At 41.7% G+C, this 288,358-nt stretch overlaps 7 protein-coding genes and 1 long non-coding RNA gene across 8 annotated transcripts; 3 read left to right on the forward strand and 5 right to left on the reverse strand.

The window, feature by feature from the left end:
* Positions 1 to 383: 383 nt before the first annotated feature.
* On the reverse strand, positions 384 to 2,662 carry LOC122643277 (probable LRR receptor-like serine/threonine-protein kinase At3g47570). The gene is made up of 2 exons (XM_043836914.1): positions 1,558 to 2,662; positions 384 to 827 (listed from the first exon to the last, which is right to left on the reverse strand). The coding sequence occupies exons 1-2, from the start codon at positions 2,660 to 2,662 to the stop codon at positions 475 to 477; spliced, it is 1,458 nt and encodes a 485-aa protein (XP_043692849.1). The 3' UTR covers positions 384 to 474.
* A 490-nt stretch (positions 2,663 to 3,152) lies between these two features.
* LOC122643036 lies at positions 3,153 to 16,877 on the forward strand. Its single transcript, XR_006330151.1, has 3 exons — positions 3,153 to 3,263; positions 11,224 to 11,231; positions 16,866 to 16,877. It is a non-coding gene; the product is annotated as an uncharacterized LOC122643036 (long non-coding RNA).
* A 21,354-nt stretch (positions 16,878 to 38,231) lies between these two features.
* LOC122642912 (protein LONG AFTER FAR-RED 3) lies at positions 38,232 to 168,477 on the forward strand. The gene is made up of 15 exons (XM_043836526.1): positions 38,232 to 38,325; positions 38,423 to 38,571; positions 39,740 to 39,841; positions 73,973 to 74,045; positions 74,323 to 74,429; positions 74,523 to 74,646; positions 75,219 to 75,413; positions 75,615 to 75,700; positions 81,236 to 81,343; positions 97,832 to 97,927; positions 98,007 to 98,105; positions 98,453 to 98,527; positions 113,324 to 113,455; positions 113,573 to 113,688; positions 168,095 to 168,477. Exons 1-15 carry the CDS (start codon positions 38,241 to 38,243, stop codon positions 168,267 to 168,269), a joined length of 1,722 nt encoding a protein of 573 aa, XP_043692461.1. The 5' UTR covers positions 38,232 to 38,240; the 3' UTR covers positions 168,270 to 168,477.
* Positions 168,478 to 216,863: 48,386 nt separating this feature from the next.
* On the forward strand, positions 216,864 to 219,751 carry LOC122643278 (subtilisin-like protease SBT4.3). Its single transcript, XM_043836916.1, has 9 exons — positions 216,864 to 216,957; positions 217,092 to 217,329; positions 217,522 to 217,945; positions 218,128 to 218,225; positions 218,327 to 218,400; positions 218,447 to 218,549; positions 218,690 to 218,801; positions 218,910 to 219,123; positions 219,228 to 219,751. Exons 2-9 carry the CDS (start codon positions 217,094 to 217,096, stop codon positions 219,749 to 219,751), a joined length of 1,785 nt encoding a protein of 594 aa, XP_043692851.1. The 5' UTR covers positions 216,864 to 216,957; positions 217,092 to 217,093.
* Positions 219,752 to 220,430: 679 nt separating this feature from the next.
* Positions 220,431 to 221,213, reverse strand: LOC122643279. The gene has a single exon (XM_043836917.1). It carries the CDS (start codon positions 221,211 to 221,213, stop codon positions 220,431 to 220,433), a length of 783 nt encoding a protein of 260 aa, XP_043692852.1.
* A 19,171-nt stretch (positions 221,214 to 240,384) lies between these two features.
* Positions 240,385 to 241,368, reverse strand: LOC122643281. The gene has a single exon (XM_043836918.1). The coding sequence runs from the start codon at positions 241,366 to 241,368 to the stop codon at positions 240,385 to 240,387; it is 984 nt and encodes a 327-aa protein (XP_043692853.1).
* On the reverse strand, positions 241,369 to 241,920 carry LOC122643282. The gene has a single exon (XM_043836919.1). The coding sequence runs from the start codon at positions 241,918 to 241,920 to the stop codon at positions 241,369 to 241,371; it is 552 nt and encodes a 183-aa protein (XP_043692854.1).
* Positions 241,921 to 260,839: 18,919 nt separating this feature from the next.
* Positions 260,840 to 261,651, reverse strand: LOC122643283 (transcription factor ORG2-like). Its single transcript, XM_043836920.1, has 2 exons — positions 261,331 to 261,651; positions 260,840 to 261,211 (listed from the first exon to the last, which is right to left on the reverse strand). The coding sequence occupies exons 1-2, from the start codon at positions 261,649 to 261,651 to the stop codon at positions 260,840 to 260,842; spliced, it is 693 nt and encodes a 230-aa protein (XP_043692855.1).
* Positions 261,652 to 288,358: the final 26,707 nt, after the last annotated feature.

Genomic DNA, 288,358 nt, shown 5'->3' on the forward strand with positions numbered 1-288,358 from the left:
ATTTCTATCCATTTAGAGCTTTAAAAGAATAACAAGAAGAGAAAAAACGAAATAAAGACAATGGGGAAAAGGGAAAAAAATGGAGGAATCAATTTCCCTTTCCAATTGGTAATAAATTGAAACCTAGGTCTTTGTGTTGAAAACAATGTGAAACGTTTTGATTTCTAACTTAGGCATTAGTTGAAGAGCCAAGGAATATAATACCAGCAACACAAAATCCTACAAAAGACTATAATGATTCACTAATGGCCCATTTAATTATAATTGATATCCAAATTACTAAGATTAAAATCATAATTAACTCAAACAGAACAAAAAAGTTTCAGCTTCATTAACAATTACATTAAAATCAATTTTTTTATGGAAATGATGACTTACCACTATTCGTAGCCCTTATTATAATTCAATTTTCATGGTGAGTGCCAACTCCAAGATAAATATCCCTGATCAGATGTAGCTCTTTGACCACATCACTTATGTCCATTCGATCCCATGGTGATTCAGTTGAGCAGGCAACTCCAATTCTAATAACTGAAGTAAGGCACTCTTGCACTCTATCCTTATGTATCTTCGACTTCCAGTGATGTTGGTAACAATTGTTGTTGCCTCTTCTTCAACTTCTTCCATGGAGAGAAGTGATGGGTCGACGATAGGTATCACTCCATCATGCAAAGCCATCTCAGCCCAGCAGTGAAGATTAAAGTTATCTTTGAATATTTCATGAGTAGGCCGCTTCCCTGTGAACATCTCTAACAAGAGAATCCCATAACTGTATACATCACCATGCCTTGAAACATCTGCACCTGCACCTGCACCTGCACCATATTCTGTAATTCATGTATCTTAGGTTAATACACAAAAAAACTAGTGAGAATAAGAGCAACGCCTATTTGTCTCAATTGGATAAACAACATGACATGAAAGAATAACTAGCGAGAATAGGAGCAAATTAAGTTTATTGGTCTCAATTGGAAGAATAACATAACATGACATGCAAAGAGAGGTTAGGGCATCTTCAAATTTGTTCTTACAGTGTGCATACAAGGAACATAGGCTCCTCTTACATCTATAGTTGAGTGTCTAAATCCAACAGATCATTTGCTGGCATGATTTGATATCAAGACTTTAATGTGGCATGTGGACACATTAATCTTTGTATAGAAAAAACTACAAACCCCTACATAAATGCATAGTTCTTCATAAACCACATTTTTGTTTCCTATGACATTCAAGGTATAATTTGATTACAATAAGGAAAGATGCAGTCAAAACTTTTGTGTAGGAATACAAATAATCAAAATATCATCTAAAACATACATTCCTTTTTAGCATTTTTATATTATCACATTTCAATTGTTTGAGATATTAAACTTATGTTTCTTTAGGAAAGGGGCTAAAGATATCACAAAATGTATTAGAACAGAGTAATTATGCCTTAAGGTTTTGGAATGGAATAGGTAAGACAAATATTAGATTCATCATATTAAGGTAAGCTCAGTTACAACTTTCGAAAGAAGAGGAAAAATTTATACTAGATCAGTAAAAGAGGTACTTTACCTGGTGCAATGTATCCAATAGACCCCTTTATTCCAATTGAGCTCGTGGGATTTTGAGACCTATTTGTGTCTTCCAAAAGAATTCTTGATATCCCAAAATCACCTAAATGTGCAGTCAAATCACCATCGAGAAGAATATTGCTTGGCTTTAGGTCACAGTGAATAATCTGTGCATGATAATTGTGGTGAAGATAATCCAATGCGGTTGCCATATCAATGGCAATATTCAATCTTTGAACAAGGTTTAAATGGTTTTGTTCATCTTGTATACCATCTGCATGTTGATGTAACCACCTCTCCAAATTCCCACCGGGCATGAACTCATATACTAAAGCCTTAAAATCATTGCCTTCGTAATCTATACTTGAGCAAGATGTCAAAATTCTTATAAGATTACGATGCCGGATGTTTCTCAGGGATTCACATTCTGCCATGAAATTCTTGGAAGCCCCTCTTTGTCTAATGTTGAGGACCTTTACTGCAACAATAGTTTCCCCATGATTAAGATCTCCTTTATACACAGAACCAAAACTCCCCACTCCAATCAAATTTGCAGAAGAAAATCCATCGGTAGCTTTAACGAGTTGGGCATAAGAGATCTTAAAATGACGATCCCCTATCAAAAATAAAGTGGATTCTTTCCTTTCTTTTTCTCTCTGGTATATAATGAAAAAAAATGTCATAAAAATCAAACATAGAGAGCCCCCACAACCACAGACGATGACTAACAGCTTGAAAACACGACGCCTGGCGTGTTCTTTTGACTTTTGAATTTGGCATGCTGGCAAATGAAGTTCTGGTATACCTCCACAAAGCTTATTGTTTCCAATGATTGAAAATGCACTCAAATTTGCAAAGATTCCATCTACTGATACCTCACCCTCCAAATGATTAAATGATAAATTTAGTCTTTGTAAAAACTTAAATGTACCCAAATATTTCGGGATGACACCAGAGAAGTTGTTGTGTGAAAGATCGAGATCTTGAACACCTCTTAGAGAACTAAGAGCCAATGGTATCGATCCTTGAAATAGGTTAACCTGCATAAAAAGGTATTCTAGGCTTGTACAATCACCAAGGGTGCTAGGGATTTCACCAGACAACATGTTCTCAGAAATATCAAGGTGTTGAAGACTAGTCAGTTGACCCACTTCCAAACATAGAGTACCAAAGAAAGAATTTCTACTCAAGTGTAGCTCTATTAATGTGAAAAGATCGAATATCTCTCTGGGGATGATACCATTGAAACTATTATGGGAAAGGCCCAAACTTGACAAATATTTGCATTTTCCAATACTTTAAGGTATTTTTCCTTGCAAGTGATTATCATCTAAATAGAGCTCAATCAAGAGTGTCAAGTTTCCAAGAGAAGAAGGGATTGGCCCTATAAATCTGTTCCCATATAAATTGAGTCCATTTAGCATTTGAAGCTTCCCAATCGAAGTCGGAATACTTCCTTCTAGTATGTTACTAGATAGATCAAAGTATTGTAAGGTTACAAGGTTCCCTATCCCCATTGGGATGTCTCCAGATATTTGATTGTATGACAAGTCTAGATTTATCAGTTGGGTCGATAAGTTTACAAGGGAGTTGGGAAGCACTCCACCAAATCGATTTTCAGTAAACCCCAAATGTGTTAAACTACTACAATTGGTCAATGTGTTGACAAAATTCAAGTCATCGACCTCTCCACTTCCCAAATGATTCGTGAACAATGTCAGCCTAGCAAGTTTTGGTACGCCTCCAAAATTAATAGTCACTTTGCCACTAAAATTGTTTGTGCCAACTAAAAGCGTTTCGAGAATTGACAAATTAGACACAGAAAATTGGAATTGGTCCGTGAAACTGGTTTCCTGAAACTGAAAACCATGCTAGATTAGGAAGATCGAAGCCTAGGTTTGGTGGAAGACTCCCTTGAAGTTGATTATCTCCGACCTCAAAAGCACTGAGTGATGAAAGATTATATATAGCAGGAGGGATAATACCAGACAACTTATTTCCAGAAAGCACGAGAACCATTAATCTTGTCATTTGGCCAAAGGAATCTGGAATACTACCACTTAAATCATTGACTGTAGCAAAAATTGTGTCAAGAAATGAAAGATTCCCAATGGAAGGTGGGATCTGTCCCGTCAATCTGTTGTAACGGAATGAAAGGAATTGAAGTTTCGACAATGTGCCAAGTTCTACTGGAATTTTCCCTACAATATTGTTATGATCTAAACGGAGTTCTATAAGGTTGGAGCATCGTGATATATTAGGTGGGATTTCCCCTTCAAAAGAATTGTTGTGTAGGAATAAATAATGAAGCCTGAACAGAAAGCTTACTTCAATAGGGATATCACCATGGAAGCTGTTGTTGTAGAGCGAAATCTATCGAAGGAAACCGAGATTTCCTATTTCTGGAGCTACGGAACCCACCAACCCATTGGATGATAAACGCAAGGCTCTGACCTGTTTGGATGCCGGCGACCGCCACATATAACGCCTGGCCACTCGCAATAAGGGACAGAGTCATTCCAAGAGCTCACAACATGAAAGAGATCATTGATTATATGGGATTTGAAGGCCAACAAGGCTTGCCGATCTGTTCCATTTGCCAAGCTCATGCAGCTGCTGCTGCTGCTCCAAAGAAGAAGAAGAATGATATTAAAAGTGCAAATGGAAAAAACCACCAAGGAAAAACCCATCAATGTACTGTACTGTACTGTCTGGGCTATGATGGACTGAAAATTTGGAGGTGTTATAGAGAACTGAGGAGTATACAGTTTCATAAATTGCAATTTATAGTCTCAGTCAATTGCAATTTAGGCATTAAACTATTGAGAAGACAAACCATTTTCTGAGCATTTAATGTGAAAATCCTTAAGAATAATTGGTCACCAATAATATCCCTAAGAATAATTGGTCACCAATAATTGACAAACCACGTTCTGACCAAATTAAAATCTTTTAAGAAGAAGAGAGTACTTCATAATCGTAATTCATACGTCGTCTACTTTCATAGGCAACTGAATTCAATTGACAAAATAGACAACAGTAACCGCCTCTTTTGAATGTAAATTTCTTCAATTCTTGCAAAGTCAATAAAATTGAATGATTTTTTTTTTTTGGTGCAATTCAAGGGCCCATCGGCCATCAACCTCAACAGGACCCCACAAGGAGGCAATGAGGGGACCCACAAGGGGTCAAATATGGTACCCAAAGGCTCCACTTCTTGGAAAGCAATTAAATGTGGACTAGGTGTCGCTAAGGAGACTTGAACCACCGATCAAGCGCCTGACACAGTTCTCCCAAGGGAGTAGCGAACCACCAGGGCAAGCCCTGGATCGACAATAAAATTGAATGATAGACATAAGAAGATGGACTCAGAAAAATATAAAATTAAACTTTTTCAATTCTCAATTGCGGAATAATGAAACCTAATGAACCCAAATTCTCACCAACCCATTAGGGACCGCCACATGTCCAAACCCAATAAGGAGGATCGGTTCAGGACAAGAACCCAAAAATGAAGAGCCAAATAAGGATTTGACCCAACCCAGCATGGGCACCTGGGGCGCAGATCGTGGGCGCGGACCCGGACTCGGGCATGACGCCCCCGGCACATGTCATGCCCACACACGTCATCTCCAAAGCACAAACTCCCTCGGATCGCCATCAACAAGACAACATCGCCAAGGACTCTAGGCCACCACCTATCGAGTCATGTGGAGTGAACGGACTCATACACCATGAACCTCATCTACCACGTAGATGAGTCTATCCATCAAGATTACTAAGGTCACTCGGACACTACATCCCACAGGAAGGCAACTTCCAAAGACACCACGTCGCTAAGGAAGGCAACTACCTAGTCTACCAAGGACAGTACATCTCCCGGGAAGACAACTACCTAGTCTATCAAGGACACTACATCTCTCGGGAAGACAACCAATCAGGATAAGCCTTACTACTCAGGGACTCTATCACCTACGACAAACACTCTACATCAATTGGGACTCTTCACACTGCCACACAATACTATAAAAGGCAAGGTACACAACCCCATCGGGGACATCTTAACTCATATTGAATACTACTATTCATCTATTTGCTCAGAGAGATCTAACTTAGGCATCGGAGAGTCCTAGGCCGGAACCACACCGGTTCTCCTTTGTCACACAAGGTCTTTTGCAAGTTACGGTACTCAAAGGACCGGTGAGCAATTTCTTGACGCAATAGATTGGCGCCGTCTATGCGAACGACGCTAGCCATAGTATCTACTAGCTTGTTTCCATACTTGTTCAACCATGGAACGCAGGAAGACCGTTCCCTCTACCAACAATGCCCCGAGGGAGGGGAACGGATCACCTCCTCCAGAGAGTTCACGTCGCAGAACCATAAATCGTGTCTCTCAAGAGAGGGAGGTCCCAGAGAACCAACAAGTGGGGGTGGACAACCTCAACCCTGAAGCAGCCATTGAAGCCGCCCCCGCGGAGCCAGTACCTGGTCCTAATGCACCAGCCACTGTGGGTCAGATTAACGACCTGCAGCGTCAGATCTTCGACGATCAACGACTCTTCAGCGAATACCTCAGGCAGAAGGCGGTCACCCATCGTCGTAGGCAGGAGTAGAGGCAGGAGCAAAGCCCTAGGAGATCACCTCCCAGGGGTGATAAGTCAGAGAGGCACACTAGGCAACCGGGAGAACTCTCCCAACATCCAAGGAGAATGGCAGACCTCCCAGCACGGTCGGACCAGGGGAGAACACCATCACACCGATCCGTGGTACCTAACCCTGAAGGGTCCATTTGGAGGTCGGTGGTTGATGGTCGACTAGAAGGAAGTCATGTACCAGAGCGAAGCCAGACTTACCGTGAAGGAAGCCCCTCGCGGACAAGACAAGATTCATTACGACGTGACCCTTCACCATCTCGCCAACAGTTGAGACGGGAGGGGACTTCCAGGAGAGGACGTGAACGAGCTCGTAGCGAATGACCAATCAGACGTGAAGGATAAACACGGGATAAAAAGCTAGACAAGGGACTCTGAGAGTTGGACGAAAAACTGGAAGGGTTGAAGAAGCAAACCAAGGGTGAGACACACTCGATCCCTGGACAACACCCCTTCTCAGAAGAGATCATGTCAGCGTCACTGCCATCCAGGTTTGGGTTACCTACGTTTGAACTCTACAGTGGTACCACCGACCCTAATGACCACATCAACTACTTCAATGGCATGATGGCACTATATGGTGGATCGGATGTGGTGTACTGTCGAGCATTCCTTGCATCCCTCAAGGGTGCGGTGACCTCATGGTTTTTTAGACTACGATCACGGTCGATTGGATCGTTTGTAGAGCTATGTGAACAGTTCGTGACCCGCTTCCAGAGCAGCATCAAATAGAAGAAGACCACGGTCAATTTGTTGAACGTGATCCAAAACCCTGGGGAGTCCCTCAGGGAGTATGTCAGTAGATTCACCAAGGAATCCTTGGAAGTCAGAGACTTGGATGACCAGACCCAGCATGCAGCCCTAGCAGGGGGCATCAGAGACATGGAACTAATCAAGGACTTGGCACGTCATGAGACCAAGACCATGAAAGAGCTCTTGGAACGATGTAATGAGTTCACCAACATGGCCGAGATAGTACAGTCACGGACAAAGGCAATTGAAGGCAAGACCCAAGACAACAAGAGGTCAGCACCAGATGACCGTAAGGAGAATAAAAGATCAAGGACTGAGCGACGACAGGAGAAGGGCGATCACCCATTGGGAAGAAGTGATCGTTGATCAGAGAGAGGTGAGAGGGCAAGCAGCCCAGAGTTCACACCCCTCAACACCACCAGGTCACAGATCCTCATGCAAATCCAAGACCGTGACCTAGTCAAATGGCCACGACCTATGCTGGCAGGACCTGAGAAGCGCAACCCTAACAAGTACTGCCTCTTCCACAAGGACTATGGGCATGACATAGAGGAATGCTATCAACTCAAGAGAGAGATAGAAAACCTTGTGAGAGCAGGGAGTCTGAACAATTACATGAAGGGGAGATGTGATGGCCGTTCGGGTCAAGGAGATCGAGGACGTGATCGAGAAAGAGAACCAAGGAGGGAAGAAGGGAGAGCGGACCAAGATAGAGAAAGAGACCGCGCTGACGAGAGAAGAGATGAAGCAGAGCCAAGTGGCACCAAGGGAGCCCCCATCCTCACCATACTTGGAGGACCGGGGCAAGAGTCTACCAGAAAGGCCAAAGCCCATGCCAGGTTTGTGGTAGTTGCGGAGAAGCCAAGCAAGATGGTGAAGACCGAGACGGTGATCTCCTTCTCAGACGACGACTTAGAAGGTGTGAGCTTTCCACATGAGGACGCCCTGGTAGTACAGGTGAAGATAGCCAACTGACCCGTGCATAGGGTACTGATAGACACAAGGGCCTCTGTGGATGTACTCTCACTGGAAGCCTACCGTCAGTTCGAATTTGGAGACGATCAACTCAAGCCAGAGCCCACCTACCTCCATGGATTCTTGGGCACCACCACCTCCATCAGAGGCACTATAGAGCTACCCGTCACCTTCGGAGAACACCCTCACCAGTTGACCATCATGGTGAACTTCATGGTGGTCAGGTCCGTGGTGTCATTCAATGGCCTCCTAGGGCGACCATCATTGACGGCCCTTAGAGGCATCGTATCTCCAATCCACCTGAAGATGAAGTTCCCCACCGACAATGGTGTGGGAGAAGTTCGAGGTGATCAGAAGAAGGCCAGAGAATGCTATGCCACCTTTGTGAAGAAGAACCATGGCAACACACGAGGGATGATACTATGCATAGAGAACCTGGTCAGTGACCAGAGAGATGAGCTGACAAAGAAGAGAGGAAGACCAGTGGAGGACCTCACCCCCTGGCCACTTAGCAAAGACGACCCTTCCAAGGTCGTACAGATGGGCTCACTACTGAGCAACAAGCAGAAAGAAGAATTGGGACGCCTCCTCCAGACTAGGGGTGTCAATTGCAAACCCGCACCGTTAGGACCGATCTGTACCGACCGATCAAAACCCGATACCGACACGATCGAATAATAAACATGTCGGGCCTTGGACCGGACCAAATATTATCCAGTCGTTCCCAGTCCTTGGTATGCGACCGACTGCACCGATCGAAATGTATTTCTATTGATAAAAAGTGGACAATAGTTGGCAAAAAGTCTAAATCTCCTCCTTGTGACTATGTAATATATACATTAATATATTCTATATCATATTATTTAGTAGACAAGATTCCAACCCCCATCACGTCACTCCTTACTTTTTAATATCAAAATAAAAATTTTACCCACAACCACTACATCGATCTACTTTCCTCTCTCCCTCTTTATTCTCTCTTTGCCCTTTCAAACTTCACAAAGCGCAATCGAAACCCTCAAGACGGAATTAACTTGCAAAAGAAGCATCGCCATAGCAAGACACCGGAATCTCCAATAGTGTCTCGGTTTACACTGCATGCAGCAAGAGGGACGACCTGAATCACATCGCTAGGAATGTTATTCTAGGCTAGTGATGGACCAAGAGAAATAGAATGCCAGAGTCCATGGCATCTGAGACCTCTCTCTCTCTCTGTTTGATCTTAATATGAGAAAGGATTGGCAAGTCATCGGGGGAGTGAGAACGGATTGTCCCTTATTTGTAGTTCACTCGACATAGTGTTTTTGTTATATGATATTCCCCTCTCTGAATGGGTTTTTTGTTTCATCATTAATGTGTTTTGATTGAGTTAAAGTTCTTCTAATTTTGTCTACTCTATGAAAGAATTGATTTCTGTTTTACTTTCGTTTGAGTTTGTGATTGGGTTGTGGTTTTAATCAATTACTGCTACTATAACTCGCTTGAAGATGGTGATGATTTATGACCCACCATTGCTGCCGAAGATTGACAAACATGTATAAAGGCTAGCCCGTTTGTGGCCCGGTAATCGACCGACCAAATGCTACCATGTCCGTGCCTGACTTGGGAAGGCCCGTATGTATAATCAGTCGGGAACGGTGTGAGACTTAAAATAAGGGGTGCCCGATTAGGCCCGATCGAAACAGACCGATACCGACCGGTTGACACCCCTGCTCCAGACTAATATGGATGTCTTCGCATGGTCGACTGCAGACATACCCGGCATTCCAAGATCCATAACAGAGCACAAACTGCATGTAGACCCAACCAGGAAGCCAGTTCAGTAGAAGAGAAGGAATTTCTCCCTCGACCGACAGGCAGCCATCAAAGAAGAGGTCGAGAAATTAAGTAGAGCAGGGTTCATCAGGGAAGAAAAGTTCCCTACCTGGCTCGCAAACGTGGTCATGGTACCCAAGTCTAACGGGAAGTGGAGGATGTACGTCGACTACACTGACTTGAACAAGGCATGTCCCAAGGATGAGTACCCACTACCCAGGATCGATCTGTTGATCGATGCTACTGCAGGACATGAGATGCTAAGTTTCATGGATGCCTACTCCGGCTACAACCAGATCCTCATACATGAGGATGACGAGTCTTACACCGCCTTCTGAATGGACAAGTAGAATTACTGCTATCGTGTTATACCGTTCGGACTAAAGAATGCAGGGGCCACCTACCAGAGGATGGTCAACAAGATGTTCGAGGAATAGATTGGGCGCAATATGGAGGTGTACGTGGATGACATGCTCGTGAAAAGCGTCTAAGCCCATCAGCACTTAGCTGACCTAGAAGGGGCATTCGCCGTACTAAGAAGAAACCAGATGAAACTCAACCCTACGAAGTGTGCTTTTGGGGTGACGTCCAGAAAATTCCTAGGGTTCATAGTCTCAGTACTGGGAATAGAAGCCAACCCATCCAAGAGATGGCCCCACCTCGGACAATCAGAGAAGTACAAAGGTTGAATGGAAGGATCGCCGCCCTATCAAGGTTTGTGTCACGGTCCAGAGACAAGTATCTGCCATTCTTCAAGACGCTGAAGAACCTCCGAAGTCCTAAAGACTTTGCATGGATAGAGGAGTGCCAGAAAGCGTTTGAAGAATTGAAGGTATACCTGGAGAACCCACCATTGCTTGAGCGCCCAGAGCCCAATGAAGAATTGCAGATTAACCTGGCAGCGACCTTCGTCGCAGTGAGTGCAGTGCTACTAAAAGAAGAGGACAACATACAGAGACCAATCTACTATGTGAGTCATGTCTTAATTGATGCAGAAACCAGGTACACAAGAATAGAGAAGGTAGCATACGAGCTGATAATCGCGGCAAGGAAACTCAGACCATACTCCCAAGCCCATATCATCACAGTCCTCACCAACCTACCACTGAAGAAGGTGTTACACAAGCCTGATGTCTCCGGATAGTTGATCGCCTGGACGGTTGAGTTGAGTGAGCACGACATCAGGTTCCAACCCAAGATGGCCATCAAAGGCCAAGCCCTAGCGGACTTTATGGCTGAGTGCACTTTACCTGAGAATGGGACAGAAACACAAGAACCAGAGGAGCAGGATCGAGGGTCGTGGGAGATGTTCATGGATGGTTCGAGCAATGCCATAGGGAGCAGAGCTGGTTTCATGCTTACCAGCCCCAAAGGATTCTGAATACAATACGTCCTCCGGTTCGCCTTCCCAGCATCTAACAACAAAGCAGAGTACGAAGCACTGTTGGCTGGACTCCGGGTGGCCAAAGCCATCCAAGTCACACATCTATCCATCCGGAGTGACTCCCTACTTATAGTGAACCAAGTAAACGGAGAGTATGAGCGCATGGCATCATACCTAGCGCATACTAGGGAATTGATCGGGCAGTTCATGAAGTTCGAGATGGTTAGAGTACCCAGGATCGAGAATGCTACTACAGATGCACTGTCTGGGCTAGCCAACGATGAACTCAAGAACCTAGCCAGTGCAGTGTACGTGGAAATATTGCATGAACCAACATATCAAGAGAAGCTGGTCAATGAGATCGAGGAAGGGCCTAGCTGGATGGACCCTATACTCGACTACCTACAGAACGACGTCTTACTAGAAGATAAGATCGAGGCAAGGAAGATAAGGATGAGAGCTGCAAAGTACACCATCCTGGATGGAGTGCTATACAAGAGGGGGGCCACAACACCACTACTTCGGTGCCTAGGACCCAAGGGAGCCCAATTTTCCCTGGCAGAAGTACATGAGGGGATCTGTGGAAGCCACATGGGAGGACGACACCTAGCCTATAAAATCCTTCTACAAGGACTCTATTGGCCAAGAATGCAAGAGGAAGCCATCCAATTTATCAAAGCCTGCGAGCAATGTCAATTGTTCGCCCCAGTACCCCATCTACCCGCCACCAAGCTGACATCAATCCTCAACCCTGTACCCTTTGCCATGTGGGGGGTGGACATCTTAGGGGATTTAATAGCAGCATCGGGTAATCGCAAGTACTTAGTGGTTGCCATCGACTACTTCACCAAATGGATAGAGGTTAAACCATTGGCCAAGATCATCTATAGGTTTGGCGTGCCAAAGATCATAGTCTCCGACAATGGGAAGCAATTCAACAACCCCAAGTTCAGCACCTTCTGTCAGAGCTACAACATTGACTATCGGCCTGTTTTGGTAGCCTACCCACAGGCCAATGGTCAGGTGGAGGTCACCAATAGAACCCTGCTGGACGGAATAAAGAAAAGACTAGAAGGAGCCAAAGGGAGGTGGGTCAAAGAATTGCTAAGCGTTCTATGGGCATACCGTACCACAATAAGGACACCCGTAGGAGAAAACCCATTCCGCTTGGCATATGGCACAGAAGCCCTGGCACCAGTAGAGGTCCTCGCCATGTCCCATAGAGTACTGCACTTTAATGAAAGAACTTACACAGATGGAATGCAAGCGAACCTAGACTTCCTGGATGAGGTGCGTGAGAAAGCATTGCTGAGGAACGAAGCCTACCAACAGCGAACAGCCAAGTACTATAATGCCAGGGACGTGAACGGTTATTCCATCAGAGGGACCTAGTCCTAAGGAGGGCAAGTGCATCACAACCAAGGAAAGAAGGGAAGCTATCAGCAAATTGGGAAGGACCCTATATAGTTTCCAAGCAGATACGCCCAGGGACATACCGCTTGAAAACTTTGGGGGGCAAGAAGGTAGACCGCACCTGGAACTCAGAACACCTGAAGAAGTATTACTAGTAGAAGCAACAGCACCATCGACGGTAGCAGTAGTAGTAGCAGTAGACGACATCACTGTTTCAAGGACAATTTGAAAATTTTCATTCAAAATAAAGAGGTGTTTCGGGAATACTTGTCTTCTTCTACCACTCAATTGAATCACTGCCACTACACTAAGGCGTTATGCCACCACTGACGCTTTAAGCCTAAGGCGTTATACCACCATCGAGGCTTTATGCCTAAGGCGTTATGCCACCACTGAGGCTTTATACCTAAGGCATTATGCCACCACCGAGGCTTTATGCCTAAGGCGTTATGCCACCATTGAGGCTTTATGCCTAAGGCGTTATGCCATCAATGAGGCTTTATGCCTAACGCGTTATGCCACCACCGAGGCTTTATGCCTAAGGCATTATGCTACCAAGGTGTTATGCCATCGAGGCTTTATGCCTAAGGTGTTATGCCACCGAGGCGTCATGCCTAAGGTGTTATGCCACCAAGGCAGTATGCCACCAAGATCCGTGGACCACCGAGACAAGACATCCCTATGGACCGCCAACTACATGGGGTTGCACAGATACGAGAACCATCAAAGCAACAAGGATCAAATGCATGTCATATCAACATCACCAAAAGAAAAAGTCAAATACATATAATCTAAGGAAGACTAAAAGCAAGCATCATAATCCAAAAGTTGTCATCCAAAAAGTTCCCATCCAAAAGTTCAACATCCAAAAAGAACATTTGTAAAGTCATGGGGCATCTAATGGAGGAGCAGCCTCTGATGTAGTAGGAGACATCATGTCAGCCTCAACCAGAGGAGCAGCACTCTCCTCTGGTGCAGTCGTACCCTCCTCTGTCATCGCAACACCATCCTCAAGGGGTACACGAGCCACTGCAGCGGTCTGGGGTAGTAGCATGGTGACCTTTGGGAACCCTGAGAAATCATAATAAGGGGTCCTCTCTAGAATGCGAACCGCCAAGTCCCTGATGCCTCCCTCATATATCTCCTGGTTGTACTGATGAAAGTTCGTAGTGATCTCGGGAGACTGCCGATACGCCGCTACTACCTGCTCCCCAGCCTCAGACAACTCCACCTCATGCCTCTGCCTCAAAGCGCGAAGCTCCTCCTCCAAGGCCTGGACTCTAGAAGAACTCTGAGCCATTGCAGCGGTATCCACCTCGAGCTCCTCCTCCAAGGCCTGGACTCTAGAAGAACTCTGAGCCGTTGCAGCAGTAGCCACCTCGAGCTCCTCTGACACCTTTCGCTCACATGCTACAGCCTCCTCGTGGGCAGCCCTAAGCCCCTGGACCTCCCTCTCCACATTCTGCAGTGCACGCCTTATCTGAAGGTCACGAAAAGCATGACCCTCCAGTCGAAGCACAGCCTCAGTAGCACGGTGCTGGACCTACAATCAACAGGGCAGACAATAAACATCCTAAGCACAAGAGAAGCAATGACATAAAGAGAGTGAGAAGAATAACTCACAGAAGCCATGTCCTGATAGAGACGCTGCGAGAGCGTGGCATCACTGATCCCCCGGAGGGCTGAACGCTCCGTAGGAAGCCTACCCAGGTCCAACCACTCTCGACTCACACCACGAGTGGCCAAAGTTGATCCCTCCAGAAGATCCCACGCCAACACCAAAGGAGAAGAGGTCGGTGGATCGGCGGCAGTGCCAGCAAGAAGTAAAGGCCGACCCTTTCCCCTTAAAAGGGGGTGGAGTAGCGAACCCAGTAGTGGAAGCAGGAGGAGACGTCCGTGGAAGAATAACCCATGGCCCAGTCCTCACCGAGCTGGGGGGATCAAGACCCCCTTCCTCTTAGTCCCAGTAACCGTAAGAGGAGAAGAAGAAGCTGGGGGTACCACACCAGAAGAAATACCCCCAGCAGCAGCAGCCTGAGCGATCTTCTTCTGCAGGTTGGAGCGAAAGAGGCTAAGATCCGGTCTGATGTCCACTGCACCACAACATCCCATCAAAGGCACAAGGCAGGTTAAAACAGGAATACGTAGAAGGAAAGTACATAAGCAAATATCGAGGGAGTCAAGTATCTTACCAGGACTCAACTTCCAAAGACACAAAAAAGCCTTAGAATCCAACTGATGGACATCGAACGGGTCGCATCCCTAGCACCGGTGGAGGGAGTCGCGCTCAAAGTCGCTCAACTAAAGAGGGCGATTCGCCCTCCTGATATCAATAACCTCCCAGGTAGACCATAAGGCATAGTGGGGGACCGTGGCAAAGAAGAAGCGATCCCTCCAGTACTTCACTGAACTGGTAATCCACACCAGAGGATCGAGCGTGGCAAGAGATCCCCTAGGGAGACGACGGGTGAAGTGGTAACACCCACCTTCCCCCTTCTTCAACACGTAGAAGTCAGAGAATAAGGGAACGGTGGCAGCATGCCCCATTTGGGCGAAGAACACATAGAAGCCCAGTATGACCCGCCAAGAGTTGGGCAATACTTGCCTGGGGGTAAGACACCAATGCTCAACACCAGCTCCATAAAGCGGGAGACAGGAAAATGAAGACCATGGACGAAGAAAACACGGTAAAGGTAGACCTCATCAGCTCAATGGGAGTAGGCACAGTCGTCAGGCCCGAGGATGCGAAGCACGACCTCAGAGGGTATATGGAACTCTCAACGAATAGACGCCAGGTCAAAAGAAGTCAAGATGCTAGCAATATGCACCAATTTACTCCTAGGGTCACCAATAGAAGTAGAAGCTCGGGGGGCCCTACGACCCCTATTAGGGGCAGAACCGCCAGAAACCTCCTCCTCCCCATCGCTAGCAACAGGGGAGGGCAGAGGGGAAGTACCCATGGGGGAAGACGACCCCAAAGAAGACTCCTCAACAGATCCAACCCCGACTGAGGTTGGATCAGAATCATCAGACGAAGACATGAAAAGACAACGAAGTGAACTGATTACTTCCTCAAAGAGACGATCTCCCAAAACCAAGCAACCAGGAAGAAGAAGACCCGCCTGCAACCATCAATGCAGGGTCAATCAATCAAAAAAAAAAAAAAAAAAGAGAATGTAGGTGCTACATAAAAAGGATGGGAAGGAAGAACAGTACTCACCAAGGAAGCCGACCGAAGCCAGGTAGGCATGGATAACAATCAGATCAGGGGCGCAGACCGCCTACAGGTGCAGACTTGGGCGTGAATCGCCTACCGGCACAGATCGATCGAACAAATGGACCGTGGATCGCCTACGAGCACGGATCGACCAAGCAGATGGGAGAGGATGCCTATGGGAGTGGACTAGCCACGGGCGGGATCGACCAAGCAGACGGGCTAGGACCACCCACTGGCATGGACCGCCTAAGGGCTCGGATCCACTGAGTGGAATGGGGTGCGGACCGCCTACAGGCGCAGGCCGAAGGGACCAGGCGTAGACCGCCTATGGGCGTGGACCAAATGCACTAGGTGCGGATCGCCTACAGGCGCAGACCAAAGGGACCAGGCGCGGACCGCCTACGAGCTTGGACCGAATGCACTAGGCGAGGATCGCCAGTAGGCGCAGACCAAAGGGACCAGGCGCAGACCGCCTACTGGCGCAGACTGAATGCACTAGGTGCAGATCGCCTACAGGCGCAAACCAAAGGGACCAGGCGCAGATCAAAGGGACCAGGCGCGGACCGCCTACGGGCACGGACCGAATGCACTAGGCCTAGATCGCCAGTAGGCGTAGACCAAAGGGACCATGTACGGACCGCCTATGGGCTCGGACAGAATGCACTAGGCACGGATCGCCAGCAAGCCAGGCGTGGACCGAATGCACTGGGCACGGAGGATCGACAAGCACACCCCCGGGCGCCTTTCAGATCATGACCGTGGACCCCTCACAAGATGCGCCATGACCATTCACGAACTTGAAACCGCAATAGGCATAAACTGATTGAGCAAGGGTGGATGCCACAAAGTGAACTATGGCACGCAAGGGTAAGCCACAAGTAGCACAAATGGGCTAAAGCCAAAGACACCAAGCCAAGCAAAGCACCAAACAAGGCAAGTGCCTAAGAGCTAAGCAAAATGCCCCCCTTATGAAAAAAGATCAAACACTTGGGGGGCATAATCATGGGACACAAAAGCCAAGGCTCAAGCAAAAAGTGAAAGAAGAAAAAGCAAGAGAAGAGAAAAAGTTAGAGAGAGAAAAGAGGAAAAGCAAAAAGTGAAAAGTGAAGTGAAGACAAAGACATGTATATCTACAAAAAAGAGAGGAAAAAGATAAAAGGGTGAGAAGGAGGGGTTTTGAACCCCCAACCTCCACATCACTAAATAAATAGCATGAGCACCCTTTATAAGGAAATTATTCGTAGGGCACCCCTCAGATGATACAAGAAGACAGGGAGTGGGGGGCAAATGATGAACCCAAATTCTCACCAGCCCATCAGGGACCGCCACATGTCCAAACCCAATAAGGAGGACCGGTTCAGGATAAGAACCCAAAAATGAAGAGCCAAATAAGGATTTGACCCAACCCAGCATGGGCACCCGGGGTGCGGATCGTGGGCGCAGACCCGGACTCGGGCATGATGTCCCCGGCACACATCATGCCCACACACGTCATCTCCAAAGCACAAACTCCCTCGAATCGCCATCAACAAGATAACATCGCCAAGGATTCTAGGCCACCGCCTATCAAGTCATGTGGAGTGAACGGACTCATACACCATGAACCTCATCTACCACATAGATGAGTCTATCCATCAAGATTACTAAGGCCACTCGGACACTACGTCCCACAGGAAGGCAACTTCCAAAGACACCACGTCTCTAAGGAAGGCAACTACCTAGTCTACCAAGGACACTACATCTCCCGGGAAGACAACTACCTAGTCTATCAAGGACACTTCATCTCTCGGGAAATTCAGGATAAGCCCTGGTACTTAGGGACTCTATCACCTACGGCAAACACTCTACATCAACTGGGACTCTCCACACCGTCACACACTACTATAAAAGGCAAGGTACACAACCCCATCGGGGACATCTTAACTCATATTAAATACTACTATTCATCTATTTACTCAGAGAGATCTAACTTAGGCATCGGAGAGTCCTAGGCTAGAACCACCCCGATTCTCCTTTGTCACTCAGGGTCTTTTGCAGGTTACAGCACTCGAAGGACCGCTGAGCAATTTCTTGAAGCAACAAAACCACTTATAAATAGGGTCTCCAGTGGCCGAGCCTACCACGTGGACAAAGAGCTCACTCAAGCATGGTTTAGTTTTTTAAGCATAAAAGTTTCATTCATATAATTACTGATCTTTTTTTTTATTTGGGTGGGAGGTGGGGAAAGAACGCTACCTGACCGCATGGCCCGCGTGGCTCCTGATCTTACTTATAATAATCCAAGTGATTTAAATCAGTTTGGTTTTTTAAGCATAAAAGTTTCATTCATACGATTACTGATCTTTTTTTTAAAATTGGGTGGTGGGTGGGGGATGGGGAAAGAACGCTACCTGGTCGCATGACCCACGTGGCTCCTGATCTTATAATAACCCACTTGATTTAAATCAGTTTGATTTTTTAAGCATAAAAGATTCATTCTTAAGATTACTAGTCTTTTTTTTATTTGGATAGAGGTAAGTAAAGAACGCTACCAGGTCGCATGGCCCACGTGGCTCTTATAATAACCCAAATGGTTTATTTAATCAGAACTGTTTCTTGTACTTTTCCTCATCAAAGGATGGGCCCCATAGTTAACAGAGTTAGAGGAACTTCAATATTATGTGAGAGACATACAGAAGAGTCCTGATCTTATAGTAACCCAAGGAGGGAAGCTGACAACAGGAGACAATATCCTGAAAAAATCCGAATGGACTGCCTGGGAAGCAAAACTGACATTCAAGATGAACCATATTAGATTTGTTTGTAATTCAATTGTATTTTCATCCTTGAATATTCTGTGTACAATAGGGTATATATAAACTCTTACAATAAATGGAAGGTGATCAATGGTGGGGATGAGCTTGCCATACAAGGCTGGATTCATATCAATGACCTGTGGTGGATTACCAATTATGTCTCTTGAGAGATATCACATGTGATAAATTAGCCATGCACAGTTATGGAAGGTTGGTGAGGTAGGTGCCATGGCTGTCTAGGATTGGAGTTACCAAAACTGGAGGATCACAATCTGTTGATGCAATCTTTGATATATGACATGTGATCAATGGAGAGAGGATTCTCTGCTGTCCAATGGCAGAAAAGATTCTCTACTGTCCAATACACCCCCTCAAGGTGGAGGTCCGATGGGTCGGATCTTCAGCTTGTCACGAAGAAATGCAAACCGGTTTGAGCTTAGGCCTTTCATCATACTATCGACAGTAGAGATGAAGCGTACTTGGAGTTCATTTTTGGTGACCTTGTGGCGAACAAAATGAAAATCAATTTCCACATGTTTTGTATGCGCATCAAATACCGGATTTGCGGACAGATATATGGCTCCAATGTTGTCGCACCATAGCACTGGTGGCTGAGTGAGGGGAATACCTAGTTCCCTGAAGAGGGATTGCAACCATGTGAGTTCGGCACAAGCATCGGCCAATGCCTTGTATTCCGATTCAGTGGATGAACGGGCCACAGTCTTTTGCTTCTTGGAGGTCCATGAAATGAGGTTTGGGCCCATATAAATGGCATACCCACCCATGGATTTACGATCAGTATCATCACCCGCCCAATCGGCATCAGTAAAAGCCTGAAGATCTTGTGAGCTGGAGCGGGTCATAGAGAGCCCATAATGCTTGGTGTGTTGGAGATACCGTAATATGCGCTTGACCATGGACCAGTGATCATTACTTAGAGCATGCATGTACTGACAGGCTCGATTCACAGAGTAAGTAATATCCGGGCGGGTCAATGTAGCGTATTATAACGCTCCAACAATGGATCTGTATTTGGTGGGATCATTGAACAAGGTGCCCCCTGTGGAGGATGCTTTAACTGAGGTGGCTATGGGAGTGAGAACTGGTTTACAATCACTCATCCCGGCCTTTTGGAGAAGATCCTTGATGTATCTGGTATGAGAGAGAATAACCCCAATGTTTGTATATATGGCTTCAACTCCCAAAAAGAAGCTTAGGCGGCCCAGATCAGTGATAGAGAATTCAGATACGAGGCTATCCAATAGTCTAGTGACATGAGAAGGGTCATTACCGGTGACCAAGATGTCATCCACATAAACAACGACATAAGTAATCATCTACCCCTGTTTATAAATGAATAATGAAGTGTCTATCTGAGATGGGGTGAAGCCGGAGGAGATCAAGAACTGAGATAACCGTTGAAACCAGGCACGCGGTGCTTGCTTAAGCCCATATAAGGACTTATGAAGTCGACAGACATGATTAGGCCGAGACTGGTCCTTAAACCCCTGTGGTTGTGTCATATATACTTCTTCATCAAGGATGCCATGAAGGAAGGCATTTCTTATGTCTAGTTGGTGAACAGACCATCCATTGGAGATGGCAAATGAAAGAACTGTCCGAATGGTTGTGGGTTTGATGACAGGGCTGAATGTCTCATCATAATCAACCCCATGTTGTTGATGGAAACCCTTGGCTACCAATCTCGTCTTATAACACTCAAGAGAGCCATCCACTTTTCGCTTGATCTTGTATATCCACTTATAGCCAATCAAATTCATGTTAGGAGTATGTGCAACAAGTGACCACGTGTTATTACGTAATAATGCATTAAATTCCTTGGACATGGCAGAGCGCCAGTTTGGGTCACGACTGACTTGGGTGTAGGTGGTGGGTTCAGCTGGTATAGAGGGTGATAAACTGGCCTGAAGGAGGAGGGTTGTGGTTTGGTGAGGGCATAAATGTCCGTTAACAGCCGGGTACGATGTGGAGGGCTGGTGGGTGGTGTAGGTGTTGGGGAGAGAGTGGGAGCCATGGGTGGGGTGGTAAAGTTGGAACCAGTGGTGGGCGTTAATGGTGGGGCTGTGGAGGTAGCGGATGGGGGATTAATTGGGTTTGGGGGTTCAGGTATGGGGGGTGGGGGAACAGCCAGTGGGGGTAAAGGGGGTTGGTTTTAATGGGAAAGAGACCCATGGGGTGGTGAATGGTGTTGGATTTTGTGGAGGGCATTGGGGTTGGTTGTTGCGAAAAGGAAAAATATTCCCATCAAATCACACATGGTGGGCAATGTAAATCCTATTGGTCTCAATGTTCAAGCATCGATAGCAGAGTGAGGTGGGCTATAGCCCAAGAAAACACATGGAGCGGAGTGGAGCGGAATTCCATCTAGTAATTGTTGTATGGGCAGAGGAACGGAAAACATAGACAACCAAAAGTTTTGAGAAATGAGTAGTCCAGAGGGTGGTCGTTTAGGATTTCAAGAGGAGACTTATCATTAGTAACCGTGGAGGGTATCCTATTAATGAGGTAAATAGTAGCCTCAAAAGCATAGTCCCAATAAGCATGTGGAACAGAACCGTGAGCAAGCAAGGTGAGGCCTGTTTCAGCAATGTGACAGTTGCGGCGTTCGACCGCACCTTGTTGCTCATGGGTATGAGGGCATGACAGCCGATGTTGAATGCCAAGAGAGGCAAAGAAGGGAGCAAGAGGACGATACTCACCCCCCCCCCCCAATCGGTTTGAACTAATTTTATTTTGCATGAAAATTGACGTTCCACAAATAATTGAAATTATTTAAAAATGGAGAAAACGTCCGATTTGGCCTTGAGTGGAAAAAACCAAATAAACTTGCTATAATCGTCCACAAATAACACAAAATAACGATGCCCTAAAGTAGAGAGTGTGGGGGATGGACCCCATACATCACCAAAAATTAATTGTAAAGGAGAAGTGCTTCTAGAATGAGTTTCCCATAAAGGAAGATGACAGGACTTGCCCAGTTGGTAGGCTGGGCACAAATATGGTGACTTTGGAATCTTGGTGTCACGCATAATAAGCTGTAGAACCCGGTCATGTGGGTGACCCAAACAATGATGCCAAAGAGCGTAGGACGATTGAACAACAAACCTAGCAGAAGGAGATAGCAACGTAGAAGACTGAATGGAGTAGAGACCATGTTTACTAGGCCCCGAAAGAAGAATACGCCTGGACTTCCGATCCTTCACACAAAAATAAGATGCATGAAATTCAAAAAATACATCATTATCATGTGCGAATTTCTGAACTAAAAGTAATGAGTTTGTGAGACTGGGGACATGTAACACATTAGATAAAGAGAGAGAATGAGAAGGGGATGAAATAATGGATTGACCAATATGTGAGATGGGTAGGAATTTACCATTGCCAACCATGAGTTCATTGTTACATTTGTAAGGTTCATAGGAAGAGAATGCCTGAAGATCCGGTGTAGCATGATGACTAGCCCTTGTGTTGGCTATCCAGTGAGGAGGGGGGGATGGGTTAGGAGGTGGGTTATAGGATTGAGTTGTATAATGGGCGTGAGGGGTGGGTGGTTGAGTGGATGGAGAAGGGTAATAAGTGGTAGGGGTATGATGTGGGTGGTTGTATGACTGGTTATGGATTAGGGTGGGTAGGAGGGGTTTGGAATTCTGTCATTGATTTTGATTCTTATAATAACACGTGGCAGCTTGGTGATTTGTGCATCTGCAAATAGTGCATGGACTATGAGCGAAAGCATTGGATCGGCCAAACCCACTTGGCCATGTGGGGGGACCACGACCACCAACACCACCATGGCCACGCTCCCTTGTGTTACCACAGCCAGCAGATGAAGGTTGCTGGCCACAGCTTTGTTGAGCAACATTAGCTGACGCAGTGGTAGCTGGATCAATAATGGCTTGTCTAGAAGCCTGCAGATGTTCATGGCTTAGGAGAAGACTCATCAATTCCGAATAGGGAATGGGGTCAGGATGCCCCATTAGTGTGGGAACCATAACCTAAAAATCCGAGCGTAGAGCTCTAAAAATGTGAATGTTGAAGTCGGCCGGGGGCAAAGGTTTGCCTACTGCGGCAAGCTCATTAGATAATGCCTTGGCACATTGAATAAATTGGGTGATAGTTTCATCAGGTTTTTTATAGAGATTCTGCAGCGCCACATTGAGAGATAAGAGGTGTGTGGTGGAGGCAGAACTGTAGGCATTATGGAGGGCATCCCACAGATCTTTGCTTGTTTCACAGCCAACCGCAAGAGGGAGGGCTTCTTCAGAAAGAGAGGAAATTAGTATGCTCATTATTGCTGCATCTTGTTCCATCCAAGTCTCCACAAGAGCAGAGTCAAAAGGACAAGGTTTAGTGCCATTGACATAGCCATAATATCTGTGGCCTTTGAGAAACGGTAGTACTTGAGTCTTCCAATACACATAGTTACGAGAAGTCAGCTTGAGAGAAAGAACATGATAAATATTAGAAGATGGAGTGAGAGGGGAGGTGGCCTTGTCGGTGGTGGAATCACCCATAATGATAATTGAGGCTTATGGTGGTGGAGCAAGCAAGGGACGAATTTTAGGGGTGGAGGAGGGATCAAAATTATTTTTTTTTGAGTGCTCAATGGAGCATTTGGCTCATGATACCATATTAGATTTGTGTGTAATTCAATTGTATTTTCATCCTTGAATATTCTGTGTACAATAGGGTATAAATAAACTCTTACAATAAATGGAAGGTGATCAATGGTGGGGATGAGGTTGCCATACAAGGCTGGATTTATATCAGTGACCTATGTTGGATTACCAATTATGTCTCTTGAGAGATATCACATGTGATAAATGAGCCATGCACAGTTATGGAAGGTTGGTGAGGTAGGTGCCATGGCTGTTCAGGATTAGAGTTACCAAAACTGGAGGATCACAATCTGTTGATGCAATCTTTGATATAAGACATGTGATCAATGGAGAGAGGATTCTCTGCTGTCCAATGGGAGAAAAGATTCTCTATTGTCCAATAAACCAAGAGTTAAATGATGCCAAACCGCCAATCACTTCTTTGCTGTTGCTTTTATTACCTGTCTGAATATAGTCCCAGCCTTTTAACCTATAGATGGAATTTTGGCTTTTTCATATGTGTGACTTTATATGACAATGAACTATCAAACCAAACAGCACAAGCACATGAATAGTCCAAAGGATATGACCAGAATGAGCTCCACAGCACGAGCATGAAGGATCAATCAAAACTTAATGGTGTCGTAGGGCTTCCCCAAGGCCAATCCTTGAACAAAAACTCTCCACATGCACGAAGTTCTTAAATTTTGGGAAGGATTGGACAAGCCCAAATACACTTCCAAACAACATCCTGTACTTCGCTCCAATGAGAGTGGTGAGATGATGATCCCCAAGGATATGAATTCTGGACGGATTGGTTAGAGAGAAGGTGGTATGCTGATTTCACCGAGAAAAATCCATTCTTGAAGCTCCCCAAACTTGAGAGTCAATCCTTGGAAATAAGCATCTTTATAGTTTGATTTATCAAGTGTATGTGTTTGGATTTAGTTGTTTAATATGATATTGTTCTTTCTTACTGGGCTAGTTGAGCTCACCCCTCCTTTATTGATTATTTTTCAGAGCATGTACATATAGAGTGCCATTGTGTAGAGTGTACGAGCAGGGCTAGAGGGAGGGGTGAAAGTAGCTAGGGATGTAAATGGATATTCGTAAATCCGTATTCGATCCACGTTCGTATCCGTTTAAGAGAATCTGAATCCATCCGAAACTAATCGGATATGAATATGATAATCCTCCTATCCGACCGATTATTATCCGATTTGTTTAGCAGTCTGACGGTAATAAAATATATGAAATATAACTCTGTGTTTGTCTATCCTTTTAAGTTACCTTATTGGATTTTGTTATCTTATTTTTATAAATTTATAAGTTAAGATAATGTGGTTCTTTTTCTAGATTTGCTATTGGTTTATATATATTATTTTACGCAATGAGATACATGGAATTACATATCTATTAAAAAATCAAAAGTAAAAAACGTAAGAGAATAAAAGACTAAGAAGAGTAGAAGAAAGGGTAGTTACAAAACTCTCAAGTCTCAACCCTAACCCTCATCATAAAAATGGTAAATATGTCAACGGATAGTCGAAAAAATCGTATTCGATCCGTATTCATATCCATTTAGGAGAACCTGTATTCAAAAAATCACTATCCAAAAATTATCCGAATCCATCCGAAAATCGATAGGATATTATCCAAATCCGTCCGAATATAATTGGATACGAATATGATAATGCCACTATCTGACCGAATTTGATCCATTTACATCCCTAGGTGGAAGACCCCTGAGTAGGAGAACGTGAGATAGAGATACTAGGAGACTTTTGTTAGAGATTTTGTGGTAAATGTAAATTTGAAAGAAATTACTTATGATGTAATTGAAATGATGATTGTAGAAATGTAAAAGAAAGTATGATGAGTTAGACACAATAGCTTTGATTGTAAATAACATATGAATGAAGAAGTTTAGAAAGTAATTTTAAATCAATTTTGTGAATGTATAATGATTTTAGATCTTCCGTTGTGGTATGATTCTGATATGATTTTAGTTTCTGTTGTTAGATAACGGAAGACCAGCCGCTATCATACGACGGCCCGTGAAGGCCAACACCCACATCTTTTACCCGTATTTGAGATGAAAACAATTGTGAGTAAAAATATCTATAGTATTTCCTTTTCTTTTCTCCCCTTTCCTCAAAGTGAGGAAAAATGTCCTACAAACAGTACATGAAGAAACTTGATGGATATATTTCTTTTTATGTATAGATTAGTTTCATTGCAAAAACAAGAATACATTACATACATTAAACTTGTATTACAATAGTTGCCTCATAGGACATAAAAAACAAATACACTTGACAAACTATAACTACAATAGACACTCCCTTCACAAGTCTACAACAGGCACTCCACTCCGTTCACAAGTATTGTTGTAGTCAAAATATAATGCCCTGAGCCTCCCAGTTAATTCCTCATGGCACATACTTAAAACATGCTCATGTAATATTCTAGATTACTGCTTGATATCAACCAAGAGGGGAAAAATTTCTCATTGTCATTATTGGAATTCTTCTTGTTGTAACCAATGTACTAGCTACCTTCAATTAGTTTTTGCACTTTCAGTTTTCTAGCTTCTCAACGTCCATGGGAGATAGCCCTAGCATTAAAAATAAAATAAAATAAAAAGTGCTTTCTCATGTCATGAGATGAAAAGAAACTTCTTATATATTCCGTATCACTAAGCCTAGCAACATGAGCTTCATTTAACTTTGTAAAGAGATGATGTCTCAAACTATTAGCTGAATACATTTTCCGCACGATTGGAATAATAGAAAACACCCTTGTTTATAGGAGCTTGGACCCTCAAGATTGCATATTCTAGGATGGTCCCCTGCACCACATTAAACAGAATGTCAATTCTACCTTTCTAACATCATTGACCAAAATGTCCTTCGATTATTTTTACTCAACAACATCCAATGGGTATCTCTAGTCAGATTTTCCAAAGGATTTCTATCCATTTAGAGCTTTAAAAGAAGAATAAGAAGAGAAAGAAATAAATACAATGGCAAAAGGGAAAAAATTGGAAGAATCAACTTCTCTTCCCAATTGGTAATTAATTGAAATCTAGATATTCGTGTTCAAAACAATATGAAACATTTAGATTTCTTACTTAGGCCATAGTTGAAGTGCCAAGGAATATGATACTAGCAACACGAAAACCTAAAAAAAAAAGACTATAATGATTCACTAATGGCCCATTTAATTGCAGTTGGTATAAAAAATTACTAAGATTAAAATCATAATTAACTCAAACGGAATGAAAAAGTTTCAGCTTCATCAGCAATTACATTGACTCAATTTTTGAAGGAAATGATGACTTACCATTGTTCATAGCCCTTATTATAATTCATTTTTCACGGTGAGTGCCAATGTCTCACCCCGCTCCCTATACCTAGGGACGTGAGACTAGAATACCCCCCGGTATTCCACACTAACCCCAAGAATCTACACTTTGCAATACCATGATCACTTATCCCACAATTAAATCAATATTCAGAATTGCGGTGGAAGATAATTAATTATATAAATGATATCCATATGTAATAAGGGTTCCTGATCTTATAATTACCCAAATGGTTTAAATCAGAACTGTTTTTGGTATTTTTTCCTCGTCAAAGGATGGGCTCCATAGTTAACAAAGTTAGATAAACTTCAATATTATGTGAGAGACATAGAGAGAATCCTGATCTTATAGTAAATTCTTTGTAGACCTAAAATGGTTTTGTGACCAAGAAATTACTTAAGCAACTCAGTTATGATTGGAATTGATGGAATCGACTTATTCCCACATATGAAGGAGGTAGATATCCCAAAGGTACACATGGGTATGCACTACATGGTTTAAAAAATTCGGATCAAAATTTATAGATGTGATTTGGGCTGATTTCAATTACCCTTGATTCTATGTGTTCGAGCCTCAACCCGTCCAATGATTCTTAAACAAATCAAATCATAATCGAAGGAGATCAACCGGTACGCGATGATGAGTTTTTAAACCTTGGTGCATTAAACTAGTAAATCTGCACGTGTAAATGGACGTATGGATAAGAATGTACGTTTTTTTGCATGTTTGTGAAAGAAATATGGTGAGAGAGAGAGATACAAAAATGGGTTGTTCCATGTTTTTTTTGTGGTGCAATTTAAGGGCCCAACGGCTATCAACCTCAACAGGACCCCACAAGGAGGGGACCCACAAGGGGTCAAATATGGTACCCAAAGGCTCCACTTCTTGGAAAGCAATTAAATGTGGACTAGGTGTCACTAAGGAGACTTGAACCACCGATCAAGTGCCTGACGCAGTTCTCCCAAGGGAGTAGCGAACCACCAGGGCAAGCCCTAGATCGACGGTTGTTCCATGTTTTGACTTTATACAATTATGGTAACCTTGTAAAAAGCTAAAAGTTGTGTTTTTAGCACAGTAAGATATCGGCATTGACCTGGTTCACATTGAAATTCATATCAATTTTTGTTTTTGATGGAAAAATTTATATCAGTTTCACATTTGAAAAATGCAGATAAATGAATCCCATGTAGAAAAATTCATTAACCAATTAACAAAACTTCCAATAATTGTTGCAGTTTACACATTTGGCATCTTTTTCTATCTTGTGATTGGACTAATCGAATTTGGGCTTCTGGCCCTCTTGGATTAAGAACCGAGCACCTTGCTGCTCCATCTTTCACCCATCTGTGTGCATCTTTCATTGGCTCGAATGTCATGAACAAACAATCTTTAAGTTGGTTTTTTTCAGTATTTATAATTACATGTTATTATATTTGGTTTGTACAAAACAAAGTAGTTATGTGTGATTTAAAGGCTTTGTACAAACCAATTATGTGTGATTTAAAGGCTGACCCCTTGCTGGTCATCCATAATGTTCTTAGATGGATTTCTGATATGCAATTACAACCACCACCATCTGATTCACCTATGTTTTCATCACAAAGCACACTTTCCATCTCTTGATTTAATCTCAGCTAACATCACAATGGAATTACCTGGTTTAGTGCTCGCAGGAATTTTTGGTCCCGAACTTAGAACAGCCAGGTGGACGTTTTACCTTTTGATAGATGGACAAAGAATTATAACAAATGCAGGTAGAATGGCAACCCAAGATGACATGGAAGTAGAGATTTTTGGAATCTTTCAAGGATGGAGGAGGGCAAAGCAAGAAAATATAACCTTAAAAAGAAATTTGGTGTTGCAACAAAAAACTCTATGATATGTTTAGTCCTAGTTATTTAAACCCATATTCCCATGGAACATTATAACAAGTTTTTTTGAGTTTGCTAAAGTCTCTGCAAACTTCACTAATATAATTGTTAAGTGGTGTGATACTTCCCCTTATATGTACAAAAATATGTAATTTTCTTTCTTTTTATATATAAGCTATGTTATCATAAAAATAAAAAAAGAGGTAAATCCCTTGAATAATGCCTCAGTTTTTTTTTTTCAATATAGTTACAAATTTCACTATCTCTGGAAATGCCAAGCAATAGAACAAATTTCACTATCTTTGGAAATGTTACAAACCCTCAGATCTCACTCTCTAACCTCTCAAAGAGATAAGAACACTTTATAAAAAAGTTCTAACCCGAAAAGTATCGAAATGCCCCTAGACCCAAAAATTGCCAAACCGGACAGGGTTAGACCAAAACATAACATATCAAAATACATATTGTTTTGAAGGTCTCGATGATCCCAACACAACTCACTGCTTTAGGCAATGATTTATCCCATTTTTAGGCCATCCGAGCTCGTTTCGAAGCCGAAACGACCCTCCGAAGATTCTCTAAACCACTTTCTGGATCGAAATCAGGCTTCACCAATAACAACTTGATTGAAGTAAATAATGCCTAGAAGGATGTGGCAGTAAGTGGATTGTTTATAACCTCCTCCTGAGATTACTTCTTTGGGCTTGCAGGTGAAAGACTTGGTTTTTGATATGTGCCTAATGGGGCCCACTCTAGTGTATGGGGGCTAGATTGGGCCAGCCTAGTATGAGATAGGTTTAAAGGGCTTGATTTAACATGTCCCATCAGCTCTGAAACTTTCAGAGTATCAGTCAGGTACCTAACATGTGGTAACAGAGCTGGGCACCCCGTTACGGATTTGAGTCATGAAAAGTGCTACCTAGGAGAGGACTAACTGGAGTAGAGTGAAAACCATCAAGAAATGGCTACCTACTGCCAGGTAAAACCCCTGGAGCATAGTGGAGCCGCTTGGAAAGGGCTATCTATTGCTAGAGGGAAAGTTAGCTAGAGAACCACCGAGGACAATAGCTACAGATGCATGGTGATCTATTATGTGCCTAATGGGGCCCATTCTAGTGTATGAGCGCTAGATTGGGCCAGCCTAGTATGAGATAGGTTTAAAGAGTTTTCTTCTGTTTTATCTTAATTGTTGTTGTAAATAAATTCAAGGATCCTCCCTTCTTCTGTTATTAGATAGATCCTGTGACGACCAACAGTAAATTAATTAGACTATTCAAAAAAGTGATCAATAAATAGTGGATCACCATTACGTTTCATAAGCCAATGACAATGAAACAAAAATAACAGCACTCCCACATCTGGTAAAAGTAGATGCAAATATATTAAATACCATTGGGTAGTATTGACTCATTAATTTTTTGGTAGAAATATTTAGAAACTTTATAAAGATCAATGTGAATTACACATGGATGAAGTTGAACATAACTCCTGGATCCATGGATCGGAATTTGGCCAAACTGTTGTGCACGTTACCAACAGTGCCTTCCTCGCTAGGGAGTCAGCTATACTATTAAACCTCCCTTGGAACATATGTAAACGAACAAGAAGTAAAATAGGACGACAAATGGAGAATATCATCCACTACAGGTTTTACTTCTAGTGGTGTGTAACATAACCCACGTTGGAGATAAGACACCAAATTTCTATGATTCGTCTCCACCAACAAATGCTCATATCCTTCAGAAATACCTTCTAACAATGTCGAACGAATAGACATGGCTCCACCAACAAGCACCAATATAAAACAACATGGCATATAAACAGCATGAAGAGAAGCCCTTGTAGAATTTTGAAATATAAATCCAAGACCACCGTTGGCTGCTCTTTGACAAAAACTAGTATCACAATTCACTTTGATATACTGTTGTGGTGGTGGAGTCCATTTTGAATCGTGTGAGAGTGCATTGCAATCCAAAATAGCATTTGAAGTGGAAGTTGGTAACATATTATCATTTAGGAATTCCCCATTAGCAGTAGTAGCCACACGAATTACAGCTTTAGGACGCCAATCTTTCCGCCAAAAAATGTAATCACATCGAACAATCCATAAATACCAGAGTAAAAAGGAGCAAAGAGATGTGAAGCAAATCAAGCATTTATGGGGAAAGGAATAATGAGGAAGGAAATAATCATACTTCGTAGTCTGCAAGCTGTGGCAAGTGAAGGGTACATACTTTTGTCTTCCTTTTGTGGTTCCCGAACTGCAAAGGACAAACAGACACTTCGTGTGAACTAGATTGAAAATTAGAAAGAAAAATGAAAGAGATGAGAAGGGAGAAGGAAGGAAGAAGAGAACAAATTCTTTTAACGCAACATTTGAAAACTGAAGGAGAAGAAAAGAAAATTTTACTACTTTTTCGTCTTTCCCAAGAAAAAAGAAGACTGCAAAGTAGTCTTACGTTTTGCTGTTTTCCTTGGAATCTTAATTTGAAGAGAGAGAGAGAGAGAGAGAGTAAGAGGAAAGCTAAACATCATTTTTCATTTTCTTCAATTTGTCTGTGTCTCAAAGATTCATCCACTTGGGAACATGGTTTTAAGAATCATGAACTGGATGGGTGAATAGGCTTATTCAGATTGAAATCCGTCTTTAATCCTGATTCGGACCGAGATTTGATACAGGTATTTTTTTGGTTGAATAAAAATTCATTAACCAAAAAGAGAAACCCCACAAAGGGGAAAACAAAGAGAAAGCTCCAAAACAAAGGAAAAAAGGACCAAAAGAAAAAAAAGAAAACAAACAAATTACAACCCACGAAGGGAAAAAGTACAGCCCTCAAAGGGGAATATTCCAAGAAGAAACAATGTGTACATTTCTGGAGGAGTCAATAAAGTGAAAAGGAACTCGATCTTGATTGCCTGCTTTTGATGTCAAATGAGATGGATTCCCAAATCTGATGAAAGGATCTGAAGTTTGAGGTCCATCTTCTAAGGTTGCGCTCGAGCCAGATATAATGAATAGCAACACCAAAGGCCAGTTTACCTACTCAGTCACAATAGGAGGAGCAACCAAAAGCCACATCAACCCAAATCCATTCTAGATGAAAGGGGAGAATTTGATGGTGGACAGGCCAGCAACGGTTGAAGAGTCATGACCAGATCTTTACTAAGAATGGGCATTTGAAGAACAAGTGGTTCACATCTTCATGCCCATTCCAACAAAGGGTGCAGCGAGGAGACACATGGATGTGCCTGCTAATAAGAAAAACTTGTGTTGGGAGGCAGCAGTGGAGCGTACACCATACAGTGAAGCTGTAGCGAGGGATACAACTTGGGAACCAAACAACTTTACGCCATATGACGATTTCACCACTTATATAGGTATTTCATTGGCTAAAACCTTATATGGTAGGTTTCCAGATCTTTGGGATCGATTTCGGCCGATTTGCGCAGACTAGAATCAACAGAGACCAATTCAATCTCGATTCAGTGCTTTTTGGGAAGGGGATTAAAAACCCAATTAAGAAGAAAGAGATAGCTACTTGAGGGAGAGAGTGCCAGAGTGGTAATGGGTTGTTAAGTGAGTATTGGAGAAGAATCCCCTTCTGCAATTCTCTGGACATAAGGCTTCAGATTGGCACATAGTTAGTAAGTTCGCATATTAATTGTTGTATTAATTGTTGTATCTGACCGTATGAATCAATAATCCGACTCTTACCGTATTCTATCAGGTAGTATAATTTTGTACGCAACTCTAAAGAAACACTGTATTAATTACCATATTAATCGTATATTAATATATATTTATGAGTTTTAATTAAACAAAATAAGAAACTAAAACCTAAAAGCCCAAAAGCCGGTGAGAAAACCCCCAAACCTGAAACCCAAAGACTCTCGTTCAAGTTTCGTTTTTTTTAAAACCGTTGAAAAACCTATTGAATAAATTACAAAAACCTAATAACACTATTTAAATCGAAACCATTTTAGTAAATGATTCAGGTTTCATTTTTTAAAACCGTTTAGTTGAACGATTTGGTTTCGATTTTTACCCCTAAGCATGCTAAACCAACTTAATAGAATCCTTTAACACCCTTAAGATTTATCATCAAGGTTTTAAGAATTAAGAATTGGATCAGTGAATCGGCCAAATCAGTCGTAACTGAACCTGATTCTAACCGATCCAATAAGATTCACACCCATAAATTAGGGATGCAAGTTTGGCCCTGTTGGCCCGAACTCACTTTGAGCTCAAACAGGTTCTGAGCTAAGATACCTGGCCTTGAGTGCGGGTCAGGGCTGGAAATTTCTGACCTTGAGTTAGGGTCGGGTCGAGCCAAGTTTGAGGCCTCGAACTGAGCCCAACTTGGCCCAACCCGACCCTGTTTTAAATTATACTATAAAATATGGGAAAAATATCTCTACTTGGTGGTGTTTCCTATGCCCTCTCACACCTCTCACAGGGCACCATGAGATGACACCTTTGCCCCTGGGTAGATACCCAGGTGTGCTCACCTATTGGCCCAAATGCTTGTGTAGGGACCATGTGACCAAGTAGAGATCTCTTGCCCATAAAATAGGGCACTGTGCTCACCTATCTGCTCATTCTTCTCACCATACTTTCAAGTGTTTATGAAGGCATGAAAGATTAGAATTTAGCTGCAAAAAAACCAGTTTGCTCCTTTATTTTTACTAGGATAAACCTATATTTTTACTCCCATACTTTTACAATGCAACTGTATTAAAACACATATTAAACACGTTTCGTATCATTGCCATACACATTTTACTGCACCGGATTTTTAAAAAAAGTACTATTGTCATATGTGTTCGTTCCCGTATTATTGTTGTACCCGAACTTACTAACTATGGATCGGCATGGCAAGCAAGAGGGACCAAAGAGATGTAAAGGGACTCCAATACATTTGGGTCCAGGTCTTGGATTTCCATCTCCCCCAGCCATCTCCTTAGGCATTCTGAATCCAAATTCTGTTGGATAACTCATTTAAGAGTAGGGGTCTGAACATAACCCTGTGTTCTCTGCTACGTCTTTGAACCACCTGGTAACGTCATAGTCTTCAAAGCCATTAAGTGCAGCTGGTTGTGGTTCCCGATTCTGACCAAGCTTTAAAAAATCCTAAAACCCAATTACTACAATGCCCCAAATTTATAATCATTTCTCCCTCCACATAACAATTCCCCCTACATTGCACTAAATTCATAATCACTATGTTAGCTCAAAAGCGGTTTCTTATCAGTAGCTTGCACTGCAATTTTTTCTCGTTATTTCCAATATACCTCAGAAATTCCGAGACAATAATAATGTGAGAGTTACTTAAACCAGAATTCAGGGACACTTTGTATATATTAAACCGTTCTTTATCAAATTTGTGAGAAAATGAATTTAATTAGAACCTTATAGGTTCCATTGAGCCACTCCATTTCCTTATCCTAGATTCTTCAGCCTCAGCCTGTTACTGATATAAATAGAAATCATTAATATGCTAAAACCTAATCACAAATTTGAATCATACTTTGGGACTCTTACTTCTCTTGTACGTTTTTCAATGTCATTCTTCAGGGATACTATAGTAAACAAAAACAATGCAATGGAACAGACAACATAAACCAACTTGTTGTCTTCTTCAAAACAAAAGCAATGCAATGGAGAAAATATAACCAGCCAATTGTAGATGGGGACTATTACTTTGTACGTATCGATCCAATGCTTCCTCAAATCCTCATTGCAATGTCATGGTTATCATAATTTCCCTAGATTCTCTAATGTTGGATGGACCAGAAGCCATACAATTCATCACAATTAATAGTAAGTACTACAAGATTGGAAGGTGGACTTCAAGGTATAGTAGTACATGTAGAAACTCCAAGTAGGCTGCCCGCTTGGGCAGCGAAAGTGACTTCCAAGGGGGTCAAATTCTAATTTTCTAAAAAAGAAGTTGTTGTGAGCAATCCAGAAGAACCAAGGGATAAATGATGCCCAGCCAATCATTTCTTTGTTGCTGGTTTTATTACCTGTATAAATAGAGTCCCAGTCTTTAATCCAACGATGGAATTGCGGCTTCTCTATATGTGAGACTGTATATGACAATGAAGTAACAAACCAAACAGCACAAGCAAATGAATAGTCTAGAAGGATATGGCCAACAGATTCAGAAGGAGCTCCATGGCATGGGCATGAAAGATCAATCAAAACTTGACGGTGTTTAAGGTTTCCTCGAGGCCAATCCTTGAGCACAAACTCTCCACATAAAGTTCTTAATTTTGGGAAGGATTTGACAAGCCCATATACATTTCCAAACAATATCATGTACTTGGATCCAATAAGAGTGGTGAGATGATGATGCCCGAGGATATGAATTCTCGACGGATTGGTTATAGAGAAGGTAGTATGTTGATTTCACCCAGAAAATCCGTTCTTTGAAGCTCCCCAAACCTGAGAGTCAATCCTTGGAAATAAGCTAAGCTGGATTTTTAGAACTGCCTAAGCATCAGAAGGATGGAAAATTGAGTTTAGTAGGGTCTAGAATGATCATTGAGTTCCAAAACAGTGGAAAGGTTACAACCTTCAGGTTTGGGGATATTGGAGCTTGAAACTAGCCAAAGATGGAACCCAGTTGTCCTCCCATATTCTAAATCTCCTCTTTCAATCTTCCATAAGAGTGTAGCAAACAAAACTCTCATTTTAAATATATATTTTGTCAAGCGCGAGAGGGTTGATGGCCTTAAGAAACATCTATAAAATTGGAGTGTGGATAATAGATAGCTTTGATAAATGTGACTCACATCGAGTTTGGTTGACTCCATAGGTACCATGTAACTTTTGATAGTAAAGTTGAGTTCTGATGAGCCGAATCTTTGAATTTCAATCCCCCTTTCCCCTTCGAGCAACAGAGCCTAACCCATGAGATCCAATGGATATTTCATTGTATATCTGATTTACACCAAAAGAATTTTGCAGCCATCTTCCAGAGGTGAGTCTAAATAGACTTTGGAAGCCTAAAAGGGAGCTTGCTTAATTCGATATTGAGAATGCAACTGATTTGAGCATCATTTATTGACCAACATGTGAAAGAAGATGGTGTTTCCAATTCTGAAATGTGTCAGAGACTTTGTCATTGATGTCTTTGATTACTTGAGCATTAGAAGTCCCAAACTCCGTTAGGAGGTCGAGATACTTGGGAGGGCCCAACCCCATATGGAACTTTTAGAATTCTGGAGAACCACCATTTAAACTTATTTATTATGGTTTAAAGTCAAACTAGATTTTTTAGATTGATGGCTTGACCACTTGCTCTACAATAAAGACCTAAACATGCCTTTAGATGGAAAATTTCCTTCAACTTCTTCTCTGAAAAGTAATTCATCAGCGAACAAGTGGGAAATAGGGGGTTCTATTTCGGACCTTAATACCTTTCACAAGATTCATCTCCTTCACTTGAGAAATTAGAGAGCTCAAGGCTTGGGAGCATAGAACGAAGATAACAGGAGATAATGGATCTCCTTGACGTATGCCACCAGATAGGGAGATAGAACTTCATACCGCTCCATTCATAAGGAGATTGTAGTAGGCCAATTTGATACAAACTATGACCATAGAAACCCAGTGGGAGGTGAAAACCCAATTTAAAAAGCATCTTATTGATAAAAATTCACTCTAATCGATCATAGGCCTTCTTTATATCTAGTTTCAGTACAAGAAACTTCTTGTGAACTTTTTTCTTCTTCTTCTTGATGTAGTCGAACGACTCATGAGCCATGAATATATCGTCCGAGATCAGCCTTGAAGGGGCGAAGGACAATTGATTTGGAGATATGATATGGCTAAGAGGTCCATGTAGGTGATCAACAAGTTTTTTCATGATAACTTGAATGCAACGCCGTATATGCTAATAGGACGAAAGTTATGATCAATAGTTTCTAGGGTGAAAATCTTCGGAATAAGACAAATCAATGTGCTATTCAGATCTTTAGGTAGATAACCTGTTCTAAAAAATTCAGACACAAAGTCGAGAAGGTTAGCGTTAGTAAAATCCCAAAATTTCTGATAAAATTCTGGTGGGAGCCTATATGGACTAGGAGATTTCAAAGGACCTATATCGATAGGGACTTCCGAACATCATCAATAGATGGAGGAAGACATAATAAATCATTAAGATAATTAGCACTACCAAGGACCTGCTGCATAACATCTGAATTGATGGGTTCAGATGTGAAAATGTCACTGCAATAATCTTGTTGAATTTGATACACCTCCGTTTTTTATTTAGTCCATTCCCCAGAGGGAAGCTTGAACTTGAGGATTTTATTTAAATGGCGACGCTGAATAGTGGAGGCATGAGAGAACCTAATATTAGAGATCTCCACTTTTTAACCAATCAACTCGAGACTTTGATGCCACATCTCTTACTCCTTTGCCAATTCTTCCGTCAAGAGGTTGGTTACATTGTTAACGCATTTGGGAAAAGACAAATTGTTTACTCTAAGGATGCTCCAATTACTATTTCAAATTCCAAATATTGGTTTGAACATGGTCCGGAACTTTCAAATTCCATTTTTCAAAAACCTTTTGACAACTCCCCATCTTTTGATATAATTGAGATGCCACAAACCCATGGGAAGGAATACTCCAAGCTCGCATTGTAGTGCTCTTACATTGAGGATGGCGAAACCACATGGTCTCAAAGTAGAAAAGGTTAGACCCTCTCAGTTTGGGTCTTGTTGAATCAACCAAAATTGGATTATGGTCCGACCCAACAACAGAGTGCACAAAAACTACAACATCCTCAAAACTCCTCCTCCAAGCTTGATTGGACAGGGCACAATCTAATCTGATCTGGATATTAGAGGGTGATACAAGTAAAGTGTGTCAACTACGTACTTAAGATGCGACACATGGCTAGCGTGGATCTCGGACCGTATTGATGAGCTGGATTATCGTGCCTTATCATGACTTCCCATGCAGATACCTACCCTAAATCAGACACTTACCATCTGTATTCCACTCCTAGTAGGAAACTAGAACCATTCTTCCCAAACGACCAAAGAGGACCTATTGTATCGGGATTGAACTCCTAAATGGGTAGGGGAATCTCCTTAAGGCCACCAAGTATGGAAACTTCTCATATAAGGACTCTCCATGTATATTCCGTCTCCCACATGGAAACTATTTACCAGAAGGAGACGATGTACCAAAGGACTCAACCCACCGCCTTAATTCACAATGCAACAGGTATAAATAAGGCCACAATCGAACATGTAGGGATCGCAGTCGAAGCTGTGTGATTTTACTCTGCTACTTTTAACTACTGCCAGAGAACTAACTTAAGCATCAGAGAGTCCGCTCCGGCCACCTTTGGTGTTCTTTCTGTGAGTCTTGTAGATCAACAACCATCTGCACGTTGTGACATTGTAGAGATAGTTTTCGGCCACAACAGAAGGGTCCATTTCGGTTGTTCCATGTGAAACTCAGCCCTTAGCCTCCAAATCCATTAATCTGCAGCTATTAATCTATTATACATCTCTTGAAAAATCTGGGAATCAGGTGAGCCTCTCTGATGAATGAAATGACCGATCATTTTCTATCACATGGATCTACCAATGTTTGCTAATGTGGCAATAGTGACAATAACAGCAATTCACTAACCTCGTGACGTTTATCAAGATTCTGCATTTTGGTAAGACACCTCATGGTCCATGCGGAAGACTACAAGGTGACAGTTGAGACAGTTCCCTTCGACTCCGAGAAGGAATCTTTACTGAACGACAATTTGGCTCAGTATAAGAAGTATTAGGGGAGAGGTGTTTCATGGCCATGAATCTCCTTGTCTTGGTTTCTGGGTTTATCGCTTTGGTACTGGCAATCGTATGGCTTCCAATTTTGGACACCAAATGTAAAATCACGGTTCCTCCTTGAACTGAATTTTCCTGCTAAAGCGAAGCGATCCAAAGTTGTTTACGCTGATTTTTTTTTGGAAAAATATCTTGTAGGGTGGTCTGCTGTGAATTCCCCGGTGGTTGCGGATTTGGTGGTGAAGAACGGGACAATATACACCAGTGATTCCTCTCTCCCCTTTGCTGAAGCCATGGCCATTCGGCATGGAAGGATTCTTCGTGTTGGCAACTACTCCTCTCTTCAGGTTATCTTATGTTTCAAACTTCCATCATTAACCGCTTGCTATGGAATCTTTTGTATAGTCGCTGAAAGAGGGTATGATACTGAAAGCAAAAGGAAAGAAATGCTGAAATGGACATAATTTGTTCGATTATTAGTTATTTTTTGCTTCATAAACTTAAATGTGATGCAATGAAGCTGAGGTTCAGGACTGTTTGGGTGAGAAGAAAACAGGAAATCGCGTGATAGGCGGTTATTAGATGAGGAAGGAGCAAGCATGGTTGCAGTGCCATGTTAGACAGTTCTTATGTTTTCAGAACTTAGTTAAAGGATGAAGTACAAGTAAATAGAACAGTGGGGGAAATACATCGATACATGGTGAATCAATACTCTGTTTTTGGACACATGGAAGTGTCCATCCTCAACAACTTCCTTTAGTGGAATATCATCCTTGAGCAAATGATTTTTGCTTATTTGAATCTGTCCACATTGTGTTTGCTTAATTTATTGTATTAACTCTCTTGTTGAAAATCAAAGATATTCTCAGGCTTCCCACTTTAATATTCTTTGTAGACAGATTATGCATCATTATTTGATCACCCTCTTTGTCACATGGGTATTAGTGCTGATATCAAGTGTGGATGTGTGTCTAGGAATCTGATCTAACCGTTAAATCATTGGACACTGAGGCTTGGCTTACACTAATTTTCTAATTACGTCTAGGACATGGGCATACTAGCAATTATAAACATTCTATGTAAGCAAGTTAATTAATAGATTACTTGTGTTCTTTACATGTATCTAAGAATGAGAACATTTAGCGATGATAGTGTGTATTTATGAACTTATAAATGACAGTGAGAATTCCATATATAATATTTATGCTGAAAATCCAGATATATAATATTGATGTCTCTGTGCCTCCATAGTCTATATGTTTGTTAAATGTCCGAATAATGGGCTTGCATCCAATCCAAAAACATTTTGGAAGAAAAAAAAAAAAGATTTGAAGCTGAACACGCATCCACAGTATATCCATGTCATGCTGTATATGACATGGGTACTTTTGAGTAAACTGAAGGGTCTGCATATCACAAATCACCTATTTATCTTATTTTTGTACTAGTGCAAGTTTACAGTCTCTAATTCCTAACATAGGTTAATTTTCATGTGCATTGTTCATGTGAATGCAGGACTTTATATTTGATGGGACTAAAGAATTAGATCTTAAGGGGAAGGTTGTGGTTCCAGGGTTCTTTGATTCCCATGTGCACATGATGTATGGAGGATTACAGGTATTCTGGCAACCTTCCCTTTATTCCATTCTCAATTGTGTATGTCATTTCGTCTTTCTTATTTTCCTCTTTGTGATTTGCTCCAGTGTAAGACATAAGGTGAGTTTAAATGGACTTTGATTTCTTAATTATTGGTTTAGATATGGAGGGGTACTAAAATGTGGGAAAACTACATGTCATCAAAATACCCAGTCTGATGCTTGCGGGGGCAGATTCTCACACCAACATGGCATGGAGCCGCAGCTAGTACTATTGCCAAAACTACTTTAGTGTCACTAATGTGTTACGACATAAAAATATTTACATAAAATAATGATTACACTCTTATATGTGTACATACATGTTTTGAGAGTACTCATTTGTAATTATAGACCATGCTAAACTAGATATAATATTTAAAGAGAATAATTATAAAGTAGTCATGTAAATATATTGGTCTTTCCATAACACAAATAGAATTATTTATAGAAATATATGAAATGAATTTTGAAACATTTAGAGAAAACTTCTATATACCCTTGAGTCTTTGACTCCTTTTTTGGGGCTTTGCTGAGTGTGATACCTTGTGTTGGTGTTGAATTCTGAAATCTGCACCCATACATTGGTTTTCTCAAGGTGGGAGTTTAATGGATGATCAAAATATCCAGGTTTCAGTTCATGTCTGGGCAAATGTGTTGGGAACCTTGAACTCTTAACGTGTAATCTTGAAAAGTAATAATCAACCGAAGACATGTATCTATGGTAGGATCTGCTGGGTGGGTTAGCCATGGGCTGCTTTCTCCAGGAAGGACATGGTTGCTGAATCCAGAGTGAGGTCTGATGACAAGGAGTTCGAAGTTTGTTAAAAGAAGGAAAGATGCTCTTATATTATACATGTTAGTGGAAGCGATGCAGGGGCATTGCGATAGGTGGATCCTCTCTTTAAAGATGTTCCATGCAGCTATCTTTTCAGTCTTATGTGATTTCTTCTTGGACCATATTTGACCAGGTTGTGGGATCCTCCTGAATCCTGATGGTATTGCAATGTTGAGTTTTGACAGAAATTCAGTTCATTTGGGAACGATGTTCTTTTTGGAGTTGGTAGCATGATTCAAGATAGTTCTGGAAGGTATCTCTTGCCTATTCTGGTCCAATAGGTGAAGGTAAATTGGCTGTGGCTGAAGTTTTATCACTAGAAGTAGGATTGGATTTTTCTATTTGGGCCAGGCATGCCAATATAATTATTAAAGGTGTTCAGCTACTCTCGTTGGTTGTTTCTGAAACCGTCAGTAGGTTCCCTCACCTTGTGAAGTTTATTCTCTTTTTTATGGTCCTAAAATATATTATCCCAATGGGGGCCAAGATTGATGGTTTATGTGGCAGATGATTCAGCATTAGCTAGGAAAGGTGTGGCTCAGTCAAGGATGGTTCTCGGGGCAGTATTCCTCTTTGTGCCTTCTCTTTGAGGCTCCTAGGCTTCTGTGATCTTTATTCCTTTCTCCTGTAAAAATCACATTGATTAAAATAAAGAAAGAAAAGTGATGCCAGAACATCTCCAACAAAGACTTTGCCTTTTGGTTATTAAGAAGGTCTAAATTGTGTATTTATGGATTAATGCAAAAGTCGGCATCGAACCAGAGAAACCAGTGGGAGATCAATTGCAGCAGCTAGCAAGATCGATACAGTGAAAGGAACAGCAGCAGGGTTCAAGATTGAGGTCTAGTGGGTTCCTTAGGGGCTTGAAGCAGTCCTCCAAGTATCACTCTGATTGGGAGGAAGAGTGCTGAGATCAAGATCTTCAAATCAGCAGCAGTGAATAAGGAACTGATGCAGCCACAAGTGTGGAAAGTGGTCTTCTTTGCCTCTGTACAGCAACAGTAGATTCAGTTGTTGTTTAGGATGCTCTCTGGGTCTTCATAGATGTAGTAGCAGGTAGCAACACTTGATTGCAGTCACACAACAGCAGGAACAGTAGGGAATCGAATAAGAGAAGAAGGGGAATGGGATAAGGAGATTCAGCTCTCTCAGCCAGGCCTCCCAGCCCTTCATGTCACACACATGGACAAGAGAAAACAGTTGGAAGTTAAGGGATGCAAGAGAACAGGGAGAGAAATGAAGGTGGAAGGTGGAAGGTGGAAGGTGGAAGGTTGAAGAAGAAGGAGAAGAAGAGAATATGGTGCAATGTTGTGTGTTGGAGAGATTGTCTCCACCACACCTATATTACTTCACTAATGAGATAAAGGAAATTATATATACCTCCCTAGGGAGGTAAAAGGCAAAAACAGAGAATAAAATATAAGAAAGTAAGAAACTAGACTAGTACCCAAACTAGTCTTATTACATAACTCTGACACTCCCCCTCAAGCTGGAGAAAAAATGTCATACATTCCCAGCTTGCATAATAGGGTACTAAATTGATGAGGGATGAGCCCCTTGGTAAAGATGTTAGCTAATTGATTGCCTGTCTTAACAAAGGGAGTACAAATGTGGCCAGAGTCAATCTTCACCTTGATGAAATGTCAGTCCACTTCAATGTGGTTTGTTCTGTCATGTTGCACAGGGTTGTGAGTTATGCTAATGGCAGCCTTGTTATCACAATAGAGTCTCATAGGTACCTCAGTATCAAATCCCAACTCTTGGACCGGTTATCTCAACCATAGGAGTTCATATACTCTATGAGCCATAACTCTAAATTCTGCTTTTGCACTTGATCCAGCCACAACTGGTTGCTTTTTACTTCTCCATGTGACCATATTACCACCCACAAAAGTACAATAGCCCGATGTAGATCGCCTGTCAGAAACTAAACCAGCCCAATCAACATTAGTGTAGCCTTCAATTCTCAAATGGTTGTACTTGGCATATAGGAGACCTTTTCCTGGAGAGGACTTCAAGTACTTGAGGATCCGGTAAACAACATCCAAGTACCCACTCTTGGGGGCATGCATAAACTGACTCATCACCCCAACTGCATAGGTGATATCTGGGCAAGTCAAAGATAGATAAATCAACTTCCCTATAAGCCTCTAGTATTTCCCGGCATCAACAAGGGAAGGTCCACAGTCTTCTCCTAGCTCATGATTCTGATCAATAGGAGAGTTTGCTGGTTTGCAGCCCAACATCCTTGTCTCTTTCAACCAGTCTAGGATAAACTTCCTCTGACATATATTTATTCCCTTCTTAGATCTTGACACTTCAATCCCCAAGAAGTACTTTAAGAGACCCAAATCTTTAATCTCAAACTGTTGAGCCAAGTAGGTCTTCAGCCTAGCTATCTCAGCCCTGTCATCTCCAGTCACTACAATGTCGTCAACATAGACAACAAGGGCTGTAATGGTACCATTACCTCGCCGGGTAAATAAAGTGTGGTCAGCTTGGCTCTAGGAATAACCATTCTTCAAAATGACTTGTCTAAACCTCTCAAACCAAGCCTTCGGGGACTGCTTGAGACCATATAGTGCCTTCTTGAGCAAGCACACTTTCCCTTCAACTGAGGGATACTTAAAGCCAGGTGGAGTCTGCATGTACACTTCCTCTTCTAGGTCACCATGGAGGAAAGCGTTCTTCATATCCAACTGATACAATGGCCAATCTTCATTAGCCGCCAAAGATAAAAGAACTCTTATTGATTTCTGCTTCGCTACAGGAGCAAATGTCTCCTGATAATCAATCCCGTACACCTGACTGTAGCCTTTAGCCACCAACAGGGCCTTGTATCTCTCAACTATACCATCTGATTGGTACTTGACTGTGTAGAGCCATTTGCATCCAACTGGAACCCTCCCTCTGAGAAGATTAACCAGTTTCCAAGTACAGTTCTTCTCAAGGGCCATCATTTCCTCAGACATGGCTTGCTTCCACTTTGGGTTAGACATGGCCTTAGTGACATTTTTTGGAATGGAAATAGAAGAGAGGGTAGCAGTGAAGGCAACACCTGTAGGAGAGAGAGCATCATAGGAGACAAACTGGGCTACAGGGTTCGTGCAAGCTCTCTTTCCTTTTTTAGTAGCAATAGGAAGGTCTAAATCAGAAGGAAGAGAAAGAATATTACCTGACTGGGGAGGATGTATCTCAGGATGTGGATCCAAAGAGGGCTCTTGGCAAGTCTTCTTTCCTTTACTCTTCAAGCATTCACCCTTTTTGTGTTGAATGTGGTAATTATTCTTATTACTAGAGCCACTTTCCACAACAACCTCATTTTCATTGCTAGCATCAACACCTGAATGGGTATCAGTATCAACATCAACCCCTTCTTTGTGTTTCTCAATATCAAACAGAAATGGAGAAGTAGGCAAAGGTGGGAGGAATGGGATAGAAACAACCTCATCATTTCTACTATTCTCCCCCTGAAGAGGATGTTGAGAAGGAGTAAAGAAAGGTATAGATTCAAAGAAGGTAACAAATCTTTGGAGAGAAGGCGCCTTCAGGAAGATGGATGATAGCATTTATACCCATTGGTAGAGGAGGAATATCCAAGAAAAATACATATGAGTGCCTTGGGGTCAAGCTTAGTCTGGGCACATTTATTGACATGGACATAACAGACATACCTAAACACCTTGGGAGGAAGAGAGAAAGCAGAAGTCTGAGGAGACAACAAGTCTGAAAGAGATTTGGAGGCAAGGAGTTTAGTGGGCATGTGATTGATTAAAAAGGTAATGGTAAGAAGGGCTTCAGACCAAAAGGTTTTGGGAACATGCATGCCAAATAGGAGACTCCTAGTGACTTCCAACAAATGACGATTTTTTCTTTCAGCCACCCCATTCTGTTGAGGGGTGTCAACATAAGCAACTTGATGGATAATGCCATGATCAGTAAAAAACTGTTGAAGCTCCCTATACATATACTCCTCCCTTTATCAGAACGAACTGTTTGAATACAAGTATGAAACTAGGTATAAATGAGCTCATAAAAATTTTTAAAGGCATCATAGACCTCACTTTTTTGTTTCATAAAAAAGGTCCAAGTTAACTAGGAATAGTCATCAACAAAGGAAACAAAATAGCAATAGCCAAACAAAGAAGTAGTGGGGGAAGGCCCCCAAACATCAGATTGCACAATATGGAAAGGAACAGTGGATCTATTACCCTGATAAGGATATGGAGAACAACAATGTTTAGAAAACAAGCAGGGTTCACACTGAAACATATGGGAAGAAGGAATGGAAGAAAACAAGTGGGGTAATTTTGTCCTCAAAACACCAAAAAAAGGTTCACCTAAATGTTGATGCCACAACATCACAGAATCAACAATATTGTTGTCATTACGCCTGCATGCGTAGGATTGAGAAGTAGGTGGAGAGGATGTTCCTTGATCAAGAAGGTAAAGTCCCTTTTCCTCACGTCCTTTGCCAATTACCCTCTTTGTCACCAAATCCTGAAAAACACAGTGTGATGGAAAAAAATGACAGAACAATTCAAGGATTTGGTTAGGTGGCTCACAGATAAGGGGTTAGTATGAAACTAAGGAACATGAAGAACAGAGTCAAGGGAGATAGAAGAAGTGACACGAACATTACTTTTGCCAGAAATAAATGAAAGGGAACCATCAACAACTCTAACCTTTTCCTTACCAGAGCAGATAGAGTAGGAGTCATAACACTGGGATATGCCGGTCATATGGTCAATGGCTCCAGAGTCAATAACCCACGCAGAGGTACTGGAAGGGCTAGATGTAGAGGCCTGTAAAGTGAAAGCTGAAGAGTCTAGCACTACAGGTGTAGAATTAGGGCTATCCAGATATGACAAAACCCTGCGAAATGCTGCAATATCATCCTGAGTGAGGGATGTGGTGTCTGTCTGTAGTCCATATGGAGATCCCATAGGTGCAACTTCAGTCACCAAGAAGCATGCTTTGGCTCCCCCTCTCCTGCTGCCGTGCATACCAGGGGGACAACCATAAAGTATCCAACATCTATCTCTCGTGTGTCCAGATTTCCCACAATGGTCACAGTTGAACTTATTTCCTACAATAGCTGACATAATGTAGGAATGCACAAACAAAGGGGATGATACCCAAATCCAATGGGGAGTATATTCTCAACCCAAAAAGAAATTTTCAAACACTAGTAATTGCAGTCCAAGTAGCAAACTAAGCTAATACTTCAACAATATCCAATTCCACCATATGCTTCAAGGTGTAATGGCATCATACAACAACATGAGAGACTCAAACAACACATCTCACCAACACCAAGCAGCTGAAAGTATCACATACTAGCTAGATTGGTAGCTCCCTACTTCACCGGTAGCACCTTCTATCCATTATAAAACAACCCATAATCTTGAAACAATATAACTCAGCAAATAAAACCCCTAAAATAGGTTCAATACAGTAGTATATCAAAAAACAATCTGTAGAAACCGCTTCCTTCAAAATGCCGACCTTGTAGGAAAGGGAGGAAACAATATGTATATCATACAGGAGCTCTAACACGGCGGACTATCCAAAGGGGGACACGGGTGAATAAATAATTTCAACACCTGCCCGTGCCCAGAGGGACTCGATACCGTGATCCCTGCCTGCTCTGATACCATGTAGAAACCGCTTCCTCTAAAAGGCCGACCTTGTAGGAAAGGGAGGAAACAATATGTATATCATACAGGAGCTCTAACACCGCGGACTATCCAAAGGGGGACATGGGTGGATAAATAATTTCAACATAATCATTATTTCAACAACTGGCAGCATTATAGAGCATCACAGTTTGGAGTTGCCGAGAAAAAGGGCTAGATGTCACCAGTTGAGCCTATATAGGCTTGAAAGTAAACTCCAAGGCGACTCCACAGGACCTGATTTCATCTCCAACTGACCTTGGATGAAGGAGAAACAAGAAAAACTTCCCAGAACTGGCGGAGTTACTGTAGCAGCAGCATAAAAAGTGAGTTGCAGACCTTGGGTTTTCCTCCTTTGCAACCAATGTTTTGGGGGCTTGAAAGGGGACCCTAGGGAGACTCCAATGGGCTAGGTCCAAGCTTCAACAAAGCCAAGATGAGGGAGAACACGGGCTGTTTCAGAAAAAGGAACAGTAATTTCTCGGTTTACTGTTCACGGAACCGTATTCTGGGTTTTCTTTCATTGATTTGGGCTTCAAACAGCCAAGTCTTCACATGAAGACCTATCTTAGTGCTTCCATAGGCTTCATGTAGAGATATGGCATGATTTCTTCAAAATTTTCACATATCAGCCTCTTCCTTGGAACCCCTTTGTAACCTAGGGTTCCAAAGAGAGGGAAAGGAGGTGGAGAGCTTGTAGGACGACTCTCAAACCAGAAACGGAGGGCGCTCTGATACCAAGTTGGAAGTTAAGGGATGCAAGAGAACAAGGAGAGAAATGAAGGTGGAAGGTGGAAGGTGGAAGGTGGAAGAAGAAGAAGGAGAAGAAGAGAATATGGTGCAATATTGTGTGTTGGAGAGATTGTCTCCACCACACCTATAGTACTTCACTAATGAGATAAAGGAAATTACATACACCTTCCTAGGGAGGTAAAAGGCAAAAACAAAAAATACAATATAAGAAAGTAAGAAACTAGAGTAGTACCCAAACTACCCTTAGTACATAACTCTAACAAACTTGCTCAAAGCAATAATAATCAACTTCATTAAATCGTCTATTTGGCTTCTAAAAGCCTTACATATAAATAGGTAGCAATGACTTGCTCCTCAAGTTGCAAAAATTAGAAAAAAATTGGAAATTATAAAAATAGAAGCAATAAAATAGAAAGTCTCTTATAAGGCTGAGACTTGGATTACAAGCAATGAAACTAAAATAGAAACTTCTAAATAAAAGCTAAGCAACTAAATAAAAACTCTAATTTAGAAACAAATAACTAACAATATAGAAACTAAATTAATAACAGCTTCTAATAGAATATTCCACCAGCATCCAACACCTAATCTTCACACCAGCAGTCCATATCAAACCCAAATCACTGCTCGCGAGAACAGTGTCATGTGAACAGTAACTCATGGTACTGTTCACGTGAACAGTAATTTTTTTTTGGAATTCTGTCTGTCTTCTTCATGCTTCGATCTACATCATGTACTTTGGAGTATACTGGTATGGCAGGCAGGAAAACATGGGAGCATACTTTAGTGGGACTATTCCTTGCTGTCCTATGTGAACGTTCCATAAATTGACACATTTATTTTTGGTGGGGGTGGGGGGCTTGGGGGGTGGGGGGAGAGTGGAGGGATGTGGTGGAATTACTCATGAAGTTGGTAAACTATCTTGTTTTATATAGGAAGGAATATGTAATAGAGTACTTTAAGAAGTTTGAGGAAAGAAATTTGAGTAAGATGCTTCATCTTTTTTTATACAGGAAGGAATATGTAATAGAGTTGTTGTGATGTGTTACCCGATATTATAAGGGTATTTTGGGTTTTTTATTTATGCTTTATTTATGTACTTTTGAACAAGGGTAGGATTGTAATTTGGGCTGTGACACTGTTCACGTGAACAGTATCGTGAATAGTATCGTGAACAGTGTTTTCCTTTGTAATCTCTTTTATTATTATTATTATAAATAGAGAGCTTGACTGATCTCATTGATCATTCAAGCCATTCACGTAATTCCTGTTTTGTTAACATGGCATCAGAGCCAAATACACTCTGATCTAGGTTCTCAAAACCCACCTCCCTCCCTTCGATTTTTTCTCCTTCCCTCCATCGAGCTTCTTCCCTTCTTCTTTCTTCCTTTCTTTTGGTTCTTCTTCTCCCATTAGGGCAGCACTACTGAGGTGATCGTAATGATCTAGCTGCTGCCCCAATATACCTCCTTTTTATGCCTCTTTTTTGGATCGAGTGGAGTGAAGCACCGTCTGCAATTTGAAGATTCCTATTTTTTTGGAGATCAGGCCTCTACATCTGTTTGGCTGCATCTTCTATTGTGGGATCTTTATTTGATATTGTTCTCAGCCCTATTCACTTCATCAGTTGGTTGAAGACCCTGCCCTTTATCGATCTCTCTTCTCGGGGTTTTTTCAAAACCACGACATTAATCGATCTTGGGGTTGGGCTGCTGGTTCTGCTGCATCTGATTGGCACCCTTGCTGCCTTCATTCGACATCATTCCCAGCCTACATATCTCGAGATTTTTGCTCCAATACAACCCTTTTCTATTGGGGGTCGATTCCAGAATTTTTGGATATTTTTGGCTGTTCTTTGCTTCCTTGAAGATTGGTTACTGCTGCAATGACTGGTTCAGATTCTTCTTGGCCTCTTCGGCATTGATGGCCAGCCCGGACTGATTTTCTTCCCCTTGCTGCCCCAATCAAACTTGATGGCTCCAACTACCGAAGTGGTCTCGGTCTACCTATTTGTGATGGCGGCGTGCCTCGCCTCACGCCATCTTCTTGGGACAACAACTAAACCAGTGGAAGAGGGTTCTCAGCTCAACAAGTGGTTATTGAATGATGCGATGGTGATGTCCTACTTGATCCATTCTATGCAAGGGGATATCTCGGACAATTTTCTTCTCTCGGACACTTGCCCATACTATCCGGAATGGTGCCAAAGAGACTTATGGTCGCACGGGGAATGATGCACAGGTCTATGAGATTAGAAAGAAGGCTAATGCCACTACCCAACAGGAGCTCTCTGTCTCCAAATACTATGCTGCCCTCAAGAACATGTGGCAGCAATTGGATCATTACTCCGACTATCAGCCCTCTACTGCTACTGATCTGGCTGCCTATCGCAAACACGTTGACAAAATACGTGTATGATTTTTTGGCTGGACTAAATATGGAGTTTGATCCTATTCGGGTCAAGTACTTGGGCAGTCCCCTTTTCCATCCCTAGAACAGGCCTTTGCCTTGGTTCATAATAAGGAATCTCGTCGGGTTGCTATGCTGCATTCCTCTACTGTTGATCGCTCCGCCTTGCAAGTTGCTTCCAGTACTCCTTCTCTTACCACTACTGATGGTGGTACTGCTGTCCCTAAAGGTCCTGTCAAGTGTGAACACTGCAACAGGCTCTATCATACTAAGGCTCAATGCTAGAAGCTCCATGGGAAGCCTGCTGATTTTGAGGAAAAGAAAGCCCGTGGGAAGTTTAAGCCCAAGGCTCATATGGCTGATTCTCCTACTCCTGCTGCTGCTGCTGCCCCTTCATCTGACATTGGGCTTACTTAGGATGAGCTCCTAGCTTTCCGTCGCATGCTACGAGGCCTCTTCCGTTGCCTCCACTACGGCATCTACACCGCTGCCCCTCCTGGTTCTAATTTTGCCTCGGGTACTCCGATCGGTAGTCCGTGTACATCGGCTATATCAGATCCTTGGATTATCGATTCCAAGTGCATGCGACCACATGATGCTCCTCCCATGTATTTCATCTTTATTCTCCATCTTCCGCAAAGACGTGTTCGAGTAGCTAATGGTTCCCTTTCTCCTATTAATGGGAAGGGTTCCATACGTTGCTCCCCTACCCTTTCATTAAAATCTGTTTTGCATGTTCCGTCCTTTTCTACTAACCTTCTCGTATTAGTAGTCTAACTAGAGATCGAAGCGCAAACCGACTTTTTCCCTTCTCATTGTGTCATACAGGATCTGGAGACGGGCGTACGATTGGGGGTGGTAAGATGCAGGTGGTCTCTACTTACTTGACCGGGTCGGCCTTCTACTTTGCATTCGGCTTCCTCTACAGCTCATCATTTACAGTCCACCTCGTCCCCGACCTTCATCTCTGCACTGCCGACTTGGTCATCCATCCCTTAGTACTTTGTCTCTTTTGTTTCGAGCTTGATTAAGCATTGTAATAGGAATGAGTTTTTATGTGAGGCTTGTGTTTTAGCCAAACAGACTTGTTCGATTATTCTTCATTAAATAAAAGAAGTGAGTTTCCTTTTGCTTTGGTTCATTCGATGTGTGGGGCCCGCCCGTTGTACTTCCCTTCTACGGTCATCGATGGTTTGTCTCGTTTATTGATTGCTATACTCGTGCACTTGGGTGTACATGATGAGCCATAAAAGTGAGGTCTTCGCTGTTTTCGAGTTATTTCATCGTATGGTTCAGACCCAATTCAATGCCACCTGCGCATTTTACGATGATAATGGCAGAGAGTACATGGAGGGTCGGTTCCAACTTTATTTGGCTCACATGGTATTGTCCATCGGACCATTTGTGTGTTGACTGCGCCTGGAATGGGGTTGCTAAAAGGAAAAATAGACATCTCCTTGAGGTAGCCGGGCCATTATGTTTGCACGCGAGTTCCTTCTCACTACTGGGGTGATGCCATTCTTACCGCTGCTTATCTCATCAACCGTGTGCCTACCCATGTCCTTGATGGTCGTTCCCCCGTTGATCTCCTCCAGGGTTCCTCCTCCTTTGTGGTTCCCCCCAAAGTCTTTGGTTGTGTTGGCTATGTCCGCAATCATCATCCTCATAGGAAATTTGCTCCACGGAGCATTTGGTGTATTTTTCTGGGGTATTCTGCGACCCAGAAAGGATACAAGTGTTACCATCCACCTTCTCATTGTACTTTTGTCTCCATGGATATTGTCTTCCATGAGTCCTTGTCATATTATTCCCAGACACCTCTTCAGGGGGAGAAGGATCAGGGTTTTGAAGATGTGTCTGCTATTCTTCCGGCTTCTATTCAGGGGGAGCCCTCTGTAACTTCAGCTCCTATAGTGGCTCCTATTCAGGGGGAGCGTAGACCAGTTAGTCAAATCCCTGTTGCTAAGGTATATACCCGAGAGCGCAGAGGACAAGTTGAGACTACCACCACCACCATACCACGTCCACAATCGTCTGCACTTGATCCAGATCCAGACCCTACTACATCATCTGGTAAGGATCCTTCCCTTGACTTACCTATCGCTATTCGTAAAGGCGTTAGGTCATGCACCCAACACCCCATCTCCAATGTTGTTTCCTATGATGCTTTATCTCCTTCCTATCGTGCATTTGTTTCTTCTCTTTCCTCTGTTTCTATTCCTCAGAAATGGCAGGAGGCGATTGCAGATCCAAAGTGGAAAGCAGCCATGATGGAAGAAATGACGGCCTTACTTAAAAATGAGACATGGGAGCTAGTTGTTCTTCCTTTGGGTAAGAAACCAGTCGGGTGCAAATGGGTATTTGTTGTCAAGCAGAAGCCAGATGGAACAGTGGATAGATATAAAGCCAGGCTTGTGGCCAGATGCTTCACTCAGACTTATGGGATCGACTACCAGGAGACATTTGCCCTTGTTGCAAAGTCGAACCTTGTCCGGGTCTTCTTGTCTTGTCTTTGTCAACTTTGGTCAGGACCTACAGCAGTTGGATGTAAAAAATGCATTTCTTCATGGGGAGTTGGAAGAGGAGGTTTATATGGATGTTCCTCCGGGTTTTTCCTCTAACAAGACCCATGGGAAAGTTTGTAGGCTCAAAAGGGCACTTTATGGGTTGAAGCAATCTCCACGGGCATGGTTTGGTAGGTTTCATAAAGCCATGGTCTCCTGTGGATACAAACAGAGTCATGCTGATCACACTCTGTTCATCAACCGAAAGGGAGAAAAGGTCACTCTTCTCATAGTTTATGTTGATGACATAGTTGTGGTGTAATGATCTGAGATGAAGTTTCTCACTGAAGGCTTTCTTGGGACGGGAATTTGACATAAAAGATCTAGGACAGCTAAGATATTTTCTTGGGATTGAAGTTGCCCGTTCTCCAAAAGGCATCTTTCTCTCCCAGAGAAAGTATGTTCTAGATTTACTATCAGAGACTGGTTTGCTTGGTTGTCATCCTTGTGACACTCCCTTGGAAGCTACTACCCGTCTGCAAGAGAAGGATGGTGAACCTGTTGATAAGGGCAGATATCAACGATTGGTGGGCAAGCTAATTTATCTCTCCCACACCAAACCAGATATTGCCATTGTTGTGAGTCTTGTGAGCCAGTTCATGCATGATCCTTATTCCACTCACAAAGCTGCTGTTCTTCGTATTCTCCATTACTTGAAGTCAGCTTCAGGAAAGGAGATCCTTTTGTCTCCTCATGACCATCTTCGCATTGAGGCTTACACAGATGCTGACTGGGGTGGTAACCCTGACAGGAAATCTACCTCCGGCTATTGTACTTTTGTTGGAGGAAATCTAGTCACATGGCGGAGTAAAAAGCAAAATGTTGTGGCAAGATCTAGTGCTGAAGCTGAATTCCGTGCTATGGCCCAGGGCATATGTGAGTTACTGTGGCTTCAGAGTTTACTCCTTGATATTCGTGGTTCTGTTCATCTTCCAATGATGTTGTACTGTGACAACAAAGCAGCAATTAGCATTGCCCACAATCCAGTGCAGCATGACCGTACCAAACATGTGGAGATTGACAGACACTTCATCAAGGAGAAGTTAGAGAGTGGGCAGATTTGTATTCCTTTTGTGAAGTCTGGAGATCAACTGGCTGATGTCTTCACCAAAGGGTTGAGTGGGAAGTTGTTTTATCCTAGTCTAGATAAGTTGGGCATGTGTGATATCTATGCCCCAACTTGAGGGGGAGTGTTGAGATGTGTTACCCGATATTATAAGGGTATTTTGGGTTTTTTATTTATGCTTTATTTATGTACTTTTGAATAAGGGTAGGATTGTAATTTGGGCTGTGACACTGTTCACGTGAACAGTATCGTGAATAGTATCGTGAACAGTGTTTCCCTTTGTAATCTCTTTTATTATTATTATTATAAATAGAGAGCTTGACTGATCTCATTGATCATTCAAGCCATTCACGTAATTCCTGTTTTGTTAACAAGAGCACTTCAAGAAGTTTGAGGAAAGAAATTTGAGTAAGCTTCTTTACTCAATGCGATGGTTAATGTTCGAATTTCTGAGGTGGTTGCTTAATGGAGATGGAGACATTAAAGGACGAGGAAATTCAAACTGTGTATGTGACTAGAAAATCTCTATCCTTTGCTTTTCTCTTGATTTTAACAAGTTCTGTGGTTAGCAAGAATCCCGCGGTTAGCAAGAAGGTATTAATGTTGCTGAAATTGATCCAGCTTCCTGCCAGTTATGCTTCTTCTAACAACAACAATGCCTTATCCCAAATAAAAGGGGATGGCTACATGGATCCTTGCAAAGACAAAAGATTAATACAAATAGTAAAAAAAGAAAAGAACATGACAGCAATAACAACAACAACTCAGCATTATTCCAACTAAATGGGATTGGCTACATGGATCTTTGCCCTCCAATCAGCTCTATTTGAGGTCATACTTGAAACAAGACCTAAGCTTTCTTGATATAGTGCATGTATCTCCAGGGACCTCCTATACCTAGTTGAAGCCATCCAATCATCAATTTAGAGTCTCCTTCTATGACCGATCGCTGCTTCCCATGTTGAATAGCATTCTCAATATGCTGAATGGCTGCTTTCAAATCGATTGTAACTGTATCAAAATACCCAATGGGACCAGAAGATGCCTGAAGCACTACCCTGCCATGGACTTTAAATTCCGCCCCACCCCAGCTGGACCGGGGTAAGAAACAAACTGCTTTCAATCTTGAGCCTGATCACAAATGAGGGATGGTTTTAAACTTGATGAACGTTCAGTTCAAGGAGGAAGTGCAGGACATGCACAAGAAGGGGCAGGAAGATTTCAGTCCATGATTCATGATTAAACCAGAATCTGGTCTGGTTAACTGTTCACATGGGGTTAGTTTGACTGAAGATTTGATGATTGACTAAAGATTCTGCTGAGAAGATTTCAATAGTCTGTTTTAGAAAGTTTCTATTTTTATGTTATTAGGTCCTTAGCTAAGAAGCATTATATTAGTTAGTAGTTTCTATTTTGTTAGATTTCTAGAGATTCTCTCTACCAAGAGTTTCTAGAGAGTTTCTATTTTTATTGTTTCCATTTTGAGTAGTGTCATCCACGTAGGGAAGGCTCTAGTTGTTATTTTCAGTATTTGAGTCTTTTATTGAAGCGATGTACTGTTGTAATAGAAGAGACGGTTGAGAAATAAATTTTGTTCTTCTTTGGTTCAGTGATGAATTTGGACAGGTTGAGTGGTAAGCTGTAACACCTGTTGGTGGTGATTCCAAGAGCCTGATTAATGTAATACTGAATTGGGGTTATCAAAACAGTATCAAAACGGGATAAAAAACAGAGAACAAAAGTCCAGCAATAGGAGAAAACTCATATCATAAAATCAGACAATCAGATGGATCCAGAATTCATGTTTTGTTATCTTCTCAAAAAGGGAAACCTTCTCTGAAAATCTCAGACTGATCCAATGGGTAGATCAGAAAAGAACAAGGAATCCTAGTGACAATAGGACGGGCAAATCTGTCAAACTATGAGCCTGATCAAAGAACACATTACAGATCTAGTTAATCCAGCAGAACACCAGTAAACAGTGTTAATTTCAGATCAAACAAACCAGCAGAATAGATAAATCGATTTCAGGTTCAATGCCTCTAGATGCAATCCTACTTGGAATAGGATTGTATTGAATACTTAACAGAATCTGAAATTGATTACAGAATATGAAAGCTAATAATGTCGACAGAATAATTCTGAAGTCAGAATCGAAATCTGCAACATAAAGCTCTCAAAATAAAGACTCAAAACACTAAAAATGAAAGGCCAAACCCAATCCTTAGCTAAATTGGTAACATAAAGCGACTATGAAACTAAAATATTGAAAGAAATTGACTCGAAACAGGACTCTAACTAAACTAATGAAGTAAATCTGGTCTTCCTACTTTCTACCCATATTTTAGGCCCATTCCAAAGAAACCCACGGGATCAAAGGACACATACATAACCCAACCCAAGGCTTATTTCCAATAAAATAAACCCTTTAGGTGACTTAGCTGCATCACTGATTGGTGGTGATTCCAGTCAGACCCTACTGTGGTGATTCAATAGGTTGGGTATGGTGGTGATTCCATTCCTGCAGGTTAGGTGGTGAAACCAGGTCATATCCTTGTTTCCTCTCCTCTTCTCTCTATCTTGTTCTCAGTTTTAGCAAGCTACAAGGTGAGTGTGTGGATGTCTAACTAGGTAAACTGAATGTCTGAATCCTTCTTCTGTGAGTTCGATTCCACCTTCCTTGTGTCCATTCTCTTTGTTTTGTTTTAGTTTTATTCACTCTTTGATCTACTAATCTTCTTACTAAGTTTTTTTTGTTGCATACCAATTATGTCCACTTGTTTTCTAGTCTTCTCTTAAAGATTCCAGCCCATTTTACTGTTGGATTGAGCCTAATTTTTGATATGATGTTCCTCCCTAACAATATTATGTCTGTCCAGAATTGCAGCTCCATCAGATTCCATCAGATTTGGAACTTGGGAGTTATCCTCGTTTTAGAAACTTAATATTGTTTGTTTTCCTTAAGTTTCTATTTTCTGTCCACTGTCTTTACACACAATCTAACCTTTGATTTCCATGATATTTTAGCCACAAGTGCAGACAAGTTTTTCAGCCTCATCGGTTAGCTGGTTCTTTAGTTATTGATCTCCTCTATTTCTGCCATATTGTTCTCTAGATCTTGGTCGACTGCGATTCTGTCCTAACTGGTTAGTGGAACACATCAAACAGTGGTCTGAAATGCAGCAGAGATGCTACAGTTGCTTCTTTATTCTCATCCAGAGAGAAGATCCCCTAGGAAAACAAATAGTTGAGAGGGGATACCTGTGTTGTTAGAGTTTATGTAATAAGGGTACTTTAGCAACTAGTTTGTTGACTACTTGCCTTATGTTAATGATAAAATAAAGAGAAGAAGAAGAAGAGAGATCGAGAGGGAGAAGAAGAGAGGAAATAGAGAACTTGGGGATTACACGATATGTGTAATCTCCCTCTAAACTTCAATATATAAATTATCTTAAGGGTAAAACAGGAAACACACAACTAAAAATAAATCAAATAAAAAGACCTCCCTGCCCTCTCGGTATTAGCCCTTGGCGCTAATATCAAGACCTCCAAACCATGATAACACTCCCCCTCAAGCTGGAGCATAGATGTTAATCATGCCCAGCTTGTTACAAATATAATCCACTCTTGTACTCCCCAAAGATTTTGTGAACACATCTGCAAGTTGTTCTCCTGTACGAACATGATTAGTAGAAATCAATCCTTGTTGTAGTTTTTCTCGAATAAAATGACAGTCAACTTCAATGTGTTTCGTCCTTTCATGAAACACCGGGTTTGAAGCAATATGGACAGTAGCTTGATTGTCACACCAGAGTTTTATTGGAGAACTATCAACAAAGCCAAGTTCAGCCATCAACTGTTTCACCCACATCAGCTCACAGGTAACATGTGCCATAGCCCTGTACTCTGACTCTGCACTGGAGCGAGCAACAACTGTCTATTTCTTGCTCTTCCAGGACACCAAGTTCCCACCAATAAACACACAATAACCTGTAGTGGACCTCCTATCAACAGGAGAATCTGCCCAATCAGCATCCGAAAAACCCTTTATCCACCCATGGCCATGATCACTATAGAGAAGACCATGTCGAGGAGCAGACAAGAACTGACTCACCACACTAACAGAAAAGGCTATATCAGGCCTAGTAACTGTTAGGTAATGCAACTTTCCAACAAGCCTCCGATACTTCCCTGGATCAGGCAAGAGATCTCCACCATCTGCAATAAGTTTTAAATTGGGATCCATAGGAGTATCTAGAGGTTTAGAACCCAACATTCCTGTCTCTGACAGAAGATCAAGAACATATTTTCGCTATGAGAGCGAAATTCCTTTCTTCCACACCTAAAAAATATTTCAACCTTCCCAGGTCCATGGTCTGAAATTTCTGCTGCAAGTGTGCCTGCAAATCATCAATACCAGAAGCATCATCTCCTGTGATGACTATATCATCAACATAACCCACAAGGAATAATTTTTCAACTGCAGAACAGCGGAAAAATACAGAATGATCACTATCACACCGTGTCAGCCCAAACTCTAACACAACTTCAGTGAACCTGCCGAATCAAGCTCTAGGGGACTGTTTCAGCCCATATAGAGACTTCTTCAATTTACATACCAAACCAGACTCCCCCTGGGCAACAAACCCAGGAGGTTGCTCCATATAAACCTCCTCATGTAAATCACCATGCAAGAATGCATTCTTGACATCGAGCTGATATAAAGGCCAATGGTAAGTGGCAGCAAGAGATATCAAAATCCGAACAGAAGTAAGCTTTACCACAGGGGAAAATGTATCCAAGTAATCCACACCATATACTTAGGCATATCCCTTGGCAACAAGGCGGGCCTTCAAACGAGCCAAGGACCCATTAGGGTTTACTTTTACCACAAACACCCAGCGACAACCAATAGCTGATTTGCCTGAAGGTAAGGGAACAAGATCCCAAGTCTGATTTGCTTCTACTGCCAACACTTGCTCAGTCATAGCGGCCTGCCAACCAGGATTAGACAATGCCTCTGCAGCAGACTTAGGAACAGGATGAGTTTCAACCGTATGTAAACAAGAATGGAAGCTGGAAGATAAACCATCATAGGAAACAAAGTTAGAAATGGGGTGTTGGGTACAAGCCCGAACTCCCTTACGATGAGCAATAGGAATATCAAGATCAGAAGGAGGTTCCAAAGGAGAAGGATCATTACCTATTGCAGGACCTACCGACAAAGAAGGAGACTGTGCAGAAGTCGATGTAGCGGGGGTCCAAGCACATACTTTCCATTGGTGACATTTAAACACACTAGGTTGAGGTGTCGGTGATGAGGCAGCCTGCAGAGCATGGTGAACAGTAGATCGAACAATAGAAACGGGAAGATCATCATCCAAGTCAGATAGAGAATAAGATGAACTATCATACGGCGTAGACTCAAAGAAAGAGACATCAGCGGTAACAAAGTATTTCCGCAATTCAAAAGAATAACAACGATAACCCTTCTGGGTATGAGAATAGCCAACAAACAGACACTTTAGAGCCTTTGGATCCAACTTGGAGACACCAGGACGATAATCACGAATAAAGCAAACGCTACCAAACACACTTGGAGGCAAAACACGGCACAGAAGGAAATAATAAAGAAAAGGGAATACCACCACGTAAAACCGAGGAAGGCATGCGATTAATGAGGTAACAGGAAGTTAAAACAGCATCAGCCCAAAAAGATTTAGATACTTTCATTTCAAATAAAAGAGAACGAGTAACCTCCATCAAATGTCTATTCTTCCTCTCAGCTACACCATTTTGTTGAGGGGTGTAAGCACAAGAGGACTGATGAATAATACCACGTTGAGTCATAAAATCAGCAAAAGGGGCTGAAAAATATTCCTTAGCGTTATCACTACGAAGAACACGCAAAGGATGCGAAAATTGATTATTTACCTCATTCACAAAAGCACAGAAGGCAGAAAATAACTCAGAACGATTTTTCATTAAGTAGATCCAGGTAACCCTGGAATAATCATCAACAAAGGTTACAAAGTAATGAAAGCCCAAAGTAGAAACGACAGGACACGGACCCCAAACATCTGAATGAACTAAAGCAAAAGGTTGGTCAGACCGTCTATTGACTCTAAGAGGATAACTCACACGGTGGAGTTTCCCAAACTGATACGACTCACAATTTAAACTAGAAAGGGACCGAAAATGACTATCAAGGAGCTTCAAACTCTCCAACGAAGGATGACCCAAACGACAATGAATCTGGTGGGGTGACGCCACACCGGTACACGCCATAGATGAAGTGTCCTCAAGTATATAAAGTTCCCCCAACTCACGACCTCTACCAATCATCCTCTTCGACGAAAGATCCTGAAATACACAAGAATCCGAAGAAAAGGTCACAGAACAATTATGAGTTTTGATAAACCGATTAACAGATAAAAGGTTAAAGGGAAAATCAGGCACATAAAGAACGGAAGACAAAGACAGAGAAGGTGTAACATGAAGAGTACCAGTACCAGTCACTTTAGCCAAGGAACCATTAGCTAAAGTGACACTTGAAGATTTCTGAAAAGAAGAAAGTATACCTGAAACACCAGTCATCTGTTCGGAGGCCTCGGAATCAATAATCCAGGGACGAGAAGAGGCAGTCGAAAGGCATGCAGTGACATTACCTGTTTGAACAAAGGTGGCAGTTGGAGGCTGGGCTGACTGAGAAATCTGGAACTGTGTAAAACGAGCATATTGCTCATCAGACATCTTCACAGTCTTGCCCTCAGGCTGTGGAGGTACAGGAGACTCAGTAGTAGCAGAGTTGGCAAACTGTTGCTGATTTGGTTTGCCATGAAGTTTCCAACGGAAACGTTGGATATGTCCTGGACGACCACAATGATTACAAGTCCACACCGAACCACCAGAAGTATCAGAATTACCCTGAGTACCCGAAGTAGGTGCTTTACCAGAACCAGCCCCACTACCACGACCACAGCCACCACCAGAATTAACATTACCACCACTACCAGCCCCACTGTTGGGCCCACGGTTTGATGGAAAAGAAGCCAAAGCCAAAGTGTCAACCTCAATAGTGCTCTCACGAGAAACCCGAAGAACTCTCGAAAAGGTTTCAAATAATGTGGCTATCTTGTCACCACCAAGAATTTGGGAATGAACAGAGTCAAACTCCTTCCTAAGGCCTCCTAAAAATCCCATTACAGCAAGTTGCTCCCGCTGAAGTTGCATCTGTTCCACATTAGAAGTGATAGGAAGTAAGGAATTAAGCTCCTCATACATCCTCTTAAAATCAGCAAAATATTGGGTCAATGTACGACCCTTTCTATCAACCCTGTAGAACTCCTGGGACAAGTCATAAATACGAGAAAGGTTGTTTTGTCCAGAATATAAAATATTGAGATACTCCCACAACTCTTTCACTGTATCAATGTGTGTTACCAAATCCACGATTTGGTGATCCATAGAATTCAGCATCTGTCCCAAGATTCGAGCATCAACTGTGTCCCATGAGGGATCATCATCGGGCTTAGATTTGAAGAGGTGATGCTGCCGATCACGTCCAGTCAACACTAACATAACAATCTTCTTCCATTGAAGAAAGTTGGTAATCCCCTCCAATTTCTTCTCAGTAATACGATTGGAGGAGGAAGAAAAAATTTCTGTAGTAGTTACAGACTTTGAACCATCACCAGATTTGGGTACATCACCCATTATATTTTGTTGGATTGATGAAGTGAAGAGAGAAATCCAAAGAGGACAGAAATCGAGTCTTAAAAAAAAACCCTGACAAAAGTCGACTGTGTGAGGGACCCTGACAAAGATCAATTCCACAGAGAAGATAACCAGAATTTTTCTTGTGAAAAATTCTCCTAAAAATCCAGGCAATACACACGAGCTCAAAGCCCTAATAAAGAAATCGATTGTCCTAAAAAAAAAAATCGATCTAAAAACCCTATAAGTGCCATTGATTTGATACTTGAGTCTTCAAAACAGTCTTCACTCCATCCAATTCCTTCAAACACATCCACAAACAAGAGAAAAAGACCTGTTCTTAATTTATGCCATGAACTAGTCTTCAAATAGTCCCAAAATACAGCATAGGGTGCTGCACCCCTTCAAACAGAAAAATAAGAGAAGCCGAGAGTCCTTCAAATCTTCAAGAACTTGTCAATCTTCAATTATAGGCTGTAGGAAGGAGACAAGGAGATTCACGAATGCTGTAGCAGTGTCTAACCTAGCTCTGATACCATGTTAATGATAAAATAAAGAGAAGAAGAAGAAGAGAGATAGAGAGGGAGAAGAAGAGAGGAAATAGAGAACTTGGGGATTACATGATATGTGTAATCTCCCTCTAAACTTCAATATATAAATTATCTTAAGGGTAAAATAGGAAACACACAACTAAAAATAAATCAAATAAAAAGACCTCCCTGCCCTCTCGGTATTAGCCCTTGGCGCTAATACTAAGACCTCCAAACCACGATAACACCTTATATTGTAATTTCCCTTTTTTACCTTTTACCTCTCTAGGGAGGTGTATGTAATTCCTTTCATCTTATTAGTGAAGTAATATAGGTGTGGTAGAGAAAACTCTCTTACACACAACATTCCACCATCTTCTCTATCTTATTCAACCTTTTTCCTCCATCTATCTCCTTGTTCTTTGCATTCTTTAACTTCCAACTTGGTATCAGAGCACACTTTGTTGGTTTGAGTTTAGTTATCTTCTTGTTCCTTCATCTCTCTCTCTTTGGAACCCTAGGTAACAAAGGGGTTCCAAGGTAGGATTTCTTATGTGAAGTGTTTGAAGAAATCTTGCAAGGAGGATGAATGAAGACCATGGAGAGACCAAAAGAGCATCTCATTTGAAGAAAAAAGCATTTGGAGCCCACCTCAAGCAACTCCAACCACTACCATGTTATCGCCAGCCTATTTTGGTATTTTTTTTTCTTTCCTTCATTCAACCAGTATTGCAGCTGAGGTTAGGTTCATTTGTATTTCCCTAGGGTGTTCTTTAACACCCCATGGTCTTGCTTCATGTTTTTACGAGTTAGTACTCCAGGCTTTCCCTTGTTTTCAAGTTACTACTAGCTCCTTTTATTCTCTGTTTTGCCTGTGCAATGGGTCTATGATACTTTGGACTGCTTGAAGTTGGTGACTTATGTTGTTTGAGCTTCCCTAATGGTTGTGTGATGAAGCTATGCTTTGAAGGATTTGATGGGGTTGATTTTCTTTGAGATGTTGGTCTTGTTTGATTGCTGGACTGTGATTACCAATGTCTGAAAGGCTCTTTTGAGCTTATTTAGGTTGAGACTATACTCCCCATTTAAATTGGGTGTTCACCCTACTTTATAAGCTTGTTTTTCTTCAACATGTCTGAGATCAGTGGATCGACAGAGGTTGGTTTGAGTAGTGCTCCTCCTACTTAGGTGGTTTTCGACAACCCAAATACTAAAATTTTTCTTGTGAAGTTGGACAATACCAACTACTTAGATTGGGCACATTCGGTGAAGCTTTCCCTCCGGAGTAGGGGGAAGCTAAGGTATGTTACAGGAACCATCAAAGCCCATACTCTAGAGTCTAGATGACCCAACAGAGCCAAAATGGGAGATAGAGAATTCTATGGTTATGACTTGGCTTATCTTCTTTATGAAGCCTGAGATTGGGAGGAGATTTATGAGAAAGGAAATTGCCAAGGACATCTGGGATAGTATTACCAAAACTTTTGATCGAGTTGGTAACTCGGCTAAGGTGTATCAACTTCTCCAGAAGATCATTACAATGAAGGAAGGGGATAAGTCTATTTATGAATTTTATAATACTATCATTAGTCTCTGGGAAGAGTATGATCAATATATAGATCTTTAACTATCCAGCCCATCCGTTTACAAATCTTAGGCAAGTCTCCTCTTCCATCCTTAGATGAGGTGTGCAGTTATTTGCAAAGTGAGGAGACTCAGAGGGTAGCTATGGAACCTGCTTCCTCCTTGAGCCATCTGCTCTTTCTTCTAGCTTCCAAAGTGATTGACGTGGTGGTGGTAGAGGTCAAGGCCACCTCGTGGAGATGATAGAGATAGGCCCAGATGCAACTATAGTGGGAGACTTGGGTACACTAGAGAGTAGAGAGAGGTGTTGGGCTCTTCAAGGCCGTCCTCTTGGTACATGTGGTGGATCTACTGGTGTTCATGGTGGTTGTAGAGGGGGAGCTAGAGCACATTCTATGATGATTGAGACTGATACTCATGATACCCGCCTAGCATACAGGGTGATTCTAGCCCACTCACCAGGGAGGATATTGCAACATTTCGCAGGTTCATGTCACACCAAGGCAGCTCCCCTTCTATACCTACAGTGGCATATTCCTCATCATCCTCAGCTTTGTAGGCCTCCACATCCACTCTTACCACAACCCCATCTTGGCTCATTGACTCTGGTGCCACTGACCACATGACTGGTACGTCCGATTATTATGATTCCTACACCATTTGTTCTAGTAGGGATAAGGCCAGGGTGGTTGATGGCTCCCTTTCCTCCATTTATGATAAGGGCAATATTCCTGTTACATCTTCTATTACAAGTTTGGACCTATCGGCCTGAATCCGCACTGGCCTGCCCTAAGCCCGAACAGAGCCTGGGTTTAGATACCTTGGCCTTGAGGGCGAGTCAGGGTTGGAAATTTCTGGCCCTGAGTTAGGGTTAGGCCGGGCTAGGGTTGAGGCCTCGGGCTGAGCTAGGCCCGGCCCAGCCTGATCCTGTTTTAATTTATACTATAAAATATATATTGATATAATATATATTATAAACTTTAACTGTCTCACACATTTTGTTATATAACGTATTATGTATGAAGATAATAAGTGATATAATATATATTATTATAATATTATTTTATGTAAAATTGATATTTTTCTCCTCTGCCCAGCCCAACCCATGCATCTCCCTTCCCTCTCCCCATAATAAGGGTCAATCAGGGTTAGCCCAGCCTGACCCTACCCTGAGGGTAGGTTAGGGTTAGATTTTTCAGGCCCTGAGTCAGGGTCAGACCGGACCTGGGCCCAGCGAAGGGGACTTAGGGTTGGGCTAGGGTTTTACAAAGCCTGGCTCAACCCTACCTTGTTGCAGCCCTGTCTTCCATTTCTTTTGATTCCGTTCTTCATGTCCTTAACTTTGCCACTAATCATTTATCTGTGAGTTACTTAACTGTATCCATGAATTGTTGTGTCTTTCCTTCTCATTGTCTTTTTTTCAGGATTTGGTGACGAAGAGGATTATTGGTAGTGGATGTGAGGAGAAAGGGCTCTATCTTCTTGAACCTCGACTACTTTTTTGCCCACAACTCAATCCTATGTGTGGATGTACTAATAGCAGTTCTGTGGATTCTGTAATGTTATGGCATTGTCGTCTTGGCCATTCATCTTTTGTTGTGATGAGGAAATAGTTACCTCATTTATTTTCTTCTTCCCATGTTTTTCAATGTGAATCCTGTATGTTTGCCAAAAATTGTCGTTCATCTTATCCATATCAGGGTAATAGATCTATTGTTCCTTTTCATATTGTGCATACTGATGTTTGGGGACCCTCTCCTACTACCTCTTTATTTGGCTACCGCTACTTTGTTTCATTTGTTGATGGCTATTCCCACACTACTTGGACTGTTCTGATGAACATAAGAGTAATGCCTGTGATGCATTTAAAATTTTTTATCAGATGAATCTTACTCAATTTGAAACTATAATAAAAATTGTTTGTTCTGATAAGGGGGGGGGGGGGAGTACATGTTTGGTGGCCTCCAAAACTTCTTTACTGATAATGGCATTATCCATCAACTAACTTGTGTTGACACACCCCATTGTCAGAATGGTCAACCTCAAAAGGTGTAATTTGTGGAGTGGTTTGTACTGCTTCCAGGAAATCATGATCTTAGCTTCTTCTACTCGGGCGCTGGTCTCCTTCGCTTATAGAGAAAGTAACAGGGCTGCTGATTGGATGGCGAATTTTGCCTGTGATTTGGGATCGTCCTCTGTGTTCCACGACGGCTGTCACCCTCCGGGGGGTTTGCAGTGCATTCTGCGGGAGGATAGGGCTGGCTTGCCAGTCTTAAAGAAATAGGGACTTCTTGCTCGCTTTTCTTGCTAGGTTAGCTTTGTTTCAGTCTTGTGTAGAGAGTGCTTTCTCTTTGGGTCGGGGTAAGGTGGCACGTCTCGCCCCTTGTATTCTTTATTCGTTTCTTTGAAATCAATAAATTCTTAGGGGCTGGCCCAGGTCCCAGATAAGGTTCGGGTAAAAAAAAAAAAATTGTGTTGACACCATGGTATAAAATCTCGCGAAATATCGGCGATATATCGCGATATTTCGTGAATCTCGACATGACCAGAGATACGAAACAAGGTCGAAATAAAAAGTACTATAACTTCGTCGATATATCGAGATATTTCGACGATATATCGTGGAACTCACGATATATCGCGAGATATCACGATATATCGCGAGATATTGTAAAGTACAATAATATCACATTCAAAATCCTTATAAATTTCATATTTCGCAGCTCTTGGTCGATATTTCGACCGAGAGCTGCTAAATGAAATTTTCTCTCTTCTTCCTCCCTTCCAAGCCTCATTGAAGCTCCTTGTCGCGGGAAGGCGTCGGAGGGTCATCTAAGCTCATCATCCAGCCTAATTTCATTATTTAAGGTAAATTATATTTCTCTAAAACTATTTTTTTAAAAAACTTTTGTACAAATGTTGTTGGATGTTGATGATATTAATATATGTTAAACAGGAGGCCGATCTCTGACCTCACGGTGTCGAAATTTTTTCCCATATGTATTTTTTTATTTTTTTCTGGTTTTAAAAATTCATTTTCCTACAACTAAAATAGGAAATAATTAGGGGTAATATGACTTAGATGGTAATGAATTAAATATATGTTAGACACCAATGGCCGATCTACGGCTTGTGATGTCGATTTATTTTCTGCTCTTAAATAATTCTTTTAATTTTCGAAAATTAAGAAAAATATATAAAAAATTAAAAAACAGAAATAAATAAGGAAAAATATGAGTTTTAAGTTTAAAAAATAATGAAAAATATGAAAGTTATTTCTATATGTTTTGAGATGCATTACATGTATATTATGTTTACTAATTCATAGTTTTGTTGTGTTGGTCAATACTTATATTAACATTATATATAAAAAATTGGTTTTAATTTTGTGAAAAATATAAGGGTTAGGGAAAAATATTAAATAACTATACAAGCGTATTAGTAATCTAAAAGTGTCGATTGAAGTGCATCTACATTAAGTTTTTTAATTATTTGTGTTACTTACATTGCGATAAACAAGTATCATTATGGCGGATCGTGATAGACAACGTGCGAGGGCGAAAGCAAAAGTGGGGAAAGTAGTCAACAAAGGGGGGGACGGAACAAAGAGAAGAGGGGAACAAGAGAGACCAACCAGCGATAGGGTGACATTGCATGGTTACATGGTACTCCCATTGATGGGGATAAGAGAAAATCTATATGTAATTATTGTCACATGCAATTTATGGGAGGTGGTCCGGTAGACTTAAACAACATCATTGGAGGATCTAAAGATGTTGTAGGTTGCCTATGGTCCCTCGAAGTAGCCAGGAGATTGGTGATAGTTTGAGGGGAAGAAAGAAGAGGAAGGGGTGACAAAGCGAAAAGGATAAGAAACAACTTGAGGATACGGTGAGGAGTTCGATGGGAGGAGGAAGACGATACAATGATGATGATGACTCCTCCTCCTCCTCTCGATGATGACATTCATAGTACGATGACATACAAAGCAAGAGAGGAGGCTAGGGATTTTAGCGAGGACTGTTTCAAGAGAGTAGAGGAAGTTTTCAAGATGATCGCAGAGACAAAGAGTAGGGGGTAGTGGAGGAGCGGGTGGCAGTTCGGAGGTCCTAAACTTTGAATCCTTTTAAAAGATCACAAAGTGTGAGGGCAACCCCAACACCTCTACCAGTGCAGTACCACCATCAACATCGATCCTAAATTGCGTAAGAAGAAAGGAAGCGATCGACCGAATCAAAGGAGCGTGGAAGGGGATGAAGGGATTGGTTAAAGAATCAATAGCTAAGTGGATGCTATACCATACCATCCCAAAGAACACTGCACAAGGCCCCCATTATGATACCATGATAGATACCATTGCGGAGGTGGCCCCGTGATTCAAGGGCCCCACCCCATCGAGGTAATGAATGTTTATCTACCTCAACAAAAGAGTGAGATTGATGAGTACATTAGTGAGATGAAGAATATGTGGGAGACATATGGGGTGACTATAATGGCGAGATGGATGGTGGGCCCTACAAGAAAGTCCATCATCAATTTCATGATTTATTGTGATGGGAGGACGTGTTCCTCAATCGTGGATGCATCCAAAGAGATAAAGGATGCAAAATATATTTCTGATTGTTAAAGGAAGTAGTGGAAAAAGATGTGGTATTGAGAATGTTGTCAGTTGGACAATGGAAGTAACTTAGTGGCGGTGAGAAGATGATGAACAATAATAAGTACGGCTCTTGGACTCCTTGTGCAGCCATTGCATTGACTTAATGCTAAAAGATATGGGAAAGTTAAAGTTGGTGAAGGCGTGGTTGAAAGTGCAAGACAAGTCACCAACTTTGTATACAACCCTCCTATGCACTCAATCTATTGAGGGAAAAATGTGGGGGTGACTTGGTTAGGCCTGGCATCACAAGATTTGCCGCTAACTACATCGCCCTCAAAAGCATTGAGAGACAAAGAAGGCGGGCCAGAAGCGTGTTTGCTTCGAGGAGTGGTTTGATGGAAGGGTTCAAGGCGCAAATGGGAGGGAAGCACAAACAACGATGTCATCCGAGGACTTGGACCAAACTAAGCAAGTGGTGAAAGTTTTAGAGCGATGAATTCAAGTTCTACATGTTGTCGACTCCGCCTCGAAGGGCCCAACCATGCCGAGTCCTATATCTTTGCAATAGACTTGATGAAAGATAGTGTCATAGTGTGGGTCCTCGCAGAGCAAACACTTCTTAAATATCATAAATGCTCTTTGGGAGAATCAACTTATGCATCCACCGCATAAATGAGGTGAGTAAATTTGTTTTATGTTTACTAATTCATAGTATTATTATTTACTAATTACCTATGCATTTGTGATACCTCTATTCTATATGTCATATTTCAGCATACTACTTCAACCCTAAGTATCGATATAACAATAGGCTTGGGTTGGAAACTCAACTTATTGATCTTTGTGAAACAAGTAGTGAAGAAGTTGGAGCGGATGGTGCGCTACAAGCAATTTGCAACAATGAAGTGAGTTCATTTGGAAACTCAACTTATTGATGCTTTCAAATAAGTAGTGAAGAAGTACTTACTAATTTTCCACGTGGGTATAGATCAAGGTATTTAGGGATGCATTGGGAAGTTTTGGAACCGAGGCTGCGATACGCGAAGCACGTGGTGATCTTTGGTAATTCTTTTAAGTTTTAAATTACATATGTATTGAAATTTGAAAGTTGAAAGTTGAAACAACATTTGACACATGTCTTTTTTGTTGTAAACTTGTAATGCGGTTGAATGGTGGGTGTTGTATGGGAATCGGCTGAAAACTTAAGAAGAATAGCAATTAAAGTCCTTGTCAAACATGTTCGCATCTGGTTGTGAGAGGCTGGGTACCTTTGCGCTCATCGCAAGAGCGCATGCAGATTGGGGTCTCAACGTTTATCGAATGGTGTATATGCAGCTCTGACTTGAGGCTAAACGCAACACATCGCATGGGACATGAGGGACCAGAGGGGCACCATTGATCTAGGCGACATCTTTCAAGTTGATTGAGACGATGAGGACCCTATTGTGGATTGGGTGAGGATAGAGGTGAGCCGGTGTTGGATGAGGAGGGAGGTAGGCCCGACCCCATGATAACTTCCGAGATTGGTGCTGATGTGGGCGAGTATATGGGCGACGAGGTCGGATACATGCGAGGAAGCCTGCCCATACCATTCCAGCCGCGTATTGGTGGCGATGTTCGCGATGATGAAGTGGTCTAAGTCCTCGAATGATGATGATGGTGATGATGGTGATCTTTGGTGGTGGTGATGGTGATCTTGGTGGTGGTGATGTTGGTGGTGGTGATCTTTGGTGAAGAATATGACGGCATGCGAGGCGTTATGTGGTAGGCCAGGAGGCCCGGGATTCGGCGCTGTAGACCGCTCCGATTGCTGGAGAACACGGTTTGATCATGCCGCCTGAATACGGACCCGGACACGTGCCCCGCCCCCAGCCCAGAGAGGCCCCCTCATCATACTGACGGGAGCGTAGGGGTCGAGCAAACCACGATTGCGACTTTGATCGAATGGACATTGATAACCTATCTAGCTCTGTTGGTGGTTTGAGTATGGGTGATAGGGAGGGAGGCCAGTGGACATTGGCGTGCCCCATCTTTTGGCCGCATGCCACTCCATTGGCATCGGATTATGGTGCATCACAACCTTACGGTGGATATGGATATGGATCATCATCATGTAAGCGTTTAGTGGGGTAGGGGACTATGACTACCCAGTCCAGAGGACATCTTGGATCATCTTTTGTAGATAACATCTTTGCATACCTAGCGGACCTAGATACCAACCTCACCGGCCCATACATGCGGCCAATGCCATCGCCTCTTGCGCCGGCGCCAACATCATATCACAGTGGATCATCTTCTTCACGAATGGATCGATTGGTAACCCTAGTTTATATCCTAGGATAGGTTACCTACGATGTTGATGATTCCATTTACGTGACACTTGTGGATGACTACACTCGTTTCTTCTCCGATTCTATACCGTGGTCCACATATGTCATTCAAAAGAGAGCAATGGACGTCGACTCCGGCGAGGCATGAGTGGGATTGATCCAGGAGGCACAAGAACTACTATTAGCGAGTTTAGCACTTGTAATTTGTACTTAAGTTGTGATTTCATTAATCTATGTGTATTTAACTATTTATACATTAAGGTCGGCGATCGTATGTCAATCAGTGCAAGCCCAAAACACCAATTTGAATTCACATTTTACAATTTTATGGTTTAAATGTGTTTATTAAGCTTAAATAAGGCTGTCCGTGAAGTTTCGAGGCCTAAATATGGCCAAATACCCCCGAGATGGACCCCGAAATATTGCAGAAAAAATGCAATATTTCGGGAATATTCGCGATATCTCGGATATTTCGGATATCTCGGTAGGCCCGAGATACCGATATATCGCGAGATATAGTACTATGGTTGACACACCCCAACAAAATGGGGAGTTGTGAGGAAAAATCGCCTTTTAGTGGAGGTCACTCGGTGTCTTTTATTTGGCATGCATGTACCTAAGACTTTTTTGTCTGATGTTCTTCTTACTGCTTCCTTTCTCATCAACCGCATGCCTACAAAACTTCTTGGTTCCAAATCTCCTTCGGAAACCTTGTCTCCTCAGGTTTCTGCTTTCTCTCTTCCTCCCAAGGTCTTTGGGTGTGTTTGTTCTGTTCATGTTACCAAATCCTCTCGGACTAAACTTGACCCTAAGGCTCTCAAATTCCTCTTTCTTGGGTATTCCTTTACTACCAAAGGCTACAAGTTCTACCATCCTTCCTCTCGTCGGTGTCTCATCTCCAAAGATGTCACTTTCCTTGAATCCGTGTCCTTCCTTGCTCCTCATCAATATCCTCTTTAGGGGGAGAATAGTGAAAATGAAAAGGCTGCTGATGATATTCCCTTTCTTTCTTTGTTACCTATTTTTCCTTTTATGCTTGATATTGAGAAACACAAAGAAGTAGATGTAGTTGATATTGAGGATCAATCAGGTGTTGGTTTTGACAATACAAAGGAGTTAAATATGTACAAAAGAGGTTGCTGGAAGAAGACCTTCCAAGAGCCCTCTTTGGATTCACATCTTGAGCTCCACCCTCCTCAATCAGGTGACATCCCTTCTCTTCCTTCTGATTTAGACCTTCCTATTTCTGTTAGAAAAGGAAAGAGAGGTTTCACTAATCCTATAGCTCAGTTTGTTTCCTATGATGCTCTCTCTCCTATAGGTGGTGCTTTTATTGTTGCCCTCTCTACTGCTTTCATTCGCAAGAATGTCATTGAGGCAATGTTTGACCCACAGTGGAGGTAAGCCATGTCTGAGGAAATGATGGCTTTTGAGAAAAATGGTACTTGGAAATTAATAGATCTCCCTAGGGGAAGAGTTCCAGTTGGATGCAGGTGGGTCTACACAATTACACAATTAAGTATCAGTCAGATGGTATGGTTAAGAGGTATGAGGCAAGGTTGTTGGGTAATGGGTGCAGTCAAGTGTATGGGATTGACTATCAGGAGACATTTGTTCCTGTGACTACGCACAACTCTATAAGGGTTCTTTGATCATTGGCAGCCAATAGGGATTGACCGCTATATCAGTTGGATGTGAACAATGCCTTCCTCCATGGTGACTTGGAAGAGGAGGTGTACATGCCAACTCCACCTGGCTTTAACCTTCCTTCAGTTGAAAGGAAAGTGTATTTTCTCAAGAAGGCACTATATGGCCTCAAACAATCCCCAAAGGCATGGTTTGAGCGATTTAGGCAGGCTATTCTGAAGAATGGGTATTCCCAAAGTCAAGCCGATCACACCTTATTTACTAGGCAATGTAATGGCATCATTACAGCTCTAATTGTCTATGTTGATGACCTTGTAATGATTGGAGATGACAAAGCTGAGATAGCTATGTTGAAGATCTACTTGGCTCACTAGTTTGAGATTAAAGATTTGGGTCCCTTAAAGTATTTCTTGGCAATTGAAGTGTCAAGGTCTAAGAGGGGAATCAACATATTTCAAAGGAAGTTTGTTCTTTTTTATTTTTTTATTTTTAAACCCAAATATTACCTGGGACCCGGGGCAGACCCTAGAGTTTTATTAATAATCCAAAATGGTAAAAAAATACAAGGGGGGGGGGACATTCCATTTTACCCCGACCCAAGAAGCTGAACAAGCTCTCAAGAAAACACTCCAACAAATCCATTCCCAGCCCCATACAGCTTGGAAGAAACAACAAGCACTACTTTCTAAGAACAGGCAGCCCAACCTTATCCTCCAAGAAAGATTAGCCAACCAATCAGCCGCCCTGTACTTTCTCTATAAGCAAAGGTCACATTAGACCGGGTTGCAAAAACTAAAGCTAAGCAAGTTTGTTCTTGACTTATTGAAAGAGACAAGGATGTTGGGGTGCAAACTAGCAAGTCTATTGAGTAGAATCACAAACTAGGAGGGTAGTAGGAAAGCTCATCTATCTGTCTATGACTCGCCCATATATTTCTTTTGCAGTGGGAGTAGTAAGCCAGTTTATGCATGCTTCCAAGAGTGGGTACTTGGATATTGTATACCGCATTCTCAGATACTTGAAGTCTTTTCCAGGGAAAGGACTATTGTATGTCAGACATAGTCACTTGAGAGTAGAAGGTTTCACAGATGCCGATTAGGCTAGATCCATTTCAGACAAGAGGTCTAAATCTGGCTATTGCACGTTTTTAGGTGGTAACTTAGTCACATGGAGAAGCAAAAAACAGCCTGTTGTAGCTAGATCCAGTGCAGAAGCAAGATTTAGGGCTATGGCTCATGGAGTTTGCGAACTCATATGGTTGGGACGATTGGTCCAGGAGTTGGGGTTTGATACTGAAGGACCTATGCGGCTCTACTGTGATAATAAGGCAGCTATAAGCATTGCTCACAATTTGGTGTAACATGACAAAGCAAAGCACATCAAAGTGGGCCGACACTTCATCAAGGAGAAGATAGACTCTGGCTGCATTTGCTCCCTTTTTGTGAAGACTAGTGATCAATTGGCGGACATCTTCACCAAAGGGCTCACTTCTCTCCAGTTTGGTACCCTGTTATGCAAGCTGGGAATGCATGACATTAATTGTCCAGCTTGAGGGGGAGTGTTAGAGTTTATTTAATAAGGGTACTTTATGAACTAGTTTGTTGTCTAGTTGCCTTATATTGTAATTTCTCTTTTTTAACTTTTACCTACCTCCCTAGGGAGGTGTATGTAATTCCTTTCATCTTATAAGTGAAGTAATATAGGTGTGGTAGAGACAACTCTCTAACACACAACATTCCACCATCTTCTCTTCTTCTTCTCTATCGTCTTCAACCTTCTTCCTCCATCTTTCTCCTTGTTCTTTACATTCTTTAACTTCCAACTGTGCACCTTGGTAATTCAGGAATCTGGCGTTTATACCACTTCCTGCTGCTATTCTGATTTCTTCTTAATGATTTCATTTGCTTCCAACATACCGTTCAACAAAGAAATGCCATCAGTTTCTCAGAGCAGCAGTTTCGTTGTCCATATTGGCCAAGATAATCTGTCTCCACAGGCCATCAGTTTCCTCACCAAAACACCAATTTTACCTTTCCATGATCGAATTGCATGGTTTGGCTTTACGAATCCTTCATTATTGTCTATTAGTGGTCTATCATTTGGAAAATATTCATATCAAGGTGCGATTGATGCAACTACTTTACTTCTCATTGCCAATAGTATGAATTTATTTGCAAGATGCTATCTTTCTCTGGTAATATAATTTAGCACTGAACTCACCAAACCTTAGGATGGACATCAGAAGTCTACTTTTTTTGTCAACTTATGCTGGTATGTTTCTGTAGTTTCAATTACATACCACATGGTCTATATGTTTTTACTAATTGGTCCTTTTTCCCTATTCCCCCCCCCCTTTCAACATAACTTGCATTGAATGGTATGCACATTGTTACTATCAGATGGCACGGGTAGTACTTCGAGGTGTGAATAGCAAAGTTGAGTTCGTAAGAAAGGTCAAAGAAGCTGCAAGAGGTAAACCTTTTCAGTTGCCTTTGGTAAGATATCTGTATAATATCTCTTTTTTTTTTTGTGTGGGTTGGGGGGGGGGGGGGGAGATAATATGACCCCCAAAATAATCTGTGTATTAGGTTGAACCAGGAGTTCCATGTTGGAGAAAGGAGAAATCATAGTATTTCAGACATTCTTTAAATTTATGTTTTATTTTGTTTTATGCGTTAGTAGGTACTAGCTAAATCTTTTCTTCTTTTTGCTTTTTGTTTTTTTTTAAACACATTTCATACTATTTCAGATAAGCATGAAGGGTGCTGGATATTAGGTGGTGGCTGGAACAATGACCTTTGGGGAGGAGAGTTGCCAGCAGCGTCTTGGATTGATGATGTCACACCTAATAATCCTGTGAGGGACTGCAATGTCATTGTTACAGACTAACATGTGGAACTTTGCTTACCATAATGGTAAACAAATCTATTTGGGATATTTTATATGCAGGTTTGGTTGTCAAGAATGGATGGTCATATGGGCTTCGCCAATTCCCTGGCCCTAAAGATTGCTGAAATTACTAATTACACCGAAGATCCAGTTGGTGGAACTGTCATGAAAAACTCCAACGGCGGTAAGCTTTATGTCATCCTTGTTAAGAAGAACAAAGTAAAGATTTTCAAGTTTTCCCTATTCTGGTTATAATGTCTATTTAGTATATTAGTAGTAATCAAGGTGGTTGGGTGATGCATGGCCATTTTTGGCTTTTCAAGTCTGGCAGGGTTCAATTTCTAAACACTATAATAATGGGTTTTTAGTGCATTAATTGTTACTTGTACCAGCTGCTAGAATAAAGGAGATTTATTTTTCTTGAAGAAGAAAATGAGAGTATAATAGTAATAATAAATAGTAACTTGTAGTTTCTTAATACATAGTTGTTGATTAGTTGATTCTCACCTGCAAAATTGTCTCCATGTAGCTGATTGTAGCAATTATAAATAAAATTTCCATTTTCCTATTTACCCACCTTTGTTTGTAAACTTTTGTCACTGTCAAACTTTTTTGTCTTGTTGTTACTAATTCTAAACTTTCATCTCTGTGTTTATATTAAGAGATGTTGAAATGTTCAGTATGCTTAATGTACTATGATTTGATTAGAGGGAAGTTATTGACGGATTGAATATTCAAATGTCATATCTTGTGCAGAACCCACCGGTTTGCTGATTGATTCAGCAATGCAGCTTCTAGTTCCCTTGATTCCTGAGGATTCAGTAGAAGAGAGGAGGGATGCTATGATACGGGCAAGCAAAGTTGCTTTGATGAATGGAGTGACAACAGTTGTTGATGTTGGGAGATATTTACCTGGTGCACCAGTAGAACCTCCTTGGGAAGATTTTTCAGGTTTTGGTTACAAACGTCCATCATTTCTTTCATGTCCTGATGGTTATAATTTTAATTGCAGTTACTCTTGTTTTATTATTTAACCTTAAATTCCACTTTTCTTGAAACACTTTTACTGGGCAGCTTTCATTCATGCATTCATTCATTTCTTTCGTTGTTTCTTTAAAGTACCAAAATTTTCCATTTTCATGGTATTTGCAGATGTTTATCAATGGGCTGATACTCGGGGAGAAATGTTAATCAGGGTTTGCTTATTTTTCCCTTTGGAGACATGGTCACGTTTACACGTATGATCTTTCTATCAGATGCTTGCTAGCAGTTTTTAATTTCAATTGCAATGACTGTTACTATTTACAGAAAATTTATATGATATTATAAAGTATCATTGTAATCTTTTTTTGGATGAATAAATAATTTCATTACCAAAGGCAAGAAAAAGGGAGAGGGGGGGAGGGAAACAAGCGCGAACCAAATACAAGACCTGCCAAAACGGCAAGGGCTAGCAAAATAAAAGGCAAGAGCCCAAACAATAACTACACCCTAAGCAAACAGAGCAAAGACCAACAAGATAACCCCGAGGCAGCCACAGAGAAACAAGACCTTTAGCATGGATACACAGTCTCACGGCAAAAAACATGATCTCTAGTGTTTGAGTTTAAAAATTATACCGCAAGCGTACGGGTCAATCGTAGCTACGGGTCGAACACGAGGAGATATACACCATTCTATTTAACTAACTTAAAAGTAATGCAAAGTGAACCAAATTAAAGTGTTAAATTCAACTAATGAAACTAATGAAAATTAATGAATCCTAACTCATAAGCATCTAATAAAATTAAGGGATTAAGTTGGCGTCCTAACACATGAGCATCTAACCTATCAAACTAACATAAATTGGAAGGAATAACAAAAACGCAGCCACACTTCATAATTACATAAAAAGAAATAAGGGAATAAAAGTGCATCCACATACCACAACCATATAAAAAAAAAAAAAAGAAATAGAGGGAGAAGAAGAAGAAGATAGAGAGAGATAGAGGAGAGGGAGAATGAGATTGAGGGTTTAGATAGTAAAACCTGGATGTGCTTGCATGAATGTAACTGAAAAGCTTGAATACTTCATAAACTTACCATGGCCTCCTCTTCTAAATCTTCAAGTCTTGTCATCAACTTAAGAACTTAGACTAGAAGGCTTAAAACCTAAACTAGAATTAAGAAATTACAACCCAATTGAAGAATTAAATTGAAATCAAAGCATAAACTAAACCTATTATAACCATTAACTAAAAATCATAAAAGCAAACTAGAACTTAGAAAAGCCAAAAATCACAAATTAGAAGGAGAAGAAGAGAAGAAATTTCACTAAGTGAATGAGCTAAAAATTATACTAAAAACTGAATTAAAATTGAAGTAGAAACTAACTAAAAACTGAACTAAAAAACTAACTTCTTACAAGCTAAAGGGCAAGGGGTATTTATATGGGGAAGAGAGGAGAAGAGAGAAGAGGGAAGTGTAGGAGAAATATTCCCTAAGAAAAAAGAGAATGTTCTCTTCTCCTTCCTCTTTTACAATGCCTTGAATCCTAAGAAAAAAAAGAAAAAAATAGAAAGAAGAAGAAGAGAAGATTGTTTACATAGACCTTCTATTTCTAGAAAAGTAAACTTCCAATTCTAACAAGTACTTCATTTTCTTTGTAGATATCTTCTCCAAGCAATAAAATCAAAGCATCTTTGACTTTTCAACTTTTCATAGGTGAGAGAATATCTTTCAAAATAAATCTATCCCAAGTAGAATTCCAGAAGTGCCCTTGAGAAGCTGGAGGAGAGAGAGAGTAAGGGTGATGACTAGGATTCCTTCAAGAATAAATAAAATACCCATTTTGTCCTGCAGAAAACGTGGAGCATGGGGTGCTTATATAGGCCTCACCATTGTGTTCCTTGTAAAAAAATCACCCAATATAGACCCAAATTTCGTCCAATTTGGAGTTCGGGAGCCCAAGATATCTCAAGTTGAAGTTGGACTGTCCAGAGCCCTCCAAATGGAATCTTTTGGGTACAAGAAATATAACTTCTGATTATTACGTTAAGGCCCCTGGAATCCGAATTTTTACTTCATTTTATCCCCGGTTGATTATCAATAATTACAAATAAACCCTTGCAGACCATTTTCGCGCTTCGTTATGGAAACGGCCGTAACTTCTTCGTTTCAACTCAGAATCAAGTGCCGTTTGAAACGTTGCGAAGCTGACTCGATGGGCTACACATCTAAGTCATTAACACCTCTAAACATATTAAAAACATTTCCTTAACATCACAGATTAAAAACATTTCCTTAACATCATCTCCTCCATTTTCACAAGAATTCACCTAAAACCTGAAAAGCACAAGAAAGCACCGAGTAACTCTGTCCAATGTGGTAAATTGTATGCTTTATGCCCTAAGATTTCACACATAACTGTGTTCATCATCTAGTAACCAAACTCAGAGGCAAAATCTTCTCAACGCAGGGAAGGGAGTAGGCAATGTAGGGGCGGATCTTAGGGAAAGGAGGGGAACTGGGGTTACAGCGGTGGAAGACACTTAAGGTGGGGGGGCTTTAGGCTGGGGCTCAGAGGAGGGAGCATCAATAGAAGAACTAAGACCCAAACAAGACTGGGCCAAGAGACCAGGGTTGGAGTAGAGGGGCGAGGTACTAGGAGCAACTGGACTGTTAGGCCCAGCTGGTCCAAGAGGCCCAGCCAAAACATCGGCAGAGGAGGGGGAGATGGGCCAAACCACTGGGCCCACGAAAGGGGGATCAGGCATAGAAGATAAGAAGGGCTTTTTGATGCCCTTGAGATAGGTGGCAATCCCGAAGCTAAAAGGGGGAGAAATGGAAGTGACAGAAGGAGAAGGAGAAGTTAGGGCGACAGAGGGCGAAAGCGACTCAACAACAGAAGTGGACAGAGTCTCTTCAATGGTGGTGACAGAGCCAGCAGGGATTTGAGAGAAAATCTCGCCAGGCTCAGGAGAGAAGGGGTCAGGTTGGTCAGGCTCAGTTCCCAAGACCAAAAAATGATTGTGACCGATGGTTCTTGATCGGAGAACCAGTGGACAATCGGATGGGGTCTCATGGCCACGGGGGGAGGTGGAGGCGGAGGCACGGCGGCGGAGTTTGTTGCGCGGACGACTTCGACGACAGCCTCGAACAACGGGAGGAAGAGCAGAGGGGTGGGGAGAGGAAATGGGTGGAGGATACAGAGAGATGATGTGGTTGTGGGTTTCAGGAGGGATCGCAGTGGAGGCTATGGGCTGAGGAGGAGAATTGGAGGGGGCAACAGAGGAGTTGTTGGCCGGAAAAAGGTTGGTGGTGTCAGTGTTTAGGGTGAAAGGGCAGTCCAAAGGGGGATGGGCGGTGCATTTATCGGTGGAGTGGCCGAAAGTTTTACAGGATAAACAATGGGGAGGGATCCAGTCATATTTGATGGGCTGATTAAAGGAGAAGCCTTCGTCGTCAACCAAAAGCATAGAGGATGGCAGCAGGGAGTCAGCCTGAACTGCCACACAAATACGGGCAAACGCGAGACAATCCTGGAGCTTTGTTCTACCATCAGAGTAGAGGGGTTTTCCAAGCACCGAGCTAATCATGCTAAGCCCTTTCTTACACCAGAAGTGAAGAGGGAGAACAGGGAGAGAAACCCAGAGGGGAAGGGAGCTTAGGTCAAGCTGGTTCAGCTCAAGATATCTGTTCCATTGCCGGAGGAAGAGAGGCTTTTTACCGATGTTCCAAGGACCACCATCCAGAACTCGACTTTTGTCAACATCGTCAGCAAACTTGAAAATGAAGAGGCTATTATCAAGCAGGTAAGTTTCATAACCATTGCCGGTTTTCCATTGCTTTGTAAGGGAAGCCTTTACACGGGGAAAGGGGGGGGGGCGGGTACCCAAAAAGTGCCCAACAAGGCAGTTTGCCCATTTTTTTGCTTCAAAGGACAGCAGGTCAGCTTCATAATGGGCTGCTTTAGAGCCACCGATGATGGTAGGGGGGCCAAAATGAAGGGGGAAACCTTCATTGAGGGAGGAGAATTGCTGGGGCAAAGGGAGGACCAAGATCTGAGCTCTGGGAGGGAAGGCGATGATGGGTTAGGGGGAGGAGGAGCCCTAGGTGGTGGTGGCACCACCCCAGGGAGGACGGTCATTGAAGGGGACTCCTTCCTACCATAGTTGTCATGTGGTTGCCAAGGCAACGTATCCCTGGAGTAGTTGGCATATCGACCAACTACATGGGATATGTAAGAATATCGACCGATATGGCCTCCATGGCGTCGCCATGGCGCCGACATGGACACCATACCCCGATATATGGCCATATCGGCCGATATTCATGTTCAAGTGTATAAAACTTAAGTTTTTAATAATTATTATTTTTTTTAACCTTTTAAAAGATAATGCTTTTATCTTAATGTGTATTGGAGGTGTAACTTTTTAACCTGCATTACACATCAACATAAAAAAAGTTAAAAAACTTGAAACAATACACTATACCCTAACTCTCATCTCTTGGGAGAAATAGAAATCGAAAAAGAGAACAGAGGAGAGAGTCGTGAGATAGAGAGACGCAGTTCTTCTTCACTTCTACGAACAGCTGTCGGCCTCCTTCCTCGGCTCCGGCAAGTGCTCCCAGCTCCGGCAACCTCTTAAAGCAGGTAAGTAATTACTGTAATTGTTTATTTTTTTTATTTGGTGGTTCTTCTTCTTCTCCTCCCAGTCCTCCAGCAACTCTCTCCTTCAGTTCTTCTTCTTCTCACTCATTCACGCACAGTCGCGACTCCAGCGAGACTGCGAGAGAGAGAGAGGGGTTTCTCACTCCTTCGGTTCTTCTTCTTCCTCTTCAGTACTTCTTCTCCTCCCATTGCTTTTTCAGTTCTTCTCACTTCTTCGTCTTCTTCACTTTCGGCGACTCCTCTGCTCCCTTTTTTTCTATAGATAATATTCAGTCACAGAGGGGGTTTTTTCATGTGACAGTGACAGCCAAATACACATGGCTGTTGTATATTTTTTGTTTGGTAAAGCACTAAACCAACACCAAGTCACCGACATCAGTTTTTTTTTTTCTTTCTTTCTTCTTCCCTAGCACACAGCCACACACACAAACACACACAGAGACAGAGGGAGAGTGTCGAGAGACAGAGAGGGAGGGTATTGATAATTTTTTCATGTGACACACACAGCCAAATACAGTAATAGACACGGCTGCTGTATTTTTTTTGTTATAGGATATATATTATAGCACACTAAATGACATTAAAAATGGAGAAAATAAAAAATAAAACATGGTCGACATGATCGCCATGCCATGGCGGGTGACATGTCGATATATCGATTAGACACCCATCCACCGACTTGGATCGCCGTGACGACGTGACAACTATGTTTCCTACATCAGATTGAACTTGAAAGTCAGTCACCTCATTGTAATCTTACCAGTGATCGAACTTCAAGTTGAAAATTAGTTTGGTGAATTTGTATGAGGTGAAACGAGATGTGTTGTTTAATATTCTGAAACTACTTCCTGACTATTGGTGATTTTCTGCATTGAGAATAGTTGTATTGCTAAAATTATCATAACCTATTGACACATTGTGTTTTTTCGTTAAATATTGTGGGACATTCCTGTCATATTATGTATTTAGTGGTTTCTTTGCTAAAAGGATGTTTAACTGAAAGAGTTCTTTCTCATGTGGTAAGGTTGACTTGCTAATTGTTTAATATCTTGATACTTCTAAGTTCCACCTGCTTGTCCCTTCTAATGTCTATATAATTTTTTTTTTCTGTTCCCTTTAGAATCTTATCCAGAAGACAGGGCGGGCCTTAAGCCAATGGATTTACTTGGGTGGTGTTAAGGCTTTTGCTGATGGGTCCTTGGGTTCCAATTCTGCTCTTATGTATGAGGTAACGATTGAAGCGTACATGATGGTTACATTCGATGCATCTCTTGTGACTGATTGGCAACTCCCTTTGGAGATGCATGATTCGTTTATTGTGTATACTTCTTGGTGCAACTTGTAGGTTCTTTTTTATGGATGTATGTACTTCTGGGTGTTTCTCTTGAGCGGCTATTACTATGATTTTTTAATCTATTGTTAGTGGAAAACCCTCTTATTTTTTATTCATATGCTATTTCATTGGATCTAGTATAAAAAGTGGAAGCTTTGCCGTCCCAAATCTGAAGGAGGCCTTGGCATCTGTCGAATCCGGGATTAATACACTGCGGGCGTCCTCAAGCTAATCTGGAAAATCTCCTCCAAGCAGGACTCTATTTGGGTTAACTGGGTTTACTCCTACTTACTCAAATCTGATTCCATCTGGACTGTTAACCAGCCAGCGGACCCACCTGGGTCTGGTGCAAAATCCTCCTTCTTCGTCCTCTTGCCCTCAGTGCTACTTCGTCTGTGATCGTTGATGGTACTTCCATCTCCCTTCGGCTTGACCCTTGGCATCCTGCTGGTGTCCTCTACAACATCATTGGAGCTCGAAGGGTCTAGTCTACTGGTATCCCCAAAGCTGCTCCTCTCTCTTCGATTATCTCCCATGGCTCCTGGTCTCCTCCTACCCCCTTCCCACCTGGTCTCACCCAGTTTTGGGCCTCTCTCCCCCTCCTTCCCCCTCCCCACCCATCTCATCCGGACAATGTAACCTGGCTCCCCGCCAACAATGGTATCTTTAGCTCCCGCTCTGCTTGGGATTTTGTTAGACCCTACAGCCCTTTAGTTCCCTGGCGCAACCTTGTTTGGTTCAAAGACCACATTCCTAGACACTCTTTCAATGTCTGGAGAACCCTAAACAACTGCCTCCCCAACCAAGCCTGCCTTATCCATCGCCACATCCTTGTTTCCCCCTCCTGTACCATTTGCTGGAATGGGAACGAGGACGTCGACCACTTTTTCTTTTCTTGTCCCCTTGCCTCCTCTATCTGGAAAAAAGCTTTGCAGTCCATCTGGACCTGCAACAGACGCCCCCTTCCCTTTGCCCGGGAGTGGCTTTGGCTTGATATGTCCTTTCCTGGCAGCTCTATTTGTGATACAGTTGGTAAGCTTGTGTTCGGTGCTACTTTCTCCCACATCTGGATGGAGCGGAATCTTTGTAGATGGATTTCCAACTCACGGACCATTGACCTGATTTGGAAAGCCATCTTCTTTGATGTCAGCTCTAGACTCCACATGCCTTCTCTTGGTTCCCTTATAGACTCCCCAAGGAACAGGCACATTGTTGTTACTTGAGGCTTAGATTCTTCTCTCTAGGGCTCTCCTATCCAGGTTACCTAGGCCTGTGTTTGGTGCTTGCATAGTTCCCTCCCCCCCCACCATTTTTCTCTCTCCCCTCCTTGGGGTTTTGGTATTGAATTTTTTATTCACCAAAAAAAAAAAAAAAAAAAAAAAGTGGAAGCTTTTGTCAAAGCACAGTTTTCTCTGGTATCAGTGATAATGATCTATTAAAAAACTGTTCTAATTGATGTGTTCTGAAGATAGTGTTTTCTCCCCAATGATACCATCTCATGTTTAATGTTTTCTTATCACCTTGGTACTTTGAAACATTTAAAACTATACATATTTTCCTTTCTTAAAGGAAAACAAAGCTGAATCCCAAAAAATGTTTTATCATTTTTTGTAGATCAAAATGTAAACATGGTTGTAGTTTTTGATCTCTTTCTTTTCCTGGCTTCCCTTTTTTCTTTAAATAATTCTCATTCCTGTATCTTCTTTCTCCCTCCCCACTCCTCTGGATTTCACTATCTATCTTCTGAAGCAATGGCAAGATATATTATTCTGTATACAGAATCAAGCTCAAGGTCACAAACTCACAATAGGAACCTTCCATGGGGCTTCGGATCCAATTACTCTCTAAACATGTTATGATTTCATCCTTTATTGTGTCTCCCCAGATCATTGATTATCTCTTTATCTTTTTTTTTTTTTTTTCTCTTCTTGGATGAGTAAAACTGGGATTTATTAAGAGAGGATAGAGGTGTGTAGCATGAGGGGGGAGGGCACTAACTTCCCACTACTATCATAAAAGAAAATTAATCAGGGTACAGAATAAGGGGGCAGGGTAACTACAGTAGGAATATGTAAAATTGAAGAAAAGTCCCAAGCTTTCCTTGAGAATTAGATATTCTGCAAACTAAAGTCATTGGTGATTACTGAAGAATCTCATATACGGCTAAATTGGCTCATTAATTCAGTCCCTCTATCGACTGGCAGCTAAATGGGTCTCACAAGGATCAAGTGATTGAGATTGCATCAGGGATCACTCATCACATTTACATCACAATTGGATGGCTGATCCACTTTGAGTAACATCTGATATTACCATAGATTGGAAATTAACTGTATACATATTGGATCTGTCTCATTCATCACAGATCTGGATTTGTTGGATGAGCCCGTCCTTGAAATGTTGGTCTTAAACTGGTTTTTTATGTCCATGTTATTTCGTGAAAAGCTTAAGGTTGTTTATTTTGTCTATTTCCAATTTAAGTAATGGCTATCATGTAGGAGAGAATGTTATGTTTGGTCAATTAGGACTTGCGGTTTGAGATTTTTCCTGATTCTATGTTTAGTGTACGTGGACTACTTGGGCTGCTGTCTGATAACTTGATTTGGTTGATTATAAATATAACATTTGCTTTTATTTGAGGTGTCAATTCCTGATTAGTTTCTCTTGGTGAGGCTGTAGGAATTTTCATTGACCTCTTAATCTCCTTTTAATCATGTCCTCCTTCAGAGCTTGTGAGCTTTACACAATCTTCCCTTCTTACCTCCTGTTTCTTATATTAATAGCTTTAAATTCTTCTCTCAGAAGTATAGTTGATTTCCATGTCTAAATTACCTATTTGTCTTGACTATTATTTTGCAGACAACGATTATATTTTTCAAACTTAGGTCCAATTTGAAATCTGTAAGTTTTTAAGACATGTACTGTTGGTGTGCAAGTTCACTGTATTGGAAGTGTCCAGATTCATTGTTTGGTTAGTAGTTTTGTTAGTACTCACGACAGGGGGAGTGCCCTTATCATGAGCTGAGTCTTTGTTAGAGTTTGTTTCCTTTGTTGACTTGTAGTATGTGTTGTGTTCTTAGTAGGAGTTCTACTTGGAATGCAACACCTCTCTTAGACTGAAATTATAATCAAGTACTGCCCATGATAGACTGATAAGCTGAGTCTATCGTGGATAATACCATTGGCCACAATAGGGGGAGTGTCCCATTTTGTTGGGATGTGTCAACACACGCTAGCTGATGGATAATGCCATTGTCAGTAAAAAAGGTTTGGAGGCCACCAAACATGTACTCCCCCCTTTGTCAAAACGAACAATTTTGATTCGAGTATCAAACTGAGTAAGAATCATCTGATAAAAATTTCTAAATGCATCACAGACATCACTTTTATGTTTCATAAGAACAGTCCAAGTAGCACGAGAAAATTCATCAACAAAGGAAACAAAATAACGATAGCCAAATAAAGAGGTAGTAGGGGAAGGTCCCCAAACATCTGTATGCACAGTATGAAAAAGAGAAGCAGATCTATTACCATGATATGGATAAGGTGAATGATAGTGTTTGACAAACATACATGGTTCATATTGAAAAACATGAGAAGAGGCAATAGAAGAAAATAAGTGAGGTAATTATTTCCTTATTACAACAAAAGATGGATGGCCAAGATGACGATGCCATAACATAACAGAATCCACAGAACTACTATCATTACGTCCACACACATACGACTGAGCTGTGGGCAAAAAAGGTTAAAAAAGATAAAGGCCTTGCTCCTCACGACCACTACCAATGATCCTCTTCGGCACCAAATCCTGAAACAGATAATGAGAATGAAAAAAGGTGACACAATAGTTCAGAGATTTAGTTAAATGACTCACAGATAGAAGATTAAATGTAAGATTAGGGACATGAATAATAAAAGTAAGGGAAATGGATGATGTAACTGGGATACTGCCCTTACCAGAGATGGAGAAAAGGGAGCCATCAGTTACCCTAACCTTATCCTTAGCAGAACAAATGGTATAAGAATCATAATAATGGGACGTACCAGTCATGTGGTCAGTGGCACCAAAGTCAATGACCCAAGACTGGGCTGCAGTAGAAGTTGAGGTGGAGACCTGCGAAGCTGAGGATGAAGAGGAGCTAGCTACTGTGGGTGTAGGAGATGTGCTCATCTGTGACATGACCCTGCTAAACACTGCATCTGCCATAGTGGAGTCATCCGGTGTAGCATCTGCCTCAGTCATAACAGAGTGTGCTCCTCGAGCTCCCCCTCTACGGCCACCACGAGCACCACCTCGTGTACCAGGAGGACGGCCATGAAGAGTCCAACACCTATCCTTGGTATGTCCAGATCTCCCACAATGATCACATTTAAACCTGTCTCTGTCACCTCCACTAGCACCACCTGTCTCTCCCGCTCTGTCTTCCCCATTGTTAGGCCCCTGGCCTTTACCACCACCACGGGAGTCCCAGAAAGAGGAGGAATTGAGAGTTGACCTCTCAAGAGATGATGCTAGAGCTGGTTCCATAGCAACACGCCAAGTCTCCTCACTTTGTAAGCAGCTACAAACCTCATCAAGAGTTGGAGGAGGGGACCGGCCTAAAATCTGGAGCCTGATTGGCTCATAATCAGGGTTCAGGCCACCAAGTAAAGTGAAGATACGCTCCTTTTCAAGAGTGCGATAAACTTTTGCTTCATCCTCTGGATTGGTCAACTGAAGGTCCCTATAGTGGTCATACTCCTCCAAGAGACTAATATAAGCATTGCAGTACTCAGAAATGGTCCTGTCACCATGCCTCATTGAATTAATTTTTTAGTGAAGCTGATAGACCTTGGCAGAGTCACCTACCCTGTTAAAGGTCTGAGAGACACTATCCCAAATTGCCTTGGTAGTTTCCTTTCGCATAAACCTTCTCCCAATCTCGGGCTTCATGGAGATGATTAGCCATGTCATGACTGTGGAATTTTCGGTCTCCCATTTATCATAGCCAGGAGAACCTTGCTCTAGGGCTTTAATAGCACCTGTAATGTACCCAAGTTTCCCTTTGCTCCTAAGGGAAAGCCTCACTGAGTGTGACCAGTCCAAGTAATTAGTACTATCAAGCTTCACAATAGAAATCTGTGGGTGTGAGGTCTCATAAACAAACTGAGGAGCTGTTGGAGTGGGCTGTGAGTCAGCCGAACCAAGCCCATATGTTTCTGAATCAACCGTAGTGTAAGGAAAAAAACAATTGACCATAAACAAGTGTACCAACATGAAGTGGGGTGTACACACTCAACCCAAATATGGAATCCAACACAAGAATCAAATTTCAGCAAGGAAGAAAATCCATATTATCTCGACAAGATTTCATCCTAACATTCTCTAAGGAGTAACACAAGTTGAAACAAGCTTAAAGACTTCACAAAAGGTGTTCCCATTCATTTCTCACCACGATAGCAGCATATTGCAGTCCAAATACAAGGAGCACAGAAAATATGCAGTCTTGGTTTTACCTGGGCAGAAACAGAGATCCCATAAAAAACTGAAATGCTCCAATAGATCCTTCAAGCAGCAAGAAGCGATTTATGGGACTTGATAAACATCCTTGGGCGATTCTAAAGACCCATTCCAAGGGAAAGAGAAACAAGGACTGCAAGTTGAGGCTGGCGGAAATTCCTGCAGTGGCTGGAAGAACTTCAAAACCTCAAGGGAGCTTCAACAAGGCTCAAACAGCATCTTCAACCACATGAATAGGTTATATCAAACCTATTCCATGCTCCTTCAAAAATTTTTTACATAGAGATCTTCTCCTTGAACCCCTTGTGTCCTAGGGTTTCAAAGAGAAGATGTTGAGATGTGTTACCCGATATTATAAGGGTATTTTGGGTTTTTTATTTATGCTTTATTTATGTACTTTTGAACAAGGGTAGGATTGTAATTTGGGCTGTGACACTGTTCACGTGAACAGTGTCGTGAACAGTATCGTGAATAGTGCCATGAACAGTGTTTCCCTTTGTAATCTCTTTTATTATTATTATTATAAATAGAGAGTTTGACTGATCTCATTGATCATTCAAGCCATTCACGAAATTCCTGTTTTGTTAACATGGCATCGAGCCAAATACACTCGATCTAGGTTTTCAAAACCCACCTCCCTCCCTTCGATTTTTTCTCCTTCCCTCCATCGAGCTTCTTCCTTCTTCTTTCTTCCTTTCTTTTGGTTCTTCTTCTCCCATTAGGGCAACAACGATCGAGGTGATCGTAATGATCTAGCTGCTGCCCCAATATACCTCCTTTTTATGCCTCTTTTTTGGATCGAGTGGAGCAAGCAAGCCTTCTGCGATTTGAAGATTCCTATTTTTTTGGAGATCAGGCCTCTACATCTGTTTGGCTGCATCTTCTATTGTGGGATCTTTATTTGATATTGTTCTCAGCCCCTATTCACTTCATCAGATTGGTTGAAGACCCTGACCCCTTATCGATCTCTCTTCTCGGGTTTTTTCAAAACCCTCGACATTAATCGATCTTGGGGTTGGGGCCGTTCTCCTGCATCTGATTGGCACCTCTCTGCCTTCATTCGACATCATTCCCAGCCTACACATCTGAGATTTTTGCTCCAATACAACCCTTTTCTATCGGGGTCGATTCCGAATTTTTTGGATATTTTTGGTCATTGCTTCGCTTCATGAAGATTGGTTACTGCTGCAATGATCGGTTCAGATTCTTCTTCGGCCTCTTCGCCATTGATGGCCAGCCCGGACTGATTTTCTTCCCCTTGTTGCCCAATCAAACTTGATGGCTCTAACTACCTGAAGTGGTCTCGGTCTACCTATTTGACAAGAGCTGGCCGTGGCCTCACCCGTCCATCTTCTTGGGACAACAACTAAACCCGGTGGAAGAGGGTTCTCGCTCAACAAGTGGTTATCGAATGATGCGATGGTGATGTCCTACTTGATCCATTCTATGCAAGGGGATATCTCAGACAATTTTCTTCTACTGGACACTGCCTATACTATCTGGAATGGTGCCAAAGAGACTTATGGTCGCACGGGGAATGATGCGATGGTGATGTCCTACTTCATCCATTCTATGCACGGGGAATGATGCCCATACTATCTGGAATGGTGCCAAAGAGACTTATGCTCATACTATGGTCCCTTTCTCCTATTAATGGGAAGGGTTCCATACGCTGCTCCCCTACCCTTTCATTAAAACCTGTTTTGCATGTTCCGTCCTTTTCTACCAACCTTCTCTCTATTAGTAGTCTCACTAGAGATCTAAACTGCAAACTGACTTTTTTCCCTTCTCATTGTGTCATACAGGATCTGGAGACGGGGTGTACGATTGGGGGTGGTAAGATGCAGAGGTGGTCTCTACTTACTTGACACTGGTCACCTTCTACTTTGCATTCGACTTCCTCTCTGACTCATCATTCTGATCCACCTCGTCCCCGACCTTCATCTCTCGGGCACGCCGACTTGGTCATCCATCCCTTAGTACTTTGTCTCTTTTGTTTCCGAGCTTGATTAAGCATTGTAATAGGAATGAGTTTTTATGTGAGGCTTGTGTTTTGGCAAACAGACTTTCGTTCGATTATTCTTCATTAAATAAAAGAAGTGAGTTTCCTTTTGCTTTGGTTCATTCGATGTGTGGGGCCCTGCCCGTTGTACTTCCCTTTCTGGTCATCGATGGTTTGTCTCGTTTATTGATTGTTATACTCGTGCCACTTGGGTATACATGATGAGCCATAAAAGTGAGGTCTTCCGCTGTTTTCGGTTATTTCATCGTATGATTCAGACCCAATTCAATGTCACCTTGCGCATTTTACGCAGTGATAATGGCAGAGAGTACATGGAGGGTCAGTTCCAACTTTATTTGGCTGCACATGGTGTCCATCAGACCAGCTGTGTTGACACACCTGCCCAGAATGGGGTTGCTGAAAGGAAAAATAGACATCTCCTTGAGGTCGCCCGGGCCATTATGTTTGCACGGCAGGTTCCTTCTCACTTTGGCTGGGACCTACAGCAGTTGGATGTCAAAAATGCATTTCTTCATGGGGAGTTGGAAGAGGAGGTTTATATGGATGTTCCTCCGGGTTTTTCCTCTGACAAGACCCATGGGAAAGTTTGTAGGCTCAAAAGGGCACTCTATGGGTTGAAGCAATCTCCACGAGCATGGTTTGGTAGGTTTCATAAAGCCATGGTCTCCTGTGGATACAAACAAAGTCATGCTGATCACACTCTGTTCATCAAGCGAAAGGGAGAAAAGGTCACTCTTCTCATAGTTTATGTTGATGACATAGTTGTGATCGTAATGATACTGAGATGAAGTTTCTCACTGAAAGCTTTCTTGGAACGGGAATTTGACATAAAAGATCTAGGACAGCTAAGATATTTTCTTGGGATTGAAGTTGCCCGTTCTCCAAAAGGCATCTTTCTCTCCTAGAGAAAGTATGTTCTAGATTTACTATCAGAGACTGGTTTGCTTGGTTGTCATCCTTGTGACACTCCCTTGGAAGCTACTACCCGTCTGCAAGAGAAGGATGGTGAACCTGTTGATAAGGGCAGATATCAACGATTGGTGGGCAAGCTAATTTATCTCTCCCACACCGGACGGATATTGCCATTCTTTGTGAGTCTTGTGAGCCGTTCATGCATGATCCTTATTCCACTCACATGGTCTGCTGTTCTTCGTATTCTCCATTACTTGAAGTCAGCTCCAGGAAAGGGGATCCTTTTGTCTCCTCATGACCATCTTCGCATTAAGGCTTACACAGATGCTGATTGGGGTGGTAACCCTGACAGGAAATCTACCTCCGGCTATTGTACTTTTGTTGGAGGAAATCTAGTCACATGGTGGAGTAAAAAGCAAAATGTTGTGGCAAGATCTAGTGTTGAAGCTGAATTCCGTGCTATGGCCCAAGGCATATGTGAGTTACTGTGGCTTCAGAGTTTACTCCTTGATATTCGTGGTTCTGTTTATCTTCCAATGATGTTGTACTGTGACAACAAAGCAGCAATTAGCATTGCCCACAATCCAAAGGCAGCATGATGACCGTACTCAAACATGTGGAGATTGGATGACACTTCATCAAGGAGAAGTTAGAGAGTGGGCAGATTTGTATTCCTTTTGTGAAGTCTGGAGATCAACTGGCTGATGTCTTCACCAAAGGGTTGAGTGGGAAGTTGTTTTATCCTAGTCTAGTCAAGTTGGGCATGTGTGATATCTATGCCCCAACTTGAGGGGGAGTGTTGAGATGTGTTACCCGATATTATAAGGGTATTTTGGGTTTTTTATTTATGCTTTATTTATGTACTTTTGAATAAGGGTAGGATTGTAATTTGGGCTGTGACACTGTTCACGTGAACAGTGTCGTGAACAGTATCGTGAATAGTGCTATGAACAGTGTTTCCCTTTGTAATCTCTTTTATTATTATTATTATAAATAGAGAGTTTGACTGATCTCATTGATCATTCAAGCCATTCATGAAATTCCTGTTTTGTTAACAAAAGAAAAAGAATAGGAGAAAGAGGCTAAATACGACTCTCAAACCTTAGTGCTCTGATACCAAGTTAGATTAGGTAAGCAAGTAATAGAAGAAGAAGAAGTTCGAGGAGGAAGAAGAAGAGAGAAAGAGAAGAAGGAGACAAGAGGAAGGAAAGGAGAGTATTTCGGTTGTAATGTGTTGTGTTGGAGAGAGCTCTCCACACATCTATATTACTTCAATGATATTAAGGAAAATATTACATCCACCTCCCCAAGGAGGTAAAAGTTAAAAAAGGATAAAAAGGAGAAAATACATGATAAGGCAACTAGACATAAGACTAGTTCCTAAACTACCCTTATTACATAACTTCTAACAGGCTAGTCTTGCCCAAGATAGGTGGATGAATTTTAATTTCTTGGTCATGTCTTATCTGGTTAATTCCATGGACCAAGAGATTGCTGGATGCTACCTTCTTCTTGATACGACAGCCAAGATCTGGAAAACAGCCCAGGACACCTACTCTTAGGTAGGGAATGCTGCCCAGTATTATGAACTTTATTAGAAAATCTGCTCGACATAGCGGTTGGAGCTGTCTCTTTCCCAATATTATAACAAGATGTGCACTATGTGGCAGCAATTGGATATTGGGGACCTTCACAGCCACTTGTGATGTTGATGCCATGACTTTTCGGAAGTGGGAAGATGGCTTACAGTTTTTTTATTTTCTGGCCAATCTCAATATTAAGTTTGATCAGATCCGGGAAACTATATTGAATCGTGATCCTCTGCCTAGTCTTGAGCAAGATTATGCGATTCTTGTGGCGGAAGAGAGTTGCCGGACAGCCTTGGTTAACCCCATCAATCAAGAGAGATCAGCCCTCTTTTCTGGATCTCAAAGTGCTTCCCGTGGGAACTCTTCCTGCAGTTCTAGTGGAGATCGTGTACCTAGTGATTGCCCTCCTATTAAATATGATCACTGTGGGAAGGACTAGAATATCAAGGACCGATCTTGGAAGCTTCATGGTCGCCCTGCCGATACCCGTGGGTGGGGGAAGGATGGATCCAATCGTTCCAACAATGCCCGTGCAAACCAGGCATCTACTGAAAAACAACCTACTAATCCCTCTCTTTCTCAGGTTGTGGGAGACCTTCAACATCTCCAGAATATGATGACATGTTTGGATACCTCCTTATCTGGGTCTCCTTCTGTGGCTGCTTCGGCTGTTTCCCTGCCATCCGACTCTGCTACCACTGACTCTACTGGTATTTCATTTGGTGGGAATTGCACCTCGGTCATACCCGACTCTTAGGTCATTGACTCTAGTGCAAGCGACCGTATGACAAGTTCTTCCTCCCTTTTTTTCAAATATTCTTCTTTATCTGGCCATAATTAAGTTCGTGTTGCTGATGGGTCTCTTTCTCCTATCTCGGGCAAGGGATCTATTCGATGCACCTCTTCTCTTTAGCTTTCTTCTGTATTGCATGTTCCTAAGTTCTCTACTAATTTGTTATCCATTAGTAGTTTAACTAGGGGTTTAACTTGCAAAGTAACCTTTCTTCCCAACCATTGTTTGTTACAAGACTTGGTAACGGGTCGTACGATTGCATGTGTAAGGTGGTTGGTGGTTTGTACATGCTTGATAGTTCTCCGGCAGCATTGACATCTCAGGCCTTTTCTTCTAATTCTACCTCTGCATTAGTTGAATTAAATAAGTGGCATCGCCGTTTGGGGCATCCACCATTAAGTGTTTTATGTATTTTATTTCCTAGTTTAACCAAACAATGTAATCCCAATGATTTTTCTTGTGATGCTTGCACTCTGGCAAGGCAAACTAGGAATGTTTACCCTATTTTTGATAGTAGAAGTGTAATTCCTTTTGGTTTAATACATTCTGATGTGTGGGGACCTGCCCAGTGTGTTTCTACTTTTGGTTTTCGATGGTTTGTTACATTTATTGACTATTATAGTCGCACTACATGGTTATATTTGATGCACAACAAGAATGATGTTTTTACCTATTTCCATCTATTACACAAGATGGTTCAAACTCAATTTGATGCAAAGGTAAAAATTTTACGGTCTAACAACAGCAAGAAATACATGGATGGAGCTTTTCACAACTATTTGGACTCTCATGGTATTATACATCAGACGTCCTGTATTGATACTCCGGCTCAGAATGGTGTGGCTGAACGAAAGAACAAACACTTGTTGGAGGTTGCTCGCTCCCTAATGTTCACCATGACTGTTCCTCCCCGTTTCTAGGGCGATGCCATTCTAGCTGCCACATACCTGATCAATAGTCTTCCTTCTCATGTCTTAGCTGGTCGCTGCTCTTTGGATGTTTTATTGAGGTCATCTACGTTTGTTGTCCCTCTAAAAGTCTTTAATTGCGTGGTTTTCATCCAAAACCACCATCCTCATGGGAAGTTTGACCCCAAAGGTCTTCGGTGTGTTTTTATTAGATATTCAGCTACCCAGATAGGGTATGAGTGCTACCATCCTCCTACTAGGAAATTGTTTGTGATTATGGATGTGGTCCTTCGGGCGTCTGAAGCTTATTTTGCACCGGTACCTCTTCAGGGGGAGATTCCAAGTAATGAAGATGTACCTTTAATTGCTCCTCTGGATGTAAATGTTCCTACCACAGAGGATGTGTCTGTTGACTTAGAGGATGGGATTACCAGTCAGGAACAGGAGCAAGGACAGAATGGGCAGCCTATAGTCCAGGGGGAGTCTGGAGAATCAAAAGAGTTGAAGATGTTCTCTCGGGGAACATACTTCCCTCCTCGTGGAACTTGGCACAAAGAGACCACCATCACTGCTCCCACAAAATCAGTACCTACTCCAAGTCCTGATCCGAGTCATCACTCCTGTAAGTCTATTCCTGATCCTAGTCTTGATTTATCCATAGTTATTTGAAAACCCAAGCGGAGTTGTACTCACCACCTAATTTCCAATTTTTTTTCTTCTTATAATTCTTTAACTCCTTCATTCCATGCTTTTGTCTCTTCGTTATCCTCCGTTTCTATTCCTAACAATTGGCAAGAAGAAATAGCCGAACAGAAATGGAAGGAGGCAATGAGTGAAGAAATGCATGCCCTGGAAAAAAATAAAACCTGGGATTTTGAGGTCCTTCCACCAGGAAACAAACCCGTTGGTTGAAAATGGGTCTTTGTGGTGTAGCACAAGTCAGATGGGCTAGTAGAGAGATACAAGGCAAGGCTGGTTGCGAAAGGGTTCACCCAAACCCATGGAATCGACTACCAAGAGACCTTTGTCCTTGTGGCAAAGATGAACACAGTAAGAGTAATTATTTTTTGTGTTGTAAATTAAGGCTGGAATCTCCAACAGCACAAGTCAAGAATGCCTTCTTGCATGGAAAATTGGAAGAAGATGTTTATATGGAGATATCTCCGGGTTTTGCTACTCCAGCTACTCAGGAAAACAAGTGCAAGTTGAAGAAAGCCTTATATGGCCTCAAAAAATCACCAAGGGCTTGGTTTGGTCGTTTCCATAAAGCCATGATTGCTAATGGCTATAAGCAAAGCAGTGCTGACCATACGTTGTTTGTAAAAAGGGTGGGACAGCATATCACAATTCTGATCGTCTATGTGGATGACATAGTGATTACAGATTTACAGGAAGTGATCCACAAGTAGAAGTTGAAGACTTATCGGGGCACAGAGTTTGAAGTCAAAGATTTGGGTCGATTAAGATATTTCTTGGGAATAGAGGTTGCCTATTCAGCCAAGGGTGTATCTCTTTCCCAGAGAAAATATACTCTTGACCTTTTGAATGATACAGGGATGCTTGGGTATAAACCTGCCAATACCTCTTTGGAGCCCAACACACACTTAAAGAGTAAGGATGGTGACCCTGTGGATAAGGGTAGTTATCAGAGATTAGTTGGTCGGTTGATATATCTCTCCTATACCCGACCTGACATTGCATTTGCAGTGAATGTCGTGAGTCAGTTTATGCATGACCCTCACTCTTCTCACTTAGAGGCAGCATACAGAATTCTAAGGTACCTGAAGTCTTCTCCTAAAAAAATAATCTTGTATTCTCCGCATATTCATCTTCAGGTAGAAGCCTACACTGATGCAGATTGGGCAGGCAGTCCAGTTGATAGAAGATCAACATCTGGATATTGTACTTTTTTTGGAGGAAACTTAACTACCTAGCGGAGCAAGAAACAAGCAGTGGTTGCTCGGTCCAGTGCTGAAGCTGAATTAGGGCCATGGCACAAGGTATCTGTGAACTTCTTTGGCTCAAGGGGCTTCTTTAAGATCTTGGTATGGTTGTTGATCTTCCTATGCGGCTCTACTGTGATAGCAAGTCAGCAATCAGTATTGCCCATAACCCAGTCCAACATGATCATACCAAACATGTTGAGATTAACCGGCACTTTATCAAGGAAAAGTTGGAGCAAGGAGTAATTTGTATTCCATTTGTTCAGTCCAGTGAACAACTTGCCGATGTTCTTACTAAGGGAATTAGTAGTAAGTTGTTTTGTTCTGTTATTAGCAAGTTGGGCATGGTTGTATGTATGCACCAACTTGAGGGGGAGTGTTGTAATATGGGTTCAAGGGTAAAATTGTCTTAGGGGTAATATTGTCCTTGTACCTATTCCAGAATGTTCCCTCTCTTATTATAAATAAAGAATAGCTGTAGTCATACTGACTAAGCCAGTATTCACGGATTTCAACATAAACCTTGCTGATGAGTTCTAATAAATCAAAGTAAGATTTAGTGATCATAAAAGACCACAGGACAGAACCGCAGTTTTCCTAGCATAGGTAACAATAAGGCAGAAATAGAAGATGTAATAATCCACAAAACACCCAGTCGATGGGGCTAAAACTCTGGTTGAAGGTTGGCCTAAATATGCTGAACTTGTGTCTAAAATATCATCAAGAACTAACGGTTAGATGGTGAGTAATGAAGGTTGACATAAAATAAAAACTCGAGAAAAGCAGAAAATAGTAACTCTCTAAAACATGAATTACTTCCAGTTTCCAGATCTGATGAACAAGCGCTTTTGAACCAGTGTAGCCCCAATTGAGAAGAAAATATAAAAAATTGGGCTTGGTCCAAGGGCTGGACTAGTTGGAATCCTTGATGGAAGTCTGAGATCACAAGTGGACAGAAACTACTGATGCAAGAAGCCAAGAACTGAAGCTAAAAAATAGAACTAGCAGAAAATGGAGTGAGTAAAAGCTGAACTAAATCATAGAGAATGGAAACATAGGTGGTAGAATGGAACTCAAGAAAGAAGAGTTTCAAATTACCTTGACAGTCACCCAAGCATACAACAGGTTGCTTGCTGAATCACCATAGTAGCATGCATCTCACAAAGAGCGCTCGATAGAGGAATAACCAAAATCGTGGGGTAGGGTACCCCATGCTTGTATTTGTAACTTTAGATGGCTGAATACAAAATTTACTAACTCTCCATGTGTAGGAGAGTAGTTGAGTACTTGACTTACAGGCAACCCAAAATTAGTAACCCTTCTAGAAGGGAGATCTAATGAGTAATGACTACTAGATAAAAAAGAAGGAACCAAAATAGCAACTACTAGTAGCTATTGCAAAAATAGAGACTAGTCTCAAAAATAGAAACTAAGCAAAGCAGAAACTTCTAGAAATATTCCAGCACTTGTCTTCACACCAGGGCCCACCTATGACTTCTAGAACAAGAACCAAAACCTTGGATCACTGTAGGGCCTGGTCCTTAAGTCGTGGGCTCAATGTTGGGCCTGGTTCTTCAGTATGGGGCCTGGTTCTGCTTTCTCCTATGTTGGTACTGCTTGAGCTCTTCATCACTTGCGAATATCTTATTCTTGCTCAATTTTTTTTAGTATTCCTACTGAAACACTAACATTGGTTTCTAATAATCTAATCTTGACTAAGCCTGTGGATGCCTGAATTTTGTATTTTCTGACTAATTTAGTCTATCTTGGATAAACTCTTGGAATCTTCATTAATCAAAGTATAGAGATAAAAAAATAATTTCTTGGTCCACGAGGTCTGCTCATTTAGGGAATATGGATCTGAAATTTCAACTGAAATTGCCGATCTGATCCAAGTCCATCATTATTGTTCTCTTTTTTGATGCCTCTAAATATTTTTCCCCTTGTATGTTTAGTTTCTTCTTGGAAATGATATTTCAGCGGATGATTGAATCTAATTCATGCATTAAAGAAGTTATGAATGTATACAAATCAGGCTGAAGGCTATCTTGTATATTTACTGGGAGTTTTGAAAGATCTGTTCTTGATGCTGTTCTGTTAGTAGTCAAAATTACACCATAAGCCTCTGTCATTCCACTTGTAGACCTTTCTTGGGTCAAAATATTATTAAACCCAAAGTGTCGCTTGGCCCTTGGGCCTAAGGCATATCACTTCTGGACTTTCACCAGCTTATTTTTTCTTTTGAGTATCAATTTTAATTCTCATTACGTGGGTACATGGCTTTCAACCTTTCCTAATATGAATCCTTCGTGCTGTATCCCCTGAAGGAAATTCTAAGTTATAATTCAAGATTTTTTTTTTTTTTTTTAAGCGTTAATTTTTTAACTTTTTTAATATGCTTCTATATAGTTGTTATTGGCACTGCTTCTTTTATAAGTATGAGCTTCATAGTCATGTTCCTCATATTTTCTTTCTAGCTGTGGTGTTTTAAATATGGGAAAAGAACTCTGTCCTGGAGTGTGGCCTACACCAGCACTCCCATGAGTCTATCTCCCTCCTCCCCATATGAAAAGACACATCTGCCCCTTTGTTTTGAGGAGGAGAGAGATAGACACTTGGGAGTGCTGGCGTAGGCCACACTACTGGACAGAAAACCACTTCCCTTAAATATAATTAGTGCCTTATCTAATGAAATATTGTTGATTTTTGTAGCCTTTCGTGGATGAACCCCTTAATTATGGTCTACAAGTAACAGAACTAGATATTCTATCCAACATGACAATGGAAGCAGATAAATCAGGGCTTCAGGTGATCTCTAATGTCATTCTGAGTGAAAAAGTATGAACCCCCTATCAGAATAAAGAGTAATGCTTTTGATTTCTTTCAGGTTGCCATTCATGCCATAGGAGATAGAGCAAATGACTTGATACTAGATTTGTATGATTCTGTGGCATCTTCAAATGGAATGAAGGATCGAAGATTTAGGGTAATATATTTGCTGAAGAATGAAATGTTGATTGCTGTTTGGAAATCCTGAATTTGGGGACTGAGATCAACTCCTATGTTCTCATCTCCTGGCTGATTTCATGTTTGGAAACTGTGCAACGTCCTCTTTGAGCCTTTAATTCTTGATTTTTCTTTTTTGTTGGCCTTCTTTTCTTCTTAAAAGGGAATTTCAAAAAAGTGAACAAGCAGATTAAATCCTACCATCTGGATTTCAGGATTTCCAAACAGCCTGAAGTTAAAACTTTTTCCCTTGAGTTTAAGGGGAATAATTCTATCGATGATTACTAAGAAGCCTAATTCATTATCATTGGAACAAAAACTTCTCAGATTGAGCATGCGCAGCAATTGTCTCCAGGTGCAGCAGCACGATTTGGTAAACAGAGTATCGTTGCTTCAGTGCAGGTTCTTTGTATTCTATTTCTTTGTAATGCCTATTATGCATTCGCATTTCTTATTCTCTTGAATTTTCACCGTCAGATGGGAGTTTCGGTTCAGATGGTTACTGGGGGAGCTCCCCACCCTAACCAATTTTAGTTGGTACCTGCTGCACTTAATTCTTGCCCCAAAGGAAAATGAGATTTCTGCTTTTTGAGCTTGCAACTTGGTCAAATTTTTCATTTTCTTCTGATTTTATTTTTGATAGATCATCTTCTTCTAAAATTGTTTTAAACATCAACCAGCAACAAATGTTGGACCTCGAACAACTTCCTGTGAACCGATACTTCTGAGCAGCATCTATGGGTTTAATATAATTCCACACCCTTCCACCTTTGAACTTTTGGGAAATTCATATGCCATTATCTTGTTAATTGTCTTGTCTGTGGATGGGATTTTCTGTCATGATTAAATTTTGAGTGCATAAACTAGAAATGGCATGTTTCTCGGGTATTGTTGCTATGTTTCATCACTTTCCACTGAGCCATGTTTGCCTTTTTTACAATATTTCTATTTGTTTCTTTCATCTGTGTAAATAATGAGAGAAAAAGGAAGAGAAGAAAAGAGAAAACCGAGGGAGAGAGAATTGATTTGCAACTTGGGACTCGCAACTTATGTTGGATCTCCCACTAACCTTCACTATATAATAATCACTAAGGGCATAACAGGAAAAAGAGATAAAAAAATAAAATAACAAAACAATGCCTAATCTACCCTTTCTCTCATCTCGGTATTTAGGCACTAATACCGAGAGCACAATGTCGACTAACACTCCCCCTCAAGCTGGAGCATAGAAGTTAATCATGCCCAGCTTGTTACAAATATAATCCTCTCTTGTACTGCCCAAAGACTTTTTAAATACATCTGTAAGTTGCTATTTTGTACAAACATGACAAGGAGAAATCAGACCTTGTTGCAGCTTTTCTTGAACAAAATGACAATCAACTTCAATGTGTTTCGTTCTTTCATGAAACACAGGATTTCAAGCAATATGGACAGCAGCTTGATTATCATACCACAGTCGCATCGGAGAATCATCAAAGAACCCAAGCTCAGCCAATAACTGTTTCACCCACATTAACTCACAAATAGCATGTGGCATAGCCCTATACTTTGACTCTGCACTGGAACGAGCAACTAATGTCTGTTTCTTGCTCTTCCAGGACACCAGGTTCCCTCCAACAAATCTACAATAACCTATAGTCGACCTCCTGTAAATTGGAGATCCTACCAAATCAGCATCTGAAAAACCCTCTATACGCCCATGGCTATGATCACTATAGAGGAGTCCACGTCCAAGAGCCTTTTTGAGGTAATGCAAGATACGCATAACTGCCTCCAGTGACATGTCTGAGGAGCAGATAAAAACTGACTTACTACACTAATAGGAAATGCAATGTCAGGCCGAGTCACTGTTAGATAATTCAATTTCCCAACTAGCCTTTGATACTTCTCAGGATCACTTAAAACATTGCCATCATCAGTTGTAAGCTTTAAATTGGGATCCATGGGAGCATCTAAAGGTTTAGAACCCAACATCCCTGTCTCTAAAAGAATATCAATAACATATTTTCGTTGTGAGCCAAATCCCTTTCTTTAACTAAGACACTTCTACACCCAAGAAATACTTCAACTTTCCCAGATCCTTGGTCTGAAACTTTTGCTGCAAATGTAGCTTCAAGTTCTCAATACTAGAAGCATCATCTCCTGTAATAACTATATCATCTACATAAAAAACAAGGAATATTTCCCTGCATCAGAACAGCGGAAAAACACTGAATCATTACCACACCGTGTCCACCCAAATTCTAACACAACTTTAGTGAATCGGCCAAACCAAGTCTGAGGGGATTGTTTCGGCACATACAACGATTTCTTGAGCTTACACACCAGACCAGACTCCCCCTGAGCAACAAACCCAGGAGGTTGCTCCATATAAACCTCCTCATAAAGATCCCCATGCAAAAAAGCATTCTTAACATCTAACTGATAGAAAGGCCAATGTTAAGTAGCAGCAAGGGAAATCAAAATACGAACAGAAATAAGCTTCGCCACAGGAGAAAAAGTATCCAAGTAGTCCACACCATATACTTGGGCATAGCCCTTTGCCAATTGCCATAAGACGGGCCTTCAAATGGGCCAAGGATCCATCAGGCTTCACTTTCACCACATACACCCAACGACAACCAATAGCAAATTTACCTGAGGGTAAGGGAACAAGATTCCAGGTCTGATTTTCCTCCAATGCCAACAGTTCCTCATTCATAGAAGCCTCCAACCAGGATTAGACAATGCCTCTGCAACAAACTTAGAAATATGATGATTTTCACTGGTATGCAAACATGAATGGAAGGTAGAAGACAAACCAGAATAGGACACAAAGTTATAAATGGGGTGTTGGGTACAACTCCGAACACCTTTACGATGAGCAATAGGAATATCAAGATCAGAAGAAGGTTCCAAGGAAGAAGAAGTACCTTTTGCAAGATCAGCAGGTGAAAAAGTAGATGGAGTAGAGGCAGCCGAAAGGGGTGGGGCCCTTACTTTCCATTGGTGATGTTGGAACACAATAGGAGGTGCTGGTGATGAGGTAGCCTGTGGAATGGGGTTAACAAGAGACTGAACAACATAAACGGGAAGATCATCATCCAACTTAGAAACAGGAAAAGAAGATGCATCATAAGGGGTGGATTCAAAGAAGGAAACATCAACAGTAACAAAATATTTTTATAAGTCAAAGTAGTAGTAACGATAACCTTTCTGTGTGCGAGAATAACCAATAAAAATACACTTAAGTGTTAAGAGCTTTAGGATCCAACTTTGAAACACTAGGATGATGATCATGAATGAAGCAAACACTACCATAGTTGTCATGGCGTTGCCATGGCGTCCTGGAGCTGGAGAAATGTGCATATCGACCAACGCCATGGCGTCCCTGTTTCCCTAAATCTCCTATTTTAGCCTTGGTTTCTGAGTTTTTTTCTTTCTGGGTGGTACTACTAGATTCTGGAAAGCCATCATAGGATCCTTACACACACATTGACTGGTTCTGAGATTTGATCCATAAGTTCTTTTCTCTTGGGCGATCCATACTTGGAAGTTTCATATCCAGAAGCCTCTCTTTCTGTGAGATTCAAATTTTCGAAGTAACCTGCAACTAAGACATCTGCCAAATCTGATTTCAGATCTCACCACTTGGTTGCCAACAGAATTTTGGGGCTATTTCTCGTTGGGATCAGCAGACCTTGAGGCTACGATTTTGTTCCAGAAATTGCGGGTGAATCGTCTTCATAAGGAGTTTCCTCTACTGGAACTACTCCAGTTCACCGCCTCTATCGTGTTATTGTAAGGTTGAAGAAGACATATTAAGTCTTTAAAATTGCAAGTAAGGACAGCTTATATTATTTACATAAAACCCCCTATATTCTCTATTGCTATTCTGTTTAGCCCATTAGGTTTTCTCTTTAACTCCATTAAATTACAGTTCTGCCATTCCTTTACAACTTCAGATTAATTACAATTCTGCCATTGCTCTAATAAATCTTGATTTATCTACTAGTTTGCCATTCAAATTTGCCATTCAACTTTGGATTTAATTGCAATTCTGCCATGGTTGACATGATCGCTATGGCGTTGCCATGGCGGGCGACGTGTCGATATATCGATCAAATACCCCTCCATCGACTTGGTTCGCAGTGACGCCGTGACCAAACACCTGTGGTGGTAATACAAACAAAGGCATCGAAGGAAATAACAAAGAATAAGGGATACCACTACGTAAAACAAAGGAAGGCATTCGGTTAATAAGGTAACTCGCAGTCACGCAGTCAAAACAGTAACTGCCCAAAAAGGTTTGGCCACTTTCATTTCAATCAAAAGAGATCGAGTGACTTCCATTAAATGTCTATTTTTCTCTCGATCACACCATTTTGTTGAGGTGTGTCAGCACAAGAAGATTGATGAATAATATCACATTGAACCATAAATTCAGTATAGGGGCAGAAAAATACTCCATTGCATTATCAGTACGAAGAACACTCAAAGGAGTTTGAAACTGAGTATTAATTTCATTCACAAATGCACAAAAGATGGAAAATAATTCAGAACTATTTTTCATTAAATAAAGCCAGGTAACCCTGGAATAGTCATCAACAAAGTTAACAAAATAACGAAACCTAACTTGGAAATGACTGGACAAGGACTCCATACATTAGAATGAACTAAAGAAAAAGGTTGGTCAGACCATTTATTTACTCTAGGAGGATAACTCACGCGGTGAAGTCTCCGAAACTAACAAGACTCACAATTTAAACTAGAAAGAGACCGAAAATGTGTATCTAAATATTTCAAACTCTCCAAAGAAGAATGTCCCAAGCGACAATGAATCTGGTGAGGTGATGCGAAACTAGAACACATTACAGATGAAGTGTCCTCAAGTATATATAGCCCTCTCGATTCACAACCTCTACCAATCATCTTCTTTGTTGTAAGATCCTGAAATACACAAGAGTCCGAGAAAAAGTTATTGAACAATTATAGGTTTTGATGAACCTATTAACATAAAAGAGATTAAAAGGAAAGTCAGGTAAATAAAGAACTTGAGATAAGGACAAAGAAGATGTAACATGAATAGTGCCAGTACCAGTCACTTTAACTAAGGAACCATTAGCTAAAGTAATACTAGACAATGATTTGTGGAAGGGGGAGAATATACCTGAGACACCAGTCATATGATCCTAAGCCCCTGAATTATTGATCCTGGGACGAGAAGTAGCAGTCGAAAGACATGCAGCGGCATTACGTGTCTGAACAAAGTGGCAGTTGGAGGCTGGGATGATTGAGAAATCCGAAACTAGGTAAAATGAGCATACTCCTCATCAAACATCTTCATGGTCTTACCCTCAAACTATGGAGATGTAGAAATAGCAGACTCAGTAATAGCAACAGAATTGGCAAACTATTGTTGAAGTGGTTTGCCATGAAGTTTCCAACAAAAACGTTGGATATTTCCTGGGCGACCGCAATGCTGACAAGTCTTCATCGAATTGGAATTATCAGAAGCAGTCTAAGTACCCGAAGTAGGTGATTTACTATAACTAGCCCCACGACCATGACCACCACCACTATTACCATTACCACCATTACCAGCCCCACTATTGGACCCACGGTTGGGTGGAAAAGAAGCCAAAGCTGACGTATCCACTGAAGTAGAACTCTCACGAGAGACACGCAGAACTCAGTAAAATGTTTCTTATAGTCTAGCTATCTTGTCACCACCAAGAATTTGAGAACGTACTGAATCATACTCCTTCCTAAGTCCTCCCAAAAATCCCATGACAGCGAGCTGCTCCCACTGACTTTGCATTTGTTCCACATTATAAGTAATAGGAAGTAGAGAATTCAGCTCCTCATACATCCTCTTGAAATCAGCATAGTATTGGGTCAAAGGGCAATCCTTTCGATCAGGCCTATAAAAATCCTGAGACAGATCATAGATGCGAAAAAGATTGTTCTGTCCAAAATATAGAACATTAAGATACTACCACAGCTCCTTGACAGTGTCAATGTGAGTCACCAAATCAACAATTTGGTTCTCCATAGAATTCAGCATCTGTCCCAAGATTCAGTATCCCATAATGGGTCATCATCAGGTTTAGTTTTCAACAAATGATCCTGCTAATCATGTTTGGTCAGAGCCAACTTAACAATTTTCTTCCATTGTTGAAAGTTGGTAATCCCCTCCAATTTCTTTTTAGTAATATGATGTGATGATAAAGATAAAACTTCAGTCACCACATTCTTCGAGTGCTCAGACATTATTCACAGCCGAAAGATGGAGTAAAGTTGCAATAAAAGGTGAAAAATTCTGGAAGAAGTCGTTTCCCAAAAACCTTGACAAAAATCGATGTAAAAAAGCTTAAACTAAACAAAATCTGCCTCTATAGTAGCTTCCAAAAACTTCAGCAAACTCCAAAAAACTCCAGCAAACTAAAAAAAAACAGTGATTCCAAAAACCAACAAAAAATTCAATTACTCTCCCTGGGAGAAATCGATCTCAAAACCTTGACAGGGTGCTGCCGATATTTGTTTTTCAAGTTCCAGCGCAATCTTCACTCCATTAATCACCCAAAAACATAAAAAGAGACCTAGTTCTTAATTTAGAACATGAACTAGTCTCTATACAGTCCCAAAACACAGAATAGGGTGCTGCACCCCTTTAAACGAAAGAACAGAGAAGGCACAAAGCTTCAAGATTACACGAACACTTCAATCCCAATATAAGTCTTGAGAAAAGAGAAGAAGATGATCAAAGAGAGCTGTCACAGTGCCTATAGCTCTGATACCATGCAAATAATGAGAAAAAAGTTAGAACTTGAAGATGGATCGATTCTATTAAGAGAGAAGAGATTTACAGCAAACCAGAAGGAGAAGAAGGGGAGAAGAGAAGAGAGGAAGAAGAAGAAGAAAGGTTGGGAGAATAATCGATTGTGTGTGATGAGATGTTCTCAACACACATATTACTTCATTAATAAACTCTTCCAAATTACACAGACCTCCCTAGGGAGGTAAAGAGAAATAAAACAAGAAAAGGAAAAATATAACTTGGTCATGTCTTATAACCGGACAATGATAGCATTACCCTTATACAAGATATTCTAACAACTCTAACACCTAGGGAGGTAAAGAGAAATAAAACAAAAAAAGGAAAAATACAACTTGGTCATGTCTTATAATAGGACAATGACAGAATTACCCTTATACAAGATATTCTAACAACTCTAACACTCCCCTTCAAGCTAGACAATAAATGTCATACATTCCCAGCTTGCACAATAAGCTACTAAATAGACTAAGAGTGAGACCCTTGGTGAAGATATCTGCTACTTGATCACCTGTCTTCACAAAGGGAGTATAAATGCACCCAGAATCCAGGTTCTCTTTGATGAAGTGACGATCAACCTCGATGTGCTTGGTTCGATCATGCTGAACTGGGTTTATGGGCAATGGTTATAGCAGCTTTGTTGTCACAATAAAGTCTCATTGGCCCTTCAGTTTCAAAACTCAAGTCTTGAAGAAGTCTCTTTAGCCGTATAAGCTCACACACTCCATGAGCCATGGCCCTAAACTCAGCCTCTGCACTGGATCTAGCTACAACTGGTTGTTTCTTACTCCTCCAGGTAACTAGATTACCACCCACAAAGGTACAGCACCCAGAAGTAGATCTCCTGTCAGAGATTGAACCAGCCCAATTAGCATCTGTGTAGCCTTTAATCTGCAAATGGTCATGCCTGGCAAATAGAAGACCTTTCTCTGGACAGGATTTCAAGTATCTAATGATGCGATACACCGCATCCAGATGTCCACTCCTGGGAGCAAGCATAAACTGACTCACCACTCCAACTGCTTAAGAATGTCTGGTCGAGTCAAGGAGAGGCAGATTAGTTTCCCAACTAATCTTTGGTACTTGCTTGCATCTATAAGAGAAGAACCACATTCATTACCAAGCTTATGATTCGGATCAATGGGAGAAGTTGCTGGTTTGCACCCCATCATGCCTGCCTCTTTCAGCAGATCCAAGGTAAATTTCCTTTTGCAGATGTTGATTCATTTCCTTGATCTAGATACTTCAATACCCAAGAATTATTTCAAGAGTCCAAGGTCTTTAATCTCAAATTGTTTAGCTAGATAAGACTTTAATCTGTTTATCTCAGCAACATCATTCCCAGTTACCACAATATCATCAACATAGACAATGAGAGTTGTAACTATACCATTACCTCTCCTGATAAACAAGGTGTGGTCAGCTTGATTCTGATAATACCCATTCTTCAAGATTGCTTGTCTAAATCTCTCAAACCAGGCCTTAGGAGACTGCTTGAGGCCATAGAGAACTTTCTTCAAGAGACACTTTCCCTTCAGCTGAGAGACGCTTAAAACCAGGTGGAGGCTGCATGTACACTTCTTCTGCTAAATCTCCATAAAGAAATGCATTCTTCACATCGAATTGGTACATTGGCCAATCTTTATTGGCTGCCACTGAAAGAAGAACCCTGATTGAGTTATGCTTGGCTACAAGGGTAAAAGTCTCCTGGTAGTCAATGCCATACACCTGACTATACCCTTTTGCAACCAGCCTAACTTTGTTTCTTTCCATTGTACCATCGGATGTATTCTTGATTGTATAAACCCATCTGCATCCAACTGGAGTTCTCCCCCTGGGAAGATCAACTAGTGCCCAAGTATTGTTCTTCTCCAGAGCTACCATTTCCTCAGACATTGCTTGCATCCATTTTGGATCAGATAAGGCCTCTGTGACATTTTTGGGAATGAAAGAAGACTCAAGGGCAGTGGAAAAGCTAATACCTGTAGGAGAAATAGAGTCATAGGAAACAAACTGGGCTATGGGGTTAGTACAGGCTCTCTTCCCCTTTCTCATAGCAATGGGAAGATCTAATTTAGAAGGAGAAATATTACCTGGCTGAGAAGGATGAGGCTGAGGATGTGGATCCAAAGAGGGGTTTTGGCAGGGTTGCTTTCCTTTTCCCTTCAACAAGCATTCACCTCTTGTGAATACAACATCTTTAAATCTTATTCCCTTGTATTTTGTTTTCCTACTAGCATCACCACAACTACTAGCATCAATATCAACAACACCATCAGCTTCAGCATCATCAACAACATCCACTTCTTTGTACTTTCCAATATCAAATAGGAATGGGGAAGTGGAGGTAGGCAAGGGAGATAGAAAAGGAATGACATCAGCATCCTATTCACTGCTAGTACTCTCCCCTTGAACAGGATGTTGAGGGGAAGAAAAGTAAGGGATAGGCTCAAAGAAGGTGACATCTTTGGAGAGAAGTCGCCTTCGGGAAGGGGGATGGTAGCACTTATACCCTTTGGTTGAATCAGAGTAGCCCAAGAAGATGTACTTGAGAGCTTTGGGATCAAGCTTGGCGCAGGCTGATTTGTTGACATGAACATAACAAACATAACCAAAGACTTTTGGAGGCAAAGAGAAGACTGAGGATTGAGGAGAAAGAAGAGCCAGGGGAGATATGGAGCCAAGGAGTGGAGTTGGCATCCGGTTAATGAGAAAGGCAGTGGTAAGAAGTGCATCAGACTAGAAAGTCTTAGGCACATGCATACCAAAGAGAAGACCCCTGGTGATTTCCAACAAGTGGCAGTTTTTTCTCTCAGCCACCCCATTTTGTTGAGGGGTGTCAACACATGCCAGTTGGTGGATTATGCCATGATCAGTAAAGAACTGGTGGAGCCCCCCATACATGTACTCTCCCCCTAATCAGATCTAACAATTTGGATTCGAGTACCGAACTGAGTATTGATAAGTTGATAAAAATCCTTAAAAGCATCACAAACATCACTCTTTTGTTTCAACAAAACAGTCCAAGTAGACCTAGAATAATCATCCACAAATGAAACAAAGTAACGAAATCCAGACAAAGAAGTAGTAGGAGAAGGACTGGGGAGAAGAGAAGAGATGCTGCCGAAGAAGTAGTAGGAGAAGGAACTATAGATGCTGTCGAAGAAGTTTGAAGCTCTGGGAGCTGCTCCTCAGATTACGCCAGTCTCTATACCTTTGTTCTTGTTTCTTCCTCATCTCTCAATCTTTTGGAATGAGATTTGCTGCCTTTAGATCGCCTAGGGGTATACTTTCAGACCCCACAGCACTCGGTTGAAGAGGGACACAGGTTGAGGAGCATAGCTCAATTTTTTGCTGCTCCAAAGGTACCGCCAGCTCTGTTTCTACTGTTTGTTTGATTCTTATGGGCAGTCAACACATCGGATGGTCATTGGTTGATGAGAATGGAAGGTTTGCATCTTGTTACATTTGATGGTTGTTAGTTGAAGTTCTTTTGAAGTCTTTTTTTGGATGTTATGTGGTGAGTGGCTGCTGGAATGAAGTTAGGATGCACATGAGGTGTTTGATTTAAGTCCTTAAGGATTTATCTTCTTTTTGCAGCTGTAACTACTTGAGCAGTGTGTTGTTCTCTTTGTTTGCTGGTTTTCTTGCTTGTGTGTGGGTAGAGATTACTCCCCAATTGTGCAAGACACCAATCTGTTTTGTTGAAGTTTTTTAGTACCATGTCTACTGTATCTGGGGCTGATTCTGAGGTCAGTGGACCAATTTCGGCTAGTGGTCTCCCCACTATGGCTTCCTTTGACAATCCCAATGCCCAAATATCTGTTGTGAAATTGGACAATACCAACTACCTACGCAATAGGGGAAAGTTGAGATACATTACTGGCTCTATCAAGGCTCCTGCTACAACTGATCTAGGCTATCTCAAGTGGGAGACTGAGAACTCCACTGTTATGACTTGGCTGATATTCTCTATGAAACCTGAGATAGGTAAGAGGTTTATGAGTAAAGAGACTGCGAAAGATATCTGGGACAGTGTCTCCAAGTTTTTTGATAGAGTTGGTAATGCAGCAAAAGTGTATCAAATCCTCCAAAAAATCATCCATATGAAATAGGGTGATAAGAGTATATTTGATTACTATAACACTGTTATTAGCTTGTGGTACGAATATGATCACTATAACAACCTCCAACTGTCCAATTCAGATGATGAGGCAAAGGTATACAGAAGCCGAGAAAAGGAAAGGATCCTTATTTTGCTTGGTGGCCTTAACCCAGAATATAGCCTCTTTGCTTGCAAATCTTAGGGAGATCTCCCTTTCCATCTCTGGATAAAGTGTGTAGCTACTTGCAAAGTGAGGAAACCAGGAGAACAACTATGGATATTGCACCATCAACAGAGAGATCTGCTTTTGTTTCTAGTTCCCACAGAGACTGGAAAAATGGGGGGAAAGCCCAAGGGCTAACTCGTGGAGATCACCGTGAGAGGTTTAAATGTGATCACTGTGGAAAGCTTGGACACACCACGGACAGGTGTTGGGATCTTCATGGGCAGCCCCCTGGTATGTGTGGTGGTTCCTTTAGTGCCCGTGGAGGCAAGCGAGGGGGAGCTAGGGCTCACTCTGTGACTTCTGAGTCTGAGACATCTAGACCCCAGCCTGCGCCTGATTTCCTTTGATAGGATGACATTGCAGCCTTCCGCCGGCTGATGTCTCACCTTGGGGGGTTAGCTACTGGTTCTACCTCTGGAGGGTCAGCTCCTTCTGCCTCAGCTCTATAGGTCTCGTCTGCTCCTTCCACTACATCCACCTGGATTATTAACTCTAGAGCCTCTGATCACATGACTGGTATGTCATACTATCATAGTATTTTGATTCCTACTCAATTTGCTCTAGCCGGGACAAGGTAAGGGTGGCTGATGGTTCCCTTTCTTCTATCTCTGGTAAGGGCAATGTGGGAGTTACCCCTTTTCTATTTCCCTTGAGTCTGTCCTTCATGTTCCTAATTTTGTTTTTTTTTTTTGGGTGAATAAAAATTTGATTACCAAAAGAGAGGAGAAAGAAAAATACAAAGGGCCCCAAAGGGGGAAGCCAAACCAGCCTGAACAGTAGCCGAAGCAACCAAGGAAACATTAGAGAGACCCCAAGAATGAACAATGGTCCTATTCCTCGGGGAGTCTATACAAGAAGAGGGGGGGAGAGAAGATAAGTTTGCTTTAATTTCAAAGAAATGGAATCCCAAATCTTCTGGTAAGGCCGAGATTTGGAGGTCCATTTTCTCAAAATGCGCTCCATCCAAATATGGTTGAGAGTAGCACAGAACGCTAGCTTCCCAACCAAGTCACAAGTTGAGGAGCCCACAAAGGTCATATCAATCCAAATCCATTCTCTAGAGAAGGGAAGGATACTTCTACGAGAAGGCTAGCATTTGAGGAGGACACCCTTCCAAATGGCAGTAGCAGTAGGGCACTCAAAGAAAAGGTGGTTCAAGTCTTCATCATTGTTCCAGCAGAGGCAGCAAGCACGAGAGACTAGGATCTGGCGGCTGCGAAGAAAGGCTTGAGTGGGGAGACAGTTATGGAAGACTCTCCAGGCTGTGAAGCAGTGCCTAGGAATGTGATGTTGGAACCAAGGGAGCCTACGCCAAGGAACCAAAGGGCCTTTCAGACGAACAAAATTCCAAGCAGCCTTGGAAGAGAAGAAGCAAAAGTTGCTCGAAGACCAAGTAACACAGTCACCTCTTGAAGCAGCCCTTCGAGTGACAGAGTGGAGCTCATTCCAGATAGCAGTGAGGGAAGGGCCAGCTAGGGGGGGAGCCCAACCATTGTGATCTAGAATATCAGCAACCAAAGAAAGCCTATGTAAGCCGGAGGAGTAAATGGTTCTAGGGGTAATCCGGTGCAGAAGAATCCCCCTAGGATGCCAGTTGTCAAGCCATAGGTATGTAGATCAACCATCACCAATGTTGGAGCGAATGACTTGAAGGACCAAGGGACGACTGGAAAGAATCTTCCTCCAGACCCAAGAGGCATCAGATAAAGAGGAGGCAGTCCAAATGGAGTCATGGCAGAGAGGACCCGAATAAATCCAATCTACCCAAATGCTCTTTTTTTTCGAGGCAATCTTCCATAGAAGCTTGATGATACCAGCTGAGTTGACATCTTTGATTCTCCTAATGCCTAACCCTCCTTCCTTCTTGGGAAGGCACACAGCAGCCCAACTCAAAGGATGAAGAAACCTCGAGGAGTCAGTGCCCTTCCAGAGGAAGGAAGCCATTAGAGCTTCGAGAGCCTTGATAGTAGCTTGGGGAAGCCCATAAATACCCGACCAGTAGATATATGAAGCTTCCAGAACTGATCTAATGAGGACCAACCTGCTAGCTTAAGAAAGAAGCTTGCTTTTCCAGAGCTGTAGTCTCTTTCGGATCAGATCCAACATGGGAGTGCAGTGATGGGCAAACAATCTTTCCGGGATCAAGGGAATCCCTAAGTATTTGACAGGCAACTGGCCTTCAAGGAACCCTGATGTGGCAAGGAAGGCAGCTTTGTCAAAATCAGAGACTCCTACAAAGAAGATGAGGGACTTGGAGGGGTTGATGCGAAGGCCCGAGAGCTCTTTGAATTGCTGGAGACAAAGCAAGATAGACTCTAAGGAGGCAATCGATGCCTTGGAGAATATCATCAAGTCATCCGCGAATGCCAAGTGAGTGAGCTTGAGGGCTTTACACTTGGGCATAGGAGTGATGAGCTGCTGATCAGTGCAAAGCTGGATCTATCTGGAGAGGACTTCCATGGCAATAGTGAACAAGGGGATAGAGGGCAGCCTTGCCGAATCCCCACTGAGGCTCCAAAGTACCCTGCTGGACTGCCATTGACCAAAATTGAGAACTTTGGGGAAGAAATGCAAGAGCTAATCCAGTGAACAAAGGGCAAAGGAAACCCCATCTGAGTCATCACTTGAGCGATGTAGTCCCACCTAATAGAATCAAAAGCTTTGTGGATGTCAATCTTCAGAAGCAGCGACGGGGAGTGATTCTTCCTATCAAAGCCTCTGACAATATAATTGCACAGAAGGATATTATCAGAGATGTTCCTGCCTGGAATGAAAGCTGTTTGGTTATCACTAACCAATAGGTCCACAACACTCTTGAGCCTTCGAGCAAGGATTTTGGCAATGAACTTGTACAGCAGATTGCAGAGGGCAATGGGCCGAAAATCATTCATAGCAATGGCTCCTTCCTTTTTGAAGATGAGACAGAGGAAGGTGTGGTTGATCCCATTGACTTGATTGGGATTGAGGAAGAAGCTCTCAATGGCAACAATAAGATCAGCTTTGATGATGTCCCACGCAGCTAAAAAGAATCCCATACTAAAGCCATCCGGGCCTGGAGCTCCATTGACTTTGAGAGAGTGAATAGCTTTCACTCTTTCTTCTTCATTGGGGATAGCACTTAAGGAATCCAGAAATTGAGGAGCAATAAACTTGTTGAGCAAATGGCTAGGGACTGGAACATGGTCTTCTTGGGGCCCAGAGAAAATTCCTTTCAAGTGCTAAACAGCCAAGTCCTTAATATCCTTCACTGTGTTTGCAATAGAGCCATCCTGCTGAGAGAGCTGAACAATTGAGTTAGCATTAACTCTAGCTTTCACAGATCGATGGAAATAAGCTGAATTAAAATCCCCCAACTCCAACCACTTGATTCTAGATTTTTGCTTGAGAAAGCTTTCTTCCCTAGCTAGCAAGGAGGAGAGCTGATTTGAGACCTCTTTTTCTTCAACAGCAAGGGATTCATTGAGCAAATCAGACTGCAGCCTAGCTTGAATGGAGGCAAGCCTATCTTTACACTCTTTAACTTGAAGGGTAATATTGCCAAAGATGTTGAGGTTCCAGTCCTTGAGAGCAGCCTTGACATTTTTGAGTCTCTTGAAGATGGATCGATTCTATTAAGAGAGAAGAGATTTACAGCAAACCAGAAGGAGAAGAAGGGGAGAAGAGAAGAGAGGAAGAAGAAGAAGAAAGGTTGGGAGAATAATCGATTGTGTGTGATGAGATGTTCTCAACACACATATTACTTCATTAATAAACTCTTCCAAATTACACAGACCTCCCTAGGGAGGTAAAGAGAAATAAAACAAGAAAAGGAAAAATACAACTTGGCCATGTCTTATAACAGGACAATGACAGAACTATCCTTATACAAGATATTCTAACAACTCTAACAAAAAAAAGGAAGAGAAAAGAGAAAACCGTGAGAGAGAGAGAGAATTGATTGTGCAATTTGGGAGTCATGACTTATTTTGGATCTCCCACTAACCGTCAATATATAATAATCACTAAGGGGATGTATCTGTTTCTCTTGATGTAACTCTATTTTCTCAACAGCCAGAGCACCTGTTGGATGATGCTGATTCTGCGGGAAAGAAACTGGGAGTTGAGAGGGCCCAAAGAGGATCATATTTATTTCAGTCTCTCTTGACTAGCAATACACTCTTAGCATTTGGTTCTGATTGGCCTGTAAGCATTTCATTTTATTACTTTATCCAACTTTCTCATGTTGTTACCTTAGAACCTAAACCTTTTGATCATCAGTTGTGTATAATTTAGATGTTTTGATAAATTCTGTCATTTCAGGTGGCAAACATTAATCCCTTGGGTGGGATCAGGACTGCAATGAAAAGAATACCTCCTGGCTGGAAAGATGCTTGGATCCCATCAGAATGTGTTACAGTTACTGATGCTTTAAATGCGTAAGGATCATTGAAATGCTTCATCTTTTCCCCCTTATTAACTTTATTCCATTTTTACCCCTTTTCTCAATGCTTTTTTCTTTTCCCCCTAGAGCTGATGCTTGTTTTGTCTAATGTTGACTGTAGATAAGTTTATAACTTGTAACCATTTTATCTGCATTATTTGACACTAGTACCACTTTGAAATTGTTAATGTGCTTTGGGTACTGTTCACGTGAACAGTGTCTTGAACTGTTCACGTGAACAGTAACTAGAAGATTAGAGTTGTTTTTTTTTTTTTTTGGGTGAATAAAGAATTCATTACCAAGGAAAGAAAGAAAACAGGAAAAAAGCCCACGGCTAAACCAAACTTCAGCTAGAGGTGGCTGAAGAAGAGAAAGAAACATTAGGGACACCCCAGGAGACAACAATAAGTCTGTTCCTTGGGGTGTCATTACATAAAGAATAGGGAGTTGACAATAATTTGGAGGAGATTTCAAAGGAAATGGAATCCCAAATCTGTTGATAAGAACGAGAGTTGGAGGTCCATTTCCTGATATTTCGCTCCATCCATATGTGGTTTAGAGCAGCACAGAAAGCCATCTTCTCAACAGTGTCGCAAATAGTGGACCCTCCGAAGGTCATGTCAACCCAAATCCATTCTCTAGAGAAAGGAAGAATCCTTCTTTGAGCATGCCAGCACTTGGCCAAAAGGCCTTTCCAGATGGCTCTGGAGGTAGGGCACTCAAAGAACAGGTGATCTGAGTCTTCAAAGTTGTTCCAGCAAAGGCAGCAAGCAGTTGGAACTTGGATGTGACGCCTGCAGAGGAAAGCTTGAGTAGGGAGACAGTTGTTGAAGACTCTCCAAGCAGTGAAGCAGTGGCGAGGAATGTGATGCTTGAACCAAAGGAGTTTCCTCCAACTAGCCAACGAGCCTTTGATGCGGTTAGGATCCAAGCAGCCTTGGAAGAGAAGCTCAGAGATCCATCTGCTGTCCAAGAGACACAGTCACCCCTGTAGGGGGGCCTTCTTTGGATGGTCTGAAGATCATCCCAAAGAAAAGAGAGAGGCTGAGAAGAGGAAGTGGGAGGGGCCCAGTCATTGTGATGAATAATGTCTGCAACAAGTGCCCTCCTATGATGGCCTGAAGCATAAATCATCCTAGGCGTGACCAGATGCAGAAGAATCCCTCTAGGGTGCCAGTGGTCCAACCAAAGGGAGGCGGAGAGGCCATCTCCAATATGGGATTGGATGAAAGGAAGGACTAACTGACGGCACTCCAGGATCTTGCGCCAAACTCAGGAAGCATCAGAAGAGGCAGAAGCAGTCCAGATGGAGTCTTGGCGAAGAAGACCCGAATAAATCCAGTCAACCCAAATACTCTTCTGCTTTGAAGCTATCTTCCAGATCAGTTTGATAATACCAGCCTTGTTGACTTCTTTGATTCTTCTAATGCCCAACCCTCCTTCCTTTTTTGGGAGGCACACTGTAGCCCAAGAAGTGGGGTGGAGGAATCTGTTGGCTTCAGCTCCTTTCCAAAGAAAAGAAGCAAGTAAAGATTCCAAGGACTTGATGGTAGCTTGCGGGAACCCATAGATACCAGACCAGTAGCTATAAGAAGCTTCCAAGACAGATCTGATAAGGACTAGTCTACTTGCATAGGATAGAAGCTTGCCTTTTTCACAACTGAAGTCTTTTCCTCATGAGATCCAACATGGGAGTACAATGGTGAGCAGTGAGCCTAGCCGGGATTAGAGGAAGGCCAAGATACTTGACAGGGAGGTGCCCCTCTTGGAAGCCTGATTTGAGAAGGAAATCCACTTTGTGAAGCTCAGAAAGACCCGCAAAGAAGATAAGGGCCTTGGAGGGGTTGATGCGAAGACCCGAAAGCTCATGAAATTGCTGCAGGCAAAGCATAATGCACTCAAACGAGTCAATGGAGGCCTTTGAGAAGATCATCAAGTCATCAGCAAAAGCAAGGTGGGTAAGCTTTAAGGCTTTGCACTTCGGCATAGGAGGAATGAGGTGCTGGTCAGTACAGGTCTGAATCTGCCTAGAAAGAACTTCTAGAGCCAAGGTGAACAAGTAAGGGGAAAGAGGGCATCCTTGCCTAATCCCCACAGACGCACCAAAGAACCCCGCAGGACTGCCATTGATAAGAACCGAGAACTTTGGGGAGGAGATACAACAGCTGATCCAGTGAACAAAAGGCATTGAGAAATCCATCTTGAGCATGACTTGAGAGATGTAATCCCACCTTAAAGAGTCAAAGGCTTTGTGAATGTCGATCTTCAGAAGAATGGCTAGGCCATGATTTTTCCTGTCAAATCCTCTAACAATATCGTTGCAGAGCAAAATATTGTCAGAGATGTTCCTTCCAGGAATGAAAGCGGATTGGTTATCGTTGACCAACAAATCCACAACAGACTTGAGTCTTCTGGCTAAGATCTTAGCAATAAATTTGTAGAGGATATTGCATAAGGCTATGGGCCTGAAGTCATTCATAGCTGAAGCACCATCCTTTTTGGGGATGAGACAGAGGAAAGTTTGGTTGACAGCTTTGATCTGGCTGGGATTGAAGAAGAAACTTTCAATGGTTGCAATGAGATCCACTTTGATAATGTCCCAGGTAGCAAGAAAGAACCCCATGCTGAAACCATCAGGGCCGGGAGCCCCCAACTTTTTAAGAGAATGAATAGCTTCCAAAATCTCCTCTTCTTTGGGGATAGAGCTCAAGATATCTATGTGGCTGGCTGGAAGAAACTTGTCGAGCAGGTGGCTTTGCAGAGGAGCAACTCCCAACAAAGGAGAATTGAAGATGCCCTTAAAATGCTGGACAGCCAAATCCTTTATGTCCTTGACAGTTGTAACCACAGAACCATCAGAGGAAGTGAGCTGAGAGATGGAATTTGCATTGACACTGGCCTTGACTGATCGATGGAAAAAAGCAGAATTTGAATCCCCCAGATCAAGCCATTTAATCCTAGACTTCTACTTGAGGAAGCTTTCTTCCCGAGAGAGCAAGGAAGTGAGCTCAGCTGAAATGGTCTTCTCGGTATCAGCAAGAGTAATATTATGCATATCAGCCTGCATCTGAAGCTGAATAGAGGCCAGCCTCTCTTTGCAATCAGTAACTTGAATAGAGATGTCACCAAAAGTATTCCTATTCCAAAGCTTGAGAGCTTCCTTGACATTGCGCAGCTTTCTGGAGAAGGCTATGAGGGGGGTGGAGAAAGCATGCACAGGTTTAGACCAAGCATTCATAACCATGGGTAAGAAGGAGGAGTGGGAAGACCACATGTCAAAATACTTGAAAGGCTTAGGCCCAAAGGAGGTGTAAGGCTGGATGGCAAGGGCTATGGGGGAGTGGTCAGAAATGTCTGGATTATCAAAGGTAGCCTGGGATGAGGGGAAGGAGGTGAGCCAATCTTCATTGACTAAAACACGGTCCAACTTGCAACTGATACGATGGCAACCAGATCTTTTGTTGCTCCAAGTGAGGGGGAAACCTGTCCACCTGAGATCATTGACTCCAATGTCATCAATGCAAGCATTAAAATTGTCCATCGCCTCCAAATCAAGGTGATTTCCTCCTTGCTTTTCATGGCTGAACCTAATAGCATTGAAGTCACCCCCCAGGCCCCAAGGGAGAGCTCCAATACTGCTGGCAGTGGCACGCAAGTCAGCCCAGAGAAGAGTTCTTTGGATGGGGTAATTGAGAGCATAGATGGCAGTGGAGAGAAAAGAAGCATGGCTTGACGGATCAGAGAGGCTAAGGTGAATGAATTGGGAGGAGGAGGAAAGGAGGGAGATGGAAATAATTTTTGGATCCCAAATAACCCAGATACGACCATTCGGGTGGGAAGAATAGTTGGAGATAAGGGACCAACCTGGAGCGATGGACAAAAGGATGTTTGCAGAGCTTACCTCCTTGATGTGAGTTTCAAGGAGGCAACAGAAAGCAGAGCGAGAAGAGCGAATTCTGGAACGAACAGAGGCTTGCTTCGAGGCAGAGTTAAGGCCTCGGGTATTCCAAATAAGGCTTTGGATCATTGAGGCAAAGGGAGGAAGGGCAAGGGGGACTCCAAGAGTCGAGCCATAACCGACCGAGATCTGGTGGCACTACGGTGCCTCCGCTTGTAAGAGGAGAGGCGAGATTTTTTGCTGGAGTTGCGGTTAGACTGAGTAACAGGGGTGTCGGGTGAAGGAGAAGAAGGAAGTGGGTTTTGGGGCAGGGATGGGTTAGAGAGAAAACCCGACCCGAAAACTTGAGAGGTTAAGTGATGGGTTGTGGGGTTTGCTGGCCCAGTGGCCTAAGGGATTAAGATGGGCTGGGCCAAAACAGCGGGGCTTCGCTCAAATTCCTCAAAGCGATGACATCACCACTGGTGGGCCCCAAGGAAGGCGAAGCGAGGAAGCCTAACGTGGAACTTTTCTCTAAAAGCCCAAGCAGAGAGGAAGCTCGAGATAAAGTCGTTGAATCAGAGGGGTGCGAAGGGAGACCTTCCAGGGGACTCAGCGATGGCAGAGCTGCAAGAGCGGTGGCAGGGACAGAAGGAGAGCTGGAAATGGGAAGGTTAGAGCCTGGATCTTCCGACATCCGTGATCTGCTACGAGGCAAAACGTCAAAGTGGAGCTTTTCGGGGCAATCGAGGACCTCAGTATCGTCGCCATCAGCCAGAAGGTTGAATCTGTTCTGGGACAGAGCAGACTGCAAAGGGATCCTGATAGAGTCATCGCTGCCAGTCGTCTGCGTCGCCGGAGCTTTCAGAGGGTTCCGATGGTGTTTGACCTGTGTCTTCTTCTACCCCTGGACCTGCGCCGGTGATGGAGAGAGTTTTGTTGCAGCGGGTGCATCTCTCGAGTAGCCAAAGAAGGGTCAGTAGCAGGCGGAGTTTCGGCAGCATCAACACCATGAAGGAGGGGAGCAAAGCTTGGAGTCGTGACCAAAAGTTTTGAAAACGGAGCAGTGAGGTGGCTTCCAGTCATAGTGTATTTCTTGTTCAAAGGAGTAATCATCTCCTTCCTTAACAGTGATGAAAGTTGGAAGCTCATCATGCGCAGACACTTCCACGCAAAGCCTAGCATAAGCAAGACGGTCCTTGCGTCTGGTTCTCACATCGGAGAAAAGAGGTTTGCCCAGGACAGATCCCAGAGAGCTAAGACCATCTGTGCACCAGTAGTGAAGTGGCAGCCCAGGCAAGGTGATCCAAAGGAGGATCGAAGTAAGGTCGAGATGTCTGAGTTGCAGGTGAGGGTGCCACTGCCGGAGAAAAATTGGCTTCTTGCCGATGAGCCAAGGGCCTCCTTCTAATGCTCAAATTTTGTCTTCAGCAGCAGAGAACTTGAAAAGGAAGAAACCGTTATCAAGCAAAGAAACATCCAAAACTCCATGAATCCTTGCCTACTTGACACAGCATTTGAAATGGCGTATCACTTATATGGGATTGTTAGAGTTTGTGTAGTTAGGGTATTTTAAAGAACTAGTTTGTTAACTAGTTGCCTTATATTGTAATTTCTTTTTTTTTTAATCTTTCACCTCCCTAGGGTGGTGTGTATAATTTCTTTCATATTATTAATGAAGTAATATAGGTGTGGAGGAGACATCTCTGCAAGACACAACATTCCACCATCTTCTCTTCTTCTCTTCCGTCTTTTTCAACCCTCCTTCTCCAGTGTTCTCCTTGTTCTTTACATTTGTAACCTTCCAACTTGGTATCAGAGCTCACTTTGTTTGTTTGAGAGTCGAGGTATCTTCTTGTTCCTTCATCTCTCTCTTTGAAACCCTAGGTTACAAAGGGGTTCCAAGCAAGAGAATCCTATGTGAAAGATTTAAAGAAACCATGATATGAACATGTTTGAAGCTCATTGGAACATCAAGAGGAGGTCTCACATGAAGAAATAGAGCTTTTGAACCCCAAACCAAAAGCTGGCAGCTTCCTCCCCTTCATCACCAGATTTTTTTTAAATGAGCTTATCTCTCTCATCCGGCTGCCAATGAGGCTAGGGTAGGATCCATTTAGATCGCCCTAGACCTTGTTTGGATCTCCTCTTGCCCTCAGTTCATGAAAAGAAGGGCGGTTAAGCCACAACTCCTCTCTTTCTTGCTTCAAGGTACCGCCTCCCCTATTTTTGTTTTTGTGTTAGGTATTTTTTGGACTGTATTGTATGGAGGCTATACCAGGTCCCCCTTTCCATCTCTTAGTGAGGTCTGTAGTCACTTACAAAGTGAGGAGACTCGGCATGTTGCTATGGAACCAACACCAGCATCATCTCTTGAGAGGTCAGCTCTCAATTCAAGTTCTTTCCGAGACACTCGTGGAGGTAGTAGAGGCCAAGGGCCTAACCGTGAGGCAAACAGAGCAATGGAGACAGTTGGTGCCAGTGGAGTTGGTAGAGACAGGTTTAAGATCATTGTGGGAGGACTGGACACACCAAGGATAGGTGTTGGTCTCTCCATAGTCGTCCTCCTGACACACGAGGTCATGGTGGCCATAGAGGGGGAGCTGGAGCACACTCTGTGATGACTGAGACAGATGCTATACAGGATGACTCCACTTTGGCAGATGCAGTGTTTCGCAGGGTCATGTCACACTTGAGCACACCTCTTGCACCTATAGTGGCCAGCTCTTCTTCATCCTCAGCCTTGCAGGTCTCTACCTCAGCTTCTACAGCAGCCTTGTCTTGGGTCATTGACTCTGGTGCCACTAACCACATGATTGGTACGTCCCATTATTATGATTCCTATACTATTTGCTCAGGTAAGGATAAGGTTAGGATAGCTGATGGCTCCCTTTCCTCCATATTTGGTAAGGGTAGTATCCCAGTTACAACTTCTATTTCCCTTACTTCCATTCTTCGTGTCCCTAACCTTACACTTAATCTTTTATCTGTGAGTCACTTGACTAAATCTCTGAATTGTTGTGTCACATTTTTTCCTTCTCACTGTCTTTTTTAGGATTTGGTGACGAAGAGGATTATTGGTAGTAGACGTGAGGAGCAAGGCCTTAACCCTTTTTACCCTTTTTTGCCCACAGCTCAGTCCTATGTGTGTAGACGTAATGATAGTAGTTTTGTGGTGTCTGTTATGTTATGGCATTGTCGTCTTGGCCATCCATCTTTGGTTGTAATGAGGAAACAATTGCCTCACTTATTTTCTTCTATTGCTTCTTCTCATGTTTTTCAATGTGAACCATGTATGTTTGCCAAACATTGTCGGTCTTCTTACCCGTATCATGGTAATGGAATTGTTGCTCCTTTCCATATTGTGCATACTGATGTTTGGGGACCTTCCCCTACTACCTCTTTATTTGGCTATCGTTACTTTGTGTCATTTGTTGATGATTTTTCTCGTGCTACTTGGAGTGTTCTTATGAAACATAAAAGTGATGTTCATGATGCATTTCAGAATTTTTATCAGATGATTCTTACTCAGTTTGATACTCGTATCAAAATTGTTTGGTCTGATAAAGGAGGAGAATACATGTTTGGTGGCCTCCAAGCCTTCTTTACTAATAATGGCATTATCCATCAGCTCGCATGTGTTGACACACCCCAACAAAATGGGTTGCTGAGAGGAAAAATCTCCATTTGTTGGAAGTCACCCATAGTCTCTTGTTTGGCATGCATGTTCCCAAGACCATCTAGTCTGCAGCTCTTCTCACTGCTTCCTTTCGCATTAATCGCATGCCTACCAAACTTCTTGATTTCAAATCTCCCTTCGAAATCTTATCTCCACAGGTTTCTGCTTTCTCTCTTCCTCCTAAAGTCTTTGGCTGTGTTTGTTATGTGTATGTTAACAAATCACATCGTACTAAACTTGATCCTAAAGCTCTCAAGTGTCTATTTCTTGGGTACTCTTCTACTACCAAAGGTTACAAGTGCTATCACCCATCTTCTCGCAAGTGTCTCACCTCCAAAGATGTCATTTTCCTTAAATCGGTCCCTTTCCTTGAACCATCTTAGCATCTTCTTCAGGGGGAGAATTGTGGAAGTGAACAGGCTGCTGATTTCCTTCATTATCCTCTACCTATCTCTCCCTTTATGCTTGACATTGGAAAGCACAGGGCTGTGGATGTGGATGTGAATACAGATTTGGTTGTTGACGATGGTTCTGATAAGGAGAAGGATTACCACATTAAATACAAGAGAGGTGAAGGCTTGCATAATGAAGGAAAGACGACCTACCAAGAGTCCTCTTTGGATCCAGATCCGCATCCTGAGATTCATTCTCCATCTGATTTAGACCTTCTTATTGCTGTTAGAAAAGGGAAAAGAGCTTGTACTAATCCTATAGCCCAGTTTGTCTCCTATAATGCTCTTTGTCCTACAGGTCTTGCCTTTATTGCTGCTCTCTCTACTGCTTCTATTCCTAAGAATGTTATTGATGCTATGTCTGATCCAAAGTGGAGACAAGCTATGTCTGAAGAGATGATGGCACTTGAGAAGAATGGTATTTGGCAATTGGTGGATCTTCCCAGGGGAGGTATCCCAGTTGGGTGCTGATGGGTCTACACAATTAAGTATAAATCTGATGGTACTGTTGAGAGATACAAAGCAAGGTTGGTGGCCAAGGGGTACAGTCAAGTCTATGGAATTGACTATCAGGAGACATTCGCTCCTGTAGCTAAGCACAACTCTATAAGAGTTCTTTTATCATTGGCTGCCAATAAGGATTGGTCATTATATCAGTTGGATGTGAAGAATGCATTTCTTTATGGCGACTTGGAAGAGGAAGTGTACATGCAAACCCCACCATGACCAGGCTTCAAATTGCCTTCAACTGAAGGGAAACTGTGCCTCCTCAAGAAGGCACTGTATGGCCTCAAACAGTCACCAAAGGCATGGTTTGAGCGCTTCCGGCAGGCTATTCTGAAAAATGGATATTCCCAGAGCCAAGTTGACCACACCCTCTTTACCAAGCGGGGCAATGGTACTATCACAGCCCTCATTGTCTATGTTGATGATATTGTGGTCACTGGAGATGATACAACTGAGATAGATAAACTGAAAAGCTACTTGGCTCAATAGTTTGAAATTAAAGATCTGGGTCCCTTGAGGTACTTCTTAGGAATTGGAGTATCAAGGACCAAGAAAGGAATCAACATATGTCAACAGAAGTTTGTTCCTGATTTGTTGACAGAGATAGGGATGTTAGGATGCAAACTAGTAAATTCTCTTATTGAGCAGAATCACAAACTAGGAGAAGATTGTGGTCCTTCTCTTGTTGATGCGGGAAAGTACTAGAGACTAGTGGGGAAGCTTATCTACCTCTCTATGACTCGTCTAGATATCTCTTATGTAGTGAGAGTGGTAAGCCAATTTATGCATGCCCCTCAGAGTGGTTACTTGGATGCTGTGTATCGTATCCTCAGATATTTGAAGTCCTCTCCTGGGAAAGTACTGTTGTATGCCAGGCACAATCACTTGAGAGTGGAAGGTTTCACTGATGCTGATTGACCTAGATCCATCACAGGCAAGAGATCTACCTCTGGTTATTGTACATTTGTGGGAGGAAATTTAGTCATATGGAGGAGCAAAAACAACCTGTTGTGGCCAGATCTAGTGCAGAGGCAGAATTTAGAGCTATAGCTCATGGAGTGTAAACACTCATTTGGTTGAAACGATTGATTCAAGAATTGTGTTTGGCACTGAAGGTCCTTATGAGGCTCTACTGTGATAATAAGGCATCTATCAATATTGCTCACAATCCAGTGCAACATGACAGGACAAAACACATTGAAGTGGACCGACACTTCATCAAGGAGAAGATTGACTCTGGCTGTATTTGCACTCCTTTTGTGAAGACTGGTGATCAACTGGCAGACATTTTCACCAAGGCACTTGCCTTTCTTCAATTTGGTACTCTCCTATGCAAGCTGGGAATGCATGACATTTATTGTCCAGCTTGAGGGGGAGTGTTAGAGTTACTAGAATATATGTTCTAGGGGTTCTTTAGGAACTAGACTTTATCTAGTTCTCTTATATTTTTTGGTAAATAAATATATTACCGAACCCTAAGAGGGGGCAGGGAAGAGCGAACCAAAGAACCAATGTACAAGAAGGAGAAGAGGAAAAGGGAGGGGGGGAGAAAGAAGAAAGGGGGAAAGGGGGAAGGGGGAGCGGTCTACCAGCCTATGCAGAGGAGGAGGACCGCAAAAGGGCAGAATCAAGGCCCCAGAAAGGCAAAATGTGCCTATTTCTATGGCTGTCCTGGCAATGCTTCTAACGGATACTACTAAGCTTGGTGGACACATCAAAGGAGATGGCTTTCCAAATCACATCAAACAATCTAGAGTTGGAAGTCCATCTCCTTAGGTTTCTTTCCATCCAAATATGATAAATAGCGGCGTTAAAGACGTGCTTCCCAATTGTGTCACATATGGAGTTCCCAAGAAAGGAGTTAATCAACCATTGCCATTTGCGGTCAAAGCTTCTGATCCTTCTGCTACGCGGCCAGATGGAGGATAAAGCCTTAGGCCATATGGTGGAGGTAAAGGTACAGTCAAAGAAGAGGTGGGGGATGTCTTCTCGGCCTATCCAACAAAGGTTACAAGAGGGGGAAACTGGAATATTGCGGTGGATCAGAAAAGCTTGGGTGGGCAAGCATAGTCTTAAGGCTCTCCAAACAGTTAGGCTGTGACGGGGGATGTGGCCTTTAAACCAGATTAGCTTGTGCCAGGGGACAGTGGGGTATGGGTCCCTGGAAAGGTTCCAGGCAGAGGAGGAAGAGAAGGTGTCGTTGTGGGAAGGGAGCCAAGTGACCTTATCCGCTCGATTGGGGGGATATTGAGGCAACGGGGGGAGGGTAGACCAAATGAGGGTAGAGATGGCAGGGTTGAGGGAAGGGTTAGGGGACCAAGAGCCAGAGGAGATGAGGGAGGAGACAGTGGCGTCCTTGGGGAGGCCGAAGTAATGAATGGCCCTGGGGCCGAGCAAATTATAGAGAATTCCTAAAGGGTGCCAAGGATCCAGCCAGAGAGAGGTGGAGGAGCTGTCAGAAATGAAAGATGAGATGCCACGAAGGGCCAGAGGGCGGAGGGAAAGGATCTTACGCCAAATCCAAGAGGAATTGGCATGGATGGGAACAGTCCAGATGGAGTCCGATTTAAGAAGGTAGGAGTGGACCCAATAAACCCAGATAGAATCCCGGCAAGAAGAGATTCTCCAGATGAGTTTAAGAATGCCCGCTCTATTGGAGTCACGGATACGCCGGATGCCCAGGCCACCCTTAGATTTAGGGAGATGGATTTCCAACTAACAGGGTGGAGAAATCTCGGAGTGTCGCAACCCTTCCAAAGGAAGGCGCAGAAGACGCGCTCAATGGACTGGATGGTGGAATTGGGGATGTAGAAGATACTAGTCCAGTAGATGTAGGTTGCTTGGAGAACTGAACGGATACATTCAAGTCTGCCAGCATAAGACAAAAGCTTTCCTTTCCAGAGCTGGAGACATTTCTGAATGTTGTCAAGCATAGGAGTGCAGTGGTGGGAGGAGAGCCTGGCCGGGATCAAGGGGAGACCAAGGTAGGTGACAGGAAGAGTCCCTAATGAGAATCCTGTCAAGAGGCGGAGGGCTTCTTTTGAGGAGTCCGAGATACCAGAGAGAAAATTTTTGGATTGGAGGAGATTGACTTTGAGACCAGAAAGAGACTCAAATAGATGAAGGGAGTCCTTGATGGCAGAGATGAAGGACTGGGAAGCTTTAGAGAAGATCATCAAGTCATCAGCAAAGGCCAGATGGAATAGATTGATCTGCTTGCATTTTGGAAGGGGGAGATGAGGTGGAGGTCAGTTTTGGTTTGGAGGCTCTTGGATAGGACTTCCAGGGCTAAGGAGAAGAGGAACGGAGAAAGAGGGCAATCCTGGCGGATACCGACTTTGGAGCGGAAAAAGCCAGCGGTAGAGCCATTAACCAGGGCTAAGAAGGAAGGGATGGAGATACAGGCATAAATCCAGCGAATGAAGATTGGAGGGAAGCCCATGTGGGAGAGCACATCACAGATGAAATCCCAGCGGATGGAATCAAAAGCTTTGTGGAGATCGATTTTTAAGAGAGCAGCTGGGGAAACCGATTTGCAATCAAAGCCTCTGACGATCTCAGAGCAGAGGAGGATATTGTCCGCAATACTCCGGCCGGCGATGCAGGCCGACTGGTTGGGACTAACGAGGGAGGGGATGACAGCCTTAATCCGGTTGGCAAGGATTTTGGCAACGAACTTGTAAATGAGATTGCAGAGGGAGATAGGCCGAAAGTCAGTCCGGGAAGAGGCCCCGTCCTTTTTAGGGATGAGGCAGATGAAGGTTTGATTGATCTGGGCTAGCCGACCAGGCTGGAAGAAGAAACTGCAGATGGCTTTGATGATCTCTCCCCGAGTAGAGTCCCAGCAACTGAGGAAGAAGCCCATACTGAAGCCATCAGGACCTGGAGCCTTATTGGACTTATGGGAAAGGATAGCCTAGGAGATTTCGTCATCAGAGGGGATAGCGGTGAGAGAAAAAGAGAGGGAGGGGGGAATGAACTTATCTATGAGAGCAGGGGGGATAGGGGATAGGGGAAGGGGGGGAGAGAGGGATTGAAAAGTGAGGAGAAGTAAGAGGAGGCAGCCTCTTTGATATCACAGGGAGAGGAGAGGGAGGATCCATCAGAAGCCAGAAGGAGGGTGATGGAATTGGAGTTGTGCCTAGCTTTAATGGAGCGGTAAAAATAGGCAGAGTTTGAGTCCCCAAGCTCCAGCAATTTGGAACGGGATTTCTGGCGAAGAAAACTTTCCTGAGAGAGGGAGAGGGAGGAAAGCTCTTCAGCGAGGAGCTTCTCATCAGCGGCTAACGACGGATTGAGAGGGTCGGACTGAAGTTTGAGTTGGACCTGAGAGATCAGAGCAGCAGGAAGACAGCCTGGAGGGGATGTTGCCAAAGGTGGAGAGGTTCCACCTTCGGAGAGCAGATTTGGTGTTCCGAAGTTTGCGAGCCAGGGCAACCAAGGGGAGAAAGGGAGAAGAGATTGGGATACGCCAAGCTTTCTTGATGGTGGGCAGGTAGAGGGGATGGGAGGTCGCACATATCAAAGAACTTGAAAGGTTTGGGGCCAAAAGAGAAGTAAGTCTGAAGGGAAATAAGGCAGAGGCAATGGTCAGAGAGGCCTTGGACTAGGAAGGAGGCATGGGAGTGGGGGAGAGAGGAGAGCCAAGGTTCGTTGACGAGAAATCGGTCAAGCTTGCAAGCGATGTGATCAGGGCCCACTCGGCTGTTGTGCCAAGTTAAAGGGGAACCAAACCACCGGAGATCGTCTAGGTCGAGATCCTCAATGCAGTCATTGAAGGAGTTGACTGCCATGAGGTCTATGGGCCTGCCACCCACCTTCTCGAGATGAGAGCGGACAAAATTAAAGTCTCCGCCGATATCCCAAGGGAGAGAACCCGAGACGGGCTTGAGGAGGGAGAGGTCAGCCCAAAGGGGAATACAGTCGATGGCTTGGTTGAGAGCATAGACCACAGTAAGAAGGAAGGGAGAGGGGGAGCTATGAAAAGAGAGGCGAAGATGGATAAACTGGGACGAAGAATGAATAGAGGAGATATGAAGTTTGGAGGGATCCCAAAGAACCTAGATCTAACCAAAAGGTGAGTGAATGTAATTGGAAAGGAAGGACCAGGAGGGAGCAATGGAAGCAGCGATGCAAGGGGCATCTTCTTGAAGAACGCGAGTCTTAAGGAGAGCACAGAAGGAGGAAGAGGAGGATTTGATGAAAGAGCGAAGCTCGAGATGCTTGGCAAAGAAATTGAGGCCACAGACATTCCAGATAAAGCCCGACAACATGGCAACTAGGTGAAAGGGGGCAGCTCAAACCTTGGAGAAGAGCTCTTGTATCGCCTACGAGCAAAGACAACCGCCGGGCTGCTGACAAGAGGCCTGCGAGAGGGGAGGGGCAGCGCCACCCCAGGAAGGAAACGGTGGAATCTAGCGGATAAGGCCAACTGGGAAGGGGAGGGGGGGGACGATGGTGGAGAGACAGGGGTGGAAGATGGGAGGGCTCAAAAGGAGAAAAGAGGGGATCCGAGGTGGATCGAGAGAGGGTTGGGTGGGAGGAGAAGGGGTAGGGAAGGGGGTTGGGGTAGGATTTTTAGTAAAGGTGGGCTGGGGGTTGAAAGATGGGTAAGTTGTAGGTAAAAAAAGATTTGGGCTGGGTGGATGCAATTGGGCTGGGCTGGGAGGTGAGCCAAGGTGAAGGGTTCAAAGGTGGGTGGGCCGAGGTAGTGGGCTGAGGTTTGGAAATGGGCCAAGAAAGGGAGGGTAAGAGGCCAGTAGTCTCGGGAGTGTAGCCACGTGGGGGGGTGGGGGTTTGGAAGGAGGGGGGTAAAATTGTAAAAGAAGGTTGTAGAAGGGATGGGGGCTTAAAAAGCGACAAAGAGGGGGGGGTTATATTATATTGTAATTTCTCCTTTTTGACCTTTTTACCTTTTACCTTTTTTTTTTTTTTTTTTTAAAACCCGAATATTACCAGGGACCCGGGCTGGCCCCTAAGCTTTTATTAGAATCATGAAAAATAATAAAGAATACAGGGGGAGACATTCCGCCTTACCCCAACCCACGACATCAAGAGGACACACCACTCAGAAAAGCCTAACCAACCCTTACAAGAGCAAGAATAAATCGCCATTAACTTCGTAGGACAGGTAAACCAGCCTTGTCCTCACGGAGAATGGCTTGGAAATGTCCCAAAGGTATGCACCCAAGCTGAAACCTGGCAGATGTCTCCGTATCACACGAAAGATTGGTCAACCAATCAGCCGCTCTGTTGCTCTCCCGAAAGGCAAACGAAACACAGGCCGGCGTGGAATCCACTAACTCCTGAATCTCCTTGTAATAATACCATCCTCCCCACAGACTACACCTCTTCAAATTAACTACCTTGACAGTTGCCTCTGAATCCCAATTAACCACCACATCCATAAGACCCATCTCCTTACACAATTTCAGTCCATCCCTCAAAGCCCTTAGCTCCGCCAGTGAATTAGTACAAGAGCCATAAAAGTTAGGGAAAGCAGCTAGGACTTCCCCTTGTCAGTCCCTAATGATCCCTCCCTCGCCGCCCAGGCCAGGGTTACCACGACAAGCGTCATCCACATTCAGCTTAACTGAGACAAAAGGGGGGCACCAGTATACCGGGATAGGGCATTTCCTCCTTGGGACAGGTGCCGACAAACCAAGACACTGCAATACTAATCCATCCCTGGTAGACCCATGAGTGCCTACCTTGGCCGGATAGGGAAGTTCCCTCACCCAAGATTTGATGCATTCAATTATGGAGCTAGCTGTCCGCCTCTTTTCACTGTGCCTTCTGTTGTTCCTTTCCTTCCAGGGCTCCCAGATGATTAAAGATGGCAGAATCCCTATAATATACGCACTGAGGCAATAGCCGGCCACCTACCCCTGCCAAAGTAAAACCTGGCTTCTAGTATCCTGGGTGGGGAGATGGGCAATGTCAAAAACTTGGGAGAAGTAGTTCCACACTCTGGTCGCCGTGCCTCCAGCAACGAGACAATTATCCGTTGTCTCCCTCCGAGGCCTTCCACAGCAAAAGCACTTTGACACCAGGGGAATGCCCAGTGACATCAAGGAGTCATCAGTGGGTATCTTCCCATTTAAGAGCTGCCAAGAGAAGAAACCCACTTTTACCGGGAGTATTTGATTCCAGATCCACTTTGCATAGGTCACTGTTGGTGCCCCACCCCGCACCACATTCCAAACAGCCTTGGTAGAGAACAAGCCATTGTTGGAGAGAGTCCAAACCAACACCTCCTCACTGTCCGACAGAAAGAAGGAGCCTGACGAAATGCAGTCCAGCACATCCTGCCTCCAGGAACCATCCTCACCCATTGCATCCTTCACTAGCAGCCCCACATCAACCACAAGCCCATTATCCGCTGTGTCTATTAGCGGGCCAAAGCCCATCCAATTATCCAGCTAAAATAAAATGTTACCTGCCCTAGTAACCATCCGGAGTTGTTCAACAGGAGATCCTTGTGATCCAGTGTGTTCCGCCAAGACTTCGAACCAGTCCTAGCCGCCTCTGAAAGTGCCACATGCTGATTTTTAAAAAGCTTGGCCTTAAAGAAATCGCTCCATAAAGACCGCTCCGAAAGGGCCCTCCATTGTGAAACCCAGTCAAATTTCTGAATAAATTTTAACTTTTGGAACTTGTGTGATTTCAGGTTCCAACTCTCAGACTATGGTAGCATCGATGCTATAGGCTGCATCGGTCGAGGACACAGTTGAGTTGCTTGACACACCTATGGAGGACTCCGAGGATCCTTCCCAATTTTCCCTTCTGGAGTCAGAGAACCCCTGTGTGACCCCGCACCGGAGTTACCTGTGCCGAGTCTGCTGCCTAGAGGCTATGCAGAGGCTTTCCCTCAATTAGAATTATTGTAAGTGTAATTTATATACATTTATATAATGTTTTGTACAACCAAATAGAGTTTGAAGGGTATTTTAGTAAAATTGCCTCTGTGGTACCCAATTCTCCAGTGGGGAATGTAATTCCGAACAGCTACCCATATCCGGATCATCCCTAATGTCGCATGACATCATTCTGTAGCTAGAATAAGGTAATAAATACAAAAGAATCAATTTTAGAAATAATTTATGACCAAAAGACCATTCTGCCCCTTAGTGGTTAAGTATCCTATATATATACAACTTCTCTTTTACTATTTACAAATCACTTTCCAAAGTTAGAGAAAACTGAAAATTCATTCCAGCTTAGGAGAGAAAGAAAGAAAGAGGAAAAGAGAAGACAAGAAGAGAGAAATTGGGGCTGCTCTTGAAGGCTTTACTCCTTCATCCGATTTTGGACTTGAAACCTCCATTGCAAGGCTGTTCTCTAACAATTTCAGGTAAGCCTTGAGAACTCTTGCTGTTTCTTTCTCCTTCTCCTCTTAATTTACTTGATTTCAGCGTAAGTATACCTAAAATAAAATTCTGCAATTAAAGCTCTAAGTTTGAGCTCAAGTAATAAGAATCCTACCCAATTGCTTGCTGTCCTAATGCTATTTAGGCTCAGTTATGCCTGAATCTCCATGGCAGTACCTCTAATAAGCCCAATTTCTGTCCCCAATGACTAGTCCATGAACCCTAGATAAGAAATTTAGGATTAAATTATGAAATTCCTAAATTAACTAAACAATTGTGAAATTAGAACCCAAAATAGACTGACCCACCTTGAAATGGTGTTAAAACACCAAAATTGGTCCATGCATGCAAGAATCTGGGCTACTGGAACAAAAACCCCAATTTCGGATTCAGGGCCGGATGGAGTTGCAGGCCTAAGGCCAGTCGACCGGCCCTGAGCCCCTTTGCATCCGGCTGGTCTATTTTTGAACCCCTACTGCCCTGTTATGTTGGGAATTACCCTGACTACTGGTAGAACCTAATAAATACTGTTTTTATATACTGAATAGGCCTATTTCTGCTGTTCTTTGGTTGTTGTGCTGTGTACGTGCTGGTTAACTTGACTAGGACTAGGCTACAATACAGGTAAGGGGATCTTGACCTTAATTTCTGTGTGTTTATCATATTAATTTCACTGTTGTGCTGACTTCCATACCATGCATCATTATAACTGTACAGATGCATATAGTTTTCTAGCTTAACATTTAATGCATTAGGATGCATGTGAATAGGGCTGCATATGGGCATGTTGCATTGCATTGCATTGATATTTATTTATGTGAACTGTTGATGATGAAATTCAATACTCTATAACTCAAACTATGCTTGTATCATTACATTTAGACTGCACTGGGCTAGGTTGATATTTATTACCCAGTACCACGCCCCTTACCAACAGGGGGAGAGGTGTTGGACAACCCGTGGCAGAGACCGATGTGTTAGTTCCGGGATGCCATCTTCTGTCCCATGTTGCGTGTGTACTCCGCGGTGGGAATATACATATTAGGGTTGGTCCTTTGGGGATCTGTCGGGGTCCGATGTGTTAGTTCCGGAACTGGCGGGTCCTCACCCTGGTAGAATGGTTTCCGCTCGGGTGACCGAGAGGTTAGTTCCAGGACCGAGGTTAGCATCTACCACTAGTGGTACTTATACCACATAAGACTTAGTGTTTATGCTAGGAACATGTAGTTTAGAACATGCATCATGATTTATTGCGTTTGTATGTTTCCCCCTCCCCTTACTGGGCTCAGTGGAGAGCTCACCCCTGTGGATATCCTTCTTTTTCAGATGAAACTACTGCCGTTTCTATTGCGGGTTCTGTGGGGATTACTCCTCCTCAGGATGCTTCTCTTACTTCTGGAAGTGATACTTCTTTCCTTGTTGTGCACGACGCTGCGTGCACCTGCGACGACTGCGCGTTCTCCTGATCGCCCAGACTGATCAGGCCATTTCCTCCCCTTTTGTTTATAACACTTTTGTGTATAGCTATAGTTATAACTTTTTGGGTTTATGAGTTATAGCACATCTTTTGGAATCTCCTTGTAAATGATGTACATACAACTCCTTTTGAATATAATACTATCACTAGTCTTTCCTTGTTTACTGTTTTACTGCTCTATTATTGCTTCCGCAGCATTTAGATTCTGATATTTATGGATGAAATTGCGAATAGAACACTGCATTTGCGATCCTCATGGGATTGATTGGGTGTCTGAGACATCCAGTCACACATGGCCCTTATTAACCGGGCCGGGGTGTGACATTTAAGTTGTATCAGAGCAATCATGCTCTAACTCTATTCGCAGTCAAATTCATAATATTGGCAGCTCTTGGACTCATTGACCTGAAGGTGAGTTCAGTTAGGGATAGCTAAAAATCTCAACTAAAAGGTACCAAGTTAAAAAATGGAAATGATTGTGAAATACAAGATAAAGAAAAGGATATGTAACTATATATATTCATATATTCGAGATATTTTTACAAAATTTCAGCCCTTGGGCTGATTGTGTACATCAGTTTAACACTGCACAGGGCCTAGCCTTTACAAGTTAAAGAAAGGAAATACAGACTACTACTAGCATTGACTGAAAATAAGTAAAGTGAAACCTAAACTAAGTTAGGATCATGGCATCACTGCTGTGGTGGTGGTGGTGGTCCCTGACCAGAGAAGAAAGACCTCCACTGGACTAGCTCGGTCTCCACTGCTTGGACACAACCACTCATATTATCAAAACCCTGCCTCATTGTCCTCTCCAAACTGCCAAACTGACTGAGGAGCTGTCCCCAGGGGGTACCATCAGTAGGGACAGCTGATGTAGAAGAAGAAGCCCCTGCATGACCATGAGTAACATACTGAGGTGGATCACTAGGTGCATCTACAGCAACCCTCTCTATGGCCTCCTCGACATCAGTAGTCTGGCTCTGCTCAGTGCAGTCTGGATGCCCAAGCTCTGGTGGGAAGGGAGGGAGTACTATGCTCATCTTCGTCAGAGTGACCCGATTGATGCTCATCTTCTTCTCTGTGGAAACCTCCTCATTCCTTAGGTTCACTCCGAACCTAGGAAAGATCTTGGTCAGGAGCCTACCAAGCAATAGATTACCCGCCCAGGGTTGTCATGAAGATGTGCCATAGTGCGCATGATAGCATAAGGCAAACAGATCTGGTAGCCAGTGTAGAGGCAGTATGTGGCTAAGATCTGCATAGTAGACAACTCAGTCCGATGCCCACTCTTCTGGACCACATTGTGTCCACAGATCCTAGAGAGTACGCGAGCTGATGGCAGTAAATCTAACTCAGACTTCGGCCTGCTATAGAATTTCCCATCAGTCAAAACAGAATATAGCCATTCCAGCTCCTCATTTGCTAGGAACTCAGATGCATCTACGGCTGGAGTGCAGTATCTCCACTCTCCCTCATTTGAAATCTCTAGTATCTGTGCCAAGTCAGCTGTGTTAATGGTGATGGGTGTCTCCTTCACATAGGACCGGATCACAAACTCCTCACCCTCGAAACCATAGCTAAGGTTGCTTTGGAACAACCGTACCAGTCTAGGATAGCAATGCCTCTTGGGCTGTAGCATGGATAGCCACCCTAGCCTCTCAAACCTCTCCTAGACCTTGAATGCCACAAGGTCAGGTAACACCACATTTCTTTCCTCCTCCACTTTCCTTTCCATGAACCATTCAATGTAGTACTCTTCTTCCACATTACGGAAGAATCTTGGGTTGAACTGAGGTGGAGTAACAGCCCTGCCCCTTCCCCTGCCTCCTCTACCTCTTCCTCCTCCCTCTCGGCCTTGTGCTGCAGCCATCTTTTATGTGCTGCATTTATTAATAAAAAGAGAGTTTAAGTTAGTAAAAATGTTGGACAGCAAGTCCATGTGACATAAAAAAAATAAAATAAAATAAAAAATTTAATAAAATAGCTTATGATTGGGCATTTAGCTCAACAATAAACACTAGGACATTGTAAAACTAAAACCTAAGTAAGTTATGAAATAATATTACATCAAGTATAGGCTAACTAGTACTTTAGCGTAGTTTTAGAACAACTAAATTAAAGGTTGGAAAGTATATGATAAAAATATATATAATAAATAAATAAAATAAAATAACCATGTCATATACTGTTGAAAGTTGGTAAAGGAGAAGCAAAACAGAAAGAAACTTGTAAAGGAACTTAGGGGAAGAAGAATAAAAGCCCTAGACTGTTGAAGGGACAAAACATAAAAGAATTTTTATAGTTTGGAACAATAAAGGAAAAGAGAAAATCAAGAGTAAGCATGAAAATGTGAAACACCTATAAGGTATGTTAAAGAACAGTAAAAGTAACTAAAAATGGCTTAGAAACTTGAAAAAAATACATCTAGAACTACATAGGAGCAAGAAAATAAAAAAAAATCTAAGGATGGGGAGAACTTGTTGATTTGATGCTCAAATCCATGAATCAAACCCAAGTTGGAGTGTTGGAACCCTAGAAAACCCTTAGGAAACCTTAGAGAGAGTTTAGAAGTGAAAGAACTGAATTTGGGACCCATTAGAGTGGGACCCGAATGTTTTTATATGGCCCAGTACCGTAAGCTGGTCGACCGGCTCGGCTCGGCTGGGTTCATCCTTGAATCCGGCTATTCCATCCGGCTCCTCCAAAATCCTTAAGTAGCTACTGACTCGGGTGGCGGATGATCCGGCCCAAATTATCTGTGAATCCGGCCGACACTTTTTAAGCTTCCATCCAGCAGACCCAACAAAATTATAAAAAATTTAAAAATAAATTAAATAAATTATAAATATCTAATATAGTTAATATGCATATTATTTACATATAATATATATATTATTAAGTTTTAAAAAATGAGCTTATAAGATTTATAAGCCTATGTAGGGCATATATATGATTGTAATTATATAAGTACTATATACTATATATATGTATATATGTAATTATAATATATAATGTATGTAAATCATATTTCAATATATAATTTAATATATATATAAATAGAATGTATATATGTTATAATGTATCTATCTTATCTTATATAGTGAGGTGTTGCATATTATGTAAAGAAATATAATAAATATGTATATTTGTTTATTATATAATAATGCAGGAATTACTTATGCATTTATTGTTATGTATGTATATACATATGTGTTATTAATTGTATAATATTGTATTGTTTCTTTTTAGGTATCCGAACTGTTGGCTTAACACATAACCACGATTCGAGATGAGCTGTGTGTTAAGGCCAATTGAGGAATACACGTATAACCCCGAAAACATCGACGAATTGAACTGAGTACTCGAGTTACTCACCAACGACCGTTTGTATCTCCAGTCGATTCTTTGGAACGACAGTAAGTCTTTGATGAGCAGGGACTTCTACATAATCGATCGAAGGGTGGAATACCTTCAAGCTCACACCACTCGCATTGAATCCATCCTCTACAAATGGGCTGATAAGATTCAAGGCCTTACTTGAACTCTGTTAAGTACGAAGAATCATACTTTACTGTTTTACTGCTTTATATAGCTGTGCATTCCATTTTATCAAACTAATGTTTATGCTGATAGTTTGATGCCTGTCCTTCTTTCTTTCTCGGCTGATCATTATGGATTCGCGGCCTCCAAACACTTATCAGAGGCGTATTGCTGAGGGGCGTGCACAGGTAGCCTCCTCATCTGATCCTCCCCATAATGATCCTCCAGCTAGGGATGCACAGCCAAATCATCCTCCTCCTCCTTCACCTGATATGACTAGTCTTATAAGGACTATAATGGAAGGTCAACAGCAACAAATGCACCAAATGATCACTGACATGGGTGATCAGTTCCAAGCAGCCATCAGGAACATTCAAGCTCCGCAGGCAGCCCCTGCTGTCCCTCCTCCATGTACGCACCAGAATGACGTCGAAGGTCGCATGATGGAAAGATTCCTCAAAATGCAGCCTCTCACCTTTGTTGGGATTAACTAGGATACTCTCTTGCCTATCAAATGGGTAAAGGAGATGGAGAAGGTCTTCGAATTCCTTGGTTGTAATGAGCAGCAGAAGCTCACTTGTGCATGGTATAGACTTCAGTATGAAGCTGAGGCCTGGTGGGAAACCACTAAGCCAATTTTGCAAGCTGCGCACCCGGTCGTAACCTAGGAAATTTTCAAGCAAGCTTTCTTTGGAAACTACTTTCCCACTAGTGTGAAGAAAAGAAAGGAAGTTGAACTGGCTGAATTAACACAAGGACCTAAGTCAGTGCTGGAATACCAGCAGAAATTTGAGGAGCTGTTCTTCTTTGCACCTCCTCACTTGACCACTGATGAAGCCAAAACTCAGAAGTTCGAGGATGGATTGAGGCCACAAATTGCTTCAATAATGGTCACTAGACCTCCTCAAGGATATTCAGAGATCGTGCAGACTGCGAAGAAGGTTGAGGATAAGCAGAGGGATACTTATTATAACACTCAGTCTACTGGCAAGCGGGCAGCCCCATACTATGATAGAGGATACAGTAAATTCAGCAAGCCTTCTGGGTTTACTGCAGCACCATCCTTCCCACAGAAGACTCAGTCTGAGTCAACAGTATCTAAACCGGTGTATGCCAACCCCAGTACCAAAGCAGCAGATGCAGTGATTCCAAGCAGTGCATTGACCTTCAAATGCTTCACATGTGGACAAGTGGGGCATACTTCTAGGTCTTGCCAACAGAGGAAACTTGCGTATCCTACACACCAGCCCCTAGCAAGCCTCAATGTCGGGTTTACTCAGAATCGCTAGTAAGGCCGAGGCCGGTCAGAATGTGGTTACTGGTATTCATCTAAACTTAAACATGATGTGTTTTTGTTGAATAGTATCATGCATATATAATTGTTGAATCATGGCATATAGGTACCATTCTTATCTGCTCTACTCCTGCATATACCTTGTTTGATACCGGAGCGACGCACTCCTTTGTGTCACCGTCTTTTGCCAAGAGAACCGGGGTATCCCCAAAGTGTTTAGATGAGGGTCTAGCAGTTAGCACACCTACTGGATCGAGAATTGACTTGAACACACTTTATGAGCCATGTGCTGTGAGGATTGCTGATAAAGACATGAATGCTCATCTGATACAACTTGATATGACAGACTTTGATGTCATATTGGGTATGGATTGATTAGCAGCACACAAGGCTAGTGTGCTATGTGCAGATTGAAAGATAGTATTCCAGCCTAGAGGCGAGAAGGGATTCGTCTTTCTTGGTGATAAGAAGAAGAAACCCAGAAAGATGGTGATTTCAGCCTTAAAGATGAAGAAGTTATTAGACAAAGGATGTCAAGGATACCTTGTGTCAGTTATGGATACTAGGAGACAGGTTAGGCCTATGTCAGAAATTCCTATTGTAGAGGAATTCCCTAATGTTTTCCCAGAAGATTTGATAAGTCCTCCTCCGCCAAGGGAGAATGAATTTGTGATTGATCTTATACCTGGAGCTGCGCCAGTATCTAAGGCACCTTACAGGATGGCACCGACAAAGTTGAAAGAATTGCAAGCTCAACTTCAAGACTTATTGAAGAAAGGATTTATAAGACCGAGTATCTCTCCTTGGGGTGCTCCAGTCTTGTTTGTGAAGAAGAAAGATGGCTCCATGCGGATGTGTATTGATTATAGAGAGCTGAACAAGTTGACAATAAAAAACAAATACCCTTTACCAAGAATTGATGATCTTTTTTATCAGCTTCAGGGTGCCCAAGTCTTTTCTAAGATTGATCTCAGATCAGGGTACCATCAGCTTCGAATCAAGGAAGCCGATGTAAGTAAGACAGCCTTTAGGACTCGGTATGGACATTACGAGTTCCTAGTAATGTCTTTTGGACTTACTAATGCCCCAGCAGCTATTATGGCCTTAATGAACAGAGTTTTCCATGCTGTTTTGGACAAGTTTGTTATAGTCTTCATTGATGACATCTTGGTCTACTCCAAGAATGAAGAGGAACATGCTCAACACTTGAGGTTTGTTCTGCAAAGACTAAGAGAGAAGCAACTGTATGCAAAATTCAGCAAGTGTGAATTTTGGTTGCCTCAAGTTGGATTTTTAGGCCATGTAATTTCAGCCAGAGGGATTGAAGTAGACCCTGCAAAGATTGAAGCTATAGTGAATTGGGAGAGTCCCAAGACGGTAACTAAAATCAGGAGTTTCCTGGGTTTAGCAGGCTACTATAGAAGATTCATAGAGAATTTCTCCAAAATAGCTATGCCTATAACACAGCTTACCAGGATAGGTGTCAAGTTTGAATGGAATGAAGATTGTGAAAACAGTTTTCAAGAGTTAAAGAAGAAATTAACAAAAGCCCCAGTTCTTGTTCTTCCTGAAGGAACTGAGGGGATGGTGGCATATACTGATGCCTCTAAGACAGGTTTAGGCTATGTGTTGATGCAGAATGGGAAAGTTATTGCCTATGGTTCAAGACAGTTAAAGGACCATGAGAAGAACTACCCTACACATGACCTAGAACTGGCAGCAGTTGTTTTTGCACTGAAATTGTGGAGACATTACTTGTATGGTGAGAAGATTGAAATCTTCACAGACCATAAGAGTTTGAAGTACTTCTTCACTCAGAAGGAGTTGAATATGAGACAGAGAAGATGGTTGGAACTCATCAATGATTATGAGTTTGACATTCAATACCATTCTGGGAAAGCCAATGTTGTGGCTGATGCACTTAGTAGGAAGTCCTCTGATTGGGCAGAAGGTGTAATGGTGGTTAATGATGAAATTCTGAAGGATCTGCACGCATTAGAAGTGGAGTTTATAAATGGGGAGACTAACAAGTTAGTTTCATATCTGACAGTGCAACCTTCATTGAGAGCTCAAATCATATCAACTCAGTCTTCTGATGAAGAATTCCTAAACATTGTCAAAGGTATTCGTATTGGGACATTAAAGGATACAGACTTCACGGTGACAGCTGATGGAGTTCTTATGTTTAGGGACAGACTATGTGTACCTGAGGATAGCCACTTGAAGGATTTAGTTTTATAAGAAGCCCATCATTCTCAACTTTCTATACACCCAGGAGGTACAAAGATGTATCGAGATTTGAAACAGTATTTCTGGTGGTGTGGTATGAAACATGATATAGCAACATTTGTTTTTAAATGTGCTATTTGCCAACAAGTCAAGGCGGTTAGGCAAAAACCACAAGGACTTCTGCAACCACTTGCCATACCAGAATGGAAATGGGAGAGTATCACAATGGATTTTGTTACTGGCCTTCCTCGCACTAGGAAGGGAATGGATACCATCTGGGTAATTGTAGACAGATTGACTAAAACTGCTCATTTCATTCCTATGAAGATCACTTATTCTATGGATCAGTTAGCAAAGCTTTATATAGATAATATTGTCAGGTTATATGGAATACCAGTGAATATTGTATCTGACAGAGATCCCAGATTTACTTCAAGGTTCTGGAAGAGTCTACAAAGAGCTATGGGCTCTGAGCTGAGCCATAGTTCAGCACATCATCCTGAAACAGATGGACAATCTGAGAGAACAATTCAGACTATGGAAGACATGCTCAGGGCATGTGCACTTGAGATGAGTGGCAGTTGGGATGAACATTTATCCCTGGTTGAGATTGCTTATAATAACAGCTACCACGCATCTATTGACATGACTCCATTCAAGGCTTTGTATGGTAGGACATGTCGTACTCTGCTGTACTGGGATGAAGTCGGAGAGCGATGCATTTTGGGCCCTGAATTGATCCAGAAGACCTGTGAGAAAGTAGATCTGATAAAGGAGAAGATCAAGGCTGCACAGTCTAGGCAAAAGAGCTTTGCAGATAGAAGAAGACAGCACATACAGTTCAAGGTTGGAGAAAAAGCATTCTTGAAGGTGTCTCCAATTAAGGGTGTTGTCAGATTTGGGAAGAGAGGGAAGTTGAATCCCAGATACATCGGCCCATTTGAGATCATAGCCAGAGTTGGTGCAATGGCCTATCAGCTAGCACTGCCCCCTTCACTTGCCGGTGTACACGATGTATTCCATGTCTCTATGTTGAGACAATACATCCCTGATGCATCCCATCTGTTGCCTCAGCAACCAGCCGACCTCATTGCTGATCTATCTTATGAAGAGGTCCCAGAAGAGATTGTTGACAGAAGAGAACATAATCTGAGGAATCGAACTGTCTCTTTTGTAAAAGTCCAGTGGAGCAACCACTCCGCTACTGAAGCATCTTGGGAAAGAGAAGACATGGTGAAAGAGAGATACCCTTATCTCTTTAATCTTCCAGGTACGTCAATTTTGAGGACGAAATTCCTATAAGGAGGGTAGAGTGTGAAACCCAGTCAAATTTCTGAATAAATTTGAACTTTTAGAACTTGTGTGATTTCAGGTTCTAGCTCTCAGACTATGGTAGCATCGATGCTATGGGCTGCATCGGTCGAGGACACAATTGAGTTGCTCGACACACCTATGGAGGACTCCGAGGATCCTTCCCAATTTGCCCTTCTGGAGTCAGAGAACCCCTGTGTGACCCCGCACCGGAGTTACCTGTGCCGAGTCTGCTGCCTGGAGGCTATGCAGAGGCTTTCCCTCAATTAGAATTATTGTAAGTGTAATTTATATACATTTATATAATGTTTTGTACAACCAAATAGAGTTAGAAGGGTATTTTAGTAAAATTGCCTCTGTGGTATCCAGTTCTCCAGTGGGGAATGTAATTCCGGACAGTTACCCGTATCCGGATCATCCCTAATGTCACATGATATCATTCTGTAGCTGGAATAAGGTAATAAATACAAAAGAATCAATTTTAGAAATAATTTATGACCAAAAGACCATTCTGCCCCTTAGTGGTTAAGTATCCTATATATATATAACTTCTCTTTTACTATTTACAAATCACTTTCCAAAGTTAGAGAAAACTGAAAATTCATTCCAGCTTAGGAGAGAAAAAAAGAAAGAGGAAAAGAGAAGAGAAGAAGAGAGAAATTGGGGCTGCTCTTGAAGGCTCAACTCCCTCATCCGATTTTGGACTTGAAACCTCCATTGCAAGGCTGTTCTCTAACAATTTCAGGTAAGCCTTGAAAACTCTTGCTGTTTCTTTCTCCTTCTCCTCTTAATTTACTTGATTTCAGCATAAGTATACCTAAAATAAAATTCTGCAATTAAAGCTCTAAGTTTGAGCTCAAGTAATAAGAATCCTACCCAATTGCTTGCTGTCCTAATGCTATTTAGGCTCAGTTATGCCTGAATCTCCATGGCAGTACCTCTAATAAGCCCAATTTCTGTCCCCAATGACTAGTCCATGAACCCTAGATAAGAAATTTAGGGTTAAATTATGAAATTCCTAAATTAACTAAACAATTGTGAAATTGGAACCCAAAATAGACTGACCCACCTCGAAATGGTGTTAAAACACCAAAATTGGTCCATGCATGCAAGAATCTGGGCTATTGGAACAATAACCCCAATTTCGGATTCAGGGCCGGATGGAGTTGTAGGCCTAAGGCCAGTCGACCGACCCTGAAACCCTTTGCATCCGGCTGGTCTATTTTTGAACCCCTGCTGCCCTGTTATGTTGGGAATTACCCTGACTACTGGTAGAACCTAATAGATACTGTTTTTCTATACTGAATAGGCCTATTTCTGCTGTTCTTTGGTTGTTGTGCTGTGTACGTGTTGGTTAACTTGACTAGGACTAGGCTACAATACAGGTAAGGGGATCATGACCTTAATTTCTATGTGTTTATCATATTAATTTCACTGTTGTGCTGACTTCCATACCATGCATCATTATAACTGTACAGATGCATATAGTTTTCTAGCTTAACATTTAATGCATTAGGATGCATGTGAATAGGGCTGCATATGGGCATGTTGCATTGCATTGCATTGATATTTATTTATGTGAACTGTTGATGATGAAATTCAACACTCTATAACTCAAACTATGCTTGTATCATTACATTTAGACTGCACTGAGCTAGGTTGATATTCATTACCCAGTACCACGCTCCTTACCAACAGGGGGAGAGGTGTTGGACAACCCGTGGCAGAGACCGATGTGTTAGTTCCGGGATGCCATCTTCTGTCCCATGTTGCGTGTGTACTCTGCGGTGGGAATATACATATCAGGGTTGGTCATTATGAGGTCTATCGGGGTCCAATGTGTTAGTTCCGGAACTGGCGGGTCCTCACCGTGGTAGAATGGTTTCGCTCGGGTGACCGAGGGGTTAGTTCCTGGACCGAGGTTAGCATCTACCACAAGTGGTACTTATACCACATAAGACTTGGTGTTTATGCTAGGAACATGTAGTTTAGAACATGCATCATGATTTATTGCGTTTGTATGTTTCCCCCTCCCCTTACTAGGCTCAGTGGAGAGCTTACCCCTGTGGATATCCTTCTTTTTCAGATGAAACTACTGTCGTTTCTATTGCGGGTTCTATGGGGATTACTCCTCCTCAGGATGCTTCTCTTACTTCTGGAAGTGATACTTCTTTCCTTGTTGTGCACGACGCTGCGTGCACCTGGGACGACTGCGCGTTCTCCTGATCGCCCAGACTGATCAGGCCTCTTCCTCCCCTTTTGGTTATGACACTTTTGTGTATAGCTATAGTTATAACTTTTTGGGTTTTTGAGTTATAGCACATCTTTTAGAATCTCCTTGAAAATGATGTACATGCAACTCCTTTTGAATATAATACTATCACTAGTCTTTCCTTGTTTACTGTTTTACTGCTCTATTATTGCTTCCGCTGCATTTAGATTCTAATATTTATGGATGATTGTGAAATACAAGATAAAGAAAAGGACATGTATAGGGATCGAAGACAGCACATGCTTTAACAAGGTGATCCTACCTCTTGCGGACAGCAACTTTCCTTGCCAACCTGCAACTTTGCTTCTAATGTTATCAATCAATCCATCAAATAGACAAATCTTCAACCTTCCCGAGTGGAGAGGTGCTCCCAAGTAAGTGATAGGGAGAGACTTCTTAGGTGTTGGCAGAATCGTGGGTTAGAAAGAGAGAATGGAAATAACTTGATTTCATTGATAAGTAAGCCCCTCTATTTATAATAGAGGGAAAATTGCAAAGAGACTAAACTAGGCAATGTGGGACTAAAACCCACATAACCCACTTACACTTAATGACATAAGAAGAATAAAACTACCCCAAAAATACCAGAATACCCCCACGGTATTCTGGATACATATTCCAACACTCCCCCTCAAGCTGGATTATACAAATAAAAAAAGAAAGAAGATCCAGTTTGAACTAAAGAAAAAATAACTCCTAATTATGCTCCCCCTCAAGTTGGCGCATACAAGGTACTAATGCCCAACTTGAACAAAAAAAGGGAAAAAACTAAGTTGTAGTAGAATCCAGCTTGACAGATGAATGCAGCTCCCAAATAAACCTTCAAAAACTTGCAAAAAATAGGTCTTCAAAATCTGGGCAGACTTGAGCAGCAAACTTTCACCAATCTTTAACAGCTGTCCAGTGAAGAATATCTGACTGATAATCTTGAAGATAAACAACTAGGGCAGCAAGCAGATGAGTCAAGCACTAGAAGAGATTAAGCAGCGGAAAAAATCAACCCAACTGTAGAACCTCATATAGGTAGGCAATAACCAAACATCTTCAATACTATAATACTTCAATCTCCCCCTTACGGCAAACTCAGCCCAATAACAAAGTAGATACCCATTGGCAATGGTGAAAACTCTGATCTTCTATGTTTTGCACCAAGTGTTCTTGCAAGTTCTGCTTCTACAATGTCTGCAGGTGTATTGTACATAATCCCCCCCCCTCACGTGTAGTACACATGGACATAACAGAGATGATGTAAGAGATAGGGCAAAAACATAATATTCTAGAATTTTCTAAGAAGTGCTAAGGGTAATGGAAAAGGAAGAAATGGCAAATTAGAGAATACCATTATCGTCCAAAGTGGTTATGGGTATATGCCAAAGGTATGATTTGGGAGGTAGTGAAGTGAATAGAGCAGCAGGATAATGAACCATGGACAAAAACAATGCAACAAAGTAATCTTCAACCTTATTCAATCGATCAAACTAATTCCACAACACCAATCTCCTATGATCAGATCTGAATTTTAAAAAAACAGGTCTGATTTTTAGAAGGAGAAGGCACCATTCTTCAAAAACTTGATCGATCTTCACACAGGGAAGAACCAGTGTGCAAAATTCCAAACTATAAACTCCCACATGCTAAATAGAATTGACGAAGATATCTGGACAGCAATGGATGTAAGAAGCTTCAACAAAAAATTTGGATCAGATCTGAATTAGTGAATAAGGCTAGGATCAAGCTCTCAAAGTAAAGCCGGATATGAACCAAAAAAGCTTCACATAACTGAATAGGTTCGTAGCTGCAACCAATAACCTTGGAACATATTGTTGTAATCCCAAATAAGCTGATCTCCAGGGTAGTAGATTCGAGTCTTCAATAATGAAAGAAATTCGATCTCCAATAGTAGGATACTTAGTCTCAATAATAGGGCAGTAGTAGTCCATATAAAGGCAGCAGTAACATGTCAACCAATCATGCTTATAGAAGCCAATCAATAGAACCAGCAAGGTAGGTAGTAAATCTCAATAGAACCAACAAATATAAGATAATCACTCAGTAGATCCAATAGGTAGTTGAAGCAGCTAGCCACATAAGAACAAGGAAAATAGGTTGATAATTGGAAAAATCGAGCCATAAGAATGAACCTGAATTTTTTCCAAAAATAACTGATGAATGATGCTGAAATATGGGTTGAATACTCCTCTGATATATATAAGACTCTCCTCAAAATATGAGCTTGATAGGAAAACCCTAACCCTAAAATCGATTGTTGTCAAGGTTTTAGAAAACCCTGAAATTGAGATCGATTTAGGGAAAGGGGGCTGTAATTGCTGATGTAGACATGTAATAGATGCTGATCAAGGCTTCTAGAATGGAACCTCCAAGGTGAACAATCAATCTCCAGTAAGATTGAGACCTGATCTTCAAAAGGGAGAGACTCAAAAAAATCGCAGAAGTAAAGCAGGGCAGCATTACAGCACTACACCAGCATAAAGGACCTTCTTCAAGCCTTGAACTGATGAAGGAGAGTTCTCTTTTAATGTTAGAACCACCTCCAAAGCACTCGAACAGCAGCAAACATCCCTAGCCCAAATCGATTTTTATCAGGGTTTTGGAAAACCCTGAAAAGAAGAGATCGATTGGGGTAGAGGTCTTCAAAAAACTTCGATAGGTGCAATATTGAGGTCAATTGGTCCTTGAAGTGGGAGTAATCAGCCCTCAAAAAATTAGCAAAAATTGAAACCTGAAAGTTAGGGTTTTTGGCAGGTAACCAAATTAGCAGGTTAAGGAATTTTTGCTGTTGAAACAAATCCAGCCATCAGAAAGGGTCCAAACTTAGGTTGAGTAGGGCTTGTAGTAATAGGGAATCACCCCCAAAAGATCAGCTGCATCTGTAAAAGGAAACACCAAAATCGATTGGAGTCAGGGTTTTGAAAAACCCTGACAAGTTGAGATCGATTAGGGTATGGTGGCTGGAATTAATTAAAGCTTGGAGAAAAAGGAAATAGGGAATGAGGATAATGGAATAGGGTAGAAAGCGGCTGGAGAAGGGTGCATAGGGAGCTCCAATGGTGGAAGGCCAGCCTTCAATAGTAATAGGAAGTCGATCTAGAAAAAATTCTAGAAAACCCCAAATCGCAAAGATGATTCCAGCAGTATTTTACTATAAAAAAAGTAGATAGAATGGAGGAGGGCAGCAACTAAATCATTGGTTAGGGATTTTACCTCATTAGTGCTGCCCCCTTACAAGGAGAAGAAGAAGAAAACCAAAGAAAAAGAAGCCGAGAGAGAGAGAGAGAAGAGGGAGAGGTTGACTGGCGAGATGGAGTAGGGTTTTTTCTCTTTTTCTAACCGAGATCAGACCAGCTCTGATACCATGTTGGCAGAATCGTGGGTTAGAAAGAGAGAATGAGAGAATGGAAATAACTTGATTTCATTGATAGGTAAGCCCCTCTATTTATAATAGAGGGGAAATTACAAAGAGACTAAACTAGGCGATGTGGGACTAAAACCCACATAACCCACTTACACTTAATAACATAAGAAGAATTAAACTACCCCAAACTGTAATTTCCCCTACCAGGCGGGCCCTGGCAGGAGAGGCCATACCACTCAAAACAAAACAGCTCTTCTGCCTATTGACAAGCTGACCCGAGAAGCCTTCATATCTGCTGAGAAACCCCATAATCTGCTTTAGCGAGCACTTAAGCGCCCTAGAGAATATAATAGTGTCATCTGCAAACAGGCAATTAGAAACCCTAGGGCACCCTCTCGGAAGCTTGTAAAAGGATGCATGCCCCTCTGCAAACAGATTTTTAATGCCCCTGCTGAGAACCTCCTCTGCAATAATGAAAAGAGCTGGTAAAAGGGGGTCTCCTTGCTTCACCCCTCTAGTTGACTTGAAAAAGCCTGATTGTCTGCCCCCCAGCACTGTTGAGAACCAGTAGTTAACCACAATCTTCTTGATTAAGCTGATCTAGGCATCGCTAAACCCAAACCTTAAGAGTACCTACCAAAGGAAGACCCATTCCAACCAATCATAGGCCTTTGCCATGTCAAGCTTCAGGATGACATTGCCCCCCCTAGTGTTCCTGTTGATATCCTGGGCTATCTCTTGGACAATGAAGATAGAATCATGAATGCTTTTGCCCTGCACCAAAGCCCCTTGCTCCTCCGCTATGATAGAAGGAAGGATACCTGCTAGCTTGGATGCAAAAATCTTAGCAATAATCTTATAAGCAAAATTGCATAGGCTAATAGGGCGGAGATCAGACATTACCTCGGGGTTCTCCTTCTTGGGAATGAGCACCAAGTTGGCGGAGGTGAAGCTCCTGGGTAGTTCACCTCCTGCAAAAAAATCCTGGACCGCAGCCCAAACATCCTTACCCACCACATCTCAGCAAGACGTGAAGAAATATCCTGAGAAGCCATCAGGGCCCGGCGCGCTATCGCTAGACAAGGCGAAGACTGCCCCCTTGACCTCGTCTAAGGAGAGCAATACAAGAAGCACTGCATTATCAGCCTCTGAAACAACCTTAGGGATCACAGAAAGTAGGTCCTCATCCACCACACAGCCCTGCGAGGAAAAAATGTCTGAGAAATGCCGCACTGCCTCCGCCTGAACCCCCTCCGGGTCCGTAATCCATTCACCATCCCCCCCTTTAATTCTCTGGATATTAGCCTGCCTCCTTCGAATATTCACCATAGAGTGAAAGAACTTCATGTTTCGATCCCCCTCTGGCCAAGTCACCCTAGATTTTTGCTTCCAGAAAATTTCCTCCTGTAACAGCATCTCTTGTAGGTCTTCCTTGGCAGCCAATAAAGCCTCCCTGGATTCATCAGAGGCCTGCTGGTCAAAAGCAGCTTTTGCCCTGCTCACTGAATCCTCCACATCCCTGACCTTCTGGTGGATGTTTCCAAAGATCTCCTTGTTCCACTTTCGCAGCGCACTGTGAAGTAGCTTTAACTTCATAAACAGAACATAAAGTGGCCAACCAACCACCGGTCGGTCCCACTGGTCCCTAATAAAGTCCAGAAAGCTTGGGTGCCTAAGCCACATCTGCTGAAACTTGAAAGCAGAGAAGGAATGATGCCCAGTAGCTAAGAAGGAAAGTCCAATGGGCGCATGATCTGAGCAAGTCCTGTTAAAGTGGGTGACAGTGCTCCTGGGGAAAGCATTAAGCCAAGAAGTATTAACCAGGAACCTATCAAGTCTAGCCAGCACCCTACCAACCCCAGCCTGATTATTAGACCAAGTAAACATGTTACCAACATAGCCCGCATCAACTAGGCCAGCCCTACTCATAAAAGATCCAAACTCCTCTACAGAGAGCGAACAAGCCGGTCTACCACCCAACTTCTCCAAGGGTGACACCACAGCATTAAAATCACCCCCCACCGCCCATGGATGAGAGACTCCTCCAGAGAAAAGCTCTAGCCTCTCCCACAAATCCCTTCTCTCCATGGTTGAGCATCGGCCATGGACAAAAGAAACAAGGAACTATTAGAAGTCATGTAATAGGGGTAGTTTAGGAACTAGTCTATCACTAGTTGCCTTATTATGTAATTCTTCTATTTCTTCTTTATTTCCCTTATACCTCTCTAGGGAGGTGGATGTAATTCCTATTAGTGATGATTAAATGAATATATGGTGAATGGAGAAGTCTCTCCATTCACAATCGGTACAGCCCAATACACTCTTCTCTCTTGCTATCTTCTTCTTCCTCCAACCTCTTCCTTCTCTCTTCTTATTTCCTAAACCTATATTCTAACTTGGTATCAGAGCTCTAGGGTTTGAGAGTCGAATCCAGCTTCCTGTTCTCATTTTTTGCTTCTCTTTGAAATCATTTATTTCAAGGAGAAGCCTCCTATGTAAACAAATCTATGAGAAAACTATGCAATAGGGTTGGAATAACCTATTCTAGTGATTCCTACTGCTATTCGAGCTTGAATGCAGCTCATTTAGTGATTTAAAGTTTAGATAGCTACTATTTGGAGTTACCGCCAGCCCTCCACTGCAGTTCCTATATCTCCTTCGATTGGCCTGGTTTTGTGGATTGGAATGGGTCATTAGAATCGTGGAAGGATGGTGTTCAAGGGCCATGTACTGCTTCTTGCTGATTGAAGACTACATCTGAGCACAACTCTTTTTCGTGGGAACCTGTTTCTGCCCGGATTTCTAATGTTGCAGACTTCATTCCCTTATGTCTTTCTCATTTCGGCATGGATTTGATGGTGGAGCAGCTTATTAGGATTGTAGAAGGATCTTTTTTCCTGTCTTTTGTGCTCCCTATGGCTGGATTAGTGGTTCTCTTTGATAAAACTCAATCTCATGGTTCCTCTGTTCTGCCCAGGTAACACCGAGAGTAATTTTCTTGCTTCAAGTTGAAGGTTGATGCTCTCTTAGTTGAGGATTGGATATGCATAGACTTTGAGCAGTTTTATCACTTGTTTGAAGGTTTTATTACTACTTGCAAGCCTTTGTGAGGCCTTTTTAGGGACTGACCTGCTGGGCTGCTATTATACTGCCCGTGAAGTGTTTGATTTAAGTCCTCTTAGACATTTGCTGCTAGGACTGCTTCGGTAGTGTACTATCCTAGGCTGCTTATAGGACTTCTTGCTTGTTTTGGTTGAGTGGGTACTCCTTACTTACCTTTGGTGATATTGTTTATTGTTGGTATCCATCATGGCTGGTTCGGATACATCTGTGCTTGGTTGATTCTCGGCCTCCCATTATTGTCCCTCGGTTGGCTTGTAGAGTACTCATCAACAGATTTCTTTTGTGAAGCTTGATGGTACTAATTACCTGGATTGGTCACACTCTGTGAGACTTTCCCTCAGGAGTAAGGGAAAGCTTGGATATATAACAGGTGCTATCAAGGCCCCCACAGCTGGTTCACCGGCCTTTGATAAATGGGAGACCGAAAATTCTACTGTTATGACCTGGTTGATCTTCTCCATGAAGCCCGAGATTGGGAGAAGATTTATAAGGAAGGAAACTGCCAAAGCTATTTGGGACAGTGTCTCTGTGGCCTTTGACAGAGTAGGTGACACTGCCAAGGTCTATCAGCTCCATCAAGGAATCCACTCATTGAAACAGGGTGACAGCACTATTTCTAAGTACTACAGTGCATTCCTTAGTCTTGTGGAAGAGTATGATCATTACAGAGACCTTCATTTAACCAACCCAAAGGATGAAGCCAAGGTGTATCTGACTCTTGAAAAAGAGCGTGTCTTCTCTTTGCTTGGTGGTTTGAACTCTGACTATGAGCCAGTTAGACTCCAGCTGTTGGGCCGGTCTCCCCTTCCCTCTCGTAGTGAAGTCTGTAGTTACTTACAAAGTGAAGAGATCAGGCGACTTACTATGGCACCACCACCACCACCATCTGAGAGGTCAGCCCTCAATTCTAGTTCTGTTCGAGACACCCATGGAGGTGGTAGAGGCCCAGGGCCTAACCGTGAGGAAGCTAGTACTGTGGAGACAGTTGGTGCCAGTGGAGTTGGGCGAGACAGATTTAAATGTGATCATTGTGGTCGCATTAGACACACCAAGGATAGGTGTTGGTCTCTCCATGGTCGTCCTCCTGGTATACGTGGTCGTAGTGGCCGTAGAGGGGGAGCTCGGGCTCATTCAGTAGCGGCGACTGATGCTGATGCCCCACAGGATGAGCACATCTAGTATGGTTAGATCCTCATCATCCTCGGCTTTGCAGGTCTCCACCTCGGCTTCACTACCGCCGTCTTGAGTGGTGACTCGGGTGCCACGGACCACATGGTAGTACGTCTCATTATTTTGATTCCTATACCATTTGCTCACGGTAAGGACAAGGTTAGGGTAGCTGACGGCTCCCTTTCCTCCATATCTGGTAAGGGTAATATCCCTATGACATCATCTATTTCACTTTCTTCTGTTCTTCATGTCCCTAACGTTACTCTAAATCTTCTATCTATGAGTCATCTGACTAAATCTCTCAACTGCTGTGTCACATTTTTTCCTTCTCACTGTCTTTTTCAGGATTTGGTGACGAAGAGGATTATTGGTAGTGGACGTGAGGAGAAAGGCCACTACTTTTTTTATCCGTTTTTGCCCACAGCTCATTCCTATGTGTGTGGCCGAAACGATAGTAGTTCTGTGGATTCTGTTATGTTATGGCATCGCCGTCTTGGCCATCCATCTTTTGTTGTAATGGGGAAACAGTTGCCTCACTTATTTTCATCTATTGCCTCTTCTCATGTTTTTCAATGTGAAACTTGTATGTTTGCCAAACATTGTAGGTCTTCATATCCTTATCATGGTAATAGAACTGTTGCTCCTTTTCATATTGTGCATACTGATGTGTGGGGTCCTTCCCCTACTACTTCTTTATTTGGCAATCGTTACTGTGTCATTTGTTGATGATTTTTCAGGTGCCACATGGACTGTTCTTCTGAAGCATAAGAGTGATGTTTGTGATGCCTTTCAGAATTTTTACCAAATGATTCTTACCCAATTTGAGACCCGCATCAAAATTGTGCGTTCTGATAAAGGGGGAGAGTATATGTTTGGTGGCCTTCAAGCCTTCTTTACTACTAATGGCATTATCCATCAGCTAGCGTGTGTTGACATGCCCCAACAACATGGGGTTACTGAGAGGAAAAATCGCCATCTCCTAGAGGTCACCCGTAGTCTCTTGCTTGGCATGCATGTCCCCCAGACCTTCTGGTCTGCGGCTCTTCTAACCCTTTCTCATCAATCGTATGCCTACCAAGCTTCTTAACTACAAATCTCCCTTGGGCATCTTATCTCCCAAGGCCTCTGTTTTTTCTCTTCCTCCTAGAGTTTTTGGTTGTGTTTGTTATGTGCATGTTAACAAATCTGCTCGCACTAAACTTGATCCCAAAGCTCTTAAGTGTCTCTTTCTTGGGTACTTTTCTACTACCAAGGGGTACAGGTGTTATCATCCTTCTTCCCGCCGAAGTTTCATTTCCAAGGATGTTACCTTTCTTGAATCTGTCCCTTTCTTTGTTCTTTCTCAGCATCCTCTTCAGGGGGAGAATTATGGGAGTGAACAGGCTACTGATGATTTCTTCCTTTCTCCTATACCTACATCTCCTTTTCTGCTTGACATTGGAAAACACAGGACTGTAGATGTGGTTGAGATTAATGATCAACCAGGGGGGAATACAGATTTGGTTGTTGAAAGTGGTTCTGGTAAGGAGAAGGATTACCACATTACATACAAAAAAGGTGAAAGCTTACATAATACAAGAAAGAAGACCTACCAAGAGTCCTCTTCAGATCCAGATCCACATCCTGAGATTCATCCTTCTCAATCAGGTGACATTCCTTCTCCTCCATCTGATTTGGACCTTCCTATTGCTATTAGGAAAGGGAAAAGAACTTGTACTAATCCTATATCCCAGTTTGTTTCCTATGATGCAATTTTTCCTACAGGATTTGCCTTTATTTCTGCTCTTTCTACTGCTTCCATTCCCAAGAATGTCATTGATGCTATGTCTGACCCAAAGTGGAGACAAGTCATGTCTAAGGAGATGATGGCACTTGAGAAGAATGGTACTTGGCAACTTGTTGACCTTCCCAAGGGACGTGTCCCAGTTGGATGCAGATGGGTCTACACAATCAAGTATAAATCTGATGGCAGTATTGAGAGATACAGAGCAAGGTTGGTGGCCAAGGGGTACAGTCAAGTCTATGGAATTGACTACCAGGAGACATTTGCCCCTGTGGCCAAGCATAATTCAATAAGAGTTCTTTTATCCTTAGCTGCCAACAAAGATTGGCCCTTATATCAGTTGGATGTGAAGAATGCCTTCCTTCATGGTGATTTGGAAGAGGAAGTGTACATGCAAACTCCACCAGGCTTCAAGATGCCCTCAGGTGAAGGGAAAGTGTGTCTCCTTAAGAAGGCTCTATATGGTCTCAAATAGTCACCAAAGGCATGGTTTGAGCACTTCCGACAGGTCATTCTGAAGAATGGATATTCCCAGAGCCAAGCTGATCATACTCTCTTTACCAAGCGGAGTAATGGTACTATCACAGCTCTCATTGTCTATGTTGATGATATCGTGGTCACAAGAGATGATACAGCTGAGATAGGTAAATTGAAGAGCTACCTGGTACAGCAATTTGAGATCAAAGATCTGGGTCCCTTAAAGTACTTCTTAGGAATAGAAGTATCAAGGACTAAGAAATGGATCAACATATGTCAGAGGAGGTTTTTCTTGACCTGTTGACAGAGACAGGGATGTTAGGCTGCAAACTAGCTAGCTCTCCTATTGAGCAGAATCACAAACTAGGAGAGGATTGTGGTCCCTCTCTTGTTGATGCAGGGAAGTATCAAAGGTTAGTGGGGAAACTTATCTATCTCTCTATGACTCGGCTAGATATCTCTTATGCAGTGGGAGTTGTCAGTCAATTCATGCATGCTCCCAAGAGTGGCCATTTGGATGCTGTGTATCGCATTCTAAGGTATTTGAAGTCCTCTCCAGGGAAAGGATTGTTGTATGCAAGGCACAACCACTTGAGAGTGGAAGGCTTCACAGATGCTGATTGGGCTGGTTCCATTACAGACAGGATATCTACCTCCGGCTATTGTACCTTTGTGGGAGGTAACTTGGTCACATGGAGGAGCAAGAAACAACATGTTGTGGCCAGATCTAGTGCCGAGGCAGAATTTAGAGCTATGGCACATGGAGTGTGTGAGCTCATCTGGCTGAAAAGACTTATTCAAGAACTGGGATTTGACACTGAAAGGTCCATGAGACTGTACTATGACAACAAGGCTCCCATCAGTATTGCCCACAACCCTGTGCAACATGACCGGACTAAGCACATTGAGGTTGATAGGCATTTCATCAAGGAGAAGATAGACTCTGGTTGTATTTGTACTCCTTTTGTGAAGACTGGGGATCAGTTGGCAAATATCTTCACTTGTTCTTGGCTCTCCTCAGTTTAGTTCCTTCCTAAGCAAGCTGGGAATGCATGATATATATTCTCCAGCTTGAGGGGGAGTGTTAGAAGTCATGTAATAGGGGTAGTTTAGTAACTAATCTATCACTAGTTGCCTTATTATGTAATTCTTTTATTTCTTCTTTATTTCCCTTATACCTCCCTAGGGAGGTGGATGTAATTCCTATTAGTGATGATTAAATAAATATATGGTGAATGGAGAAGTCTCTCCATTCACAATCGTTACAGCCCAATACACTCTTCTCTCTTCTCTCTTGCTATCTTCTTCGTCCTCCAACCTCTTCCTTCTCTCTTCTTATTTCCTAAACCTATATTCTAACTGGAACGTCCCCCTGCTGGCCTCTTCACATTCGAGAGTGATAAATTGATCATGTTCCTCCACCACTCTGACTTTAAATGAGGCCCTCCAAAACACCCAAAACCTGTCCAACAAGTGTAAAGAATCTAACCCAATTTTACGCAGCACCAAACGCGCCTTCGAAACCTGAGCTTTTGGTTCAGCAACAGCAACAATGTCTACTTTATGCAAACACACCAAAGATTTCAGCCGCCTAATCGTGGGCTTATTCCCAACTCCCCGGGCATTCCAAAAAACACAACTCATAAGGAAATATTGCTGTGGGCAGTTGTCGATCGCATCGATCTCATTACTCGTCTCTGGGCTTCTTCCCTGTTTTGTCTCCCCTGTCTTGCCTTCTTGATCTTCTTTCTGTCATACATAAAAGCTGCACCGAGAAAAGCTGTTTTAGGGTGCACACGGCTTCAAACACGACGCCCTGCAGGCTCGGAGGCACTGCTCCCTGGTTCCAGCCTCCCAAGAGTGTTGCAGATCCTCTCTTCTAGAGTGGCATTGAAAGCCCTCAAAATATCCAGCAGTGCTTGTCGTTCCAACATTGGGCCAGCCAAGCCCGAGGCACAGCCATCGTCCTTTGATCCCAGGGGCAGAATTCTATTATCGAAATAACGCCGAGGCCTGTCACCATCAGGCTGCGATCGAGTCCCATGTGCGCTATTGCCCAAGCCCAGTAAGCTGCCATTGGCCCTCGAATCCACCATAGACAGGCTTAAATCAACCAAGCTGTCTGCACCCTCCATGGCCTCGATGCCTTCAACACAAAGAACCTCTCCCTCCTCAACCGGCTGATAGTCACCGTCACCCCCTGTTCTGGCAGCCTGCGCCACCAAGAATCCATCGCCCTCCCTGGTCTCCTCGGCAGCAACACCGGGCAGCACTTCCTCCTCCACTGACTGGAGTAAGCCACCCACCTTTGAAGCTGGCCGCTCCTCATGTACCCGCAATTCTCCCCTGTCCATCGAACCACGCCCCCCAGCCGCAGGGTTTTCGAGCAAATCTCCACCAACATACAGGGCCCCATTGTCTACCTGCTGAGTTGCAGTTCTCCATTGTCCTCCCCTCCGGCAAGCAGGCCTCGAAAACCCCAGCGCAGGCTCACCGGTGGTCCCTGTACCTCCACGAGAGGTGCCCTCACCCCTTGGGATGAAGACACCTGCATTATCTCTATCAGCAGGTCCTCCACGAGAGGTGCCGTCGCCGGCAGCACCCTCAGCTGTTCCAGTGACATTCGTCCTACGAAAAACACTTCTGCAGGCCTCATTCCTGTGTCCAATCTTTGAGCAGATGTCGCAGTAGGCTGGCCGGTTCTCATAAACCACTTTCTGGTGAAAGCCCGACGCCCCACACCCAATCCAGACTTTTGAAGGGAGAGATGCACGTAAATCGACCTCCACACACACCCTTGCAGCCACTGTTCTTGTGCAATTTGCCGTTGCTCCATCGACACGCAGAACCCTACCAATAGCTCCAGCGATTAAGACCAGGAAATTCCTTTGATATAGATTAACTGGAAGCCCCGGCAGGGACACCCACAGCGGCGCCAGAGGAGACTCCCACCCAGAGATGAAGTCTGAAGACCATCTCATAAACAGAAAAAGAAATCCCTGAATGTGCATTTGTGCCTTAAGCCAAACCTTGATGAAATCGGCCTGAACAGCAAATCGCAGCAGCACATGTTTGGGATCCAAAGTCGAGACCACCACATCGCCTTGCAGGAAAAGAGTCTTCCGAAGATGTTCCTTAATTTGGAAGAGAGCAGGCTTCCCATAGCTGCACTTGGCCACCAGCGTGGTCGCAAAAGCCCTCTCAGAGATATCAAGTTCCTCCTTGGAGAAGAAGATTGCAGGATTTCCAAAGTGCGATGTTGGCTTTTTGATTTCCACATGGACAGGTGGCAAAGCAGCAGATCTGGATACCACAGAGGCATATGAAGATGTCCCACCCGCAGTAAAACATGGGTGAGGAGGGGGATCAGGGGGGCGTACCTCCCTAGGAGGGGGGACCGCCATGGCAGAAACACGAGGACTCCCCCTGAAAAGGTGCAGTACTTGAGAAATATGCCTCAGTCTCATGGAAGACCTCGTCCATAGAGACAACCACCCGGGGAGAGGGAGGATGATAGCATTTGTACCATTTTTGAGTGGCTGAGTAGCCAAGGAAAATGCAGCAGCTGCCTTGAGGATTAAGTTTCCCGTGCTGATGATGGTTCCAGGCAAAGCACACACAACCGAATACTTTTCGGGGCACAACAAAATTAATTGATCCGGTAAGCAGTTCCAACGAGCAGCGAGAGTTCAAGACACGGGATGCCACGGGAGGGCATCTAATTAATTAGGTAGGCAGCCGTGAGGACAGCTTCGCTCCAATAAGGTGCATGGACATTCATTTGAAACATCAAGGAACGAGCAACCTCCAACAAATGACGATTCTTGCTTTAGGCAATACTGTTTTGAGCAGGGGTGTCCACACATCTGGTTTGGTGGATTATGCTCAGCCAAATAATTCTCAAAAGATCTATCCACATATTCTCGCCCATTAACTAAACGAAGAATTTTGATCTTGGCATCAAACTAAGTCTGAACCATATGGTGAACGAGTTGAAAACAGCGGAAGACTTCATTCTTCTGGCGTAACAGGTAGATCCAGGCAAGGTTTAAAGTATCAGTATCGGGTATCATATTGGTCAGGTGATTTTAAGAGACGTATCGTATCGTATCGTATCGTATCGAACAATATAGATACGCATAGAAATGGTCAAAATACACATGGAAATATACTTTTAGAACAAAAAACAATATAAATAAACAATATATAACAAGTGTCATGCATAAATACTAAAATCGAGAATAATGTATAACCAAACAAGTGCATTAAATTGAAATTGTTATAAAAGATGAGGTTTCTTACATATTGTAATCGTCTATAGCCATGAAGAGTATTGGATGATGCAAAGGATGATGTTGTAGCACTCCTTGATTCGTTTTTTAGTCTAAAAGTGTGAAAAACCAAGATTAAATGCAAAATTTTAGACTCTTGGTTGAGAGTTTTCCTTAATTTTTCCATTAGAATAGGAGTTCTATCGAGTCTGTGAGTGAAAATGGTTATGGAATGTATCTATGGTATCGGTATGTAAAGGTATGTATCGGTATGTATCGAGCCGTATCGGTCGATACATATTCGATACATACCGATACATTTATTGGACCCTCAACTGGACGTATCGGTGGTATCATATTGTATCGGCCGATACATTTCGATACAATTTGAGACAGTTCATTTTTAAAAAAAAAAAGAGAAGTATCAATATGTATCGTATCGGTACTGGCCGATACGATACGTACTGATACTTTAAACTATGAATCCAGGTAACCCAAAATGTAACAAGCCATCAGTATCTAGTAATAGAAACACAACGGGCAGGGCCCCACACATTAGAATGGATTAAATGAAAAAGTTTCCAAACTCATATTATCAGATGGAGGATAAATTGAACGGGTTTGTTTTGCAAAAACACATGCATCACAAAAAAAAATTTTGGGTTACATTTTCTAAATAAATCAGGACAAATCTTAGCCAAAGTCCTAAGAGGAGTATGACCCAATCTATGTTGCCATCTATATAAATAGTCTAGAGCAACTTCAGAGGAGCCGGGAGGTGCTTCTGTCATCAAGGCTGAGGAGTCTTCAAAATCCAGCAAGTGCGGTTGACCACTTTACCGCTGCCAATCATTTTCTCCGTCACCAAGTCTTGTAGCACACAATGGGATGGAAAAAATGTTACTTTACAATTTAAATCCCTAGTAAGGTTACTAATGGAAAGAAGATTAGTAGCAAAGTTGGGTACATGTAAGACACAGGATAAAGAAAGTAAAGGAGAGCATTTGATAGAACCCTTCCCAGAAATAGAGGAGAGGGAACCGTCAGCAACCCAAACTTTACACTTACCTGAACTATGAAATTATTCAAAAAAGGGGAGAGATGAACCTATCATATGGTCGGTGGCCCCAGAGTCAATTATCCAAGGATTGGATGCAAGATAGACACTATGGCCACCGACAAAGTACCTTTGTGAGCAAAATGAGAATCAGAGGTGGCTGGCATAGAAGTAGCGACAGATGCAGATGGAGAAAGGCTGTTCGGTATAAGGTGGTGACGGAGCTAGATCATCAAATCTTCGGGAGAGAGATGCTCCAATGGGTGCACCTTCAGTAGTTTCGGTTTGATGTGCCTGAACCGAAACTGTCCCACAGCCACGACCACAACCCTTACCATTTTCAGGTTGTCCATGGAGCTTCCAAAAGAATTCTTTGCTGTGACATTCTTTCCCATAGTACTCACATTTAATAGGACCCTTGTCAGAACTAGGGCGATCACCGGAACGCTGATTTTCCATATGGGAAGAGGATCCAATCCCCGAAAAAAGTGCAGTCTGATCTGGAACAGCAGGTTGTAACATTGCTGTATGACAGCTATCTTCTGATTGAACCATAGCATATGCCTGCTCCAGAGCGGGAAAAGGATCACGACTCTGGACATGAGCCCGAATCTGATCAAATTCAATGTTAAGACCTGCCAGGAACACGTACACTCGAAACTTGTCCTCCCGCTTGTGAAACTTCAAGGTATTGGTGGGACAAGAAGCAGAAAAATGTTTATAGTAATATAACTCTTGCCACATGCTTCGCAACTCAGAAAAATACTGGGATAATGTCATCTCTTTCTGTTTCGTCCCATGTACTTTTTTCTGGAGTTCATAGACAAGATAATCATTACCCACTTGAGAGTAGGTATCCAGCGCAGCCTTCCAGATCTTGGTGGCAGAGTCCAGCAAGAGATAACCCCATGCAATATTTGGGAGCATGGAACTAAGAAGATAGGACATTACCAGATAATTGTTCAAATGCTATTTGTTGTGAGTTGGACCAGCTTCTTCAAGCAGTAACTTACGTGACCACATCAAGTAATTGTTCCTGTCCAATTTAATTGAGCAAACAGGGAACGTAGGAAAGCCGCAATCACTCGAAGTGTCCAGAGAAGTAACATCAGTAGTCAAGCTCGACATGGTGGCTGGTTAGAGATCAAAAGAATTCCAACAAGAAGCCTTGCAAAAAAAAGGCAAAGGAAACTTGAGCAAAATAAATTGTTTCTGTGAAGAGAAACATAGATCTAAAATAAAAGGATAAAGAGATCTGCTCAAACGAACATGGGGGCAATAAAAAAGAACCTTTGATGGAAAAAATTACCACCAAGGGGTGGGAGAAGGAAGCGCCGAGAGAAAGAGGTGCTAGAAGGTGGTGGCGGTAAGAGGCAGAGCTGAAAGGAGGCGGAACCGAAGGGAGGTGGAGGCAAGAGTGGTGGAGCCAAGAGAGGGAGGTGGTGGTGTTGGAAAAGAGAGGAGGCGGCGGCAGTGCTGAGAGTGAAAACTTCTAGGGTTTGCTCATTAGGGTTCGGATCCCCATAATGATCTTCACTCTAATACCATGAAGAAATAGAGAGAGAAGAATTAGAGAATAATGATTTGTGACATTTTGTCCACAGCCCACTTTATTTATAATAGACTACGGAACTTTCCAAAATAGGTACAAGCACAATAATACCCCTAAGGGGTAAACAAGGCAAAAATACCCTTGTACCTAAAATTACAACAATAAGGTTTCCGAATCCATGTTAAAAGGGTTTGGCAAGGGTTTTTTCCGGTGCCGGCTGCTGACAAGATAACTGAATATAAGGTTTAAAAACTCAGAATCGAGTGGTCTATTCTAGTTGCGGAAGAGACCTGCAAAGTTTAGAAAAACTTTGATAACAGAGTAGGGATCTACAGTGAAGTCCTGGTGCTACTAGGAACACTAGGTAAGAGAATTAGATAGAATATGATCACAAACTAGTATGTGAAATTTGACACAATTCAGATAAATATTGAGAGAGATATGAGAGTATGAAAGCAATCTGGAAATAGGTAGCAAAACAGGGAAGCCGCAGGTTCTCGGAACTAGAAGATTACTGACCTTTAATACAAGTAGGAAGGACTAGAACTAAAAAATTGGTAGAACTAGGCCTGGAATCCACCTGAGCTCCAACTCGGAATCCACCAAGCACCACCTGAGAAATCCTCTGAGACTTACACTGAATCCACAGAAAAGATTCAGAATAAACTGAACTAATATTTCTTCCAAATTGTGTGGGAGGATGAGCCTTTACTCCTATTTATAAATTTTTTAAGAACTCTTTCAATATTGGAATTGGATTTATTAGGACCCAATCCTGGACTGCAGAGGAAAAACAGAATCAAAGCAGAACTTGACAACTACGATGATATCGACCCGCTATAATGGAAGTCCTAATCTACCTGGGAAACAGGTCTGAAATCTTGCAACTGCTAACAAAGTTGTCAAGGCATCCAGGCACCCTTTGCTGGAAGGGCGCCTTGGTTGCCTAGGTGTCGCTCAGGCGCCTTGTTGGTGTCACCTTGACATCCAGGCCTCCTCCAATGCCTTGGGTCACCTAGACGCTGTGACGACTATGACTCCTAATCCAACCACAATAATAGTAACTTATTATAATCTGAAATTGAAAACATTAACTCTATTAGATTAAGTGAAGAAGAAGAAAGAAGAAGACAGGAGAAGGAGAAAGAAGAACTGCTCGATTGGGACTGCAGCCGTAAGGAAGACTGCCCCCAAAACATATATTAATAAATAGGGTAAAAGACAAAAAATAGCAAGAGACAAAAATACCCCCAATAGGGGAAATCGTGAATAGGGGCTGACACTATTCCCTATTCACGACTCCCCCTCTCTCCCTTACTTCTAACACTCCCCCTCAAGCTGGAGCATAGATGTTAATCATGCCCAGCTTGGTACAAAAATAATTCACTCTCATACTTCCCAAAGACTTGGTGAACAAATCAGCAAGCTACTCCCCAGTGCGAATATGGCAAGGGGAAATAAACCCTTGCTGCAGCTTCTCACGAACAAAATGGCAATCGACCTCAATGTGTTTCGTTCTCTCATGAAACACCGGATTCTCAGAAATATGAATAGCAGCCTGACTGTCACACCACAACAGCATAGGAGAATCATCACCAAATCCAAGTTCCGTCATCAACTGTTTAATCCACATTAGTTCACAAGTGCCATGAGCCATAGCTCGATACTCCGACTCTGCACTAGATCGAGTTACTACAGTCTGTTTCTTGCTCTTCCATGAAACAAGGTTCCCTCCAACAAAGACACAATAGCCTGAAGTAGACTTTCTATCAATAGGAGATCCTGCCCAATCCACATCAGTAAATCCTTCAATCCTTCTATGATTATGATTAGAATACAAGAGACCACGGCCTGGATCCTTCTTAATATATCTCAACACCCTTATAACTGCCTCCCAATGAGCTGTCCTAGGGGCGGACATAAATTGACTCAGTACACTGATAGGAAAAGAGATGTCAGATCTAGTCACAATCAAATAGTTGAGTTTCCCTACAAGCCTTCGATACGTCTCTGGATCATCCAGAACATCCCCATCCTCTGCCATGAGTTTCACATTTGGATCCATAGGAGTATCCAAAGGCCTAGAGCCCAGTAATCCTATCTCTGAAAGTAAATCAAGTACATATTTTCATTGTGAGAGCAAAATCCCTTTCCTTGAGTGAGCTACCTCAATACCCAAGAAGTACTTTAGTCGTCCCAGGTCCTTAGTCTAGAATTGCTGTCCCAAATATGTCTTCAAGCTCTCAATACCTGAAGAGTCATCCCCTGTAATAACAATGTCATCTACATAAACTACCAAAAATATCTTCCCTGCATCTGACTGCCTGAAAAACACTGAGTGATCACTCTCAGACCGAGTCAAACCAAACTCCAGCACAACATCTGTAAAGCGGCCAAACCAAGCTCGTGGTGACTGCTTCAGCCCATACAAAGATTTCCTCAGCTTACACACCTTACCAGACTCCCCCTGAGCAACAAAACCAGGAGGTTGCTCCATATATACCTCCTCAAGGAGGTCCCCATGTAAGAACGCATTCTTGACGTCTAGCTGAAATAATGGCCAATGATGTATACCAGCCAAAGAAATTAAAATGCGGACAGAAGTAAGCTTTGCAACTGGAGAGAAAGTATCCAGATAGTCCACACCATACACCTGGGCATAGCCCTTAGCAACCACAAAGATCCGTCAACCGAGCCACAGAACCATCAGGATTAACCTTCACCACAAAGATCCAGCGACAACCGATAGCAGTCTTACCAGAGGGTAAAGAAATAAGCTTCCATGTCTGATTGTCCTTCAGAGCAGATAAGTCCTCAGTCATGGCAGCCCTCCACCCATGGTGAGCCAAGGCTTAGGAATAGGATAACTGTCAATAGTAGATAAACAAGCAACAAAAGAAGAGGACAAATGAGCATAGGACACAAAACGATCAATAGGGTGTTAGGTACAACTGCGAACCCCCTTACGGGTAGTAATAGGAACATCAAGATCAGAAATAGGAGGTACAGTAACATAGGAGGAAGTACCTGAAGTAGGATCTGAAGGCGAGGATAACATGGTAGATGGTGCTGCCTGGGTACTGTATCTCTCCATAGGTGTAATGCAATGTGTCGGTGCATCAGGTGGGCGACGACGAAAAACATCCAGTGGTTTGGTAGGAGGTGGCACCGTAGGCAAACGAGCCTGCACAGAAGAAGAAGTATCGACAACATAAAGAGGGAGATCATCGTCCATCTCCGAAGCAGGCAGCGAGGATGCAACAAATGGAGTAGATTCAAAAAAGGAGACATCACCAGTAACAAAGTACTTTCGCAAATCAAAAGAATAACACCAGTAACCCTTTTGGGTTTTAGAATACCCCACGAAAAGACATTTAAGAGCTCTAGGATCCAACTTAGAGCGACCAAGACGATGTTCCTGAATAAAACAAATACACCCAAAAACACGTGGTGGTAAGACAAACAATGGATGGGAAGGGAACAACAAAGAATATGGAATGCTACCACCCAAAACAGAAGAAGGCATGCAGTTAATGAGATAACACGCAGTCAAAACAGCATCAGCCCAAAAAACTTTAGCCACTTTCATCTCAAATAAAAGAGATCAAGTAACTTCCATCAAATGTCTGTTCTTCCTCTCAGCTACACCATTTTGTTGAGGTGTATCCGCACAAGAGGACTGATGAATGATCCCATGTTGGACCATAAACTCATTAAAGGGAGTAGAAAAATATTCTTTTGCATTGTCACTTCGAAGAACTTTCAAAGGGATAGTAAATTGATTCTGAATTTCAAGCACAAAAGTACAGAAAATGAAATATAATTCAGAATGATCCTTCATCAAATAAATCCAGGTAACTCTGGAAAAGTCATCTACAAAAGTGACAAAGTAACGAAAACCCAACACAGATGAAACAGGACACGGACCCCACACATCCGAATGAACTAAAGAAAAGGGTTGGACAGCCCTGTTACTGACTCGAGGGGGATAACTTACATGGTGAAGTTTCCCAAACTGACAAGACTCACACTGCAAACTAGACAAGGACTGAAACCAACTATCTAAAATCTTCAAAGTCTGCAATGAAGGATGACCCAAACGACATTGAATCTGATGAGGAAGTGCCACACTCGAACACACCACAGTGGATGCGTCGTCAAGAAGATACAGTTCCCCAGATACGCGACCCCTTCCAATCGTCTTCCTCGACTTGAGATCCTGAAACTCACAATAATCAGGAAAAAAGGTAACCGACCAATTGTTAGCTTTGGTAAATTTTCTAATAGATAATAAATTGAAAGGAAATTTGGGCAAGTAAGAAACGGAAGACAACGACAAAGAGGGGGTAACATGCACAGTGCTTGTACCCCGAACTTTAGCAAGAGACCCATCGGCTAACACAACATTAGAAGAAGATTCACGAAATGAAGAAAAGATACCTGATGCTCCAGTCATATGGTCCGAAGCACCTGAATCAATGATCCAGGGACGAGAAGTAGATGATAGGCATGCAATAGCATTACCTGGCTGAACTAGGGTAGCAGTGGAGAACTGAGATGACTGAGAATTCTGAAATTGAGTAAATCGCTCATAATCTTCATCAGACATAGTCACTGTTTTACCCTCAGGCTTGGAAGGAGGAGTAACCACCGGATCACTGCTGGCTGAATTCGCAAACTGAGGTGGTTTACCATGAAGCTTCCAACAGAAGCGCTGAATGTGACCAGCTCTGCCACAATAATGACAAGTGCGCACCTGTCCTGAAGTCTCTGAAGTACCGGATGTGGGTGCTTTACTGTTCCCTGACCCACGACCACAGCCACCACCACTGCTGCCCGTACCTGTCCCACTACTAAGCCCACGGTTGGGAAGGGCTGCAAGTGCTGAACCCTCATTACCATGGGTGGAGTCTTGACTGTTCTCACGAGAAACCCGTAAAAGGCGAGCAAAAGCCTCTGGAAGTGTGGTGACTCTATCCCCACCAAGAATTTGAGACCGTACTGGCTCAAATTCTTTTCAAAGTCCACCCAAAAATACCATAACAGCCAGCTGCTCTCGCTGTTGCTGCATCTCCTTCATATCAGACGTGAGAGGAAGAATGGAATTCAGCTCCTCATATAGTCGCTTGAATTCCGCAAATATTGGGTTACACTCAGAGTCTTCTGATCCACTTTATAAAATGCTCGGGACAGGTCATAAATCCGAGACAAGTTGTCCTTCCCAGAATAGAGGACATTCAAGTATTCCCATAAATCCTTTACTGTGTCAATGTGAGTAACCAGGTCTGCAATATGATTATCCATTGAGTTCAACATCTGACTCAATATGCGTGCATCCACTGTATCCCATGTCGTGTCACCTTCAGGCTTTGGCTTGGTGAGATGATCCTGTTGATCACGCCCCGTTAAGGCCAATCGAACCACCTTTTTCCATTGCTGAAAATTAGAAATTCCTTCAAGTTTCCTTTCGGTAATGCAATGAGAAGAGGACAGTTCAGTCACAGTCGTCTTTGCATCACCCATGCTTAACTAAACACCTTGAATCTTCACAGAGCAGTCTCAGACAGAGGACAGCAAGCACTTCTCAACTTGTAAACACTTCTGAAATTCACAGAGCAGTCTCAGACAGAGGACAGCAAGTACTTCTCAACTGGCAAACACTTCTGAAATTACAAACAGTTCTGAAACTGTAGGACAGCAGGGTGATATGATCTTCAATCACTCACAACCAACAAACACCAGCCAGCAAGAAGATAAGAGCTTCAATCAACCACGAAAAATTCTGGAATTGATTTTTGTAGTGAATTCAATACACCAGCCAGCAAAATAAATACCCTCCAATAAATCGATTCAGAAAAGAAAGAACAATATCAGTCTCCAAATCGCAAAACAGCACCTGAATCGATCTCAACCTTCATACATACCAAAAATTGAGACCTAGTTATTTTATGTAGACATGAACTAGTCTCAAACAGTTCCACAAAGTTGCAGCATTGGGTGCTGCATCCCCTTCACAGTAAGACCACAAAAATCCTCAAAGCTTTAAGGCTCCAAAGTCGCAACCTTGTTTTGATCCAAACGAAGAGAATGGAGAAGGTTCGAGGATGTTAAATTGACTCCTACAGTCCTAGCTCTGATACCATATTAGATTAAATGAAGAAGAAGAAGAAGAAGAGAGGAGAAGGAGAAAGAAGAACTGCTCGATTGGGACTGCAGCCGTAAGGAAAACTGCCCCCAAAACATATATTAATAAATAAGGTAAAAGACAAAAAATAGCAAGAGACAAAAATACCCCCAATAGGGGAAATCGTGAATAGGGGCTGACGTTATTCCCTATTCACGACTCCCCCTCTCTCCCTTACTTCTAACAAACTCTAACATGACCCATGATCCGAACTGGAACTTCCTCCCAATAGTACTAGAAATCTCCAATCATAGGCTTACTTCTTCTCTTGTGTTTAGCAACTGCATCAAAAAGGTCACAATGGTGCAATACCCCTCTATCAATTTTGCCCTCGAGATCTTCGATTTGATATATAATTCGCCCTATTTCCCTTAATACCTCCGACCAATCCAGGTGGACTTCTGTTGGTCCAACCGGCTCAAGAACTCATCTACTATCTCCTCTACATCACAATATGAGGAGTCTGGCCCTAGGGAAATTGGCCAATCGAATTCATGAGAAGGGACGGGTTTGGGTCAGGAGCAGGCGAGAGAGAGGACCCCAAAGGGCAACCTAAAGAAATGGGAGGATCCGAGTGACTGGATCCAGAGAGGGATGGGATGGGGAATCGAGGGCCCATTGTAGGGGGAGCCCATCGTGCCAATGATCTAGGAGAGAGGGGTGGGGCCCCCCACTAGAGACGAATGGGACAAAATGGGAGGGGGGTTAGTTGAGAGGGTAGGGACAATTGCAGGAATGGTTGATCCACGAAGGGGGAGAGAGGCTAAAGCAAATGGGGGAGCAGTCGAGGTAAGGGAGGTGGTTGGAGGGGACAGGGGTAGCAGTGAGCACAGGCGGATGATGGTGATGGATTGAAGGTGGAAGATTATCAACCAAAGGGGCTGACAGTGTCTCAGAGGGGAGGACAATGCAGTTGTCTCCATTATCGTAGAGGACAGTCGACTGGAGAGCCTCAAACCTGTTGTGACCGTTAGTAGCTACTTGGCGGACCATCGGTCTGATGGTATTGTGATTTGTGACATCGGGGCGAACCAGAGGCCGGCAGCCCTCGAGGCGAATTTTTGGGCTTGCGTTTTCTTGCTTCTTTCTCATTGGTCCGAAGAGTATCTTTTGAAATTGTATATATATTCTTGTTAAGGGACCCAAAACGCATCTCTGTAGCCCTAGTGAAGAAGGAAATCGAGGAGAAGTCGTCTTCTACCATTCCAGCGTGATTCGAGAGCAGAGGGGCGAAGGAAATCGTCAGAAAACATCGGTTTGGTTGTTAGCGATGGATTCGAGTGCTTGATCCGTCCTGTTGAAGATCTCACAGCATTCGTTTGGAGTTGGGAGTTTTCCTTTGAGAAGGTAAACGTGTTCACAAACCATTGTCTCTGTGTAATCTGTTAAGGGTTGGGTTTGTGATTGAAATCTGATTATTGGGTTGATTGATTGTAAGGCTGAGGCCATCTTATATTAGGGATTGAAGTCCTTGCCCTTACTGAGGTGAGAGGTTGAAGCAGGGTAAGGGGTATCCTGGCCGTAGGGGCGGCCAATTGTACTGTTGTTGAGTATTGGGCATATACGAAACCCTGAGGAGTATTGCTCTGTGGACGTAGCCTTCACATACTGTGAGGTGAACCACGTAAATCGTGTCTCTGTGTCTACTTTTATTTGTTGGAGACTAATCCCTGTTTTGCAGAGTGGGTTTATAGTCTTGGTAGACCTGGCCACATTCTGGTGGTGCGAGGTGAGACTATAAGCGACTGTGTGCTTTGCAGAAGACGCTGTAAAATTTAAGGGAACTGATTCAACCCCCCCCCCTCCTCTCTCAATTCGATCCGGCTTTCACACAGAGACATATGTATCATCGGCATGCCTCGACAGTGATAAGGAGTTATGGGTAATATAGAACAGAAAGAGGAGGTTTTCAGTGCAGAACATGGGAAGGAACTCTTCTAACGAGATATGTAGCAGGAGAAATACACTGGCGGAAAAGAATTACAAGATATGCATTTTAAAAAGGAGAGATGTAGTGTCCTCAAGGAGATTATCATTTTTTTACTATTTAAGTTCAGCCATCATGTTTTATTATTTGATAGGAGAAGACCAATGGATGCCTTGAAATTCACCCTAATGCAGCTCAGACCTGATTTGTGGCTTGACACAGTTTTTGAGTGTCTTTGACCGCACTTAATCTCAGTTCATCATGTGTGTCTATCCTGCTCTTCTAGTTGACTACCGATACTTATTTAGCTCTGCTCTCTCCTTCATTGCAAACTCCACTATGTGTGGAAATAAAAAATAATAATAATTTACTGTTATATTAGAATTTCATTTATTGAAGCTGGCTGTCAATTTTGTAGAAGCTAATATTCTTCTGGGAGTTCTTCCCCTGCTAAACTAGATTTTGCAATGGCAGGTACACCATTTCAGCTGCTTATGCTTGTTTCCTCGATGAAGAGCTGGGATCCTTATCCACTGGAAAATTGGCAGATTTTGTCTTATTGTCCAGTGTTTCATGGGATGACTTTGCCACAGAAGCATCAGCATCTGTTGAGGCAACTTATGTTAGTGGTGTACAGGCTTATCCGTGACACCATTTTGGTGCAACCGTGCATATATGGGAAGGACAGTTTGTAAAGAAAACACTCCTGTGCCATAGGAAAAGGGAACAGGGGATGGAGTGTTGAAATTTGAGTCAAATCTCTCAGTGCCTGCAGTAACCTGTGACAAATGTGCACCATAAAGTATTGCTGGCTTATATGAAGAAAATAAGCATTTGTGGCAGGATTGTACTTACAAGTGAGGATGAAATATGTCTACAATGCATTTTGGGAAAATCTTCTACAGAACCTTGAGAATTTCAGGTGAATTTTCATTGAAGACCCCCTATATAAGTAACTGTGTTGCTTCTGCCCCTGTATTACCTGTAACATAGATGTCATTGTTTCCATTTGACGTGGAATGTAAAATTGCTTTGGCATTCATATATTATGAACCTGGTTCAGTATTATCATGACTTGCGCATTTTTTTGGAGCTTTTCCTTCTGGCTCTCTCACAATGACACTTAGATTTGAAAAGCAGGGGAGCTTATTACAGCAAAAATTACTAAAACCATGATGCTACTACCAATTTAGTTGCTATGCTAGTTGTCATGTAAAAAGAGATGTATTAAACTGCCTCTTGTGCTAGGCCAGGTGTAACTTATGTTAGGATTTTCATATGTTGAATATGCTCCAAATCTGTGTTAGCTCCATAATATCTGAGTTTGCTTTCACTTTACTTCTTGTTGAGTCTCATTTCCCAGTATAGTTTTGAGTAGAGGGAAAGTTGTAAAGTTCGCGTGATGTTAAAATAGGTTGACATACTAAAGTATGTTATTTTTGTAAAAATAAAAAAAAGTTAGATGCAGGGAAAACTTATGACAAATAGGAAAATAATTGATAAGCATATATCTTAGGGTCAGTTGTATAACAATTGACGTTTCAACCTTAAAGGTCTTCTTCTTTTGTGTAGCTTTTTACTGATCCAAGGATTATTGTAGGTGCTCATTTTTTTGCATTTTGTACCTTCAGTTTAGCTGAGGATTTTTTTTTGGGGGTAATTTCTACAAGAGTTACAAAACAAGTATTTTTACAAGAAAAATAAGTGTAAAACAAAGTAAAACGTATTTGTTTTGTAATTATTTATTTTTTGGGAAAAAGTTCTCTGTCCGGGAGTGTGGCCTATGCCAGCACTCCCTTGAGTCTATCTCTCTCCTCCCCATGTGAAAAGATACTTCTGCCCCCTTGTTTTAAGGTGAGAGATAGACACATGGGAGTGCTGGCGTAGGCCACACTCCCGTACTGAAAACTGCTTCCCTTTTTTTTTTACCTTGTAGATCTAGGCATTTTCCCTTTTCTTTTTAGCAATAGGTATTTTCTTCCTCAGTTAATGAAGACTGTTGAAGCGATGTGGTTTCTTTTGCTTTTTTTGTTTTTTTTTTTTTTTTTTGGTTGGGGGGGGGGGGGGGTTGGGGTGGGTTGGGGAAGGGTTGGTGGAGAGGCGTGGGGTTAAAAAGAAAAGCCCCTTACGCTTAAGGGTGCTATCCTTGAAGTTTGCCTCAAGGGACCTAAGTTATAGAGTGATGTGTCTTTCAAAACAAATTTTTATTACAAGGGTTGATGAAGTAAAATAATATATGGCAATTTATCATCATCATAAAATTCTATTTTTTTTCCAACTGTCATAAAGGAGTCATTTTTGCCACGTGGACAGATGATGTGGCCATTTAGACCATTGGATAGAGAGAGAACATGATCTAGATTAGTCATGTGTTAAATTTCAAAGCTAATTTAGTCAAATACCCCTTTGTATCAGTGCACACATCCCATGCATATCCATACATGTGTACCATACTCATGACATTATTGTGCAATACTCTCCCAACTCTAAGTGGGAATGTAAACGGATCGGATTCGGATTCGGATTTTTGACCATCCATTTACCTCTCTGCCTTGTGTAACCTGGACCTTCCTCCCCCTAGTGAATATAATTCACTTTCAATCCATATCTCTTAGATCATGATTTTCTTTTCATCATATTCTAGAACCTATTGAATCTTCAAAAACCCTCAAAATCATTATTTACTTAATTTTTTATTATTAAGTATTCGGATTTTTTTTCGGATGGATTATTTTCCGAATATCCCTAAACGAATACGGATGCCCCCAAACGGACACGGATGCAGATTCGGATTCGGATTTCGGTTATCCATTTACATCCCTAACTCTAAGCAGGAAGCAACAGTCTAAATTAAAAAAAACACGTAAAATTGGATGGTTAAGATTTGTCTCGTTTTTTTTAGAAACATCACCTTCCATTGTTACATTGATAACTACCCTAATACTAATAAGAGGGAGAGTTTCCTACAAGGGCAGTGTAAGAAAGAATTTGCACACAACACCAATGAGGGGTTGAAAAATGGTATCATCTATATGAGGTCCACAAGGGATCCACATGGTCAGAATAGGAAAGTGGGTGTCCATGTGGATCCTACTATTTATTATGTGAGAAGGGTATAAATGAATCTGTACAGGGCAGCATGGCAATCTTTTCCCTTAATAATATTAAATTTATGGGAGAGGGTTCTCTAAGCAAGCAAAGTACTATACACCTCTCACATTAATTCATTCTTTCTCATTTAAAAAAACTGGTATGATATATATGAGGAAGCGTAGAATACACCTTAGACTTGGAGAGTCTTTTCCCTAAATTTATGTATGAATGAGATAAGTTTATGAGAAAAAATTGACCTTTGTTAACTTAATTAGTTAATTGACTGTGAAACTCAATAAATAAATGTCATTAATTTATGCAAATTGAATTTCAGATGAATCTAAAATGTTATTGATTGGACAGTCTATGAATCACCAATCATCTAAAATGTTATTGATTGGACAGCCTATGAATCACCAACTATGAAGTAATAGCTAAAAATAAAAACTATAAGTTGACGATTGATCAATAGTCCTTGTGCATTTGTGGGGTCGTGTTCTTAAAGTTAAATATTTCCCTCATAACAGCTTGTTTGATTATCCAATCTTAAGCACATTGTGTGTTAGAAAATGGGCACCGATAAAGCTATTAATATCTGGAAATACCCTTGGCTTCTGAAATGGACCCCATTACTATATGGAGCTTGGCAGGTCTCTTTTCATAAACAAAATCTTTGATCTACTTTTTGGAAGGAGTTGGAATGATCCCTTAACTAATTCCTTGTTTCCCATCCTTTTCGGTACAAAAAATCCTAGCCATACCTCTAGCTATTCATTTGTATGATGACTTCTTATTTTGTCCATAGGAAAGTTTACTGTTAAGAACTCGATATATATCTAATTTAATAGTTAATTAATATTAAGTAATTAATTAATAATAGTAAATTTATTTAATATTAAATAATTAATTAATAGTAAATCTATAATTAGTTATTAGAAATCGAATGATTTGAAGAAAAAATATAGAAGTTGTAGGAGTGGAAAGTTGGGGTAGTTGTGATAACCAATTATTCTACTTGTATTTATTTGTGAATGGTGAAATAGAAATTAGATATTGGAAAATTAAAACTAATCTTGAGAGAGGCAGGTTACCTCCGAACAAGTCAGACGGCATTGCTTCGTCTGTAAAACCAAACTCTATCCCAAATTTATCTCTTTCTTCCTCTCTTTCTGTCCCTATTATTCTTTTTTATTTTATTTTATTTTTAGATTAGCTTGCACGTAACATTTACCACAAGAGTGGCAGCAAATTTCCTTTCCTTATCTCAGCACTCTTGGATCCAAAATCCCCCCTTGCAGTAGAAATACACTTTGGTCAACTCTATGGAAATGTAAAAGTCACCATAAGTTTATGATGTTTATTTGAAAACTTTTGCATTTTGGTATCCTAACTAAGAGTAAGTTATTGAGATTTTGATTCCTGAATGATCTCTGTCCTTTTTATAAAATGTCAACTGAGCCAGAATGGCATTTTTTTTTTTTTTCTTGCTTCTTTTCTAAACGAATTTGGGCAACAGGGATATTGGGATTAAGTACTGAGCACCTATGGGCATCCTTTTTTTACAGATATGTTCTCACAATTTCAGAACTCTTGATGTCGTAGTTGGGATTTTGCATTTTTCCTTTTTATTTTTGGGATTATCTGTTATTTTCTTTCTCAAGCTAAAAATTCTTGTGTTTATTGTAATTGTTCCCCAAACCCTTTTGGTTTTATTAATAATATCTGAAGATGGGTAAATTAGTTACAATTATCTTTTCCTCTTTACTTGTGAATCCATTGCCCATGATGCATGTGAATGATGTAGCTTCTTTTATTTCTCGTGATCTTTTCTAAACAATCCACAACAAAATATGAACAAAATAAAAAGTCAAAACTCATCAAAACTGTCACGTTATCCAATCATTGTCTTTGGTTATCAAAGTATCAAACTACCCTAGTTAGAGACGTTGTTGAAAAAGTCAAAATATTAGCTACTTAATTAGAATAAAGATTGTATGAAAATACACTTTAATTAATTAATGATAATCTATCGTTACCAACTACCTTGTGCACACCCACCTATTGGACAGTGGAAAAGTCACTTGCTAGAGTTTGCAGAACCCAAGTGACACTAACAATATTATCCGGTTCAGACCAGGAGTATGGTTCAAGATTGCTTTGGATGAACCGGATCAAGTCAAAGCCAGATTGTAATTCATAAAAGGGTTGGGTCAGGAGGTCTGGTTGACCCCAAAAACACCCAAATCAGAACTGAGATTTTTTAACAATCTGATTGAAACCCTAGACCTAACCCAAGAAAAATGGCCCATCTCCTCTTAGGTGCTTTAGAGGCATATCCACCGGACTGAGCCAAAGGGAAAACGCAGTCCTTGGGGCCTCATACTAAAGGACCTTTATCCCCAGAGGTTCGCTGATCGGTATGGTTGTGCGGTTCCTCTCATAGGAGGCTAAAATGAAAATTCCACCCCCTGACCGAACGCACTGCCCGGGTGGGGTCCACCCCCTTTTATTAGAGGCACTAGAGAACCGTACCAGACAGGAAATCGCAGGTGATAAAAATTCTCATACTAAACCTCTCCTCTCTCAATGAAATCCTTGAGGAAGGATCCTCTATGGAGAAAGGTCAAGTGACAGGGGAGAGGAGAGGATGGGCGAGGAGTGTAAGGGTCCTCGACTCACCATAAGTTTACGATGTTTTTTGGAAACTTTTGCATTTTGGTATCCTAACTATTGAGTTCTCTTTCTCTCTCTCTCTCTCTCTTTTGCATAATACAAGTAATTTGGGTGGGAACTTGACTCTAAACATAGGTTATGTAGGTTAATGATTTATATCATTATCACTAATGTCAAATTAGAACCTCGGTTTGCTATGGTATAGATTGATCAATGTGATAGAGGATTCTACATATATAAGGGTGTTAAATGATGCAGTTTTGGTTAAACTATAGAGTGTGATTCCGTTCGTGGTGTAAGAGATAGAAACTAAAATCAAACCATTTATTAAAAGGTTATATGGTTCTTAAATTGTTTTATAGAAAATGACACACCAAAAGACCACCCACCCTCATAGAAAACGATATAAAGAACTATTTAATATAAATTAACTATTTTTGAAAAAATATAAATAATTATTTAATATAAATCTACTCTATCCTTTTGACTTTTGAACAATTGCTTCTAGTTGAAAAAAAATTTCATCAATGTGGGAATGAGGCATGCGAGGATATTATTTATTTAATATATAAATCAAAATTTAATTAATCTTAATGAATTTAAACGTTTTCATTTTTAAATCAAAACCAAACCATTCATTAAAGGTTTCATAGTTCCGATATAAGTGGATTGATTTGGTTTCAATTAGGGGTGTCAATTTCAAGCCCGCACCAGCAATCCTGATCGAGAAAACCCGATACTGGGCCGGTCCATTTAGTAAACATGTCGGGCTTGAGCCCGGCCTGAATAAATAGCCGGCCGTTCCTGGTGCGAGGGTTCAGCCCGATGGTTCCCTGACTGAGACCGATCGACTAATAGCCCAACCCAGCCCAACATGTTTACAGTCCATTTATAGTCCATTTTGTTCAGGCTGACACGTTTAAAGCCCATTTGCCTCGATTATGACCCGTTTATAGTCCGTTTAGAGATAAATGTGTCAGTAGCCCATTTAAGGTCCGACCAAAGGCTTGTTTAACTCGATTAGTGATAGCCCGATTAACGACCAATATTCAACCGACCGTTTATAAACAGGACCATGTCTAGCATATGAGGTCAGATTATTTAAATGGACCAATCATGGTGGGAGGTCCTAAAGTGGGGAGGTCCAATTAGGCCCGACCGAAACCGGCCCGGCCCGATCCAACCGATTGACACTCCTACTTTCAATAAACGATTTAGATTTGATTGTGACACGCTTAACTCCACACACCTAATTTGCTGGTCAAAGTCAATAAAAATAAGTTTGCAAGTTGGTACAGTGAGATGGATATGTTACCTTCTAATTAAATCATGTGTCTATCCACTCGGCCCCTCTCCCACATGGCAAGGGATCGTGACTTGTAAAATTGATTGCTCCTTTTGAAATTCGTCTCATAAGCTGTAGTGATGATTTTGAAATTCGTCACGGGTATCTTGATTTGTATATATTCTAAGAAAAGGTCAAAATTAAGTAATTAAAAAAGACCGAAATGACTTCACTTAGATTAGAAAGTTAAGATAATCAAGCATAGGTCAAAATTAAGTTATTAAAAAGACCGAAACGACTTCACTTAGATTAGAAAGTTAAGATAATCAAGAATAGGTCAAAATTAAGTTATTAAAAAGACCGAAACGACTTCACTTAGATTAGAAAGTTAAAATAATCAAGAATGTATCGTTATTATTGCAAAAGTCAAAACCTAATCTAATTAATCTATAAAAGTCAAAACCATTTGGCAACTTGTTGGGTTTATATATACTGAAGACGTGGATTCATAGCCACCCTTCAACACCTGACAGCTAACTACTTATCGAGCTTTACCATAAAAGATAAATAAATATGAAAAAGAAGTTTCTTCTACTTCTAGCTCGTGATTAAATGGTTGTTGTCATGAATCTATATTGCCCACTTGGTGTAGACTGTAGAGTATAGTCAATTTTACTTGCGTATTTTAGTTGTATTACTTATGGTGTAGTGGTCCTTACTTCTTTCTATTTTGTAGAATCTGATCTTTTGAAAGGTTTCATTTGTTTCGGTGCGAGAGCGCCTGATAAGGTTAGGGAATACGTCTCATGATACTATCTGTTCTGAGTTGTTCATTGAAGCCAGCTTAATGTCGCACTCACAATTTTAAAAGGCCTCATATGGGAGTGCGGACTCCAATCCTTATATGAAGCATGGTCTTCCCTTCACTCACTGATCGATTGGGACTATTTTAATTTCTCTTGGAACTAGTTTTTATTGACAACATTGCCCTTTGTTGGGTCCTCTATAATGGCAAATAAAATTTGAAAATCTTATAATTATATTTTGCATCACAAATTTACCTCTTACAAGCAAACATTAGAAAATTTGTCGATCAACATGTAAAAAATTAATTGTAATTTTTTTCAAATACAAATTTTCAAATGTTTTACACGGAAACAAATGGAATGAAAACATCGTATCTTTTTTTTTTTCTTGGGTTCATTTTTAACTTCAATTTTGGCACGAATGAGTAAAGGATGATGTAGTTGATATGCTAACAAATTATTACTGCCAACCAAGCTGCCACATGGTAGGTTAAATGCCATTTCATTGCAGGCAATGGAGGAACCCCATTTCTATAGACATATCTTTTTTGTGATGACCAAAAAAGGTTAAAAAAAAAAAAATCTTGTAATCCTAGTTTAGAGTAAATAAAAAAACCAAATTATTAATTTTAGCAAGAAACTGAAATGTCTTAATTTTGTATCTTGTTTTTTGTATAGGAATGCCTGATCAAAGAGTACTGATGTAGAGGAGATCTCATACGAGTTCCTGGGCCATTTGGACCAATAGAAGGTCATGCGATTCAGCCAAAAATAGTGATTTTCCAGGGTCACTATCGGGACCATAACTTTTGATTCGGGTCGAGTTATAGGATTCGTAACCCAATTTGAAAATGCCAGTTAGTGCTCTACAAGTGTTGATGACCCAAAAACATTGTTTTTGCTGGGTTCGGTTGTGGATTAGCCCCAAAATCATCTGTTTTAGGTGTTTTTGTGGCCCGTAGAGTTTGTTGCACAATTTAGGGGTTTTCTAGTTTCCTACTTTTTGTAAAATGTTTTTGACCCTTTAGAGTGTTCTCAGTGATTCATGCAAACAAGTAATCAATAAGCTTATTGATCCATCTCAACATGAATCATCTGAAACACCTATTTAATAGCTTGAATATTTAATATTCATAATTCATAACTGTTATCATATTAGCATTCCATTAATCACAGAGGTTTAGGGATTACCTGAACCGAAGGGAATCACAGTGGAATGGATGATCAAATGCGGCTTACAGTTACCAGCAAGTCACGATCACAAACAATCTCGAAAGGTTTCTCCACGAAGAAGAACTCCACACCACAAAACCCTATACAACGATGGAAACCCTAGGATAACACAGAACTTGAAAGAGAGGGAGAGAGTTTCTAATTGTGTTCATATCTTAGGGTTTGAGCCAAATAACTTATTTATAGGCTAAACCCCTAGGGGTCCCCCACTAATCCGATTCTCTCTGGGAATCTAAAACAAGGGATAAGAAAGGGGGAAGGAATTGATCACTTAAGTGATCGTTCCTCCCTCTCTCATCTTGGGCCTGCGATCAACCCCCACATGTGGGCGATCAAGTTGGGCCCAAAGCCCATATTTTATTACATCTCCCACTCGCCCACATAAGGCGCATAAATTTAATTATGCATTCAAGTTTCTCTTATTCCGTGTTTATTGTTCATACAGGCAATGGGGCGTGCGACCTGACGAGATGGTACAAGGTAAGAGTACTATATCAAACTTTCATTTAGCCAACATAGTACATCACTCTCAAAAGTCTCGAAATACCCCAAACGATCCACTTACACCCGATCTAACACTCCCGACCCCTCATAGTGTTAATCCTTGGTATGTAATGTACTCATGACTGCGTCAATCACAAATACGATGCGTCGCCCGGGCAATGAATCACATAACAAAGGTGTAACATCCAATGGTTTTCCCTGACCCCCTCATGTCCATCCAAATATCCCCAACAGCTTTCCCAATCGCTTCCCGCTGGACCGCATCATCCATGGTCCTAAGGAGAACGTCAAAGTAGCGTCATTGGGTGTCCTTTTCATGACATCGTCTCAGGTAATAAGGGTATTGTGGGATTAATATAATCCACGTGGCTCACATAGTGATGAAGCAGGGATCCATTCGGTCACTCTCACAATCGGTCGTCATGAGCACATGCAGTATGATATTCATGCTATGGCGTAACTCCCACTAGGGTGGGCAGGTCACTTGCAATAAATAAACGCCATACATATCTTAGTCTAGTCGCTACTCTAAGCGCCTAACCTGAGTCTCTAGCGCAGTCACCCTCATGGTTTCTGCCTAGAACCTCACATCTGGCTTCTAACAGGCTACTTGGAAGTGTGGTGTCTTCCAAGTTGGACCAAGTAAGGGTCTCATCTTAGCTATAACTAAGGCGCCATAGAGCACACATGCTCATGGGCTCATCTCTCTCGCTACACCTCAGCGTCGAGGCGAATCACCCGCGTGAGTGGGTCGATTCTAAGCCTGGTGACATCTTTACAAACAATGAATGTATACACACAAGATTACTCAAAAAAATATATGCTTATCAATAAATGTAAGAGAAATACAGATAAATGTCCATGACAAACAAAGTGTTTTCAAAGCAAATACATATCAGATCCGCCTGAGTCCCAAGTTCCTAACGTGAACTAGGAAAACATCTCTGGCAATGGGCTTAATCAATGGATCAGCCAACATATTGCCAATGGAGATATGTTGTAGAACTACTTCACCTCGCGCTACCATGTCTTGAATGTAGTGATATCGTATGTCAATGTGCTTGGCTCTACCATGGAACTTGGGGTCCTTCGCAAATGCAAGCGCTGCCATGCTGCCACAGTGTATAAGCACAGCGACGTCTGAGTGAGCAGAAACGCTAAGTCTCTGCAAGAACTTCTTGAGCCAAACGGCCTCCTGTACTGCTGCCGAACATGCGACATACTCCGACTCCACCGTGGATAGGGCGAAGCAGGTCTGTTTCTTGCTACTCCAAGTGACAGCCCCGCCTCCCAGGACAAATGCATACCCCGAAGTGGACTTGCGCTCGTCTCTATCACTAGCCCAATCAGCATCACTGTAGCCTCTCAGTCTCAAGTCTGAACCACTGAAGGTGAGCGAGAGGTCTGCAGTGCCACGTAGGTATCGAAGTATCCTCTTTATTGCCTGCCAATGAGCTGGCCCTGGGTTACTCTGGTAACGGCTCACCATGCCAACAACAAAGCAAATATCTAGACACGTGTACATCATCACATACATCAGACTGCCTACTGCCACTGCATAGGGTATTTTGGACATTTGATTTCTCTCTTCATCACTCTTAGGGCATTGGTCTAGGCTTAAAGTGCATGCCTTGTCCATTGGAATGTCAATGGGTTTCGAGTTGCTCATATAGAACCTCTCCAGGACTTTCTTTATATAAGTCTATTGAGACAAACTAAGAAGTCTCCTAGTGCGATCCCTTATAATCTTCGCGTCCAACACAAAGTTGGCATCACCCATGTCCTTCATCTCAAAAGTAGAGGACAACCACTCTTTAGTGGCGACAATCATTCCAATGCCATTCCCAGCCACAAGGGATAACGTTTCATTATAGTTTATACCCTCCTTTTGGGTATGTCCCTTCGCCACAAGACGTGACTTATATTTATCAATTGATCCATCTGCCTTTCGCTTGACCTTCAAGACCCACTTGTTCCCAATGGCCTTGCGCCTAGGTGGAAGATCAACTAACTCCCAGACTTGGTTCTTACTCATAGAACTCAACTCATCTTCCATAGCAGCTTGCCACATTTCCTTAGCTAGAGAAGAGAGCGCCTCACTCACTGAGGCTGGCTCATCCTCATCCCTCGGGGAACAAATGAGGGCAGCGTCCCCTTCGATCTCAAAACGACGTCGAGGAACATGTCCACGTGAGCTCTTACGCGCAGAGGGTTCTTAACCCTCGGGTTGTGTGCTTTCATTAGGTAGCGCACTCCCACTGGGTTGATGATCACTCTCACCCTCTCTGGCGATCTCTTGATGAGTGTTTAATTTCTCACCCTCTCCAAGAGTAGGTGAGACGCTTTCATCAGTCTCTATCTCAAAAAGATCAAGGTCTCTGCCAGCGTCACTAATGCTAGGGAAATCGATCTCAAGAAAATCCACATCGCGGGACTCACTCTCTGTCATTCCTCCATCTTGATGTTCACTGTACACTACATAGCCTTTTAAGGTATCAGAATATCTTATAAAGATACTCTTTTTAGGTTTAGGACCAAGTTTCACAAACTTATGGGAGGTACTATGAACATATCCTGCACATCCCCATGGTCGCATATGCCCCAAAGTGGGCTTTGTGCCTTTCCACAATTCATAGGGAGTGGAGGGAACTGACTGTGATGTCACGCGGTTAAAGACGTAGGCAGCAGTCAACATAGTATCCCCCCAGAAATATATTGGGAGGTTGGCCTGCGCCATCATCGATCTAACCATATCTTAAAGCGTCCTATTCCTCTGCTCTGCTACACCATTTTGCTGTGGAGTGTGGGGAATAGTCAGCTGCCTAGTGATTCCTTTTTCCTCACACATCTCTTTAAATTGATTGGATAAATACTCTCATCCTCGGTCAGTGCGCAGAGTTTTTAACCTCTTGCCTTGCTGGTTCTCAACCTCTGCTACAAAGCGTTTGAAGCAATCTAGCGCTTCATAGCGGTGAGCGATCAGATACACATAACCATATCGCGAATAATCATCGATAAAGGTGAGAAAATAGGAAGCACCATGACGTGCCTTCACATTCATTGGTCCACAGATGTTCGAATGGACAAGTTCTAGGGTCTGGGTTGCCCGTTTAGCCTTTCCAAAAGGCTTTCGGTGGGCCTTACCCACTAAACAGGCCTCACATGTCGGTAGGTTGACTTTAGCGAGTGAGCCAAGAAGGCCTTCTCAAGCTAGCCGTCCCATCCTATCTCGACTTATGTGTCTTAGTCTAGCATGCCAAGTAATTGAATCTGGACTAGTATTAGAATCAACTACAAAAGATGAAGAGGAAACAATAGGAATTATCAAATCTAATTTAATAAAACCATTCTCAAGCCTACAATGCCAAAACTACTACCATCTAATCGTATCTCAAAAGAGTCACCATAAAAAATAAATGAATATCCTAAGGTCAATAATGCAGTAACCGAAAGTAGATTATGTTGGATTTCTGGTGCGTATAGCACATCATGAAGTAGCAAGATGTACCCAGTGCATAAGGTGAGCTGGTAGGTACCAACTCCTCGAACTGCTTACTTGTGCCATTCCCCATGTATATACTTTGGGCGCTAATGAGGCATAAAACACCCCACCTATCAGAGGCTGCCACAGGGCCGACCCGACCTCAGCCCGAGAACCGAGTTGGGCCGAGCAGGAAACCGGGCCGACCCCATCTCCACTATAAGTCACTTGACAGAGCCTGACTCGCGCGAGCTATCCGGTGGCTGAGGTCGAGCTCATACAGGTCAGCCATAAACTCCCGGCCGAGCTTACTGTCGAGACAGACGTCTCGGGCAGACCTCCTAGGCCGAGGTGACGGCCAAGGCAGCACCTCCCAGCCGAGGTGACGGCCAAGGCCGACCCATCAGCCGCCCTCCTAAGCCGACCTCCGAGGTCGAGTCCTCCTCCTCTAAAGCCGCCATAACGCCCCCACCGGGATCTCCGCCACGTCAAGACATCCCGAGAATCACGGGATAAGGATCAAGCCACGATCCCAGCGCAACACGAATCGCACTCTACATGGACTCTTACCTTAATAAGAGTCCGACCCCAAAAATGGCTCTCCACTCCGCTCTACGCGAGAGAACCTTCCGAAAGAAGGACTCCTACCATACTGGGACTCTCCCAACTGCCTCATCTTCTCCTCACTCTATAAATACCCAGGTATGGAGCACTATTCATGGGCTGGTTTTTTACTAGATGTTACACTGTTGCATTGGAGACCTGACTTGAGCATCGGAGAGTCCTAGGCCGAGCCACACCGGCTCTCTTGTGTTCATCACTTGGTTTTTACAGCTCATCCGTGGGCGAACGGGCATCGAGGTTTTCACACGCAATGTATTGGCGCTGTCGTGGGAAACGACATCGCAAGCATCGTCGTTTCTACCAACTTTAAGAGCAACAATAATGGTGCACATGAGATCAGGGCAGCATGGCTCGACTTCCCGCACGGACAAGCCACAACCCGTTGGGCAGACGAGGCGATCACCGCCCCGAAGCCTCTCGGCAGGGGATAAACATAAGACCCCCTCGGGCGGGGGTGCGCAGCCCATCACGGCACCATTCCCCACCAGAGGGTGGGAATGGGGAGGTGTGCTAACCACATGCCGTGGCTGGCCGGCACAGCCGAGCCAAGCTTGGACGGGATGGGCCTACTGCTACCACCCTTGCCGAAGAGTTTGGACCCTGAAGCCCCGGCAAACAATCGACAGGTTATGGACTTGCAGTTGCAGATGCTCCACACCAACGAGATGCTGCGCACCTTCATGAACCAGATGGCCCGAGGCGGGCTGATGGGCCAACCACTGGCCGTGCCCCCTCCAACTTCGGTCCACGCAGAGAGGAACTTACAGTAAAATGGTGGCCGGCGTAGGGCCGAGCCTAGCCGAGCCTCGTCCTCACACCCGTCTCGTTAGAAGACTCCACCTCCGCGCCCTAGTAGAGGCGCTCGGCGGGATGAGCAAGAGCATCGCCAAAGCCCATGAACAGGGCAGAAAATCAAACCAACCGGCTCGGTAGAGAGGAGGTCGGTATTTTCTGGATGGCTCGGAGAGGACGAACAGCCGAGAAGATTTTGAGAACAAGGGAAAGAACCGAATGAACAACGCGCGGCGAGACAAGGAGAAGGATCTCATCATAACCCCCGGCGTCAAAGCTCGCCTGCCCGAGAAGAACAACAGGGGAGCCCCCGTGGGTCCAACTTCCAAGAGGAAAGAAGAACAAGAAAGGATGGTGAGGACCGAGCTGACCAGAATGGCCGACCACAACGGGACGGTCGACCCTATCCACCACGGGCCGAGGAGCCGGTTGGCCGAGCACCTGAAACCGAGCTGGAGAGGCGGCTACGAGACTTGGCGGAGCAGGTGGAGGGGTTGAAGAAACAAGCGACCCCAGACGCCTACTCGTTGGTCGGGCGTCACCCATATCCTCCTGAGATCATGACCGCGCCGCTACCAAACGGGTTCAAACCTCCCCCGTTCGACCGATATGACGGGACGATCGACCCAACAGATCACATCAACTACTTCAATGCGATGATGATCATGTACGGAGGAACCGAGATCGTTTCTTGTCGAGCCTTCCATGCATCCCTCAAGGGCGCGGTGACCTCATGGTTCTCTTGGTTGCCGCCGAACTCTATAACAAGCTTCGCTCAACTCTGTCGAGCATTTGTCACACGCTTCCAGTGTAGTATGAAACACAAGAAGACAACAGTCAACCTCCTCAGCGTGAAGCAAAAGCCCGACTAGTCGATCCGAGCATTCGTCTCCCGCTTCAACAAGGAATCCTTAGACATCAAGGATTTGGATGAGGCCACGGCCCATACTGCTATGAGCAACGGGCTTGCTGACATGGACCTCATCAAGGACTTGGCCAGGAAGCCGACCAGAAACCTGGCCGAGCTCTTAGAGAGATGCAATGAATTTGTAAATATGGCCGAGGTCCTCCAGGCCCGAAAGGGAAACGAAGGCCGACCCGATAAGAAAAGGCCGACAATAGACGATCGCAGGGAAGACAAATGGCCCAGGACGGATCGCCGAGCTGACAGATCGAATCGAGCTCGGAGCCCCGATTACACTCCACTGAATACCTAGCGCAAGGGGATCTTGATGCAAATACAGGACGGGGGATACATCCGCCGACCCCGACCGATGCAAGCGGGGTCATCTCGGAATCCCAACAAATATTGTCAGTTCCACAAGGACACCGGTTATGACACCGAGGATTGCTATCAACTGAAAAGAGAAATCGAAGAGCTGATAAAAGCGGGCCATTTGAAGAGATATGTCAGAGGAGGCCGAGAAGATCGTGGGGGTCGGCGGCCTGAAGAGCGGGATTAAAGAAGAGCCAAGCCTAGGCCCGACAATAGGCGAGTCGAACGAGAGGAAGATAAAGTCCGAACTGAGAAGAAAGAGGACGGGTTCGGGCCGAGCAATGATAAGGGAGCCCCCATATACACTATCCTCGGAGGGCCCGGATAAGAGACTACTCAAAAGGCTAAGGCAAACGCACGGTTCATCGGAGTTGCCGAGATGCCCACCAAGAAGCTCAAGCGCGTCGACGATCTCCTTCACCGAGGCTGACCTCGAAGGTATAAGTTTACCTCATGATGATGCTTTAGTGGTGCAGGTAGAAATTGTGAATGCACCGCCCACCGTGTATTGGTCGATACCGCGCATCCGTGGACCTTATGTCACTAGAAGCGCACCGATAATTTGGCCGTGACGAAGCCGCTAAGGCACCTCACTTCACGGGTTCTCGGAGTCGCCGCGACCATTAAAGGCTCAATCGACCTGCTGGTCACGATTGGGCAAGCTCCATGCCAGGCGACGATTCAAGTTAAATTCATGGTGGTACAGTCGATAGTGGCTTTCAACGCCATACTCGGCCGTCCTTCTTTGACCGCTCTCCAAGCCATCATCTCCCCGATACACTTGAAGATGAAGTTCCCCACTGAGAACGGTGTCGGCGAGGTCTGAGGCGACCAGAAGAAGGTGCGGGAGTGCTATGCTACTTTTGTCAAGCAAAACAAAGGTAATGTCCGAGGAATGGCAATGTGCGTCGAGCACCTCCCAGAGGATCAACGGGATGAGCTTATCGAGACGAGAGGATGACCCGTGGAAGACCTGACCCCATTTCATCTCAGCAAAGATGACCTAGCAAAGGTGGTCCAGCTCGGATAATTACTGAATGAAGATCAAAGGAATCAGCTTGGAGCCTTCTTAAAGGCAAACACCGATGTCTTTGCCTGGTTGGCCGCCGACATGACGGGCATACCCAGGTATATAGCCGAACACCGGCTCCACGTGGACCAGGGTCAAAAACCAATTCGGCAGAAGAGAAGGAACTACGCACTTGATCGACAAACCGCGATCAAAGAAGAGGTGGAGAAGCTTCGCCGCTCAGGGTTCATCCGAGAAGAAAAATTCCCGACTTGGTTGGCTAACGTCGTCATGGTCCCTAAACCGAACGGGAAGTGGAGAATGTGTGTCGATTACACCGACCTCAACAAGGCTTGTCCAAAAGATGAGTACCCGCTACCTCGAATCGACCTCTTGATCAACGCCATGACAGGTCACGAGATGCTGAGTTTCATGGACGCGTATTCCGGCTACAATCAAATCATGATGCATGAGGAGGACGAGTCATACACGGCATTCCGAACTGACCAAGAAAATTTCTGTTACAAGGTCATGTCGTTCGGATTGAAAAATGCCGGAGCGACATACCAGCGCCTCGTGAACTATATATTCCGCGAGCAGATCGGAAGAAACATGGAAGTCTACATGGACGACATGTTGGTGAAAAGTTTGAAGGCCGAACACCACTTGGCCGACTGGAAGAAGCCTTTGGCGTATTGAGGAAGAACCAAATGAAGCTGAACCCCGCCAAGTGTGCATTCGGCATGACCTCGGGAAAGTTCCTCGGCTTCATGGTCTCGTCGAGGCATCGAAGCCAATCTGGAAAAATCAGGGCCATCCAAGAGATGAGCCCTCCAAGGACGATCCGAGAAGTACAGAGGCTAAACGGACGAGTGGCGGTGTTGGCACGATTCATGTCGAGATCGGGAGACAAGTGCCTACCGTTCTTTAAGGCCCTTAAGAATATCCAAAACCCAAAGGACTTTATATGGTCGAATGAATGCTAGGAAGCTTTTGAAGAGCTGAAGAAATATTTGGAGAACCCGCCTCTTCTCAGCCGACCCGAGCCAAAAGAGGAGCTTCAAGTTTATTTGGCCGCTACCCCTGTAGCGGTCAGCACGGTGTTGATTAGGGAAGAAAGTCGAACTCAAAGACCTATATATTACATCAGCCACGTTCTTGTCGATGCCGAGACAAGATACTTTGAGTTTGAGAAAGTAGCATTCGCTCTTGTTACGGCCGCAAGGAAACTAAGGCCGTACTTCCAAGCTCATCCGATCGCGGATCTGACCGACCAGCCACTCAAGAAGATATTGCACAAACCCGACATCTCGGGACGATCGATCACCGGGCGGTGGAGCTGAGTGAATACGATATAAGCTTATCGTCCGAGGACGGCGATAAAAGGATAAGCCCTTGCTGACTTCATCGCTGAATGCACAGGGCCCGACCTTGAGGTCGGAGAAGAAAAGACAGTAGAAGAAGTCGGGGCTACGACCGACCCGACTTGGACCATGAATGTCGATGACTCAAGTAACTCCGGAGGAAGCGGGGCCAGCCTAATACTGATCAGCCCCGAAGGGTTTCTGATCCAATATGCCCTGAGGTTCAAGTTTCCCGCCTTGAACAACGAGGTTGAATATGAAGCCCTCCTAGCTGGACTTTGAGTCAGCAAAGCAATGGGCATAAAGCGGTTGAAGGTACGAGGAGACTCCCAACTCGTGGTCAACCAGGTCAATGGAGACTATGAGGCGAAAGACGAAAGGATGATAGCTTACCTGAGTCGAGCCCGAGATCTGATTGCCAAACTCGAGCACTTTGAGATGACTCGAATACCAAGAAAAGAGAATGCCGCGGCTGACTCCTTATCCAGGTTGGCCGAGGCCGATCTCCAATATCTGAGCTGATCAGTATACATAGAAATCTTGGAGAAGCCCTCCTTACAAGAAGAAAGCGTAAAGCACATATAAGATCAAGAAAGGAGAACCGATTGTCAACTACTTAGAGAATAACCTGCTCCTGGAGAACCGAGACGAAGCAAGAAAGGTCAAGATCCGAGCGGCCAAGTACACCATGATCGATGGAGTGCTCTACAAAAGAGCGATCTCGGCCCCTCTTCTCCGATGCCTTGGATCGAAAGGACCCAAGTATGCCTTGGCCGAGGTGCATGAGGGAATATGCGGGAGTCACATGGGTGGCCGAGCTCTTGCATACAAGATACTTCGGCAAGGATTCTATTGGCCAAGAATGCAAGAAGAGGCCATGAGGTAAGTGAAGACGTGCGAGAAGTGTCAACTGTTCACACCAATCCCAAGCCGACCAGCAACAAAGTTGACCTCAATGCTGAGCCCAATCCCATTCGCTATGTGGGGAATGGACATTCTCGGAGACTTCACCCCGGCATCGGAAAATAGAAAGTATGTGGTAGTGGCAATCGATTACTTCACCAAATGGGTCGAGGCCGAGCCCCTTGCAACCATCACCGAGAAGAACATGGAGAAATTCTTCCGAGATAAGGTCATCTACCGGTTCGGGCTACCGAAAGTGCTCATCACAGATAATGACACGTAATTCAATAACCCGACCTTCTGAGAGTTCTGTGAACACTTCTACATTGACTTCCGACCCGTCTCAGTAGCTCATCCGCAAGCAAATGGACAAGTAGAAGTGTCCAACAGAACATTACTCGCTGGCATAAAGAGAAGGTTAGATGAGGCCAAAGGGAGATGGGTGGAAGAACTCCCAAGTGTCCTATGGGCATATCGGACGACAGTAAGAACTCCAACCGGGAGAGTCCTTTTCGCCTCGCTTATGGGACCGAAGCCCTCGCCCGGTTGAAATTATGGCCTCATCGTATCGAGTGCTCAACTTCGATGAGAAGACCTATGAAGATGGACTGAGAGCCAACCTTGACTTCCTCGATGAAGTTCGAGAAAATGCCCTACTCCGGAACGCGGCATACCAACAGAGGACGGCAAAGTACTATGACTCAAGAGTAAAGAGCGCACTTCCGTCAAGGGGATCTTGTTCTCAGAAAACTCAGCGCATCCCAGTCGAGGCAACAAGGAAAGTTAGCACCAAATTGGGAAGGCCCGTACATAGTCTCCAAGCAAATTTACCCTGGCACATATCTCTTGCAGACTCCGGGGGGCAAGAAGGTACCGAGACCTTGGAACTCGAAAAATTTGAAGAAGTTTTTTCAATAACTGAGCATGCTTGTATTCGGCTTCAGCTCCGACATTTGATTCAATAAAGTCTTTCTCCGCCCACTTAACGTATTTGCAAGCTCCTAAATCAAAGTCGTAAGACTGGTCCTCATAGACCCGGCCGACCTCAAAGACCGACCCTCATAGGTCGGCAGCCAAGTCGTAAGACCGGTCCTCATAGACCTGGCCGACCTCAAAGATCGACACTCATAGGTCGGCAGCCGAGTCGTAAGACCGGTCCTCATAGACCTGGCCGACCTCAAAGACCGACCCTCATAGGTCGGCAGCCAAGTCGTAAGATCGGTCCTTATAGACCTGGCCAACCTCGAAGACCGACCCTCATAGGTCGACAGCCAAGTCGTAAGACCGATCCTCATTGACCTGGCCAACCTCGAAGATCGACCCTCATAAGTCGGTAATCAAGTCGTAAGGTCAGTCCTCATAGACCTGGCCGACCTCGAAGATCGACCATCAGAGGTCGGCAGCAAGGTCGTAAGATCGATTCTCATAGACCTGGCCAACCTCTCAAGAGCAAACTCCCCCTTTGGCCGAGCCTAACAAAGTTCAAAACTAAGCTAAGGCATTAAGCTCGGTCAGGAAGGTTGCTCGGCCACGCGTCTGCTTATAAGATAGCCTGTCCAATCAAACCGAAGGGAATGGCAAATTAACCAACCAAAGCGAGGATCACATTGACCTCGGGCATAGCATGGCCGAGCCGCCGACCACGTGAAGCATGGGTAAAAAAGAGACAAGTTCCTAAGCTCGGCTAGCGGAACGACTCGGCAGTTCGGCCACAAATATAACAGAGCACACAAGGAAAAGAAGGTTAAGAGCGCTGAGCTAAAACACTTGGACAAATTTTGGCAAAAATAGATTTTTTCATTCATTATAAGCCGACGATCGGCACGGTTACAAGATGGGCAGTTCGCCCAAAAAAAAAAAAAAATTACATCTCGATCTCCTCGACGTTGGACTTGGAGGCGACCTCGGTGGTGTCCACGGCAAGAGGCTCGCAGAGGGTCTTTTGGTCCGCTCAAGAGGGAGAGACGTCACCGAGTAGGTTCCTCAAGGGGCAGAGCCCGGGTGACCTCAGCTCCCTCCTCATCTCCCAACTCCCCGACAAAGGTAGTCGCATCATCATCAAAATGGGAGAGATTGAGATCGGGTACGCCGCCTTGATCTCGGCCAAAAGCTCACTCGGCTCGCCTTAAAACCTTCGACGTAGGGAGGCTTCCTCGATCTCATGGCACACATCAGCGTACTCCTCCGATTGGAGATAGTCGCCGACCGCCTCGTCCCGAGCCGTGGCCGAGATCTTCCTTGGCCTTCTCCCTCACCTCGGTAGTGAGCCCCGCAGAGCCGGACCTTCTCTCTCGCCCGATCACCTCGGCCCGAGAGCTCTCCACTTTGGCCTTGGCGGCAGTGAGCTTCTCTTGGGTCTCTCGACGCCTCGAACGGCATCCCGGGCGCCCGATAGGCCTTCTTGCACTGGACGCCCAAGGAATGGTTCTCGCCGGGAGCCGCTCAAAGCGAAGCATGGTCTCCATCGCCTTGGCGAAGCCCCGCAAAAAAGCATGAGAACAAAAGTCAAGATAGACTACACAGATCATATCTAATCACAAGAGCCGACCAGAAACTTACCATGTTGAAATCCTGAAATAGAGTGGAGAGGAGCTCGGGGCCAGACAGCGCCTCGAGCTGCTCCTTGTCGGTTGGAAGCCGACCTGCATCCAGCCATTCCTTGGCGTGGGCGACCGACGTCAAGGCGGAGTCCCCCGGGAAGAGGCGCCAGTCGGCCTCACAGAACGTTGCTAGCCGAGGCCCTCCCCAAGACGTATCGGGAGATGTTGGGGGTGAAGCCACGGCGGAAGACCACCACTGTTAGATTGACCGAGAGCTTCGACGATTGGTGTCTTTCGACGGGCTTCTCTCGCCTTTTTGACCTTTCCCCTTCCTTGGAGACCCCGCTGGACCAGTACTCTTCTTGGCCTCAAGGCCGACCACAGCATCCGACGGGCCCGGCATCACGCCCTTGCCCTTGGGGGCCTTGGAGGACTAGCCCTGGGACTTCTTCTCTGCATTCTTCTTCCTTCGGTTCGTGAGGGTCTCGGCCCTTAGCCGAGCTGTATCCATAGGAGGAATGTGGCCAACTACTGCAAGAGAAACCGAGAACATCAAAAATAAGTCGAAAAAGAGAAGAAGACTAAGTAAAGGGGTCAGCTCGGACAATAGAGACGGGCTCGGCTCGGCTCCTACCGGGGTCATATGCCACCTCGAAGAAACCCCTCATCCTCGAAGCCGAGGACATCGAAGGGTGGACGCTAGAGGATCGTTCAAGCGAGGTCATCTCGTTCTGGTCGGGGTAGTACCCTATTGACATAGTTCAAGTTCATCTCCTTCCACTCGGTTCGGAGAGGGCTATTGGGAATGGAAGCAAAGAAAAAATGAGGCTTCCAATACTTATGGAAGGTCGGCGTGCCGACTAAAAATTTGTGGCTGCCCAGAGCCGCACTCTTCCCAGATCGGCGGCAGAAATTGTACCACCCCTTCTCGGGAGACTTCTTCAGGAAGAAGAGCCGAGAGAAAAGCGCCACGCTCATACCTCGGCCTATCTCGCAGAATAAGGTGTAGAAGCCGTACACGGCCAGCCAAGAGTTTGGCACCAGCTGACCAGGAGATAGGTGGAAGTGGTCCAAGATCTGGTCCACCAGGCCGAGGACGGGGAACCTGAACCCGTACTTGAAGGGCGTCTCGTACAAAGCCACCTCGCCGGGCCTGATGAAGCAGGCCATCTCCCCAGGGTTAGGAGCTCGGAGCTGAATGTCCTCGGGGATGGCATATGTTGTCCTCAGATAGTCGAGGTCGACCTTCGTGATCGTGCTCGGAACGATGCCGACACTACCTTCCTCGAGCTCGAGGGCGTCAGCGAATGAGCTGACCGAGCCAACCCCCACCTCAAACAAATCTCTCTCACTTGATTCCTCATTGGATGAGGATGACCCAGAGTTCTCAGCTCGGTCTGCGACAATTGGGTGGGCCGCGTGGTCAAACTCCATGAGTAACAGAGGCTCGGCCACCTCGGCCTGACGAAGCTCCACTACATAGGGCTCATCGGAGGTCGAGCCCAACAAGTCTATGGTGGGAGAACGAGCTGGGATCTCGGCTCGGACTCGCGCCCTCTGCCGCCCCGACGATTAGCTCACCCATAGGAATACTACCAACTGACATACTGGGCGGAGAAGACTTACTGGTTGAAGAAGAGCTAAGGATGAGCTGAGCGCAAACGCAGCAAAGGCCGAGCTGATCACGAACCAGTAAACACCGAGTGCTACAGAGCTGAGGAATCTGAGCTTGTCAAGAAGTCAATAATTTAGAACAGTGAAGAATGAATAGTTAGGAGTCGCCTATTTATAATTCTTGGCTTAAGCTAATCCAACGGCCGAGCAGAACTCAGCATAATTCAACGGCCCAGATCAAAGGACGTTTCAAATTCCAGAGCCTACCATAATGACTCGCTGATGTGGCACCGACACCCAACCATCGTAACGTGTAACGTCAAATCCACGGCAAAAACTAAGCTCGCTCGACCACAAAAATCTTCCGCAAGCGGTATCAGAAATTTCACTCATCGCTGCCGAGCCGACTCTCGATGAGTGGGGGCCTCGATGAGGCATAAAACACCCCACCTATCAGAGGCTACCACAGGGTTGACCCGACCTCAGCCCGAGAACCGAGTTGGGCAGAGCAGGAAATCAGGCCGACCCCATCTCCACTATAAGTTACTTGACAGAGCCTGACTCGTGCGAGCTATCCGGTGGCTGAGGCTGAGCTCATACAGGTCAGCCATAAACTCCCGGTCGAGCTTACTGTCGAGATAGACATCTCGGGCCGACCTCCTAGGCCGAGGTGACGGCCAAGGCCGACCTACCAGGCTGAGGTGACGGCCAAGGCTGACCCATCAGGCCGTCCTCCTAAGCCGACCTCCGAGGTCGAGTCCTCCTCCTCTAAAGCCCCCATAATGCCCCACCGGGGATCTCCTGGCCACGTCAGCACATCCCGAGAATCATGGGATAAGGATCAAGCCACGATCCCAGCGCAAAGCGGAATCGCACTTTACATGGACTCTTACCTTAATAAGAGTCCGACCCCAAAAATGGCTCTCCACTCCGCTCTATGCCAGAGAACCTTCCGAAAGAAGGACTCCTACCATCCGGGACTCTCCCAACCGCCTCATCTCCTCCTCACTCTATAAATACCGTGTATGGAGTACTATTCATGGGCTGGCTTTTTACTAGCTGTTACGCTGTTGCATTGGAGACCTGACTTGAGCATCGGAGAGTCCTAGGCCGGAGCCACATCGGCTCTCTTGTGTTCATCGCTTGGTTTTTACAGGCTCATTTGTGGGCGAACCGGGCATCGGAGGTTTTCACACACAACAGGCGCCATCTGAAATCTTTCTATAATCTACGAACCTTCCTCGATCTCTTGCTATGTGTCTTGTTGCACCTATTTCCACAATCCAATCAGATTGGGTTTAGGCAACCAAAACGTGTGTACATACAAAAGTACATGGAGAGAGAGGCAGAAATGGTACCTGCTTCGCTTCAGTGCAGTCACGAGCGAAGTGCCCCATCTTCTGGTAGTTATAGCACTTAACCTTGGTGATATCTTTCTTTCCACCTCGCTTTCCACGTCGGCGCTTGGTGGTCTTATGCCCAGTTGGCACAGCTTTTTGAGTTTGATCCTAATTCCCAATGGTCCTTTGTCTCTTGCGCTTAGACCCATTCTTGCGCTGCCCTGCTTGGGCGACAAGGGCATGTGATTGGGTCGTCTCTAGGCGCTTCACCTCTAGTTCCACATGAGTGGTAATGTCATTAAATGTCTTGATGATGTCGTATGTGTCAGAACTATCTTCATCTGCCCCCAAGAATCAGGCAACGTCTTGATAACAGCCTGTACTTGCTGCTCATCGATAAGGTGTACCCCAACATCATCCAATTTTCAGATCATGTCTTTCACGACCCTGAGGTATTCAACCATAGTGTGCTTGGGGTCTTTACGGTACATCTCAAACTTCAAGGTCATGGACCTAAGTCTGTTCGTGGATGTACCACCACAGTCGAGCCTTACTTGGTCCCATATGAACTTGGCAGTCTCGTACTTCTCATACTGGCCGATAAGATCATCGTACATCGTGCTTAACATAAGAAAGCGTAAACTACAAGCTCTCTTAAACCAATTGTCGTAAGCCTCTTTTTCTTGACGGTGACGGACAATAGTACCCACTTCGGGTGGGGCCATCTCAGTGGTCAGGAGGTCTTGGTAATCTTGCTCATTAAGTAAGAACTTGGCCTTTCGGTGCCACATGTCATAGTTGGTGCCATCCAACTTGTTGCCTTGGTTAAGGCCGGCAACAACAATTTTAGAAGTCATCACTACAATGTGCAAGGGAGGACATTTAGTATACATCCATAAATCCACAAATTTATTCAAGAAACCCTAATTAAAATTAATGGTACCCTTTCCCACATGGTGAGACCAAAAACTTCGCTAAGCTGGTAATCAAATCACACAATGTGTGGGTCTGGGGACGTATAACTTTAACTAATTTTGAACAAATGTAGGAGAAAAACAAGAATCTCCTAACCACAGTTTAATGCGCCATACATACGGGTGCGCAAGGGACTCACACAAGAGACCCAAATTTGGTACTCGAAGTGATATGTCGAGTCAGTATAAGGTTGTGATACGTAGTGCAATAGCTCCCATTACATGGCTTCTCAAAAAAAATATTAAAATTACAACCGACTCTTTACATTTAAGATCTCTACTACAAACTATTGGCGAGCACTGCACTTTGTATCACTTCCAGGTACTAACTCTAACGCACATCTATCCAAATAAAACACATCACTCAAAGTACCAAATCCATCCCATGAAGATATAAAAATAGCAAAACACATGGTGTGCATGGGATGGGGTGTTTGACAGCGGTACCCTAATAGCAGCGTCAAACAGGTCTATACCGCAATAAGGGGAATCACATATTTCTTTATAAACAAAGTGGCCTTGGGCGATCTCCAATACACATGGCGAAACTATGGGACGATTTGGGGCAACACCCTATTTCCCATTTTTCTCCCATGGATCTCACAAAATGATTTCTCACTAATGGGGGATGCACATGACATACATAAAATATCCCCCAAAAATGAGAAATCCTACAGGGGAGATCCCCAAAATTTGTTAGGAGCCACAAGAACAAATCATAAATACAAGACATGCTTCAATAAAGAAACCACATGAATAACATATCATGGACAAACCCCAATGCATGCATAACAAAATAAGGCATATGCATTTAACAAGAACCATGAATATAAGCCCAATTAGGGAAAAAAGGTAAGGGGGTGGATGAAGGGATTCCCACTTCACCCATCTCCTTCCCCCAAAAAAACCCTAAAAACAAATCCTTAAAAAAGAACTTGAAACTACCCAAATATTTTTTTTAATATATCCATAGGGCTGGCCGCCATGCCAACAGCCATGTGGCACACAGCCACCTCACGGCAGCCCATAAATAACAGATTGTTTTTTTTTTTTTTTTAACAAATCATAAAGCAATCTCAAAAGCAATCATTAGTTTTTAAAAAAAAACACATCATTACTTACGGTCACATCAACCATAAATTCTTCTTTCTTTCTTCTCCCTATTTGGTTTTCCTCTTTTGGTTTGTTAAAAACCACCCACTGCCAGAAGAAACAAAAACCAGCCACAGCCGATTGCAGCGGCCGTGCTTGGCCACTGCCGAGCATGGCCGCTGCCCACTCAACGTTGGTTTTTTTTTTTTAAATAAATAAAAACACCTGCAGCCGACTGCAGCACGCCTTGCACATGGTAGCAACAGCAGCCGTGCCGTGCGCCAAGGCCGCTGCCAAGGATCGTCGATCGATAGGCGAAGAGGAAGAAGAAAAAAAAATTACGAACAACAAGCCCTAACCGGCTCTGATGCCAGTGTTATCATATTAGCATTCCATTAATCACAGAGATTTAGGGATTACCTGAACCGAATGGAATCGTAGCGGAAGGGATGATCAAATGCGGCTTGCAGTTATGAGTAGGTCACAATTACGAACAATCTCAAAAGGTTTCTCCATGAAGAAGAACTCCACACCACAAAACCCTAGGCAACGATGGAAACCCTAGGATAACACAAAACTTGAAAGAGAGGGAGAGAGTTTCTAATTGTGTTCATATCTTAGGGTTTGCGCCAAATAACTTATTTATAGGCTAAACCCCTAGGGCTCCCCCACTAATCCGATTCCCTCTGGGAATCTAAAATAAGGGATAAGAAAGGGGGAAGGAATTGATCACTTAAGTGATCATTTCTCCCTCTCTCATCTTGGGCCTGCGATCAGCCCCCACATGTGGGCGATCAAGTTGGGCCCAAAGCCCATATTTTATTACAATAACAACACCAATGAATTCTAACTAAAGTTTTTTTTGGAACTCAACTCTGGCCTGGATGTCACAGTAATTACAAATGTTAGGATCAACAGGAATCCAAGAAGCGCACAAATGAGAAATCTAAATCCAAGGCCCCTTCAAACCCGGTTCCCACTTTGCTCGGTTCTTTTGGTAATTCTTCCTCCATGTGTGACTCTCTAGAGGGTTTCTATATTGGATACTTCTTTGGCTCAAAACTCACTGGACCTTTCAACTGAGGGTATCGAATTGGTTGTGGAGTTAGTGGCTTCTATGGCTGAGGAGGACCTTACTGATGAAGGTGTCCCAACCCCCTTGGGGAACCCTTGCCACTCTCACGTTAAAGACCTACTACAATCGAAGACGAAAATGAGCTCGAGGGTGCTTAAGCCTCCTCCTCCAAAATGGGATCCAGGAGCTCCTGAGGTAGGAGTAATTTCTAAAAAGGTAAATGACTCTTGTCGGCTGCAAAATTCTTTGATCCTTGATTCTGCTGTGACAATTATAAAAGATAGGGATGCTACCAGTCCAGTTTGGGATATCATTGGGAATGAAGGAGATGTTGGATCTGAGGGTGTTATCTCTGGTTCTGGTGTTCCTATAGGAAACCTTCGGCCTGACCATGTCATCAATATTCTATGGAGAGATCCAAGAGCAGATGGTAGTGGTTTCGACATTATTGATATGCCAAGTCCTTCCATTGCCTCAACCAACCACGGTGGGAGATGGAAGAATCTAACTCCTCTCAGGTTCCCTGCTCGGTCAGGTTCGTAGGTTCCTCTCATAGGGGGTCAAAAATGATGACCTCACCCCCTGCCCGAACACACTGCCGGGTGGGTGAGGTCGTCATTTCTACCCTCCCTATGAGAGGAACCTACGAACCTGACCGGGCAGGGAACCTGAGAGGAGAAAAATTCAAGATGGACAGTTCCTCCCATTCCTCCCTATAACCCTGCCAGAACACACTGCCCGGGTGGGTGAGGTCGTCATTTCTGCCCTCCCTATGAGAGGAACCTACGAATCTGACCGAGCAGGGAACCTGAGAGGAGAAAAATTCGAGATGGACAGTTCCTCCCATTCCTCCCTATAACCCATATGGGAAGAAGGTTAACTTTACAATAACGTAATTTATTGTTTGGGGTTGATTGTATCCTTTAGTTCTTTGGGTTGCTTCCCTTTAGCTTGCCTTGGCTGTAGGCTGTGGAGTTTTTCTCCCTGTATTTTCTTTTCTTTCTCCTCTTTTGGGGAGAGTTTCTCTCTGTTTCTTTTAATATAATTTTTATTCATCACCAAAAAAAAAAAAAAAAAAAAAAAAAGAAGAAGAAGAAAGGAATCCAACATACTGGATCAATATTGTTACCAAAACACATTGAACTTCATGCAGAACTTTCACAAAATAACCTCGTAATTTCTAATTATATGTTTAAAACATGTTACCAAATAAATCAGAGGCAAAAATTAGGCAGGACAAGACAACAGAAAGGTGTGGTCTCTATCTAAATTAGAGAAATTCTCTGTCTCTTTGGCTTGGGAAAAGTTAAGAATCCCATTCAAGGCTAGCCACAGATTGTGTGGAAAAATGGCTTTCTACCTTGGATAGCTATATTTGGATGGAGACTAGCACATGGTTGTTTTCCGACTGGATGTCTAGAGCTGAATATTGATGGTTGTTCACTCGGTAATCTAGGTTGTTTAGGGGCTGGTGATATTTTTAGGGATGTTGTTGGTCATCCTTGACGATGTTTTGCCTCCTATGAAGGAGTAGGTATTAATTTTAGGCGGAATTTGCAGCTTTCTTCGCAGGGCTACATCACGCATTTTTTATGAAAGTAGATATGTTATGGATTGAATGTGACTCACAAGCTGAAGTAAGCTGCATCATAAGGCAAACCATGATTCTTCCAACTACAACGAAGATATTACAAGAGTTATTTGGATGAAATCTTAGGACAATCTCTCATGTCTTTCAGGAAGCGAACGTGGTAGTAGATAAATCGGCAAAGCATGCGGCAGTTACAAGAATATCTTCTGTTTGGAATAGTGCTTCTTTTGCTCTTCATGATATAAGCTGGGATTCGCAAATGAGGCCCAAATATAGATTTTCATAGTCTATTTGTATTCTTCTTTGATTGAGTCTCTACTCTGTTGATGGCCATGCCGAAGGTGGAGCAGAGCCTCAATGGTTTTTTCTAGCTCTTATAGTGTTGTATCTTATTGCCTTCAATATATGCCTTTGCTGATTCTTAGCAAAAAATAGTACTCTCAGTGTAATCTTCTATGATTCATTTACTAGAGGATATGGAACCACCAAAGACAGCTCTGAAAAATGGCAAGAGATGGTTTTAAGTATTGGTATCAGATCGATCGTATCGGACGATCCGTACCAGTTTTACAACTTGCCGATCTTGATACCGTGACTATCCTAAAACATTTTCAGGAATCAGCTCTGGTTAAACTGTACAGTTTGATTCGATTCATGGTGTAAGAGGTAGAAATTGAAACCAAACCATTTATTAAAAGGTTATATGATTCTTAAATTGTTTTATTGAAAATGGCACACCAAAAGACCCACTCTCATAGAAAACGATATAAAGAATTATTTAATATAAATTCACTATTTTTGAAAAAACATAAATAATTATTTAATATAAATCTACTCTATCCTTTTGACTTTTGAACATTTGTTTCTAGTTGAAATTTTTTTTCATCAGTGTGGGAATGAGGCATGCGAAGATGTTATTTATTTAATATATAAATCAAATTTAATTAGTCTTAATCAATTTAAACGTTTTTATTTTTAAATCATAACCGAACCATTTATTAAAGGTTTCATAGTTCTAATATAAATGGTTCAATTTGATTTCAATTAGGGGTGTCAATTTCAGGCCAGACTATTTAGTAAACGTATTGGGCTTGAGCCCAGCCCGAATAACAGCCGGTCATTCCTGGTGCAAGGGTCCAGCCCGACGATCGCCGACTAATGGCCCGACCCAGTCTGACATGTTTACAGCCTGTTTATAGCCCGTTCATAGTTTATTTTGCTTAGCCCGACACGTTTAAAGCCCATTTATGACCCATTTGAGATAAATGTGTCATTAGCCCGTTTAGCCCGATTATTGGTAGCCCAATTAAAGATCGGTACCTGATCGACCATTTATAAACGGGACCATTCTTAGCATATGAGGTCCGATTAGATCAGACCAAAACCGACTCGGCCCAACCCAACGGATTGACACTCCTAGTTTCGATAAACGATTTGATTTTTAACACGCTTAACTCCACCCACCTAACTTGCTGGTCAAAGTCAATAAAAATAAGTATGCAAGTTGTTACAATGAGATGGATATGTTACCTTCTAAATCATGTGTATACATCCACCTGGCCTTATCCACTTGGCCCATAAAAATCTGCCACATGGCAAGGGATCACGACTTGTAAAATTGAATGCTCCTTTTGAAATTCGTCTGGTAAGCTGTAGTGATGAATTTGAAATTCATCACGTGTATCTTGTTCTCATATGGCATTGTATATACTATCTAAGAAAAGGTCAAAAATCATTACCAAAAAAAAAAGAAAAAGTCAAAATTAATTATTAAAAAGACCGGAAAGACTTCACTTAGATTAATTAGAGAGTTAAGATAATCAAGAATGTGTCGTCACTCTTGAAAAAGTCAAAACCAGGGAAAATATCATCCCCTCCCCTCTAACTTTTCCTAATATCAACTCAGTCCCTAAGTTTTGAAAAACGATTTTCCCCTCCCCTGCTTTTTAAACTTGCTATCGACCGTACCCTATTGTTAGAAAACTTCATTATCTGATGACGTGGACATGTCCAAATTTTCTAAAATCCCATTTTACCCTTACTAAATTGTAATACCCAAACTACCCTCTTTACTCCCAACAAAACCCTTCTCTTCTTCTTCTACCTCCAGCACCACCACGACCACCACTGCCAAGGGGCAAGGCAGCACCTCCACGAGCAGATAATAAAAGAACTACAAATCTTAAAAATTATTGGACAAAAAGTGGAAGCTATAGAAATTAATTGGCTGGATTCTTGAAGTTTTGAACCAACCTCGCCGAATGCCGCTGCCATTGTTTTGAATCTCACCGGAATCTTCGCCCTAATGGGAGTTGCTGGTGAAGGACCAGTCGCATGCACTGAAGGAAGGGGTAATAGATCAGTGCTGCCTGGCCATGGAAGACTCTTCGAACTCAGTTTGCAGACGGGGCAATTACGGACAACTCGATCAGACTTCTAGATATAAGGGTACTCTTGGTTCCTCTCTGTGCAGTTCCCTCTTCTATCTTCATTCAATTTCTATTTCTATTCCCCTCTTCATTCAGTTCCCATTTTCATTAAATCGATTTTCCCCCTCTTCACTCAGTTTCTATTTCCACTAAATCGATTGTTCCCCTCTTCATTCAGTTTCTATTCTTCATTCTAACAAATATTTGTGATTTAATATTGTTCTTCCTTGTTCAAAACTTCAAGAATCCAGCCAATTAACTTCTATAGCTTCCACTTTTTGTCCAATAATTTTTAAGATTTGTAGTTCTTTTATTGTCTGGTTCTTCTTGTTTGATTTCAACTTATTGGATCATTGGCTGTTTGTCCAGAAAATTGAGTCAGTGTAAACAATGGTCCTACCATCATGGATTCATGGGCCGAATGATGCATTCATAAATCAAATTTAATTCTCCTTAAGAAATCATCATGGAGAACTTATTTGTCATATTCTAACTTGCAGCTCCTCTTTGAATTTTTACAGAGTCAGAGATTGTAAATCTCTCTGTTTCTATCATGAAATGAAAGTTTGCATTCTTGAAAAGCTCCGTTCGATTCTCATATTCTTTTTCATTTTTGGGGGGTAGCAGGAAGATGGAAACCCACTAAGATTTTCCCTTTATTTGCCATAAAGGACTTTAATAAGGAGAAAGAGTCGAACGAAAGTGAGAGGAACTCCATGAATGAATTCCCCATCTTATAGAAGAAAAGGGGAAAGCAGGAACGACAAAGAAACAAAAAAAAAAAAAAAAAGATATTTGAAAATCCGTTCGAATAGTGGTGGTGGTGCTGGCGGAAGAATAAGAACGCAGAGGGGTTTCGGCGGTTGTGGTGGTACTGGCGGAAGAATAAGAACGCAGAGGGGTTTCGGTGCTGGAGGTGGTGCTGGAGCTGGAAGAGAGTAGGAGGCAGAAATGGTGGCGGTGATGGTGGTGCTGGCGGAAGAAGAAGAAGAAGAAGAAAGGCAGGGGAAGAAGCGGAGAGGAAATAGGAGAAGAATCTTGGGATATAAGGGTATTTTGGGGTTTTACAAATTTTGTATATGCCACGTCATCACATAACTGTGTTTTTTAACGGTTAGGGTACAGTTGGTAGCAAGTTTAAAAAGCAGGGGAGAGGAAAGTCGTTTTTCAAAATTTAGGGACTAGATTGATATTAAAGAAAATTAAAGGGGAGAGGGATGCTATTTTCCCTTTAATTCATTAACAAAAGTCAAAACCATTTGGCAACTTGTTGGATTTATACAGCTAACTACTGATCGGACTTTACCATACGAGATAAATAAATATGAAAAAGAAACATCTTCTATTTCTCGTGATTAAATGGTTGTTGTCACGAATCTATATTGCCCACTTGGTGTATTCAATCTTACTTGGATACTTTAGTTGTATTACTGGTCCTCTATTTTGATCAATCTGAACATTTGAAAGGCTTAATTTGTTTTTGTGTGAGGGTGCTTGATGAGGTGAAGGAATACGTCTCATGATATTGTCCGCTGAAATTAGTTTAATGTGGTACTCACAATTTTAAAAGGCATCATGTGGAAGTGAGGGTTCCAATCCTTATATGAATCAATGATCTTCCCTTTATTCACTGATGTGGAACTATCTTAATTTTCTTTTGGACTAGTTTTTATCCACAACAGCATCTTTTGTTGCTTTGGATGGACCATATATATATATACAATCATATGGTAGGGTCTCTATAATTCAAATTTGGTTATAATGGTATTTTATATAAATTTTAAATGATTTAACAAGTAAAAAAATGGGAAAATAAATTTTGAAAATCTTATAATTATATTATACATCACAATTTACATCTTACAAGCAAATATTAGAAAAATTTTCAAACACAAAATTTCAAATGTTTTACCTATAATATTTAATTTACACGGAAACAAATGGAACGAGACATTCGTATCATTTTCAGGGTTGACTGATACCCGTTCCGATACCGTGCACTAGAACCATGCAAGAGACTTTAATCTAAGAAATAAGAATGTAGAACGAATGAAAGATCTTTATCCCCTCTAGTTCACTACCCGGCCCAATTCCCCAGTGCCCCTAACAAGGGGGCACAATGATCATCCTACCCCTGCCCGAACACACTACTCGGGTGGGGTCTACACCCCCTTAATAGAGGCATTGGGGTACTGGATCTGACAGATAACTGGAGGAAATAATTTTCCAAGAATTAATAATGATGAGTGGACACCTCATCTGCAAATGACTCAGCAACATCACAATTACAAATGGGTTGGAACTTTTTTGGGAGCCCTCCATTTTAAGGAACCTCAGCAATCACTTACGTACTATACGCGTAATGGGCCAAGTCTGATAAGATGGCTGATGTTAGTGTTAATATTTAATGCTCTAAAGACTAATAAGTTTCACACGAATAAATAAGCAAAATTTACCGAATTTTTTACTCTAAAAATCAGATTCGTGGGTGTTTCCTTTACCCACGCCCCACGGTGAAGGAAAACGATTTCAATATGAGAATTCATACGTACACGAATAAACACGCATTAAGGAGAAATTTTTACAACCTAATTAATCAGTTTTTTACAGTTTAATAAAATCTGATTCCAACCTAATCCACACCAACCCATTTGTTGCAATTTGATTTTCATGACCAATTTTTACTCCTTTACACTTTTCATAAGATATTCCATATTTCCATTTCCACGCCGGCATGTCTGACCACCGACTTGTTTACAAGAAAAACAAACTAAGACTTTCCAAGTCAAGGTTCCATGGTATCCACTCTTCTTTGTATATATAATCAACTTTCTTAATTCCTCCCCTCATCATCCAAAAACTTAGAAACCCAATTGTTTTCTTCTTCTTCTTCTAAATCTTCTGAAATCTCATTAACCAAACATATGGGTAATGCACTGCCTTCTTGTTGTATTTCACAACCAGAACCATGGGTGAAGCTTGTATTTTGGGAAGGAACAACAAAGATTCTCAGAGGAGAAAGGCTTGCAGGTGAGATTATGTTTGAATATCCAGACAGGTTAGTATGTCATGCTGGTTCTTTCTACATAGGTCATCCAATACCTGCGTTAGCTATCGGTGACGAGTTAATTAAAGGTGAAACGTATTTCGTTCTTCCAATTGATCGGTTCGCATGCAAGATGTTCTCTGCTTTATCACTCGCGGCATTTGATTCAAGTCCTAAGCCTGCACCTATCAACTTTCATAACTGTCCACTCCAATATATTAAAGGAGCAAATGGAAGAGTATTGATAAGGGTTTGCCCGGAATTTATTTTGAAAATTATTTTAAGAAGCAAAGATCAAGGTTGTAATATTAGCCCTACAAATAGATTCCTTTGTAGTACACCAGAGTTGCAGAAGCATTATCAATTGTTGGTTGGGTCTAAAGAACAGACTTGGTCACCTCGGCTTGACACCATTTCTGAGTTTAAGAAGATTACTACTACTACTACTAGGTGGTCACCAATCAGGTTCTTTGGATTGGAGAAAAAATCAGAAGAGATAGAAGGGTAGTTAATTAAGTGATATAGCTTCATGGGTAATTAAGTGATTTAATTGTTCTGATAACTGTAATTAATTTTTTTTTTTTGGGGAGTAAATATTTTGTTTGTCTTGTTATAAAGTTTTGTAGATATTATTAATCAATATCAATGTGGAGGTATGGCAAGCCTTAATTTTGGCTTGTTTTTCATAAATCCTCATAGTTGAATCTGTAGATCTTGTTCTTCCACAAAGCTCTAATGTTTCTAGTCTGACCAATTATGAATTGTTCAGTGTATCGACATCAATGTAATGTAAGATTTTTCAATTTGCTGGTTCTGGTTATGGTGGGTTCCATGGACTGGAATCCAATAGTAGACCTTATCCTAATGGTTAGATGAGGAGAAGTTTCTTTTCTTCTCTATTTGTTTCTCTTAATTTAAAGGGCCATAGATGCTATGATTCTTATCTCTGATTGAGTTCTAATCAGTTTAATTTCTGATACTGTTTAGTGGCTAATCAGTCATTCCTTTGCTTGGTGGAGTTTCTAATATGAATATTACTGTGTTTATATGGTCATAGACTTGAATTAGTTTGTAGTTTCTCATTGAAACCATACATATTGCCATAGCTAGGACAGCGTAATGTTATGGAATAATTTTCTTAACTATATTAAAGGTGGGCTGGTCTGCATAGCCTTCTCTATAGGCATCAGTCTCTATTCCTTTTCATAAGTATCCAATATGGAACTTTAAAAAAAAAGAAAAAAAAAAAAAAAAAGAAAAAACCTCTCACTCCAAAGGATAAGATAGGATAGGATTAAGAGTTACATTGGGAATTTAAGATGAGAAGGGAAGGAGACTTCATAAATGAGGACATATAGTGGAGAGTTTCAGCCTTGGTTATTAATGGGATAATTTGGTTGATCCTATCAGTTTTTGTCCAATTCAATCATAATCGGTCATTTTATTAGTCAAGCTTATCATTATTTTTTATAGATAGCATCAATATATTGTGCCAAAAAATAAAGATAAAAAAGAAAAGAAATCAAAACGACGCAGTAGGAAGTATGGAGGCTAGATCTCGTTCTAGCGCTCACAACCCTTGAATCTTCAACATAAAGAAAACCCTAACTCCAACAGGGTAGAAGAGTAAACAATACAATTTCATTCATAAACTTCACGATATTTATTTCGTCGAAAATGACCCTTATATAAAGAGGTCGGATTACAAAGTAAAATGACACCTAAAGAAAACAGGAAACGAACTAATACAGTAAAAGGAAAAAACGAAACTAAGATTCTTAAATTGCGCACAAAACTCAGAAGTAAACGATGGAATTTGATCATAGAGCTTTTTGTCCAATGAATAGATTAATTGAAGAACTTGTAGAATACTGGCTGGCATTTATGAATTATTTGCTCCCGTAATCTACCCAAGTCAAAAGTTATGGCTCTCGGAATTTGCACTAGCAAATTAGTACTTTCGACCTGATCGAATGGATTCTTGGCGGTCCAACCAATTCAGGATTAATTCTTCAAAAATCTTCTCTCACTATACCTTAAGGATAGAGCCCCAGAGGCTTAGAGAGGCCCAAAAACTCAATACAACCTAAAAGATCACTTCAACAACTTTATAGAAACAAGAGGATACACAAACCAAAAAACCAACCGCAGACACCCGGAACCAATCACCTCGTCTCCCAGATTGGATGCACCCTCCATCTCTCGACCAGGAAGAGCTTCTTGGGAGATTTCATCCCTAAAGGCTATTGGTTTGGCCCAAGTTTTGACACCCCCTTTGGAGGCCTTGAAACAAAGTCCAAATTTTTGTTTCTTGCGAAGGCATCATACTCTTCATTTCATTCTCCAAATCCGGCACCCCCCTTTTGACTCCCCATGAAGTTTGAGTTCATGCTTATTATTGACTGAATATGGAGTTCCCATTCTTGGGAACTCAATATTTGGTTAGCACATAATATTCACACAATATTCTCAGGATTCTCATATCACACAAAATCAGTTTTCATATCATGTAGTATCTTATGTAATCTCTATGTAATCTCACCTACTACGAATGCTGTAATTTTATATATCCACCTCTCCATTGAGAGGAAATCAATGAAGATCAAATCATAATTCCGTTATGGTATCAAGAGCCAAAAGGCTCACGCCCATTCCAATCTGACTTTTTTTTCTTCTTTTTTTTTCTCTACTTTCGTCTTCTCTTCTTTGTTGTATCTTCATGGCGACCTCTCCCTCCCTTTCAGATTCGTCTTCTCTTGCCATAGATTCAACCAGTTCTTCTTCAGCAAAATTATTCTCTTCATTACCTTCAGCTCATCACTATGTGTCTTTAAAGTTGACACCCACTAATTACCTTGCTTGGCGGAAACAGATTACAGCCTTTCTCAAAGGGCAGCGGCTGTACTCCTATGTTGATGGATCTAAGCCCTACCCTCTATCAGGTGATGGCGTCGATGATTGGCAGCAACAGGATTCTGCCATTACTAGCATGTTATTAGCATCCCTGTCCGATGAAGTTTACTCTGCAGTACTTGATAAGGAGTCAAGCCATGACATATGGATCACCTTAGAGCAGACTTATGGGTCGACCTCTCCTACTCGACTCATGATGTTGAGCACTTCTCTTCATAATCTCAAGCAAAAACAAGATGAAACTGTGGGCACCTATCTTCAGCGCGCAAAACTCATCACCGATGAGTTTGCTGCCACCGGTAATCCACTCAAACCAGCAGACTTTAATACTTATGTTCTTCGAGCCTTGTTGCCTGATTTACAGGGCATTGTGCCCTCCATTCTTGCTCGGCCTGAACCGCCTTCCTATTCGGAGTTGAGCAGCCTGCTCCTTAGTCATGAGAGCATACGGTCCTTCCAAAACTGCAAATTGATGATGCTGCACCACCCTCTCCAACCCCATCTGCAAACAATGGTCAACGGACTATCTCTCAAGATAATGGCAGTCCCACTTCTGGCCGTGGCCCTGGCCGTGGGGGGGGGTGTGGATAGCCGGGTGGTAGTCGTTTTGGCCGAGGCCGTGGTGGCAGATTTGGCTTCTCCGGTGGTCGATTCCTTTGCACCATTTGTGGCAGAACAAACCACACTGCTGCCTATTGTTATTATCGAAATACCACTCAACCTGGTTACCCAAACATCCATTTTACCCACCCATCTAATGTTCCAACAGCCCATCATACACAGCCACCTTTGCTACCCACACCAACCTACCCGCCACCTTTCCAACCCTCTTCGGCTCTCACTTGGTATCCCGATACCGGAGCCACACACCATGTAACCCTTGATATTCATGCCTTGTCTTCCTATGACAGCTACGGGGGTGCGGATCAGCTGCACGTTGGAAACGGTAAGGGTTTACCCATTAAAAATATTGGTTATTCTCATTTACCTTCATCCTCTAAAAACCATTCTTTTCATTTAAATAATATTCTCCATGTCCCTTCCATTTCAAAATCGTTACTTTCAGTGCAAAAATTTGCTAGTGATAACAGTGTTTACTTTGAAATTCACCCTTCCTATTTTCTTGTCAAGGATCGGGCAACCAAGACCATTCTTCTCTCCGGTCCGAGTAAAGACGGGCTTTATCAATTACCAACTTCAGTTTCTCCTAGTCCGTCGGTTAATGTGGCTGAAAATTCTTCCATCGATCAGAGGCATCTACAGTTGGGACATCCTCATGAAAGTCTTCTCAAGTTTATGCTTAAAACCAATAATTTACCGTGTCGATCTACACGGCTTAGTTCAATTTGTTTTGCTTGTCAGTTTGGGAAGTCACATAGATTGGCTCTCCGAGAAACATTCACTAAAAGCTTATTTCCTTTGGATTTGATTCATAGCGATGTGTGGGGCCCATCATCCACTGTTTCTTCAGATGGCCATCGCTATTTCGTGATATTTGTCGATGATTGCTCTAATTACATCTAGTTTTATCCCTTAAAACAAAAATCGGACGTATTTGCTGTTTTTAAATCATATCAATTGCTTGTTGCATGTCTGTTTTCTAGGAAAATTAAATCAATCCAGACTGACTGGGGAGGGGAGTATAGGACTTTACCCAACTATTTCCAACAACTTGGCATTTCTCACCGTGTCTCCGCTCCACACACTCAGGAACAACAGGGGTTTGTGGAACGCCGACACCGCCATATTGTGGAAACCGGTCTAACTCTCCTTGCCCAGAGTTCAGTTCCCAAACATTATTGGCACTTTGCTTTTGATACAGCGATTTTCCTAATAAATCGCATGCCTTCTCGTGTGTCCAATAATGTCTCTCCTTTTCAACTTATCCATCACAAGGCGCCAGATTATTCCTTTCTGCGCATCTTCGGGTGTCTATGCTACCCATATCTTCGGCCATATAATAGTCACAAAATGGACTACAGGGCCCTCCCTTGCATATTCTTGGGGTACAGTCCATCCCATGCCGCTTATCGATGTTTGAATATTGCCACTGACCGCATGTATATAGCCCGCCATGTCATATTTGATGAGTCCAATTATCCCTTTAAAAACCCATCCATTTTGGGTCCTCCTCCCACACCCACGGGTTACCAGCCTTCTCCTTGGGCTGCAGCCCCTGTTACCACATCTCCTACCAATTCTTTTTTAAGCCCACCACCACCAGCCCAATCTCCACAAAACCAGCCCTTACCTGTTTCCCCTGTAGCACGGTCCACCTCAAATTCCCCTTTATCTCCACCATCCCCACCCACAATAGTCCCTACAGACCACTCGTCCCCCCCCACCCAAGACTTACCTCACTCTCCCTCACCTCCCCTTCTTACACACCCAATCCAAGACTTATATACCTCACCATCCCTAGCCAACACACACCAAACCACACCATCACCTAGCCATCCACCGCCACCACCTCCACAGCATCGACACTCAATGCGTCTTCGCTCTCACACCGCCCCTCATGCTCTTCTCACTACAAATTCACCATCAACCGAACCTACCTATTTTAGCCAAGCCAATAAACATCTTGAGCGGCGATCTGCTATGGCAGACGAGATCAATGCCTTAATTAAAAATGGGACATGGTCCCTGGTGCCTAAGGTTTCACATATGAACATTGTTGGATGCAAATGAGTGTATAGAATCAAAAGAAAGGTAGATGGCAGTTTGGAGCGTTACAAAGCTTGCCTAGTTGCAAAAGGGTTCCATCAAAAAGAGGGACTCGATTACACAAATACCTTCAGCCCAGTAATTAAGCCCACAACAGTTCGGGCTATATTGGCCATTGCAGTTTGTCATGGATGGCCCATAAGATAGCTAGATGTGAGCAATGCATTTCTGCATGGTAAGTTATCTGAAGAGGTTTATATGGAATAGCCACCAGGGTTTGTGGACCAGTCCATGCCTAATCATGTATGCAAATTGCACCGGTCTCTATATGGTCTTAAACAGGTGCCCAGGGCCTGGTTCCATCGTCTCTCCAGTTTTCTAATAGCCCAAGGTTTCATGGCTTCAAGAACAGATCCATCTCTATTTATCTTTAAGAAAGGGGGTGTCTTACTGTACTGCTTAATATATGTCGACGACATTCTGGTGACAAGTAACACACCTGCCACTCTTGGCCAGCCTTGCTTCTGAATTATCGATCAAGGACTTGGGCCCTCTTCATTTCTTTTTGGGGATCGAAGCAATACCCCAGTCTCATGGGTTGATATTATCTCAAAATAGGTACATACAGGACCTATTGACCCGAGCTGGAATGACAGATTGTAAGCCCATCTTGACTCCAATGTCCACCACCTCATCGGATTCAGGGGGTGCACCCATGACCGATCCAACAAAGTACAGATCGATTGTGGGTGCCCTCCAATATGTGACGCTAACCAGGCCTGATGTATCCTTCGCAGCTAATAGGGTGTGTCAATTTATGCATAGTCCAACTAAGGAACACTGGTCACAGGTTAAATAGATCCTCAGGTATCTAAAGGGCACCTCCACTTCAGGGTTATATCTGGAAAAATCATGCAATCCAACACTCCAGGCCTTTTCTGATGTTGATTGGGCCGGGAACAACAGTGATACAAGATCCACAGGGGGCTATGCCATTTTCCTTGGACCGAATCTTATCTCCTGGACGACAAGAAAATAGAAAACAGTGGTCCGGTCATCAACTGAATCTGAATACAAAGCTCTAGCTGATGCCACCGCTGAGCTCATATGGATGTATTGACCGAATATGGAGTTCCCATTCTTGGGAACTCAATATTCGGTTAGCACATAATATTCACACAATATTCTTAGGATTCTCATATCACACAAAATCAGTTTTCATATCATGTATTATCTTATGTAATCTCTATGTAATCTCACCTACTACGAATGCTGTAATTATATATATCCACCTCTCCATTGAGAGGAAATCAATGAAGATTAAATCATAATTCCGTTATGGTATCAAGAGCAAAAAGGCTCACGCCCATTCCAATCTGACTTTTTTTTTTGTTCTTTTTTTTTCTCTACTTTCGTCTTCTCTTCTTTGCTGTATCTTCATGGCGACCTCTCCCTCCCTTTCAGATTCGTCTTCTCTTGCCATAGATTCAACCAATTCTTCTTCAGCAAAATTATTCTCTTCATTACCTTCAGCTCATCACTATGTGTCTTGAAAGTTGACACCCACTAATTACCTTGCTTGGCGAAAACAGATTACAGCCTTTCTCAAAGGGCAACGGCTGTACTCCTATGTTGATGGATCTAAGCATTGCCCTCTATCAAGTGATGGCGTCGATGATTGGTAGCAACAGGATTCTGCCATTACCAGCATGTTATTAGCATCCCTGTCCGATGAAGTTTACTCCACAGTACTTGATAAGGAGTCAAGCCATGACATATGGATCACCTTAGAGCAGACTTATGGGTCGACCTCTCCTACTCGACTCATGACGTTGAGCACTTCTCTTCATAATCTCAAGCAAAAACAAGATGAAACTGTGGGCACCTATCTTCAGAGCGCAAAATTCATCGCCAATGAGTTTGCTGCCACCGGTAATCCACTCAAACCAGCAGACTTTAATACTTGTGTTCTTCGAGCCTTGCTGCCCGATTTACAGGGCATTGTGCCCTCCATTCTTGCTCGGCCTGAACCGCCTTCCTATTCGGAGTTGAGCAGCCTGCTCCTTATTTATGAGAGCATACGGTCCTTCCAAAAACTGCAAATTGATGATGCTGCACCACCCTCTCCAACCCCATCTGCAAACAATGTTCAACGGACTATCTCTCAAGATAATGGCAGTCCCACTTCTGGCCGTGGCCCTTGCCGTGGGAGGCGTGGACAGCGGGGTGGTAGTCGTTTTGGCCGAGGCCGTGGTGGCAGATTTGGCTTCTCCGGTGGTCGATTCCTTTGCACCATTTGTGGCAGAACAAACCACACTGCTGCCTATTGTTATTACCGAAATACCACTCTACTTGGTTACCCAAACATCCATTTTACCCACCCATCTAATGTTCCAATAGCCACCTTTGCTACCCACACCAACCTACCCGCCACCTTTCCAACCCTCTTCGGCTCTCACTTGGTATCCCGATACCGGAGCCACACACCATGTAACCCCTGATATCCATGCCTTGTCTTCCTATGACAGCTACGGGGGTGCGGATCAGCTATTGACCGAATACGGAGTTCCCATGCTTAGGAACTCAATATTCGGTTAGCACATAATATTCACACAATATTTCACACAATATTCTCAGGATTCTCATATCACACAAAATTAGTTTTCATATCATGTATTATCTTATGTAATCTCTATGTAATCTCACCTACTACGAATGCTGTAATTATATATATCCACCTCTCCATTGAGAGGAAATCAATGAAGATCAAATCATAATTCCGGTATGGTATCGGGAACTCCATATTCGGTCAATACTTATCATTTAAGTTTATTCTCTATCACTTTATTCGCTAGTATTTTCTATTTGTGTAATTTTCTTCTTTTTTTTTTTTTTTTGAGAGATTTTTTACACTCATCTTTAGGTATGAAATGGTCATTTACCGCATGCTCCTTGGGTAACCTATCTTGAGGTTTCCCTCAAGAGGAAGGGCAAATTTGGTGTTTACACCATCATCCTCAACGATGCCGATGCCTGAATCGCGAAGTTGGAAGAGGTTCTACTCTTGGGCTCACTTTGTTTTTTTTCTTCTTTACTCTTCTTATTCTTATAATCCGTAAGAGTTAAGAGGGAGGCAGCAATGGTGAGACACTAGCATTAGTGTTATCGGAGACAGAGGAGTTGGGTTTGATGGTGGATTGAGGACAAGAGCTTCTCGAGTCATTGGAAATTCGATTTTGTTGTAGTTTGTGGTTGTGGTGTTGAGGGAAAGTCCAAAGAAAATGGGAGTAGTCTGCTGGTGGGTGCATGGGACCGTGGGACTGAGTGGCCTTTGGAACGACCCATGAGATGAGCCGAAAAAATTCAACCAGGGCTCGCAGGGTCTGAGTTGCAGGAATTGCATGGCGGGCTTGCTCGGAACCGGAACCAGGCGAGATTACATGTGCGGGTGGGATTGCAGGGATTTTTCTCCAATCCATTTCCCAATCTATAATTTCCCCTTGAGAGTACGACAGGTGGCACAACCAAATCTAACGGTCTATTTTTGAATCCCTCCAATTAACCCTGGTTACACCTTTACCTAAAAAAAAAATAAAACCCTGGTTATACCAACCCAATAGGCTAACCCGGGTTGGTGTAACCAAACCTAACACTAACCCATGGTTAGACCAAATTCAAACTCTCATTTATCTTTCCTAGTTGCCTCATTTACGCCAAAATCTCTCAACCTTAACTTGGTCGCCCCTATCTCACCATGTTAAGCCGCCGGAGATGTCGAGGGTTAGTGGAGTTCCAGTCAACCCGACCGATTCATGCCTCTGCAACTTTAGCCGATGGCTATAAACTCGCAACCTCGGAGAGAAGAAGATGGAGCAGATAAAATTCCATTTCATTCACACTTTGACTCCACCGAAGAAAATAGCTTAGGAAGTACATAGGAGGAGCAGGAGGAGGGTATTGGAGATAGTTCTCCTCCTTGGCACTTCTTCAATGGCCATGGTGAGTTGGTTTATCTTGAAACCATTTCTTTTTTTTGATAGGTAGGGGGGGTATGTAGGATGTGAACCAAGAGGCTTGAACTCAAGACCTCCTGGTAGCAATGTGCCTTTACACACCACTAGCTACCAAGTGCGCTAGAAACTTGACCACCTTGAAACCCATTCTTATTCCTTATTTATTTATTTTTGACTCTACTTCTTCCTCACATGAATCCTTCTTTTTTTTTTTTTTTTTTTTTTGTATTGATTGATTCCAGAAATTTGTTTTATTTTAAGTAGATTTCATTGTAAGGCATTGTTGGATAAAAGTTATATTTAATTTCATTATATCTCATTATACTAAAGATTCAAAAGGTCTTTGTCACATGTGGTCTTTGTCTTTTGTCTAAAAGGTCTTTTCACCAATCTTATTTAAATTTGAATTTTCATTTCCCTCCATATTTTGAGTTGCATTTGTGAAAGAACCAATATTGTTTAGTCCCACATTGGTTAGCTTCAAGGATGTGAGCTTGCTTATAAGTATTCATGGGTCCTTAAGGGACATGGGTTCCTTAGAGAGAAGTGTGTCCTCTCACTTGTGTGGGGGTTGGTCCGGGGTGCTTTTAAATCACGCGCGCGCCGAAACGAGCCGAGTCCGGGTCGGGTGTGGGTGTGGGTGTGGGTGTGTATAAATAAATATCTTATTTTTTGTTTTTATACATGCACCAATAAATATCTTATTTTTTGTTTTTATACATGCACCAATAAATATCTTATTTTTTGTTTTTATACATGCACCTATAGTACCTATACGAGTGTGTATTGGTACCTGTACACACATAAGGAGACACTCGTACAGTACCTTTACAACCTGCCTCCACGTATTCTATATATATAAGGGTATTGGCAGGGGTAACTTCACTTCGTCTCTTCCTATTTTGTTGCTTCTCAAGGAGTGGTTCTTCTCTGTTTTCGTCAGAGAGTGTTTCTGTCTGTCCTTACTGTCTTTGTGTGTTGAGTATAGCTTTCAGACCCCTTCTGTAATCACTTTAGGAGTGCCGTCTTTAGTGATTAGTGGATCATTTCATCTTGGAGGTATAATCGCATTGTTCCCGGTCTGCACTAATAAGGGGCAATTAAAGACCTCAAGGAGAGTGTCATTTAGATACGACTTGATCCAACCTACTGTCTCCTTTTGCGATATCCTGCAACTAACAAGTACGTATATTTATTAGATTATTTATACTCTTGTTTCGTACTGCGGTTTATGCTTTTATTACTGTTTGTATTCTTATATTGTTCTGCCCATAGTCTGGTGATAACAGGCGTTGGTGTTGATTTCACATATAGAGTTTGGTGTGTCTACCGATCAAGCTTATTAGTCTGTTAAACTCAGCACTGTGTTCCAAATGTTTGATAAAATTTGTAAATATGATTCCTTTCCTCTTAAATTTTCATCAGAGTAGGAAATACATAGTGCCAGGCTTTTCTCTCAACAGTTCCTTTCACTTTCACCTGCAGATTCATTATAACCCAGTCAAATGTTCCAGTTTCTACCCAAGAGTTGATAATTTTTATTTTGGGTGAATAAATAATTTAATTCATTACCAAAGAAAAGAAGGGGGGAGAGAGAGCGTACAAGGGCACAAAGCCACAAATAAATTACAAGGCCCACCTGGGAGGAGGCTAAGCCTGTAAAAACCAAAGGCCACATACCTAGATAAGAAAGCCCATGAAACATAAAAGCCCACAAGAGCTAAGAAGCCCAAGAGAAAGAGATGGGCAGCCAAGACAATTCTAGGTAGGGAACCACAAACCCTAAACTAACTATCTCAGCTCAGCTTGGACCAGCCGCCAAGACAAAAAATAGAGCATCATCGGCAAACAAACAGCCGCTGCACAGGGGCGCTGGCCTTGTGGAGGACCACGGCCAAGCTTGAAGCAGGCCAAATGAAGGTGACAGCCATGTCGGAGAGGCACCGACCTTGCATAGGGCAACGGCGAAGAAGCTGCCGGCCAAGCATAGCTTGCAGAGAGCAGATCGACTATGCAGCTGGCAGAAGCACGACGTTAGCCGAGCGAGCCAGGCGGATCAGACAGAAGACTGACCGAGAAGGGCTTGCAGCCAAGAAGCTGCAGTCCAAGTGGGCAGGCGACGAGCGACAACTGAGAGCACCAGCGATGCAAGACATCAGGCGAGAGAGAGCGAGCAGGGCTGGAGGCAAAGGGATGAGTCATCAGACCAAGCGAAGAAGGCAACCAGCAAGGGAGGAGGCCCAGCAAAGAGAGCAGATGTCAAAGACAAAAGCCCACGGAGCATCGCAACCAGGAACCCATTTTCTATAAGTTCAAACTAGGGCTACGTTTGGTATGCATTATAGGTCCATTTCGTATTCTCGGATGTTAAAAATAGTAATTTTATCATCCAAGAATGTGAATTTGGCCTAGACCAACATACCCTCTATAATATATCTTCCTCTTTTTTTCTTTTCTTTTTTTGTTGTTTTTTTGGTGCAAATATATCTCCCTCTTCTCTCTCTTTCTCTCGCTCTCACGTCTTCCCCTCTTCATCACTTCACTTCTCTTGTTAGGAATATATTCCAAATTCTTCGTTAAAAGATTAAGTCCTATTGATCTCTAGAATCTTATCTCAAAGGACTCTTTCTCTTTCTTCTGGTGTTGGTTAGTGGAAGATTTTATTGTTTGAGATTTACCGATTCGAAGGTGATATTGGCGGATCAGAAGAAATTAATGGAGGTGGGAGGAAGTACCCAGATTCGAGCCAAGGAGGCATTTGATTTCTAAGTCATCGACTCTGTCTCAGTTTGACTCCTCAAGGAACGCTTTAGTTACCACACTTCATAAATTGAAAGACAAAGTAAAGATACGTTCCTTTATTTCATTATTTGATATATACTCCTATTTTCTTCATTCTATTTTTTCTCTCAGAAGACAGTTGTTCTTGTGGGTTGAGGATTGTTGACTTCTGATGATTGGACTATTGTGTGGAGCTTCCGTGGGCTACGGAGCTTAAGGACTATATGGGTATTTTGGTAAATTTCTTGTATAGGGTTTCGCTATAAATCTGTAGCGAGAGTTCGAAAAATTTGAGATAGGTATGAGTAACGAGCAACTGTAATCCGATTCTCCATTGATAGTGAAACAGATCTCATCTAACCGTTGACATAGGCAACCACGTAAATCCTTGTGCCCATTATGTGATTGTGTTTGCGTTTGTTCCTGTACTTTTCTACATCGTGTTAGGGTTCTACACAGTGCACATTAGGATCAAAATGATAAAATAGATATTTTAATATACAAATAAAAGCCTAGCGACTTTAAAGGCTTAAACCCTATTCCTTCTTCCATGGAGATTGAGTCTCTAATTACCAGGTTCGATCGGCTGATTCTCTGTTGGCTTTAGTATCTATCATGAAGGTGCTTTTTTTTTTTTAAAATTCATGAAGAAGCCTCTCTTACAAGCGAATGTATGTGATCTCTTCAATAAGGTGAAGATATATGGTTGATAGAGATTATTAATAAGTCCATGAAGGGCAATGATCAGTTGTACCGATGTAATGATCGTATTAATTAAAATGGCACATGTGACGTCATGTTCTATCCTATATGATGAGGATGAGGATGAAGATAATTTCGATCTTGTGGGTATGCTGAGCAATCACGAGGGCGAGTTAGGGTTGAAATTTTTAGGCTAGGGGTTAGGGTCAGGCTGGACCAGGGTTGAGGCTTCACGCTAAGCCCGGCCTAGTGTTAGGTTATGCTTTACAATTTATTGATTATTGCAATTTTTGTTTAGTATCTAAATATCTATTGATTTACAAAAAAATAAATAAATAAATAAAGGCTAATTATCTACATTAAAAGGGATTAAATCAGTTATTTATCTAATTATTGCTAATGATATTTGAAAACAGAATTTTAATTTGATACAGTAGTGAAATCAGATATGGCCAGCTTGAGTTCCCAAAGAAAAAATTGTCATCGAGACATCAGTCAAAAAAGAACCATATAATATGTTTTGATTTTTTTTGTTTTAAATTGAGAAGGCCAAAATAAGGGATGAAATCAGATATAAATAGTAGTTAGTCGTCCGTAATTATGGTTAATTATAATTAGAAATAGAATTTTAATTAATTTGGTACATTATTAGTGAAACGAATGTTTTAGTTTTCCCATACATGAGCATGGCTAACGAAATAACAGGAGGTAATTAAGCTAATTGAAGCCAGATATATAAACTGAAGATATGACCTTATAATTTTACCATTTCAGGTCCCTCTCTCTCTCTCTCTCTCTCTCTCTATGCTATGTAATTATATATAGAGATGATGATAAAGGCTTAATTCATTCAATGTCATAGAGGGTGAATGAGAGAACATTTGGAGTAGTGTAACAACCTTCAATGGCTAACAATTCGTATAGCTTCTTCAGCTCTTATTCATGGCGGCTAATCACTCTCCTGATTGTAATCTTGGTCTCTCTCAATTGTGTTACTACTGTCATTCCTCATACAGACAAGAAGGCAAGCAATTATATATCTACATTCATGTTCTTTCCTGTCATTTTTTTTTCTTTTTGAAAGAATCCATGATTAGGTTTTTTTTTTGGGCATGTGGGGGTGGTGTTGGTTTGCAAGCCCTTTTGTACCATGGATGCATGGAAGCCCAGTGATATTCACATATGATTCTTAACATCTTTTATTGATGTTAAAGGCTATGGATGAGTACTGTGTTGGTGAATTACAGCAACACAGTAGTAATCTAATGTTGGGTGTATTATTATGTATATATCTTATGGTTTTGGCATATATAGGTGTATATTGTATATCTTATGGTTTCTGTCTTAATTTCCATCTTTGCTTAATAATTTAACTTTAATATGGATTTTCCCTGAAACCAAAGCTTCAAGCTTTTTCTGATGCAGCTCTGCTAGAGAATCCTTAGTTTGCAGCTATAGAAAAAGTTTTAATGGATTTGCAGCTAAGCTCACAGAACAAGAGCAAGGAAAGCTAAGAGGTACTAGTTGTTGAACATTAATTAACCTATTTGTATGTCCCCGTCTAGTTAATCATCTCTCTTTTGCAAGCAATTTTGGAATTATTAACCTGTTTGTAAGTACTATTTGTTGAACATTAACCTGTTGTTTGCAGGCATGAAAAATGTAGTCTCTGTATTTCCAGGCAGAACCCTTCAACTTCACACAACAAGATCATGGGATTTCTTGGGTTTCCCAAGCACAGTAAGAAGAATGCCCACCATTGAGAGTGATGTCATTATTGGCATGATTGATAGTGGAATCTGGCCTGAATCTGAGAGCTTCAGTGATAATGGGATCAGTCCTCCTCCGAGTAAATGGAAGGGTATTTGCCAAAACATCACCTGTTACAGGTAAGAATTTTGGGTCCCTTGCATGACTCACTTCTTTATACAATGCTTGTTCAATTTGGTTTAGATCTTTTGAGTTTATTATGATTCTATTGCAATGTACTTGGAATGTTCTTCTCTCCATGGACTACTTAGTTACTGTTTATTTCAACATTTTTTGAATGAAAAATACAGTAAGATTATTGAGGCATGATTTTACAAATCCGACAATAAATACGCGGAAGACGAAGAGAAGTCCCCCCGTGATATTGAAGGACATGGAACCCACACTGCTTCTACAGTAGCAGGTGTTGAAGTTAAACATACAAGCCTTTTTGGCATTGCTGAAGGGACTGTAAGAGGAGCTGTTCCCTCTGCAAGGATCGCTGTCTATAAAGTTTGTTGGAAGGATGGTTGCGCTGAACATGATATCCTGGCTGCATTTGATGATGCAATTAAAGATGGTGTTGATATCTTATCAGTTTCTCTTGGGGGTCCAGGTGCTATAGATTTCATGAGAGATGTTATTGCAATTGGAGCATTTCATGCAATGGAGAAAGGGATACTTACCTCTACATCTGCCGGAAATCTTGGACCAGAAATAGCCACTATCATTAATCTAGCCCCATGGATGTTAACTGTAGTAGCAAGCAACACAGATCATCGGATCAGATCATAAGCAATGTCAAGCAATCAGATTACTATGGTGGTGAGAGTGCTTCTTCATGTTATATTTTTTAATTGTTTTTTTTTTCATGTTCCATTTCCTTCATTGGGATAATAAGATGTGCTTATTACTCACCATTTACAATGGATAATCAGGGACACACTATCAACACTTTCCAAACTGAGAAAAAGGCATCCCCAATTATATATGCAGGTGATCATGCTGCACATAACTCTGGCACTGAAGATGCAAGGTTTAAATCCATCCCATATCAGTACTCATGATGTTCATTTCTACCTTTTCTTTCTCTTTGTTGTTGTTAATGAATATTATTTTCTTTCTTCATTAATTTAGGGCATGTAACCCTGGCTCCTTGGACAAAGACTTTGTGAAAGGGAAGATTGTCTTCTGCAATACATTCTCTGATGGTAGTGGACCCTTCCTTGCTGATGCTCAGGGAATGGTGATTGGTAGATGATACTATATTTAATGATACAACCTTTTCTTATCTTTTACCGGCAACGGCCATCAGCATTGCAGATGGCAAAAAATTAAAGCTCTATTTGAACAGTACCAGGTTAAATGAGCTAGCTAAGACATGCATGTTCTGTTAATTATAGGTTAAATGAGAGACATGCACCACCTATCTTCGTCAGTGCATGCCGACTAAAATTTTTAAGTTTTGTTAGTGAGGTCACTATTTCTACATCCGTGTAGAATCCCCATGGCAAAGATTTACAAAAGTCAAGCAATTCATGATCCTAAAGCTCTACATGTGGCTTTATTTTCTTCTAGAGGATCCAACACTCTTTCACCAAATATCCTCAAGGTTCTTCTTAAACTTTACATAATAAAATGAGCTAACAGTGGGATCATTGATCCTTATATATTTATATATGTAAAAAGGTCTAATCTTTTTTGTATTGCATGAAATCAGCCAGACTTAAGTGCTCCGGGTGTAGACATATTGGTAGCATGGTCTCCGAAAGCCATTGTTTCAGGTGATATTGGTGACAAGCGATCCGTAATGTATAACATTATATCTGGAACATCAATGTCTTGCCCTCATGCAACTGGTGCTGCTGCCTATGTCAAAACATTTCACCCCTCTTGGTCCCCTGCCACAATTAAATCTGCTCTCATGACAACAAGTGATTTTCCCACTAGGCATTAAGATCCATAATCAATAAAGTACTAAAGTCCCAAAACTAGTTTTAACTAACCCACACAATTCTTTTTTCTGTATGTCTTGTAGCTTCTCCCATAAATCCATCATATCATAGAGAGACTGAATTGGCTTATGGTGCTGGTCAAATTGATCCAATAAAGGCTGTCAATCCAGGTCTTGTGTATGATACCTTGAAACCTGACTATATACAAGGTTTGTGCAACTTGGGTTTCAATCCAGATTATATTAAGATCCTTGCTGGAGACAATGTTACTTGTGTCAAGCAAAATGGAACCGACGCTCTTTTAAACTACCCTTCAATGGGTGCTTCGGTTACTGTCGGATGGGACATCGATTGGTTTTTTCCGAGGACAGTAACGAATGTCGGCTTTCCAAATTCTACAGACAAGGTGACGGTTGGACCACAAAAACGACTAAATGTTACTGTTAATCCCAATGTTCTATCTTTTAAGTCGTTGAATGAGAAGAAACAATACACTGTACATGTTACCAGGGCTGGAATTACCAAATATACAACCATCTCTACATGGTTGTTGTGGTCTGATGGGATACATAATGTAAGAAGTCCCATTTCCTTCTGGGATACATAAGGAAATATTACAAGATTACTTAAAATTGAGTTTTTCTTTTCCAAATTACTCAACCAATCTTTTTTTTTTTCTAATTAAAGTGCTCCAAATAAAGTTTGATATTACAAACTTACCCAAAACAGTGCACCTCTCTACCCAATTACAATTTTTTTTTAAACATTTTGACCCTCTTTCCTTCCTCACTCTCCCATTCAGAGCTCATGCACAAGAACTGCCGTTCTTTACGTCAACCAAACTCAAAACCATCCTATTTGTGTTTTTGCAAATTCGGATTCCCCATTTTTTTGCTAGAAATCAGCAGAGGAAATTTATATTAACATCAAATCAACTGAATTACAGAGTTGTCAGATAACTAGTCCACCTACGGCTTAGCCATTAGTAGAAAAGCATCCAACCAATCAGCAAATTACAAGAATATGTATCTTGGTCTTTTTAAGGCTTCCCACGTAATTTCACTCATTATGAAACTCGGGGGACTTTCCCACACATTGCTAGACGAAGTAGAGGCTGCATGATTTGCAAGCCTATCCGCCACTGTGTTCACGTCCCTGAAACAGTGTGTAACTTTCCAAGTGATGCTATCAAGGTATCTCTTGTAGTGCCACCATCTTTGTTGAAATATCCATGGAATACGCTGCTCTGTTATGCAGCTCACTACAGCTAGAGAGTCACATTCCACCTATAGGTTTTCCACATGCAAGGACATCGCATGGTGGATTCCTACAAAGAAAGCTTCAAATTCAGCATAGAAATTTGTTCCCACACCTGCATAGCTCGCAAAACATCTCATGGGATTACCCTCATGATCACGAAGAACACCTCCCGCTCCTGTACGCCCTGGATTGCCAAGAGAACACCCACCTATATTTAGTTTTACCTCCTCCTGGACAGGGGAAGCCCAACTCAGTTCGATAATCCTTTGCTGCTGGTATGGCTGTGCCTTCAAATGCAAACTTCTTGATAGGGTCAACTCAGAAACCGACCTCACATATATAGGGATTAGCATATAGAACTCAGCCAAAGACGATAGCACCTGCCTAATTACCGACCCATGTGAAGCAGCCCTATTCTCAAACCTTCTTTTGTTTCGTTCCTTCCATAACTGATATGGAATCAGAATCGCTAAGGGCAGCCATGCCTTTTGCAACAATATAGTCCTTGCCTTCCTTTTCCACCAAGAGAATAGCTCCTCCATCAAAGGAAAACCCTCCCACCTTACCTCAAACCGCATAAGAAGCTCAGTCCATATCTTTACACTGAATTCGCACGCAAGAAACAGGTGATGTACTGACTCTTGCTCTTTCCTGCACAAGTCACATCGAGAAACCAATGGCACCTGCCACTTCCTTACAAGGTCATCTGATGGCAGGCAGTTCCACGCCAATCGCCAGCCAAAAGTAGAAACACGAGGCTGCAATCCCTTCAACCATACCACCCCTACCCAACTTTTCAAAGCCGCCATTTGCCTGAGACCTTCCCAAGCCGATTTCACAGTGAACAACCCCGATTCCATCAAGGACCAGATCCTCTTATCCTCCCTCATCACCGTTGGCAGTTTAATTGACTTTATTTGCTCACAAACAGCACCCAAAAGAGGAGAAGTTACCCTAGGCATGCACTAGCTTCCCTCTTGAATAAAATCCGCCACACATGCCCTCAAGTTCCTAGATATCTGTGCATTATCATCAAGCAGGTCCACAATTCTGTTATCCCCCACCCAACGATCATACCAGAAGCTGATGGAGGACCCATCCCCAATGACCCATCGTTCCGCTTCACCCACAAACGACCATACCTTTCTCAACCCAGGGAGTATGGAGGAAGATTTCAGCCTGCGCAGCGACCCATCATGCTTCATGAACCTCCCTCTCAGGAACCCTCCTAGACCTGAGTTGTCCGTCTTAATGAACCAACCTAGCTTAGCTAGGAGGGCTAGGTTGATGTCCCTAAGCCGGCGAATACCCAAACCTCCCTCCTTTCTAGGCTTACACACTGCATCCCACCTGACTGTGATTGCCCTTGCCAACTGCGCCTCCCCACTCCAAATAAAATTATGCATCCATCTCTCCATAATAGATAGCGATGATGCTGGCCACAGGTACACTGAGAAATTGTGAATCGGCATACTGCTAATAACTGATCTCACCAACTCCACCCTTCCTGCCATCGAAAGCAAACGCCCCTTCCACCCTGCCAGTCTCTCTTTAATTTTATCAATCAAGGGAAGTACCAACTCCCTCTTAACTCTCCCCTGGAAGATCTGAACACCCAGGTAACGGGTTGGAAAAGAGCATTCTGGAATCTACAGGACCTCCTTGATGCGCAGCTTCGTCCCTAGTGGCAATCGACCCAAAAAAAGTTTACTTTTTTCCAGGTTAAATGCTTGCCCAGAGTATTCATGATACATCCCCAAAAAACCCTTCAATTTCTTTACACCTCGCAAATCCACATTCATAAAAATGAACAGATCATCAGCAAAAAGAAGATGAGAGGGCATTTATACCTTCCTCGGACCCGGGATGCCCTTAAGAAAGCCTTTATGTCTGAGTCCCTACAGTACCCGACACAGCACTTCCTCCGCCAAGATGAACAACATAGTAGAGAGCGGATCTCCTTGACGAAGCCCCCGTTTCACTCCAAAAAAACCCACCGGTCCACCATTAATCAAGATAGACAACCTCGTAGAATCAAGAATCTGATGGATCCAGTGAATCCATTTCGCATGGAACCCAAATTTCTCCAGGACATAAAATAAGAATTGCCATTCCAGTGTGTCATAAGCCTTTTGTACATCCAGCTTAAGCCCCAAGCTTCCCCCAAAACTTTTTGCCTTCATCATATTTGTCAGCTCCGATGCAACCCCAATATTTGAGAAAATAATTTTCCCCTTCTGAAATGCTCCCTGTTCTTCTGAAATCAACTTTGGAAGTAGAGGCGCCAATTGAGAAGCAAGAATCTTAGGAATGAGCTTAAAGACGAAGTTGCCAAGACAAATAGGTAAAAATCGCCCCACTTTCCTAGCATTCTCCACCTTGGGAATGAGAGTCAAAAAATTGCAATGTACCCCTCTTGTGACTATTCATTCTTTAAAAAAATTCTGAATGGCTTTACAAACCTCATGGCCCACTATGCCCCAACAAACTCTGAAAAACGCACCTAGAAAGCCATTTGGGCCTGGCGCACTAGAGGGATCCAGGTCCATCAGTGCCTGCCTGATCTCATCCTCTTAAGGAACCGCCACCAAAATCTCATTATCAGCTGGAGAAATTAACGTCGGAATCACAGAAAGGAGTTGATCATGCTGAACCGATACCCCTTTCTTATGAAAGGCTTCAAAATGGCTTACCACCTGCTGCCCTATCAACATGCTATCAGTTACTACCACCCCTGCATCAGTATGAAGCTCACGAATGAGACTCTTGGCCCTATGAATCTTAGTTGATAAATGAAAGTACTTAGAACACCGGTCCCCATGCTTCAACCACTTCTCTCTCGACTTTTCAGCCCAAAGCTTTTCCTGCAGTCCCACTGCTGCTTCATAATCCCTTCTGGCATTAATCTCCTCCTCAAATGACACATCATCAGCCTCCTTTGTATCCATCTGATCCTGTATCTCTTCCAAGCAAGCTCGAGCTCTAGCCACCTCTAGGTTCACATGAGGGAACACCCTTCTAGCCCACTCACGAAGTGGGTTCTTCAGCCTTTTTATTTTCTGCACCACAATAAACATGGGCGTTCCCCTCACTGGCACCTCCCATGAAGCTCTCACCACCTCCTGAAAATCTGCATGCTCTGTCCAAAACCAATTCATCCGAAAGGGTGCATTTTGCGGCCGAGGCACATCATTGCAATCCACTAATAATGGGGCATGGTCCGAATATCCACTCACTAATACCTTCTGTGCACTGCCTGGGAATGATTCTAACCAATCCTCATTACAGAAGCCACGATCAAGAACCGCTCTCACATTGCCGCTCCCCATTGAACTTTGACACTATTTACCAAAATGATTTGATCTTCTTGTAGAAAATAGCAATCATAAGCCCCCCTCCTTTTTTTTTGTTGAAAAATAGACTTTTAGATCTTTCCATCCATATAGGGCTCGTGGTCTAATTCCTTCAGAATTGATATAGGTATCATCATGAAGTTGACCCAAAATTGTTGAATGCAATTGTTGTTGTTCAATGGCATGGGCTCTACTTGCATGGGATTTAAGATAGATTTGGGCCATCTTCGCTTGAAGTATTTTGAATCTTCTAAGGCCTTTGGGGTGGTCCAATTTGTTGTAGGCATGACCAACTATGTACTTGTTGGCTTTATGATGGGCTGCATCAGTCTCCAAATCCTTGGCTAATGAAATACCTCTCCCAAGGGCTCTAAATTTTGCCTCATAGTAAGATAAATAGGCCTACTAGTTCATAAATTGTTTACAAAATTAATTCCAGAAATTATACTGAAACAATCAATTTAAGAAAATAATTTTCATGAATTAACTCGGTTAAACCACTCAACATATACTCGGGTTAGGTCAAATGTTTAGCAGGGTCGTCAGATCACAGGTTCTGGTTGTCGGGGTTGGATTGGGTCGTTACCCACTACATTAACTGCCAACACAATAAAAAAAACACTATATAAAATATGGGAGAGGGTTTCCTACACTGCCCGAGTATAGTTTCAAGCGAATGACGGAACTCCCTTTGGAATCTGACAATAGGGGAGGGGCATTTATAACATACCACCCCCTCACATGAACAGTGATATGTTAGAGGGGGTGTGCAATTTCATTTTTGAGCTGGCATTGTGGATAACTTTTGCCCATAAAATATCATGATTTTTAGACATTAAAAAGGATTAAATCAGTTATTTATCTAATTATTGCTAATGATATTTGAAAACATAATTTTAATTTGGTACAGTAGTGAAATCAGATATGGCCAGCTTGAGTTCCCAGAGAAAAAATTGTCATAGAGACATCAGTCAAAAAAGCACCATATAATATCTTTTGATATTTTTTTGTTTTAAATTGAAAAGACCAAAATAAGGGATGAAATCAAATATAGATAGTAATTATTCGTCTCTAATTATAGCTAAGTATATTTAAAAACAAAATTTTAATTAATTTGGTACATTATTAGTGAAATCAGGCCATATTACTAGTGAAATCAGGATATGGTCACCTTGACTTCCATATACCTGCTTGACATATACCTAAACTCTAGCTAGCTAGCACTCTACCAGTACTTGTTAGATAGATGCAAAAAATTGAGAGATTAAATAAATACTTTGTTATTTTGGGAAAAGTGCTTTAGTCCCACATCGGAAAACTACAAGAGTTATAAATGGTATTTATTATATTACCTTCTTTATCTCTTGAATTAAACCGAAAAAGGAAGACATTCTACGGTGTATATGCGAGGACGGGACACCGAAGGAATAGTGACCCAAGACTTTTGATCGCCTGTAACACACCGGGGATGCACACGCGCACGCGTGGCATGGGCAGTGGGCTGTAGAGGCATTAGTGGGTATGCACGTACTTAGCATTTTGCACGCTTGCATTGCGATGCAAGCGATTTGATCTGGTATGTTGATTTTTTGAAATGATCAGATCCGTCGGATTAGAAGATCCTACGGTCACGTTTGATAGAATATGACTGTTGTGAATAGGTTCATCTGCTGGTTTAATCTGGACCGTTAGATCGGATGGCAATCGATCTAATGGTCTAAATACAAAATGAATAGATATGTCTATTCAGAAGAGGTGCTCCACTTCTATGAAATAGAAGTACTGTGTTCAAACAAAATATCTCTCTCTCTTGCAATTCAGTAACTCTAAAAAAGGAGTTCTGTGTTTTATTTTTATTACTTTGTTGATTCCTGAAGGTGAATTTGTCGTGTGGGGCAAATGTCTCCTTTAAGATAGCGAGATCGCGTTCAAAGCAATTTGAAGTTTCCTTCTTCAAACAGAGTTTTTTCTAACAATTTAAAGGAGATATTTTGTTACCATAGAAGGAGGATTAGACAATGCTGCTTTGAAGATGATGACGTCCTCAGACTTCGTCAAACTCGAACGTTTTGACGGCACCAACTACACCTGCTAGCAAGATAAGATGGTGTTCCTGTTGACTCGTCTGAAGATCTTTTATTTGCTAAGTTCTGCGTTGCAACCATTGCCAGAACCGACTAATAAGGACACTAATGCTGTGAAGAAAGAAAGAAGTAAGCGTGAAGAAGATTAGTTAATCTTCAGAAGATATATTCTAAATAGTCTCTCAGATCGTCTCTATGATTACTACAAGCCAATCAAGTCACCATATGAAATTTGGAAACAGATTGAAGAGAAATACAGAACTGAGAAGCTAGGTATGAATAAATTTCTGACTATGAAATATTTTGAATTCAGTATGAGTGATGGTATCAGTATTATGGATCAATTTCATGATCTTCAAGTTATAGTGGGAAAACTCCGTGATCTTGAAATCATAGTTTCTGATTTACTCTAAGTGGGGGCGATTATATCTAAACTTTCCCCCAGTTGGAATGATTACAGAAAGAAACTTCTTCATATGACAGAAGATTTGTCTGTTGGACAACTCGAAAAGCATCTACGAATTGAGGAAGAGAATAGAATTCGTGATGGCTTGGTCATTGGTTTTAAAGTGAACACTGTTGAACAAAGTGGAGTTAAAAAGTTTCATAAGAAACTAAAGATCAATAAGAAGGGAGTTTTCAAGAATAGCAGCAAAGACAAGAAAGACAGAGCATGTTTTCATTGTGGAAAAAAGGGTCATTACATTCGTGATTGCAAGTATCGGAAGAACAATAGTATTTCAAACAAAGTAAATGTTGCTGAATCTGCACCACAAGTCTAGTCGCAATGATGGAAATTAGTATGATTACTAAATTGCATATGACTAGTGTGGTGAAATCTCAAGATTGGTGGCTTGACTCAGGAGCAACGGTCATGTGTACAATGACAAGATACAGTTCAAGACCTTTGAGGATATTGCAGGACAAGATGTTCTAATGGGGAATCACAATTCTGCTAAGGTCCGTGGAAAAGGAAGTATTGAGCTGCAATTTACTTCTGGGAAGAAATTAAAGTTAATGAATGTGTTGTATGTTCCAGAAATTCGTAAGAATTTGGTCTCTACTAGTGTGCTTTGCAAGCATGGTTTTAAAATCATTCTTGAGTCTGATAACATGATATTGCCCAAGGGGGGTGTCTTTGTGGGAAAGAGTTATTCTATTGATGGGATGTTCAAGCTCAGTATTAATAAGATGGTTTCTAGTTCTACTTACTTGATTGATTGTTCTTCTGATTGATGGCATGCTCGTTTAGGACACTTGAATCTTAGATACATGAAAAATATGTCAAAACAAGGTTTAATTTCTTATAAGCATGAAAATAAAAATAAATGTGAAGTCTGTGTTCAGTCAAAAATGGTTAAGAAGCCTTTTCCAAATATTGAGAGAAATTCACAAATTTTAGAATTAATATATTCTAATATTTGTGAAATTAATGGCCTCTTAACTAGAAGAGGAAAAAGGTACTTTATAACCTTTATAGATGATTGTACAAGATTTTCACATGTATTTTTATTGAGAACTAAAGATGAAACCTTTGACATATTTAAAAGATATAAAACAGAAGTAGAAAACCAAAAGGATAAAAGGATTAAAATCCTTAGAAGTGATAGAGGTGAAGAATCTTTTTCCAATGGTTTTTCTGCATTTTATGAAGAACATGGGATAATACACCAAAGGTCTGCACCCTATACACCTCAGCAAAATGGCATAGCTGAAAGAAAAAATAGGACACTTGTTGATATGGTAAATGCTATGTTATCAGGTGCTAGTTTGTCGAATAACTTGTGGGGTGAGACATTAATAACTGCATGTCATATAAGTAATATGATTCCTTCTAAGAAAATACAATCAAGTCCATATGAGTTATGGAAAGGAAAGAAGCTTAACATTGGATATTTTAAAGTGTGGGGGTGCTTAGCCTTTTATAGAACACCAGATCCTAAAAGGACAAAATTAGGTCCTAGAGCACTTAAAAGTGTGTTCGTGGGATATGCTAAAAATTCAAAAGCATATAGACTTTTGGTTCTGGATTCTAACATAATTGTTGAATCAAGAGATGTGGAATTTATAGAGAATAAATTCATCAATGAATCAAAATCTGAAGAGGTATCTATTCAGACACCATCTTCTATTTTGGAGTCTAGTGGTCACACTAATGTGGAAACTCAACCATCTCTTAGTTTGAAAAGAGATTCGAGTGTGATTAATGAACCCAAAAGAAGTCAACGAGTTAGAAAAGAAAAGGACTTAGGTCCGGATTTTATTTCTTCACAAGCTCTTGTTTTTCTTATGGAAGGGAATAGGGAAGTTATTCTAAATGAAATACCAATAGTATTCAGTTTAGAAGATGATCCTAAAACATATAGTGAGGCTATGTGTTCAAGGGATTCAACTTTCTGGAGAGAGGCTATAAATGATGAGATGGATTCCATAATGTTTAATGGCGCATGGGTGCTAATTGATTTACCTCAAGTATCTAAACCCATAGGTTGTTGTGGATATTTTGAAGGAAATTGAATATAGATATATGGATCTATCCAAAAATTTAAGGCAAGGCTAGTTGCTAAAAGTTTTAAACAAAAGGAAGGCATTGACTATTTTGATACATATGCACCTGTTGCTAGAATAATGTCCATTAGAGTGTTATTTGCCTTAGCTTCATTATATGACTTATGTGTTCATCAGATGGATGTTAAAACAGCATTTTTAAATGGTGATTTAGATGAAGAAGTTTATATGGAACAACCCAAGGGTTTTGTTCTATCTGAAAATAATAAGAAAGTCTGTAAATTAGTTAAGTCATTGTATGGCTTAAAACAAGCGCCAAAATAATGACATAAAAAATTTGATCAAGTAATTTTGTTAAATCGTTTTAGGCATAACAGTGCAGACAAATGCATATATTCTAAGTTTACAGACACATATGGTGTAATAATATGCCTCTATGTCGATGATGTGTTTATTTTTTGAACTAACTTAGTTGGTATACTTAAAACTAAAAGGTATCTTACTTCAAAATTTGAAATGAAAGATTTAAATGAAGTGGACACTATTTTAGGAATTAAAATAAAGAAACATAGTGAAGGGTTTGCTTTATATCAGTCAACATTATATTCAGAAAATGATAGAGAAATTTAAGTTTCTTGACATAAAAGAAGCAAGCTCTCCTTATGATTCTAGTTCTAAAACAAGCGATCATTCAGGTAGGGCTGTGGTAAAGCTTGAGTATGCTAGTGCAATTGGAAGCCTAATATACGCAATGCATTGTACAAGACCTGATATAGCTTTTGTTATTTGCAAACTTTCGAGATACATTAGTAATCCTAGTGTGGATCACTGGAAAGTCATTGGTCGAGTTTTTGGATATCTTAAGAAGACTATGAACTTTGGTTTGTTTTATAGAAAATTTCCAGCAGTGTTAGAGGGATACTCGGATGCTAGTTGGATCACTAATAGAGGTGATAATAAATTCACATCTGGATGGATTTTTACACTAGCTGGTGGAGCCATATCTTGGGCTTCAAAGAAGCAAACTTGTATCTCACATTCAACCATGGAGTCTGAAATATGTTACTGAATATAAAGTTGTGGCCACAACCGATGCCAGCTATTTTTCTGTACTTTGATAATGAAGCCACTATGTCTAATGCTTATAGTAAGATCTACAACGGAAAGTCTAGACATATAAGCTTAAGACATGAAAATGTTAGACAATTGATACGAGATGGTATAGTTACCATTCTATATGTGAAGTCTAACAATAATTTAGCGGATTCTTTTATGAAAAGGCTACCTAGGGAGCTTGTAGAAGATACATCCAAAGGAATGGGTCTGAAACCCTTATAATCACCAGTAGTGGGAACCCAACCTTATGAATAAGGTTTAATAGGTAATAACAAACTATTGCTACGTGATTGTAAAAAACATTGAAATTAATAGTCCTAAAGGTGTCAATGTCGTTAACTGTTATGAGTTGAGGATAACTTCTATGAAGTTTTAATAAGGTTTTTGTAAAGTAAGAGTATCTACAATAATAGAGATACTAAAGAATAACCTACCTATATGAATACTGAAATGGTGACGTTTCTAAACAAGAATTTAGGGTTTATTCTTGTAAGTGTTCATGAATTCAGGATAGAGCACAGGGCCGTAAGAGTGCTACTATGTTAAAGATTTTGATATAGAATCAATCATAGTTGTGTGTGTAGTATTTTTGATTTTAATATTTGTAAGAATTGGTTTAATGCTAAGTCAACCACATTCTACATTACAACTCTGAAATACTTACACTAATTAAAAGTTTAATGCCAAGCCAACCTTTTCGTATACATAACTATGTAGTTAGAGATATTAAGATGTTTATTACAATCTAGTGGGGGATTGTTAGATAGATTGTAATAAAATGAGAGATTAAATAAATACTTTGTTATTGTGGAAAAAGTGCTTTAGTCCCACATCGGAAAACTACAAGAGTTATAAATGATATTTATTATATTACCTTCTTTATCCCTTGAATTAAATAGGAAAAGGGAGACATTCTACGGTGTATATGCAAGGATGGGACACTGAAGGAATAGTGACCCAAGACTTTTGATCGTCTGTAACACGCCGGGGATGCACACACGCACGCGTGATGTGGGCAGTGGGCTGTAGAGGCGTTAGTGGCGTACGCACGCACTTAGCACTTTGCACGCTTGCATCGCGATGCAAGCGATCTGATCTGGTACGTTGATTTTTTGAAATGATCAGATCCGTCGGATTAGAAGATCCTACGGTCACGCTTGATAGGATATGACTGTTGTGAACAGGTTCATCTATAGTTTAATCTGGACCGTTAGATCGGATGGCAATCGATCTAATGGTCTAAATACAAAATGAATAGATATGTCTATTCAGAAGAGGTGCTCCACTTCTATAAAATAGAAGTACTGTGTTCAAACGAAATATTTCTCTCTCTTACAATTCAGTATCTCTAAAAAAGGAGTTCTGTGTTTTATTTTTATTGCTTTGTTGATTCCTGAAGGTGAATTTGTCGTGTGGGGAAAGTTTCCTTCTTCAAACAGAGTTTTTTCTAACAACTCTCCTGATTGTCACCAATTCTAATCTCCAAACGAATGTTTTAGCTTTCCAATATTGGCTATGCTTGCCCCTAGTGATCCAACAAGATTCCAGGAGGTAATTAAGCTAATTGAAACCAGATAAATAAACTGAAGATATGACCTTATAATTTTACCATTTCAGCTCTCTCTCTGTATAGATAGAGATTGATACTGCCTCTCTCTCTCTCTCTCTTCTTATTGGTGAAGCCTTCGAGGGCAGCTTATCTAGTTAACACCAGACTAGTTCAAGGATACAACATAGAGTTTCAAAGCAAAGGCTCAGCTCCTCTCTCTCTCTCTCACACACACACACACACACACACACAAAACTAATGGTACAAAGTGCAAATCTATAAGACTCTGGCTATGAGAGAAAAAAAATAATACTGTGGACAATATTTACAAGAGCTACTCTCTCAAACCAAATGAAATTATAGTTTGGAACAGTAGTTAACAAAATAGCAAAAAAAACAAATGAAACTTATGTTTTATTTAGAAAGGAAAGGGGTAACCAAGGCCAGTTTAGTCTTATCATTCTGAATAGTATTTTTGTTACGTCAGAAATCCTCTCAGAGCGGATCCTTCCTGCAAGACAAGGATTAGCAGAGAGTACCGAGCTAGGCCGGCGATCTCACTCCGATGCTTAAGTTAGATCCCTGAGCAATAGTCTGAAAAATTAGTATTCAGATGGCTTAGACGGGTGTTACCTCCCTTATTTAAGGTGGTGGAGAGTCCAAGTTGTGCCGGAATAGGAAAGCTGAAATCCTAAAGTGGAGTGAGACTGTTGGAGAGTGTAATCCGGAGATAATGTTTATCCATCGATTCCCACGCGCCTAATTAGGCGTGACGTGGGCAGAAGTCTAGGACCATGTCGATCCCTGATAGACTTGGAGTGTCCTACGTAAGCTTCGTAGGATATCTCCCTTGCTGGGCATGTGCAATGACACCTTTGTCCCTCGATCGTCCTCTTGAGCTGGACCTGGATTGCACGATTGCAGTAGCTCATTCTGACCGAGCCAATATTCTTATCCTAACATGAGTCCCCCACTCCCCAGGACGTGTGCGTCTGGGGGAGGGTTAAGCTATGATTGCTCATCGGCACGTGTGATATGACAAGTTGGCGGCTGAGTGTGGTTTACTGATTCAGCTGTCATAGGCCACATGGCAGAAAGAAAAAAAAACCATAAAGGTATCTCGATTCGAGGCGACCTTCGACGTTCCTCCAATGTACAGACGCGTGTCTGTAGGCATTATGAGCTCTAGGCTAAGCCTATAGCTGATTGATCCTGGTCATGCCAAGTCTTCCAATGCGGTTTTGTCAGGTGGCACGAACATTAATTTCTCTGGGAGACGCAAAATGCCAACTACCCCCGGCCATTCGATGGGTCGCGTCCCCTGGCCATTGGATTTGGAAACGTCCCCTCCTCTTTGTGTGCATAAATTAAAATTTCACTTCTTCGACAATCTTTTACTTGTTCTTTCCCTTTCTGAGCTTTGCGGCTCCCATGATTTTATCTTTTGCAATAGCATCTTACTCCGGTGCCGTCGTATTTGCGAGCCTTCGGACCAAGTTCTCCTTCTGTGGTCGGGCGTCGATCGTGCAGGGTTATTCCATTCTCGGCCCCTTCTGACTTTTACCAGTAAGTCTCTTCGATCATGCCTTCTTCTTCTTCCCAGGCGGAGTCCCATGGGGACTTCAGTAATGCCACCCAAACGGGTGGGGGTTCCGACCCTGAGGCGAGCTCTGAGGAGACCCAAGAGGAATGGTCAATACTTTTTGGGTCAAAGAGATTCTCTGCCCGGGTCCGTTAATTGACCCAAGACCCTGCCGTTCAGCCTAGCGGTGAGAGAGCAACATCTGAAACTTCTGCTGAGTGCATTACTGATGGTGGCAGTGCCTCTGGAGTTGAGGAGGAGGAGGGTATCTCGGCGAGGTCCATTGGTTTGGCAGCCTTTGAAAGTACCATGACCGAGGGCTCTTTGTCCGCCCTCTGCCTCCGATACGGGTTTCCTACCTCGGTAGAGACTTGGGTCCCTACCAGGACTGAGAGGGCGAACACCTCACGGCCAAATATTGTGTGTCTATATGAGGTTGCCTTTCAGTACGGTCTACGCTTCCCTATTCACCAGTTCGTTAGGGAAGTACTGGATCGTTTCGGGATTTCCCCCTGTCGACTGGTTGCCAACTCCTGGAAGCATCTTCTAGGCTTCTACTTGTTCTTTGTCCAAATCAACCGTAGGGCCTCGTGGTCGCTATTCCTGTACTTTTACCACCTGAAGCCCTCCGGTGATGCGTGGTTTTATGTGGCTCGACGTAGTCCCCCGGGGTCGTATGGACCCAAGTCCTTGGTCTCCCGTATCCCCGACTCGGAAAATAAATGGAAAGATCATTTTTTCTTAGCACGTATTGAGAATAACCCCTTTAGAACGGACTGGAGACCCGCTCGATTGCGGATTGGGAATCAAGTCCGTATGCTGAGCTCTTATGATCAGCGATCTCTCGAGATGGTGGCGACATGCATGGTTTTTTATGTGTATGGTTTAGCAAACAAGGGTCTACTGATTGAGCACGAACTGAGCTCAGCGCGGGGTGAGTCCCTTTCGCCTTGGATTTGTCTTTTTATGATCACGATCCGTATCTGACCTTACATCTGTCTTTTCCAGTGGACGACGAATCAAACACCCACGATCTTTGCGAACAGGCTGCGTCAGCCAGGAAAAAGGTGCTGGAGAGACAGTCTTGGCGTCCTACCCGTTCTTCGCTCCCAGGTATCTCCATAGGGGATTCCTCTTTGGCCAGCGGCGGCCCCAAGAGGCAGGAAGATTCCTCTAAGGGTAAAGAGATAGTGCCTAGCAAGGTCCTTCCACCCAAGATCCCTGAGAAGAGGCCACATGATGAAGCGATGAGTATTGATCCTGCTCTGAAAAGAGTTGCTCAGGGTGTTGTGTCTTCAGGGGAGGCCATCTTAGCTTCGAAGGCTCCCAAGTTAGTCCCCCAGGACGTTCCTAAGGGGAAATCCAGCAAGGGCTCAACCGGCGTTCTTCCTCCTCCTAGGGGGAAGAAGCTCCTTTAGTTTCAATGGGAGGTTTACGAGGGCGAGTCCTCCCTTCACTCTCCTCACGTGGCTGGCGAGCTGATGGACCACTGTCCTTCCGGGAAGGTTGAGGATTTTTTATCTCGACCGAACAAGGAGCTTTTGAACTCGTTCGCAATGGATTTTGCCAAGGTATATCTCAAATCAGGCTGTCCTTCTTGTAGTTCATTTTGAAGTCTTCACTGAAGTGTTCTTTGCTTCTCAGGTTACTTGGGGGGAGAGCGAGCTACGTCGGCTGGTAGCGACCTTGTCTACCTCTTACGAGGAGGAGAAGAAAATGAGGGAGCTCGCGGAGGAGCAAGTAGAGTCTACCGCGGCCACAATTTCTAAGATGACGGAGGCAACTCAGGGTCACGAGGATGCTAACAAGTGCTTTACCGAGCATATTACGATGTTGGAGACAAACCTGGAAAGAGCCAAGAATGACGCTGCCATAGCGGCGAGGAAGACTAATTCCATCGTAGCGGACTTCGTTGTCTTTCAGAAGAAGCAGCTTCAAGTTATCGACGAGGCTATCAAGGTGGCACTAGAGGCTTTCAAGTCCTCAGATGAACTGAGGGAGCGTATGAAGGAGGTGAGCCGTAAGGGCTACATGACTGGGGTTGATGACACTGTGAAATATGTCCTTGAGGCTACCCCGGGATATGACTTCTCTGCCTTCGATTACTATGTTTTACCTGTTCCTGCGACCCCTGACGTGCCCGAGGGCGCAGAAGATCCGGTGGATAAGGAGGATCTCCCTGCCTCGGCATCTCCTCCCAGCGCTATCGTGGCTCCTTCGGAAGAGCAAGTCCTGCCCCCTTCTCCCCGGATAGATGCGACCTTGGCCTCTGCAGACCTCTCATTGGACCCTTCTTCGGCTGATCCTTCTCCCACTGAGGCAGCTACTATCTCTGATCCCCCCGTTAGCAGTTGAAGGCTTTGATGCTTTTTTTTTTTTTTTTTTTTGAAGATGTAGAGACTTGGTTTTGCCTTTAGTGAAATTCCCTTCTCAAGCACTGGAATGTGTTCCTTCCTTTGATCGAGAATTCTTTTGCTCGAGCTAGTTGACCCTTGGGTCACGCCGTTCTTTCTTCCTTTTGAAATTATGATGTTTCTCCTTTTTCGACACGCGTACGTCATTATGACATTGGGCCTTTCCCCAAATATCTTCTGTGAATCCTCCCAGTAGGCCTTTATTGCCTTTTCTTTTCGATTGACCTTTGATTTCTTTTGCTACTTATAGGAACTGACCTTTGAACTGCTTTCTCGATAACGATGCTCTCTAAATTATTTCTTGGGCCAATGTGGGATGACCACGTGCCACTGGATATATGGGAACTGAATCGTCATTCCTGTATTCACGCCGCTTCTAGCATTTAGGAGAGGCGTGCGCCTTAGCAAGATCTGGCCACGTGGTCTACGATGTATCTTGCCATTTATGTTACCCCGAGTTTTGAACCATCATCCTTCTGTGCCCGTATCCTTTCCTATGTCTCCTGAAAATGTGAGCCCGTGGGATTAGTCCACGTGGCTTGATGCTTTATACGTCCCCTGGGCAGTCTAGGTTACCGAACCATCGCTTTTCTTCTTTAAATAGGAATTGCCTGCTTCAATTCTTTCATCATTCACAGGGTCATGGCTCCCTCTGCTAGTTCATCATTCTTAAGGAGTTATGCTCCTACTGCTGCGCGTGGTTCCGCTATTTCTTTAGACGCAGGGGATGCAAATTTTGGAGACTTGATCGGGTTCTATTTTCGGCTTCAATCTTCCATCGACATTGAACCTCACGGCTTCAATCCTCGATCGACATGTCCTGTCCTTAGGGCGATTGGCCATGGAGCGTCCCCTTTGTGTTTCTTTCCATACCAATCTCTTCTGGGTGGCAAGGTTACTGCAAAGGCATGGAAAATCTAGAGGAGATCGGCGCTGTTGCTTTCCACTATTAACTTGCATGGAAGGTTGGGATGTGGAGATATCGAAGCTGCTGAAGGGCCCTAAGCCTCCTCATGTTACTTCTCCCCAACTCTTCTTCCTGGCCGAGGAGGAGGAGGGGATGACTGAGCTTCTTGGGGCCCAGAGCATTTGTATGGTGAATCCCATTTAGTCTGGCGGTCTTCTCCAGTTTTTGGGTCACTCAAGGGCAGTGACTTTTGATGGGCTCTGTATCAGCCCGTCCGACGTTGCGGTTATTAATGCTATTCATGTCTCACCCTTGATGACCCCCGGTGTCGACTCTTCAACCTTGGGCTTGTAGGGCCGTGGAACTTTTAGTTTTCCACATTTTCTCCTTACAGGTTACTGTATTCGCACCGAGAATGATCCCTGTGACTTTCTTGTATATCGCGATCTTTGCTTGTACTTGTATTTATGAAGAGGATAATAAAAGATTCTTTTATTTTTTTTACTTGTGCTTGTCTTCAATTTTCTTTTTCGGATGTTTAAGCTTTATTCTTGAGGAGACCATGTCTTTCTTCTAATTCTGCGATTCGGGCCTTCGTGCCGACTGCGGGAGTCAGACTTGGGTGTTTACCCCAGTGAGCTAGGCTTTCGTGCTGATTACGGAGTCAGACTTTCATGCTAGCCCTAGCGAGCTAGTCTTTCGTGCTGACTACGAGAGTCAGACTTTCGTGCTAGCCCTTACGAGCTAGGCTTTCGTGTTGATTACGAGAGTCAGACTTTCGTGCTAGCCCTTGCGAGCTAGGCTTTCGTGCTAACTACGGGAGTCAAACTTTCTTGCTAGCCCTTGCGAGCTAGGCTTTCGTGCTAACTACGAGAGTCAGACTTTCATGCTAGCCCTTGCGAGCTAGGCTTTGGGGCTGATTACGGGAGTCAGAGTTTCTTGGATGCTTGCATAATATTTGAACCGCGAAGTGATATTGCTTTGATCAAGGATAACTTTACATCAATCACTTACTGATAAAAAAATTTCAGATTCTCTGAATTCCATGGTCGAGGTATCTTGTTGCCCCCTGGGGTCTTCAAGCGATAGGTCCCTGGCTTGATCTGCTTGGAGATCACATATGGTCCTTCCCAATTTGCGTCCAGCTTGCCTTGGTGATGTGGCTGGGAGGCGCTAACTTTTTGTAACACTAAGTCTCCTACCCTGAATGTCCTTTCCTTGACTTTGGAGTTATAATAACTGGTCGTTCTTTGTTTGTATGCAACGTTTCTCATTATCGCGTCCTCCCTGACTTCGTCTAAAAAAATCCAGATTTGCCCTCAGCCCGTCTTGGTATGTTCTTTCATTGAAGTTTAAATTTTGGAGTGATCCTGCCACGACCTCTACTAGAGCCAGTGCTTCGCTTCCATAGGTAACCCTGAACGGGCTCTCCCCCGTGGGCGTTCGAACTGTAGTTCTATACGACCATAGTACACTTGGTAGTTCATCGACCCACCTTCCTTTTGCTTCAGTTAGCCTTCTCTTTATTCCTGCGAGCAAGGTACGGTTTGTGATTTCTGCTTGACCATTTGCTTGTGGATATGCTACAGAGGTCATTCGATGTTCAATGCCGTATTGGGCGCAGAATGCATCGAACTACTGGTTGTCAAATTGTTTCCTGTTATCTGTCACCAAGATCTTTGGCAGGCCGAATCTGTAGATAATCTTGTCCCTGAAAAATTTCTCCATTTTTTATCGTGTGATTTTGGCTAAAGGTTCAGTTTCTACCCACTTGGTGAAGTAGTCCACCGCGACCATGAGATATTTTCTATTCCTTGAGGCTGGGGTGAAGTTACCCAGTATGTCCATCCCCCACAAAGCAAAGGGGATTAGACTAAGTATAGAGCCAGCTCCGCAGCGGGCTACCACGGTATATCTGCGAACTTTTGACATAGCTCACACTTCCTCACGTATTGGATAGCGTCCTTCTATATGTTGGGCCATTAGAGTCCAGCTCTCAGAATCTTGTAGGCCAGGTAGCGTCCCCCCATGTGACTACCGCAAATGCCTTGATGGACCTCTGACAAGGTAATCATGGTGTGTGTGGGAGTTAGACATTTTAACAGCGGGCCTATGATCGACCTTTGGTAAAGCTCTCCTTCTATTAAGGTATATCGAGCGGCGTGACCTCGGACCTTTCATGCCTCCGTTTTATCTTGGGGTAGGATGTCGTCTTTTAGATACGCGACGATCGGATCCATCCAGCTGGGCTCGACTTCAACCAACACGACCTCTCAAACTAGATGAGCGGGTCCATAAAGTTGTTCAATATATACTGAGCTGTCGAGCTGTGCTAGTTCTTCTTTGGACAAACGTGAAAGTGTGTCTGCCTTCTCATTCTCGCAACGTGGAATCCTGATTATCTCGAAGCTCTCGAATGAGCTCAGCAACTATTTCGATTCTTTTAAATATGTTGCCATGCGATCATCTTTGGCCTCATAATCTCCATTGACTTGGTTTACGACCAACTGTGAGTCAGCCCGTATGGCTAGATTCTTCACCTGCACAGCCTTTGCGGTTCGCAGCCCCCCAATCAGTGCTTTGTATTCAGCCTCATTATTGGAGGCGGGAAAGTGCAGGCGCAGAACGAACTGTATTGTGAACCCTTCCGGGCTTGTTAGGACGAAGCTTGCTCCTCTGACCTCCGCGTTACTCGATCCGTCCACGAACATTGTCCAGGATGTCCATGGGTTGATTTTTTCTTCTGGCACGATCTCTTCTTCTTGCTCATTCTCACTCGGGGTGCATTCAGCTATGAAATTTGCTAGAGCTTGGCCTTTTATGGCCGTTCTAGGCCTATACTCGATCTGGTACTCGCTTAGCTCAATCGCCCAAGCTGTCAATCTTCCGGATATGTCTGGCTTATGAAGTACCTTCTTTAGAGGTTGGTCTGTCATGACCACAATCGGGTAAGCTTGGAAGTACGGCCTAAGCTTCTGGGCTACTTTCACCAGTGCAAACGCGAGCTTCTCAATCTGGGGTTATTGAGTTTCTACGTCCAACAGGACGTGACTGACGTAGTATACTGGCCTTTGGACTCCGTCTTCTTCTCTTATCAAGGTGGCGCTCACGACCACTGGTGACGTTGCCAAGTATAGGAGCAACTCCCTTTCTGGCGCTGGTCTCGTCAATAGTGGAGGATTAGCGAGGTATGCTTTGAGGTCTTCAAAGGCCTTTTGGCATTCTTCCGTCCACTGAAAATTCTTCACTTCTCTCAAGTTCTTCAAAGTTTTGAAGAATGGAAAGCACTTTTCTCCCGAACAAGACACGAAGCGTGCGAGTGTTGCTATTCTCCCGTTCAGTCTCTGTACCTCGCGAACATTCTTGGGCGAGCTCATCTCCTGTATGGCTTTGATTTTTGCCGGGTTGGCCTCAATTCCTCTCTGGGATACCATATAGCCCAAGAACTTCCCTGAGCTAACCCCGAAGGCACACTTGGCAGGGTTCAACCTCATTTAGTGGGCCCGTAATACTTGAAATGCCTCGTCTAGGTCGGCCAGGTGATCCTGGGCCTTAACGGTTTTTACCAGCATGTCGTCTACGTACACCTCCATATTCCTACCTATCTGAGCCTTGAAATTCTTGTTTACCATTCTCTGGTAACTTGCACCCGCGGTCTTCAGACCAAAGGGCATCACTAGGTAGCAGAAGTTCTCCAGGTCTGACCGGAATGTTGTATACAACTCATCCCCCTCTTTCATGAGGATCTGGTTGTATCCAGAGTATGCATCCATGAAACTTAGCCTCTCGTGCCCGGTCATTGCGTCTATCAGCAGATCGATTCGGGGCAATGGATATTCATCTTTGGGACAAGCTTTATTAAGGTCAGTGTAGTCAACGCACATTCTCCATTTCCCGTTCGGCTTGGGTACCATTACCACGTTTGCGAGCCAGGTAGGAAATTGTTCTTCTTTGATAAAGCCAGGCGCCTTTAGCTTCTCTATTTCTTCTTTCATCGTGGCCAGCTTCTCTGGGGCAAACGTCCTTCTTTTTTTTCCACGTGCAGGGCGTGTTCCGCGACATGTCGGGGTATGCCTAGCATATCTGTCGGTGACCAGGCGAACACGTCCTTGTTCCTCTACAGGAATAGGGTGAGCTCCCTGGCTTCTTCCTGGCTTAGCGAGGACCCGATCTTAACTGTCCTGGTTGGGTTCTGCTCATCTAATTGGACTTCCACGAGCTCCTCAACTGGTTCACCCCTCTGATAGCGTTTGTCTCCTTTGCGGTTGTCAACGACCTCTACTTGATAGGCTGTTCCTCTACAGTTGCCCTTGATGCCCTTTAGGAATGCTGCGTGGCACTCCCTGGCTTTTTTCTGCTCTGTCCGGTACTCCCCTATACCATTAGGGGTGGAAAACTTGACCTTCAGGTGCTTGGTGGAAACTATCGCTCCCAACTCGTTTAGACTTGGTCTGCCTAATATGGCATTTAGGCTGTTGTTGCCCGAACGACCATGAAGTTGACCTTCATGATTTTTTGGTATGGGGTGGTTCCCACTGTCATCAGGAGCTCTACTGACCCTTCAATTGGCACTGGTGTTCCCGAGAATCCGTATAAGGGTGCGGACTCAGGCTTCAGCGTACCGTCCTTGAACCCAAATTGTAGATATGCATCGTAAGATAGCATATCTACGGATGCCCCTGTGTCGACTAAGACCCGATGGAAGGGTCGATTGGCTATAACTGCCTGAACCACGACAGCATCGTCGTGCCACCAGCTCAGCCCCTCCATGTCTCGGTCTGAGAAAGTGATATCGGGCTCCATGCGCGCTTTCTTTTCGAAGATTTTTGGTACTGCCACAAATCTGGCTTTCGCCTTAGCTTGGCGAGTTGACTCTTGCCCTGGTCCTCCTAGGATGGTGAGGATAGATGGGGCTGTGGATGTGTTGGTCTCGTCCTGGTTTCTCCTGACTTCCCGATGATTGTTTCTCTGATCGCTTGGGCGATCCCTATCTCCCCCTCTTCGGGCTTTATCATCTCTTCGCCAGTCATTCCTTGTGGTTTCTCGGCCTCGAGGGTTATCTCTCGCCTCCTTCACGTAATGCCTTAGGTGGCCTTTTTGGATCACGTCTTCTATTTTCCTCTTTAGCTGTCTGCAGTCCTCCGTGTCATGGCCTATCTCTCGGTGGAACTTGTAAAATTTTTTTGGATTCTGATCCTCCGATTTTGAAAACATTGACCAAGGCCGTTGCAGTAGCCCTCGATCCGATACTTCCATCAAGATTTTAGTCTTGGTGGTATTGAGTGGGGTATACTCGGGACTTGAATCCCTCTCTGACCTCGCTCTCTTGTCGTCCCCCTTCTTGTCTTCCTTTTCATTCGTCCTTTTCTTCTCGGTAGCTCTTCCATCCACTACTTTTCTCGCCTTCATGATAGCGAACATGTTGGCATCTTGGTAACAACGATCTAGCATCTATGGCATAGTCGTCACCAGATCTAGTGCCAGTGACTTTACTAGATCGTGGTTGGTGACTCCATTATGCAGGGCGTTAAAAGCCATAGCATCATCCAGGTCCTTAATCTCCAGCCTCTTCGCGTTGAAGTGGGCGATATAATCTCTGATGGACTCATCAGAGCGTTGTTTGATAGCCAACAAATTGGCTGTGGTCTTCTTTTGCTTCACACTGCTCTGGAAGTGGCTGACAAAGGCTTTGGCCAACTCTGTGAAGCTTCGGATCGAGTTAGGCTTTAATTTGGCGAACCACAACGCCGCGGGCCCCTTGAGAGAGGTGGGGAATGATCGACAGGACACCACATCGGACCCACCATAGACTGTCATTATGGCATTGAAGTAGCTGATGTGGTCATTGGGGTCACCTTTCCCATCATAAGCCTCGAACGTGGGGGGTTTAAAACCCTTGGGAAGCTCTTCTCTCATGAGCTCCCTCGTAAAGGGATGTTTGGCCAGCCTAAAGCTTTTGTCTGGGGCTGTCCCCCTTTCCAGGGCCGTAATTTTTGTATTCATCTTCTTGAGCTTACGGTCAAGCTCGCTTTCTTTGACCTGGTTGTTGATGGGGTTCGTGCGTGTATGACGTGCGTTCAACTCATTCCTAAGATTTGGATGGGGTAGCCTTGGTGGGTCTACCCGATTAGTACGTATGTCTGAGGCCCTGGAATGAGTTCTTTCGGATCGACTGTGAGTTCTCTGGCCGGTGGAAATTGATTGATCCTCCACACTCGAGGGCCTATTTCGAGTAGGCAGGTTCCCCGTACACACTGTTCTCGGATGAGGTAGCTCTCGCCTGGATGGGTGTGATGATCCTACTCTACTTCCCGATGCTTGTACGTCGTCTCTCGCTATCCTTGAATTCTCCCGGGCAGTTCTTGGGAGTATATGAGGTTGCAATGGTGCTGATGGTGGTATCGGTGCTGGTGGCAGTCCTGCAGCCGCAGTGGCTGTCCTTAACGCCTGCACCTCCCGAGCTATCTCCCTCAGAATCCCACTTTGGTTTAGAACTTGCAGTTGTAGGTCCTGGATTTGGCTGATATTGGCGGGCGCTCTGGGATCTGTTTCGGGGACAAATCCCTAGGACACCGGTGGAAGAGGTGGCAAAGCCTGAACGCCGCAGCTGGTCTGGCCCAGGTTCTGAGTCGCCGCCGGGTCAGCCTCTAATGTGGCAAAGGGTTGAGTTCTTGCCCTTTCCTCTGCTGTGGGTAACTGAGGGTCGATGGCAGCAGTTGTCATCCACCGTTGTTGGGTCTTCTTTCCCTCATTCCCACTGCCCCGGGTGTTCTTCGTCGTCTAACGAGTCACCGGGTTGTCTATGGCTGATGGGGCTTGAGTATTGGATGGAACGATATTGGGTTCTCCGGCCATGATCTCCAGTTCAGCCAAACGAAGAGTCTAAGACTTTGAGTATTGTATCGTTCCCACAGACGGCGCCAAACTGTTACGTCAAAAATCCTCTAGGAGCGGATCCTTCCTGCAAGATAAGGATTAACAAAGAGTACCGGGCCAGGCCGGCGATCTCACTCCGATGCTTAAGTTAGATCCCTGAGAAATAGTCAAAAAAATTAGGATTCAGATGGCTTAGACGTGTGTTACCTCCCTTATTTAAGGTGGTGGAGAGTCCGAGTTGTGCCGAAATAGGGAAGCTGAAATCCCAGAGTGGAGTGAGACCGTTGGAGAGTGTAATCCGGAGATAATGTTTATCCGTCAATTCCCACGCGCCTGATTAGGCGTGACGTGGGCAAAAGTCTAGGACCATGTCGATCCTTGATAGACTTGGAGTGTCCTACGTAAGCTTCGTAGGATATCTCCCTCGCTGGGCATGTGCAATGACACCTTTGTCCCTCGATCGTCCTCTCGAGCTGGACCTGGATTGCACGATTGCAGTAGCTCATTCTGACCAAGCCGGTATTCTTATCCTAACTGTTTTAAAACCCAAAAAGTTGCCTCAAGTTCAAACTCAGATAAGTAAACTGGAATGATTAGTCTATTTTACAATACAAACTCAATGAATCGTGAAAAAGCATACTCCAACCCCTTGCAATTCAAGAACAACCCCTCCAAGGCAATTAAGACAAGTCAGCCAGGGAGGTGAATGTTACAGCGTGGGAAAGCATTGTTTACCCTGTCAATAATCCATAAAATATATATATATATATACAGCAATTTCAATTGCCATTAGCGGCCCATCATATCCAAAAAAAAAAAAGGTAAATTATACTTCACCCCCTGGTTTTGTAAAAAACTCAAATCACTCCTGGTTTAGACCCCAATATGACAAATTAGTCCATACCGTTAGTTTTATGCTGTTAAGTGATGATGTCAGCCAGTTAAATAATTTAAATCCCTAAACTACCCTTGACCAATGTTGAAGATGAAGGAAGGGTAGTATTGTAAATTTAATTCTAATGTTTTAGTACAAGGGTAAAATAGTCCTTTCACACCAATAACTAATAGCAGACTAACACCGTTACTGTAGAGGGGGTGATTTGAGTTTTTTCAAAAACCAGGGGGTGATCTGAGTTTCATTTGAAAACCAGGGGGTGATGTGTAATTTACCCTATACAACAATTCCATAAGTTTTTCTGGTCATATCCATAAAAAAAAATAAATAAATAAATACAGCAATAATGTTCTCTTCGAACCATATAAAGATCATTTGAATCCCACCAATTCTCTTCAAACCATGCAAAGATCATTTGAATCCCACCAATATTGTTCTCTTTGAACCAAAAAATTTTCTCCACCCACTAAACGAGCTCTTTCCCCCTAGGACCAACATCAATGTAGACAATAGAGTTCTTATCTATCTTCTCCCATACAAGCATCCTCGATAATTCAGTCACCACTCTCCTCTCTAGCCATCTTCTGATAGGCCTTGCACCATATAGCTGAACCCATGGAAAGCAGAATGTATGAGTTTCCAATCTTTAAAAATAAAATTATATTATGTACAACAGCACATTTTCATTCTTTAGAAAAATACTCATTGGGTCAAAGCTTTCTGCAAACACTATGTCAAAGCAACATCTGAGACTGCTAACGCAATACCCCCACCTGTTGTGATGTCATTTTATGAATTTCTTATCACTAGCTCTGAATAATTAAAAAGCTTCACTTTTACCTTTCATTTTACTGTAATGAGACTAGTTGGAGAGGGATGAAAACTTTCTTGAAGGTACCTACGTTTGTCCCCCCCCCCCCCCCCCATCACCCCCAAATGAGGAAGAGGGTTTCTGAAAGGTTTTATTCCATTCCAGTCTGAACACTGAAGTAGTAGTTTCAAATGAGGAAGAGGGCTTCTGAAATCCTGGTTGCTTCTAGGACACCCCTTCCACATAAGAGAATTTTTGTCAAACATTTGGGACACAGTGCTGAGTTTAATGACTACTAAGCTTGATCGGTATACACACCAAACTCGATATGTGAAATCAACACCAACGCTTACAATGAATCCACTTAAAATAAAACAAATTTCTGGAATTAATCAATACAGAAAATTTACCAGAAAGGGAAGGGGAGGCCGGGAGGGGGGAATCAAAGAGATTATGAGCCACAAAAAAAAAAAAGAGAAGAAGGGTTCATGTTAGGAAGAAGGGGAGTCGAAAAGAAAATAAATAAGGAATAAGAATGGGTTTCAACATAAACCAACTCACCATGGCCATTGAAGAAGTGCCAAGGAAGAGAGCCATCTCCAATACGCTCTTTCTGCTTCTCCTCTGTACTTCCTAAGCTCTTTTTCAGTGGAACCGAAAGAGTGTGAATGAAATGGGATTTTTATCTGCTCCATTAACTGACAAGACCGTTGATGGTCACAACGGAAAGTGAAGGTGATAGCTTCGTCGCCTGAAGTTGGAGAATCTATAGTCGTCGCCTGAAGTTGTAGAGGCATGAATCGGTCAAGTCGACTGCAACTCTACTTACCCTCGATTTCTTTGGCGGCTTCACAGGGTGAGATGGGGGTGATCGAGTTAAGGTTGAGAGATTTTGGGGTGAATGAGGCAAATAGGAGAGAGAAATTCACGTACGCAAAAAATAGGAGAGGTTGAATTTGGTCTAACCATGGGTCACTGTTAGGTTTGGTTACAACAACCCAGGTTAGCCTATTGGGTTGGTGTAACCAGGGTTAACTCTTAGTTCAATGGAGGGATTCAAATACAAACAGTTAGATTTGGTTGTGCCACGTTTCGCACTCTCAGGGGGGAAATTACAAGAAATAACAGATTGGGAAATGGAGAGGAGAAAAATCCGGATTGCAGGGAGAAGAAGGGAATAGGGACGGATGGGGTGGCAAGGAGAAGAAGAAGGGGTAGGGTCAGGTGGCCAGGTGGGTTGGCTGGAAAAAGAAGAAGAAGGGGGTGGAGATCCTCTACGACGCGGCTGCCCATAGCGGCCTGAGCGGGGCAGACACAAGGTGCAGTGCAATGACTGTCTTACCCCTACCCGAGTGCCTTGCCCGAGCGGGGATAAGGCGGTCATTGCGCTATGCCCTGTGCCTACTCCACTACACGCCATAGAAGATCTGGATCGGGGTAGAAGTGGGTGGTCTCGTCGGAAAAACCGTGATTGGAGATTGGGAGGTGAGGGTAAAACAGTAAAAAATAGATGAGGGAGGAATATTAAGAATAAAAAGGTGCTTTTTTTGTATAGACTTTGATGAACCAAATTACTATCGACCAGTGAGATGATAACCTATGGCAACATCTAGGATGAGGCCGACCCGAACTGTCTCAAATCATCCGTCTAGGTCATCATACGTGTCAGATGCCAGCTAACCTGAGCCAACTTTCAGACCATTCATTTAGCTCATTACAACTATCAGATTCTAGGTCGACCCGCTACTAGGCTGACCCAAACCGACCTTGATAGATATAATGCGGCACAACAATTCGTGTTCGGCCACGTGTCACTTTCAATTATTCCATAATGCTGGGCCGAACTAATTTACAAAGATTAGGTCGGCAATGAACGATATGAAGAAGAAATTATGAAGTCGAGTATCTATGTTCAGGCCAGTTATACCACAGCTGAGCCGACCACATCAGCTCCCCAAGTCAACGATTAAGTCGAAGGTCAGAATCACTCACCCATATCATGCAACCCTCGTGACTCAAGGTCATGCCTTTTGAATGACTCCCTATGACACATGTCCTCACCAGGAACGTGCCACTTATACAAATAGGAATCGATAACTACGGTCTAGAACCGATGAAGAGCCTATGATGATCTATGAACTCAACCCTATAATAGCCAAGCATCACACAAGTATGGGTATGGACTCTCATCTTTCTCTACTTAGAGATTTATTTGTTGCAAGAGGTCTGACTTAAGCATCGGAGTGATTCTACTAGCTCAGGCCGGCCCTCCATTTCTTAGCTCTGTTCTTCTGTGCAGGTCAGCTTGGCCATAGGAGAGTTCGGATCAGATCTTGCCACAACAAATTTGATGGCACCACTCTCTTAACTTCACAATCTTCACTGGAAGAATAAAAATATTTCGTTAACGATTCAACTTGTGAAAAATGGGCTCGATGATCTGATTCTCTTGGTTGTTAGTTTAAGGTTCCTTTATTCACTCTTCGATCTTGATCAACTTTGAAGAATTGTATCTGTGAAGAGGCTTGTAACCTCTAGAAATCCTAATATTGCTTCAATTATACTCTAGTGAATATTTATGTGCTCTCTTTTGATTTGGATTGGGGAGTTTAAAAGTAAAACGATTATTAATTAAACGAAGTAGCAATTCTGTTAGTCCCCTAAACAATATTTTTGACCCATTTTCCTATGGCTCCGTTTGGTTGCAAGAGGAATTAAAGGGAAGGGAAGGAAAAATTTTCAAACCTAAAAAAAGAAACTTTTGTAATCATTACCCCATGTGATTGTATAAACTACTTAAATTTCTTACCATATCTAGTAAAGATACATTTTACATGTAATATTTATTTTACATTTTAAACCAAAGGGAAATGGATGCAAAGTAAAGTGACATTTAATAATCAAATATGGAATGATTTGGAGTTAGATATATTGTCACATGGTGTCACATGGGGTAATGATTAAAAAAATTCATTTTTAAGTATGAAAATTTCACTTCCCTTCCCTTTAATTCCCCTTGCAACCAAACGGAGCCTATGGCATAAATACAAAATTTTATAAGGTTAGGAGTAGGGGTGTCAATTTCAGGCCCAAACCGGCAGGCCTAGCCGAGTCCAACTGGAGTAGGGGTGTGAATTTCAAAAAATTGGGGTTTTCTTATTGACAACCCTTAAAGTTTCAAACAAATTGTTTTTTTTTTTTTGGTACTTTTAGTATAACACATTTTTTTTCAATGAGGACAATCAATTTTATCGTTTCACATGCGTACTCAAAAAACAAGTAAGAAACTGAGAATTTTTTATAATGACCTAATAATAGGTCACTTTCATATAGTTTTTGAAAACCCCTTTATACTCTTGACTTAAAGAACTTTTAGGAATAAGACAAAACAATCAAAAGAAGGTGTCAAGTATTAAATATATCTAAGAGGTGTTATTAGAACGATCCTTTCAAAATTTAGGATGTTATTATTCCAATGATGGTTTCTTGATTATCGATACTAGTAGCATCCATAGAGAACACCACCCCATCATATAGCTGGATTTTCCCTCACTCAATTAAGTTAAAAAATGTACTTATCGGTCATGTACAACCAAAAATATTATCTGAAAAAAAATATATAAAATAAAATTTATAAATAATTATTATTTTTGAATCAATTTTTTATAGTGAATAAAAATTGATTTTTTTTTTTTTGTATCTAGGTCGTCATGTTACCCTTCAACTCCACTTGCTTAGTTTACCCTTCCAATTCTAGATCAATTTGAGATCACCTAACTGTGTAACAAGATATTTTGTTGGTATATAATTCTAGTGAAAGTTATAAGGTCATGAAATGTGTTATAAGTTTACCCATCCTTACAAAGCATTTTAATTGATATCCTTGTGAGAGTCACTAATTTTATTTCAAAATTAGATATACTCCCTCAATAGATATTGACATAACATAACTATGCTTTAAAAATTACTTTTTGCATATTCACCATCTAATGCCTATACTTTAATATTACATCAAAATCCTCAACCCCAACAAGGCATGGTATTAGATTTTTCCCCAACTACGTAAATGGAAATGTGAAATTGCAACACATCATATTTTAAAAAGAAAAAAAAAAGGAGGTACACATATGCCATTGAGGGGATAATTTAGGTATTTTAAAGAACCAGGAGAGAAGGGGAAAGGAGAGTGGACCTCGGTGCAACGATAAGGTTGCTCCATTGCGACCTAGCGGACAATAGTTCAAGTCGACAAACAGCCTCTTGGGGAAGTGGGGGTAAGGCTATGTACATAATGACCCTTCCTAAACCCGCAGTGGCGAGAGCCTCGTGTGCTAGGTATGTCTAGGAGAGAAGGGAAAAAGAAATATTTTGTAAGAATTTGAATAAATATAGGTGAATCTAAGGGACTGCTAGAAATTTCCACACAAAGGAAAATTTTCTAGTCTAAAAAATGGTAAAAGTATTTATAGTTTCCATGTCTCATATTACTCTTAGCAAATATTTTTTTGGGGGTTTGGTGGAGAGGAGGGTGGGAAGAGGTAAAGTATTTATTCGTAGCCTTCTATGGCTTAATTGAAGGGGTAGGGTATGTCATTGTTTGGGGGAAAATGAAATAAACCATAGCAAGATGTGCCCGCGTTGGGTTTCAGGGTCCTTGTTCTTTACATATTGCCTGACTAGAGCGGCCCATCATCGATTCTGGGCTGACGCTCAGCCCAACCCATATGTAAGATTCGTAATTGGCCTTCCATAAACCTAGACTTTTTCATGAGCCCACCCCATTCAATACCCATGAGCTAAGCAGCTTGAACATAGAATTCAATAAGGTCTTCAACAACCCTTCACTCATTATGCCATGGCTGCTAAGAAGACTCAGGCTTCAGCCGAGGAGGAGGTTGTTAGGGGGTACGGAGGTGAGGGATGGTTTTCAAAAAACTCATTTAAAGATGAGGGAATGGCCTACAACTCTAGAATCACATAGGAGAGAGGTGGATCTTGGAGGTCTTGGTGATGGCCATCCATTGCTGGGAGGAACAATCAGAAGTTGCGATGGTATGGGAGTAGCAGAGAAGCCTCAGGTTGGGAGTGGTCCCCCCTGTTGGAAAAAATGACGAATCGATTTCCCACATGTGTGTAAGTTATAGGGGAAAATACAACAAGCACCATACCAATTGAATAGTAAACATGAATAGGACCCCATCAATAGTAACTATATGGGTCTCACTACAATACAGTCAAAACTTCCACTATCAATAAATGGGATTACAACTTTTGTAGTAATCATTAGAGAATTACAAACTCAAGAAAAGACTCTTCTTGGATAAACACACTACCAAACACAAAAAATCCTTTCTCTCTTTGAAGAAATCTCTCTATAGGCTCTCTCTTTCTCTCTGAAAGAACTCACTCTCTCATGTTCTATATTTCTTGTTGTGTTCTTTGAAGCCTGGTGTGTGTAGAACTACGGGTGTCAAACGGTGCAGTTTTAATTATACGGCATGGTTCTAGTAAGTTTCACATTTTGCAAGGTAGAAATAAAAATCGCACTAGATAAGAATCACCCAAAATAAAAATCATTTTATATGTGGTGCAGTTTTAGATGTTTCTACTCGGTTTTTGTTATCCAGTTCACATCCGGTTTTACCTTTGTACCCTTTAATTCTATTTTCCATTTCCTTGTTCTATTGGAGAAATCATATTGTTTCATACACATCTACCTCTGGACAAAATTTACTTAAACATGTTGGTTGCAATGATATTTTTAAGTGATTTACTCAAGGCCACAAAGTACCACAAGGGAAGCCAATCTGAGGACATCACCAATCCGTACCCCAATCAATTCATTAACAAAGTCCACTAAGACATGCTCGTTGCAATGATATTTTAGAGTGATTACCAGAACCCTTTGTCCCTTCATGAGGGGCATAGAAGTCTCTCGCGCACAAGGAGATGCTGCTGCTGGATGTCACGGTTCTAGGGCGCCATGATCCTTCTTTCTGGAACAATCAAGGGCACTGACTGACTGCATCAATCATCACTCAGTCCGGATCTAATTCCTCTCCCGGGTTTGATCAACAGTCTGTCAACTTCCTTACTATGATTTGCATCAATAAAGAGAATTACCAGTATTCGTCGATAGTTACAACAACAAATATTTTATTAGGTAACTGCTTTCTTTTTCATCTTTTTGCTCTTTAGATCGTTTTCTGCTAGAAATAGAGAGAGTATTCCAAACCTTTCGAGCAGAATACGCCAACTTGAGCAATGCTGAAGTCAACCCTTTTGTGATGACCATACGTATGTCACTCTCCAACAAGGCCTACTCTATTTAATTTACATAATAACTCCGGGCACTCAAACTAAAATTCCAAAAAAATCTAGGTAAGGAGTCCTAATAGTGCTTAAACTTTTTATAAAGCAAATCAGAATATTCTTAATCGCGATTTTCTACCTGGTTTTCATTTAGTTAACCAATGGTTTTCTGGTTTTGATCCAAACCAAACCGATAATAGAACCTATGAAATCAAAGTTGCGTTGTTTTTTATGGTGCGGTTTGGTTCAGTAGTAAATGGTTAGTTTTGGTTCCGATAATTGGTTTCGGTTCCATTTTGACACTCTTATGTAGAACCCTTCCTTATCACCACTTTATATAGGTGAACCAAGGACGGGTGCCTAGCTTTGAATTCTCTGTCCCTTCCTTAACATTTTCTTTGATGGTGAGTGGTAGTTGGAGGTTATGTTGACAATGGCATGCTCCTCTTTCCCTTCTCAATTATTTTTCTCGTCTTTTCTCCTTTAATTTCTATCTTTGAATACTTTATCCAAACTTCAATACATCCCGACTCTAGGAGATGGTGAGGTGAGCCCTTGTTTTGTATTCTTCATTTCAATTAATGTTTTCAACCTATTTTAACTTACCTTATTCATGGTTGATGCATGTGAGGGAGAGATAATGTTCTCTCGCTGGTCCCATCTTGTGAGGAGGACCCCAACAAACTCCCTCTTTGACTCATAAGGAGGAATCTCTCATAGTTTGTCATGTCAACATCTCTGTATCCATACACAGGTTCTTCACCATGACAATCACCAATCTTCTCACATTGTAGGAGTGCCCACCACATCTTACCAATACTACAAAATGGTTCTTTTGCTTCAATAGACGATTTATATATTTCATTATTCACCTTGCGCATCCACAACATGTGCTTCATTTTGTATACACCACCGTCAATGTATATACAATTATGTAAACCACTTGAGCAATTTTGTGCAACGCTAGTCTCTCGAACAAACAACTTTCGATCGTGGTATAGATCCAACTTTGCACTGATCACTTGTACTTGGCCATGCAGCTACTCCACTTGCACAACTTCAATGTTCATCGATATTCTGGTTTACCTTCATGTACTGATATGGTGGAACTCTGGTAGGCTGGTATCATCATCACCATCACACCATCTAGATCCCATCAACTTATTGTACATCTCTCCTATCATATTTTCCATAGAAGAAGGATAAAAACAAATGAGACATTAATATGAACACACTGTTGAGGAGGTGTGTCAAGAACTAGATTAACATCGCTGTTTGAGTAGACAGCAGTGGTGGTGCTATTTTCATTTGTCTTCTTCTCTTGCTCCTTTCTTTATGTATCTCTTTTTAGCTTTCTGCACTCCCTCTTCATATGTCCCTCCTATTTGCAGTAGTGATATGTAATTCCTTTCCTTGGTTAGTTTGTTATCCTCCCCTGGTTCTCTGTAACAAGTGTCTCTTGTTGAGGTATGTTCAAGGATCCCCTTCTTGGCTCTTCATTTAAGAGACTTCCTGTCATTTGACTCATTGTGAGTTCCCGTCAAGTGGCAAATTACTAAGAGACACCACCAATGTCTCCTATCTATCGGGTAACAAATCGAGAAGTAACAAGGCCTGCAATTTAGTGTCAAACACTATTTTCATTAAGAAAGCAGGTGCACAATGCTTTGTGCCTCATTCAAATGTTCTAAAACTGAGCTTCCTTCTCTGTTCTTCATGTTCACAATTTTCCATATCAAGAAATCTTTGTTTTTGGCTGTCTTTCTTTCGTATGGGTCTTCAAGTTTCTTCCTTAGTGAATATGTCTACGTCTCTGTGCATACATGGTGGAAAACAGTGTCGTAAAGAAATATTATCGGATAAATCTAACAACTTTTCAATCAAGAATCTTCCATTCAGCATTAGACATTTTTTCTGGTTTTGCCGCATCACCCTGTATGGGTGCTTACAAGTCTCTATAGTAAAGCAAATCCTCCATCTTCGCTTCCAGATCATCCCGTTGCCTCCATTCAAGCTGACCATCCTTGTTTAAGTAGTTCCCTCCATCGCCATTACACACAATCACACAAACTAGGCTCTGATACCACTTGTCGAAAAAAACGACAATCCGAATTCCCATCTGTGTGTAAGTTATAGCGAAAAATGCAACCACTATACACATGAATAAACATGAGTAGTACCTTATGAATTGTAACGGGTCTCACTACAATGCAAAATTTTTAACATAAAAAACCCGCTTCAACAAGAGAAGGGAAAAAACCTGGGACCTCGTCCAGTCAAAACTTCCACTATCAACAAATGAGATTGCAACTTCTCTAGTAATCATTAGAGGATTACAAATTCAATATTAATAGATTTTTTTTAGATAAACAAGCTATCAGACACAAACAAGAATCCTTTCTCTCTTTTAAGAGCTCTCTCTCTCTCTCTCTCTCTCTCTCTCTCTCTCTCTCTCTCTGTAAAAGAACTCACTCACTCAAGTTCTCTATTTCTTATTGTGTTCTTTGAAGTCCAGTGTGTAGAACACTTCCTTATCATCCTTTATATAGGTAAACCAAAGAGGGGTACCTAGCTTTGTATTCTCCGCCCTTCCTTCACGTTTTTTCTAATGGTGGGTGGTAGTTGAAGGTTGTGCCTACAATGGCGTGCTCCTCCCTCCCTTCTCAATTCTTCTTCTTGTTTCTTGTTCTTTAATTTTTGTCTTTGAATACTTTATTCAAACTTCAATGCATGTCGACTTGAGGAGGTGTTGAGGTGAGTCTTTGTTTCGTATTCTTCATTTCAATTAATGCTTGCAGTCTATTTTGACTTTCCTCCCAAAAATCATAATGGGAAGAAGGCCAAATTAATTCGATCAAATTCTCGCCTACTCCAATGACCAGAGTTACTAGGAGTAAGCCCAAGTGGCTTTATTTTGGGCTCTCTGTCTCTTTTGTTAAAGAATAAGAAATTGTAGTGGTAAGGGACTAAGGGGTTAGTAGGGTGTGGTCCTTTGACCAGTCCTCTAAGTCGGTTAGGTTCCCTCAGGTAGGATAGGAGTATGGCTATTTTGAGCTAGCTCGGTCCTTGAGTCTTCTTTGGATTTCTCAACCAGCTTGAATCGGCTGTAGGGATAGGCCGTTGATTTTGTTGTGGGGTTCTCTCGATTTATTTTATTTTAGGACCAAGTTTTCCTCCACCCGTAGTGAATGAGAATCCATTCACCACCGATGTGGGATGCGCGGGAGAGGGCATTGCGAGGGTTTTTGGGAAATACTAATACCCTATAAAGGTTTGTGAACCCTAAAATGGTGGGTGAACCATCCTCTATGGTTGGAGGAAAAATTTCCCCTTTTTTATTTATTTTTTCTATTCTTTCCTCCATTTGGAGGGGGGGGGGGAATTAAGTGCTTCGTTGAATATATTTTAATCACAAAAATAAAAGAAAAGAAAAACAGGAGAGAGTTGTATTTATATAAGTTTAATTAAACTGTTTATATGGTACTTATCTCCAAGTTTGTATTTTCAAGATTCTATACATGATATATTAATTAACATCGGCATTTTGCCATCCAAATAAAGGCTAACAGAAGAAAAAAAAAAATGGAAAATTTTTATAATTGTGTTTGCAAACCCCTTCTTAAGTTATCCACATTGAGGCTTCGTGCCTGCAATTCTCCCTGGTTCTGATACAAAGACATGAGCTTTTGGCTCAACACTTCACATTGCAATACTTGAGTTTCAGTCACCTATTAAATCAAATCAACAAAGGAAACAACATATAAGAAAAATACTCAATCCTTGTGCACAAATTTTGTAAACAAATACATGAGAAAAAATAGATGCAAAAAAAGAGGTGCTTTTGTATAGATTTGATGGCAGCACTCTCTTAACTTCACAATCTTCAGTGAAAGATAAAAATGTTTGACTAGTGATTCAACTTGTGAAAATATGAGCTAGATGATCTGGTTCTCTTGGTTTTAAGGTTTCCTTTTATTCACCCTAGATCTTGATCAACTTTTAGAAACTCTATCTGTGAATATGCTTGTAATCTCTAGAAATCCCAAATATGCTCTCATGTAGGCTCAGTAAATATTTATGTGCTCTCAGTTTAATTATCTAGTATGGATTAGGGACCTCAAAAGAAAACTAATTAATTAATTAATTAAATGAAGTATAAATTTCTATTATTCCCCTAAATATATTCTTGTTTACCCAAATTTTCCTATGACTGCTTTTGTTTCACCTTAAAATATTTTATGAGATTTTTTGAAAATTAATACAAAGTTGTATAAAAATTAGAAATGATGAAAATGTTTTACTGAAATGTAATACGAAAAGTTCAAAAAATAACATCTATTTCAAAAGTTGGGATTTTCTTATTGACTCCCCTTATAGTGTCAAATAATTTGTAATCTTAATTTTTTCATATATATATATATATACTAGTAAGAATGCACGTGTGACCATACATGGATTCTAAGTAGAGATATTAGAGAGTGAAACTAATAAAATCAAAATTTACTCAATAATATATGCACTTGTATACTTTTGTTACGTTGTAAACAATGATAGAGAGATAGAGAGATAGATAGAGACATATATAGATAGATATAGTTTTAGATATACTTTTTCTCCCATTTTTTCTCAATTTTGAAACCATGAATTTTAATTAAAAACAAACATAAAAATGAATATTTTTAAATTTAAATAATAATAAATATTATTAATTAAAATTAATTATTAATACTAAGGTTACCCAAGATTAAGAAATTATAAAAAAAATGACCTATAGATTAAGAATAGAAAATTGAAATTTTAGATAAGAATGAAAGATAAAAGTGGTAATTGAAAGATTTGCTTTAAATAATAATAAATATTATTAATATTAATATTAATTAAAAATAATAATTAATATTAAGGGTACCTAAGATTATAAAATTATAAGAAAGAATGACATAAAGATTAAGATTTGAATAGTGAAATTTTAGATAAGAATGAAGGGTAGAATAGGGAACTGAAAGATTTGCCACTAATTAAAAACAATATTTAATACTAAGGGTACCAAAGATTATGAAATTATAAAAAGGAATGACCTATAGATTAAGAATAGAAAATTGGAATTTTAGATAAGAATGAAGGATAAAAGAGGTAATTGAAAGATTTGCTTTAAATAATAATAAATATTATTAATATTAATATTAATTAAAAACAGTAATTTATACTAAGGGTACCTAAGATTATAAAATTATAAGAAAGAATGACATAAAGATTAAGATTTGAATAATGGAATTTTAGATAATAATGAAGGGTAGAATAGGTAACTGAAAGATTTGCCACAACATGCTTATATGTAATAGTATGAATTAAAAATAGTAATTAATACTAAGGGTACCTAAGATTATGAAATTATAAGAAAGAATGACATAAAAATTAAGATTTGAATAACAGAATTTTAGATAATAATGAAGGGTAGAATAGGTAACTGAAAGATTTGCCACAACGTGCTTTTATATAATAGTATGATATATATATTTTCTCCAGGAGGAAAAATTATGTCATTTCAATGTGTACTCGAAAATGTGTAAGAAACTGACAAATCTTGATAATGATATAATAATATGCTAGTTTCAAATAATTTTTTGAAAACCTATTTTCCCCCTAACTTAAAGATCTTTTGGGAATGACAAAGGATAATTAAAGAAGGTGTCGGGTTCTAAAAAGACCTAACAGGTGTCATTTAGATAGTCCCTTCAAAATTTAGGATGTTGTTCTTCAAAATAGGGATAGTATCTTGATTATTGGTATTATTGGCATCCATGGAGAACTCCACCCCCATCATAATGCTAGATTTTTTTCCTTAATCATCTTCAAATGCGTTTATTGATCATATACAACCAAAGGGTGTACCCAGTGCACGAGGCTCCTGCCATTGTGGGGTCTGGGGAGGATTGCAATGTATGCAACCTTACCCCCACTTCGTGGAGAGGCTATTTCTAGAGACTCGAACCCATGACCACTTGTATGTATGTATAAAATTTATAATTTATAAATAATAATTATTCCTAACTAAAAGATTTTATAGTGAAAAAAGGCATCCTATGGAATATCTTTTTATTTTTTCCCTAGCTAAGACTCCCAGGAAACTTGTGCATCCTCTTCTTCGCTGTAATTTTAAAATAGTCATGTTACCCTTCAACTGCACTTGCTTAGTTGACCCCTTCAATAGAGCTACACCCTAACTATCTACAGCAATATTAGAATAACCATCTAAATACAACTTGAGATAACCTAACTTTTTATCAAGATATTTTGTTACCATATAACTCTAGTGAAAATTATTATAAGTTCTTGAAATGTGTTATGTTTATCCATCCTCACAAAGCATTTTAACTGACTTCCTTGTGAGAGTCACTAATTTTACATCAAGATTAGATCTATTCCCTCATTACATATTGAAATATATAACATAACCATGCATTTCAAAATCACTAATGCCATATTCACCATCTAATGCCTATACTTTAATATCTATATCACAACCCTCAACCCCAACAAGGCATTGTATATTTGATTTTTGTGACACATTCTTCCATTTCCTAGTGTGATCCCTAACTAGGTAAATGGAAATTTGAAATCAGTACACATGTCATACTTTAAAAGTAAACAAAAGGTACACATATGCCATTGAGGGTGCAATTTAGGAATTTTAAAGAATTAGGAGAAATGGGGGAAAAGAAGTATTTATTTCATAGAAGAATTTGAGTATCTATAGCTGAAGTTTAAGGGACTGCTAGAAATTTCCACACAAAGAAAATTCTTCTATTCTAAATATAGATAAAGTATTTATAGACCTAAATGTAGCCGTAAGGGCATATAGTTCCCATGTTCTACATTACTCTGAGCAACTATTTTTTATTTTGTTTATCAAAAAAACTATTTATTATTATATACCCTAAACCCTAATTTTTTTTGGGGATGGGGGGGGGGGGGGGGAAGGGAAGATAAAGTATTTATTCTTAGCCTGCCTATGGCTAAATTGAATGGCTAGGGTATGCCCTTATTATATGGGGAAAATAAAACAAAGCTAGATGAAGCTTAAGCGACCCATCATCGATTATAGGGTGAGGCTCTGCCAAACCCATGTGTTAGATTACTAATTGGCCTTCCATAACCTAGACTTTTACATGAGCACACCCTATTCAATACACATGAGCTAAGCAGCTTGAACATAGAATTTAATAAGGCCTTAAACGAACCTTTCCAATTTTTTGTAAAATTAATTGTTTCACTAAAAATCTATTTCTGTGTTATTTTATCAGCTAAATGGAGATATTTGGATAAGCTTAAAGATAAAAAGGGCATACCCAGTGCACAAGGCTCCCGCATTTTGCAGGATCTGGGAGATGTAGATGGTAGACAATCTTACCCTCTTCACGGAGAGACTGATTCCTAGGACTCCAACACACACCACTGCGTTGGTGATAACGAGACCTTGTCATCGCACCAAGCGACGACCCTCTTGGATAAGCTTAAAGAGTGGGAAAAAAAACGTTGTGAATTTTTTGGATATCCAACATAAAAGGTTGCTTCAATAATTTTGAGGATGGGGGACCTAAAAGTCTATATAATTGTTAATCTCTCATTTAATGACTAATGGAGATTAGCGCATTTATAGGAATAAGCATATGAAATAAGATTCCACGGCAAGCCACAAGTATACAATCATCTCATTCAAGCTGGTAATGAACATGGCAGCCGTAACTAATTGGTAGAAATATACTACAGCAAATTGCTGCATCTTATTTAATTAAGTATTACTTTATGGTACTTAATTTAATTAATAATCTTACCAAAAACAAATTTATTTAAAATATTGTAAATTTTATCAATAATTTTTGTAATTTTTATGGGTTTATGCACTCAACGGACGCACCATATATGCTATGGTCCCCTACTATGGTCCCCCAACACTTTATTGAAGTGGGTTTAATTGTAATCTGGTTTCTAAAATGAAACATAAAAATAAATGTGTGTTAGGCTAGCACTCATATTAAAAACAAGATTTTGAAAATGATGGTTTCCAAAAATAATGTTAAATACAAATATCATAATAATTAATTAAAAAAAGGGTAGAAGTTCTCTGTCCGGGAGCGAGACATGGGGTGGGATTTTGGGCATTCAGGGGCGGGTTGGTCATTTTGCCCACCCTGATCTGTCTGGGCGCACCTTGTGCAGAGAACTTTATCCCTTATAAAAAAATTATACTTGGAAAATTCAAGATAGATGGTTTTATTGACATGCTTGTCCATAGGATAATGTATAGATGGTCCATCTATTTGTACCGTATGTATAACAAGTTTGATAGGGGTTAAAATTTTGTAGACACATCCCAATTAAAGACCACCTCCTTATATGATCAGGTTCCATCTGGGGACGTATGGGGTCAAATCTAGACCCTCCATGGGATGTGAGTCCTACACACCAAAGATGGTCCCACAACCATGGAGAGACTAGATCTGTCCCCATGGTCCCCGGATGGGATCTGATCCAAACTCACAAGTTTCTTTTTAATTAGAGTTGGCCAAGAGACAAAATAGAGTTTTATAAAATACAAGGCTACCAAAAGAGTGCATAATATTACTCAGCCTATGAAAAAGATATATGGCATTTAAGTATAAAATTTGACAAGCGATCAATCCAAACTATTCTCTAGATAAATCCAATGGTCAGAATTACATGTGGGTGAGCTACTCCTATATATGGACGTGATTGCCTATAAAACTTTTGCCAACATTTAATTTCGATTTTCTAAAGCAAGTAAGTGCATGAGCACGACTCTTTACCAAAAAAAGGGACTCATCTAAGTCGTCATCATCAAAATCCGAGTTACCCTTGAAACAAGTAAACTATATGAGGAATTTTTTTTTTATTTTTTATATACATCCCATAGGTATGAAAGGAATCATATAGAAGCACTTGCCGGCTTCAGTGATGTCTGTGTTCTTCCTAGCATAGGAATTGTAGTAGTAGTAGTAGTAGTACTAAAACCCTAGGAGAGGTTTATGAATCCTAGGTTGGTGGGTGAATCGTCCTTTATGAGTGGAGGAAAATTTTATCTTATTAAAAAAGTATACTTCAAGTGCACAAGCTCCCATCACTGCAGGATCTGGAGAGACTCATAATATACACAGCCTTACTCTCACCCTGCGGAGAGACTGTTTCCTAATTCAAACCCACAACCTCCAGGTCACAATGGACCAGTTTACTATCATTGTTGTTAATAGAGGTATTCAAGGGAAGTAGCTTTCTGTCCTATCTCTCTCCTCCTCAAAACAAGGGGCCAAAGGTGTCTTTTCATATGGGGAGGAGAGAAATAGGCTCATGGGAGTGCTGGCTTGGGCCACACTCCCGGACAGAAAACTTTCTCCCAGGTATTTATTATTGTTATATACATCCTTCTCCTCCCCCCTCCCCCCCGAAAATTACCGTCTCCATTTATCTGCCCCTTCATTTCCTCCATTACATCTAATAGGGGAGAGTGGACCTACCCAGGCAGTGTGTTCGGGCAGGGGGTAGGGTGGTCATTTCTACCCCCACTATGAGATGTAATGGAGGAAATGGAGGGGTAGATAAATGGAGACGATAAAAATCATCCACCCCCACCACAAAAAAAAAAAAAAAAAGAAAAAAAAAAAAAAAGAAAAGAGAAAGTAAAATTATTGAATTAAGAGGGTTTTGCTAATCTGTTAGCTGAAAGACTAGTATGATCAATCAAATGGATCTAGACATCAGAAACCTATAAAACAGTGGGATAAGAAAGTTTAACTAACATTTGATTGGACTGTGATGTCACAATTTCTATGAGATTAGCATTTTCCCCAAGATAAACCACAACACCTTGGATCCAAACAGATCAGTTAAGAATAGTCTTCCACAGTCATCCATGGATGACTGCTAAAGATTCTAAATAACTGAGATGAATAAAAACCCAATAGTAAGAACTAACTAGAGAGAGAGACAGAGAGAGAGTAGTGGAGAATTAAGAATTAAACCTGAAGATGAAGGTTGTAGCAGACCATCTTCCCACAAGAGTTAAAGGCAGAAGCATTCAAGACTTGGAGTCCTTCTTTCTCCAAATCTTGTAAGATCACAGAAAGTGGGATATTCTTTGCTTTCACTGTATGAATCTGAATAACATAATCTTTATCGTCCACTTGACTTGCAGTAACAACAGGAAAAAAACTTCTAACCACACCACCTTTCTTTTGCTTATTATGAGGAGGAAGGATAGGGTCTCTTTGCTCATAAATAGTTGCTAAGATCTCTTCTTTCCTTTGCATCAACTTCTGAACTTGCTTTTGCAGCTCTGGTATGTACTTAAGTGCACATGAAACAGTTGCTGGAATGCTTAATTTCTTCTGCGGTTACACAACTGAAATCATATAAAACCATATATATTTGTATGGATAAAAAAAAAAAAAAAAATTATCAAGTTTTTGTTAGAAGCAAGTAATATATGATAGACAGAATCTCATACCGATCTATCTGTTCGCGGAAGTAGAGATCGAAGGGAGAAGAATAAATCGTTTAATCTCTTTCGACGATCGCGTTCGCTTGCGTTATGACTTAATTTCTTTACAATTTCCGGATCTCCACTTGTGGTGCTTGAAGGCTTGGAAGTGTCAGGTTCAATGTGTGGTTGTCCAGAAGGAAGATGAGGGAATGATTCTGAGCTTTCTGTTTCTCTGTGGTTAATAGAGTTGTTGATAACAGACTCATTGCCTTTCTTCTTGTTATGATTCATGGAGACTTCTAAACGCTGCAACCCTAGAGTTGAAAATGGAGGAGCTGTTAACATGATGGACTACTAGGGTTTGGTAGATGAACCCTCTCTCTATAACTATTACTTTTGGAAGTTTCAAAGGGAAGGTTGTGATTGTGTTGAGAAAAGTATTTATACAAACTGCCTTTCTCTATTCACAAATGCCATTGGAGAGTCTAATATGACTTTTCCTTTACAAAATTGGTGGAAGGTTTTGTTACCCAAAAAAGAAAACAGACACGAGGTGAAGAGTAATTGGAGGAAAGAATTTAAAAAACAAGTAGATTCCACCAAACAAGAGTAATTAGAGACAATTGTTTACTTCCACCAGAAATTGTTACCATGAAAACAACATATTCATTTAATCAACTTCCGGTTGAAAAGAAAAAAGCAGAAACCGGGCCTCAAACAAGGGGCGGTCTGGTTCAACCTGGTTTGACTGTGGTTTGATCAAACCAAACCAAAGACAGCATTATATTCTTTGTTTTTTTGGTAATGAGACAACATTATATTCTATGTCCAACCTACTGGAATAAACCCTAATAAGGCCCCGTTTGTTTAGAGGGGAAGGTGGGGTGGGATTGTTGGGAGGATGGGACCCACATGTTGGTGGGGTTTTGTTGGGTGGAACAGTTGAGGTAAAGTTACTTTTCTAATGAACAGTAATCAAAGTCCCATCCCACTAATTTGGTGGGACTTTGGATAGCAAAAAGAGTGGGATTTTGAAATGTCACATCAATCGACAAAACAATTATTGATGTCTCATGAGCTTTTGTAAGATCACCACCCCAAATTAACCAAACAAGGTTGGAGTGGGATTTTGAAATGTCACATCAATATTTTTCCACCTCACATAAGTCCCATATAAATAAACAAGACCTAAGTATAAGCGTTTACAATCCCCTCCAATAAAAAATAAAAAAAATGAAAGTATATATGTCAGTAATATCAAATTTATTTGAAAGAAGGAAACAATTGTACAACCAATAAAGTGGAGTTCCTGAGAGCTAGTCCTACATGGACAAACTCATCTAAAGGCTAAGGGACCCCCAAAACCCAAGACAATCTAAAGAAAAAGCTAGCGGACCTACCCAAGATCCCCAATCACCTCAATACAATTAGGGCGGGGGAGGAGGGGGGGGGGGGGATGAAACCAATCCTGAACAACTAAGACCCTACTTTTGAGACTAGCAAGGTAAACATTCCATTTCTCCACTAAGTACAAGTTTTTTAACGATTTTGGCATTTTAGGGATGATAGCTAGACACCGGTTCTCCACTAAGTATATGTACTTGGCAATCTATTTCAATTGTATATTCAAAGGGAGTTTTCTATTGACATCCCTGAATCAGTCAAATATTGTTTAATCTTTATTATTTTGCCTTTTTTTTAATAATTAAATCACTATATTAGAAAAGAAGGAAAAGATAATTACACAGTCAAAAGGAGGCTGATCTCTTCCCCAAGGATAGACCCTTGGAGAAGAAACATAGCCTCCATCAAGCCACAGGACCAAGGGATCCCAAAAAAACAAAATCTGAGAGCTACAAAACTAGCATCAAAGAAGAGGAGGACAACTCATGCTAACCAACAAACCAGATGGGATGGATATCCCAATTGTTGGCCAAGAACATTTTCCTAGAAGACTCGGGCTTTTTAGGAAAAACACCACGACATCGGTCCTCAACATCATTGCAAATGTCTCTAATGATAATCGAACTGGAGTGGGTCATATTCTTGAAGATGCGATAATTTTTTTCCTTCCAGATGTGGGCAATGGTATTACAAAAGGCCAGCTTGGCAGTACTTCCAATAGAATTCCCATGAATTTTTTTTTTCCAATCCACTAAGCTTCTGCAACACTCCTCCAAGGTAATCTGGAAAGGTGAAATCACCGAAGATCCACTTTCCAACATCATTGCAAATGCCTCTAACGATAGTCAAACTGGAGTGGGTCATATTCTTGAAGATGCGGTAATTTCTTTCCTTCCAGATGTGGGCAATGGTACTACAAAAGGCCAGCTTGGCAATACTTCCAATAAAATCCCCATGAAAATTTTTTCCAATCCACTGAGCTTCTACAACACTCCTCCTAGGTAATCCGGAAAGGTGCCATCGCCGAAGAACCACCTTCCAAATCTGATAGGAAAAGGGGCACTCAAGGTATAGGTGATCTGTACGTAGTCACAAAACCATCCCAACAAAAGCAACAAAATAGGGCAACCTGGATAGATCGTCATCTGAGCTGATCTTTGGTGGGCGGGACATCTACCAAACATCTCCATGTCATGAAAGAATGGTGCGAAATACTACTCGAGAACCAAATGCAGGTGGACCACTCAACCTGAGGATGGGATCTCCTCAGAATTTCCCAAGCCGATCTAGTAGAGAAGAGACCAAATGAGTGAGCAGTCCATCTAATTAATAGAATTAGGGTCAATGTCACAGTGCTTACTAATACTACCTAGCTTGCTCCAAACATGAAATCAGATCTACAAAGGAGAAGGCACCAGGATCCCAATCTTCATCCCTGAGTATGGAACACACCAAGGCAAATCTATCTAAACCTTCCTCCATACCCAAGAATAGTTGTGGGGGAGGGGGTTGGACTGTGCAAATAGAGTCACCTTTAAGATATCTTCTCACCACCCCTTTCACCCAAAGTAACTCCCTCTAAGAAACCACCCATCAGATTTGCTTCAGAATACCTGTCATATTCATATCCTTAATTGGCTTCAACCCCAATCCCCCTCCTTTTTAAGATGACAAATTGAATCCCAAGCAATAAAATGCATCTTTTTCTCAAGAATAGGCCCAGACCAAAGAATGTTGGAGAAGATAGACTCCAAATTTGGTGAACTGACAAACCTGGTCCAATTGGGCAATCTATTTCAATTTTCAACTCAGATTTACTTAATTCGAATTTTTGGTTTTTTTTTTTTGGTAACAAACTTAATTCGATTTCGATAGTGGTTAATAAGTCAATTGGTAATTAAAGCCTAAATGAATCTAGACGAACCAACATTCTTAAAGGTGGCAGCTGAGTTGGCGTCCTAAAAAGATAACGTGTTGGCCATCTCACACTCCGTATAACAATTAACATTAATAAAAGAAAATCTAAGTAACACTTTATATCCATTGGATTGGTGTCAAAAAGGGTATCATGCCAACACAATATTCCAATTCTACGTTTAATCTAACACTTTATGCGAGAATGTATCACACTGGATAACATATCTATATATAAAGGGTGAATAAACAGTTGGCAAACCAATCAATCTCTCTCTCTCTCTCCCTCTCTCCCTCTCTCCCTCTCTCCCTCTCTTTTGGGAAATGCCAATAAAAAGTTTAAAACAATATTCCTTCTAGGTCTTTGGCTACTGTTTGACCTTTTATTTCCAATTCAATTATTGTATCCTTAATCATTTTAATTAGTCTCTTTAATCTTAATTTTCACTGTAATACTTGTCACTTTCATAGGCTCATAGCTCTTTGAAGGGAGATAAAACCTCCCTCAGTTGAAAATAGAGAGGAAAGTGAGCAATGCAAGTATGCAACATTTTGGATCCTGTGTCACAGGTCACAATAAATTATTATGGGGTGTGGGACACATGTCACATGTGGAGAGATGGAGACCAATCAAATAGGCCCTATGATAGAGATTGTTTAAGCCAAATATCAGGAAAATCGTTTGATCAGTGCTTCCACATTAGTTTTTGGACTGTTAAACAAATTATAGTGTAAGTTCCGTATTTAAGCTGTTGATTTGATATTTAAATACTCATTTATTGGTGATCCATTAAGTAGTGGATCTTGATCCTCTATCATTGGAGATATCAAGATTGTTTGTCTCTCTTTTGATGAATGCTCTTTTTTATATATTCTAAGACGTATCAATTCCATAGTTGATATCTTGGTCAGGAAAACTATGTCATTTACATGTTTGTTTGGCCTATCTCTACTCCCTTGCTCCTTCTCTTATGTGAGGGAGAAACACTAAGTGGCTCATGCTTCTTTCATCAATAGATTATCTTTTTATCCAAAAAAAAAAAAAAAAAAAAAAAGACCATTTAATAGTCGAATTAAAACAATGACCCATATCATTACTTATAAAAGAATGAGAAAAAACTTATCATAAATTAGCTATCAAAAGGAGTTTTTGGAAAAGAAAGGTTAAAAGCTGAAAAGACAATGAAACTAATTTTGTCATATTGGCTGGACCATTGATTTAGCAGACTTTTGACCTAAATTTGTAATTCTTGATTGAGAATAACAAGAATTAGAGAAACTTTAGAACATATAAAAAATTATGAAAAAAAACAAGGTATCAAAGGTAGCAAGTTAAGGAAGTATATTTTTTTTATCCAAAATATCAGATTTAGTCCCTTAATCTCCAAGCAATCACAGCTAACCTATTAGCTAGATCAATATATGATCTATCCTTCTCATCAAAATATCTCTCTCTCTCTCTCTATATATATATATATATATATATATATATATATGAAAGAGATTGTATTCCAATAATATTCACCGTGAGTAATACGGTGAGAAGTGATTTATATTTATAGTGATTAGTGGGGCAAGAGCCCAAGCACAATGAAACAAGTTACAAGATAAGAGTTTGAGTGATAGCTGTACACAGTTACAATTGTGAGTTATCCTGAGAGCTAAGTGGTTGTGATGGACAAAGTAAGTACAGGTGATGGGATTTTATCTTGGGTAACTGTAGTCATCTTATCAGGTAACGTAGTTATCTTATCAATATAATCTATCCTAATCAAGCTGAAAAAACTTTTGTCACATCTTATCATTGTGATCTTCCATCTCATATTCAGGAAGATTTATTTTTAGATGCTACTAGTAGACCAAATTTTGGTTTTGTAAATAATTTTTTTCGATTTTTGAAATCCTACTGATGGCATTGCCGAAGGTGGGTTCTCATTAATCTTTTTGTTCTTGTAATAGGCAGGGTGTACCTTCCTTCTATATATATAATGTCCAACAAAAAAGTGAAAACTTCCCATGGCCATCGATAAGAATTTTGAGTCACCCAATTAACTAGCGCCTCAGAATAAGTTCAAATGGTGATCTTATCGACTCCTAGTGCCCTTGCTTTTTGCATCCCATGAACATTTCCCGAACCTTGGTCACTTGAGCATTCCTTACATACCCAAAATCCATACCAATAGCAATAACAATTTTATCGCAAAATATAATTGCTGCCCAACCAGCTCTGTTTGTATCCTTAATAAAACTATCATAACAAACAACTGTAGTATGACCTATTGCATTCGTTTTCTATTAATAAAATCTTTTAATTTCTGCTTTTTTTTAATTAAAGAATGTTGTCATAAAGATTTAATTTAGTAATGTGAAACAAAGAATAGCAAGAAAAATTTTAAGATTAGAAAAACGACGACAGAGTATATAATGTGTAACTTTACTTGCATAAGACAGATAATGTGGTGGTGCAAATTGATAAGATAGAGATTTCACAAAATGATTATTTTAGATATCGGAGCTCAATCAAAAGAAAGTGACACAGAGGATGACGTTTCACAGATAATTAAAATAGAATGGATGAAATAGAGAGGTTCATCTGGAATATTGTGTGATCAACATATTCCTTTAAACTTAAAGAACAATCTTATAGGGCAGTCATACGACCGACTATGATGTATATGCGGAATGTTGGACAATCAAGAAGCATCATTCAGATAGAATCAGTGTTGCGGAGATGGGGATGTTGAGATAGATGTGTAGCAAAACTACGAAGGATAAAAGAATAATCATATTAGAGCTAGTTTGGGAGTAGTTTCGATAGATGATAAATTACGAGAATGTTGTTTGAGATGGCATGGCTATGTTCAACGTAGGCTTTTGGATGCTTTAGTATGAAAGAGTGATTTGTTTTAGATTGAAGGAACTAAAAGAGCCAAGGACTGACCTAAAATGACCCTAAAACAAATAGCAAGAAAAGACATGCATAGCTTAGGGCCTTAGACCATGTATCAAGTATAACCCTATTTAATTGAGATAAGGCTGAGTTATTGTTATTGTGAAAACAAACGATAGCAAGTGTCATAATGGAAAACTCGGTGTTAAAAAACATTAGTTGTATCCAATCTTGGGAAAAATTTTTGCTACTACCCAGGTTGCAAGAATGTTCCTATCACCTGGGTTTGCAGCCAAAGAAATGGAATAATTCACTTTCCCTTTAGGCTCACAAATATCCTCCTAGGTTTTAGTATTTTCCAAAATACCTGTTTAAATTTCATTTCTTTGACTGTGAACTGGGTAGCAGGAACATTCATGCAACCTGAGTAGTAGCAAAATTTCATCCCCCTCCCGCTCCCCCTCCCCCTCCTTTTTTTTTTAACAATAAAAAATTATACACACTGGATGAACAAACATGATCACCAATACCTAAATTAGTAATGCATTCAGCAATCATCGGGCACATTCGTTTTTTTTTTTTTTTAAACATTTTCCTCTGATAAACTGAGGTAGGCTAGATTTGGTTTTATTAGAGATGTCCAGTTCTTCTGTAGGAGAACACTAGAAAAAAGGTGAACGACAAACAAACATGATCAAATTTTCATTATTAAAAAAATTCAATTTCTCTTGTTTCTTTTTTTTTTTTATTGGAAAACCACTCATTAATTTTTATTTATTTATTTATTTATTTATTTTGCTTGAAATGAATGGGTCTCATGACCTCATATTATATTTTAGACACAAATCCTATGATAGAATGCAAACTTTCCTATGTAAGTAAGCCTACCTGAATTGTTGGTAGATAATACCACTTGGATCATATGACCCACAATTTAGTGGATTCCGATCTCATATTAAATCTTATGATTTTCTTCACCATCATTATGTGTAGTGAAGTATAACACTTCACTATTTGTCAATGCCACACGATAGTACATGGGTTATTTCATGTGATAAAGAACCAAACAAGCATTCATTGATAAAAATTCAGCTTAAAATTAGTGGAAGGAGTAGCTAAAATTATAAAGAATGCAATTTTGTATTTTATATTCGTCTCTATTTGATTACATTTTGGTAATTGTACTAAAACACTGAATCAGAGTTTGAGCAACTCTCCTTGCCTATTTTGGACTAAAATTTGGTCATTGAGATGTATGTGGGGTCCTCTATCACATTGAGTAATCCCATGTACTGTCAAGTGGTAAACAGTGAAGATTTATACTTCACTAGGCATACTGACCCCTAGAAGGACCCTTTTATTTTAGGGGAAGGTATTGGTGCACGGTAGATTTTGTGCATCAATGCATTCAGTTGGGGGGGGCTTTATGGTCATTTCGGATGGGCATTTATGCCCATCTGATGGTATTTCATTCAGGCCATATACATGCACGACCATGTATCAAAACTTTTGCCTTTATTTTATTATTAATAGTAAAATGGTGGTAGGAAATTTTTGTAATTCCAAATAGTAAAGAGATGAAGGGCTTTATGGATGAATTTTTATCCTGTCCGGTTCCCTGCCCGGTACAGTTGTCCAGTTCCTCTCATAGGGAGGTGGAACTGATGACTTAACCTCACTCAGGCAATGTGTTCGGTCAGGGGGCTTGGTCGTCATTTTTGCCCCCTATGAGAGGAACCAGACAACTGTTCCTTTATGGATGGTTCATCTTTCTAGTTTTTACATCAAGACAATATCATATGGTCCAATGTATATTGAATGTTTGCCTTTGTATTATCATTTGTCCAAATCTTACCTAAAACTAACTTGATGATTCTTCCTACCACATATAGCATATCCCTTTTATGCTAAAACTTCCACATAAATCAAGGTTGTTTGTACAATAAGATCCCAACTAAGCTATCAAGCCATGAATTTCGTTTCCAAACCCTCCTAAAGAGTATTAATTTTAATATATTTTTAAAATTTAGAGATGGGTATAAATAAGATATATAGAGCTGTGAGGGGGCCATAAAAATAAAAAATCATTAAATTTAAGGGGCCAACTGTAATTTCCTCCAATACGGGAGATAATTATGACCCTAGATTTCTTTTACCATGGGTTTTACTCCAATGGTGAGATTTTCTTCATCTACGGTGAAGAAAAACTTTTGCCACCCAAACTAATACACAAATTCAAATTCTATATGGGAAAGAGTAGAGTTCCATTGATCTATATGGGAAAGAGTAGAGTTCCATTTATATCTATTGGACCAAGCACTCAATGTCATTCATAGAATATGCTATGAAAATGAACTGAAACAAGATTGGTAAAAAAAAATATTCTCTATAAACTTATATATTGTACCTAAATACATATATTAAACAAAAAAATAATTTTGCCATAAAAAGAAATGAAAACAAAAAGCACCCTTATATGGTCTCTTTTGTTGGTAAAATGATTTATGAAGAAACATATAAATAAACGTAGTGCAGATAAAATGAGAATGTTGAAATGAATGAGTGCTAAAATTAGAAAAGATAATATAAGGAATGTACAAATTAAATTTAATTTAGGAGTAATTCTAAATACGGACAAAATTTGGCTGCTGCCCGGGTAGCAGCCATGTTCCTGCTACTCCAATCATATGGGCTAATTTGAAATCCCATATGATATTTTGGAAAATATTAAAACCTAAGGGGATATTTGTGAACCCAAAGGGATATAGATCCAAAATGACTTTAGAAATGGTGAGTAAAAATATGTATGGCTTAGGACTTACCACATGTGTGGCTTTTAATAGAGCTGATTGAAGAAAAAGATCCATGTTGCCAGTCCTATTTAGGTGGGATAAGACTGAATTAAGTTAAGTTGAGTTGAGTTGTAGGTGAAATGATAACCCTTTTAACCCTCTACGGTCTAAGGCTATTTTTGGTTTGGTTTCCATTTCAAATTCATGGGTTTTTTATTTTATTTTGTGGTCTGAATATTATCTAGGACCCAGGGAAACCCCTAAATTTTATTAACATATAAAACAAATAAAAATAAAAGGGAGGACATTACCCGCCTTACCCCAACCCATGGAGAAATAATCACTCTCAACTCAAAATCAATTCACATCACCCTTTTCCATCACAAAACCAAAAACAAAATTACAAAGTAAAAACTGGAAGTCCAACTTTGTCCTCTTATAATACGACAAAATCATGAAGAATGTCCTTTGAGTTCAGGGGTTGAATCTAATTTAAGACAATCCGAACCAATCTAATCTATTAAAAAAAAACCAAACCAAACCTACATAGGTATTAGAATATTAGATGAACAGGGTTGTTTTGAGCCTAGAGCCGAGGCACAGATCCCCACCGTTGGATATGTTGAGAAACGGGAATGGAAAAACATTAATGCTTAGGAGACCGCCCTTGCCCAAATATCCATGGAAGGTGCCCTTGGCTCTCTGTTCCGGGCCTCTCAATTTGAAACCAATTCCCACTTGTGAGTACAATAGAGTAGATGTGGACCAGAATGGAACCGCATGGACCACCTAACAAACCTTTATTGTAAACGATGGACCGCATGGACCACCTTTGAAAATCTCTGTTTACCCCCATACCGAAAAAGGTGGCCACGTGGTCCATATTGATGGGTATATTTTAAGTCATTATGTGTCTACAATAGCCTACTAGGTTAATATAGAGGTAAAATATCATGGAATCTCATTAGAAGATTCGAAATTATTCACTTCTATAACAAGCGATCTATTTTTATTTTTATTTTTTTCTGCTGTGAGACTAAGAGATGTGGAACGGTAGGAGAAGAAAATTCATTTCATTACTTGTGATATTATATGTAAACCTAAAAATGAAGGAGGTCTTGGGGTGAGGCGTATTAAATATATGAATGTGACAGTGATTTTAAAGCAAATTTAGTGGGCGGTTTCTAAAAAGATTCTCTCTGGATGAAGTGGATTTAGCATGGATATCTATTGATAGAGTCCATATGAACTGTTGAACCGGTCCAAAATTGCTGTTGGATCTAGCGAAAGATATTGAAGTACCGTCAACATGCATGTAGAACCTTATATTCAACATACAATTGATAAGGGAGAATCTAAATTGTTTTGGCTTGATCCTTGGCCCCTTGTAGGAGTACTTCTCAACAAATTCAGGGATCGCATCTGATATGATGCAGGATCTGATAGAATGGTGAGGGTGCAATCCATTATGGTGGATGGAAGTTGGAGACATGCACCTCCCACTTCTTCAGATCTTAGATTTATTTAGGGGCAGCTTGATGGTATCATAAGATGTAATGGTTTGGGGAATGATTCAGTCATTGGACACTTTCTCCTTCCAGTTTATTTTCTACTAAATCAGTATGGAACTTTGTGAGATATCCTGCCTCATAGGTGGATCAGACGTCAACGATATAAATCAAGACTTGTATTCGTAGGCACTCAATAACAATTTGAAGATGTTTGATGGATGGTCTCCCTTCAAAGGATCAAATCTGTAAACGTAAGATGTTGATGGCACCCTTTTGTAGCTTTTGTTGGATGGGTTGATAAAATCTCTGTCTAAGAGAGCCAATGAATAAATCTCCTCATCAAAATCAACACTCGAAGACCTTAGGTCGCAAACCGTCCTTTCAAAGCAAGCCAAGCTGCCCTAACCAAATGAAAGAAAACATCTTACTCCCTTGGGCCCATTCAGACCCAAAGGAGTAGGGAATATATCAAAAAATAACTCTCATCAATGGCTAGTCAACATGTGGCAAAGCTAAGGCCACAAGCAAATCCAAAGCGGTACAAACACCTTGGGATTCGAGCTCTCCATGCAAAAAGGGTATGCATGCAGCCACCTCCCCGTAGGAAAGCCTGCATGGGCACCTCCATGTTGAGGAATTAATCGAGGCACTCCACCTCTACTCCCTTGCCCATCTTATAAATAGGAGACTCAAAGCACAAGGTATTCTCTCTGGGACGATTTACTCCCAAAGCCAATTGCTCTCTCAACATCCCGACATCTACGTTTGCTTGAATTTTTTACTTAGGCATTGGAGAGTTCCCTTCGGAGTCACTCTTGCCCTCTCTTGTGCCCGTTCCCTTGATTTCAAGTGTGTAGGTTTTCCGATTTTACATACGCACAGATTTTAACGACAACAGAAAACTGGATCAATTCTGATCAACACAAACCCAATCCCTAATTTTTACAAGTTGAGATTTATCTTCTTAAAAAAAATGTACAAGTTCAGGTGAGGATGTGTATTTGGGTTGCTAGGTTTGGTCAAATTTGCAAATCCTCATACTCCAAGCCAATTGCACTTATCATACTTCAAAACTATACAAAGATCTTTAAAAATTAAAGGTCCTTTCTAGGTGTCGTTATGCCTAGTAAAGTGTAACGCATCATTGTTTTCTATTTTGCAATAGATGGATTAGTCCACACACGTATCGGCAATAACCAAAGACTCAAGGATTAAAGATAAAGGCAATGTAGATGGGAACTTGGTAACCAGTCCACTTAATGCGGATGATAGTGCTTTTGACGTTAATGGTAGAGGAATTTTTTTTGATCTAATGGTATCTTTTGGATCGGGAGAGTCTCTCTTTAGCTTCTAAGAATCAAAATGGGAGCTGGATGATTCCTCCCATTCCTCCCTATAATCCTAATGGGAAAAAGTCAACTTTATATGCACGTGATTGGTTATTTGAGTCTGATAATATCCTTTGTTCCTCTTTGCCTGTTTTCCCTTCAGCTTGATTAGGTTGTAGGTTAGTCCGCTGTTTTGTTGTGGGGCTTTCCCATTGTATTCTTTTTTGTTCTTTCCCTTCATTTTTTTGGGGGGAAAAATTCTCTGAAACACATCAACGATTTCGAATACGAGAATAGTTGTTCTCTATCTTGCAGATTGAGGAAGTTGTCCGGCTTGTCTTCCTAGAAAATCCCAAAACCTGCAGTATTAGCGACTTTTAGTGCTAGAACACCACTTGCAATCTCAGAAGGGAATCAGCAACTTTTTCATTTCAGTCAGCTTGAGACCCAAATTCAGGCCTCTAATGTTCCAAACAGCTAAATTAAACATCTATTGTTTACTACTGCTAACACCACTCTCCCGGTGGTCAAGTTGATTTACTGTTGGCACCCCTGTTGAGTTTTGGTTTTCTTGCTGGGGCTCATCCGTTTTTTGTTCGCTTATGGAGTTTCTTCTTTACTTGGCTCTGGAGTTTGCTGGGTGGAAGCAAGCAGCAGGGCTTGCAACACCGGATACACGGAATTGGGATCTCTCTCGCATGCAAAATTTTCTATCGGCCCCTCTTTCTAGCACCATCTAATTGGATTCCTCGCAACATCTAAGAGGATGAATTCTGATCTCCCCTCTTTATCACAGCATCTAATCGGCCCTCCTCTCATAACTTAAGTTGGCAAAGGTACAGCCTATATATCCTATAACCCATCTTGCACTCATTCCCTCGCGATTCATAGTGAAGGAGCAACTTATGTTGGATTCGAGACAACTTATATACAACATTAGGCGTCATTGAAACAATCAACGAATGGATCTTACGAGAGATTGAACCATGGCCGGACCATCCTTACACATGAATGGTTAACGGTAGGATATTCGGATGTTAGGCAAAGAGCCTGCCGTTAAGCAATGAGGCCACTTGTACCCGATGGATCATTTTAATCATCAACAAATGGTCAAGCAAAACTTACTTAATATATTTTCCATTCATTTAAAATTTTAATGATCAACTTTTAATCCAATGTAAACAAGGAAAATTGCTCAAACTCTGATACAAAGTTTTAATAAAATTACTAAAATATCATCAAATAGAGATAAATATAAAATACAAAAATGACATCATTTAGAATTTAATCTATTTCCTCCACTCATTTTAAGCTGAAATCATATCAATGAAATGCTTACATGGTCCTCTATCATATGGACCAATCCATATACTGTCATATAACAAATAGTGAAATGTTATACTTCACTTAGCATAGTGATGAAGAAAAAACCCCTTTAAAATACATATATTTTACAAAGACTACAACTTAATATTATTGAGAACCTTTAGCCAGAAGGCATTGACTCCCATTTGATGGGAGGCAGGTTTTTTTTTTTTTTTTTTTGATTAATTGGGAAGCAGGTTTTGGTTTAGGAGACCAAGGGAAGTGGCGTCCTCTTTGCCATTTTATTTATTTTCTGTTTGATTGAACTTTTTTAGATTCATTGAACCAAAATTAAGATTTCATCAAAAAAAACAAAAACTAAAGATTTAGTGGATCTTGGGTTTACTTTCTTCTATAGCTACGTTGCTCCGACTCATGTAATGGAGTCTATGATGTACTATCTTGTCAAGGTTAAGTAGTGACTATAATTTTTTTATGGCCCAAAAAAAAAAAAAAAAAAAAAAAAAATTACCCAATAAATTATAATTGGTATCATGGTTCTAAGTATCAGTATCAGATATCGGTTTTGCATCTTGTCGGTCTTGATACTGTGTCGATACTGCATCGGTGAGACATGATATGAATAAGGGGTAAATTGATCAAAACATATTTTAAAAAGAGAATTAGGAACAAATTTATCTGATACGATCGATCTTTATTGATATTGATCTGATACTATATTGGTTTCCGAGTTGACTGATACCCGTTCTGAGAGTGTGCACTAACACCATGATTGTTACACTTCATTTCACACTCATCTTAAAACTTTAATTTCAATTTTTAAATGAAAAGTAAATCTCTTATATTGTAGTTTAAAACTCTAAATTAAATAAAAAAAAATTCAAAGTAGAATCAAGTTGGAGTATTTTAATTGGTAGCAGATCTAACTACTTCATTGGTGAAGCAATCATTTTTTGTTAATTTTTTTTATAAACAAAATGAATGAATTAATGAGTTAACTTGGCTTTAAAAAAAAAAAGAAAAAAAAAGCATCCATTTCTATGATTCACAAGTTCATTGACAGAAGAAAAATATATGAAGTGCTAACTAAAGCTAGATTCTAGAAACCATGGAGAAAAGCTAGATTCCACTACATAATTCGATTATCCTTATAATCTGTACGACTCAACATCTAGAAGAAGGAGAATACGGCCAACTGACGTAGTAGGCCACCTAGTAGGAGAGGAAGAAATTTAAAAAAAGAAAAACCTAGGTGACAAACTTAGTTACTTTTTCATGTGTTAAATAAGAAAAATTTGTGTTACAAGAGTTCACAATCATATGCTTACATAGTGGTTCATGTAATAAAATAAAGGACTAAGTTTTCGATTTGTATTCTTATTTCTTGTCTTTTGTGTTATTTTCAAAAGTTATTTAATGTATGAATAAAAACAAGATTTTCAAAAAGTTAGAAATCATTTAATATAACATTTAATGCAATTCCTATCTTATATTAAATGTTTTTAGGACTAAGACTAGGGACAATTAAATCAAATGGAGGTGTCATTTATCCACTCCAATTTTTAAACGTGGTAAAGATGTTTTGAGCTAAACAATTGGTTTTCTACAGAGGTATTAAGCAGCTTTTGGAAGTGGGAAAAATAAAGGCTCTATCAGGACCAAGAGGTGTAAGGGTTCCAAGCCATTTACTATTTGCTGATGACATTTTCATCTTTATGTATGTCAGGAACTTGAACACCTTTTTATTACATTATCAAGAGTTTTCCGGGTAGAATTTTAATTTGGATAAGAGCAAATTAGTTTTTAGCAAGGTGGCCCCCCACAGACGAAAACATATTTCTGACTCATAGCCTACTTCTGTAGAAGAAGATCTTTGAATTGATGCCCAAGGAAAACCTAGATTTCGGTGGTGTTAATATTTAATTTTGCAATTTTCTTTTGGCTGTTTCCTCTCCTCTTCTGAGGGTTTTTGCCGTACGAAGGGGTTAGGTCCAACGACAGGTTTGTGCTAGTTTTTCTGGATCTACCAGGGTTTTGTATTTCCTTTTTCTCCTTTTTTTTTTTTTTTTTTCCATAAGATCCTTTTTCTCCTTTTAATACTATTCTTGAATCCTTTTAGCAAAAAAAAAAAAAGTTAAACAATTGATTTCACTCTTAAAAACAACAAAGTTTTCTCTCTCTTCAAAGATTTCTTTATCATTTTTTTTTTTGCAGAAATTTTTGTAATTCTAATTTGAGTGGGAGTCAAGGAAGACAGTTAGATGGGAATCCAATTCCCAAACAAAGTTATGTATACCTATTTAATTGGAGCGGTTTTTTTTTTTTAAGGCAACTCGTGGGAAAAAACTGTCGATGTGGACCTATCTTCCATGTTTGTAGGGCTAAAATTTTAAGGACATGTAGACTGTTAGTCTCTTGCTCACATGTCAAGTTGCAATTTGATTGGAGTTGGGCATATCATAAGACAATACAAGAAAATATCGTTATCTCGTGTGATAGTAAATAATAACGCAGCAGAATGGCGATTTGCAAAAGAAGAAGAGAAAGAGAAAACACACACACACAAGATTGAGATTTACGTGATTCACCCCCAAGAAGGTAGGCTACATCCACGGCAGAGCAATAGATCCAGATCCAGTATTTCTGTGAAGAAAATATAAAACCTCTCTCACACCCTCACATCTCTCAAAGAGATAATAACTATATATAGTTACACGATAGAGAACATCCTAATCTTTGAAAGTACAAAATTGCCCCCAGAAGCCCACCCGGTCTGGTCCGGGCTCCGAACCAACATAGGGCAAAACCAACATAGGGCAAATAATATATCAAATCGAAGATCTTGACAAGCGAAACAACACACCGAAGAATCACAATACTTTCTGGTAGGATTGTAAATGGATAAACGAAAATCCAAATTCGATCAGCATCCGTATCCATTTAGGGACATCCGTATTTGTTTAGAGATATCCGGAAAAAAAAATCTGAATACTTAATAACAAGAAATTAAGTAAATAATGATCTTGAAGGTTTTTGAAGATTCAACTGGTTCTAGAATATGAGGAAAAGAGAATCATGATCTAAGAGATATGGATTGAGAGTGAATTGTATCCACTAGGGGGAGGAAGTTTCGGGTTACACAAGGCAGAGATGTAAATAGATGGTCGAAAATCCGAATTTGATCCGCATCTGAATCCATCCGAATCCGTTTAGAGGTATCTGTATTCAGCCAAGGAATTTTTGGATCCGATCACATCCGATCTGTATCCAAGCCAAATCTGATCCGCTTACAAACTTACTTTTTGGATTAAAATTGATATCAGACTTCACCAAAAAGGTGCATGGCATTACAAGGGATGCATGGATATACGCAAGAGTAGATTAAAAGGTAAATTATTGAATTTAGAACAGAAAATTGACATGTAACTTATTTAAATCATGGGAAAAAGTTCTCTAAGTTGTTGACACAAGGTATACTATTATTCGTGTTTTATCTCTCTCCTCTAAACATGAAATGACTTTGCTGCCCTTCCATACACGATACCATTTTGACGCACTTGTTTGGTGTGCTCTTCTCTGCCACTTGCTCAAGAAGCTACTCCCTTAAATCAATTTCTAACTATCCAATGGTCAAATTTTCAAATATCTCTTTCCCGTGATAAAATAGTACTGAATTCCTGGCCACAAAGATTACTTTTACCTATCTAACAATGCATGTCAAACTCGTACCAACACAATTAAGCCTCTAGTCACTCCTCGTTGGTGTAGTAATGCATGCCCAAAAATGTAAAAGGCCAATATTTGACAAACACCTTGGTGGCTGAGAATTGAAACATGGTCAAATTTAGAACCTAGTCAATCCATTCTATGTGTAGAATATCCAACTTAGTAGTCTATCCAACAAAAAATTGTAACCCATGGATAAAAGGATATACAATCACACTTTTCGAAAGATTTTTTTTCTTCTAAACAATCAATTTTTTTCCAAATAAATAATAAAAATAATATGGGAACTATTTTTCTGTTCGGGAATATGGTCTACGCTAGCACCCCCCCATGTGGCTATCTCTCCTCCTCAAAATAAGAGGCTAGAGATGTCTTTTCATATGGGGAGGAGAGAGATAGGCTCATGGGAGTACGACTGTACGAGTGTTGGCCACTCTCTCGGACGGAGTTCTTTTTCCCTAATAATAATTGTAGGGTTACTAATAAGTGCACTAGTGCACTAAGGTTACTAATAATTGCAAGTCATTTTTGATGCCCTTGTCAGCTTAGTGGTGTTGGGGAATTCTATTCCCACCTCCATAAGTGTTTTGATGATAACAAACATGTTAGAAATGGTCATGTGTGTATCTTTGTATCAACAGGGCGATAAGTCACAAAAGTAAGAAGACACAAAGTAAAAGAAGTTCAAGAACTAACCATTGAAGATCAAGACCTTGAAGACATGATAAAGTTTGTCAAAGAAAAAAGATGAAGCGTTCAAAAGAGCTTTTGAAGATTGAAGAACGTCACATGAAGTAAGAAAGACAAGATGCTAGTGTGCACATACTTAGAACACTCACACTACATGCTTGTATTGCATTTGCATAAATTAAATGAAAAATCACTTATATCATTTAGAGACCTTAGGAGGTTATAAATGAACCCCCTATGACCTTAGAATAGGTTAAAATTGATTGAAAAAAGTCCCAGACCAATCCCCTCTGTCAAACGGTCAAAATCTAGCTAAAGATGGGATCTGGACTGAGATCCGATCGATCGGGCTTCACAACAGCCTCATGGGTACGTTCCCATGTATGATCCGGTCGACCGGATCAAGTGGGACGGTGATTCAGTTGATCGAACATCGACCGGATGCTCCTTCAGCCTTCAAACAGCTAGTTTTTAGTGGCTAGTTTCTCTAACGGCTATGATCCGATCGACCGGATCAATCTTCAGGTCGATCGGATTAGTAAAAAATAGATCCGTTAGAACACATTTTGCACATATTTTAAAGGCCATTAATGAGTCTATAAATAGATAACATGTCTGTCCTTTTCACCTATCCACTACAGTCCAAAATCTAACTTTTGAGAAAGGTGAAAAGTGATTAATTGCTCTCATCATTGAAGTTTTGTCTACATCTACTTTAATTAAGATTTGACTTCAAGGCTTAAAGGACCTTCCCAAGCTTACTCTCTAAAGAATAATTCTTATAGAAGGTCTTCATTGTGCAAGCATTTTATTTGTATCATTTGGCACTTGCAAGGAGTACACATCACACTCCTTGCCTAGGTAATTCTACCTTTATTTCTTTTGTAATTAGTTTATGCTTTTAAGATTATAAAGCATTGTTTGCATTAGCCTAGACTGTACTTAGGTCGTGCAAGGATCCTCTTATCCTTAAAAGATTCGGATACTCTTATCCTTAAAAGATTGGGATCATCTTATCCCGTAAAAAAATATTATAAAGGTGTTCTTCCTACCTACTGTACTAAAAGGAAGTAACTAGTGAATTCTCTCAAGGTTGAGAGGAGTGGACGTAAGCTAAGTTTAGTCGAACCAATATAAATTTGGTGTGTTCTTCATTTGTGCAACTTCTTTCTTTCTATCTTGCTTAAATTTAAGAAAATTTAAAAAGGACAAAAATTTACTAGTGATAACCTATTCACCCCCCTTTAGGTTATCTAACACGTGGTATCAGAGCGGGAGGTCATTTTATTTGAGACTAAAAGATTTATGGGATCTCATTACACTAATCCTCTTGAGGGACTGAATGTCTCTAGACCTCCCTTATTCAATGGAGATAATTTTTCATATTAGAATATTAGATTCAGAAACTTTACATGTGCCCATAATCTTGAGGTTTGGCATGTAATTGAACATAGACCTTATTTTTTTACTAAGATTGTAAAATGTGAAAGTATTCCTAAGAAAACCTTTGGATTAACTCCTGCTGAAAAGGAAAAAATTCAATATAATTTCAAGACTATCACCTTCCTACAATATGCCTTGACTGATTTGAAATTTAATAAAATAGCTATGTGTGAAACAGCTAAAAAAATTTGAGACAAACTTGTGGTTTCATATAAAGGAACTTCACAAGTAAATGAATCTAAAATTGATAAGCTTGTGCATGAGTATGAATTGTTTAAAATGTTAAAAAATGAGAGTATTTCAAGAATATTTTTACGTTTTATTAACATTACCAATAAGTTGAAAGGCTTGGGTAAAACATACACCAAGTCCAAAAATATAAGAAAAATTCTCAGGTTATTTCCCCCTAGGTGAAAACCGAAAGTCACAGCAATAAAGGAAGCAAAGGATTTAGACAAAGTGAGTCTGGATGAATTGCTTGGATCTTTACTCACTCACGAGGTCGAGCTAAATGAAGACGAAAGATGATCAGAAGTAAAAGAACTAAAGAAGAAGTCTATAGCTCTCAAGACCACCAATGCATCTGATGAAAAGAGCAATGAAGAAGAGGACGTCACACTTTCAAAAAAAGAAATGTCGTTTATTATAAAGAAATTCTAGAAATTCCTCAAAAAGAAATGAGACAAATACTTCAATAAGGGACAAACAAGCAAAGGTAAGAATCCTACTAAAGACAAACCTCTTCCTTCTAAGAAAGATATTGTTTGCTATGAGTGCAGAAAGCCCGGACACTTCAGAACTGAGTGCCCAAAAGGACAAGATAAGAAAAAAGCGTATGCCACTGAAATCTTATGGGACTCAAGTGAAGAAGAAGTAATGGGAGATTCTGATGAAGAGGTCACAAATCTAGCCCTCATGGCAACAGAAGAGGACATAGAGGTAAGGTCAGCCTATCTCACTTCTAATTCTAAATATACTGATTCTATTGAAGAAATAAATACAGATAACATTGATGAAAATGATATTGAAAAGGTATTTGAAGCTCTCTTTGAGGCTAACCGTAAACTTGAAGCTTCAAACTCCTTTTTAAAGAAAGAAGTGATAGAGCTAAATAATAAACTAGATGACCTTTGCATTTACATTGCCCAACTTGAAAAAGAAAAGGAGGAATTGACGTCGGCCTTGCTTACCTTCACCAAGGGCAAAAAATCATTGGATACTCTTCTTGGTACACCTCAAAAACCACCACAAGGCAAGCAGTGATTAGGCTATAATGGGAAAATTCAATACTATGCCAAAGGTAAAGATAAGGTGGTAGAGAGAAGAACATATCAAGGTCAAACGTCAACTTCTCATGCTCCCTCTTCAAGAAATCAAAAGTATAACAATCAAAGGTATAAAACTCAACCCCATCATGCATTTCAATATACCTCTCAAAGAAGGAATAAACCCCAAAGGGAACATGTTCCTCAAAGACCTCAAAGACCCCAAGGACAATATCATAAACCATATGTTCCATATTCAATGGAAAGAACCTATAGACCTCAACTAAACCATAGGTCATATATGAAGTATAACTCATATAGACCTTATGACCATCAAAGATTCTAAAGAGGTAAAAGGACTCAAAACTCCTTTGATTGGCAAAGATCACAAAGACAGAAATGGGCACCATCTCTATTTGATATTTGTGACCCTAGGTACCAACGACCCAAGAACTATGTTCCGGACACCAATTATAGTTCAAAAAAAAATCTTATATACAAGAAATTTTGGTACCTAAGGAATCTCTCAACTCTAATAATAATGGACCCATGAGATTATGGGGACCAATTCATGGGTAAACTTTATTTTTGTAGGTATGCTTGAAGAGCAAAGGACAAGTGGAATGGTACATCGATAGTGGATGCTCCAAGCATATGACGGTTAATACAAAGCTATTTACAAAATTGAGAAATGATGGAGGATGGGTGACCTTTGGAGATAATGGCAAAAGAAAGATAATTGGCATTGGAAACATCAATATAGGAGGTACTACCATCTCAAACGTTTATCTGGTAAACAAACTTGCCTACAACCTACTTAGTGTAAGTCAACTCTGTAGTGTTGGATACAAAGTAAGTTTTGATGTTTCACAGTGTCTAGTTTTGGAAGCAAATAACAAAGTAGTATTGAAAGGAAGTAGAAATAACAACATATATGCTTGTATTATTGATGAAGCTAGTTCTAGCAATACTTGTTTAGTTTCCTATGAAGATTCAAGTGTTTGGCATAGAAAACTTGGACATATAAATATCAAATTGATTCAATCAATAGCTTCCAAGGATCTTGTCCGAAACTTACCCAAACTAAAGTTTGACAAGAATTATTTTTGTGATGCATGCCAAAAGGGTAAATAAGTTAAAGTTTCTCATAAATCTAAAAACATTGTTTCAACTACTAGACCACTTAAACTTCTCCATTTGGATCTTTTTGGCCCTATTTCTACTCCAAGCTTGAGTGAAAAAGTATACACTCTTTATTGATGATTATTCTAGATATACTTGGACTTGTTTTCTTAGATATAAAAATGAGGCTTTTAATGAGTTTTCAAATCTGTGTAAGAAAATTCAAAATCAAAAGGGCTACTTGGTGACTACAATAAGAAGTGATCATGGTGGTGAATTTGACAACTCAAACCAGTTTGAAAAATATTGTGATGATGAAGGTATCACTCATAATCTGTCTGCTCCTAAAACACCTCAATCCAATGGGGTTGTTGAAAGGAAAAATAGATCTCTTCAAGAGACTGCCCGGACTATACTTAATGAATATTCTCTACCTAAATATTTTTGAGTTGAAGCTATGAATACTGCATGTTATGTTTTAAATCGTGTTTTGATTCGAAATTTTTTATCTAAAACACCTTATGAGTTATATTTGGAAGGAAACCTAAAGTTAGGCCTGTAAACAGATAGGATTCGGCTCGGATACGGATTGGATGTAATCGAATTCAGATATTTCCTGGTCCAATACGGATATCTCTAAACGGATTCGGATGGATTCGGATGCAGATCGAATTCTGATTTTCGACCATCCGTTTACACCTTTTCCTTGTGTAACCCGAACCTTCCTCCCCCTAGTGGATACAATTCACTCTCAATCCATAGTTTTAGATCATGATTCTCTTTTCCTCATATTCTAGAATCTGTTGAATCTTTAAAAATCCTCAAGATCGTTATTTACTTAATTTTTTATAATTTAGTATTCGGATTCGGATTTTTATTGGAGTATTCGGATTTTTTTTTGGATATCTCTAATCAAATACAGATGCCCCTAAACGGTTACGGATGCAGATCGAATTTGGATTTTTGGTTATCCATTTACAGCCCTACCTAAAGTTGACTATTTTTTAATTTTTGATTGTAAATGCTTTATTTTAAATACCAAAGGCTCTAAAGGTAAATTTGATGAAAAATCAGATGAAGGGATTTTTTTTGGGTACTCTGGCAATAGCCGAGCCTATAGAGTAGTCAACAAAAATACCTTAGTTGTAAAAGAATCTATGAACATTAGATTTGATATTTCTCTTAAAAAAAAAAAGTAGAAACCTCTAGTTGATGAGGATGAGGATGTTATTTTTGAAATTTCTAAAAGGGTTGAGACCACTTCTCTAAAAGAAGATGAAGATTCCCATGTAGAAACTTCCAAAAAAAATCCTTTGGAACTTCCTAAAGAAGTTAGACCATTAAAGAATCATCCATTAGAACAAGTCATTGGTGACTTGGAATCAGGTGTTCAAACTAGGTCCAAACTTCAAAACACTTGCAATTTTACTGCATTTCTGTCCATGGTAGAACCTAAGAACATAAAAGAAGCTTTATTGGATAGTGATTGGGTTTTGGCCATGCAAGAGGAACTCCATCAATTTGAAAGAAATGATGTTTGGGAGCTTGTGCCAAAACCCAAAAATAAATCCATAATTGAAACCAAATGGGTATTCAGAAATAAATTACATGAAAATGGTATTGTAGTAAAAAATAAGGCTAGACTAGTGGCTCAAGGATATAATCAGTAAGAGGGAATCGATTTTGATGAAATATATGCTCCTGTTGCTAAACTAGAAGCCATTAGAATACTCCTAGCATTTGCCTGTCATAAAAACTTTAAATTTTTTCAAATAGATGTGAAAAGTGTTTTCTTGAATGGGTTTATTAAAGAAGAAGTATATGTCTCTCAACCTCCTGGTTTTGAAAACTCTTCTCACCTTAATCATGTCTTTATATTAAAGAAAGCTTTGTATGGACTTAAACAGGTACCAAGAGCATGATATGACAGATTGAAAACATTTCTGATTGAAAATGCTTATACCATTGGTAAGATAGACACTGCATTATTTGTTAAACGAAAGGGCTCTAATTTAATTATATTGCAAATATATGTAGATGATATTATCTTTGGTGCTACTGATGAATCTTTATGCATTGAATTTAGTGATTGTATGAAAAATGAATTTGAAATGAGTTTAATGGGTGAACTCAACTTCTTTTTAGACCTTCAGATCAAACAAACTGAAAATGGGATTTCTATCAATCAATCAAAATACATCAAAGAGTTGTTAAAGAAATTTGACATTGATTCCCAAAAGGCCTCCAACACTCCCATGAGTACCTTAATAACTCTCTCAAAAGATGAGAATGGAACCCCTGTTGATCCTACTCGTTATCGAGGTATGATTGGAAGCTTGTTATACTTAACTGCAAGCAGACCAGATATCATGTTTAGTATTTGTGCATGTGCTAGGTTTCAAGGTAGTCCTATGCAATCACATTTAAGTGCAATTAAAAGAATTTTTAAATATTTAAAAGGAACCATCGATATAGGGTTGTGGTATCCAATGCTAAATGATTTTGAAATACTTAGCTTTTCTAACGCTGACTTTACTGGTTGTCATATTGATCGCAAGATCACAAGTGGTACTAGCCACTTTCTTGAATCTTGTTTGGTTTCTTGGTTCAGCAAGAGGTAAAACTGTGTGGCATTCTCAACTACCGCAGCTGAATATATTACAGCTGGTAGGTGTTGTGCTCAAATTATTTGGATGCGTCAGATTCTTTAAGATTATGGACTCCAATTCAATCCTTCCAAAATTTTCTGTGACAGCACTAGCGCAATCAATCTGAGTAAAAACCTTAATCTTCACTCAAGAGCAAAGCATATAGATGTTCGCCATCACTTTCTTCGAGACACTGTCCAAAAGGGTAAAGTTGTCCTCGAACATATTGAGACTGAAAAGCAAGTCGCTAACATCTTCATCAAACCGTTGTCCGAAGAACGATTTCACAATCTCCGACGTGAATTGGGTATACGTAATCCTTTTGATTGAGTCACATCCCCTGATCCTGCCCAAATAAACTTCACGATTAATTTCTGGGCCGAATTGGCTTAAAATTCAGATTTTAAGTCATCCAGTCGACCGGATGGTCGAAACCGATCGATTGGATCGCGGAAAGATTATTTTTAAAACCCAAACCGTGGGTCATTTGGCTCATTCCTTATTTCTCAAAACCCTTCTTTCTTCTCTCAAAAACCTCTCTCTTGAGTTTCTAGGGCAAAATCTTGCAAAATCCTTGAAGATTTTTGCCTTTTTGGTGATCCAAACTCATCTTTACCAACAAATCTCTTAGTTTTCCTTCTTTATTTTTCCAAAATCTCTTCAAATCCCTCTTTCTCCAAAACCCTTGTTTTCAATGGCTTCCAAAGGAGAATCCTCAAAGAAGAGAGAGATTGTAGCTTCAAAGAAGGATGCTTATGATGATACTTTGTTCATCTCAAAGGAGGCTTCGATTTGGTGGAAGCAATTCCAACTCAAGAAACTCATTAGAGAAAGGCTTGTAAGTGTCACTGAACTCAACAAAACATTATTCCTTGTGAAATAAATACTTTCTTTGAGATGTTGGGTTGGGATTCCATCCTTTATCCCCAAGAGAAGGCCTATCCTAGGCTTGTGCAACTGTTTTATTGCAACCTTCAAGTGGTGGGTGTTGAAGGGGACTATACAATCACTTCTCTTGTTAAGGGAAAATACATCTCTTTTGACACTGTGGAACTTACCCAAATTATTGGAGTTGATGACTCTGGAGACCACAAGTATCTCCGAACCAAGACCTCTCCAGAATGTTTTATGAATGTTGATGAGGTTTATAGTGCAATTTTCAAGAATTATTTGGGTGAAACAAAGGGCCTTACTGTCATTCATCTAGGAGATATCCTAAGAGTGGTGAATCTGATTCTTACTTATAATATTCTCCCTCTCAGTGGCATAGAGATGCCGTTACCCGCTTCCAATTCTATCTGATATGGTGCATTGCCAATACCCATCAAATCTATCTTCCTTATGTGATAATGAAGACTGTGGAATTGGCTGCTGAGAGAGACTCCAAGGCTAGCCTTCCCTATAGTCGTTTCCTAATTGTCATTTTCAAATATTTTGAAGTTGATCTCTCAGATGAAGTTCCAACTTCAAATCCTACTACAATTGATTCTTCTACTTTGAAGAAGATGGTTATTCCTACTAGTACATCTGATGCTCCTCCTCCTCCTCTGGGTCGTCAAGCTTGGCACAAGCAAGCCTCTTCGTCCTATGTTGACAGTGATGCTTCTGATGATGAAGATAGTGAGGATGAAGAATATGTGACCAGGGCTGAGTTTACAGCGTACCAGGAGAAGCTTGATTCCCGCCTACAAGGATTTGATGATTAGTTCGCAGCACTTCGTGGAGATAACAAGGAGATTATGGCTCAGCTACGGATAATTACCCAGCATTTTCACATCTCTACCTCTCCTGCAGATGATTAGTGCTTTTCCTTATGTTTTCTTTTAAAATACAATTTGGGTTGTAGTACTTTAAAACAACTACTTTTTCATTTGAAATGACTTTGACTGCTGCACTTTTCTAGGGGGAGAGTGCTTTTGCTTTGGACTATTTAGTATTTGAATCTTAAGACTATATAATTTTCTTGGTTTGACTGTTTTACCTATGAGGTTGACATGATTCAAATTATATTATAATTATTTCCTTAAATGACTCTATATTGAAGGGGGAGCCTTCTCTAATCCTTTTTGTTGTTGACAAAGGGGGAGAAGATATGATGATTTCCTATGTGATAGATTTAGGTGAGGTGATGAATATGACTATGTTGCATGCTGCTTTTGATTAGTTTTAAACTTTGTTATGCTATGTTATATATTGCTACAAAATCATATGTCTGTCATCATCAAAAAGGGGGAGATTATTGGAGAATTCTATTCCCACCTCCATAAGTGTTTTGACGATAACAAACATGTTAGAAATGGTCTTGTGTGTATCTTTGTGTCAACAGGGCGATAAGTCACAAAAGTAAGAAGGCACAAAGTAAAAGAAGTTCAATAACTAACCATTGAAGATCAAGACCTTAAAAACGTGATAAAATTTGTCAAACAAAGAAGATGAAGCGTTCAAAAGAGCTATTGAAGATTGAAGAACGTCACGTGAAGCAAGAAAGACAAGATGTCCGTGTGCACATACTTAAAACACTCACACTGCATGCTTGTATTGCATTTGCATAAATTAAATGAAAAATCACTTGTATCATTTAGAGACCTTAGGAGGTCATAAATGAACCCCCTATGACCTTAGAATAGGTTAAAATTGATTAGAAAAAGAAAAGTTTCGGACCAATCCCCTCTGTCAAAAGGTCAAAATCTATCTAAAGATGGGATCTAGACTGAGATCCGATTAACCGGACCTCAGGGTATGGATCGATCGGGCTTCACAGAAGCCTCACGGGTACGTTCCCATGTATGATTCGGTCAACCAGATCAAGTGGGACGATGATCCGGTTGATCGGACATCGACCGAATTCTCCTTCAGCCTTCAAACGGCTAGTTTTTTCAACGGCTATGATCCGATCGATTGGATTAGTAAAAAATAGATCCGTTAGAGCACATTTTGCACATGTTCTAAAGACTATTAATGAGCCTATAAATAGAGAACATGTCCGTCATTTT

Source organism: Telopea speciosissima, chromosome 10 (assembly GCF_018873765.1).
Source record: "Telopea speciosissima isolate NSW1024214 ecotype Mountain lineage chromosome 10, Tspe_v1, whole genome shotgun sequence".
In the NCBI taxonomy this organism is placed as follows: Eukaryota; Viridiplantae; Streptophyta; class Magnoliopsida; order Proteales; family Proteaceae; genus Telopea; species Telopea speciosissima.

What these genes read in the sequence shown, in the direction of transcription:
- LOC122643277 (XM_043836914.1), bottom strand. Translation starts at nt 2,662, where the DNA reads ATGTTGTCTGGTGAAATCCCTAGCACCCTTGGTGATTGTACAAGCCTA. An exon ending in TATTGGATACATTGCACCAG is followed by an intron (nt 828 to 1,557) that starts GTAAAGTACCTC and finishes CATGAATTACAG; the next exon opens with AATATGGTGCAGGTGCAGGT.
- LOC122642912 (XM_043836526.1), top strand. Translation starts at nt 38,241, where the DNA reads ATGGCCATGAATCTCCTTGTCTTGGTTTCTGGGTTTATCGCTTTGGTA. An exon ending in GGTCAAAGAAGCTGCAAGAG is followed by an intron (nt 74,046 to 74,322) that starts GTAAACCTTTTC and finishes ATACTATTTCAG; the next exon opens with ATAAGCATGAAGGGTGCTGG. An exon ending in ATTCTGCTCTTATGTATGAG is followed by an intron (nt 81,344 to 97,831) that starts GTAACGATTGAA and finishes TGATTTTTGTAG; the next exon opens with CCTTTCGTGGATGAACCCCT.
- LOC122643278 (XM_043836916.1), top strand. Translation starts at nt 217,094, where the DNA reads ATGAAAAATGTAGTCTCTGTATTTCCAGGCAGAACCCTTCAACTTCAC. An exon ending in CAAAACATCACCTGTTACAG is followed by an intron (nt 217,330 to 217,521) that starts GTAAGAATTTTG and finishes TGAGGCATGATT; the next exon opens with TTACAAATCCGACAATAAAT. An exon ending in TCTGGCACTGAAGATGCAAG is followed by an intron (nt 218,226 to 218,326) that starts GTTTAAATCCAT and finishes TCATTAATTTAG; the next exon opens with GGCATGTAACCCTGGCTCCT.
- LOC122643279 (XM_043836917.1), bottom strand. Translation starts at nt 221,213, where the DNA reads ATGGCGGCTTTGAAAAGTTGGGTAGGGGTGGTATGGTTGAAGGGATTG.
- LOC122643281 (XM_043836918.1), bottom strand. Translation starts at nt 241,368, where the DNA reads ATGCTAGATCGTTGTTACCAAGATGCCAACATGTTCGCTATCATGAAG.
- LOC122643282 (XM_043836919.1), bottom strand. Translation starts at nt 241,920, where the DNA reads ATGAATACAAAAATTACGGCCCTGGAAAGGGGGACAGCCCCAGACAAA.
- LOC122643283 (XM_043836920.1), bottom strand. Translation starts at nt 261,651, where the DNA reads ATGTTAACAGCTCCTCCATTTTCAACTCTAGGGTTGCAGCGTTTAGAA. An exon ending in TTCCGCGAACAGATAGATCG is followed by an intron (nt 261,212 to 261,330) that starts GTATGAGATTCT and finishes GTGTAACCGCAG; the next exon opens with AAGAAATTAAGCATTCCAGC.